Source organism: Rattus norvegicus, chromosome 1 (genome assembly GCF_036323735.1).
Source record: "Rattus norvegicus strain BN/NHsdMcwi chromosome 1, GRCr8, whole genome shotgun sequence".
In the NCBI taxonomy this organism is placed as follows: Eukaryota; Metazoa; Chordata; class Mammalia; order Rodentia; family Muridae; genus Rattus; species Rattus norvegicus.
Genome location: NC_086019.1, coordinates 221,042,324 through 221,330,681, shown reverse-complemented (window position 1 = coordinate 221,330,681; position 288,358 = coordinate 221,042,324). Strand labels below are relative to the sequence as shown.

Genomic DNA, 288,358 nt, shown 5'->3' with positions numbered 1-288,358 from the left:
ATGTGGCAGGAACAGATGGCCTGCATGTGTTATCTTCATCTCTATTGTCATTGAGGACATTTCTGTTGGGTGACTTGACAGTAGACACATCTTCGGGAGTCTCTCCTCTACAGCCATCTGGCACTGAGTTTTCAACTGCAGCCCCTGGGGTTTGAGGAGTGTCTCAACATGAAGGGAGTAATAAGTCTCTGGCCAGAATATATACAGAAATAATCTTGGGAAGGCTGCTGCCTTAATAGTCAACAATCATGAGATTAACCTGGGAGCTTGCTTTATGTTTGATAAGTAACATAGAAATCCAAAAGACTTAAATACCGTTGTACTCCTTGTACTTAGCAGTAAGGCTTGAATAAGTCGCAAATATATTTATTCTCAGTTTCAGTGTATAAAATGGGAAAAATATTATGAGCTAAATCAAAGAAGATGGCAGAATACATTCAAAAGTGATGTTCTAATTAGTAACAGCAATTACATAATAGAAGGACTGGTGGAGTAATTTTGAGTTGTGTTTGAGAGATCTATACTTTTTGCCATTTTTTATTGTATAATCTGTCAGCACAGTGTGGTAGAATCATTCAGGCACTTGTTTTGGCCTTTCCACAGTTTCAGAATTGATTGAATAAAGATAAATTCACAAGATCATGGCAATTTTCTTAGTAGCAGTTTGCCAACTCATCCTGAGTCTCTTGCTACCCGGCTGAAGCAAACACAGGTTGTTTACCTCCAATCGTTAACTACTACTAAAACACACAGATCATACATTCCATATGATACAGCAAACGCATAGGTTTCTGTGAATATATGTAGCTTATAGAATGGTACAAAGAAAAATGGAAATAGAAGCAATCAAGAAAGAACACATGGAAACAACCCTGGATATAGAAAACCAAAAGAAGAGACAAGGAGCTGTAGATACAAGCTTCACCAACAGAATACAAGAGATGGAAGAGAGAATCTCAGGAGCAGAAGATTCCATAGAAATCATTGACTCAACTGTCAAAGATAATGTAAAGCGGAAAAAGCTACTGGTCCAAAACATACAGGAAATCCAGGACTCAATGAGAAGATCAAACCTAAGGATAATAGGTATAGAAGAGAGTGAAGACTCCCAGCTCAAAGGACCAGTAAATATCTTCAACAAAATCATAGAAGAAAACTTCCCTAACCTAAAAAAAGAGATACCCATAGACATACAAGAAGCCTACAGAGCTCCAAATAGATTGGACCAGAAAAGAAACACCTCCCGTCACATAATTGTCAAAACACCAAACGCACAAAATAAAGAAAGAATATTAAAAGCAGTAAGGGAAAAAGGTCAAGTAACATATAAAGGCAGACCTATCAGAATCACACCAGACTTCTCGCCAGAAACTATGAAGGCCAGAAGATCCTGGACTGATGTCATACAGACCCTAAGAGAACACAAATGCCAGCCCAGGTTACTGTATCCAGCAAAACTCTCAATTAACATTGATGGAGAAACCAAGATATTTCATGACAAAACCAAATTTACACAATATCTTTCTACAAATCCAGCACTACAAAGGATAATAAATGGTAAAGCCCAACATAAGGAGGCAAGCTATACCCTAGAAGAAGCAAGAAACTAATCGTCTTGGCAACAAAACAAAGAGAATGAAAGCACACAAACATAACCTCACATCCAAATATGAATATAACGGGAAACAATAATCACTATTCCTTAATATCTCTCAATATCAATGGCCTCAACTCCCCAATAAAAAGACATAGATTAACAAACTGGATACGCAACGAGGACCCTGCATTCTGCTGCCTACAGGAAACACACCTCAAAGACAGACACTACCTCAGAGTGAAAGGCTGGAAAACAACTTTCCAAGCAAATGGTCAGAAGAAGCAAGCTGGAGTAGCCATTCTAATATCAAATAAAATCAATTTCCAACTAAAAGTCATCAAAAAAGATAAGGAAGGACACTTCATATTCATCAAAGGAAAAATCCACCAAGATGAACTCTCAATCCTAAATATCTATGCCCCAAATACAAGGGCACCTACATACGTAAAAGAAACCTTACTAAAGCTCAAAACACACATTGCACCTCACACAATAATAGTGGGAGATTTCAACACCCCACTCTCATCAATGGACAGATCATGGAAACAGAAATTAAACAGAGATGTAGACAGACTAAGAGAAGTCATGAGCCAAATGGACTTAACGGATATTTATAGAACATTCTATCCTAAAGCAAAAGGATATACCTTCTTCTCAGCTCCTCATGGTACTTTCTCCAAAATTGACCATATAATTGGTCAAAAAACGGGCCTCAACAGGTACAGAAAGATAGAAATAATCCCATGCGTGCTATCGGACCACCACGGCCTAAAACTGGTCTTCAATAACAATAAGGGAAGAATGCCCACATATACGTGGAAATTGAACAATGCTCTACTCAATGATAACCTGGTCAAGGAAGAAATAAAGAAAGAAATTAAAACCTTTTTAGAATATAATGAAAATGAAGGTACAACATACCCAAACTTATGGGACACAATGAAAGCTGTGCTAAGAGGAAAACTCATAGCGCTGAGTGCTTGCAGAAAGAAACAGGAAAGAGCATATGTCAGCAGCTTGACAGCACACCTAAAAGCTCTAGAACAAAAAGAAGCAAATACACCCAGGAGGAGTAGAAGGCAGGAAATAATCAAACTCAGAGCTGAAATCAACCAAGTAGAAACAAAAAGGACCATAGAAAGAATCAACAGAACCAAAAGTTGGTTTTTTGAGAAAATCAACAAGATAGATAAACCCTTAGCCAGACTAACGAGAGGACACAGAGAGTGAGTCCAAATTAACAAAATCAGAAATGAAAAGGGAGACATAACAACAGATTCAGAGGAAATTCAAAAAATCATCAGATCTTACTATAAAAACCTATATTCAACAAAACTTGAAAATCTTCAGGAAATGGACAATTTCCTAGACAGATACCAGGTATCGAAGTTAAATCAGGAACAGATAAACCAGTTAAACAACCCCATAACTCCTAAGGAAATAGAAGCAGTCATTAAAGGTCTCCCAACCAAAAAGAGCCCAGGTCCAAACGGGTTTAGTGCAGAATTCTATCAAACCTTCATAGAAGACCTCATACCAATATTATCCAAACTATTCCACAAAATTGAAACAGATGGAGCCCTACCGAATTCCTTCTACGAAGCCACAATTACTCTTATACCTAAACCACACAAAGACACAACAAAGAAAGAGAACTTCAGACTAATTTCCCTTATGAATATCGACGCAAAAATACTCAATAAAATTCTGGCAAACCGAATTCAAGAGCACATCAAAACAATCATCCACCATGATCAAGTAGGCTTCATCCCAGGCATGCAGGGATGGTTTAATATCCGGAAAACCATCAACGTGATCCATTATATAAACAAACTGAAAGAACAGAACCACATGATCATTTCATTAGATGCTGAGAAAGCATTTGACAAAATTCAACACCCCTTCATGATAAAAGTCCTGGAAAGAATAGGAATTCAAGGCCCATACCTAAACATAGTAAAAGCCATATACAGCAAACCAGTTGCTAACATTAAACTAAATGGAGAGAAACTTGAAGCAATCCCACTAAAATCAGGGACTAGACAAGGCTGCCCACTCTCTCCCTACTAGTTCTTGAAGTTCTAGCCAGAGCAATCAGACAACAAAAGGAGATCAAGGGGATACAGATCGGAAAAGAAGAGGTCAAAATATCACTATTTGCAGATGACATGATAGTATATTTAAGTGATCCCAAAAGTTCAACCAGAGAACTACTAAAGCTGATAAACAACTTCAGCAAAGTGGCTGGGTATAAAATTAACTCAAATAAATCAGTTGCCTTCCTCTATACAAAAGAGAAACAAGCCGAGAAAGAAATTAGGGAAACGACACCCTTCATAATAGACCCAAATAATATAAAGTACCTCGGTGTGACTTTAACCAAGCAAGTAAAAGATCTGTACAATAAGAACTTCAAGACACTGAGGAAAGAAATTGAAGAAGACCTCAGAAGATGGAAAGATCTCCCATGCTCATGGATTGGCAGGATTAATATAGTAAAAATGGCCATTTTACCAAAAGCAATCTACAGATTCAATGCAATCCCCATCAAAATACCAATCCAATTCTTCAAAGAGTTAGACAGAACAATTTGCAAATTCATCTGGAATAACAAAAAACCCAGGATAGCTAAAGCTATCCTCAACAATAAAAGGACTTCAGGGGGAATCACTAACCCTGAACTCAAGCAGTATTACAGAGCAATAGTGATAAAAACTGCATGGTATTGGTACAGAGACAGACAGATAGACCAATGGAATAGAATTGAAGACCCAGAAATGAACCCACACACCTATGGTCACTTGATTTTTGACAAAGGAGCCAAAACCATCCAATGGAAAAAAGATAGCATTTTCAGCAAATGGTGCTGGTTCAACTGGAGGGCAACATGTAGAAGAATGCAGATCGATCCATCCTTATCACCCTGTACAAAGCTTAAGTCCAATGGATCAAGGACCTCCACATCAAACCAGACACACTCAAACTAATAGAAGAAAAACTAGGGAAGCATCTGGAACACATGGGCACTGGAAAAAATTTCCTGAACAAAACACCAATGGCTTATGCTCTAAGATCAAGAATCGACAAATGGGATCTCATAAAACTGCAAAGCTTCTGTAAGGCAAAGGACACTGTGGTTAGGACAAAACGGCAACCAACAGATTGGGAAAAGATCTTTACCAATCCTACAACAGATAGAGGCCTTATATCCAAAATATACAAAGAACTCAAGAAGTTAGACCGCACGGAAACAAATAACCCTATTAAAAAATGGGGTTCAGAGCTAAACAAAGAATTCACAGCTGAGGAATGCCGAATGGCTGAGAAACACCTAAAGAAATGTTCAACATCTTTAGTCATAATGAAAATGCAAATCAAAACAACCCTGAGATTTCACCTCACACCAGTGAGAATGGCTAAGATCCAAAATTCAGGTGACAGCAGATGCTGGCGAGGATGTGGAGAAAGAGGAACACTCCTCCATTGTTGGTGGGATTGCAGACTGGTAAAACCATTCTGGAAATCAGTCTGGAGGTTCCTCAGAAAATTGGACATTGAACTGCCTGAGGATCCAGCTATACCTCTCTTGGGCATATACCCAAAAGATGCCTCAACATATAAAAGAGACACGTGCTCCACTATGTTCATTGCAGCCTTATTTATAATAGCCAGAAACTGGAAAGAACCCAGATGCCCTTCAACAGAGGAATGGATATAGAAAATGTGGTACATCTACACAATGGAATATTACTCAGCTATCAAAAACAACGACTTTATGAAATTCGTAGGCAAATGGTTGGAACTGGAAAATATCATCCTGAGTGAGCTAACCCAATCACAGAAAGACATACATGGTATGCACTCATTGATAAGTGGCTATTAGCCCAAATGCTTGAATTACCCTAGATCCCTAGAACAAACGAAACTCAAGACGGATGATCAAAATGTGAATGCTTCACTCCTTCTTTAAATGAGGAAAAAGAATACCCTTGGCAGGGAAGGGAGAGGCAAAGATTAAAACAGAGACTGAAGGAACACCCATTCAGAGCCTGCCCCACATGTGGCCCATACATATACAGCCACCCAATTAGACAAGATGGATGAAGCAAAGAAGTGCAGACCGACAGGAGCCGGATGTAGATCGCTCCTGAGAGACACAGCCAGAATACAGCAAATACAGAGGCGAATGCCAGCAGCAAACCACTGAACTGAGAATAGGTCCCCCGTTGAAGGAATCAGAGAAAGAACTGGAAGATCTTGAAGGGGCTCGAGACCCCAAAAGTACAACAATGTCAAGCAACCAGAGCTTCCAGGGACTAAGCCACTACCTAAAGACTATACATGGACTGACCCTGGACTCTGACCCCATAGGTAGCAATGAATATCCTAGTAAGAGCACCAGTGGAAGGGGAAGCCCTGGGTCCTGCTAAGACTGAACCCCCAGTGAACTAGTCTATGGGGGGAGGGCGGCAATGGGGGGGGGGGCTGGGAGGGGAACACCCATAAGGAAGGGGAGGGGGGAGTGGGATGTTTGCCCGGAAACCGGGAAAGGGAATAACACTTGAAATATATATAAGAAATACTCAAGTTAATAAAAAAAAAAAAAAAGAATGGTACAAAGAGTTAAGAGACCACAACAGAGTTCAAAGAGGCAGGAGCAGGACACTGCTCAGAAATATAAAGAATCTCTGTGAGAATAAATTAATAAACTCTGTTAGAGGCTTACTAGAGGTCTGAGGTTAGAGAGGAGCCTCAGGATGGAGTCCAGCTGAAGTGAGGTGAGGAACCATGGACACTGCAGAGGTGAAGGGCAGCACCAGGCCCAGACAGAAAAATGCACTGAAGAACGGACAGCAGGTCCAGATGGATTTATGGACGGACAGACAGATGGCTATTCGGTAGGTCCTATAAATGGCAGGAACTAAACTGAAGTCCCTGGAACAGTCCAGAGTCCTCTGTTTGTCCCAATACACATATGAGTTATCAGACAAATCAGAGGAACCATGGCCATCTCATGGCAAAGTGTCCAATTTATGGGGTCCAGGTTTTATCTCTTCAGTCTAATGTGTTAGATAAATTCTTGGGATTGGTTTTACTAACATGATTTTATCATGCTAGTATACTCATATGGTGCCCGTTTACTCTGAAAAATGTGTAGGGTGGTACCCTTTCAACATTTGGGAGTCAATTATTTGTTAGTCCAGGTTTCATGGGTGTTGCTGGATAAAAAATGTTTACATGCCCACCAAGGAGCAGAATAATTATATGCGTTTGCCTTCACAAAAACTGTTTGTGGAATAGTCTTACAGGGCAACTCACAGCCCGAAACCCATCTACACAATATGAAGTAGCTTTGAACAAGGCACAAACTAATCTCAACAGTTTACAGTTGTAACGTGTTTCTACCAAAGGTTTTAATTAATGCTTCCGTGGTGGTTTGACTAGGTTTGACTCCCATAGGCTCATGAGTTTGAATGCTTGGCCCATGGGGAGTAACACCATTAGGAGGTATGGCTTTGTTGGAGGAAGTGTGCCACTGTGTAGGTAGGCTTTGAGGTCTTATATGTATGTTCATGCTCCCCTGTTTGAAGTGTAGTCCCCTCCTACTGCCTGCGGATCAAGATGTAAAACTCCTCCAGCTCCATGTCTGCCTACAAGCTGCCATGCTTTCCTCTGTGATGATAACGGACCAAACCTCTCAACCTGTAAGCCAGCCCCAATTAAATGTTATCCTTTATAAGAGTTGCCTTGGTCATGGTGTCTCTTCACAGCAGTGGATACCCTAAGACATCTTCCTTAACACAAACAGTTAATTTTGATTGTCACCTTGAACCCCCCAGAACTGTGATCCAAAACTGATCCCTCCACTTTTAATTAATTTTCTCATGCATCACAGAAACACAGAATTAGCAGGCAAATATGTTCATCCTTCAGAAAGTACACATTAGATTCTTCCCATGTGTAACAAAAATCTAGTGTTGATTACTACAAATACTCCAAAAATCATGAAATGATTCCAGTACTAGCATTTCCATAGTACTAAAAAGAATTTTGTTATATTCCTGGAATAAAAAAAAAAAAACAACTCTATTCAAATTCTAATTTTCAGGCATATCATTTTATCTCAAGTTGCCTATTTTTTTTCCTAGGTTTGCCATTTCCCTTTTTTTTTTTAAAGATTTTACTTATTTTATGTATATGAGTACACTGTCATTGTCTTCAGATGTACCAGAAGAGGGCATCAGATTAGATCCCATTACAGATGGTTGTGAGCCACCATGTGGTTGCTGGGATTTGAACTCAGGACCTCTGGAAGAGCAGTCAGTGCTCTTAACCACTGAGCCATCTTTCCAGCCCTAGCCTTTTTCTTAATTGGTTTTAGTTTGGTTTCATAGACAGACATTCTGAAATTCATTATAACAATGTCAAACAAATGATATAGCATCCTCACTACTCAGAACCTTGCCAGCAACTTCCTGCTACCATCTACCCAGCAGCAGATAGCTGCTAAAGACCATTCAGAAGAAAGTAGCTAATCGTTGTTTGTTTGCTTGTTAACTGTTTAATTTGATGTTGTTTATTTGCTTGTTTAATTAATTGCCTTAGTGAGCCCTGCTTTGGATGCCACAGCTGACCATTCTCTTCCTATCAGGGTCCTATCAGGAGAACTTTTTTTCTGCTTCTCAGTTAATCCAATTACTTGTGTCACGATCGTCCCCCATTGCTGAATCTGCTCTCTGCCAGGCAGATGCAAGAACACTGGCAAGGAATGGTGTCCCACAGTTGTGTGAAATGAGGCGTTTCTATGGTCTTGTCGTAAGCTGGCTCTACTTCCTACTGATGAGCTGTCTATCTTGGTGCCCAATTCTTTTATTGTTTCTTTTACCTTTTAAATGTTCAATTGTCAAGAATTTAACAGCACTTTTATTGACTAAATGTAAGTAATTATTTAACACAACCCTACTATACAAAGAGATACCTGGAGCTTTCCAGATGTCCAGTCAGCCTAAAGTCTACTCTGCTCATTGCTTTGTCTTAGCTTGGTGTTCCATTAGTTTTCCATTGCTGTGACAAACTCCCTGAGAAACACCACAAAGGAGAAAATGTTCATCTGGGGCCACGATTTCAGAAGCTTTCACCCATGGCTGTTTGACCAAATTATTTGGGGTCCCAGAAAAGAGAGCATCACAATGGATGCCCGCAGGCTGCTCATGCATAGCATCCAGGAAGCTGAGGGAGTAGGAGTTGCTGGGGTCCAATTATGTTTTTCCAATGCACATTCACAATGGCCCACGACCTCAGTAGCCCACTTCCTTGAAGCCAACCTCACTTCATGCTTCTAGCACCTTCCAATAGTGCTGCCCTCTAGGAATGAAACCATCAACTGATGAACCTCTGAAGAGCAATGCAGATCTAAATCCGGTATTATAATAATGTAGTATTGCTTCATTGTGACACTGACAGACCAATGGCTCAAGCTCCTCATTCCAAGAAAATTAGGGTAGTTTTCCATTTTAGCATATGAACAATGAGGTTCGTGTGGCCTAAACTCTCACTCTTTAGAACAATGGCTTTCTTTGAGGTCATTTCCACATAACAGTCCTTTTATAGCTATGGGTTCTGTATTAAAGAATTCAGCTGGGGTTGGGGATTTGGCTCAGTGGTAGAGCGCTTGCCTAACAAGCGCAAGGCCCTGGGTTCGGTCCCCAACTCCGAAAAAAAAAAAAAAGGAAAGAGAAAAAAAGAATTCAGCTTGTTTAGTGATGATTTACAGTCACTGCACTCTTTGTAAGTACACCATTCCTTACCTATGTCCTTGCATCTGCCTGGCAGAGGACAGCTTCATCAATGGGGGAAGATCGTGACACAAGTGAATTGGATTCCTAATTCCCAGCATTCTATTTATATCCATTTTCTTACATCTGTTGGTAAGCTTAAAAATACTATATAAAATGTGAACACTCTGCTTTATGAATTAATTTGGCTCTTAACTAAGCAGTCATTTCAAAGAAAAAATATTTCTACTCAAAATATATTCTTGGTCAATTTATCTTACAGTAGAGTTAGGGCTCTTATTTTTTTTCTTTTATAAATCACACTGCAAATAGATTATAAAAATCACAATCCTTAGCCAGGCATGGTGGTGCATATCTTTAATCCTATTACTTTGGAGGCAGAAGCAGGCAGATCTCTATGAGTTCAAAACCAACCTGGTCTACATGGTGAATTCTGGGACAGCTACAGCTACACAGTAAGATCTTGTCTCAAATAAATAAATAAATAAATAAATAAATAAATAAATAAATAATCTTATAAAATAAATTTAAAACTAGATTTTAAAAATTCAGTTAAAGAGTTTTACTATATTTACCAAAAGAACTTGATGGAATCTCCCCAAATTCTACTGAAGGCTGCCCATGAGAACAACACAGAAAAGAAATTGCATCATCATCTATCCAAGAAAAAATCAAAAACAAAAACAAAAACAAAAAACCCAGCACACCAAACAGAAAGGCACTGGCTGGGGTCTGAGAAATAAAGTGTGGAACTTGTGAAGTTGTTCATCCATGAGATGAGTGGTAGATTATGCTGAAGAATGAGTGAGTTGTAGGGAGAGCAGAAAAAGTATAAGGGCCAAAGAAATGCTTTGAAATATAGCCAGCGTAGGCCCCTAAGATTTCAAACCAGAGGTTCTGGAGAGGTGACTGAGTGATTAAGATGGCTGCTCTTCCATGGGACCTGGTTTTGATTCCCAGCACTCACAAGGAGGTTTACAATGATCAGTAACTCCAGTTCCAGGGAATCTGATACCCTCTTCTGACCTCTATAGGCACCATGCCCTCATGAAATGCACAGCCACTCATCCAGGCAAAACATTCATATATGTAAAATAAGAATAATTTTTAAAATGAATTTGGGTTAGGGTGAGATGAAGGATAGTCATCTTAAATTGCAGAACTCTGAAAGAACCCAACTGGCCAAAATTTCTACAGAGAAGCAAAGATTTCCTACAGGAAACAGTGAGTGGTAAGAGACTTTTGTATTGAGACTCAGTATGTGATCTGACTTTTGATCTGTAGTCTTAGGAGACCCAAAGAGGACAGTGAGCTAATATCAGGAGAATCCATTATTGGCCTCTTTACTTTGAGGTCTGTCTCTTCTACTTGTCTGTGCTACCCCAGATGGCACATAACTGAAAAGGGCTGCAGAGAAGTTATTTTGTGTAGACAAAGGCTGTGGTTTGAATGCAATATGCCTGCCACAGACTCACATGTTGAATGTTTAGCTCTCACCTGATGGTACTATCCTGTACAGTTCTAAAAGTTTTGAGAGGTGGACCCAGTGGAGGAAGCAAGACAACGGTATGCTTTGGATGTTCTACCCAGTCCCTGGGTGCAACAAGGGTATGGATTGGTGTGGAGGGTGAATGAATGAAAAGCAGAGACAAAGGTAGCACGAGGTAACTAGTCTCTGTCATGTGTACTTGACAACATGTGTTTTAGTACAGATCAAATTCAAAGGAGGCAATGTCTGACACTAAAGACTTTGAAGTCATAAGCTTACACAAGTCTTTCACCCTGTCCTATATTTTGTCAGGATTCTGAAGAAACTACCAGAGACAACACTGTTATAACCTCTGTCTACTGTGATCTGGGGTCACGGGCAACCCACCAAGACCCACCCACCCCCACCCCGGCAGAGGAGCAGACAGTTACGTCAAAGTTCTAATTTTGTCCATTTTCCCTTATATAAAATGTTCCTGAAAAATAGACTGGCTATTTCATTTAATTGCTGGTTTGTATGTATGGATACATTTGTATGCTGTAAAAATGAATGATACAGTTTTGGGGTACAAAGGTAACTGAAGCCAAAGACAGCAATTACAGGAAGTCCTTAAGGGAAAAAAGTTAGATTACTAGTAACCCCACATCCTATGCTCTATATTAAATTTTCTTTTTAAAGCAAAGTTAACCCTGTGTTGAGCAAAGCTCTGTTCTATACATAGTGCAGAAAGGGTGTGTATTAAAGGAATGAATGAATAATTGGAAAGCCAAGGTAAAGTCAGCCAGAACTACGAAGCCACGTACATTGTGGAAATGTAGTCACAGATTCTCTGTTTCTTTTTATTAACAAAATGAAGCCTCCTAGAGGAGAAACATCATACAAATTGTATTGTTTAAAATTTTCTGTATTCATTATAAGGAGCTTAATTATGGTCATCATTTACCAAAAGAAAAAAATCAGAGTCTTGTCAGGGAATTCATAATAATGAATGTTTCTCATTAAAAATTAATGAACGAGTGCCTTATATTGAAGGAAGTATGAAATATCCTAATTTTCTTGTTTAAGAGAATTAATATTCATCCATATTAGATCCAAATTACCACAGTTTAGGTGGCTACTTAGTGCTACGGATTAGATTACAGATTTGTTTATTTCCATACAAGCCAACTATGTTTGTCAGCATGGCATGGCTAGATTGTATTGCGAGAAACAAATGTTGAGATCTCCAGGCCTTCTTTTGAGATGTAGGGGTCATCGTCAGAGCAGCTCTGCCCTCACCAGTGAGTCAGCAAGCGTCTTCTATCTTAAGCCTCTACCAGCTCAGCTCTGGGGATCACCAGGACACAAGAAGGCAAAAGACTGTGTGTTAGCTTTCAAAATTTTCAGCCTAAGTTGACACACACATATGTACTCATAACCCAGGGCCAGATGGTCTGACAAACATGGTGGATGTGGAGAAAACAGACGTGAACTCTATGACTAAGAAGTTGTCTATAACAGCAATACAATGATATTGGTAAAACACTTATTACATACCTATTGTTAGGTACTGCTAGGATAATCTACATAGTGTAGGGAGAGGGTGGAACCTTTCAAAATCCAGTTCAAATAATGCTATATCTTGAACTAATACAGAATTTTATTAATCCGTAAGTTAATAAATTAATTGCCATTGTATATATATGAGTATAAACAAACTATAAAAAAAATATATTCTGAGAGGGATTGAACGACCCCTAGAGACAAAAACATGTCTCTAGAGAATGGAGAGGTGTTCCATTATGCACAGGCAAGGTTCCTATCTTCAGCTAGATATATTATTCCACTAACATGTGAGGAAGGTTCTTTCTTGGTCAAACCAAAATGGGCGGAAGACTGTGACTTGAGATGAAAGACTTTCCCTTCTGGAACCCGGTCTGAAAATGCGCAAAATGCTTCACTTTCTTCTTCATCCCTAGGCTAACACAGTAATTAAATGAAGAGTTGAACTAATTAAATGTGTATTTAACAGCATTACCTGGCATTCATTGACTGAGCGCACTGTGGAGTAGTTAATCTATGTACTGACTATCTCTTATAGGAGGTGACCTCAAGAACATATAATTATAGCAGTAATTTATTTACCTGAAAATGACTGTGTTCACAGTTAGGTTGGTGGACAGCATAATGATTCAAATGGTCTCTGCATTGACTGTGAAGATTTAGACAGTGGATCTATTTACCTATATTTAGCCCTGCAATTGACAATTTCTCTCAGGAAAAACTGGAAGTTTCTTCAGGTTGATCCATATGGATGTGTCCTAATAATGGTGCAGATATTGGCCTGATTTCAATAGCGGGTAAAAGAAACCGACACAGAAGAACATGTGGTGAGTTAAAGAGTTCTCTATATATTTAATGTTTAACATAAAAATGCATTACTAACAGGTGCTTGAGGTTTTGTTGAACTGTTGATGAAATGTTACAGGGTTTAGATGCCAGAATTCATATTTTGCATATATCCTTCAATAATCCAATCTACTAATAAGATATACAATTGACCATCATGCTCTATGCCAGTGGTTTTCAAGCTTCCTGATGCTATGACCCTTTAATACAGTTCTTTGGGTTGTAATGAGCCCCATTCATAACATTATTTTGTTGCTACTTCATAATTGTAATTTTGCTACTGTTATGAATAATAATATAAATATTTGATACACATGCTATCTGATATGTGAACCCCAAAGAGGTCAAAACCCCCAGGTTGAAAACCACTGCTCTCCACTATAATGTGAGCCACTGTATCAATGCTTAAACAAAACTGAAACCTGATTGCCGTAATTTGACCAGATGTGGAAGAAAAAATTTTAGTAGAAGCATACAAGTGGCTCTGAATTTTTACCTTTGACACACCAAAGAACCATAAGTAATTCTGTATGACAAACACAAGAATTATTATTATTTCCATTTAAGCTCAGATGCTGCATAACATGACATCTTAGTCAACAACACCATGTATTTACATCAGTTCATACAACCTAATGGCATCATAGTCATCTTAGTTTGTGAAGTTCACATGATGATGAAACCATCAAAAGATGCGCTTTACAATTTGTATAGAACTTCAGTGATGCATAACTATATTTACAAGCTTTTTAAGAGATGGGAAGGCTGATGAATCCTATGTTGTTAACTACCAGTCAAGAAGCCCAAAACTCAGCCAGCAGAGGTCTCTGTTAGACTCTCTACAGTTCAGTATTCATGGCCTCTTTGGGGAGTTCTTGCTGGTTCACTGTAGCCTGAATACGAATGCATATTTCCTTCTAAAGTTTTTAAATATGCAAAAGGGAAACCTGGCACTAGTTGTTGTTAAGTTCTGGTTTGGAAGGCCACCTTCAGAACATAATTTTTGTTTAGATAACTCAGCAAGTTCCATGGCCCACATGGTCTACTGATGGAGAAATGTCCCTCCTTACTTATATAACCCTGCATAAAATACCAACAGGCAACTTTCCATCTCCAGAGGAACAAACTGGAGTGAACACTCACCTCCTTGTCATCTTAAAGAACAACTGCCTTGCTATGCAAGCTTTCACCAGCCCAAATTTACAACCTTGGGAATAAGGGAGAGCTTTATTTACTACTATTTGTTTACTTCTGGTATGCAATACATTCAAGTAAGTCATCAAAACTAAAAAAAATGCTGGAAGATGAAAACTGTCACCAGAGTAAGAAGGAGAGTTGTGAATGTGTCCTTCAAAGCAAAGCAAACTTGCATCGACTCATTTTTATTTGATGTATTCGCATGGCTTTGCCACCCACGGAGGCATTTTCTTCAGGTATATACCAGTAAGTCAGTGGGAAACTTTTATTCAAGGGTTGAAGAGCACAGATTCACTTCTAGTCTCAGAAACCACCATCCAAAGGTACATACAAAAGAAAATTGTTCCACATTCCAAGAGTTAAGAATTCAGGATTTATTACCACATCCATCATATTCTTTCATTCCATCATATTCTCTCACTTAACACGATGAATCCATCTCCCTACTTTCCAGAGACACGCATGTTTATGAGATAAAGTGGAAGATAATCATTTACCTATCAAGGCATATAAATTAACAGATCATTTGAAAATATTTCATCTATTTCTGAACCTTGAGAACAAAACAAAATTATATATGCATAATTTTTGAGTTCTGATTTTTTTTATCACTTCAGAGGGATCTAGGCCAAGTCTCTATCTTGTTCAGGTTTCATATCATTAGCCTATACAGATGATACTTCTCTTGTTGTGTTAGGTCTCTGACTCTGAAATAATAGGTACAAGTCTATGTAAATCAAAGCATGCCTTTCCCCCCTATCAATGATGTAAAATTTATTCAAAAGACAATGAAAATAATATCTAGCATTGAATCCATTTCAGAATAAAATTTCCCCCAATATCTAATAGGAGTATTACATAAACTGTCAAGAGTCCAATTGAAGCTACCCAGAGAGAAGCAACATTGTTCTGAAAGGCAAGTATCTAGGAAAGAGAAACTTTGGTAGAGATGTGGCTCCCAAGAGTCTGTTTTAGATCAGTAATTGCTCTGCTCAGTGAGGTGATCATGGAGATTCCATAGACTTCCTTGAAAGGGAAGGCTTGCTAAAAAAGTGGTGTTGAGCATTCTTATCCTACATTGTCATTTAATATCAATAACTTCATTGCTGTAACAATGTAGATATGCCATGTGTCAACTTACCTGGGCTCCTACTTGTCAAAGAATTATATTCATAGCTGCTTTCCCTGTTCTTTTCCTTGTTCCTGTTTTCATTATGTGATGAATAGTTAAAGATAAGGTTTATGTTTTTCATTACCTTTTCCCTCCCGATCCCCTGTCGAAGTCCAATTCCACTGCAGATGGTGTCTGTAAGAGATGAGCAAGTTAAGAAAATATGCTTCTTTCAGATGTCTTTAGATCTTGGATATTTGCCAAGTATGTTTCTATATTGTGGTCACTGAGCCTGAAACTGAGAAATCTTCAGAGAGCTTGTGAATCAGTCTTTTGGAAAAAAACAATCTAGGACATTTGTGAAATGTGTCTTTTCTGGCAAAGCAAGTATGAATATTTCTGCATTTGTGGCCATTGCCTATTTAAGAATGACGTGATCATGCCAAGCTTGGAAGTTGCGATGGTGAGGCAAAAGCTGTCAAGATATATATGATTTTCAAACACAGGGCATCTTGAAAGGTCTAGAAGGTCTGTGTATAATGCCATGCATGACATATCCAAACTGGAAGAAAAATCAAATGCAAGACACTATTAACACATCTTGGAACTGTAAGCTTATCTAGTAACAGTAGTAATACTGAAAGAGATATAATCTTTTCCACTTATTTTTATGGACGCCCCACACAATAGTATTATAAGCTTATTTTTAATGTATGACCATGTGTACCTATTTAAAACACCAGAAAAATATAGCAAAATTATCATAGTATTCATTTCTCTACAGAGTGAGATTTTATGTCATTGTTTTTCTTTTTTCTCTGATCTTTCAGAGACCCACATTTGCTCCATATTGAGACAAAACATTAAATCTAACAGGATCCATGTGTATACTATTATGCAGAATATTAACAGGTAAATTATGCCATAAACACATTTAGCTACTTAGAGTAGTGGCTGTACAGTTCATGCTTTGAATCTAAATAGCATATTTTAAAATTTTAGGGAGGAAAGAATACTGACAAGTACCAGATTCCACGTGCCTGTCTCCTGTGACATACTCTCTGTATAGTCATTTTCTCCATAGAAATACATCTTGGAAAAGGACAGGATGTGACAGTGTGATAGAGTAGCTTCTTGATCTTATTGTTGTTTATTTTTAGTCACTTACTTATTATTGGTTTTGGGGTTTTGGTTAGTTTTTCTTTAAATCACCCAGAGCTTTCTAAAACCACAATTAAACCTTCACTAAAATGTTTAACTGACGGGGTTGGGAATTTAGCTCAGTGGTAGAGGGCTTGTCTAGCAAGCCCAAGGCCCTGGGTTTGGTCCTCACCTCTGGAAAAAAAAAATGTTTAACTGACAAATTATATGGACTGTGTCAGAAGTCACCAGAAAGAGTGATGCATATGTGTGTGTACACACACACACACATACACACACACAGTATTATTAAATGTAAAAGTGACTTTAATTCATGAAGGACAAGAAACAAATGATTGATTAGATTTACAAAGAATACCAGAAAAGAATATATCAGTGCTATCTGTAGGACAGTTCTTAAGAACTATTAGGAAGATTATTGGTGTGATTTACAGCAATGGTTAGAACCAAGTTCCTCCACAGTAACATATATTGAATTAAGCAATCTAGTAGCTTTGGGTGGAGCTTGAGCATGAAATTGAATGTGTCCAGTGATTTTTATATGTTAAAGACCTCTTACAGAATGTTTTCTAGGACTGTTTCTATAGCCTTATAAAACTTATCAAATGTTTACCGTGTACATAGCAAGCTCCTGAGATAAAAGTCCAACACTGCCTGAGTAACAGTTGCTTCCCTTGTGAGGAAGGTCGCATGTTCCTATAAATGTTAACAACAGAACATAATTTTACTATTGTCATTCTTTGTGGGCTATTTCTATCACTTAAGTGCACAGTATGACCCACCCATGTTTGTGGAACATTTGAAAGTTGTTCAAGCAGTAAAGGTGTGTGACAATGGAAAGCAAACACTGTAGCCAGGGCCTGAGGGACTGGCTGGTCCTCAGCAGACTATGTTCTATGGGTTTATGTTCTACTAGTATGTATTCCTCTTGCTTTTACAAATGACTCATAGGCCATTGTACAGATTTTTTTTTCACTTTATGGGTGCTGGTACCAGAAGGAAAGTTCTTCGACCCTCCCCTGAATAATTGTTGTGTTGTAGAGGACACCGCCTGTACAGAAAGCCATGTCTGAATTATAAAACTGTCACAGAGCTCTGTGGTTGAAAAGACAGTGTCACCAGCTATTTCGGTACATTTTTAATAAAAAATTCTTCCACCTTGATCAATCCATGCTCTTCAATTTAGAGCTGAGATTAATTTTCCTAGATATACCGTGGTACAGTATTAACACTTGAAATCATCTTATAACCACTTGCTTTCGCACAGTGCACCACCTCGGAAGCTGCTTCTGTTGACCTTTAGATTAAAAATATGTTGGATTATCATGATTGACAGTTTTAAAATGACTCATTCTTGCCAAACACAGCATAACAACTTTTTAACATTCCCTCTTTCTTACAACTGCTTCCACTTTCATTATGCGAATACAGCTGTATTATATGCTGCCTCTCCTTGCCTAACATGCTTTCTTTATTCTTTCTTTCTTTTTTTTCCCCAGAGTTCAAGAAGATTTACATTTGGAGTTAAATGTTTCAGTGATTGCTCTGTTGAGTTCCATTATACCAGTATAGTTAATCAAAGCAAGCCTAGCCTTGCTACTATGATTCATTGCATGGTTTTGAACTTAATCGTTTACAGAAAATGAGTACACACATTAGCACCAGAGCTGGATTTCTTCAACGGCCTGAGTGACGTGGTACTGTAAAGACTTTGTCAACTGCTGCTTCCAGGAACCCCACCATTGCTCGCATTTGATCAAATATTGCATTGGTGAGCTTTTGAACACAGAGAGGCAAATAAGAAGCCCTAAGATGGGGCAGTACAGTGGAGGAAGCATTGACCACTTATTGCCATGCTAGGCTGATGGAGTCCTTTGATTTGTATAGAGTACTTTCTTCAGTGTGTGTGGTCTTCATACTCATAATTGACAAGAAACCTTTCTTCACTCTCATTTCTAATCCCATCGTAAACTATTGGCTGTTGGCATCTGGGTAGGCTTGGGTTCAGCAGTCCTCAGGTTTTACAACAGCCTGGGGGGAGGTTGGGAGCTGTTGTTTTTAAACTGAAGAAGCTAATTGTGTAAGGATTAACATATGGGAATCCTGCCTAGCAAGTCTTGTTCCTGAGCAGCCAACAATGATTCCTCTGCTAACTCAAGATTCCTGGGAAAGAGGTGGTGAAGGAGGAGAGAAAAGAAAAGAGAAAAAGCAGTGCTCACAGTTAGCTAGAACTGGAGCACACAGGAGCTCGTTCTGGGTTTCTGGAATGCAGCTGTTAGTGTTCAGGGCTCTTACCAGAGGGTTTTTAAAAATTCTATCATTTAAAGACCAGAACATATAAATTGTTTATTTACATTTCAAATGTTATTCCCTTTCTGGGTTTCCCATCCGTAAGCCCCCCTTACACATGTAAATTTTTAATGAAGAAAAATAATTTTTTTTCTTTTTCTGTTTTGTTTTGTTTTGTTTTGTTTTGTTCTTGAGACAGGGTTTCTTTGTATAGCCATGACTGCCCTGGAACTCACTATGTAGACCAGGCTGGTCTCAAACTCAGAGATCCATCTGCCTGCCTCTGCCTCCAGGGTGCTGGGATTAAAGGCCATCACAAGCAAGTTAAGTTATACTTTGTAAAAGGTACTGAGTACTCAAACTCAGCACGTTCTAATACTGTAATATCTGTGCTGTTGACGTGGCTGTAGCTTCATGGAATGTTACAGAATGGCCTGCTGTGTCACATACACCCACAACCAACTCTTAATGGCATTAACTAGTGTTTGGTTTGTGTGCCCGCTGTTGAATAAGCTACAACTTAGTACATCTAACTACAAACTTACCCAAGGAGTTAGTTATACACTTACCAAACTCACAAGTGTTGGAGTTGAGGTTTCAGTTGAGACAAATCTAACCCCAGGAATGTCCCGCTGTGTTGGAGGATGGTTTGTGATTTCCTTATCCCAGCTGCTCACTTCTACCCCATGGCCTCACCCCAGGATACATTGAAAAGTTCTTCCTGGGAGGATATTCTCATTAAAACATCCTGATAGGGGTTGGGGATTTAGCTCAGTGGTAGAGCCCTTGCCTAGCAAGGGCAAGGCCCTGGGTTCGGTCCCCAGCTCAAAAAAAAAAAAAAAAAAAAAAAAAAAGATCCCGATAACTACAATGTACAAATTGTCAAATTTCTCACTATTTTTCAAGTCCCCAGCTTTTGCTGACACTTTCCCCCCAATGCTCTTACTTCGTTTTCAAAACCTGTAACATGAAGGCTCTACAATCAGGACATGAAACAGCTGCAATTTCATACACATGCAAGATGCACCAGCCCAGGTGCCCAGTCACCAAGAGACGCAGAGCACTGGGTCCTGGACTCACTGTGCTATTTTTTTTCTTCGCCATGCAGATTGGCCTTCTGTGTCTGACAGCAATTTTTCAACCAAATACTGCTGTGGGATTCAAAGAATATGTGATTCAGTGGGAAATAGAAGCTACCAGCCTGATAAAATTGTACCTGGCCATTTCAGGTACCTAGACATTCTGTACGAGGATACTTAAACCTGAAGTGTAAAGTCACTAGGGGTATGTGTGCATGAGTGTGTGTCTGGGTGTGTGTCTGTGTGTATGTGTGTATCTGTGTGTGTGTGTCTGTGTGTCTTTGTCTGTGACTGTGTCTGTCTGTCTGTCTATCTGTATGACTAAGCATTCAACCAGTATTTGTGTCATATTCAAATATCATTTGAGGGGAAAATGAAAAGCACACACATGGTGGTGTCAATATATCTCGAATGTATTAGTTTATCCCCACACATCCCAAACTCTCATATGATAAGCCCAAAGCCTCACTTTCTGAAACATTTCAAACTTTTTGTTCACTATTGGTACCATCTGCACCAAGAAATTCCTTCAGCTTTACCCTGACTCTGGTGGTCATTGCTTTCTCACAAGTTTATCTGTCATGGTATAAAGATGGTTTCTCCAGAACCGTTAGTCACAGCAAATACTTTCCCTCTCTGTTCCTCCATCAACACTCCGGCCTGTTAGTCAGCTTCTGATGAAAAACCACCAGCGAGCTTCTCCTCATTCCTGCTTTCCAGACCCTGTGGTGTACTACAGATCCTGCAGTTAAATACAGAGCATACGCTTCCCAAGAAGCCTTGTTACATAAATGAAAACAAAACAAAACAAAACAAAAAAACCCACACACAGCAATCAAAACCAGCAAAGCTCTATGAGCAGGAATTTCTACACAAAGGTGATACCAAGAAAAGAACAATTCACTTAACTATAAAATGTCCCCGCCAGCGGGGACCCAGTTATTCAGGGTCCCGAAGGGGCGCTACCCTTGGGCCTAAATGGGGGGCGAGAGAAGAAGGAGACCAAGCAAGATTCTGTTGTCAAGGTCTCGTTTATTGGGATGAACGTTACAGCTTTTAAGGCTTTCAGGTAGGGGGAGTGACCTTTGTGAAATATGAAGGAGGGGGAGATGAGGGTATAGGCAGTGATAGCTGGAGGCAAAGAGGTCAGGCGATGAGGTCAGGTGGTGGAGACACCATGTGGAGACTGAGGAGATAACTGGTATCTGCTCGAGCTGAGACATCCCTTGAATGTTATCTTCCTGTGCCGTAAATTCATGGGAGAGGCTTTGTCCAACAATCTTAAGATTTATGGCAGTCATCTTAGGGGTGAGTCTCTGTGGCCAAACAGCCCAGAGTCACTTTGAACCATGCAGTCAAAAAGCGGCTAGGCCCAAATCCAATATGGCTCCGTGCAATAAAACCCCTCAAGGAACCAAAGACAACTGATTTCAAAATTTTGTTAATTATTAGATTCTCTTTTTAGCTTCTCTCCATAAAAATGCAGCACGGCGTTTATTTCCCCATTCACGTATGCCCTTTCAGAATCCAGATTAAAGTGTTGTGTATGTAGAGGGCGTGTGGAAACACTAACTCATCCACTGGCACTGAAAAGTTGTGCAACTCTACAAATTGAACCATTCAGCAACCGCTTCCACCAACAGGATTGCCCTGTTGACATGAAAATGCAAAGCTGGACCTCATAGGTTGGGCAGTCATAAACCTCACCTAATATTTTAACCCAATTTGTCAAGATTCTGGTTGAGTGAGGGAAAGCAAGGAACACCAAGGTTGAATACCTGAAGATCTGCCCTCCCCTCACTGTTTTACAAAAGAATATATATACACTTAACTTACCTTAGGTTGAACTGGAAAAGGAATTTTTTTCTTAAATGTTGATCATCTGCTATAAGCTTTTGGGAGTAAAGCAATAATAATAATGTGTTTTAGTGCTGTGGTTCGACTTAGTTGAATGAGCGGTTTCCATTTAGGCGTCTGCCTTCAGGCTGCAAACAAGTTTCATGACTTTGGCCAAGTCACTTTTATCCTTTTATAACTATGGACAAGTGGAAATAATAGTTTATGGAGGATTTTCCTACAGTTCCAGAAAGTGAGAATTCTTGCCTGACTTCTACGTGGGACTCAGAGGTGTCCAGGTCAGGAGGTCCTAGTGTATTCCTGGCATGTGGCAGCTGGGAAAAGAAGTTGAAGGGAGAGAAAGCTGCAGAGAGCTTCCTCAGCAATAGGCAGGATCCCGCCTCTTGCATCTCCAAAGCACTCGGTTTCACTGAACACAGATGAAGGGGAGGACTATATAGATTTATGTACTGATCTGCATGCTGGTGCTTCCAATGTGATTCATTATGTGCCATTTCCTCTACACTAATCCATCTGCTAAGGTTTCCTTCTGCTCTGCAGAAACTCGAAGCCGAAAGGCGGCTTTAACTGAGAGGAGAGGAACAGCTCGAGATGGTTAGCACCACCTGCACTAAGAAAGATTCAAGATGGTATTTGTCAAATATTGGAAGATGTGTGTCTGCTAGCTGAGGGATAACGGGATGTTTTCAGAGACTGTTTTAAAGTTCTACGGCCAAGAGAAAAAGCTGCATTTGCTTCTCATAACAGTGGTGATCGTTTCTCTCGTGAAATGTTTATCTACTGATGATCTCATATGGCTTCCTTTGGATTGTCGTCTTGTTTTATTTTCTCTCACCAGGAAAAGCAAACATCTTGGTTTCCATCTCTTTCTATTGTATGTGCTAAGTGTGTACCACATTGAAACAAAGGCTGTACAATTCCAAAGAGTTGGGTAAGTACAGACAACTAGGTGGGTCTTGCTGGGAATGCTGTGGTGTGGGCAGTTAGTCATGAATGCTTACTGATTCTGAAAGAGGTGGAAGAATAAAACAGATAAGGAAGAGCAGCAGGAGACATGGGGAGAGGAGAGAGAATACATTATACTCAAGGGTCCAACAGTGTAGGTGGATAAAGAAAGCATCACTCAAACCAACTTGCAGTGTGTCACAGTATATGTCATTCTGCTTCCACACAGTGACCCTAAATTCTATGTTGAAAGCAGTTGACCTTCAGCCACAAATAAGAAAACACTGCATTATACATATATGGGCATTTAATTTTTTATGTTTTGATTTATTACCCATACACATTAAAATATAACATCACAAAATTATATTTAGAGCTTGGCAAACATATTTTGTAACTTTTCTTTTTATTCTGAAAAAAAAGAACATTTTTGTCATTAGTGTAATACAAGTATGACTTAGAAAATAAAAACAATTGTATCTGTAATATAATCCATGACTATCATAAAAAAATGATGCAATGTGCTATCTGTGTTTTTCATTTGTGACAGAGTCTCCAGTCTGTCTACCTACATAGTGCTGGGATTACAAGCCTGTGCCACCATACTTAGCTTGCCTCTTGCCTGTTTTGTTCTTCTTGTTTTACAATGCATTTCTAAATAACTATAGTCGTTTACATATTATTCTAGTTTCATTTCTGTTGCTATGATAAAATACCCTGACAAAATGCAACTTGAGATGAAAAGGTTTATTTGTCTTACAGTCTGGAAAATGTTCCCTCTGGGCTTAGGTGTTTGAGTAGTTCATCCCCTCTTGGCGGTGCTGTTTGGGTAGTGTAGTGATTTGAATAAGAATGACCATCCTAGGCTAATATATTTGAATGTGTAGTCACCAGAGAGTGGCACTGTTTGAATAAAAGGAATAGGTAGAAGATATGCCCTTGTTAGAGTAGGTGTGGTCTTGTTGGAGGAAATGTGTCACTAGAGGTGGGCTTTGACATTTCAAAACTGGTGTGAAGTCCAAGTTCACTTCCTCTCCTGGTCTGCAGATCCAGTAGCCATGCTACCCACCATGATGATTATAGACTAAAAGTTCTTTTGACTATCATATATATTCAGATTTTAAACTAAGGTTATTTTCTACTGGTCACAAAGAAACTGAAGGTTACACCGGTTCTTTTTAAAATACCTAGATGGAAAAAGATACATGGTATATGCTGTAAATATTTACAGAATTGAGCAATGATAAAATGCATGAATCCATATACCGAAAATGTTTTTTTTCCCTAACCACCTATTTAGAGTCTTCTTTCCCCAATCATCCCTTACCACAGTGCCGACTACAGAGTATTTAGCCAACACTGAACGACCAGTGACCAAGGTATGCCACAGACTTTTCATATAGCTGATGGGACCTTGAGGTAGTTGTAGATGCTGATAGAAGGAATAGGAGGAGAGACCAGCCTTGAGAGCCAAGGCCCTTTGTTAGCTAGGTGACCTCTTAATCTTCTTTGAGCCTGAAAGTATAAACTAAACAAATGTCCTTTCATGGGTGCCTAGGAGCTCAAGTGGACAGAAAAGCACTTTGCAAAAGTCAGCACCACATGTAAGAAGGAAAGTCTAATTACTGTTGCTTTCCCCAATGTCACAGCAGGTAAGACAAAGGTAATGGCGGCCACAGGCATTCACTTTTCCTTGGGGATCAAGACTGGAGATAACACCAACGTTTTCTGAGGGACCAAGGTCTCCCTACTTGTTAGGTTTCCAGATTCTTTAGAAGTTGTTAGAAGCAACAAACCTCGAGTAACTTTCTTGTTGACAACTGGGATTATATGGCATCTCTTTTATCCTAGACGTTTTGGCACTACTGGTTTTTATTGGGTTTTAATCAACATGATTTTGGGAAAGGCTTTGAAGTTTAATTTAAAGGCACCATGAATAAAAGGTGAGTGGGGGAATAACAGCATTGTGGTAGGCCTAATAATAAGTAAATAACAAAGCAGTGGTAATTATATGTATTTACAGTAGACATGTAACTTTCATAAGACCTATATACAAAGGCCTTTGGAATTTCCAAATCTGTGAGTCCAGAAACAGGAGCATGGCATTTCTGCTGAAAGTCCCTGGCTCCTGGATATCAATGAGTTACCTATAAGCAGATATGCTTGCTGCTTCCCAAACTCCCAGTTATTATCTAAGAACCCATCATTTATGTTCCAGTTGTGCTGAGGTAGAACTCATACACAAAGCTGCACATATTTATTACATCCAACCTGAGAGGTTTAGACATGTTCATATGCCCATAATAGCAGTCATTATCATTACAGTCAAAGGGGAAAAAAGCCATGTCCTTCATTTCTAAAAGTCAGTTGTACCCATTTTTAAATAGCTCTTGGTAGTAACAACAATTATCGTAAGATTTACCTTCTACCACCTCATGTACCCAGGCAAGAAGCCCAATGAAGCAATAGGGATGCTAACTCGCCCATAAAACTTTCAACCCTAAACCTACCCTGTCTACAAGAAATGCAGGGGTGGGGGATTGAGCCAAGACTGGGGGGAACAGCCAACCAATTACCAGCCCAACTTGAGACCCTTCCCATGGGCAAGCACCAACCCCTGACACTGTTAATGATACTCTGTTATGCTTGCAGACAGGAATCCAGCATGATTGTTCGCTGAGAGACTCCAACCACCAGCTAACTCAGACAGATGCAGACACCCACAGCCAAACAGTAGATGGAGCTTCAAGACTCTTATGGAAGAATAGGAGGAAAGATTGCAGCCCCTAAGACACTAGGAACTCCACAGGAAGACCAATAGAATCAACTAACCTGGACCCTTGGGGTTCTCATGGACTGAATCACTAACCAAAGAACACACATGGGCTAGACCTAGGTATCCCCATACATATGTAACAGATGTACAGCTTGGTTTTCATGTGGGTCCTGAATAAATGGAGCAGGGGCTATCCCAAAAGCTGTTGCCTCTATGTGGGATACGTTCTTCTAGGTTGGCTACCTTTTCTGGCCTCAGTAGGAGAGGATGCACCTACCTTCACAGACTTGATGTGCCAGGGTGGGGGAATACCCAGGACATCCCTACTTGCTCAGAAGAGAAGGAGAGGTAAGATGAAAGGAAGGATTGTGTAAGGAGGGGGGGGGTGACTGGAAAAGAGGCAGTGATTGGGATGTAAAGTAAAAAAAGTCTTAAAAAGTAAATAATAATAAATACAAATGAATGAAAATTTACCCTCTGAACAAAATTTTAGGAACGCGTTACCATAGTACTAACTATATAGCAGTATGTAGTACAACAGACATCTAAAGCTTCTCATTAGATATACCAGCTGTATATCCATCAAGCCACTCCCCTTTCAACCTGCCCCATCCTACCCCCTGATGATTGCCAGTCTTCCCTGTTCCTTCCATCCATTGCTCTCCATTGTGCCAACCGTCTTCCCTCCTTTTCCCCTCATCCTTTCTTTCCTCCCCTTAAGCCTTGACTATGAGCATGTAAATATTTCCTATGTATTTTCTTGCATTCCTCACTCCCAGACTCTCAGTTGGCTTTAGAGGAAAGAGAATGTTTTACAAAAAATTAAAATGGATTTGTTTGTTTTGTTTGACTCATTACATGACAGCTAACTGCATGTTAGAAAACTAATGTTTTCTTCTCTGAAGAAAATCCAAAGGAGAGAGCACTCTCGGGCTTCTCCCAGCAGTCACTCAGCAGCATATAAAGACACCGCCACCTGGGCAGTGGAGGAAAATATTTCATTTAGTGTGCGAAAGCCATGAGTGTCTCTCAGCATCTGACAGTGTGCAGCGTCCCTGACACAAAGAATCATCTGACCTTAGATCTCAACAGGGCAGAGTATGGCAAAACCTAACTCAGGGAGAATTAGGATAACTCTAAACTCAGGAACAGCTGAAGTCTTAATTAAGCCAGTCTCTTGTCCTTTCTCATCACTTTTAGACTTCCCTGTCCTCAAACTCCATTCCCAGTTTTTGCACTATTTCACAGATTATGTTGAGCGGGGCAGGACCTGTCATCCATAAGGAAGACCTGCAGTCTAAGTATCTCCAGCTCAGAGAAGAGTGGCAGGAAACCCATGTGCTTATACTCCTGAAACCTTAGTGATTAAAAGTGGGGGAGAGAAAAAAACCACTCTTTTTAATCTCTTTCTTCCTCCTCTCCGTCCCCCCACCTTTCTTTTTCTCTCTGCCCCTCTCTCAGTTTATTTAAGCATCATTAGAAAAAGGGTGACTATTTCTCTGTCCCTACAAGCTGCAGGGTTATGTATAATAAAGATAACATGAGATAAGAATGCTTTGTGGCCAGCTGGCTTACTGACTACCTATGTATGTCCACTCCCACACCAACTCTGCAGTCGTCCAGTTGAAATAAATGGTCATAGCGATGAATACTGGAGGTAGGCCAGTTGGGAAAACTAATGTCCTGAGAGGCAGAAACTAGGAGGACAGGTTTATTTAAAAATGAAAGAATGCTTCCTGAATGGGAACAAAATATACTCATGGTTCCCATGTGGGATGAACCTGGTACATCTATTTCCAATTTGAAGGCAAGAGTAGACATGTGTATATATATATATAACAGAACCTACATTTCCTCCCATCAAATCATTTTTCTTATTCCCTTTGTCCATGTGGCCCAATTAGATACCTGACTATAGAGCTAGGGATGAATCAGAGGCCCCGCCCACTCCATCCTCAGCTCCTCTTGACCTCCACATGGCTCAACACAGAACACAAGCGAAAGGGCAGCTCAATAATGGGGTTCTCCCAGCATTCACTCTGAGGGAACAAGCTAGAAAGAGGCCGTTTTTATTCCCATTGACTTGAGGCTATGAGATAATTAGCCGAAGCTGACATGATACACGAAAGAGAAGCAAATATTCTGAGCGGCAGAGATAGCTTTGTGGTTAAAAGTACTTGCCATACAAGCAGGAGGACCTGAGTTTAGATCCCTACCACTTCCATCAAATCTGGGTGTGGCTACATGTACCTGCAACCCCCATACTGGGTTGGAAGTAGGGAGTAGGAACAGAGGCTCACTGGCCAATCAGCTAACCTAGCTGAAATGGTGAGCCCCAGGTTCAGTAGGAGATCCTGTCTCAAGGGAAAAGATGAAGTGTTATAAAGCAAGATACATGACGTCCACCTCTTCTCTCTGTACATGCTCACATGCATGTGCATACATACATACATACATACATACATACATACATACATACACACACAGTCAGCATTTACATCTCTGAACACTGAGATGTGTAAAGGACAAGCAGATACTAATGGAATTATTTGATCATGCCTAATTTTTAGATTTCTTAGTTACTTGGGCCAATAAATTTCATCATGGCCATGCTTTACATGAGAAAAGGCCCTAAGTAAACAACGACATCAACCCTGGACTTGTCACCTCAATCTAACCCTGAAGAAAATAATCTCTCCTAATCCTGGATACTTAATGCAGTCCTTTATTTTCTTCCTAAATTATACGCTTCTGGTCTCATTTGTTCTGCTTCTCTGTTTGCATTTGAAAGCATTTCCTGTTTGTCATAGATAAAATGTCATGGTGAAGTGATGCTACAAACGAGATTATAAGTGAACCATCATCGTGTAAAAACATGATTTCCATGCTTACCTGACCAAATCCTTGGAAAGGCTCACCCTAACTGAATCCAATTTCTAAGTAATGACTAAAAATAACAACAGAATTTTGTCAATAGATTCTACCTTTTGTTAGTACTTGGCTGATTTTCACATATAGCCGTAATACACTGCGTGTGGTTGTAGGCCTCCCATACATACCAAAATCCAAGGGTGCGCAAGTCCTTTTTATAAGATAGTACGCCTTTTCCATATAGCTTTGTGTATCTCCCCATGCTTTGGATTATCTCTGGATTACTCCTAGTACCAAATGAGATATTATGCCAGTCTAAAGAACAGTGATAAAGAAGAGCTTGTAATAGGCCATTACAGCACATTCTTGCCACTGTTGATCCAAGATTGGTTGACTCCAACAAAGTCAGGCCCTGCAGGTCCAGAGGGAAATAGTGCTATGACAATTGTCTTCTGGATTAGCTTATTTGAGCCTTCATCTATAATGTAGACTTCACTTTTCTATTTTACAGAGGAGAAACCTGAGACATAGCAGGGGTTACTCAGCAAGATACCATGGGTCATGAATCTAACAGGTAGCAGCAGTACAGAGAATCAGATGGGACTCCAGATTCTGTGACCTTCACAACCCTCTCTCGCTTCACAAGAACACCCAGGCAGAAGTAAGTCTCTGGGCAGCAAGTTTCCTTAACAGTCAAATAGTGAAAAATCAAGGCTAGGCACTATTACTCATCTTTCCAAGGACATCCATCCATAATGCAATCCCTTGATGGCATTGGCAGGGAATCATTTTAAGATTTAAAAGTTTGCAGATGAAAATATCCCAGAGTTGGTACCCACTAAAAGATGTGAGTGCAGTGACTCCAAACTCCCAGCCTGCTATCTCTAGGTCTGCTTTACCACTGCAAAGAGGAGAGGGAGTGAAGAGGGGTGATAGCAGTGATTATCGGGGTCCCTGCTATGTTCATTAAAATGGCCCTTCATGTCCATGTGCCTCAAACGATTTGCTTGTTAGATCCAAACCTTCCACGGTTACCGGGTGGGTGTGAATGTAAATGTTTTGCAAAGGGGTACATAACACGAAAATGCAACTAGCTGAGAGGCTGATTAAAAATTCTGAGTAATACAGAAGGTCATTCTCCTTTTCTTCCTCGTAGGACTGTGTGTTTGCACTTGGCAGGCATACACACTGTGGCCATTATCCCTGCTCTGGGGCAGCGACCAATGGGTTTGGTGTGACTAAGAAAGAAAGCGCTTAGAGCTGAGCTCTTGGTGGCCCGCTTAACCTTTTGGCTGAGTCCAGTTGCCCCGCTGACACCTAAATGGACTCAAGAGAAGCCAGAGAGCTTTGTGAATATGCAGGACTTTCCTTAGAGGGCCACAATAGGCCCCATGACTAAAAGAAAATTAGGTTCCTCAGCAGCAAACTGCCCTGTAAAGGCAGGAGGGGGCAGGATTCCAGAGGAGCGAAGGGGTGAGAAAGCAATACATTTCAAACTGCTCTTCCTAATTCTAACCCCAAAACTAGGGTCGTAAATGACAGCAGAGACTTTCAGATACGTCTTGCTTGCCTGGTAGTCATCTTCTAGCCCATAGCCTCTGTGTGTGTTTGTTTTTCTTTAACTGCCTTGGGATCTTTGGACCGTCTTGGGTATGCTGGGCCACTCTTGCATGTTTGTATGGCTCCAGCTTGTTGCAGTTGCTGACCTGACTGGATCATGCACTGCTTTGATCACTTAAAAATGAAAGCCGTTTTTATTGCAAATTGTACTGGAATGATTTCAAAACTAAACAAACCACAAGGGCTTGTTCTATTTATTCTTTATTACTCGCACATTTAAAGGAACACAAAGGCTCTCGTTCCCTCATGCCCTCAAAGACGAATGCTCAGGATATTCTTTTGAAATCACCCTCTCTTTTCACATGTGAGGCAAAACCCTGGCGAGAGTGCGCCCGAAAACGGTCAACAGGTTGGCATTCTCCATATATACAGGACATCTTGAATGACTTCACTATGTCCTTGCCTGGGTCTGGGTTACAAAGTTGGGAGAACCTGTCTAAAATCTAGCACTGTATGGTCATGTATCATTGGGCACAATAGATGAACTCTGATTTTTACTTACACGTAAAGTGGAGGTTAAAACCCTGTCTCTTTTAATGCAGGTTTTAAAAGAAAATAAGTAGATATGATTTGTATTTGTAGTGTTATTTTCAACTTACAAATGAGGAAACTGGACTGTAAGAAAATCAACTACTACTACTACAGCTACTCATAGATCGACACAGGTCAAGGTGCAAAGACCAGTCCTGCTTTGGTCTAATGGTCATTTTTTTCCTCTTCTCTTCATAGGAAAGAGTTAGAGAAAGGAGAATTTCATCACCTTGTGTCCCTAACACCCCCTAAAAAAGGATCAGCACAGAGTCCTCCTTATGAAAACATTTTAAAGTTGTCATTTTCTCTATCTCATTTTTTTTATTAAAATGTCCCCTAATTAACAGATACTATGAGGACAATGACTTGAGAGGCCAAGGCTTTAAAGGCACTATTTGCACAATGAGGTATCTGTGGCAAGAGTTGCTTCCTTTGGTCTTTTTGATCAAGAGTGGTGGTTGCCTTATCTCCTCCATGCTGTAGTCAATAGGTTATTAAAAGGCACCAAATACCCTAACAGCCTCCTACTGTTGATTTTCTGCCAGAATTTCCAAGTTAATGAGGAAGAGGGTCAAGGGGATTTATTCCTCTGCTTCAGGAAATCCACAAACAATATTAAAAGAGAAGTTGGTGGCAGATTAAGAAACTTTTAATAACCTTGTGCAAACCTTCCAGACACTCATTACTCAGTACAGGTGACTGAAATATGCAATCTCAAAATATGCTTTGGGAGTTCGTGGAGAGCCAGAGGCTGGGGGGCTGGGGGGAGTCAGGGTTGGGGGAAGGGGTAGACCAAGGAGGTCAGTGAGAGAGTCAGCTCCACTTTCAGAAAAATTACTTTTAATACTAAAATAATTACATAAGGAGGAATGGCAGAGACCTTGGAGGGCTTTGCACACATAGTGTCTTGAAAGCCACTAACCAGAGACCATTGGTGACTCATCTGATGCAAGTATGATTCTTCCCCACACCACCACCACCACCACCACCACCACCACCACCACCACCACCACCACCACCATCACCACCACCATCTCTCTCTGCCTCTCTGCTCGTCCCCCTTTTCTTCCCTTTATCGCTTCCTCTCTCTTTGTAAGGCACTATGTTTGCAGTATTTTCCTGATTTCTTAACCACTGATAGTCTGAAAGTTGAACATTTCAGGGCATTTCCTGCTTCCTTACTAAGCAGGTCTGTTTCACCCAATTTGCTATTTCTCAGCACCAATAATGAATTCACACACACACAGGGTTGGCAGTCCCACTCACCACCTAGCCTTAGCTCTTTCTGGGAGCTTATTCCATCCGCATAGTAGTTTAACACAGAAAGCATCAGGAATTGTAACCACTACCAGAGGGATGGCTCCGCAGTCCAGCAGGCAAGGGTCTGGGTTCAATCTTTATCAATATAAAAACGAGAAGGAGGGAAACCACAATTAACAGAACTAGGTAGTAATTTGAGACTCAAAACCTTAAGAGACTTACCCAAAGTCACTCTAGTATTGAGGTTTAGAATATCTTCACAAATCCAAGGCCTGCATCCGGGCATCAGTTTCTTCTTCATAAAAGCCATCTCTTTGTTATCACCTCTGCTCTTTTCTTTAAATTTTTTTTTGAAATGGACAAACATACTAATATTCGTGAATGATTCATAACATCAACATAACTAGAAGTTAAAAGAAGGCCATTCATTAGTTACCGTTCTCTCTGCTATGACAAATACTTGAGACATCACACTGAAATCCAGGGGCTCTGTCTCTGGTCACTTGGCCCCAGGTGCTTAGGAAATATATCATGGCAGCAGGAGCTTGTTGCAGAAGAGAAGTGTTTATGTCCAGCAGACAGAAACACAGAGAAGGGAGACAGAAAAGGACCAGGAACAAGACAGCCCAGTGACTGACTGTCAGTGCTCCCCTCCTGTTTTCAGATCCTCCCCAAATAGCACCACAAGCTTGGGGCCTAGATTTTGACTACCAATCTTTTCTGAGAGCATTTCACATTCAAATCATAACAACGAGTTATAGTGGCAGAAATCCCACAGTCAAGAACAAAGAGAGAATGTCAGGCATACATTGCACTCAAGATCACAGGGGCTATAATAGAGTGTCCTGTGGCAGACCAGAAGTATAAACTATTTCCTATAAAGGAGAAGAAGAGTAAATATTACAGACTTCGTGGCCCATTTGTTTTATTTCACATGCTCAACTCTGCAATTAGAAGCAGCCTTTAGCAATATGTAAATAAGTGAGCATGGCTGGCGTCCAATAAAACCTTATTTGTGAAAACGGGCATTTGAATTTCATATCATCTTCATGTTTATAAAACATTATTTTTCTTGGGGTCTTCGTTTTAATCATTTAAAGATGCTTTGAAGGACAGTTTTAAATTGCAGGGCATCCTCCAACAGATCCTATTTAGCCCACAAGACATAGTTCATAGATCTCTAATATAGAACAAAAGAAATGATAAAATGGCTGACTTGGGTAAATACTATTTGGTAGGAAATACCTTGTCACTAAACTTCATTATGAAGAAGATTACAAAACCATATTAGAGTCAGGAGGTGGTAATGCCCACCTTTCATTCCAGCACTCAGGAGGCAGAGACAAGTGGATATCTGTGAGTTCAAGTCCAGGCCGGTTTACAGAGTGAGTTCCAGGACAGCCAGGGATACACAGAGAAACCCTATCTGGGAAAAAAAACACACAAACACACACACACATGCATGTGTGCCAAAACAACATCATCAACAACAACAACAAAATGTATTAGTCTGGGGTGTTTTGAATCACAAAAACATCTCAATGCACTATAAAGACATTTACAATATGCTGAACAGGACACTTGAATGTAGAGACGGCAGGCTTCATTTAGAAATTTAAATGCCACTGGAGAGCCAAGTTCTATCAGTTGCCCTTCCACACTCAGCACAAGGACCTTCATATTTATGCATATCCTGAAGACTTTGGCTACAGGCCCAAGCACTGTATCACCTGAGCATTTTCACCTGGCAGACAGAGAAGATTAGTGTCTCTCTCTCTCTCTCTCTCTCTCTCTCTCTCTCTCTCTCTCTCTCTCTCTCTCTCTCTTTCTCTGTCTCTGCCATGTTAGTTTCTTTTGTCAGAAAGCAAATGCTTCCTCAGACACCCGACTTCAGATAACCCTTTTATTAAAGGGGGATGATGTGAGCACATTTTTGCATTGCAAAAAAATACAAAGTTATGTCTGGTTGACCCAAGCAGAACTGGGATTCCAGAAGCAAGATGGAAGTAATGGCTTTTGCCATAGTCACTGACAGGGTCTGCCTGTCTACACAGGGTCTACACTGACAGGAGCAGTGTGTTGTGGGAACTTGAGGCAGAGACCAACTGCAAGTAAGACGAAACTTTATGTTCTCATAAGTGTCTTTATGTTTTCACTTACCAACAATATGGGGTTGAGGGTTGGGGAGAATCAATGCTTCTATCTTGTACATTGACAAAAACAAAAACAAAACAACAACAAAAACAAAAATCCCCAGCAGGTTCCAGGTCTGTGTATTGCTGTCTTACTCATTACGGTGCCTATGCCTATCACATGTCTGTAGTTCTTGAGGTATTTAAGAAAATGAAGACTGACAGATAGTATTAAACAAGTCTTCCAGTTAGCAAACAAAGGAGAAGGAAAGACAACAAGAAGAGAAAAAACTGAAAGAAATAAGAACGGGGACAGCCCATGAACTGTATGACACAGGAAACCTTCAGCTTTACCTGGAAGGGAGGCCAAAGCTCTCCTGGGAACAATGTCTGTTCCACACCCAGACCGCTTGGTATTGTTGGATTCTCTGTAGAATAGAAAGATCGTGTGCAGTCTTTTGCGTCCTAGTAAGCTAACAACAACAAAATACCACTGTCTGATTATAAATGATGAGGGGGTGTCTGAAAACATTCAAAAGAAATGCCAGCAAAAAAAATTAGAAAAGATACTTATATTTGAGACACTCCATCAATCAGCAGTTTGGGGATCAGAAAATAACTCAATACAGCGGATGTCTTGCCTGAGGATGTGAACTTGATCTCTGGAAACCATACTAAAAGAAAATGCAGGCATAAAGTCATGTGTTTATAGTCCCAGCACTGGGGAAGCTAAGACAAGCAGATCCCCTGGGCTCCCTGGTCAGCTAGCCTAGCATACTTGGTGAATTCCACACCAGTAGAGATCTTGTCTCAAAATGAAACATAACACAAAAAACAAAGACAAATAAATAAATGAGAGAGAGAGAGAGAGAGAGAGAGAGAGAGAGAGAGAGAGAGAGGCAGATAGCACCTGAGAAATGACACTGGATGTCCTTCAACCTCCACAGGCATATTTGTGCACATGTACACAATTAAAAGCAGTAGTTCAAAGCTAGGTTTCCAACTACCAAAATTTAGAGGTTTCATTTTGGGTTCCCTCATTTTATAAGATATATGTGTGCGAGTGTATTACAGTCGTTTCTACCTAGTAAACCGTGGCCTTGAACTCTGCACTGGAGCCCACACCCGGTGAGTAAGATGAGGGAAGCTATGTCAGGAACAATAAAGACAGCAATGAATGTCTTTTGTGTCTAATTCTTGAGATCATGTATTATGAGTTCAATGTTGTCATCAAATAAAATATTTAACAGTTCCATTAATAATATGTTCATTATTTGTCAGGCTGCATGGTAAAGAGACAGAAAGAGAAGTAGCTCTTATACACGGCTATAATTACTATTAATCATGCAGGAAAGCACACATTTGATAACCCGTCTTTATTACTTTAATGCTTTTGGTAGCCATATCAATGCTTCCCTAATATCTTGATTGGTTTTCTATCTTTACTCAAATGGACTCAGGATCTACATGGATAGCACAGTTCATATGAGAATTGCAGACTCATTACAGACCAGTTTCTGAGGTCTTTCTCCTTCCCATGTTCCATTAGGTCAGAGAGGAATGAAGGAGTTTTCTCTAGAAAGCAGGTTCAATAGAATTGTACTAGCTGCCCGAGGAGATGTATTGAAAACACTTTGGCCTTGGATGTAAAGGGAGCTGGTGGTCCTCAGAAAGGGATACTTGATTTTCCTGAGCTCTGCAGAGCTTCAGCCTGTCCTAGTCCGTGTTCTACTGCTCCAAGGAGACACCACGACCACAGAAACACTTATGAAAGAAAGTGTTTAACTGTTGCTTGCTCACAGTATCATAGGTTTAGTCCATTAACACCATGATGGGGAGCATTGGAGGCAGAAAGGCAGACACCATACTGGAGTAGTAACTGAGAGCTATCTTTAGATCCACAATCAGAAGGAAAAGAAAGCCACTGGGCCTGTGTAATGGTTTGCATATACTTGGAGCACGGAGTAGCACTATTAGGAGGTGTGGCCTTGTTGGAGTAGGTGTGTCACTGTGGGCGTGGGCTTAAGACCCTCACCCTAACTGCCTGGAAGCCAGTCCCCCACTAGCAGCCTTCAGATGAAGATGTAGAACTCTCAGCTCTGCCTGTACCATGCCTGCATAGATGTTGACATGTTCCCACCTTGATGATAATGGACTGAACCTCTGAACCTGTAAGCCAGCTCCAATTAAATGTTAGCCTTTATAAAACTTGCCTTGGTCGTGGTGTCTGTTTACAGAAGTAAACAATAGCTAAGACAGCCTGGGCCTGGCTTGGGCTTTTGAAATCTTAAAGTCCACTCCCCAGCCCCCAGTGCCACTCCCTACTGACTAACATTCAAACATATGAACGTATAGGAGCCATTCTTATTCAAATCACCACAGTCCTTAGTGTCACAGCCAGTGAAGGACTTCAGATAGCAAGAAGGGCTTGGGATATCAGTTGTTCTTGACAACAAGACATTTTTTCAGTCTAGGTAGGTGAGAAAGAGAAAGAGAAAGAAACAGGCGATGCACTGAAATCAAATATGGACAGAGAACACAGACAGTGAAAAAGTGGAACTGGAGAAAGAAGCAAAGGACTGAATGGGGAACCATCGGAGCCGAAGGAACTCTTGTCAGTCAGTACATCTGGTATCCAGTGAACGCAATTCCCTGTGCCCAAGATGTCAATGAGAACAGAACTTAAACTATTCTTAAGGAAAAAATTACCCACACACATGCTCGGTTGTACAAAGACATCATCATTACACACACACACACAGAGAGAGAGAGAGAGAGAGAGAGAGAGAGAGAGAGAGAGAGAGAGAGAGAGAGACTTATCTTTTTACACTATTCGAGTTCCTTCAGCTTGGAACTTGAAACTTAAGAGTTTCATTCTTATCCAGAATCCCCATCATCCTAAAATACTAGCTATACAATTCCCAGTGGAAAATTTGGCAGCTTGTTGATCAGTATGCTGTGCAGGTCTACAGATGTTTTTTCCAGGGAATTGTTGCCAAGAGAGCAGAGTTAGCAGCAGGTTACAAATAGTGGCATAGGCATCTGTGACTAAGAGCTGGGGTGACCACAGTGGCACACAGCTTCTAGACAATGCTACTGCTGGTTGGGGGTATGAGAGTGATAACTCATTGGTGGAAACAGGAAGTGCAGACAATAATCAATGAGTCTAAACAGCAGACAATAAAGTCCCTGGGGGAATCTATTGGCAAGACTGCATGCAGGTTAAAGTCTTCCTCTAGGAATCAATCCTACCTGTTGTAGCAATTTACCTGAGGTCACCTTAAAGGCTACCTGCCTCTCCACCTTTTTTCTCTTTCTTGCACAAACTTGAAGGTTTTACCCCAGAATTCACTTTATATCTCATCGATTATATGTCAAGTGCTAGATCTGGCTGTTTCAGAGATGAATAGTACTTAACTCAAGGAGTTTACAGTTTAAAAATTAATGCAAAAGAGTAATAAATTAAAAAGAAAGCCACATCCTTGCTCAAATTAGTATTAAAGTGCTAATTGTTGTCACCATCAGAAGACATCATCTTAGGATGACCCAGCACCCAATCAGGCAGCTTGAAACCACTTGTAATGGCAGCTCCAAGGAATCCAATACCATCTTCTGGACTCTGAGGGAACCTGCTTTCATAATGTGCAAACCCACAGAGAGACACACATTTCTTTAACCTTTTTTGTTGTTGTTGTTGCCATAGGACTGACCTAGGCCCTTTGCACATATGTTAACAGTTGTGTATCTTAGTGTTCATATGGGACTCCTAACATCAGGAGCCATCTCTGATTTGACTCTGTTGCCTGCCTTTAGGATCCTTTTCCCCCTACGGGCTGCCTCTTCTAATGTCAGTGGAAGATGCTCCTAGTCCTACAGCAACTTGATATGCCAAGGCTAGTTGATATCCACGGGTGATCTGAAGAAAAAGAGAGGAGGAGGGGATACGGGGTTGAAGGAAGGACTAAGAAAAGAAGGGCAGGGGAGGTCAGGATGTAAAGTTAAAATAAATTTTTAACAAGACTTGAAACAAGACCCCCACCCCAAAAAAGTTGTCCTCTTTAGACAAATGGTCTACAAATGAATCCGTGTGATGAGGAAGATGTTGAGGAAGCCTATAATTGACTGTAGTCTAGCAACTTTAAGATGTGTCTCATGTCTTAAAGCATAGAAGATTGTGACCCTGATACTTCCAGGGATATATGTGGCAACATACATGGCAATGTCGGAAACACTTTTGTTTATACCAATTGAAAGCATGCACAGAGGAGATAGAAGCTGGAGTGGCACTTACTACCCTGTCTTGCACATATGGACCCAGTAACAAAGGACGTGGTCAGCTCAAACCCTGAGAACTTCTACACTATATTAACATCCCCACAAACAGGTTATCCCTCTCCTTGTTGCATGTAACATTGCTTTACTTCTCTTTCTTTTCACTGAGTACAATTGACACTAGTAATAAATGCCACGTTCATTGGGTGACTGGGTTTGGGATGTGACCCCAGCTCTGCTTCATGCTTTGGAGAGGAAGGCCCATGCCTTTCTTCCCACTGATCCACTCTTTCCACAACGGGGATGCATCCTCCTCTAGAGACATCCCAGGAGCTCACAGCGAAGGGCTGGGAAGAATTATCAAATAAAATTCAGATGTGTTACCAAATCTGTATGTCAGAAAATTGGTAAATACTTCTTAAGTATGCCATGTAAAATTTGAGACAATTAACATGTAGAGTTTGAATATAACCTAGGTTTGTTTTGTTTTTTTAATTAGGGAAGAGTGTTAAGACATGATTGCTTTACGTAGCCTTGGCTGTCCTGGAACTTGCTATACAGACCAGGGTGTCCTCAGCTCTCATAGCTCTGTTTGCCTTTACCTCCCAAAGTATATCCTGTGTGATAGTTGAAAAGTAGTTAAACCCAAAGCTATTCTAGAAACCAAAATTCAATTCATGGGGTAGCCTATATTTTTATCTGGAATTTTAAGAACCCAGTACATATTTGGCAGACAGCGTTCCATATCGCTTTGTGCTGTGCTGGGAAATTCGAAGCTCTGTCATTTCCAATGTGTGTTCCTAAGTCATGATTGTGAGATGAAGACTGATGATGAAGATGCTGAAGGGAAGAAATCATTGCCTCCAACACAACACACACACACACACACACACACACACACACACACACACACACTGACTTATCTCTTGTGTGAAAGCAGGCTGAAGAACAACAGGGCAGTCTCATGCACAGCCTCTGTTCCCAGAGATCCATACTTTTCTAATGGTTCCCTGCCTTCCTCGCAGTGGGCTTCATCCCCATACTCCAAGTGTTTGCTGGATATAGGCCCTCTTCTCCCCGTTCCATAAACAAACAAAGCAAAAGAAAAAGAAAAGTCCACTCTACCGTAAAGAGCTTGCTTGTGTAGAAGAGCTGGCAAGCTCTGTGCAGCTGCACGGAGGGCTGACATGTGTTCAGGTGAGAAGTAGATCAGCTCATTGTGAGGCTAACTGCTGGGAGACAGGGAGAATGGGTGCCTGATGGGAAAGGAACACCTTTGACCCAGAGCTCCTCCAAACTCACTCACTCTCTAAGTCCAGGGATGCTTGTGACATGTGCTCTTTGAAAACCAATTGGCAAAGCACTGGAGAAATTCCTGACCAACATCACTCTCTCAAATCAGTTTGTCTGCAGTCGCCACTGTTTTTACCACCTTTCTCGCAGTTTCGGGCACACAGACCTGCCCTCCCTGAGACTTCATCGGTATCCTACATCTTGGTGAATTTTTGTCTGTTCACGTTTTGTCCCTTAAACTGTAGGCATCTTGAGGTCAGAGATGATTTTGAAATCACACTCGTGGTCTCCAGTTTTTTTACATACATGACAACCTTAATATTTGTTTCTTGAGTGGGCCACTGCCTCCCGCTAAGTGTGGCAGTGTGGTGTCTGTGCGCAGGCGTGGAAGGGAGACATTCATTTTTATCATTAATGGTTGCAAAGATAATGTACGGCACAGATTATTTCATTTTGTTAAGCGGATTTGGTAAAGAGGGGAAATGAGTTTGTTTGGGAACCATAGGAAGCTTTTTAATATAATTGATGTGAAAGTCTTAAGATTTGGGATAAAAAATCCTGCCCCGGTCTGCTCAGAAAAGCCGAAAAGTCTGCAAACCTTGCCATTACTGAACCGCGCGGTGTAAAAAGGCTGTTAGGGAAGGCTAATGCCTATACAGCTGGTGTAATGAAGAAATGGAGGTTTAGGCACGGGAAGCCACAGCTCCAACAGAAGGAGCTGAAAAGATATAGATAAGATTAGTGACATATGTAAAGGCCCAGATACTGTGTGACAAAGCCTACCCAGCTGAATAGGCTGAAGCCAGAAGTAATAGGAAGGCCATGTTCTCCCTAATCCTCCAAGATAAGCTGTTCCATCCAGAATTATCAGCCAACAATCTTCAGGGTATCAGGCTGAAAATGAAGTTTCAGACTGCTTTGATTCCTCATCCATAAATGAGAAAGTGCCTGAAGGATCTTTATTTATTCTCGCTCCCGCCGAAACACTCTTCAAAAAGTGCCAATATACTAGCAACAGATGCAGAAAGCCTTCCTTCCTTTGATTGACAGAACATGATATAAAGCAACCCTCACTTGACATTTCAGTTTCATAAGGTTCCTAGCAGGGGCAGAGAGAAAAAAAAAATCCAGAAGAAAAAAAAAATCCACTAGAAAATAAAGAGGATTTATGCAAACTCATATGAATGTTTTCAGAATTAAATTTAACAGTTTTCTTTCTCTGTAGCCCCCTATCTGATATTTTGGGTTGCAGATAAAGAATTTCAGTAGAAATAATTTCAGCCACGTGCATATTAATGTGCGTGGCTTATTAAAACAAAGTATTTACATGTTAATGTTTGTTGATTACCAGGCACTTATGTTGCTTAGTTATGAATGATTGGGGTATTCACTCTGGGGAGGAGATGTTTAATTTGGTGTTGTGTGTGCTTTAATTTAGACTTCAAAATATGTAATTGAATGAGAAAATGTCATCCCCACTTTTGCATTTCAGTTTTGAAAGGTCATCCCATGGTTAGTTTGTACATTTTCAAATTCTTGTCACATTGCTCAAGAAGATATTAAAGTCAACTGCACCCCTCGACACATTTCTTGCAATTGACATATAAATGTTCTATGAAAATAAGAAGTGAGCTCCAGGCCTGCAGACATCTTAAGGAAAAGGGCTTGAAGAATCTTCCAGGTGAGCCCTCCAGAAAGGTACTAATTTTGTTTTGTTTTAATCAAAGTCAAGTCTTTATATTCAACCAAAGCTTTCTGATAGATTCTCTGTACTGAAGTAGTTAGCTCTGTGGAAACCCACCATCTTCTGGAACTCCTGGCAAACATCAAAGCTACTTTAGATCCTGGGTTTCACTGCCTGTCATTCAAAGAGCATTTCAGTTGGAAATCTTCGGATTGCAGAGAAAGCTTGAGGTGAGTAAGCACACAAGGAAGAATGAGGCCCACGTGACAAGGCTCAGCTGGGTGGCAGCCAGATGTTTCCGAAACCAACACTCTTATCTGTGTCTCTTCCTGCTTGTTCCCATTTCCAACGAACCAACTAGCAGGGAGTAAACAAGTGTTCCCAATAATTGTATTTGGGGTTTGTTGTGGTGGGCGGTAGAAGCATTCGGGTTGCTTAGAAATCTTAATTATTTTACAGAAAGAGGCAGAAACCTGACAGAAGCAAGCAGAGGGGTAATGGCGAGTCCTCCAGCTGAGCTCTCAGATGCCAGCAGGTTTGTCTCCTTGTCTCTTCTGATTGGGTAAGAAATGGCTGAAATGTTTTCAGACCTCTACCAACTAGCTAGGGCACTTTAGACTCCTTTATAATGCAGAACAAGCTTCACCTTGGGAGAGGAAACCCAGTCGGAAATTCCTACAGCAGGGAGTAGAGAAAGACCGGAAGGGATAAAGGGGAACATACAGACAGAAAGCTTCCCCATAAACTTGCAGGAACTCACTATAAAGACAGACTCGAAAGCCTACTCATTCAGCATTGACAGTGCACAATCCAACTGATGCTTGCCAAATAGATTAAGGGTAGGAGGGCATTGAGTAGAACTGGGTATTGGGTTATGTGACTACACCCTAGGAAAATTTAACTAAATTTTACACATTTGTTCATCTACAGGTCCTGACACAGGAATAAATTTGAAAACATATATAAAACTGGCCCCTGAAAAGCTCAAGGCTTGCCTGCCAGAAACATCCATGGGAGACATATTTGAATAACTGTAGTTCTCAATGCTTCAACCCCCTTCGATTTATATCTTTATTTATTCAGCAATTCAACAAATGCTGCCCTGGCACATAGTTTTCTCTCTTCATTCTGACACATCGGCTGTAAGTGGGGGTGTGTCTGTCTGCAGTATCTTCCACCACACTGGGCAAGGTGAACATGTCTTTTGGTGTTTCCAAAGCTTTGGGTCATAACCACGCCTTAAGAAGAAACACCCCAAGTCAGCAGGCAATATTGAAAATGTGCTTGCTATACAAGTTTCTGCTGAAAATTTGATAGTCCTCTTTTAAATCTCCTAACGAGACTGGAACTTTGTATGTTTTACCACATTGAATTCCCCAATAATCTCTAGGAGACACGGAATATAATAAGCCCTGGTTCACAGAGAAGGACTCAGAGCCTGGCTTAGCCAGGTACATTGTCCAAGACCAAGACCACACAGCTAATGAGTAGCTGAACTCAGTTCTGCATTCAACTTGACCTGACCTCAAGCCCAGCCTGTGGTCACTACTTTATATTATTTTATGACTCTTTTGATTTTACACCCTTAATTTATATTGTTATGTGCTTAAGTTCAGCTTGTGTTTTACTTGTGAGATCTCTGGATCTTCAAGTTTGAAGCAAATTTCTATGTATGGCATGTACACAGGATTGTCACAATATGACTGACTATATGACTGTATGATATCAGTGTGTGTGTGTGTGTGTGTGTGTGTGTGCGTGCGTGTGTGTATGTGTGTGTGTGCGCGCACGTGTGTAAAAGTCGTGCCATCATTCCAAAGTGTACTTTCCATGCATAAGAATACGTACTTTGCTAAAGGCAGCATGTCAGAATAGCAATTATAATTTCAGGATAAGCACAAATTAAGTCTACCACTTAAAATGCAAAAACTTCAAATATACAGACTAGCTTCCAAAAATGGCCATTTAACATGGAAGTGTTGAATAATTCATGCCGCACTGTATGGGCAAAGCTTGCGTGCAGCTGGCATTGGTACAAGTCACGTATAAGCTTACACTCCTGGTTGCTATTTATTGCCCAAATTTCTTACAAATGTATAATGTTGCTTATAGAGGAAGGAAACGGAAATGTGAATGAATCTGTCAAGACTCCCTGACTCTCTTACCAGGCCTTGTGTCAGCAGAATACAATATTTACAAATAAAGACTGTGACTTTTTTTTTTTATAAGGTAAATATAGGCATACACTCATTAACACGGGAGATGCATTCCCAGAAAAGGGAGTGCTAAATGGAAAAAAAAAAAAAAAAAAAAAAAACCCTGTTCATTGTGGCACAGCCCATATAAAGCTACGTCCCTGAGATGTTTGCTCAATCATTAACAGGGTCTAACAATCATCCCTGTTCAAGAACAGACACTCAATAAATACTTGAATGAATGGATTATCCATTGACTTCAGCTTCCCTGAAGTACCTGCATGCCTTAGGACATTATCTGTTCTGTGTAGCAGACACACCTTTGGAGCCTGCCCTCCAGCCCGCAGAAATGTCTATCTGATCTTTGCATTCTCCTTCTGCACAGTGGATCTTCCCCCAGGGTGCCTCAGATCACCCTCACAAGTTAAAATGACAACTGATAGGCTTCCGTCTCCGCGCCCCATCTCAGTCACGTTTCCTAACATGCCTTTTATCAGTTGGTAGGCATTAACCTTGATCCGGTGGACACAAAGGGGCAGCAGAACTAGAGGGTAAACAGAGGCAATGAACTGACAAACCCTTTCTTAGTTGAGGACAACTCAGAGTACTTTGACTATCAAAATAGTGAGCTTATTCCATTGTTCGGTAGTACCTTGAGCTTAAATGCAAAGATTTCAGTCAGTGGGGAGACTGCATTCCCATATTCTAGTTGAAAGTAAGAGATTTGTGTGACAGTTTTTTTTTTTTTAAATACAACACACTTATCAGAAAGTGTACAAATCTAAAGAATTTATTTCGCTGAATTTGGCAGAAGTGAGGAAATCACCACATAATGCAGATACAGATTATCAACAAGCCAGTGGTCTTATTCATAGCCTGCAGCCATTACTCACCCCTTGCTTATCTTACTAGCAATGGTTTATCCAGTAAAGCCTCTTAGTGCAATATAAACTCACCCAATGTCTTTCATCCAATCCTTTATCTATGTGATTCCTGCGGATGGTTACAGGTAGCTGTGACTCATTCCTGCTCCTTGCTGGGGTGTGACCCATTGCATCATTCCATTACATCTGTCTAGGATTGGGTGTGGTTGAAAGCAAGAGACTGAAGCAGAAGGATTGCTGAGAATTTGGAACCAACCAGTCTCACCTGATCAGAAAGCCCTGTCTCAAAACAAGCAGAATACAAACAAAACGAAACAAGAAAAACCATGGTGCCTGATGAACGATTCAGCCTTTAAAAGCATCTGTTCTTGCAAAGGACCCAGGTTCGATTCCCAGCATTCACATGGTAGCTCATAACCACCCACAACTCCAGTTCCAGGGGAACCTATACCTTCTTCAGACCACAAAGAACACCAGCCACACACGTAATACACAGTCATACAGGCAGACAGAACAATCATAAACATAAAATAAATAAATCTTTAAAAAGATTTTTTTAAAGCAAAATGAATAAATAATAGCCATCGTTTTGTTTTGTTTTGTTTTGTTTTGTTTTGTTTTTCTGACTTTGGGCTATTATAAATTACACTGTCTTCAATACTGTGGTACGTTCTTATAGTGTTGGTAGATAGCACTTATGTTGATAGATACCTAAGCAAAGAAAGGCATGTGGTGTGTGTGTGTTTGTGTGTGCACATGCTCATGTGTGTATGTGCATGCAGAAGGAGGGGACAAACTCAGGTGTCACTCCTCAGGCACTGTTGGTTATTTTAGGATGGGTGTTTATGACAGGGTCTCACGCGCTGCCTTGGCACTTGCTTAGCAGGCCAGGGTAGCTGGCCAGTAAGCCCTGAGTCCTAGAGATCCACCTGTTTCTGCTCTCTTCCTCCCTCTGCCTTCTGCTCCCTCCCACTCCCTCACCTCCCCATGCTGGAATTACAAGTGTGTACTATCCCACCTAACTTAAAAAAAAAAATCTTCTAGAAGTCAAATTTGTCCTCATACCTGCAGGCAAACTTTTCCTCCCATTCTGGAAAAACATATTTTTTAAATTTTTGGATGGTAACACTAAAGAATTTGCAAAAATGTATGAGAATTCCAGGTACTCTGACTCCATTGCTGAACCTTGCTGTGGTCTAGTAAGACTTTGTTCTCTTTGCTGTTTTGTTTGTTTTCCTGTGGTTCGGGTTTGTTTTAGTCATTCTATGGATGGACAGAGGCATGAGTGTGACTCTCTATTTCCCAAACACTTACTGTCACTTAACATATTCAAGGTAATTGAAGTCTGTTGCAGGATATTTGATCACACTGTGAACCCCAAGATCCTGTCATTTACTGGGGGAAAAACTGTTTCTAGTTGTAGGGTGGCTGACCCTCAGTGCATACCTTTAATCCCTCTGGCTGGAATAGAGACTTACCCTTAGTGTGCACCTTTAAACCCAAACAATGAGGGTAAAGTTAGTTTGTAGAAGGAAGCACCCATGTCTAAAAGAGATGTCTAATTGAGTGGCAGACAAAGTGATGAATCAGAGAAAGAGTTGACAGAATAGAATATGCTCAACTTATGAGAAGAGAGGGGGAGAGGAAAGCTATTTGAAGGGCAGTGCAAAGAGAGAAAGAGGCAGTTTTACTGGGACAGTTGTACAGACAGGTTGTGGAGAGAACACATTAGACACAGGTGAAGACAGAACGAGCCAGAGAATGAGAAGGAGCCAGAAGATTAGAACAGATTGGCAAAGTTAATATGAAGCCAGGCAGAGCGATTCAGGAGAAGCCAGATGGAATCAATTAGTGTGGAGAGAAGTTCTGAGCCACAACAGTTGAATCGACTAGTGGGTAAAAGTTCAGAAAGCACTAGAAAGGGTGAGGTTATTCAATAGCAAGTCTCAGAAGCTGAAAACATTCTAGGCCTAGATAAGATTGTTCAGAGGCTAGAAGCTTCCAGGACTAGGTCTAGGTTAGCAGATGGAGACAGAAAGCCTCCAGGATGGCAACTGCATCTGGGGAAGAAAAGATACTTTAATAGAAGTCATTTTCCTAAAAGGATGTCTTGAATTATTGGCCACTTTATCATTAACTATTCTTATTAAGATGGATATGCTTAATTTCTCTCTCTCTCTCTCTCTCTCTCTCTCTCTCTCTCTCTCTCTCTCACACACACACACACACACACACACACACACACACTTATATAACTCTATAAGTTCTTTGGTGGAGACATAGAACAAATAAGTGTTCTCACTAGGCCTTCCTACACCTGAATGGTCGTTTGAACTGCCAAGTTCTTAATTTTAATATGATTCAAGCTTGTCAGTTTTTCCTTTATGGCTAGTTGTCTCAGAATGCCATTTAAGAGAAGCTTCTAGCTGCCCAAGTGGAAAAGAATCTTTCTGTGACCTTCTAAGAGGCCATAAAGCTTTAATTTTTCAATCTTGTTCTATGATCTTTCCAGAACCTTTTTTTAAATCTTGTAGTAATTGCAGGATGTTTTTATGTTTAGAATTATAAATGAATCCAGCACCATTTTCAAAATGTACTCTGCTCTGTATTATAATAGAACTGCACATTTGCTGGAAATGGTTTTTTTTCTGAACTTAATATTTTTCTAATTATCTGTTTGTCCAATGTTCATGAATACAACCTTAATTAATACATTAATTTTTGTTGTTTTCTTTGTTTTGAGGCAGTGAGTGTTATAGGAAAGTCTTAAATACACGAGTTTTTCAAAGCTAAATAGTAACAAGTTTGCTTTACATTCTTTAAACCATAGCCCAAATACACAGTGATCCCCCTGTCTCAGCCTTCTGAGTTCTGAGGTGACAGATGTGAGACGCCAACCTGGAATAAATATACGTAGACCTCAAACAGTCTCTCCTGTTTTCAATGGTACCTGCTAGTCCTTTCTCTCTTCACCTCCAAATAAACTTAAGAGTCAGATTGCCAATTTCTACAAAATAAAATAAAATAAAATAAAATGTATCTTGGAGTTGGGTTGTGATATTACTGAATGCTGGAAAAGTTAGGATTTGTGTCATAATTATAATGGGTCTTCACATAGTTATGCCAACCCTTTTACTTGAACACTTTAAATTTTATGTTAGGAATTTTTCTTTTGCATTTTCTATGCAGATATCTTATACAATGTTTGCTGAATACAGTCACAAATACTTGATATGACAAAGGAGGACAAAGTCATCGGGTGTTTTGTATGTTTCAGAGATACAGACTATCAGACTGTACATGTTCACTTCTATCCCAATTTCAGAATCCCTAATTATAAAGAAATGTTGCTTGTGTAAAAATGTCAATACGTCTGTGGAAGCGATCCTATGACTTTTCTCCTTTACTCAGTCAATGAAGGGAATTCCATTGATTATGTTGTCGATTCTTTTTGTTTTGTTTTGTTTTTTGTTTTTTGTTTTTAATTAACTTGAGTATTTCTTATATACATTTCGAGTGTTATTCCCTTTCCCGGTTTCCGGGCAAACATCCCCCTCCCCCCTCCCCTTCTTTATGGGTGTTCCCCTCCCCATCCTCCCCCCCTTGCCGCCCTCCCCCCAACAGTCTAGTTCACTGGGGGTTCAGTCTTAGCAGGACCCAGGGCTTCCCCTTCCACTGGTGCTCTTACTAGGATATTCATTGCTACCTATGAGGTCAGAGTCCAGGGTCAGTCCATGTATAGTCTTTAGGTAGTGGCTTAGTCCCTGGAAGCTCTGGTTGCTTGGCATTGTTGTACATATGGGGTCTCGAGCCCCTTCAAGCTCTTCCAGTTCTTTCTCTGATTCCTTCAACGGGGGTCCTATTCTCTTTGCTTACTCGCTTGTATGTTTTGTTTTGTCTTTTGAGACAGGGTTTCTCCGTGTAGGCTGGCTGTTGTGGAACTCACTTAGTCCTGTGGAACTCACAGGCTGTCCTCCAAATCAGAGATCCATCTGTGTCTGCCTCCCAAGTGCTGGGATTAAAAGCATTCTCCACAAAGCTCTAGCAGGCTGTCTTGTCAATTGTTAAATCGATCTTCCATATCAGGAAAATTGGAACTAGCTTTCCCTTCCCTCCTCCAGATCCTCCTTTTCCTTCCTCCTCTTGTTTCTTTCTCTTTTTTTCCTCCCCCCCACCCAACACTAGGAATTTAATGCAGAGCTGCTCAAATGCCAGGTAAGTACTCTACCAAGCTACAGCTTCTATCCTAGTTTGATTGTTTTATTCCCTTTGAGACAAGATCTCACTGAATTGCATAGAATGGCCTTGAACTCACTAAAGTCGGCTTTTTTAATTTATGAGCCTCCTTGTCTCAGCCCCTCAGCCTCCCAAGTAGCCAGTCATTACAGGCCTATGTTATCAGGCCTGACTCTATTATACCTTTTACACATTCCAGCATTTAATGTGCAGATTCTGTTCGGAATTATTACCTCTATGTTAATAAGTTCTAAACATGGAAACCTGTACTAGTCAGCAAAACACAGAGCAGGGGCAAAGGTATGTAGGTCAGAATCATCATGGTGGCTGCTCCATGGTGCTGGCTACCCGCTGACTTCTGGAAAAGAAGGAGCCAGCCAAGATCCTGACCCTTCCGTACTTGTACACTGGGGCACTTAACCAGATTGTAATTCCATTCACGTTTGTTTATCTCAGAGCTTTTGTAATAAGTGTTGTTTGAGGATCAGTAGGGGTTCCTCATTTCAGAGGGGCTGTGAGGTCAAAACTATAATGCTAAGATAGCAACAAAAGATTATCTGGCCTCTTTTTCTCATTACTTCATGAGAGCATGAGAGAGAGTTCCAGGAACTACACATGAAGAAACAGTCGTTTATTGAATCTGACATAGAGACACTTGCAGATACTTAATAGTAACATTCTTTACACAGTTTTGATCTAAATCGTGTAGTCAGCTCCGAAAAAAAGAACCCCCCCCCAAAAAAAAATAAATAAATCATGTAGTCACAATAATAAAATGTACTTATCCACATTAACATGTAAGCATTTATTGATGCTTTTTATAACAATTTAATAAATAAATAATTTTCCATCATTGAGTCCTACAATGATAATTATCGACAGATAAAAGACTATAGGAACAAAAACTCGAGTTCTCAGAAAGACTTAGCAATATAAGTGGGTCCTGAGAACAAATGTTTGAGAACCATTGGTTTAGCTGACAGAGTTAAGGTCATGTGAGAAGAATATGTTATTGCATGAATCAAATATACAAGATAATTATTTACAAATTATCTTGCTTGGGGATCCTCTAACTTTGGGCAAAAATTGAAAGCACCTGCCTGGAAACTGACACATTCAGTCAAGCATTTCTAATGTTCCCACAGCTCCAGTGTTTAGCAGGTTGTGGAGAAAACACTCTGGATATTTGGATGAGCAGGGGCAAGATCCATGGTGAAATTCTCATCCAATTACCTGGTGCCCATAGACTCTGCCTAGGCATTTTCCATTTTAATTGGAAAAGTTTGCAGCTTCTTGCTTATAGCACAAGGGATAGGAAACCAGGCATGCTTATTGAAATAAAAATAGAAGCAACTCCTCAATTTTAACTTCTGCAATGTTTCCCTTGAAATGGTGCCTACAGGCCTCTCTACCCAATTACTCGGCACCAGGCCCATCTAGCCACTATCCACAGTGATCAAGCCTGAACCAGACTCCACAGAATATTCAATAACTCCATTCCTCAGCCTAAGGACCAGGGGTACAGGCTCTCCATCACATTTTCAAATAATTTGACCCCATTGACAATAAAGGTGATGATACTGCCAACCATAAATGGTCCATTATGGAGGAAAAATTTACTTAATATCCATGAAAAAAATCCAATAACACAATAAAACCTAACTCCATTCTTTTGTCATGCTGAAGAAAAGCTCCTTCAGTAAGATATATATATCAAAAACTAAATGAGCTCTTCTAGTTAGGTCAAGGTAACAACAAGATTCCCATTAAAATAAAAATTTTAAAAATATTTTAAATGGTTGGGGATTTAGCTCAGTGGTAGAGCGCTTGCCTAGCAAGCGCAAGGCCCTGGGTTCGGTCCCCAGCTCCGGAAAAAAAAAAAAAAAAGGAAAAAAAAGAAAAATATTTTAAATTGACAAAGTTTTACAAATGTTTTTCTAGCCCTAATGTACTATACCTCAGAAAATATTTGTGTTTTTACCATATTTTGTAGGCATGAATTATTATATTACTTTGATGATCTTTCTGTTTGAATTGAACCTTTTGCCAAGCTTGAATCCACCTTTCCTGGTAAGGATATGATAGTGCAGATTTAGACAAGATAATGTATATAAATTGCTTTGCTGTGTAACTTTATATACTAATATTATTAGTATAAGTTTTTACAAAAAGCATGAAACGGGAGCTGGAGAATCTCTGGGTGGCTCAGGAATTATGAGTACTTGCTGCTCCTGCAGAAAACCAGAGTTCTGTTCCTAGTACCCAAGCCAGGTCACTTAAAACCAACCATCTGTAACTCCAAGGGAATGAACACCCTCTTCTGTGCCTCTCTCTCTCTCTCTCTCTCTCTCTCTCTCTCTCTCTCTCTCTCTCACACACACACACACACACACACACACACACATATATATATACATATACATATATATATATAACATACAGATAGACAGACAAACAAAATAATACTCTTTTTTAAAAATAAAAAAACCTCTTCAATTAAAAAAAAATCCACTGTAAATATTCCTTCTCAGCCCTCCTTCATCCATCTGTAACAACTCCTTACTGAGTCTGAAGCCTTTTCTTTTTGACTAATGAATAAGACATTTCTAGATTGGCACTTAGAGTACACATGCCACAAGCAATCAGCCTGTAGCTTTCTTTGGTTAAAGTCCTTCAAGTGGTTCTTATTAATCCATTTGGGAAAGATTTCTACTAGAGAAGTTCCCTAACATACATTCCCTTACCTATGTGAATACTAAAACAACAGTTATTTATAGCTACTGTAATAGACCAATCTTTCCCCTTATATATTCTTGACATGAGTGTCTGTGATACAGTGATACACACTGCAGACCTAACTTTCCAGTTCAGATAGCCAGCAGCTTCTGGGGAGGGGGTGGGGGTTACAGAAATAAGGGAAAGAGGGAAGGCAGGCACTGGAGTAACAAACTCACTATGTTTTTACTTTTTGTTCTGGTGATGCAGAGAAGGTTCAACTGGGAAAATAATATTCAAAGAATGTAACAATGTCATTACTATATTACCTTCCAATGGGCTGTTAGTAACTAGAACAACATTGCGATGCTGTGTGATAAAAAGATAAAACATAAATTTGCATTTGTTAGCATAATTTTGTAAAATCTTTTATAAAATGACTACGTACTTGGAGATCTTTGGTCATATAGTGTTAATTTTCCTAAGCTTTTCGACTATGATTTAGAAATGTGGAAGTCTCTACATCAATGTGCTTACGTGTGTGTGTGCATGTGTGTCTTACCTAGGGGTTCCTATTGTTGTGAAGAGACTCTATGACCACAGAAACTCTTAAAAAAGGAAGAATTTAACTGAGGGCTGGCTTACAGGTCAGAGATTTGGTTCATTTACCATCAGTGAGAAGCCTGGTAGAGTGAAGGCAGACATGGTGCTGGAGAGGGGTTGAGAGTTCTACATCTGTGTCCTCAGTCAGCAAGAAGGAAGACTGAGCCACTGGGCCTAGGTTGAGCTTCTGAAACCTCAAAGCCCACCCTCAGTGATGGTGACACACTTTCCAACAAGGCCTAATAGTGCCACTCCCTATGAACCTATTGGGGCCATTTTCATTCAAGCTGCCATTATGTATATGTATGAGTGTATGTATACACAAATGTACATGTATATATAGTACATGTGTATGTATATATAGTATATGTACATGATGTTTATATATGATGCATATGTATATGTATTTGTAATATATGTATATGTTTATTATACAATGTATATGCATATGTGTGTGAATACACATGTGTATATGATGTATATACATATATAGGCATGTACATATATATAAACATACATATATAAGCCGGGCCTACTAGTTATTTATGCTCCCTCATGGAGGTGTAAGGAAGGTCAGAGATCCTTACCTGAGTATCTGTCTGCCCCTATCACCTGTTGTATGCAACTGTGTCTTAGATAGGAGAGGAAACTTCATCTAAGTCACAACAGGGAAGTTATGAGGAAGCCTGCATACTAGCTGAGCAAAACCTTTTATATTATATATACATATATACATGTATATATACATATGTGCACACATGCACATTTATACATCATATACCTATACACATATATCATATACACATCATATACATATACACAAGTGTACACATATACATGATTTATATATTTATATATGTACATATCATATGTATATATAAAAGTATACATATAAATATATGCTATATGTGTATATGGTATGTTCATGTATGCATATATTTATATGCATATATGTACATATATGTGATATATTTATACAAAATCTTTTTTCTTTTGAATCTTTTGAAACAGTATCAATATGTAATCTTGACTGGCCTGGCTAGTCTCAGACTTACAGAGATTAGTCTGCTTCTATCTCCAAGGGTTTGAATCAAAGGTGTCCATCATCACTCTTGGCTATGTTATATAATTCTAGATGTCTCAGTTCCCAACAATATTATTTAAAAATGACGGTATAGAAAGGTCAAGATGGAGAATACTTCTTACATATTGTGACATCATTAGCAAACACTTCCTTAGAGGCTCACACCTGGGAGGTAGGAGGAGGAAGAGAGGCAGGGAGAACTAAGTCATATAACTTAGGGACACAGGTGTCCTTGGGTGATATTTTCTATCCTTACATGCCTAGTGCTTTGAGAAAAAATAAAAAGCACTGTTCTGTGGAAAAGGGCTAGATAAGGGTGAAATTTCAAGGGGCATTTCTTTCTTCTCTGAAGTACCTTTGTTCCATAAAAGAAAGAACTAGACTGTTTGTAACAGCCTGGCATATTCCTGGGAAACAGTTGTGAGTTACTGTCCTCAGCCAAGAGCCAAGTCAGTCAGAGCCAAACAACTGACATCTTAAGAGTTCAGGGCAAAAGAATTGTCCCATCTGAGCTTATTGATTCTTCACGGAGGGGTAGAGAGGATCAGAGACCCTTACCTGAGTATCCGTCTACCCCTTACCACCTGTTGTATGCAACTGTGTCTTAGATAGGGAAGGGGAGCCTTATCTATGCCACAACAGGGAAGTTATGGGGAAGCCTTCATCCTTGCTGAGTAAGGGCGTTCCAAGTTTGGTCTGTTGGGAGTGGGGAGCATCCACACCACTATATGTAACCTCTCACCTAAAGAATTACAATAAGCTTATCTGTGTCTCAAAGTGAACTTGAGCAGAATTAGCCATTGGTCTGTCATTAGGACTTTAGTAGAAGAGACAGATATTAATTATAGGAATTTTAACAACAGAAACATGGCACACTATGATTCCACTGTCCACCTTCCATACTTTCCTACAACAGTGGAATCATAGTTCTGCTCCAGATAAATTCATCTGTCGATGAAACATGATAAACTTGATTATAAATTTATTAGGACATAGCTATGTGTATTTAAATTGTCCTTTGTAATGCTAACAGAATTTTATAAATGTAAACACAGGAGAGAGCTCTGTGGTGGGTTGAATATGTTTGTCTCAGGGAGTGACAGTAGTGTGGCCTAGTTGGTGAGTGTGTCACTGTAGAGGTGGACTCTGAGACCCTTCTCTTAGCTGCCTGGAAGCCATTTTCCTCCTGTTTGTCTTCAGAACAAGATGTAGAACTCTCAGCTCCTCCAGCACCACATGTTGCTGGACACTGCCACGCTTCCCACCATGATGATTATGAACTGAACCTCTGAACCTGTAAGCCAGTCCCAATTAAATGTTGCCTTGGTCATATGTCTCTTCTTAGCAGTGGAAAGCCTAACTGAGACAAGCCCTTATAACCATATTTATTTAACATAAACCAGGCAAAATATTTGAAGTCTTGTATTTAGTATTTGATACAGATAAACATTTTCCACTAGTATTTCAGGACTTTTCTGCATCCTATCCCTAGGATATGATGCTAGAACAATGCCAGCACACATAATAGCTGACCTTCCTCACTCTGTTTGAAGCTAAGGAAATTAATTGGCATATTCACTGGGCAGAAGTGGCTGATACAATTAGGCCTGAGGAAAGGGCTCATGAATTAAGAATATTGATTAGTTAGAGTATTGAAATAATAAATACGTTGAAAATAATTGAAAGTGGGCTTCTCACTGTTGCAGGCATTACACATATAGAAAGGGTAGAAGTTACCACTGGAGTTTCCGGTACTGCTGAACTGGAATGAGAAGTGTCAATGTTGAGTCATGATTTTTAAACAAACATGAAAAGAAATAAAACTGTAAGTGTGCCTGTAGATACCTGGGCTCACACAGATCTCCTCTACAAGGACAAAGATGGCCTCAATACAATAGCATAGAGATAGTTAAGAGATTTGTTTCTTGATTTCTAAATAAAAGAAGAGTCTGAGGAAGAAAGCAGCTGAATCCAGAATAAGTACACAGAAACGAGATGAGCTGGGAACAACTTAAGCCAGAAAGTAAGAAAGTATTTAAAGAGTTGTTAACAGAAGTCAAAAGAACGTAAAATTTATCGTGAAGACACTTTCATTGGCAAAATATGGGATAATTCAATCTTTGAAATATATAATAGTAGTAATTAATAATAATATTATTAATAATATACTTATTGTAACAATTATATTATATATAGTTACATTAATTAATAAATATACAATAATGTTAATAATATAAGTACTATTATATTATATGTTGTTTTCTTTTCTGTTGCAATGATAAAGCACCATGACCAGAGCAACTCATAGAAGGAAGGGTTTATTTGGGCTGTGGTTCCAGGAGGTGAGTACAGGACTTGGCAGAGCAACATGGCAGGAAGCAGTCAGCTTAACCAGAATGCCGAAGGTTCATATCTTGAGCCACAAGCAGGAAACAGAGGGAATGAACTGAGACTAGCACATAGTTTCGAAACCTCACAGCACATGCTTTTAATCCAAGTGCTCAGAAGGCAGAGGCAGGTGTATCTTTGTGAATTCAAGGTCAGCCTTGTCTACAAAGTAAGTTCTAAGACACAGGGCTGTTACACAGAGAAACCTTGTCTCGACACCCTCCTGCCCAACATAGCTGTAAATAATGTGACAGTGTAAAAACCTGGAAAATACCTTTCTAAACTAAAGGCTAAGATTTAAAATGCCTCTAACCTGAAGCATACTGACATCCCAAACTTCAAGAGAAAATACCTCTTTAGGAACACATAGTAATTCTATCATACTTTTGCCAAAATGCATAAGTATCAAGTAAAAAATTAGATTTAATCTAAATTTATAGATATTCTTCAAAATAGTTAACCTGTAATTTTCAAGAATATCGAAGTCATAAGGCCAAGAAAATACTCTGGAAATTTCCTTTTTGTGAAGAAGACTGAAGAACCATGATGGCTAAGCACAGCCCGTAGGCTTTTATAAGATCCTGAGATCTACGAAACCTTTTTATTGAGAAGTTGACAAAATTGAATGGGACTCAAATGTGTTAAATGGTAACACTTCCTGGCTTTAAAGGGTTATCTGGGATTGTGTAGGGGAATGACCTTGGACTTAGGAAATAGTAAGTATTTAGAGGTAATGAACTCAACTGTAGTTTCTTTAGCTTCAGAAAAATAGCAATATGTACACATCTGCCTATGTGCATATGAAGAACGATACAGCCACAAAGTTGTAAAATATGCTGTGGGCCTGGTACAGTGCTTGTCTGGCATAATAGAGACCCTATGTTGAATCCTCAACACTGTATATAAGTGGGCAAGGTGGTACACAACTATGATTTCAACACTTAGGATAGGGAGTCAGGAAGATCAGAAGTTCAATGTTATCCTCAGGTATATGGAAACCTGACATAGACCCAGTCATGCCACATACATATACACATTTGTGCCCTTGTGGCAGTGTTGAGAAGTAGGACCCCTAGGAGGTGATTCTGATCTTAAGAGGGTCAATGCCTTTCTCCCTGAGCTGGATTAGTGTTATTACTAGAGTAGGATGCCATAAAGCAAGGTGCCTCTCATGCCTGAGTCTTCCCTATATGCCTGCTTGTTCTTCTGGTTTTTTTCTGCCATTACGAAGTGGCATGTAGTCCTCATCAGCTATAGCCATGTGATATTGGACTTACCCTGTCTAGGTCCATAAATGTCTATGTTTTATAAATTACCTGAATCCAAATACTCTGTTATAGTAACAGAAAACAGATAAAGTCATATGTTATGCCAGAGGTCTGTGTATTCATTTTGTATGTTTTAAAATAAGTTTTTAAATTTAAAATCATTTTCACTCAAGAATAAGTGCAAAACCTCCATTTTCTCCAGTATCAAGTAAAAGAGCTAGAAAATATAGTTTTAAAAGGAAGAAACACACACAAGAAACAATGGCTCAGAGAGTTGACCAAAAAATAATTCAGGGTTATAGTAAAGTAAAACAAGATAAAAACACTGTCTATTTCATACTGCTTTATCTCCCAAGAGATGAATCTCAAAATTTGAGTTCCAAATTTATATGCACTTTTCTCTATTTCAGCGTATTGATTCGTAGTTCCTTGGAGAATTATTTTGGCAGATGTGTCCTTTTTCTAATATTTCTTAGTGAGGCCACCTTCCAAATGCTCTGCCTAAGGTTTTATAAATGTCCCCAGTGTGGCACATATATCTCCCCTGTGTGAGAAAATAGAGAGATTTTTAAATTTCTAGAAAATTCCTAGACAACGACGAGTATTAGTTTGAGATATTGTAGATGATTTTTTTCTCCCACTAGCATCTGGACTTAAATGAGGTAGAGAAGACAGGCATTGTTGGAAGTGGTTCTCAGGAAGCAGGAGATTTAACATGCAATCCCATCTTTCTTCATGGTCTTGTCTGTTTCTGTATATTATGCTTCATGGTTTAACTGTGAAACTATTTCTTAAACCTCTTATTAAGAAAGCAAATCTTGCAAGGCCCTGGGTTCGGTCCCCAGCTCCGAAAAAAAGAACCAAAAAAAAAAAAAAAAAAAGAAGCAAATCTTGGTCTTAAAATTTATCTAAGTTATGGATTACAATAAGCAGTTCTGTCATCTTCATATTAACGTTTAAGATTCTTCAAAATAATGTGTTTGAGGAATTTAGTTCCCCCTGAAATGAACTAAATACTGTGTGGGAAAGATGAAACAATTGAATCTGGGTAGAAACCTACACTGCAGAGAATGGGGTGAGGCGATGCAATAGCGGCTCGCAGCTTAGTTAGCCTTACGTAACTCTGTGGAGTAGGTACTATAATTATGTTTGTTTTATTAAGTGGGAGAACTTGGTTTCCAGCAAGAACAGTCACTTGTCAAAGGCCACAGAATAAATAAAAGGTGATCCGAGCTCCAAACCCAGGCCAAAATGTCCCTCGTACACCAACAGGGTTTGTGAAGTACCGGTGGATGTTGCAGGATTTCCTCAACTTTCACGCATCATTTAGCTCTCCCCATCTCTGTTCAAAGCGTGGAGGCTCTAGACGGCTTTGGTTTAAACCTAAAACCTTACAGTTACACATTTTCAGAGTCACAGGTCCTAGGCCCACAAGGGCACTTGAGTCAGCACTAGTGAAGAAGCTAATCTGTTTTTTAATAAGAATCGTTTGTTTTCTGCTGTTGCCTTTTTTTTTCTTTTTTTTTCTTTTTTTCCGGAGCTGGGGACTGAACCCAGGGCCTTGCGCTAGGCAAGCGCTCTACCACTGAGCTAAATCCCCAACCCCTCTGCTGTTGCCTTTTACCTCTACTTTAACTCTATACGTTTCTGCAATAAAAGGTGAGCCAGGAGAACCCGACCAGCGGTTATGTGCATTTTCCTGACCACACAGGCATTCGAACATTATAGGTCACACGGACAAGCTGCTGTTTCACCCTTCTCACAGGTTGGGAGAAGCCTGTTCAGGTATTTGAACAGGTCTAGTGCACCTACCATTACAGCACTCACTCACTCAGCAAACATTTGTGGAATGAGTTACTTGTGCCAAGTCCTCAGTAAATATACTGTAAACTGAGCAAAGACTTCCTACTCCAGAGTTACACTAGGAAACAATGAGAGTGGAATAGGACCTGGGGGTGGGGAAGGTCACATGTGAAGGTAGAAAGTAGCTACCGGAAGTAGAAAGGCACCACAGAGGGAGGAGGACAGGGAAAGGAACAACAGAAAGAACTGCTTGAAAATGCCAAAATGAAACCTACTTCTTGAAAGCTAACGAAAATTATTTTAAAAGTTTTTTTTTCTTCTGTTTTTAGCAATGATTTCCCCATTCTCATGGAGATCAGTGCAGGAGGGGCATGAGCTTAATAAATTACTTACTAATTTATTTCCCACAGAGAGAAGAGTGAAGGGTGTGATCAATGAAAGGCAAGGACTAAACAGCAGGCTGGAGTGTGAATCAGGGATAGATAGCTTCAAGGTGTTGTCATGGGAATCAGTCCAAACTCTTTCATCTAACCTGTTCCCAGGCTGCTTCCACATGCATTGCCAATAAGTCACCAGAAACTTGTGCAGAATGAAAATTTCAAGTGAAAATAATTTAACTGGAGTGACCTACATTATTAATTGAATCGCATAACCTTGCATTTGGTGGCACAATTGAGTGGTGAGTTAGAGAACTCAGAAGTTCTAAAGGAAGCAAAGTTATCTCCTGGATAGTGGAATTAAAGCCTAAGATTTTAGCGATTAAGCTCCAAATCATGGAGCCAATAAATGGCCTAAGGAGAACTGAAACAATTGTATCAAAAAACTATTTTGTAAATAAAATTTTATGACGACTAATTTTCTGTTTACTGTTTAGTTCTCATTCCTCCCTCCTATAGTGTTGCCAATTCCCCTCTCACCCTCTGCTCTCTCCCCTCTCCCCTTTCCCCTTCCCCCTTTTTCCTTCTTCCCTCTCTCCCTTTTCTCTGCACCTTGTTCCAGGCTATTCAGGTGTGTGTGTGGGGGGGGGGGGATGTGCTGTGTGTGCATTTCTTTTTGCAATTACGAAACTATGCATATTACATACTCTCTTTGAGACCGGAAAGTACCTGCAAACACTCCTCTGTACTTTTGCTTTTGCTCATCTGGTTGACTTTCAGGAGAAACTCCTTTCCTAAGAGAAACTCCTCCATTGCAGTCTTGCCATGAAGGATGCGATTTTCTCACTTTCTCGAGATGAGCCCTAGTCTTTTGGTTGGACTTTCATTCATTTTTAACACCAAAGCCTCCTATACACCTCTCCTTGCTCTCTTTCAAAATCATGGCCTCTGTTGTCACTAATTGTCATTGCATATAGATATAGATATAGATATAAATATAGATTAGATGTAGATATAGATTAGGTACAGATATAGATATTCCTAAACACAACCTGCTAATTCTGTATAATGTTGTGTGTGTCTTCCTGGTCTTTGTTTCTTTGTTTTGTTTTGTTTTTTTGACTGTGGATAATAAAATCTGACTTACAGACTCTTGTCTTAAAAGCCTGGAGTTAGTCATGTGCTGGCTCTGATTCAGCAGTCTATGGTGAGTCAGGAACTTGTGTCTGGATTTCTCTAGCCGCCATTGTTCAAAGTCTCTGAGCTTTCTGCCTGTCACTGCCTCTCAACTGTAAAAGACTACTACATTTTTAAGTACTCTGAGCCTCAGAAGGGGTATAGGGTGGGTGAAAAGATCCGTTTCTCCTACATCTCTGCATCATTATTCCAGAGGGAAAGCCAGTCCTTCTGTTATACCACATCACATGACAGATTCTAAACCAAGTAAAAAACAATCAGTCAGCCCCAGGGGCTTGTGGGCAACTCCCACCCTCCCAGGGATCATTGTCCCCTCCTTAAGCAAAACACTACTCCTTCAGGCAAGAAGAAATCCCAAGTAATTACTACATGGGCTTCAGCCACCAACTCCTAAAACTCCCAGGAGAATGAGTCCACTGTTAGCAGTTTGTGCACTATGGGGACTCAGAGTTGCACTAGCAGGGGTGTGTATATCTTCTTACAAGCCACAGCACGGTTTCATTAGTTAGTGTTTTGGCCAGCTTTCTACCATTTGTAACAAGCACATGGAGGAAAGTCATTCTGGCCACAGCTTCTGAGGTTCTGCTCTGTGCTGGGGGTGGGGTGGGGGTGGGAGCTGCTGCTTTGGGTCTGAGCTGAGGCCTGTTGCAATAAGGACTGCCATGGAGGCTCAAACTGCTCGCCCTGAGGCATCCTGGAAACAAAGTGCAGAAGAAGGACTGGGATCTCATGGATCTTCTAGAGCACTCAGATTTGGCCCAGGGACTAATCTGTGGCCTCACTTTGTAACGTTTCCATGGCCTCTTAATAGCATGTGGGTTGGGAACCACATGTGGGACGTTAGGGGATACTTACCCAAAGCATACCAATTATGTACTTTTGTTTTAATAAATACTTTTAAGGACATAAATATTAAAACATTAGAGAAAATTTTACATGAAATAAGAAAATGAAGAAATGAGGTGAGTAATATCTTAGATGTTAGATCACATCCACATGTGAGATGAAGCCAGGAAAGCCAGGCTTCCAAACCTGGTTATATTAAAGTTATTTCAAAATATAAGCCTCACAGCCTCACAAGCAGGTCATTTATTACAATTATCCCAAAGGATAACAGATATGATATGTATATAAAGTATATGTATATCTATTGTATATGTGTATATGTAAGTGGCTATGTGTATATGTATCTATATCTGTAAGGGATTGGAATTGAAGGAAACCTTCCTCGAGCAACTTCGCAATGTTAGTTATCTCCCTTCTTATTAATATTTACCAATTACAAAGAAGAAAAGAACAACCTCAGAGCAAAGACACCTAGTAGATATCACCTTAATCAAGGAGTCATGTTTAACCCACCCCCCACCCCAGCAATGAGGCAAATTGAAGTCATGTGCTGCTGGATAAACTGCAAAGAGAAGATTATCGTGCCAGACGTGAATAACCTGCGTCTAATCAAGCCTAAATGAGGGGCAGGCCACAAATTGCCTGCTCTCAGTCATCTTAAGTGTGAAGGTCATACAGGTTAGGAGGACAGGATTTGGCAGCAAACCTGAGCAGAGACTGAAATTTAATGGCTGCTGAATGCCTTGCCTGCCCTAAGAAAGAACAGTAACAAAATAACAATGTTTGACAGGGATTTGGGGATGATATGGGAAAGATGTACTGGTAATATTCATGTGTTTGTTTTGGTGTTTCATAGGAGGATGCCTTTTTAAAAGAAAATGCATACCAAAGTGTTGAGGTGATAGAACCCTATAGCCACAGCATACTTTCAAGTTAACTCAAGTGGGGAAATGTACTTTTCATTATTCTTGCAAATTTCCTCTGAGTCTGAGACCATTCCAAAACAAGCAAACCAAAACATACTCCATTACCATTCAATTGATAATCACCAATGAGAATCTCAGTAATGTCTGTGTAGTATTCTGCTGTGTAGTAATGTCTGTGTAGTAGTCTGCTCTGTAGTAATGTCTGTGTAGTATTCTGCTGTGTAGTAATGTCTGTGTAGTAGTCTGCTGTGTAGTAATGTCTGTGTAGTAGTCTGCTGTGTAGTAATGTCTGTGTAGTATTCTGCTCTGTAGTAATGTCTGTGTAGTATTCTTCTGTGTGGTGATGTCTGTGTAGTATTCTGCTGTGTGGTGATGTCTGTGTAGTATTCTGCTATGTAGTAATGTCTGTGTAGTATTCTGCTGTGTAGTAATGTCTGTGTAGTAGTCTGCTGTGTAGTATTCTGCTGTGTAGTAGGAAGTAGTTGTCTATCAGTGGCACTGGGTTGCCCTCAGTCTTGAGCTATTATAACCTGTGCCATAATGGTGATCTAGGACCTTGTGCTATTTCCTCGTACTGCTTTATATGGTAAATATTCAGACAGGACTCACTTTAGCTGGTTGTTAGTGAAACACTGCTATGATTTGAATGTATTCATTAAAGTTCATGTGTAAAATTGTGATTCTCAGTACAGCTGCTGGGAGGAATGCCTAATTTGAGATGTCTGGGTCACAGGACACTGTCCTCTGTGGGTAGTTGGTACCTTACTATGGGAGTGTAGTGGTGTGGGCCATGGCTTCCTTATAAAAGAACATGTTAGCCTCTCTTCATTTCTTTGTCCTACCAAGTTGTGGCCCTGTGATTTTGGACTTTTCAGTGTCCAGAATGGTCAATAATACATTTTTGTCAATTATAAGTTACTGGTCTCTATTATTCTATCATTGAAAATATTAAGAAAGAGATAATGTTCCGAGATAAATAGCACAGAATACAATAGGGCAAAATTCGCTAGGAGGATTTTTAGGTTGATGGATCTGGTTGAGCAATATCTTAGTTCATTGATTCATTGACTCTTCCTTGTTCAGTCCTCTATAGCAAACTTTTTAGTCTTGGAATATAGCTGAATGGAAATGAGGACATGACTAAGCTAAGGTATGGTTGGGGAGAAGAGTTTTATTGTAGATACGAAGGAAAGGGCAGCTGGAAGGATCTAGACTAAACTTGTATGAGAGGCAAGAGGGGGAGAGCAAGAGAGAAAAATGAGAGAGAGAGAGAGAGAGAGAGAGAGAGAGAGAGAGAGAGAGGAAGAAGAAGAGAAGGAAGAAGAGGAAGAGGAAGAGGAGGAGGAAAAGGAGGAACAGGAAGAGGAGGAGGAAAAGGAGGAAGAGGGAGAGGAGGAGGAGGAGGAGGAAGAGGAGGAACAGAGGAAGAGAAGAGCCTCTAACCAAGAACCAAGAAGAGCAAGCCAAAAGCCAAGAAAGCAAGTGGCCAAAATGGCTAATTTATATAGAAATCCGAAGGTGGAGGAAGAAACAGGAAGGCCATACACTGTGCTGGAGAGGTTTAGGTAGAAGACAGGGTTGGAAGTGCTGGGAAGAGCCATAGGTATTGAGTTAGACTTTCCTGGGTCTCTCTGAGGCCTAAAATAAGCGAAACCATTTCCTTACTGGGAAACAAAAGCTTAAGAAATCAAGCAGTATGGAAATGATTTACGTTTGCTGATATAAAGTATGTCTTAACACTAATAATTTTTAATGGAGGTTAAAAAAATATAAGAGTCTTTTAACTCCATTTACAATGTGGAAATGCTTGAAAAGTAGATAGCTGAGCAAACATGCAGTCTTTGTGTTGCTATTAACACTTACCTTGCTGGTGTGGTGGTCATTTCTAACCAGACTAGTTTATAGTATGCCACAGGGATTTCTGGATTCAAGCTTTGTCAGTCGGGTCTCATTCTTTTTTTTTAAATGTACTTGTTCAGGTTTCTTTTCCCCACATATCTTCCAAAAATAATTCAGGAGCAAAAACATTCATAAAAATATTTCAGACATAAGTGGAGGCCACTGAAGACACTCACTCCAGGAAATTGATACTTAGAGAGCTGACAAATTGCTCAAATGGCCTTTTATGGATATTGATACCAGCTGTGCAGAGGAAGCTCTCCACCAAGAATTTATCAAAAAAGAGCTACAAAATAAACAACCGCAAATCTCAGAGTATCTGTAGTCAGAGTAGTTAAGGAATAAATAATAACAAACAATTAAGGCACAATTATAAGGAAACAAAATCTCTTAAGGTTAGGAAAATAATTCTTCTAAATCAAGGGTTGCAGTCAGAGCTCTCAGCCAAATTTGCAAGCTGACTACAATCTTTACAGAGGGTCTGAGTCAGGACAGGATTGGGATAGTATGCCAGAATGCATTGATAGCTTTACATTTCAGCTGTGGTGACTTAGAGTGGAAGGCATGTCCCTGGCTGTGATTATTTTGATTCTTATCTGGGTAAAACACTTGACATAAGATTCCATCATAGAGGTAGGAGAGAGACCTCAACAGGCAGAATCACTGGTGTTGACACCTGGTGAGTTTGCAGCCCTTTGCCAGTTTTACATTAGGGATCCTGTTAGTTAACATCTTCATTAAAGACCCAGATGAGCTAGCATCTCACTGCATCCTGCGGAAGACTAGGAAAAAGCCCACAGCCCCCATTTTCTACCACGATTGTTTCTCACTCATGCTCCTTTTAGTTGGAACTCTGTTTCCCTCATGGTCAGCTGCAGGGTAACATCGACCAAGCTTGGTCTTGCTCACCAGTGGCATATGCCTGTGAGCCTGCAGACCTGTGTGTATTAGGAGTTGAGAAGAGGAAGTCATGTTGGAGGAGGAGTCAAGCAGGAAATGAGAGATGAGGCTAAGCCTGGGGGGGTCCTTCCAGGCCAGCTTGACAAGGATGCTATTCTAAAGACTTCAACTTAATCTTATCTATCTATCTATCTATCTATCTATCTATCTATCTATCTATCTATCTATCTCTATATGTCCATTCGTCTCTCGTTCTCTTTGGATTGAATCCAGTGCTTTGAATATTCTGGATAAACACTATATCACAGAGGTATACTCAAAACTGGACTAAATCTAAAAAGGCTAAAGAACGATTTAGTAGAAGAGAGACAGGGTCTGCGATTTATATTTAAGAAGATAATCTGCTGCAGTAAGGACCAATTAGACAGGGTAGCACAGCCACAAATCCAAATGGAGCCTGCCTGCCTAACCAAAAATGTCCAGTGAATTTTCTTCTCCTCTGTCTCTTTGGTGAACCTAGTAAGGGTGTTTTTTAAACAGGAATCCTGGAAACAGAGAAAGCATTAAGGAATGAGTGTCAAGGTCTCTGGGGTATGAATCTGGCTGTGACAGTCTGGCTTCTCCCCAGGGTTTTGTCTCTGCCCCTTTCCTTCTCTAATGGAGAAGTCAAAGGGTGATAGTAGTTTATTCCAATTTATCATATTGGAGCATGGAGAGATAATTGAAGACCCAAATGGAGAGGGATCGCACTGATAAAGGCAGTTACCACTTTCACACGTGGACTCTGCCACAGGCTTTCTAGTTTCTGTGTTCTTCAATTTTATCCTGCAGTTATCCACTGGGAGGCTTATTAAGCTATAGACTGGGTAACTCTAATTCTGCTAAGGGCCAGGAATGTGGCCAATAATTTGCATTTTTAACAAGATCCCTTGGGAGTCCGTGATGTTGATCCTTGGGACAGCTTTTGAAAAGCACTGCTCTAATTTATTCTACCTTACTTTTCCCAAAACCCTGGCAGGGTAGTATGACGGAAACCAAACCGCAAACTGTCTAACAATGAGAGAATTAAGCAAATGGTGCTCTTCCATATAGCAACTAGTAAGCCGGAAGCAGCCTAACTTCCACTTGCTATCTTGAGAAAAAGCCCGTGCTACCCCCACGGTTCCTTTTCTTCCACGGCTGAGACTTCATGGAGACAGTGGAGCTAAAGCGAGCCAGCTCTTTCCATCACTCAAACTGCCTGCAGCATCTAAGGGTGACGTGCACTTAATGGACCTCCCTGGCCTTCAGTGTTTCCTTTTCTCCAGTAACAAGGCCTTTTCATCATTTCAATGCCTTAAGCTGCAGTTTCTCATTCTAGCCCTGAAGGTTGTCCAGAAACTGCATGCGCATTTGCTCAATATTTCCTGTAACTTGGGTTTAGAGGGAAGGAAATACAGTGTGTGGAAGTGTGGGACCTGTGAACACCATCTGCCTTCAATGCCTTCTCCAGTGAATCCCAGCCTCCCGGACTTGCACTGTGTCCCAGACAGTACAGGCGAGTGCACAGGGAGTCAGCCCAGTGTTCTTGGGTCTTTCCAACACTTCATAAGTATTTCTGTAGGCTGAGGATGTCCTGCCCACCATGCTTTTCACTTTTGGCCATTTGAGTGTTGTCGCTCGGCTATTGTCCACTTTTAGATATACAGAGAGGGAGAGAATCCTCCTGAACTTTGGTTGTTGTTGGGTTTTTGTTGTTGTTGTTGTTGTTGTTGTTGTTTTAATTGACTGTAATTACACGTATCTGTTTTTACAATTCGATGTTTTGATATATCATCAATGTAGGAGATAGTTAAGGTCTAGACTTGCATGTGTAGCCTGTACATGGAATTCTCCCAAACACGTACAGGGGCAAACAGTCTAACCTCCAGGGAATACTGCTGAGCAGCTGGGAGCACAAGAGGGAATCAACACTGTTCTATGTCTGTCCTTTGCTACTTTTACAGTTTTTGCCACGTGCTCCTGTTACCCTCTCTTCACATTTAAGAAGACATATACTTAAAATATTTAAACACTTAGAAGTTCAAATTAATTCTGTTTTGGATCAAAATGCTAGAGATATCAGATATCTCAGAAAATCCCAAGTCTAAATTCTTGTATTTAAGACGGTATAACCGAACACTACTCAAAACCACAGGATAAAGTGTTATGGAGTCAGGTATGATGGTCCCAGCACTACAAGAGGCAGTAGACGCCAGCTAGTCTACAGAGTGAGTTCCAGGATAGCCAGGGTTACAACAGAAACTCCGCCTCAAAAACAAAACAAAGCAAAACAAAAACAAAAAAACAAACAAAGCAAAAAGTGTAAAAGGAGGAAAAAGAAAACCAAAGCATTGTATTAAATACAGAGTGAATGAGGTCTGGGTTCAAATCTAATGCTCTCAGCAGCGGTAACTTTGGGCTAAGAACTTTTTCTCACCCATCTTCCTCTTTCCTTATCACTAGGTATTGTCTACTGGGCAAGAGTTCTGGGTTCTGCTCTCCTGAGGATGAGCCCTGTAAGCATCACCTGTTGTCAATCAGGATCTTGGAGAAGTAAATCACTCTCTTCAATTTCAGGCTCCTCACTTGTTATGGTTATTTTACCTTTATGTCAGTATACCCAAAAAGCCATGGAATACTAAAAATGTACAAATCTAAGAATTACAATTGGAGTTACATCCTGATTTTAAAGATATTTCTTAAAAAAGTAAAAAACAGGTATCCTAAAGTCATTGTAATATAATGACATTTACCCAAGGGTTAAACACACACACACACACACACACACACACACACACACACAAAACACACACACAACAGAGAGAGAGAGAGACAGAGAGAGAGAGAGAGAGAGAGAAATAGAGAGAGAGACACAGAGAGAGGCAGAGAGAGAGAGAGAGGAAGCGGGTAGAGGTGGCAGGTCCAATGGTAACTGAGAAATAAGGAGACAACATTCAAAAGATCAGGCATGCAGCAAGACATTATGGATTGTTGGGAAGAAACTAATGGTATACATTGGAGAAATAAATATTTCAATCTTTACACAGTTTTGACTGTAGACGCATAAACAATTTGCACATGCCTGTAAGTAAATTAAAAACATAACACAATAGTATTGAGATTGCTTCTCCGGAAGGTTCCACTGGTGTCAAGAAGCATAAACAAGAACTGAAAGCTGTTCTATGCCATACAGTGACAGGGTAATAGGAAGTAGCAGATGTGCAGTTTTAAGTTGGGCATGTAACCAGACAGCACCAGGGACTTCACAGGTGGCTACAGGAAAGATTATCTTAAGCCAGAATCTTAGTGAAATCATAAGACATGACAAAATAAGAGGCTTGGAAAATAAGTCAACCTTCTCAGATACAAACTATAGGGAAACTGGGGACCTGTGTAGTTGCTTGTTGCCCCGATGAGAAAGAAAAACTAAGAAGTCATGTAGGAGAGTATTCAGAGTACCCGTGTAGCTTCCATGCCTGCCTGGTCAGCACCATGGACTGGAACAGAACCTAGAAAGACAGTCATTTACAGGAAGGAGACAGGCCACACCTTAGTGTCTCCAAGATGACAAGGGTCTAAGTAGACCTGTCCTTAATATTCTCGTGGAAGATGGGTTTGGGGAGTGGGGTGACAAAGAGGACATAAGCTATTACTTTCTTGAGGCATTGAAAGAAGAAATGACATCATTGTGTTAAGTATACATACGGTATGTGCTCAATAAATGTTTTTGTTAAAACATGTCTTTGTTGCACACAAAATGAAATTCAAATCTTTAGACTTTACAATTTAAGTAGCCCTCACAGTTAAATCTTGGGTCTTGGGGATCACAATCTTAATCTCTTAGCAATCATGTCACTCTATGCTTTTTTTTCACTCACTATGACTTTAAACTAAACCCTTTTAAAATAAACTTTATTATATATGTTTGTGCAAAACAATGTTTTTTGCACACAGGTGATGTGCAGCTTACAGATATTTTCATAATACTTACAACATAATGTTACACAAAAACATATTTTTTTTCTTCTTTTAAAGTGCAAAGCCTCGACAATTTCTTTGAGTTTTGTTCTGTCATTTGACTGCATTAGATCTCTGGTGTTCAATTTGCACTGAGTACATTATGGACTTCTCTAGGGAATGGAATTTTTAAAAGTAAATGTAAAATGCTTTGATAAATCAAAACATGTGAGTGAAATTCTTAAAAATGTCCCAGTCTGTTTTGAGACTTAAAATAAAGTGTGGTCTTTAACACAATAAAATCTATTAGCCTAACCATAGCAACAGAATTCTTTTTTTTTTTTTTGAGAAATAATGCATAAGGCATACTTTAAAAGGTTAGTTAGATAAACTACAAAGAAAGACTTACCATAAGCTAATTGTAAAGAAATAGAAAGCTGTTAAAATCTGTGCCGTTTGATTTAAGTTGGCAAAAATTGTAAATGTCCTTGAATCCATATGTAATTGCTATTTGACATCTGTCATATTGAAAAGCCAATCATCTAAATTTTATGGAATCTTCTTACATCAGTGTTACCTTGATAACAACAGTGACTTTAACTGAATGATTCATAGTGGTATTTCTCACTTGAATAGTGTTTCCCATATGTGGTGATTTGACTGAGAACAGCCCCATTAGGCTCATGTTTAAACACTTGGTCTCCAGCTAGTGGAACTGTTTTGGAAGGATTTGGAGGTGTGGTCTTGTTGGAAGAGATGTGTCACTGGGAATGGCCTTTATGGTTTCAAAAACCCACACCAGGCCCAGTCTCACTCTCTGCCTGTTGCCTGAAGATCAGGAGGTAGCTATCAGTAACATCTCCAGCACCATGCATGCCTACCTGCCCTCCACCACACTCCCTGCCATGATGATAATGGACTAAACCTCTGAAGCTGTAAGCAAACCCCCAATTAAATGTTTTCCTCTGTAAGCTGCCTTGGTCACAGTGTCTCTTCACACTATCAAAATCACTATCAAAATTGGCAGTGTGATAGTAACTGTGGGTTTCCTTCAAAATCCATGCTCTCTTCTTCCTATGCACACAAACTAGCGAAGTGCATACTTGTGTTCACATTCTGGGGAATTGATGGAAGAGTGGGCACTTTGGCTAATTAAATTTCTCATGTGTAGTGACAATTTTGCAATTTTGGTTTCTTTTAAAAAAACACAGAAATTTATATGAATATGTTTTCATTTTAATCTCAGGCAAGGGATATAGGGCTGCTTCAGACTGTCCACAGCAGCTACCTATGATTTGCTGTGTGTTCTAGCAGGGGCATGACTTTTCCCGCAGCAGATAGTTTCTAAGACTGTGTGGAATTGGGAAGTCTGAAGGCCTTTCAGAGGGTGTATAAATGCTAGAGCCCGGAGAGGCATGTTGGGCTATTGGTTGGTCGTTGGTTGTTGTTGGTCATGGCTGGTCACGGTTTGTTAAGTTGTCATGTACAAAGAAGAAACAACAACAAGAAAAAATTAAACATACTGGCAGGTGAAAATCAAACTTTTCCCAAGGAATTTGAGGGCCCTAATCGCCAGGAAGTAGTCTAAGGATAATGTTATCTTCTTTCTGACCCCTGATTTTATTCAGGAATCTTTTTTTCTTTTCCATCTTTTTTTTTCTTTCTTATCTTGTGTTAGTGGGTTGAAATGGTGGAGGGAAAAGGGGGTGGAGAAGGGTGATAGAAAGAGCAACTCACAAAATAGCCAAAGACAAGTTACACTCATGTGTATTTCTCCAAACTCTGACCCTTCCTACTGTCTCAAAGGATGATCCCCACCACCACCACCATATGCTCAGAGTTATTTTAAAAGCTATGTTTTGAACATACTAAAGCTTCATCAGCCAGAATTTCCCATGCAGAAGAACAGATACTCGCTGGCACTCCACAAAAGTAGTAGATAAACTCCACAGGTCCTTCATTTTACTGCACACTCTGTGAGCATAAACATTAAATGCCTTGATCCAAGACTAGCTCTCCAAGGACATTTGTATAGCAAACAACGCTGAAAGAGAAAGTCACCCTCAGAAGTAAAAGAGAAATTTGTTTATTCCCACTAAAATAAAGATAATGTTTTCTTTTGGAGCTAAGGGCAGATTTGGGTACCCTGTGTTCAAGGATTCTCATCTCCAATTCAAGCTCACTCCATGAACAGCCTTCGACAGGTATGTCATATCTAAAGGACTTGAGGGTCAACAAGATGTTGCTTGCTACAGAATGAGTGATACAGACATTATTCTCTCACATAAGAGTTTTGTGTCTTCTTTCAGCTTCCATGAGCCCGGAGTCAGTTAACCCATGAGCTCTTAGGTAAGAGAACATCTCCAACCTTCACAGTTCTTAGCATTGGCTCACTCTTTCACATCAGAAAAACAGCAAAGAATAGAATAAGGAGTCGTTGTATTCTGCTCATCTTTTATAAGTAGAACAGGGGTTGGGAATTTAGCTCAGTGGTAGAGCGCTTGCCTAGCAAGTGCAAGGCCCTGGGTTCGGTCCTCAGCTCCGGGGGATCGGGGGGGGAAGAAGCTTCTTATAAGTAGAACAGCAGTAGTTACACTGCAGATTTAAAGGACAAACAATAGTGTATTAAAGTACCAATGTCTGCCAAATAAAGAAGTGAAGAATTAAAGAATATGAGTCTCTTTAATCAGGTGATTAAAACTGAATACACCTGGCCCCTCCTAAAAATTTAAAGGGTTTTGCTATGGTTTGAACACTTGTTCCTCCCTCTGTTGCTGAAACTTAATTCATCCTCAATGCAATGGTGTGAAGACGTATGGATTTCAGGACTTCATCCTGAAAACTCAGTTCTCATAAATGGGAATAGTGACTTCAGACTTGAGCTGGTGAGGTCTGTTGTGCCTTTTATCCTTCACCCTTCTGCCAGGTCAGCAAAGTACAGTTTTGGGAGCAGAGACCCTCACAAATCATCAGCCCCAGGGGATGTCAAGACCCTGTTTCACAGAGTCCTCACCAAACACGGACTCTTCTGATGCCTTAACCTCGCATTCTTCAACTTATAGAACTTCAGGAAATATATTCCTACTGCTGATTAAACATCAAGTCCAAGGAATTACCCAGAATGGGACTAAGACAGATAGCCTATTTATAAGATGTTTGTGAAAATGATGTGCCAGGTTCAGGTATATTATAATACTGTTTTATAATCTCACTATGCCTCCCTAGAATCAAAATGCCTATGAATGTACTCATGGTTCTGAGAAACCCTGATGTCAACTATTCATATTCTTTCACCAGCAGGACTTTCTGAACCTTTTCAATGAAACCCAACAGACACTGACAGGCTGTGAAATAAGAACTGAGTACAGTTACAAAGGGGAAGAATGTTGGTCTGGGTGATATCTAAAATCCCTCTATGATTCAAAGGTCTGAAACGTGTAAGTTAACTTCATAAACAAATATGGCTAAACACAGGTCATCTGGTGATCTACATAAAATGTACATTCTTGTTCAGAAGATCTCCACAGGGCCTGGTATTCTGTATTTCTAATTCTCAGGCGACGTCAACTTCCTTCTCCACCAAACACTTTGAGTAGCAAGGATATTGACAGTGCAGGATCTTGAAAAATAATAGTTACACTCTTGAGCACAGTTTAAAACTATTTAACACGTTCCTAGACAAAGATACATTATTGCAAATACATTTTTGATGCTGTTTTGTTTTGAGGAGGTGGAGAGAGAGAGAGAGACAGGGTCTTACTTTGTAGCCCCAGACTGTTCTGGAACTCATTCGAATCCCAAGCTGGTTTCAAATGTACAATAATTTCCCACCTTTGCCTCCTGAGTGTTGCAGTTGCAGGCATGAGCCACCACACTTGGTTGTAAACGCATGTTAAGAATCATCTCTACCAGACAGCATAGGAGCGATTTCAGAATTTCTCAGTTACAGTTAATGAATTCGGAGGCATTTTGATTTAGTAGAAAGCTGCTTAGATTTAGTGTAGGACTCTGCACCCCCATGCAGTCCACTTCCCTGTGAGAGGAGCATGAAAGGCAACCAATCCAGACACTAATATGAGCTTGTGAGCAGACCCACCAGAGAGGGCTACGTACATAGTTCCTTATATACTCAGAGATAAATGTGACTAAAAACTGTTCTTGCCGGAAGAAAAAAAATTTTTTTTCTCTTGTTTTCTCCCAACTTAGGTTTGAACTCCCTTGGCCCTCGTTTCAAGAATTGTCTTTCCTGCTTTGCTCTAACTGTTCTGTGGCAGAATGTTTTCAGTGTGATAGAAGGCATATAAGATCATGTAGAAAGGTTACAAGGAGATGAGCTTTCCAGAAGAATAAAAAACTTACTATCGACGGAGTGACTTCCAACAATGAAAATGAAGGGGAGTCTGGCATGTGCTAATTAAGGAGTTTGAGATGTGTGAATTTGTTTCCAATTATGAGATCTGAGTCCAATAATGAATTCTTTGAACCTGTTTCCAGAGTAACATATTTGGTCCCAGAATAAAATTTCATACCAATCCTTAAACAAAAATAATTTGCAACCTTTATGACATATAGATGAAAGATGTCAAAGGTACCCTGCATGATCTTAATGGGGAAAATACCATATTTGAAATTATAAGCATCAAGGAAAATTCTCAACATAGCATGCGAAATAAAAAGGAAAGGAAATGTATCTTTCTATGATTTTAAAGGTGGTATTTAGCATGAGGGTCAGAAATTCAAGAGTGAATTTCCCTTTCAATTTCATTTGTGTTAATATTTCTTTTCCAGTAGTGGTAGAAACGTATTCATGCCTAACAGCATGGCGCTTGCAAATGTGCCTTCGGAAGTAGTATTGGTTTTGTCAGAACTTGGAACAGTGCCACATTTGTTTGATTAGAAGTTTTTGTTTCTTTAGTTTATTTAATGTAGTAGGATGGAAGAAAGTTCTGATTCGTCAGAACTTTGTCCTAATGCATAAGACTGAACTATACATCGGAAGTAGATAATAAGTAAAGTAAGAAGCACATGGCATGCCCAGAATGAACAGTTGAAAGTTTAATAGACTGTACAGACCGAGCAGGGCTTAGAGAAAACAGCAAGGGATGGTGCAGTTCCAAGGGAGAAGGGCCTGGACGTAAAAAGCTGTTGACAGAGGAGGTGCAAAAAAAATGGAGCATCCAGTGGCATCTGGCTTGGAATGGTCAGTGGGAAGAACTACTGAAGGGATAGATGTAGCTCATGAATAGAAGCTGGACAGGAAGACCCTAAGGAATTGGTACTCCAACTGCACATCTCTGCTAAACTCCAATTCTAGGTCCTAGCCTAAGCCCACATTACTTGGTGAAGATAACCTCCATGCCCAGAGAAGGTCTAGAGAGGGGTGGGATGAACAAGTAGAACACTTGTATAAGAAGCAGAGCGAGCTGTACAGCAGTGTAGGAAGCGAGCCGTGTATACAGGTACACAGGAGGCTCATGGCCAAGGACTTCAAGCTAATGAAAGTGAAGAGAAAAACAGCGTGTTGCATGTTTCATTTCTCCTTGTGTGTGAGATTAACCAGGCTGTGCTTGCTTGGCCAAAATAAAATGGTTTCAAGCAGCCTGCACTCACGTCTGCATTAAAAGCAAGGGCCAAGGATCTTAAAAATGAGAAGGCTCTTATCAGACTATGATTTAAAAACCTGTCCCAATCACATTTTCTTATGGCATATTTTACATGTATTATATGTATGATTAATCAATCATTCTTAGTCTCCATGGTAACTTCCTCCACACATAATTCTCTTTTGTGTGATGATGTTAATGATCATAACTGTCATATGTTAAATGTGTACTCTGTGTAGAAGTTCCTAAGATGCATGCACTATTATTTTCTCTATTTTAACATTACATGGATAAAAAGCTAAGGCGAAAGTAAGTCCATTAACTTCTCCAAATCATATTGCCAAAATTGATTGATGGTTTGGAGTGAGTCAATCTACAAAGATCAGAATTTTAAATACTTTATTGCCTTTCTCTCTGGAAATATATTTTATTTTAATATTGAGGAAGACAGTTGATAGCTTTCAAACTTTTTCTTGAAAGGTAATCAGTAAAATATAAAACTGTCAATGATGGAGGAAAAACAAGAGAAATGTCACTATAAGCAGGATGCACTGAGCTGAGATGCAAGACAAGGAAGATCCTAAACTGAGTCCAGTGAACTTTTAGTTCCTGCCACTCAGGAATGCTCTCTGTTCTGTGTCTTTTCATTTGAACTAGACATTTGTCCTTAGTGGTTATTGCAAACATGTAAAAGAGAGAAGCAAACATTTTATGTTAATGCCCATGTTCAAAGGTCTAACATACTATCATTGCCATAGGCCTTACACTCATTCTTTGCCAGCTTTGTTCAATAACATGCTTAGAAGTATGATGGAATTGTATAACGTGAATACAGCCATTGTATCAGTCTGTATGTCCTGACTGCTACTCTAATGTGTTAAGGTAGCTTTTATAAAACATGGTTAACCAAAAACAATTTTTACCCCCAATAGGTTTTTCTCCCCAACAACAAGATGTGTCTCTATCTCTGACTTACTGGTTTATTTTTCTACTTATGTGATAATTCGAATAATCTGTAAAAGTAGGACATTTCATGATTAAATGAATCATTTAATGAATGATTCATTAAAGCTTGGACACAAAAAGGTTGGTGATGAAATTGAAATACGTATGCAAATGACGCATTGAGGTTAACACTTAAAACTCAATTAACCACCGAATCCATCAGCATGAAGATGAGGAAGTTGTTATAAACTTCCTAAAACACAGGATGCTTCACAGTTTGAGCATCGAGCAGAAGAGATGAGCAACAATCTCCTGGCTCGTGGTTCATCCGACTTGTCTGGTGGCAGTATGGCAGTCTCCATGGGGATAGATGAGTGAGCTGTAGCCTGATGAGGCCAATCTTATTATGGCCCTCATCTTAGCTACATTCCAGAAAAGACTTCATTCGCTCCAAATGTCAGCTTTTGAACTACTGTAGTGGTCACTGTCATATTTGTCTCTGTGACATCTCTGTCTTTCCACCTCTCAGATTTTCATATTTTCAATTTCCTTTGTGGAGTTATTTTTATCCCAATCTCAGATCAAGTTGTTTGAGATGGTTCATGTGATCAATGCTTATCGTACTGAAGCACTGAGATTCCTTAGTCATGTTGACTGTTCACAGATAGGTAGATGACGTAGACCATCTCTTTGTGTGCATTGATTGATCTGTAAACCGGCATAAATCCAGACGAATCTAATCACAGTGTTGATTATAAGTATTGAGTACGTTTAAACTTTTAAGAATATTTTGTTCCTAACATGACTGGCAATAACTATGATATAATCAATCTTATAACTAAAAGCAATTCACCCAGAGTTTAAGAATGATATCCATGGATATAATGGACATAAAGCAGAGACTCTTGGTCAAACCTTCCCTGAAGATAGAAGCAATAAATTTTTAAAGTGTTAGTCGTTTCCTTCTTCCATTTTGCTTAAATTAGTTTGAAGTAGTTTCATTTTTTTCCATTTGCAATAAGAAAGTTCTAGATAATACATTTCTTAACCCATCTAGTGTCACTGGCTCTAGAAAAATCTCTCTATTGATTTCCCTTTTGGTCTAGCACTGTTGTGTTAAAAAAAATTGGACAATAAATCTCTGGTGTTTAGTTTGAAGATCACAATCTGTTCTCTGCCTTAACTTGGCTGCATCCAACTTGTGCTGTGGCAGCATGAAGCCAGTTGAGAGAGAGGAGACAGAAGCTTTAGATGGGAAGTGGTCAAGATGTTGTGGTCTCCTTGGGGAAAAGGTAGATTTGGGGGCTAAGAATAGAATATTGCAGTCAGAACTCAGAAGTAAAATAAGTAGGAAATATTAGAGGCACAAAACAAATCTCTTAGAGGCATCCTTCTTGGAAATCATTGCAGCTCAAAGTAAGTTTCCTTCCGTCCTTTAACCCTTGAGTCGGATAAGTGGTACACAGAGAGCAAGGCATGTGACTAGGCCACCAGAGCTCATGTCTGAGAGCAACCAGGTTAAATCCTACCTGGTGAGGGAATGTAGGTCATGGCCAAAAGCACTAACGCTGTTGATATCTACTCATGAAAACAGATAGTCCTGGGCTGAACCCACAAGCCCTTCATTAGTTTCAATTGGAGGAGACAGAAAACAGGAAACAAGGTAGCAGTCAGCAGGTCCCACTCATCTTCCACTCCTGGTTAGGACTGGATGCTTTGGCCTAGAGACCAACTTAGACATGGCATTACGGCCACTACTAACTACCACTTGTATGATCTTAAGCAAATGCTTATGTTCTCTGTTCTTTTCATCCACAAATGATTTCTCTTCTTAAATTATAATTGTGAGGATTAATTGACAAATGAATGACCAGTGCTTGGCATAAAGCATTCAGTAAATGCTATTTCACCCTACCCTGAGTGCCTCCACTGTGACCAGCTGGATACACTTTTCTGGCATATTCACAGTGCCTTCAATGTCTATGTGGTCTTTTTTCTTCCTTTATGTTTTGCAACTGAAATGTTACCCATCCATTAACATTTAATTCAAAACTCCCCGTTTCGTGATGCCTTACTCCCAGCTGGATGCAATCTTTCCTTTGACTCTGGTTCTTTGTGTCAGACAGAAACTACATTCAGGGCAGTGCTTCTTAATCCTGGCTGCATATTAGAACCACTTGGAAATCTATTAAAAATATTGATGGCTGGGCCCCAATCCCAGAAATTCAGATTTAATTGGTCTGGGGTGAAGCTCAAGCACCAATATATTTATAAAGCTCCCCAGGTGATTCAACTGTGCAGCCAAGATTTAGAGTTACTGGTGGGTGAGTAAGTACATTCTTAAATAATGTTTATCAATGAATTCAAGCTTGGATATTAATGGCTTAAAGTTTTAATAGACTAATCTTTAGAATACTTGCATTTTTATTAAAATCAATGCAATGCTATGATCCAAGAATACAAAGGTAAATAAGATTTTTTAAAATGCCTAGCCTTAAGGAAGGAATCACAACTTAACTAGATGGATGCAGATAGAATTGTAAACATACGTGATATGGGTACCTCTAACATAACTTCCAAGGTAAATCAGAAGCATAAAAGGAAATTGGTGTGGCGGAAAAGACACGAAGGGAACTTCAAAATGTGGATGACATTGAGCTACTATTGAAGATGTTAAAGTGTTTCAGATCATATATCTTTCTGATAGAGTAAATAAGACCACAGTGAAAAGATGCTGGAAAAAAAACAAAAACAAAAAAAACCAGCAAGCTATTCCCCAAATCTCATTCGATGTATGTTTCCTGGGTTTGTCGGACTGGCTCCTCTGGACCAGCTCCTTGCTTGCATTGGAGAAGAGAGTAAGAATTGCCTTCTAAAACCAATGCATAGGAACAATGGGTGTGACAAAGTTTTTGAACTATTGTGAAAAGGACTAGATCGACCTGAGGTTTTATTTGCCCATTGTCTAGGTACTCTCCAGGTGTCAATTTTAGTGCCAATAGGCTTGCTTTGTCCATGAGGCTGTGGGTGATGTCAGTTCCTGGATTCGTGGATTTTCTTCACTGTCAGAAGCACTTTGAGTGGCCTTCATTAAACTGGATCAACTCCTAGGAGAGGAAAAAAAACCATAAAGATGAACTATGGGATTAGGTGTAAGATAGCTGATTAACCAACGTTAGGACAGATGCCCATCTCGGGATAATCACTATGGCCAGGGAAGTAGAGTCTACAGAAAGTTTTCTGATAGTAAGGTCTACGGTTAAAATAGGAACTTCTTAGAAGAGAGGCGTGTGCTGCTTATAAAACAAGAGCGTTGAGAAGATCTGAGCGATAAAGAGATCCTGCCATCTCTTGGCCACCACCTTTTCTCAAATACTCTTTCCTCTTATTTACATAATTTCCCAAGTGATTTTGTGCTTAACTGATTGCAAAAATGTTTGTAGTTCTCCACTTTGCCGACAGCCACAGTATTTACTGTTTGACTTTGTGGTAACTTCCATCAAGAGGGGAAGTGTAAGCTGGGCATAATTACATGTGCTTATAATATCAGTACTTAAGAAATTGAGGCAGAATGATTGTGAGCTCAAAGCCAGCTCCAGCCAAATATTGAAACACTCATCTCCAAAATCTAAAAAAGAAAATAGAGCTGGATCCTAATTTGGGCCTGTCACTGGACATTTTTCCCCTCTTCTCCATTCTCGTCCCTGCAGTTCTTTTAGACAGGGACAATTCTAGATTAGAGTTTTTGACTCTGGGATGGCAACCCCATCCCTCCAATTGATGACCTGACTTTCTACTGGAGGTAGACTCTGCAAGTTCCCTCTCTCCACTGTTGGGCACTTCATCTAAGGTTCCTCCTTCTGAGTCCTGAGAGTCTGTCACCTTCCAGGTCTCTGGTATATTCTAGAGCTAACCCATTGACTGGCCCAAATTGGGATCCAGATCAAGGGGAGGCTCCAAGGCCTGACACTATTACTGATACTATGGTATGCTTACAGACAAGAGTTAGCATGGTGGCCCTCCGAGGGGCTTAACAAGCAGTTGAAAGAGTCAGAGGCAGATACTTACATACAACCAATGGACAGAAGCTGGAGACCTTTGTGGTTGAATTAGGGAAAGTCTCGAAGACGCTGAAGAGGAGGTGACCCCAGAGGAGGACCAGCAGTTTCAACTAACCCTTACTCCTGAGATCTCTCACTGAACCACCAACCAGGCCACATACACTAGATGATATGAGGCCTCTGACATATATATGGCAGAGGACTCCTCATCTGGCATCAGTGAGAGAAGGCACACCTAACCCTTGAAAGACTTGAGGCCCCAGGGAGTGGGGAGGTCTGGTGGGGTGGGAGGGGGCATCTTTTTGGAGACCAGAGAGGAGAAATGGGATGAGGAACTGTTGGAGGAGGGGGATAAGAACTGGTCTGTAAAAAAAGATTAAAAAATAATAATGAAGGAGAGGGAGAAGGAGGAGGAGGAGGAGGAAGAAGAAGAGGAGGAGGAGGAGGAGGAGGAGTTGTTCCACCTAAAGAAAAAGAAAAAAAGAAAGCAGATTCTATTTTCTCACATCTGCTAAGGTCAGCAGAATAGGATACAAGGGATTAATTATAGAGTAAATCTGATTTCAAGAGGCCCTACGTGCTTTTCCTTCTTTCAAAGCCCTGCCACTAGCATCAGAACAAGCCCAAGCTGGTTTGTGGAGGAGGAAAGATAATGTAGGCAGAGCCAGATGGTTCTAGATGAGTCTATTCTAGACCAGTAAGCCACCAGCCAAACCACCAGTTGAGTCACAGACCTATGAGTAAGCTCAGCCAAGATCAGCCAAGCCTGGCCAAGATGAGAACTGCCCAACGAAGCCACAAACTCAGGAGCTAGAGAAAAAGATTGTTGTTTTAAGCTACTGGATCTTGTGGTTGCGTGTTAACAGAATTTTTGTGGAAATAGATAACCAATATAGCCACGGATTTACAAAACAGAATAATCCCACATTTAACCACAGATATAATTATTCTACCTCAATGCTACTAGTGTAATATCCAGAATCAGAGTGTGGTCTGATCCCATCCACAGCATGCAAATGTGATTCTTCTGTCACTTACAGTTAATGCTGGTAGAAAATTACTACAACCACAGTTGAGACTTCTCACTTAGAAATGGGGAAGAGACAAGGACCCAGGTTACTGATTCTTATTCCCAAATACTGTGTAATTTGGGATCTCTCTCTCTCTCTCTCACCTCTCTCTCTCTCTCCCTTTCCCTTTCTCCCTCCCTCCCTCCCTCTGTCCCCTCCAGTGTGTGTGTGTGTGTGTGTGTGTGTGTGTGTGTGTGTGTGTGTGGTATGTAGCCTTAGCAAGAAGATAATTCCATTCTCTCTCTCTCTCTCTCTTTCTCTCTCTTTCTCTCTCTCTCTCTCTCTCTCACACACACACACACACACACACACACACACACATACACACACACACACTATCCAGCTTGATGAGAATAATAAGATAAATGATGGCTTTAGTAGGTGTCATTGGCATCACAGCATTGAATCATTTCCCTGGCAATACATTGAGCTCTTTAATTGGCCAATCTGGAAACTCAGCTTTTGCCAGCTGGGCAATTTCCCTCCTCCATTTTCTTCAGCTGCAACAGGAATCTAGAGGAAAGTGACTTGGGGACTTTTCATAGCCCTCTAGCGAACTACAATTGACTCAGGAAAACTTAGAGGGCCCTGGATTTCCTTGGGGATTAAGCAATTCCTGGCTCCTGTATTTAGGTTTGGGATTTCTCTTGCAACATCACAATCAACTAGTCATCATTGCCAGAAATATAGTCCTGCTAAATATCACCCACACTCTTTTGCTCTTAACCTCTGTTTTCCTTAGGGTTTAGTTTAATAAATCAGATCTTTGCCTATGTTGTGTGGTTGCAAGGGCGGGTAATGGATAAAAACGAACTGTTCTCCTAACCCTAGCTAAGGATTGATGGAAGTAAGGCACATTAGATTTCTTAATTCTCCAGGGTTTTCCCTGGAATTCCATATCACATTGGACTGAGAAATAGTTTCTTGAAATTTGACAGGAATGGCAGATCTTCAGCAGTTTAGAACCACTGCTGACAGATGCAAATGGCTCTGTTTGACAGTGATATCTCTCCTCTGATGCTGGTGTGTTTTCCAAATGGGTGAAGTCCGCCGCTTCTTGTAGCATTGTACAGAATGTCCCAAGAGGAAGACCCAAAAGCCACTACTGCGACATTGTCCCACCACTTCCTTCAGAACTTTAGGTTGATGGATGAATTCCAAGATACCACAAGCAAGAGTTTAAGCAAATAGCACCTATCTGTGGAGCCGCTTTAGATTTGAACTCCAAGATTTGAAAGGCTGTTTTCCAGAAGCAGGGTGCTCTTTCTAGAACAAGCATAGTCTGGGTAAACACATCAAATTCCTGAGCACAGTTCCTTATGGAAGACTGTTCCAGAACTGGCTGTTGAGCTGCATCCGGCGTGGCACTGAGAGAAACCCAGGTCATGCCCAGGTAGTATGTAAGAGACACTCTCGATTAGTCAGTCCTATCTACTAAGGTCAAGGGGTAGCAGAGGAACACAATTTGGGTCATTTTTGATACTTTTGTTCAATATAAATTTAACTGAAAATCAAGCGTGTTATGTGGCTTTGTCTTTACAGAATGAGAATTTAAATGTTGATAAGCGTTTGAAATAAAATCTAGAAAGAGTCTAATGAAAAAGAATCGCCTTAACCTCCCAACAGAATACCATCACTTTTAAGAAAACGGATTCACTTGTATAGAAAATTCAATCCTGTTCAGAGTTTGTTTATATTCAAATATGCCATAACCATTCCCAGCTGAAACTGTCACATAGGCACACATATTTTTCTTTTTAAATAAAAATTCAGATAATAGTCATATTCCATAAAAGCAATCTTAATGTTTTGAGGCTCAGAATATGTACTCTGTCTGAATGTGTTTGATAAAGATCAGATACTCTTTAAAACTGTTAGAATCATGATAAAAGTTACATTTACTGTTTTGCACTTGAAAACTGTAGCTATCTATAGATGGGTATGTTATATTTAGCCCTGTGCACTTTTATGTTTTTGGTGACTTAGCGTTGACCTGTTCTTTCCAGAGTTTTCTAATCTCCTGTGCCAGTTGTCAGACCATATTTCAGCAAAGTGATGGTTCCATCACTCCATCCATAAAGAAGAGATGGTCCAGTAGAGGCTCTAATCCTTCCACTAACTCTCTGAAGTTGCCAGTGTGTGGGCATGTAAGAAAGCCTAACAGAATCAGATGATGGGGTCTTACATTGGCCTCAGCCTTAGTAAAGACTGTGATAGTGGCAAAGTCCAGTCCATGGGACAAAAGGCATAGCATGTGCTCAACAATAATTGCTGAAAAAACTGACCTTGTCCTCTTTACTTTAATTAGCCACTTGCTTATCCCATTGCTCCAGACAATGTGTCTGAGCTCAAGTCAGGAAGTGCTATGCTGGTTAAACCTGTTCTCCTTGATGAAGGAGGTAAATTCTTTCCTGGAAACCATCACCCAGAAACAGAAAGGAAGTTCTATTAATAAAGAAGAAATAGATAAATGAATATTGCCTCGACAGCTAATGATGTCTCCAACTAGGAAAAGTAATACCAATGAGGCAAGAACTCTGGTCTCCTGACAGACATCCTGGGAGTCTGGACTAAGGAAATGAATTCCTAATAAGCATGAGCCCTAATCCCAAGGGTCAAGGCCCTTTGCTTCAGCCCAAGAAGATATGTTCCTGCAGAGAATCACTTCAGCTTGAAAATCAGGCCCTATATTTATATATGAGTGTATAACCTCCCGAGGGAGAAGACATCTTCACTTCAAAGAAGCAGAATTACTGTAGTTCAGTAAGCCTTTCCAATCTGACAGGCCCCTTTTGAAGGCAAAGATGGTCCTAACTGTTCAGAATCAAAGTCATGTTCCCCCACATGTTCACAAAGAATCCTGTTCAAGCAGGATTCTTGCTGCTTCATCCCACCAACTGACTCCCAAGGGCCACCCAAGATCTGTATCTGACCTCTTCTTTCAGTGTGGGCTCTCCCCGAAGGCCTCACTAACCCAGCAATGACCCTTACTCCTCTAACCTTTCTCTGAGTCCACTTCCTCTGACCACAAGAACTAAACAGTTCCATGCTCTGCCCCACAAAGGCTCCAAACACTGGGCCTGAGGAGTAACTAATTGGTTTTTTACAAGCCTCAGATAATCCAGACATTTAAATATTGATGTTCACTTCTGGGTAGCTATAAACACAAAAGGAGGAAAGAGCATATGTAACCACTTCCTCTCATTCATCTCGCCATGATAATGGCCTTCAGTCAATAAGCCCAGCTTCATAAAGAGAGGAATCATTCAAATTCAAAGGGAAGATCCAATGTGCTCTGTCATCATGATACAATGGTCCATTCATTTGATGTCACTTGCTCTGCTCACCCAATGTACACAATGTATACTTAGTGTACACGCCGGGTTGGAAGTAGGATAACTGGAGGAATCCTGGTCCTGAGGTGAAGGAAAAAAACCAAGCAGATGTTGCATATCAAGGCTGGAAGGCCCTGGTGTCATCAGTGAGAAAGATACACACGGACTGTTAGGATGCCATGGGTAGACCACAGTGTTGACACACCCAAAAGAGGCGGCAGTTCCATTTCTATTTCTGTTCCAATCTGTTAATCCTCTGGTCATTCTCTGCTTTGGCATACTGATCTTAAACACACTTCTCTGGGTATCTCTGCCATCTGTTTATCTTTCTCTCGATTTACATGATTTCTTGGAAAGTTCCATCAAGAAGCAGACATTAATTTCTTGCAGTCCTGAAACTTGTATTGTCACCTGTATCTGGAAGTTGTGATTAAAGGTTTATAATCCACTGAAATACCTGCTTGCTTCTAAACTAGGACTAAGGAACAGCATTAAGGCCTCACAGAGCAATCTTTTTTTTTTTTTTTTTTATTAACTTGAGTGTTTCTTATTTACATTTCAAGTGTTATTCCCTTTCCCGGTTTCCGGGCAAACATCCCCCTAATCCCTCCCCCTCCCCTTCTTTATAGGTGTTCCCCTCCCCATCCTCCCCCCATTGCCGCCCTCCCCCCCAACAATCACGTTCACTGGGGGTTCAGTCTTAGCAGGACCCAGGGCTTCCCCTTCCACTGGTGCTCTTACTAGGATATTCATTGCTACCTATGAGGTCAGAGTCCAGGGTCAGTCCATGTATAGTCCTTAGGTAGTGGCTTAGTCCCTGGAAACTCCTCACAGAGCAATCTTAATAATACCATCCTTAGGTTCAATGAAAACACCATTAATGGCACAGTGACACTCACAGAATCACAATTTGTTGACTCATTCATAATTGAACGTTGATCTGCCTTACACCGACTTTCATGTTAATGGACACCTTATGTTATATTGATGTGGTTTTCCCTACTATCACTCTTCAGAGTCTTCCCTTCTTGAGGATGACGCGTTCATTACTCTGAGGCCAAGAGTCACATAGTCACTTATATTACCAACAGATCTTGATAGAAGCAGTTTCTCTCATTTTTCTATGAACTGATAAATACCTACCTAAGTAACAGAGATTAAAAAAAAAAAAAAAAAAAGGAACATCACTGGGAGACTTTTTCCTCTCTCCAGTTCACTGTGTTAACACTCAGCCTGCTTAGAGGAAGTGCTCAGCCTTAGATTTCTGCCTTTGTTCCCAATTACAGCTTACCGTTGCCTCTGGGTACAGTGGGAAGGCAGGGGCCTGTGGAGCTTTGTCCAACAGTGAAGAGAGAGTCCTCGGAGACACAGACTTTACTATGGATGCTTGTCCACTCTACTGCAGAATATCTCTGGGCTGGGGAATGAATGACCAAAGAAGAATAGTGTCCTCCCTTCTAGGAGTGTCTGCTGCAGAATGATCAGAAGGATGGTCAGTTGGCTGCTCTACTTTGATCATTGTTATCCATCCCTCTGATGGTCGAGTTCGGCAGTTGTCCTTGATTATACAGAGGACTCAGAATGGACTCTGGCCAGCCAGTTTTCAACTGCTGTTCTATCACAGTGACTGTCCTTCTAAAAGCAGCTTTTGGAAGTCTGAAATTTTTCACACATTTTGGGTTTTATTCAAGCAACAGAAAATGGACAGCAGTTTAGTAGGCATGAGAACTGTTCCACCCCCACCCTGAGTGTACATGTACGTTTATGATAACAAGAACCTCTCTGGTTGCCTATAAGAGCCCCATGTGGAAGTCTACTTAACACGCCTCACTGAATTAACGGCAGTACTAGTTAGTTATATCGGTGTTCTGTATTAGGACACTCTGACGCATCAGAGGCATGAGAAAGTATGCAAATGTGTACCTACGAAGTCAACAGAGTGACTCATGTACACAGAGAGTGCTGGCCTCAAATGGAAAGATGGTGGCCTGTCTATACCTGGCTTTCCTCCCCCTCCATCCCTACATCTGGTGATACAGGTTCTGTGACTAGTGGCACAAGAGGGATAGGCTATGGGCATTTTGGGTTATTATCTAGTACTCATCTAATTTCACTATCTAGCTTTTCTTCAGCATCTTGTTAACTGCACCCAACTTCCCATGGGATGGTTTTCCTAAGTGCTTCGTTTCAGAAGCCTGATTTCGAAGAATACCATAACTCATAACAAAGTCCCCCTTTGTACTTACAATTCAAATATTAGCTCTTTTAAAAACATATTTTATAATTATTGCTAGCACAATCCTTAATTTTTGAAATTTTGGATGACTAACAAAATGAGGAGGAATTCAGCTTAAAAAAAAAAAAACAAAAAAACAAACACCTATCAGAAGTGGGAAGATGGTTCAGGGCCAGAAGTGCTTGCTTCACAAACCTGATAGCATGAGCTCAATTTCTAGAACCTACACAAAAAGCTAAGTAAGGCAATGTGCACCATTACAACACAGGGAGGCAGAGGCAGGAGGACACCCGGAGCTGGTCAGTCAGCCAGCCTGCCCAAATGGGCAAGCTTCAGGATCAGTGAGAGACACAGCCCCAAAAAGCAATGTAATGAATAGGAAGGATACTTGGTGTTGACACATGGCCGCCTTATACACATGCACACACCTGCACAGGCATGCATCTTCAAACTTTCTGTTTCTCTCTCCCTCCCCCTCCCCCTTTTCTTCTCTTCCTCCTCACCTCCTCCTCCCCGTCCCCATCCCTGTCCTCCCCCGACCCCCACACACATACACTCTATAGGTCAAACAACGAAATAGAGTATATCAAGTTCTGCAAAAATTAAAGCAAACAAAGACCTGTGAGACCCTGTTTCAAGAGTAAAAGCTAGCAATGTGGTTGAGTAGTTGATCTCATGATGGTTACCGGGATAACCTATTGCTTTCAGATTAGATTAAAGGAACATTGTTTAGGAAGAGACTCATTCCTCGGTACTGTAATCCTGGCCAAGAACCCATGGCTAGGGCAGTCATAGGCCCCTAGGGAGAACCTACTATTATTATTTTTGCAAGTGGGCATAATATCAAACCATAGAGTGACTTTCTAAATACTTGCCTTATATGTATTGATTAGGGTAGCACTCAACCCTTATCAAAGAAGCTCTTTTCGTTGTTCAGCAGATGCAGGTAATACAACTGGTCTAAGGGTAAAAAATAAATGATTGTGGTGTGCTCAGCTTTAAATAGGACCTTTGTACCACAGTTTATCCCTAAGGCTCAGGGAACATCTCGGCAGAGAGGAAAGAAGAGAGATATACAACTATCTTAGATTGGGGTTGGGGAGGACTCCTGTGAAACTATGTCTTCTGGACATAATGTGACTGGTCCTCAGGAACTCTCAGCTATTTGTGGCTGCCTGCACAAGTCCTGTGCTAGATCAAGACAGTCTACATTTCTGCACGGCTCAGATGGGGTGAGGCCCCACATCCACCTGAAGAGCTACTGGCACTAGTTGGTTCTAAGGGAAGAGAGAGTCATTTTTCTCCAGGGGTGTGACCTACTTAGTTTGACCGAATTCTAGTGGGTGATTTGTATATACATGTGCATATGGGTGGCTCTATTAGACTCAATGGGCTATTTTCTAAAACAGCCTAGAGATAGAGTTCAGCTCAGTGCTAGACTGCTTGCTGTGTGTATGTGGAAGGAAGGGGTAAGGCTAAATCTCCCATATCACGGAGGCAGAAAATAACCAACTAAACGAACAAAAGAAGAAAAAAACACAAACTCTCCTGAGAATCCTGATTCAGTAAGAGGCTGAGCTTCTCTTTCCAGGAAGCAGCTACTTAAGTAGGAAGGGTGTCTGATAAGGCCCGACGTTAGTACAGGCCTCAGGGCACCGACAACAGAATCTAAACAGGACTCTTAAATTGGCTAGTCGATATATGATCACGGAAGATTTCAGAAGAGAACTGAATAGGATTGCCTAGATTTGTAAAGCGTAAAGTCTTTCAAGATGATGGCGAGTTTTCCCTTCACATTGTGAAGTCTCTTTGTCATATTTTCAGCTGCTTTGACCATGCAGCTCCCATGTAGAATAGAATGTTTGGAACTGGGTGTAGTGGTGCATCAACGTAGTATTCAAGCCTCCGTGGAAGCCGGAGGGTAGCAAGGTTATGGCCAGTTGGGCTACACAGCTAGACACTATCTGAAACAAAACTAAAATAAAGTGAAACGAATGAACAGAAAGGATATTCGGGAGGGCCAGGTACCTTTAATGATTCATTTTGAGATGTATTTACCTGTATCATATTGGGCGAAATTGTGTATGTGTGTGTATTGTGAGCGTTGCACTGACTCTCGTTAAGTCTGACTTCAGCTTCGAAGTTGTCCAGGATGGAGGTGAGCAAACCCCTAAAATTCACATCACAGACATTACTTTTGGATGTTGATAGTCAGCTAACACCACTATCATTCATCCGAACTGATAAAACTTTTGCAAACTGGTTAAGATTCTAAAATAATGAACGTTTTTAGTTAAATGATTGCCGTGTGTCTGGAAGAAGGGCCTTTCTTTTTTGGTCACTCTGAATGACTTCCTCTGGTTGCACAAGCAGTGTAGCTTTTCCTCTCCACTACCCCCCATTTGAAATAGGTCCTGCATTTCCAACCAGCAGGTTAATAGGACGCAAGGCACAAAAAGGGCCAGGGAATCTGTTGGTTACAGTTCACTTCCTGAGGCTGTGGCTCAGGCACTGCATGCTGAAGTCAGGGAAAAGGCAGCACCCAAACGTAATCCGAGGAAAATGCAAGCTGATGTAGCACAAAGACGCTTTGTTTAAGGGTGGCAGAGATTTCTAGCAACTATCTGGGGGAAAATATGCAGGATGGGAGGGAGTGTAATCAAATAACAAAACAAACCCAAACTAAAAGAGAATCTTCATAAACCAGCACAAGGACACTTTGTTTTGAAGTGCACACAATGAATTTTAAAGATCTTTGTTCAGAAGGAAATAAAGTATTATGAAGGGCTGACATGTTTGATGGAAGGACGGTTTCTAAAAACCACATTATCAATTACTTTTTTCCCCCCTATTTGGCTCCAGTCCAGTAATTTTTATTTGAACAAGCCACATGCTAGCCTGGTTTGGATTGCAGGAAGTGCCTGGTTGCTACTAAAGGGCACTGTTTTACCAATGCGCTTATCTCTGCTGTCCCCCCTCCCCTTGCTGATGGGACTCTGATATGAAAGACACAGCTTCAGTTGTTATAAACAGTCTAGGATTGTTTGCTAGACCCGCCTGTGTTTTGCTTGCAGCCTTCTGTGGTACAATCCAGAGGATACATCCAGCAGCGCTCCAGAAAACAAACCCTTGAATTCAGCTTGTGTTTGTCTTTAACTTGGGAATGAAGTTTTGACTCTGCTTTCTGCTTGTATCTCTCAAATCTGTGTTGGTTGGCGGAACCCCTGCAGACATTGTAGTCTTTTAAAAATTTCTAGATTACTCTCTCAAGTGAATCTTGCTGAGGGGGGGAGGGTAGAAGAGCAGTCACCCTAAAATGCCTTAAGATTCTTTTCAAACAATACAGCTCCCCTGTTCTAGCGTCAACTTTTTATCTTACCAAAGCATGTATATTAAAACGCTGTTTGCTGGTACAGTATAAGACATACAGCTAACTAAGTGATGTTTTTGAATATTAAGTATTTTTTCCCCCTCTTTGACTAAGGAATATTTGAGAATGATGTCCATGAAGTAACTGCTCCACACACTCAGGAGTATGCGTGTCGATATTATTTGATCACAGCTTTATGGAGGTACTGCATGCCAGAAACTTACATTTCTAAATTCCCGGGGGTGTCAGGGAAACCCTAAGCTTTGGGTGCTTACTCAGGTATGCACCCTCGTTCTGTCTGTATTTTAAACACTAATTTTAGTGATTATTCCTCTGCTGAGAATTAAAACTTAAGATGATGACTTAGAGAATGGCCCATTTGATTACTCATCAGTACACGAGAACAATTTGAGTGAATTAGAATTTACTCCCCTTTGTCGGAAGAAACGTAAATTTAGCAACCATTTGTTGATTTACTCTTCATAGGGCAACTCTAAAAGATCTCACAGCATGACTACACAAAGTGCATTGAAACTAGGTGTGGTGGTGTATGCCTGGGATCCTAAGACTTGGGAGAATCAGGCCAGAGGTTGATAAGTTCAAGGTCACCCAGAGCTACCTGGCAAGGTTTAGGGCAGCTTAGGATACCTAGCAAGACCCTGTCTCCAAAAGCAAAATAAAATGTATTAGTAATCACAACTTAATCCTTTAAGGCAAAATAAAACCAATAAATAAGTGTTTGTATAGTGTGTGTGTGTGTGTGTGTGTGTGTGTGTGTGTGCTTGTATATACAAGTATATGTAGTATTTGAGTGTTTGCACGAACATGTATGTATAGGATTTGGGTGTACATACTTCATACATATACAGGCCCGAGGTTGATGTTGAACTCCTTGTTTATCATTCTCCACCTTCTTTCCTGTGATAAGAATCTCTTACTGAAGCTAGAGACTGACTTTTGGCTAACTGTCCTATAAGCATTGGGATCCACCTGCCTCCAGCTACCCAGCACTGACATTATAGACACGTTTGCCACTTGAGGCCTCTTGATGTGGGCCCTCATGCTAGGCAGCAAGGGCATCAACCACTGAGCCATCGTCACCCAGCTTTTACAAATATCAAAATGATGTACGAAATCTGGTCATAATAGCATATCCCTTTAATCCCAGCACTCAAGAGTCAGAGACAGGGTGTACATAGTTTAAGACCAGTCAGGACTGCAGTATGAGACCCTATCTCAGAAACAAATATTGAATACATAGGTGTCTTATTTGTTTCTGGCAACAAAGAGAGTGGTTTGGAAACAACAAATAACCTTCTAGAAAATAGTCTTGGATTTGAATCTGACTCAGTGATTTGCTAGTTGAGTGAAGTTATGCAAATTAGAAAACCTGCCCCAGAGCCCGCAGGTTTACTTGTAAAGGCAAGTGAGGGAGAAATTAAGGTATCACATTCAGTTTTTTATTATTTTATTTTATTTCATTTTATTTTGTGTGCTAGAAATTGAACCAAGGGTCTCACATGCTGTACACAAACGTTCTGCCACTGAGCTGTATTCTTAGTTCTCTTTTAAATTTTTCTTTCTTTTTGAATTTCGAGGCAGATTCTCACCAAGTCGCCCAGGTTGGGTTTCAATCTACTGTAGCCCAGGTCAACCTTGACCTTTCAATTTCTCCTGAGTCATTCTCTCAGGTAGGTGAGATTATTGGTTGTCAAGTCCTTGACACACTCTCAGAGACTTGGTCATGACTGGGGTAGTAAGGGAATGAAGGAAGGACAAACAGATGGACCCACCTGCAGGAAGCTGGGGTCTGTTGGACTGGGCTTTCTGATGGAGAAACTGTGGGACACCAGAGCTTGGCCTGTTTATTATAGAGTTGAACTGGGAGGGGGTAGGGGAGGAAGTGTATGCTATTGAGTATAGCTGGCAAAGAGACAAGGTTATTACATACGGATAAATGATGAGGAAAGATTTGTGGTATACAGCTGGATCAAGCGGACAGGTTTAGCTAATGTATGTGTGTGCAGTTTCTGTTAGGGGAACAGTCTTCAGACTGTAAGAAAGTTATGGTAGACATTTCAGCACACACTATCAACATTTACACACGGACCAACAGAAGGCTTAGCCATAGACCTCGGAAGCACAAGGCAGGAAAGCAGCAAGGATGGGAGGCTTTGTCTTCAGCCATTGGTCTGAGGTTCAGGGATTCTTGACATGGCTATGTCCATAACAACAGCACACATTCACTCAGGACCTCTCTGGCTCAAGTCTTCCTCCGCTTCCTACGATTGGCCTGCACCACCGCCACCCCTCACCGAGTTCAATCACTGATTGCTTCACCAGTGCCTTGTAGTCTCAATAAATGTTAGGGATAACATACATGTTCTTTGTCGGGGATAACAGAACACTCTTCCAAAATCCTAAGAAACCAGCTCTTCCAACACTTTCTTTTTTTTTTTTAATTTATTTATTAACTTGAGTATTTCTTATATACATTTCGAGTGTTATTCCCTTTCCCGGTATCCGGGCAAACATCCCCCTCCTCCCTCCCCTTCCTTATGGGTGTTCCCCTCCCGACCCTCCCCCCATTGCCGCCCTCCCCCCACCAGTCTAGTTCACTGGGGGTTCAGTCTTAGCAGGACCCAGGGCTTCTCCTTCCACTGGTGCTCTTACTAAGATATTCATTGCTACCTATGAGGTCAGAGTCCAGGGTCAGTCGATGTATAGTCTTTAGGTAGTGGCTTAGTCCCTGGAAGCTCTGGTTGCTTAGCATTGTTGTACATATGGGGTCTCGAGCCCCTTCAAGATCTTCCAGTTCTTTCTCTGATTCCTTCAACGGGGGTCCTATTCTCAGTTCAGTGGTTTGCTGCTGGCATTCGCCTCTGTATTTGCTGTATTCTGGCTGTGTCTCTCAGGAGAGATCTACATCCGGCTCCTGTCGGTCTGCACTTCTTTGCTTCATCCATCTTGTCTAATTGGGTGGCTGTATATGTATGGGCCACATGTGGGGCAGGCTCTGAATGGGTGTTCCTTCAGTCTCTGTTTTAATCTTTGCCTCTCTCTTCCCTGCCAAGGGTATTCTTGTTCCCCTTTTAAAGAAGGAGTGAAGCATTCACATTTTGATCATCCGTCTTGAGTTTCATTTGTTCTAGGCATCTAGGGTAATTCAAGCATTTGGGCTAATAGCCACTTATCAATGAGTGCATACCATGTATGTCTTTCTGTGATTGGGTTAGCTCACTCAGGATGATATTTTCCAGTTCCAACCATTTGCCTACGAATTTCATAAACTCGTTGTTTTTGATAGCTGAGTAATATTCCATTGTGTAGATGTACCACATTTTCTGTATCCATTCCTCTGTTGAAGGGCATCTGGGTTCTTTCCAGCTTCTGGCTATTATAAATAAGGCTGCAATGAACATAGTGGAGCACGTGTCTTTTTTATATGTTGGGGCATCTTTTGGGTATATGCCCAAGAGAGGTAGAGCTGGATCCTCAGGCAGTTCAATGTCCAATTTTCTGAGGAACCTCCAGACTGATTTCCAGAATGGTTTTACCAGTCTGCAATCCCACCAACAATGGAGGAGTGTTCCTCTTTCTCCACATCCTTGCCAGCATCTGTTGTCCCCTGAGTTTTTGATCATAGCCGTTCTCACTGGTGTGAGGTGAAATCTCAGGGTTGTTTTGATTTGCATTTCCCTTATGACTAAAGATGTTGAACATTTCTTTAGGTGTTTCTCAGCCATTTGGCATTGCTCAGCTGTGAATTCTTTGTTTAGCTCTGAACCCCATTTTTTAATAGGGTTATTTGTTTCCCTGCGGTCTAACTTCTTGAGTTCTTTGTATATTTTGGATATAAGGCCTCTATCTGTTGTAGGATTGGTAAAGATCTTTTCCCAATCTGTTGGTTGCCGTTTTGTCCTAACCACAGTGTCCTTTGCCTTACAGAAGCTTTGCAGTTTTATGAGATCCCATTTGTCGATTCTTGATCTTAGAGCGTAAGCCATTGGTGTTTTGTTTAGGAAATTTTTTTCCAGTGCCCATGTGTTCCAGATGCTTCCCTAGTTTTTCTTCTATTAGTTTGAGTGTGTCTGGTTTGATGTGGAGGTCCTTGATCCACTTGGACTTAAGCTTTGTACAGGGTGATAAGCATGGATCGATCTGCATTCTTCTACATGTTGACCTCCAGTTGAACCAGCACCATTTGCTTAAAATGCTATCTTTTTTCCATTTGATGGTTTCGGCTCCTTTGTCAAAAATCAAGTGACCATAGGTGTGTGGGTTCATTTCTGGGTCTTCAATTCTATTCCATTGGTCTATCTGTCTGTCTCTGTACCAATACCATGCAGTTTTTATCACTATTGCTCTGTAATACTGCTTGAGTTCAGGGATAGTGATTCCCCCTGAAGTCCTTTTATTGTTGAGGATAGCTTTAGCTATCCTGGGTTTTTTGTTATTCCAGATGAATTTGCAAATTGTTCTGTCTAACTCTTTGAAGAATCGGATTGGTATTTTGATGGGGATTGCATTGAATCTGTAGGTTGCTTTTGGTAAAATGGCCATTTTTACTATATTAATCCTGCCGATCCATGAGCATGGGAGATCTTTCCATCTTCTGAGGTCTTCTTCAATTTCTTTCCTCAGTGTCTTGAAGTTCTTATTGTACAGATCTTTTACTTGCTTGGTTAAAGTCACACCGAGGTACTTTATATTATTTGGGTCTATTATGAAGGGTGTCGTTTCCCTAATTTCTTTCTTGGCTTGTTTCTCTTTTGTATAGAGGAAGGCAACTGATTTATTTGAGTTAATTTTATACCCAGCCACTTTGCTGAAGTTGTCTATCAGCTTTACTAGTTCTCTGGTGGAACTTTTGGGATCACTTAAATATACTATCATATCATCTGCAAATAGTGATATTTTGACTTCTTCTTTTCCGATCTGTATCCCCTTGACCTCCTTTTGTTGTCTGATTGCTCTGGCTAGAACTTCAAGAACTATATTGAATAAGTAGGGAGAGAGTGGGCAGCCTTGTCTAGTCCCTGATTTTAGTGGGATTGCTTCAAGTTTCTCTCCATTTAGTTTAATGTTAGCAACTGGTTTGCTGTATATGGCTTTTACTATGTTCAGGTATGGGCCTTGAATTCCTATTCTTTCCAGGACTTTTATCATGAAGGGGTGTTGAATTTTGTCAAATGCTTTCTCAGCATCTAATGAAATGATCATGTGGTTTTGTTCTTTCAGTTTGTTTATATAATGGATCACGTTGATGGTTTTCCGTATATTAAACCATCCCTGCATGCCTGGGATGAAGCCTACTTGATCATGGTGGATGATTGTTTTGATGTGCTCTTGGATTCGGTTTGCCAGAATTTTGTTGAGTATTTTTGCGTCGATATTCATAAGGGAAATTGGTCTGAAGTTCTCTTTCTTTGTTGTGTCTTTGTGTGGTTTAGGTATAAGAGTAATTGTGGCTTCGTAGAAGGTATTCGGTAGTGCTCCATCTGTTTCAATTTTGTGGAATAGTTTGAATAATATTGGTATGAGGTCTTCTATGAAGGTTTGATAGAATTCTGCACTAAACCCGTTTGGACCTGGGCTCTTTTTGGTTGGGAGACCTTTAATGACTGCTTCTATTTCCTTAGGAGTTATGGGGTTGTTTAACTGGTTTATCTGTTCCTGATTTAACTTCGGTACCTGGTATCTGTCTAGGAAATTGTCCATTTCCTGAAGATTTTCAAGTTTTGTTGAATATAGGTTTTTATAGTAAGATCTGATGATTTTTTGAATTTCCTCTGAATCTGTTGTTATGTCTCCCTTTTCATTTCTGATTTTGTTAATTTGGACGCACTCTCTGTGTCCTCTCCTTAGTCTGGCTAAGGGTTTATCTATCTTGTTGATTTTCTCAAAGAACCAACTTTTGGTTCTGTTGATTCTTTCTATGGTCCTTTTTGTTTCTACTTGGTTGATTTCAGCTCTGAGTTTGATTATTTCCTGCCTTCTACTCCTCCTGGGTGTATTTGCTTCTTTTTGTTCTAGAGCTTTTAGGTGTGCTGTCAAGCTGCTGACATATGCTCTTTCCTGTTTCTTTCTGCAGACACTCAGCGCTATGAGTTTTCCTCTTAGCACAGCTTTCATTGTGTCCCATAAGTTTGGGTATGTTGTACCTTTATTTTCATTAAATTCTAAAAAGGTTTTAATTTCTTTCTTTATTTCTTCCTTGACCAGGTTATCATTGAGTAGAGCATTGTTCAATTTCCACGTATATGTGGGCATTCTTCCCTTATTGTTATTGAAGACCAGTTTTAGGCCGTGGTGGTCCGATAGCACGCATGGGATTATTTCTATCTTTCTGTACCTGTTGAGGCCCGTTTTTTGACCAATTATATGGTCAATTTTGGAGAAAGTACCATGAGAAGCTGAGAAGAAGGTATATCCTTTTGCTTTAGGATAGAATGTTCTATAAATATCCGTTAAGTCCATTTGGCTCATGACTTCTCTTAGTCTGTCTACATCTCTGTTTAATTTCTGTTTCCATGATCTGTCCATTGATGAGAGTGGGGTGTTGAAATCTCCCACTATTATTGTGTGAGGTGCAATGTGTGTTTTGAGCTTTAGTAAGGTTTCTTTTACATATGTAGGTGCCCTTGTATTTGGGGCATAGATATTTAGGATTGAGAGTTCATCTTGGTGGATTTTTCCTTTGATGAATATGAAGTGTCCTTCCTTATCTTTTTTGATGACGTTTAGTTTAAAATTGATTTTATTTGATATTAGAATGGCTACTCCAGCTTGCTTCTTCTGACCATTTGCTTGGAAAATTGTTTTCCAGCCTTTCACTCTGAGGTAATGTCTGTCTTTGTCTCTGAGGTGTGTTTCCTGTAGGCAGCAGAATGCAGGGTCCTCGTTGCGTATCCAGTTTGTTAATCTATGTCTTTTTATTGGGGAGTTGAGGCCATTGATGTTGAGAGATATTAAGGAATAGTGATTATTGCTTCCCGTTATATTCATATTTGGATGTGAGGTTATGTTTGTGTGCTTTCATTCTCTTTGTTTTGTTGCCAAGACGATTAGTTTCTTGCTTCTTCTAGGGTATAGCTTGCCTCCTTATGTTGGGCTTTACCATTTATTATCCTTTGTAGTGCTGGATTTGTAGAAAGATATTGTGTAAATTTGGTTTTGTCATGGAATATCTTGGTTTCTCCATCTATGTTAATTGAGAGTTTTGCAGGATACAGTAACCTGGGCTGGCATTTGTGTTCTCTTAGGGTCTGTATGACATTAGTCCAGGATCTTCTGGCCTTCATAGTTTCTGGCGAGAAGTCTGGTGTGATTCTGATAGGTCTGCCTTTATATGTTACTTGACCTTTTTCCCTTACTGCTTTTAATATTCTTTCTTTATTTTGTGCGTTTGGTGTTTTGACAATTATGTGACGGGAGGTGTTTCTTTTCTGGTCCAATCTATTTGGAGTTCTGTAGGCTTCTTGTATGCCTATGGGTATCTCTTTTTTTAGGTTAGGGAAGTTTTCTTCTATGATTTTGTTGAAGATATTTACTGGTCCTTTGAGCTGGGAGTCTTCACTCTCTTCTATACCTATTATCCTTAGGTTTGATCTTCTCATTGAGTCCTGGATTTCCTGTATGTTTTGGACCAGTAGCTTTTTCTGCTTTACATTATCTTTGACAGTTGAGTCAATGATTTCTATGGAATCTTCTGGTCCTGAGATTCTCTCTTCCATCTCTTGTATTCTGTTGGTGAATCTTGTATCTACAGCTCCTTGTCTCTTCTTTTGTTTTCTATATCCAGGGTTGTTTCCATGTGTTCTTTCTTGATTGCTCCTATTTCCATTTTTAATTCCTTCAACTGTTTGATTGTGTTTTCCTGGAATTCTTTCAGGGATTTTTGCGATTCCTCTCTGTAGGCTTCTACTTGTTCTCTAAGGGAGTTCTTCACGTCTTTCTTGAAGTCCTCCAGCATCATGATCAAATATGATTTTGAAACTAGATCTTGCTTTTCTGGTGTGTTTGGATATTCCATGTTTGTTTTGGTGGGAGAATTGGGCTCCGATGATGCCATGTAGTCTTGGTTTCTGTTCCTTGGGTTCCTGCACTTGCCTCTCGCCATCAGCTTATCTCTAGTGTTACTTTGTTCTGCTATTTCTGACAGTGGCTAGACTGTCCTATAAGCCTGTGTGTCAGGAGTGCTGTAGACCTGTTTTCCTCTCTTTCAGTCAGTTATGGGGACAGAGTGTTCTGCTTTCGGGCGTGTAGTTTTTCCTCTCTACAGGTCTTCAGCTGTTCCTGTGGGCCTGTGTCTTGAGTTCACCAGGCAGCTTTCTTGCAGCAGACAAGTTGGTCTTACCTGTGGTCCCGAGGCTCAAGTTTGCTCATGGGGTGCTGCCCACCGGCTCTCTGCAGCGGCAGCAACCAGGAAGACCTGTGCCACCCCTTCCGGGAGCTTCAGTGCACCAGGGTTCCAGATGGCCTTTGGTGTTTTCCTCTGGCGTCCGAGATGTGTGCACAGAGAGCAGTCTCTTCTGGTTTCCCAGGCTTGTCTGCCTCTCTGAAGGTTTAGCTCTCCCTCCCAAGGGATTTGGGTGCAGAGAACTGTTTATCCGGTCTGTTTCCTTCAGGTTCCGGTGGTGTCTCAGACAGGGGTCCTGCCGCTCCTGGGCCCTCCCCCACGGGAGCCCAGAGGCCTTATACAGTTTCCTCTTGGGCCAGGGATGTGGGCAGGGTTGGGCAGTGTTGGTGGTCTCTTCCGCTCTGCAGCCTCAGGAGTGCCCACCTGACCAGGCGGTGAGGCCTCTTTCCCAAGGGGTCTGGGAGCAGAGAGGTGCTGCGGGCCGGGATCCGCGGGCGTGGGACCTCCGGCAAACACAGGACGTGCCCGGTCCTAGATGAACTCTGCCTGTGTGTGTCCCGATCTCACCAGGCAGCTCTCTTGCAGCAGACAAGTTGGTCTTACCTGTGGTCCCGAGGCTCCAGTTTGCTCGCGGGGTGCTGCCCACGGGCTCTCTGTGGCGGCAGCAACCAGCCAATACTTTCTTTTTAATACTCAAAAGTCGAAGTAAAATTGCATGTCCTCTTTTTATTACGTTTTAAATTCCCACTGAATTGACTAGTTAATATCTCATTTGACAAACCTTCTTCCTTAAGTGATGACTTGAAATGATTTTGGCTTTAATAATTAGTAGACTTCTAGTTGTATGTGCAGTAGTTTTACAGATAATAATGTTTTAATTAGAGATACTTGACACGGTGTTTATAAATTTCCCGAGCATTGCATAAATAATTAGAAAATATATGTGAGTAACATACATCATTTGACAAAAAACTAGTTTTCTTAAACTCTCAACGTCAGTGTTAAATACAGTTGTTTATATCAAATTATTGTAAACATTCCAACCTCAAACCAATGAGAAATATAGTTAGCATTTGTTTTGTAATCACAGTAGTTAAGCTTAGTATGGGTCTCTGAATGTGACTATTTTTTACATTGTGATTCAATTACTTTGTGTTTTTGGGAAAAAAGTTGTTGGAGAACAGATAGATTGTTGTATAAAATAGTCTAGTGTTACAAAAAAAAAAGTCTCCAAATTGAACTTGTAGTAAATATCTGGCAATTCTTTTACCTTTCCACTGTCTTATTAAAGTATATTTATACATGACAATTGCCATCATAATAAATAATTTTCCAAATGATTAGTTGTATTCTAGAAATTTAAAGAACCTACGAGCCCCCGAGGAGTTAAAAGTAAACTGTTTCCTTTCTCGAAGCCCTAAGTACCAGCTTTCTTAAGCTCATGAAGGAAAAATTGTCTACATAACTTCACACCTACATAGTATTTAGGTCCTTCATGAACATCATTCTCGGAAATTGTATGATTATTTTCCTTTTCAAAGCCTAAATTCCTTCTTTACATTCCCACCAGTTAAATTATAAAAGGTGATTTGCTTTGAGTTTCAAATTGAGAATGGGACATGAGTGAGTTCTCTTCATCTCTTCTTTGTAGATGTTGCAAAAGTCAGATTCAGAAATCTATCCTCAGCTATAAAATACACTGCACAGGATCAACCTGTATCTGGATGCGTAAGCCAGTCCCACTGTCCTCGGATTTTGTCTCGTTTTTAGACATGCATATGAACCACATGGACCACTCTTTTCTGAGTTGTACTTACCATTTGGCAAGACAGTCACAACAACTGCCATTTTTTTCTACCTAACAGTTTTATAAGGGAACACTTCATAGAGCACAAGGCCATAAAACTATTGTACAGCATTAAAGGGCAGCTTCAGTAAACTGGAAAGATGTAAATTCTAAAAGCTCAATCTTTATTTCTAACTTGTTTGCTTACTACAGTTGTATAAGATTAAAGGGACTATTGGTTTTACAGACGCTCTGTCAGGCCATACGATGGGCACCTTAAGATTTGTCTAGCTCTTGGTGCTAGGTATATATTGATATATAATAACAAGTGATGACACTCTAAACACTTATGATCTATTCAATAACAACCTCTCTTTAAGACATTGTGTTTAAGAGATACCCATAATAGATGCTGGGAAATGACTTAACTGTTAGGATCACACAGGCTCATTGAGAGAACCCAAGTTCTGGTCCTAGCTCCAGTGCGGAGTGACTCATGTCTGCCTGAAACTCCAGTTCTAGAGAACGAGACTCCTTTCTCTGGCCTGTGTATATTCAAGTTACATACACATTCATATACATTTAGCTAAAAATAAAGCTTTAAAATACTAGGATAGGGCTGGAAAGGTGGATCAGCAGTAAAGAGCACTGGCTGTTCTTGCAGAGGACCAGGGTTCAATTCCTAACACCCACGTGGAGGCTCACAGGGTCTGTAACTGTGGTTCCAGGGGACTCAACACCCTCACACAGACGGACGTATGTGCAAACAGAAAACAGCAAAGTGGATCAAGCAGAAATAAATGATAAAACTAGGATAAAACCATTACAATTTTGTTCTATGTAGATGCAAACAGTGAAGGAGGAGGGCAGCTCTATGAGTGAGGATTTCCTAGGGTGTCAAAGCCTTTACTCAATGGAGTAGGGCAATGGGATGGATTCACGATTCGTACCCATTCATACAGGGATTGCTGTTAAAGGAAACCATGTGATTCATCAGAATTATCCCAAGCAGTATAATATTGAGAACAGCATTGAATTGAATGATAGCATTAGAAGTCCACATACTACTGGCGTTATGATGACAGACAGACCCTTACAGTTTGGGTTACTTTGTGAAGCAGTCGCTTTTCAACAACTTGTTTTAATCCCCCCACCTCCCACCCCCACCCCCACCCCCAACCCACATTCCAGCAGTTTATTCCTTGGGAAATTTAGGAAGATGGGCAGAAAACATAGTCACATTTAGCAAATGATCTTGACTAAAAGTCCTCTCCGAATTAAGAATCCCACTTGAAGATGATGTTCTTAGAACTGTCAAAGCCTGTATCTAGGTAGGAAAGGGTGTAGAAACCACACGGATGGATCTCCTTTCTGGAAAGACTCCATGCAGATGAGATCAGAAAGGTTTCAAGTTGAGCAGATTATAAGAGATGAAGAAATGGGCTACAGGTAGAGGCGAGGCTGTAAGGGACTTCCATTAATTACTTTCTTGACTAGAATGATGGGTTTAGCCGTTCTTTCCTACACCCATCCCATTCTCAAACTGCCAATTTCAGAAGGTAAATATGCAGTTTGGCTCCTGTAAAATCTACCCTGCAGGTTGCTGTGATAGTGAGAGTGGGGCGCCTGTGCGAAGGCTCCATGATCAGCTGCACAGGTGTGAACCCCGCTGTTTTCGGAAAGCCAAAGTACTGCTTCAGCACCCGTTCGTCTCCCTTGAATCTCACTTATCAAGCCTTCAGACACTTTAAGCAGGCAACAGAGAGGGGGTGGTGCTTCCTGTGGCTGTGGGAATACTCAGTTTCTGCTTTTGCCCCGAGGCACCAGCAACAGTCATTCCCGGATTCACCATTCATCCACATTCCAGCAATAAAACATATGTTTAAAAAGGCTTAAGCCAGGCAGGTGAGCTGAATGGTATTTAAATTGCCTACTTGAATTGACTATCCACTTGTGGAATCTGGGTTTATTCAAGGCCTGCTATAAGGAGGTAGAGGACGGGAGTTCTGATGTCCTTCTAAGTTGTGTGACCTTGGACAAGTAACTTGTTTGGGGTCTCAGTGGTTTAGCCTTTAAAGTAAAAATAGTGACACCCTGTTTGTGTATTGTCACTAGACAAAATAGAACAATTTATTCAAAGGAATCTAGGATTCCTTTTAGATTCAAGGAAAATGAGCTTTTCTCCAGAAAGAGATCATTTTGGATAGTGGATTTCTCATATTTGACTAGCGCGATTGGCATGAAGTTAATCTGCAATTCTCTGTAACTAACTGCCCAGGTCGGTGAGACTTCTAGGATCTCCTTCAGATTTCAGAACTATTGCTGACATAACATATGTCTATTGCTGCTAGTTTTAATCCCCACACACTGAGTCATTGGGTTCAAAGTATCCCAATAGTACCAACCTTTTTCAGCATAAGAAACGTTTCTTGAGCTGCACAGGAGCCTGGTTCACTAGTCCACTCCTTATTCAATGTAAAAACCTGATGCCCCTTCCTCATCACACAAACCTTGTTAGTACCTCTGCCCTTAGGAGGGAGAAGGGCCTTAGTTACCACCAGATGAGCGTGATCTTAAGAGGTTCAAATAATACACTTCAGTGAAGAACGAAGGGTGCTCTCTTCTCCCTGAAGTCTCCTTTGTCCCTATGTAAGCTTGTCCATTCCACTTCTAAACCATTCCCCTCCCAGTAAAACCGGCAACCAATGTCTACTTGCCTTGTATCCACCAAGTTCAGAAGGAGGTGGTAACCCAAAGACAGCTCTCGCATTGACACAAAGGCAACTACCAGGACAAAGTTCGACCTTCCCCAGAGTCTAGAAATCTGGCCCTCTCTGAGACACTGATGTGGTAAGTTGTTTCAAATCATAAGACTGCTGTGTTGTTATCTCCTTCTTACCGTACATGAAGGGGTGGCAAATCTATTGCTGATCTAGAAAATGGTCTCTATGACTCTTGCTGTCTCTGTTGTACATTCAGAGCAGACCTGGCATTTCTGCATTGCAGGCAGTCTCAACTCAAAACTAACATTTGCTTGCCAGTCATTAGTGAGCCAATGGCAGAGTCTCTGTTGAGTGTGTGTGTGTGTGTGTGTGTGTGTGTGTGTGTGTGTGTGAATTGTAGCACATGTTTCCGAAATCAACTGCCCACAAATAAAAACAATAGATCTATCCTTATTGATGTCGAATTAATCTTAAACTGCTCCACCTGCCCCATACTTGTCTTTTGTCATTTTTTTTTTTCTCTCATTTTCACCAAATTTTTCTGGAATTGAAGGTTTTACATTCACCTGATTCATTCCATGGTGAGTTTATTTAAATTCATTTATTTATTTAATTTATTTATTCACTTTATAGCCAGATCACAGGATCCAAGCCTCCGCTCCTCCCAGTCCCTCTATCACACCCCTCCTCCATTCCCTCACCCTATTTCCTCAGAGAAGAGGAACTCCCTCCCACACCCTATGGGTAACAACCCGACCTGGTATACCAAGTTGCAGCAGAATCAAGGACATCCTCTCCCGAGGACAGCAGAGAAGGTAGCTCAGCTATGGGAAAGAGATCCAAAGGAAGGCAACAGAGTTAGAGACAGTCCCTACTCCAATTGTTAGGGGACCCACTTGAAGAACAAGCTTCACATCTGCTATGTAACTGTAGGGGCCTAGGTCCAGCCCCTGTACAGTCTTTGGTTGGTAGTTCAGTCTCTGTGAGGTCCCCTGGTCCCAGGTTAATTTACTCTATAGGTCTTCCTTTGGGGTCTTTGATCCCTTCAGCTCCCTCGATCCTTCCCCCAACTCTTCCACAAGACTCCCTGAGTTCTATCTACTGTTCGATGTGGGTCTCGGCATCTGTTTCCATCAGCTGCAACTTGTTCTTGAGATTCAGGTATGTGCTTCCGACATCATTTCTTCTAAGAAGCCTTCCCATCTGATGCAGTCCCACCTCCGCAGAGGTTGGGATTCACTCCCACTTCATTTCTTCGCACTGCATTTGCCTACTCCTCCACATCATGCTCCAACAGAGAGATGCAAGATCCAACCGAGAAGACACTGCTTGTTGTTTACTGTCAGCCTGGGTCCATTCAGAAGAGAAACATACAGTAATCTGCACAAGTTAAGTTCAATATAGAAAAATTATCCAAGAAGGAAGCAGAGAAAAATGATTGGTAAAAGGTACAGAGCTCTACATCAGTTTCTCTCAACATTTTTTCTACTTGTTAATCCTTTTTGATAGAGAAATTTTGGGTAACCTTGGATCAAAAGGTCCATTAAGTAGAATACAAATTAAACATTTACTGATAATAAACCAAAAATAAATTTGTTGTGAAACAACTCATTGATGTACATATAATTTAATCATTAAAGATGAAAGGACATTTGCATACCAATGAGATGAAAGCCCTTATTTATTTTTACACAAAGAATTAGATCCTGGCTGAATATTTGATGCAGCTACAGGACACTTCAACATTTTTCAGAGTCGTCAGATATTATGATGATCACCATCAATTCAGAGAGCACCACTTTGCATAAACACATAAAATAAATGGCAGAAGTATGTTTAGGGCCACTTCGGAAATTGTTGGAGATTCTGTCCTAATCTCAAGCCAAAATTCACTGAATGATTTTTTTATGAAGCTCAAGTCAGCAATTCAAACAGCAATTTTAAAAATCAAACATTCTAACACAATCCTATCCAAAGACATACTAATTTGATACTTACATGCAGAAGAATAGTGGTAGGAAAATATTAAAAGTCTGTTTTCTATAATTAAATTATTTTTCCATAAGAGCGGAAAACTTTGTACATACACCAACACCCCTGACATTCATAACTTACATCAGTCTAGACTCGGAATACCAAGGTGCTCCCAGAAGCTTTCAGTGGCTCTGTGTAGCACGGTAGCATGCATTTGTATGTTAAGAATCAAGGCTACAATCCTGCAGTGCAACATTGGGACAGAAATTAGGCATTTGATTTTGAATTAGTTTTTAGTTATGTGTTCAGAAGTTTTTTTTTTTTTTTTACTGTAGTCTTTGTGTGTGTGTGTGTGAGAGAGAGAGAGAGAGAGAGAGAGAGAGAGAAAGAGGGAGGGAGAGAGAGAGGGAGAGGGAGAGAGAGGGAAGAGGGAGAGAGGGAGAAGGAGAGGGAGAGAGATAGGGAGAGGGAGAGGGAGAGGGAGACAGACTCATAGGGCCCTAGTGCAAAATAGGAATAAAGAGAAATATCTGCCTCTAGTACTGAGATAGAGCACCCCTACCCTCCTACCCTCACCAAAAAGAAGTTGCTCCTGCAAGACCCTGGACGTCTAAGAGCTTAGAACCCAACCTTGGAGGAAAGCTGTTGTAACCGGTAGAGGGACAGGTGATTCCAGCTGGAAACCTGCTTTCTGGAATTTGCCAGAAGTCCGCACAACAGAATCTGCTGAAAATGCATCTTTTGCAGTATCAGGAGAAACGGTTGAGGGAGAACACTTGCTCCAAAGCCACCTAACCATGGATTGAAGGGAGCTGCTGGCTGCCGCCTCCTCCTGCTCCTTGTCCTTTGGGGAATGACCCTGTGCACACACTGGACTAGGAGGCAAACTTCTTTGTCTTGGAATCTTTCCAGGGCTCTCTATTGATGAACCCTTTCTCTCAGCTGGAAAATATTTAAAGGGCCCAGATTCAGTTTTCCTGAGCAGACAAGGAAAAAGTTAGGACGAGGGTTAATAAATCAGTCAGAGCCATGTCTGCTGGCAAATTCTCTTATATTGGCACTTACTATGTGCTCAGTTGGAAAGTGGTTTTAAAAAATGGTTTATAACCTCTAACCTTAGTAAAAGGTATGCTTGGGATGGCGTCTGACACTTTTGAGATGGAACCAGGCTAGGCCTGGCTTTTGTAAACCATTGGTGCCACCAAAGCCACCTCATACAAAAACTCTGGAGTCACCCACTCTGTGGGGGGAATGGAATAAGCCGCTAACCCATTTCCCAGATTGGGTCAACAGTTTGTGAGAAGCCTGAGAAGCAAGGGTAGGACAGAGAGGGACAAAATCAACATTCAGCGTGCCGGGGCAGGGCTGAGGGATGTGTTGGCCCATTTGACATCTCTTAGGTCCATGTTACAAATGATGTAGATCTGTCACAAGGCTAAAATGTGACACACACACACAGGCTGCAGTTTAAAAGTGTACTTAAAAAATGAGAAACACCCTGTCTTCTCCAGCCACTTTCTCTTGATAGAAAACTGGTAAGAGAGGTTAAGAGGAAAGGTCTCTCCTATAAGCTGATATTTCCGACCAGCAAAGTTTCTTTCCACTCCCACCCTTTCAATAGCCCTTCAGGCTCTAGCATTAAACTTCTTGTTTCCTGTCCCAGGAAATGACTGCATGGAATTTCAGTAAGTTGGATCCTAATGACCCAGACACTTTCTATACTGAGAACACAAAGCTTGGATTTGCCAAGGCTATCAGCAAGCATTTACTGAGCACCAGCTACATGCCAGGCACCATCCAGGGCATTGGAGCCCAGCCCTGACTAAACCAAGTCCCAGTTCTCATGGAACTTACTACCGTTTGGACTGAAATAGAGAAAGAACATGGAATTTCCCACAGAGACACTGTGGTAATAATCCACTAGAAAGTTCCAGGGAAAGCAAATAAGCAACCTCAGAAAGACAGTGGCTGTTCCTGTTCTGAGACTCAATGTCCTAGTGCAGACATGGTTATCACTCAAGCCTTCTGAGAACGATTCAGAACACTGCTGTACAATGGCTATCTGTGAGCTTCAGGAAATAACATAGGGCCAGCAAGATAGCTCAACAGGTATATGTACTTGTCACTTGATCTCCCGGGTTTGTGAACACACACACACACACACACACACACACACACACACACTCACTCACCCACTCCCAACACTAAATGTTAAAAAATTTTCAAAATTTAGAAGGTTTTTTAAACAGGCCAAGATAAAGACATTTTGCTTAACTGATATATTTTTTAAAAATGCAGTCCAAATATGCAATCATTTTGAGCTTAAAAAAAAAAACCTCCCCTCATGTGTTCAAAATCCTTTTTATATGAATCCCCTTTATTCTGGATTGGCTACATTTTAATAATTGGGTATGGGTCAGAAGCAAGTCCTCCATCCTCTTATTTTGGAAATGAAAATTATTTACAGAACGAAAGCATTGTATGAGTCTCAGGTCTGGATTTTTGATAAGACTACTGCATTCTTTCTTTGCCCTGGTGTCCTCAGTGGGCAGTATTAGTTGAGGTCCACAGGATGCCTTGAATTGGGCCGAGGAAAGCGCTATCATTAGGAAAAACGGGTTTCCCACTTTTGTTGAACCAACAGCACCGAATTCGAGTTAGAGTGGGACTCAAATGAAAATACTGCCGTGGGCTGCCTCTCCCGGGTTCTGACCTTCTTCCCTAGGCCATCACAGGCTCAAGGCCCTACTGTCCACACACGGACCCTCTTTCAACCTGAGTGTAACTTGACTGGTGCCTCTGAAGAAAGGGAATGTTAGAGTCTGCGGGCCCGGAGGCCCTAGGACCGGCACAGCGCACGCCTCCCGGCTGCGGCTCTAAACCCGGCCGACCGCGTCCGCGCTCACGCGGAAAATTATGCCGGTTCCAGCAGCGCGTAAAATGGATGTGAACCGCACGGAGTGGGATCAGCGCGATCCTCCCTCTCTTGTCTCAACAGGGGTTTCGGCGCGTTGCACAAGGCCGAGCTTGTCTCTTTACGGAGACATCGGGCCCTAATTAGTGCGCACCCCGGCGCGGCGCCTAGCCCGGGCTCCGCGGCGAGCGGGAGACGAGCCTCGGAGGGCGTCTTCGGACCGGCCTGCAGGCTCACGGCCGCCGCCATCGCCGCCGAAACCTGCTTCTAAAGATGCAGCCAGGGCAGCAGCGACAGCAGCCGCCGCTGCTCGCCACCCCACGTTACTTTGATTGACAGCTGAACAAATGTTTCCGCGGTTCGAACGCTCGCGCTAGGGAACAGCGGCCAGGGCGAGGCTCCGCCCTGGGCGGGCCGCTGCGCCCCGCCCCCGCCAGCACCAATTCTTTGCACTTATTGGTCGGAGCTCCTCGTCACGCCCTGTCCCCACGTGGGTCTAGCCTGTCAGGCCCCGCCCTCCTGGCTTGCCATTTGTCAGCGGTGAAATGATGGGCAGTAACACAGAACGGCGATTAATGTTCAGCCATCTCCGATTGGTTGATGCGGTGCCCTCGCGCCGCGGGAGGGTGGGGCTCCTGGAGAGCGCCGCGGAGAGCGCGCGGGGCTAGCCGGAGACTGTAGTCAATCTGGAGGCATCCTTGGCCACGGTGGCCACGCGAGGACTACATCTCCCGGGATGCTTCTTGGGCCCTCCGCGGATGGTCGTGAATATGTATCAGAATGTTAATGATTAGCTGCTGCTAAATTTGGTCAAAGAAGTCACCTACACAGAGCGCGTTGTTAGAGCCGTTCCGAGCGGGCGTTCGGCTGTTGGCTGCCTTCTTCCCCCTCTTACACACTCGTGTATTATTTTGAGGTGGTGTTCGCAGAGTTTGAAAGAGAATTTTAAAAAGCCGCAAGCGTTTCGCTCTTTTATTTTTATAATCCCCTTCAATTTGGGGCTAAAAAAACAGGAAGGAAGAAAAGGAAATGAAATGTGGTAAAAGAAGCTAAAAGGTGCCTTTTAAAAGATCGTTGCTGTGAAGTGAAAAATCTCCAGAGAACCCCCAAGCGCCGCGAGACCTCTTCCGAACCAAAGGAGTTTGAGCTAGCTCTCAGGGAAGAAGCGACCATTCATTCCGAGGAATAGCAGCCAATTAAAAGACAAATAAAAAAAGTTTGGAGTGGGGCGCAAGCAGGCGGGCGGCGCTCGGCGGGCGCGGGGCTCGGCGGGCGCAGGACGGACGGTGCCCGCCGCCCTCAGTGACGCCCGCGGGGAATGCGGAGCCGGCCGCCCGCGCTCAGCCGCCGCGCCTGCCTGCCGCCCGCGTCACGCGAGACCCGCAGGCCCGGGACGCCGCCGCGGGGCCCTCGAAGCGGATGAGCCGCGCGCCTCTGCCTGGCGCAGCCAACTAAAGCGGCGTGGATGATTCGCGACCTGAGCAAGATGTACCCGCAGACGCGCCACCCGGTGAGTGGCGCCGCGCCCGCACCCCTGTCCGCGGCCGGCCGCTCCGAGAGTGCGGGAGGCGACCGACTTGTAGCCATTTTCTTATTGTTGTCTCTGAAGCCCCGGGAAGCCGCGCGCCGCCGCTCTCCGCCCGCGCGGCTCTCCCGAGGGGGGCGAGCCGGGCGACGCGAGTCTGCGAGGTGGAGGGCGCCGGCGGCCACAGGCCGGACTAGCTCGGCTAGCTGACGGCCGCTCGACGCCATGGCGCGGCTGCCCCCGACGGGCCACTTTCGATTCCGGGTAGAGAGGGATGGGAGAGCCGGGCCGGGGGTTCGGGGGTTGTGCGGGGGGGGGTGTGCGGGGGCCAGGCTGAGAAGCTGAGCTGAGAGAGGCCGCCCGGAGGGTGCCGGATCCCAACCGGCGAGCGAGAGGCGGGAGCGGCGCGACGACCCCCCACCCCACGCCGCGGGCAGTCCACCCCCCACCTGCGATGTGGGCTAATTAAATATTTTATTGTTGTTCTTTAGGCACCGCATCAGCCTGCTCAACCCTTCAAATTTACAATTTCAGAATCCTGTGATCGGATTAAGGAAGAGTTTCAGTTTTTACAGGCTCAATACCACAGGTAACGATATTGACTTTAGCTGATCCTTCTGTTTGCTTAGCTCTTGTCTTACCCCCCTCCAACACTACTCCCCCTCCTTTGCCTCCCCCCCCCCACCAAGGTATTACCATTTCCCCCCACTGTGGGCAGAAAAGGCAAGTCAGGGCCTCTTTTTCCTTTAGGCAGGTGTAAAGAAATTAAGCATTTCTTCTCCTGTAAACAGAAAAGGGAACCAGAACAATCGAAACTGAGGAGACTTGGAAAACGCTGAGGCCAAACTTTCGATATTGATTTATTGGGTTAGGAGAATGGAAGGTTGGGAAGATTCTGGGGCCCTTTGACTTCTTGGTTCTTTATTACTCAGGGCTTGATTTCTTCCTTCTGCCATTCCGTGGCATAATTTGAGAGCCAGGGGAAGTAAGCAGTGAGCCATTTCATTACTTTTATTAAAAAACAAAACCAAAAACCAAAACCAAAACAAAAAACTCCAATGCTTTCATCTTCGAGGTTCTTCCGACTTGGAGTGCTTTTGAAACGTGTTTGTTTCACTGGGTCCTTAATGATGCAGAATTCTTAATGCATAAATGCAAGAGCCCAAACAAGCTGCTGGACCAGATCACCACCTCCCCACCCCCACATGGTATTCAATTTGTCTGTATTTTTTTTTTTTTTTTGAGGGAAAAAAATGTTAGTCCTAAGACTGTTGATTCTGATCTTCATTAATCTCATAGATTATTAAAGGTAAACCTTCCCTGTAGCATTTTCATAGACCTAAGTTTGCTTATTATATATATATATGTATATATATATAATTATTATCGACATTTATTTCCTTGTTCTAGTAAGTGAATTTAGTGAAGAATATTCAATTCTGGGTGAAGTCGCAGAATTCAATTGGCTAGAGGGACTATTTCTTTAAAACATAAACCCCTCTTTCTCAACCCCCACAGTTTAACCTTATCAAAGAGGCAAGCCCAAGCTGGTTCTTGTCACTCATTTCTCTCTCCTCCCTTTCAATAGTAAAGTGCTGTTTAATATCATTGATTTGACAGTAAGAGGTGATGATTTACAGGAAGGGATGTGGATTTGGAGTTGAAGGATAGAAGTTAAGTTCTACACTGTACTTAGTCGGTTTTGTGTCTTGACTAGTCTGAAGCTGGAATGTGAGAAGCTGGCCAGTGAGAAGACAGAGATGCAGCGGCATTATGTCATGGTAAGAGGACTGTGTCACAGAATCAAAGTGCTCATTAGCTGGGGAGACCGAAAGCAAGAATAAGCTTTAAACCGCTGCAGGCTGCAGGCTCCATCACAGTGGCCCTGCTAGTGTTGTTGGGGTTGTGGGTCTGTGTCCATTAGCAACCTGTAATTCTAGGTGGTTATAACTTGGCCTTCGCAACCAGCTTTGATTTAAATTTTCAAAAAGTTCAGTTGCATGGGGTATAATTTTCCGAGCTTTGTTTTTACAGATTTAAAAAAAAAATGGAAAAAAGAACTCATTTATTTTTTGTTTAGTCACAAGCAAAATGTTTTTGTTAGTGGTTTTCTTTGTTGTTTTATTGCTTTTGCTCCAATTGTAACCAGACATTTTTTCTTTATACTCTTAAAATGACATGCATTTTATGCCTTTTAATTAATGATTTGGCTAGAAATGACACCAGACCCCTTTTCAAGAATTTTCCTACTCATCATGCTAATCTGGTTATATTTTTGTGTGTATGCTTTCAATTTCTATAGTGTTATTTTGGTTCTTAGAGTGTTGATTTGAGCTGCCAGATTTTCTGTACTGTAGTTATACGCCCATTCGGACAAATCAAATCTATGTTTACAGAAGTATAATGAAGCATTTTTATGATTCAGAAGTATATATGGTGTTGAAAGAACTTGCAGGGTGATGCACTAATTAATTTTCTATCCAGTTCTTCTGCTTTGCATGTATGAATTGTACACTAAAAACAGGAAACTGAACTCTCAGGTAACATCACCTTTTCTAGCAGTTCTTTCAAAACCTCAGCACTTGTGCGAGATATCTCTGCCGTGCTTAGGAGTTAAGGGTCACATGGAACCAAATTTTCATCACTTTTTCAACTCATTTGCTTATGATGCAGAAAGACAGTTGTACAAATTAAGAATGCTGAATTTTAATATTTTTATTAGTTTTGTGTGTTTTCCTCTTGGGTGTGTGTCTTAGCATGGCTTCTAGTTTTTTAAAGATAGTAATTTGATATTTTTTTACTTTATTGACCCGGGATATTTTGGTTAAGGTAAGGTCTTTGTGTTAGTTGCTTTGTTTTCGGTGTATTTGGGCAATTTGAATATACTGGAGAGATGATTTGAAGGGTACAGGTTTAATTGCTTTTCCTTCTTTGACAGTATTATGAAATGTCCTATGGGTTGAACATAGAAATGCACAAGCAGGTAAGTTATTTCTCTATAATCATTTTAAGTGACGGTCATACCCATGTGCTTTGAAAAGAAAATTGTGTATTTTGTGATTTTTCTCTTGTACATTTGAGATGTCTACCTATATCTTAAAACTTGCGTATGAGTCAAAGAGCAAGTCTTTTGCATGTGGTTCCCCCTGCTCCATATTATCTTACCTTTTAATAATTTTAGATTATTAAATCAGAATGCGTATTAAACTTTCCTGCACTTTCAAAAACAGCATGCAAATTTTAAAATGTGTATTTTCTTTTTTGCAAAGAGTTCCCTTATGTATTTCAGGCTCAAAATTCTCTTATGAAAGAACTTTCCTTGGAAAGTATTAATGAATAAAATTGTAAATTGTGTGGAACCTTCATTGCTTCCCTGTGACAGAATAGAGGAGTGAGCTGGGAGGATCAGATGAAATCTGCAGAGCTGTAAAAGAAATTGATGTAAAATCCGTGCACTAGTCCCAGGCCCACGTAGTAGATCCTACCAGGAACTCGGGCTTCGACTCCCAAAATTTGTGCAGAGTAAATGAACCTGATAGGAGGATGTGATTAATGTTAAGTCCTAGGTCTTGCAACCTAGCAATTAGTTTGGGGTTGGGGGAAAGGCATTTGTATAGGTATACATGACCACTGCAGCCCACTCCAGCTGCTACAGGGGATGGGTTTGTTTTGATTTTTGTTTGTTTGGCCACAGACCAAAAGGAATGATTTGGTTTAAGTTCCCTAAATGAAAAAACTAGTTCTGTGTGTGTGTGTGTGTGTGTGTGTGTGTGTGTGTGTGTGTGTGTGTGTGTGTCTGTCTGTCTGTCTGTCTGTCTGTGTGTGTGTATGTAAAATGCTATTTAGCAATGGTAATTTCTCCAGGAAGCTGAAGTCATCTCCTATGAAGGACTTTGAGTCTCATCAACCATTTTTGAGTAGATAACATGTCTTATTTGCCTGCTGAGGCGATGGACAATTTTCTGTTTTTCATGCCTTATTTATTTGTGGTCAGGATGATATATGTACCTTCTAAGAATAAAAAGTATGAGATGACCATGTCATTGTTTCAACTTAGTTATTCGCTACATGGTCAGAATGCATCCTCATTAGTAGTTCAAAAAGACATCTCTTAAACAATTAAAGCAGATAGTATTTGAAAAAATTAAGTTGGGAAGAATTATAACAGTATTTACGTTGATGACTTTTGTTGATGTTCTGTTTTGGTTCTATTTGGTTGTGCTAATGTTAGCATATTATATGTGGTATATGCTAATACATAGATGTCTGAGTTTGGCACATATTTACATTTTTTCTTTAGTATTTTTGCCTTTCTGTTTAGGTTAGTAATTCCCATACTACTTAAGCAAAATGTGTCCAGCTTATGAATGGATCCCTTTAGCTCTACCTGACAGGGATACCATTACCTGATTACAGCCTGTATCTTGTACATACTTTTTGTTTGTTCGTTCTTATGTACTGTCCTAGTTTCTCTTAAAGAATGGACACGATGAATGCCCTTCATTTCCCCCTTCATATACTTTCCTCCCCTGACCACTTAGTTTCACTTAGTCTCTGGCTTTGCTTGGCCCATCTGCACCTGGAAGTGTCATCTGTCTTTATGTATTCATTTTGGTGTTGGGGTAGATGTAAGATCCTTTAATTTTACACATTTTATACAACTATGAATTTTGTCATCTTGTCCAGCTGTCCTCAAATACCATCCACTTAAAATTGAGAAGAGTACACTTTGCCCCCCCACCCCTTGCTTTTGAATTCAATCATATCAAGAATCCTGAGGGCAGTTTATCACATTATGAAATACAGACAGCACTGCAAACCACCTACTTATTATATTTTCTTTCTCCCCCCGCCTTAAGCTCAGAGGCAGATCTGTCTTTATTTGCTTTCCTAGGCAGACAGCCTTACTTTCTCTTAGCCTCTCTTCCAGATGCACTAGCTGGATACCCTTGTAATGGAAAGGGGCAGTAATGCAAGGAAGTTGCCCTGAGGCATAATTGGGCCTATTTCTCAAGATCGGTTTAGGCTTATTCACTTATTAGATTTGTGTCTCAAAGGGTTCAAGAGTAGGAGTCCCAGGAGCCCTGAGAAGTACTCTAGTAATTGGTGGCCCCGATATTTGAAACCTTTGTGTATTTTTATTTTTATTTTTATTTTTATTTTATTGTTGTTAATATTCCTGTGTTCCTATTCTTGGCTGCAGCCAGTCACACAAAAGTATTTTTAGAGGGATTTTTCACTGGGACAGAAAATGAAGGTTTTGAAGGAGCCATGACTCCGTGACTTAGTAAATGGATAAATGGATGCTAGTATGCAAGCAGTGGTAAACAGGGACAGTCCCCTGTCTCCGTCCTCCCCCTCCCCTTAGGTGATGCTCATCAGCAGGCGCCCTCGGTTGATTCTGATAGAGAACCATAAAATGAAACCTATGGGGAATTTGTCATTCCGAAATGAAAGCTAATGTAATTAGTACCAATTAAAGTACATTTAGTAAATTGGATTTAATCTTAATTAAGCCTGCGTAATGTTGCCAATTTTTAACAATTATGTTTGAGAACATAATTAATTTAAATTTTGGTAACTGAGTAAATAGCATTAGTCTGGTAAAACTAGTGGATTTTTTTAAAAAGGGGAACTCAGTGACATGGAATTGGAACATAAAATATGAATGCAATTTTTAGTAATCTTTAGTAGGATTGATAGACTTGGACAGATGAAGCTGGGGAAAAAACATCTGAAGTTCAAGTGGAATGTTGTAGGCCACAGTGGGAATTAGTACTTTTCCATTGTCTTTGGTTTTAGTGTGAATATGGGAATGATAATTAGGACCTGGTTAGAAATGGCCTGGAATTTATTGTGATATCTTCAAAGTAGAGTTTTTAAAAATGAAAGAGCATTGATTCCTTGAGGATTTCTCTGTCTACAGGGTTTTGCTTTTGCTTAGATGGACAGTTGGTCCAGGGTTCTTTACTTTCTTCTGATCCTTTATATAGTGTGGGTTTGGTTGGGCCAGCGACCCTAGGCAGATGGGGTGCTGTGTGCAGTTGATACCAGAGCTAGATGGTGCTTGTCAAATCCTTTGCCTGCAACTTTGTAATGGAAGAATTCCTCTCTAATGGAGTCAGACTCTGGCTGTTGCCACTCTGAAGTGTGGATATTGGACGTAGATTAGGTGCCATTGATGTGAGCATTCAACCTGTGAAATGAAATAGGTAAATATGCTATGAAGTGAAAAGGGGGATGAGAGTTACTCGCAATTTCCTCATTGTGTGTTTTATAATCAGAAGATATCTTCTAAAATTTACTTTCTTAGTACATGCATTTTAAAAACCATTAGAAATCCTTTGGAATTTGTGACACTTAAAGTGTGCAACTTGCACAATTATATGAAAATAGGTGTTTGTCTTATGTGCATATTCTTGTGTGTAAGTTTTTTGCTATTAAGCAACAAAAATTTGATTTCATCCTAAGCCATGCAAATTTCATTACAAGACGTGGGCCACAACCATTTGAGTGCTGCTAAAATATTAATTGAACAGAAATGAAAGGCTTTGCCAACTGATAGGATATCATAATCATAGCCTCTTTGGTCAATGGTAAATGATGATAAATGACATTAGGAACCTTTTAGCAAACTGTAATAACTACAAGGGGGGAAGCAGTATGGATTTGCATTATATCTGATACCCTCTAGTACCAAGTGGATTGCCAATACTGCTTGTTTAGCATTTTCTAAGGGCAATAGGATATTGATTTCTGACTTACAAGGAACAGCTCTATTTTCACCATTGAAAAGTATTGCAGGTTGTTAAGAAGAAATTGACTTGAAGAGGCCGACTGCTGCCCATCATGGAGCAAATAAAGCAAAACTGCCGAAGCATGGTGGAGCAGCGAGACGGGCCCTCAGCAATTTGTTGCTATTAATTTACCATGCTCGACAGCAAATCAATCGGCATCTACTTCATCTGCTGGAGAAAATGCTGTCCAGGGCAGATAAAAGGCTCGGCATGGTACAGAGAATAGACTGGCTTGGCCAAAAGGAGGCTGCAGTTAATGTGTAAATAAGTGAAATCAAGGCCACTGTTGCAGAGCAAGCAGTTGTTAATTAGGTTGGTGCTTTTTAGTGAACTATTTTAGAAAGCAGCCTAGGGTTTGGAGAATAAGGAGGGATTTAGTGAGGTTGAAGTAATATATGACAGTCGGCTTGACATTCCAGCCTTCAGTGCACTTGATTCTAGGATGTAGTCAGTTTATTGGGGACAGTGCTTGCAGTGGAAGTCAAATTATGTAAAGTTCTGTGTAGAGCAGATATCTCTTAAGATAATACACATGGGGGTTATTACTGATATCTTACAGATCTTATGTTGTATATGTTTGAGGACAGCCTGGTCTACAAAGTGAGTTCCAGAACAGCCAGGGCTACATAGAGAAACCTTGTCTCAACAAAACAAAACAAAACACAAAACAAAACAACCCCTAGAATGTCTGAACAAAGGCGGACTACTGGCTACTGGGCTGTGAAGTTTTAAAGAGATACACAAGTAAAATTCTGATGCTTGAACATACACCCCAGGAGGAGGAAAGAAAATAAAGGGAACTCTTGATTGTTCTTACCTTATTTTTGTTCTTCATTGAGGTTTGGAGCTTGAAGCAGCATTTTATTATTTAAGATTACTGATAATCTGATTAATATTAATGAAATAGAGGGTTTTTTTTTTACCTCTTTGATTTGGATATTTTAGAGTAGGGGGCAACTTTACTCCTAAATCTAAATGGGTATAAATTTTAGTCAAGATTATTTTCCCCCCACAAACTGCCAGAGGATCTAACATTGTGGCAGTTAATATCAGGTGGCAGTTTCTTGGGCAAGACCCACTGAGCTCTTTATGTTCTGCAAGAGGACCCAGAAGGTGAAATTTAACCCTCCAGGGTGTATATATGTGTTAAGGGGACTACTTTCTGAATTCTTTGTGTTATTCTTTCTTGTGTAAGATTTTTTAGTTTGAGGTACATAGGAGAATATCTATAGAATTGTTTTCACCTTCAGTAGTGATTGTTGAGTGGAATTAAGAGTTTCCTTCTAATAGAATGAACATTTATTATATATCTGGCATGTACTTACCACAGATCTGGGCATGCTGCCAAAAATCTTTAATTCTTATAAAGATCCCAAGAAAAGGATTATGTCCAATCAAAGGATGATTAAGCAGGGTCAGATCTGTTCATGGTGGTATAGTAATAGGTGGTAGGTTGGAGTGGATTGCCTAGGACGCTGCCCTGTTAGGAAATAGATTGGCCATAAATTAGAGATTCGGGCCCTAGCTCATTGCTGGAATGGAGAAACCCTTGGCTACTAGAATAAACTTTGATTTCTGCCCATGAGTCCCTGAACTTTGGAATTCCACTCAGAACCCCTTGAAGAGTCTCTGTTGCCGCTTAGAGTCCAAGGCTGGAACCATTCAGGTTGGTCTCTCTATCCAGGCTGCCTCAGTGGGTGGGAGGTCCTGAGTGGCTTTCCCTGGTCTCCCACTTGTCAGCAAGCAAAGCTACTTACTTGCTGCTGCTTGTAAGGAAATTTTGTCTTCTCTCCAGGCTGCCTGTTTGTTTATTTACGAAGGGTTCTTCTGTTTAATTTATCTTTTCCTGTGGCTTCTTAGACCTTCCTAAGACTAGGGGGCTGTTTGTTAATCATCACCTCAGGGTTTCTGAAGGGGGAAGCTGGGAGGGGAAAATGTGATGTTTTGTGGCCTCTTTGTAGTTCAGAAAGAGGTTCTTAGATGCAGGAAATCACACAGCTCAAACTTTTAAATAAAGGCAGATGGTTTGCTTTTCCTGCTGAGCATTTCTTTGTAGCATTCAAAGGCTATATTTCCTACTCACCGCTCCACAGTCTCTGCTTCCTATTGTTTATTTTACTTATCACTTTGATTGACAAATTTGTATTTAGGCAGTGTAGCTCTGAGCTGTGTTGGACTAATGAGCTAGACAAGAATGAACTGCATCTAAGATTCTCTTTCTCAGTGAAGGTTCACAGCTACATTTCTCTTTTAATTTTACTTTTTCCTTTGCCCTACACAATAGTTAAATGGAGTTGGTAATTATATGTTAAACATGTAGAAGTTCTTTGTATTTGCTTTTAATGGGAAACTTTTATTACATTTCGTATTTGATAGCCTGGGTTGTGACTTTGGATTAATAATGGTTTAGCTAGTTAGAGAGGGAAAAGGAGATGCGATTTCTAAAAGTTACTGTCCTTTGTCATTTTTCATACCTTCTTTTTGGTCCCCCCCCACCCCCCCAGGAGCTGGGGACCGAACCCAGGGCCTTGCGATTCCTAGGCAAGTGCTCTACCACTGAGCTAAATCCCCAGCCCCCCATACCTTCTTTTAAACCATTTTACAGGCAGGCACACAGCTCTTTGTCAGTTTGAGGTCAGTCTATTTTACATAGTGAATTCTAGGCCAGACCAGGCCACTTAGTGGGACACTGTCTTAAAAATAAATAAGTAAATAAATAAATAAATAAAAATTTAGAAGGGGGGCTGGAGAGATAGTAGAATAGTTAAGAGTGCATTCTGCTCTTGCAGAGGACTGGAATTCTGTGCCTAGCACCCATATCAAGAAGCTCATAATTACCTGTAACTCCAGCTTCAGGGGATCTGACCCTCATCTTCTGACTTCTGGTTATCGGCAGTTATATGCATCCATGTGCACACACATGCACATACAATTGAAAATTTAAAAAAAAATAGAAAAAAAGGAACTACGTATCATTCTGGTAGTAGAGACATGCTAGGTTATCAGTTTTGCAAACATGGCTGATGGAAAGAAGTGTGAGGCAGTACATTTAAGCATGGATACTGATTTACATGGATGAGAGTCTGTAAGGCTTAGGACTTCTTAAAAGTCAGTACACTGAAGACAGTTTATGAAATTGTTAGACTAAGGGCGAAGGCCTTAGAAGTCTTAGCCAAAGTGAAAGATAGAGCTGTTTTGACTTTGCCTTAGTAACAGCTGTCAGTGGGAGTTGCTTTCTGCCTGTGAAGAGGGATTTAGCTGGCCTTCACCACCACAAATCTATATATCCTCTCTATTTTCATTGGAATTGGCCCATAACATTGATGCCAGGCTTTTGCTATTTCTATATCACACAGTCAAGACTTACCTTCAGAGCTGTAGTGTGTAACCTGCATTCCATCTAGGGGGATAGACAGGCAAAGTATAGGTTTTCTTAGCTGGTTTGTCAAAGCAGAGCGGTAAAACTCCAGGATACCCTTTAGGCACTCTGCCCTTTGGGAGATGAGTTGTCTTGTTATCTTTTAGGGATTTTTCTTTGTTCATTAATACATGTTGATTTGTGGTGTGTAGGGGCTTCTGCATCTTAGAACAAAGGCATAACTTCTCTCCACGCTCCATTGGCTGGCTGCAGGGCATTCAGAAGTCTGCAGGGCCCTCCCTCTTAACTACAGCCACCTAGGCAATTGAGAGGTTGGGAGGCAGACTGGCAGTGATTCATTGCCACATTGCTGCTAGTTTCTTTTTAGACAAGATCTTACTGTGTAGCTTTGACCAGACTTGAATTCTTAATCCCCCTGTCTTAGGCTTCTGAATATTGGGATTACAGGTGTGAGCGTGCACAGCTGATTTTATTCTTATTTTTCAACTCTATGTTCTGCTCTGAAGATTTGTAGGGTTTTTTGGTTGTAGATCTTTAAAAGGCCTGGAAATACAACTGGAAAGAATAGTGAGTGCAGTTGGAAATTTAAAACACTAGTACCTTTCTTTGCACAGAGCTTAAGGCATTTTGCATGTTCACCTCAGTGATCTTGATGTTCTTGTAAAGCAGGTAGCAAGTTCGGATCTGTTGGTTTATTTAAGTAGCTTCTGTCAGTAATGTGCCCTACAGTTTGCCAAGCAGTGTCATTCCTCTGGCCTCCTTTAACAGATGACACTAAAGCTTAAGGGCTTAAGAGACTAGCCTGGTGTGACAGTCAGAAAGGATCAGCACATGGGTGGGGATACCAGAGTTCACAAGGGTCAGTGCATAGGCCTGAGGTCACACAGGAAGTCAGTGGTTGGAGGGGAAATAGTTTCTTAACTTCCCTTCTGGAGTTCTCACTATTGACTTGACCATTTTAAAATAACATATGTGCTTTTTTCTGTCATTTTCTTGGCTTTCTGCTGTAGGAGAAGTAAAGTACCATAGGCGGCAGCCCAGGAGTGAGAGATCTGATCTGTGTGCTTGTGATGAAGTTCAACTGTTCCCCCTTCCCTCCACCCTTCAGTGTCAGTGCCCTGCCCAGAAGAGGCAGACATCAGCAAATTGAAATCTAAAGCTAAGATCCACTTTTAGCGAAGTGTTTAACCAAACTGGCTGCTCCCTCATACCTGAACCATGTCACACAGCAGGCTATTAGAGACACACACTTGTTTATTGCCCATTTCCCCTTCCCAGCCACCATGTAAGCTCCACTTTTAGAAGTGCTTTCTGCAGCACATGAGAGTGTGCTGCTGCCATGGGATAGTTGGCAGGAGAGAGAACACTTGTGTTCAGGTAGTAGTTAAGTCTCTGTGATTGGTATTTTTTTAAGGAAATATTTGGATAGCAGGATAGACAAACAATACTGAACCTTCAAGTCTTGCATTTCTTACTAGTGAAGTTTGTAGGAAAATGACGTGTGGAAAGAGGAAGTGAAAACAGCTGAACATGGGGTTCAGGAAGAAGAGCAGTTAAACTAGAACCTAAGTATTTTAGTGGGATCAGCCCTTTATATTATAGTTGAAAACTGGAATCATTTCTAACTGAATTTAGAATTCATGTTGAACACTTTTTACTAGTCAGTATATATTTGAATTGTTCCACCATTAGTAACTGTGTACATGTGGCTTGAATGTATGTGGGCAGATACTGATCTTGACTGTGGTGTGTTTACCTCACTTTCTCTTGTCTTCTTAGACGGGGTTGGGGAACTTTTGAGATAGAGTGTAAGTAGTGAGATGAAATAATGTTAAAAGATATTCTAGTGGTAAGCGAGTTTCTACAGATTATCATGGAAGTAGCCTTCTTTTCCCAGTAACCTTATGAAATACTTTCAGCTAACTTTTCAGCCTGTGACAAGGCAAGATATAGAAAATTTAAAGAACTGCAGTAGGATCTCCAGCTGTTTTGTTTTGGTTCTGGGGATATAACAGACTGTGCACCTTGGAGGCTAGTACTCTGCTTCTAAAATATACTCAGCCCAGAAAGTTTCTTGTAAATCATTCTCTTAGTTTTTGAAATTTATAATTGCCTGTTAGCCCAAGAACTATGTATTTGTTTATAACTTCAAGATGCTTTTTCCATCTCTCAGTAATGTCAGAATCATCCCTATCCTGTTGATGAGCAAACTAAAACACAGATGAAGTTCCACAGTTAATTCATAGATGGTTTGGAGTGGTCTCTTAGGACCCATGTTTAGGTTAAAGTTTTGTTCATGCAGAATTAGTTCAAGCAGGTATTATTGTCAAATATGTAGTTTAAAATGCACAAGAGCTGATTTAATGTTGCCAGCATTTGTATTTTTCCTTTGGCATATACTGCTTGAATTTCAAAATTGTATACTTACAATGTGATTTGTAATAATTTCTTCCTAGGATGAGTGCAAAGGAGCCTACAGGAGTTTGTTAACTGTTGTGTAAGGAGCTCCAGGGATTACTTCCTGAAGTATGTAGATGCTGGTCTTCAGCTGAGGTTTATCTCAGGACACTTGGGGGAAGGATGTGGTTGACAGTGACCTTGACAGCTCAACTCCTCTGGAGCTCTCGTGCTGTGTGCCACCAGGAGTCTTTACTTAGGGACAGTTTAGACTATTGAACTTGGTTAAGAATGAGCTTGTGATTAAACAAATGACAGTGATGAATAAAATAATAGAGAAATATTTAATCTTGGCTTTTATGATCCAAACACTTAGCATGTATCAACTTCTTTCACGAACAGTATAAAGTCACTACTATGTTTTGTTTGTTTCTGAGCTCCTAGGAAAAACTTACCTTTATGATGAGGCCTCTGATAGGCGGTCATAGGTTGGAATACATTATCCTAATTCTTTCACATGTCTCTGAGTGGTTTTTCAAATGTAGGGTTAGATGTAGGGATCTAGAAGTTAAGAATACTTGCTTACCTAATGTTCACGGTTGGGCTTGTTTTTACCAGCACAAACAAAAGTGAACGGTAGAATTAGTTGATTATTTTCTATCACTAATTTTTTAAGTTTTAAAAACTTTTATGTGTGTAAGTATTTTGCCTGTTTGTGTGCACCATGTGCATGTAGTGCTCACAGAGGTGACCTGGGTGTCGGATCCCTTATGTGGGTGCTAGGAATTGAATTTGGGTTCTCTGGAAGAGCAGCCAGTACTCTTAATTACTGAGCACATTTCTCCAGCTCCTTTTAATATTCTATTGTATGACACCAGTTCTGAAAGTTAAGGTTTAAGATAGTGTTATACAAAAGGAAATACATTTGTCTTGTTTTTGTTTGCTTGTGCTTTTGTAGAAACTGAACAATGTTAGGATATTGTAGACTGCTCTAATAATCACTTGTTGCCAGTGATTCATGATCTATAATCATCTTGTATAGTATGGACTATTTTGTTTAGCTTTGTTGCATGTCCTTTTTATGTCAAGAGTTGACTGTGATAGCTAGAGAGAGACTTTTGATTCACATCATTGATCATAAATCCAGGTTGACTGAGTACCTCGTGGTTGTCATGGTGCAGGAGTTGATTTTGATGTCTCAACTTAATTCCCCCATTTTTAAGGAATATAAGGGATGTGCAGCTGATAAATTGAAGGATTAATGTTCAGGTCTAGGAAATCTGGCTTTAGAGCTCATATATACATGTATATGTATATATGTATATATTTGTGTGTGTGTATGTGTGTGTGTTTTAGAGATTTATTTATTATATATAAGTACACTGTAGCTGTCTTCAGACATACCAGAAGAGGGAATCGGATTCCATTAGAGATGGTTGTGAGCCACCATGTAGTTGGTGGGATTTGAACTCAGGACCTGTAGAAGAGCAGTCAGTACTCTTAACCATTGAGCCATCTCTGTAGCCCAAGTTTTTATATTTTAAATGTGCATGGTATACTGCTGTCATGCTCTGTATACAACTAGCTTGAATATTATAAGTGATAAAGAATCTGATCAGGATTTTTAAAAAATTTTTTGTCAACAAGTGAGCTAAATTAGTGACTTTACCTATATCACACTTTTTGACATTTTTTTCTTTTAATGGATATTTCTTTTTATTGCATTTAAAATGTTATTCCCTTTCCTGCTTATCCCCTCCAGAAACCTACTATCTGCCCCTGCTTCTAGATGGGTGTTCTCTCACCCACCTACCCACCTACTCCCTCCCACCTCTCTACCCTGACATTGACACTGGGGCATCAAGCCTTCATAGGACACAGGACCTCTCCTCCCATTGATGCTCAACAAGGCCATCCTCTGCTACATATGCGGCTGGAGCCATAGGTCCATCCCTGTGTACTCTTTGGTTGGTGGTTTAGTCCCTGAGAGCTCTGGGAGGTCTGGTTGGTTGATATTTTGTTATAATTATGGGGTTGCAAGCCCCTTCAGTTCCTTCAACCCCTAAACCTTCCATTGGAGACCCTGTTCTCAGTTCAGTTGTTGGCTGTGAGCATCCGCACATTTTTTTTTTAATAGCTTTTTGTTTGCCTGATGATTACAGGTTTTGGCTATTCTTATTCATTTGCAATTGTGATTTCTAACCACATGAGAATGTCTAGACAACAGCAGAGCTTTTGAATCTCTACCTGGAGTGGGGATGGGATGGGGGTTCTTTAACACTTAAATGTTAAATTGTATGGTCTCACTCCCAGGGAGAGAAAACTGGGACTCAAACAAAAGTTAGTTCAGTAGCTTCAGAGCAGGCGTCTCAAACCAGCACCACTCGCCTGGACGTACTTGGTGGTACCTGCTGATACTTTATGTTGCAGCGGCTTCTAGTGGGTGGAGCTGGATATTGTTGAGCATCTTGCAGTGCACATGACAATGCTACAACAAAGAGTATCCATCCTAAAATTTCATTTTTGTCAGGGTTAAGAAACAGCTCTGGAGAGTAAAGTATTGTGAATTCTGTTGCATTTTAATGCTTGGGCACATTATGACTTCTTTGAGTAAAGAGATAAGCCAAGAGTCAGCCTTGAATGACTACTGAAGAGTCCTTCAAACTCTTCTTGTCTTGAGTCCTTTCTCTTCCCTTTCCAATGGTGGTAAACAAGAATGGAGTTAATGGGAGTTTATAAGGTTCTGAATGGAGACATTATATTACACGATCAGTTTGTAATCATTGTTTTCCTAAAGAAAGGAAGGTAATAAAATATTTTCAAGGGTGGAGACCTTTTAGTTTTCAGCTTCTTGTTGGATTCTTGATTTCTACCAAAACCAACCAGATAGTTGTTATGTTGTTATTACGAAAGATGGAATATTTTTTTCATTGTCAATACTGGATGGGCCTTTAGAAGGCACTGGAATCATCATTACCCATTGCTACATAAGTTCTCAGAAGGATTAATTTTCAGTCGTCCTAGCAATCCTGGGCCACCATCTGGGTAGTACCAAGATAAATATTGTCGATTGGACCAATTGAGACTTCAGTAGACCCTTTTGCCTGATTCGCTCTAGTAGAGGGATCAGGATATATCTTGCTGCAAAGTAGCTCTTCTGTTCATTCACTTGGGTTCTGTTTAGGGAAAAGTTTTATTGTCCAGCCCTGATGAAATAAAATCAAATCCTGAGTTTTCTAAGTAGCTAAAGTCTAAAACATAATGAGTGTTAACTTGACACAAAATAGAGTTATCTGCAAGGAGGGAGCCTCAATTGAAAAAATGTTTCCTTAAGATCTAGCTGTAGGTAATTTCTCTTGTCGAGATTGGTGGGGGAAGGCCTGGCTCGTTGTGGATGGTTCCATTCTTGGGTTGGTGGTCCTGCTTTCTATAAGAAAGTAGGCTGGGCAAGCCTTGGTGAGCAAGCCTGTAAGCAACTTCCACAGCCACTGCATTAGCTCCAGCTTCCAGGTTTTTGCCCTCACTGCTTTGATGATGAACTGCTCTATAGAACTGTGAGTGAAATAACTTTCCTCTCCAAGTTGCTTTTGGCCATAGTGTTGCAGCACAGCGGTATTAACTGTAACCAAGATACATAATCAGTGAGCTTGAGAAACTTTTGTTTGTTTCTGTGTTACTCTGGCTGTCCTGGAACTCAGAGATCCGCCTGCTTCTGCCTCCAGAAAAGATGTATACCAGCAAGCTCCTGAGTTTTGTTTGCTTTTTTTTTCCCCTGTATTATGCTGTGAATATGGGAGACTTTAAAGTTTGGGTTGGGTGGACATGTTTAGAGTGTAGCTTTTAAAACATGTCTACCTTGGTTAACCTAAAAAATAATAAAAAAAAATTAATGACCAGTAAAAAGTAGCAAATTCATAGCTACTCTATTGTTTCAACTTTTGTTTTGGAGGCAGGTGATTATTTAAGGGTTTTTGATAGAGAAACTGGTCTAAAACTCCAAAATACTGTAAATAAAAATGCCTCTTCTAGGTATAGAGTATAGAGCCAAATGCTGTAGCTCTAATAGCAATGGTAGATTTGTACAGAGCTGGGTTGGACATAGTTCCAAGTGTTTGATACAGCTGGTCTGTGAAGGTTCTGTTTCACCCAGATAAAAGTGGAATGGGTAGAATTCTTTATACTTTAAGTAAGAGCTTGAAGGTGGTTTTATTTCAGTTTAGGATGTGATTTGGTAAGATAAATCACATCCCTGCCTTCAAATTACACTTCTAAGCCCCTGCATTCTTTGGTATTTGACATTCCATGTTTTTGCTGTTTTCTTTTTGTTTATTTGAAGTTTACTATTACTTAACATGTGACTGTGCACATCCTTCTGTATACTTCAAACCATCTCTCGATTGCTTAAAATACGTAATACAATGCAAGGGCCGTTTAAGTGGTTGCTATATTATATTTAGGAAGTACTCTGACACCATCATTGTATTTTATGAATTGACATAGTTAGCTTCTTACATCCAAGTATCTAGGATTAAATTTGTAAAAGTTAAAATTGTAGCTTGAAAGCCTAGCTTTGTGGGGTTACATTATTCCTTTGTTGGAAGGGTTATTAGATAAGAAGTTATTATGGTTCTGAGCATATCAAAACTGCGATGGCTTTTATATTGTTATGGAACAACAGTTACTTAATCTCATTACATCATAGGTGCTGCTTGAGACCTATGGAATTAGGAGAGGCAGGAGGTTTGCCTCCTCAGAAAATACCACCATTTCCTTCGAATCAGTGTAAACTGTACAGCGGAGACACTGTTGTGATAAAAAATGGAGAGTAGACCATCTTTCTGACTCTTGGGACTATTAAAGGTACTGTTACAGAAGGAGATAGATGAAGTTTAAGGAGAGAAGCCACTTAGGGAGAACAGAATGGGGAGGATTCTACGCGGAGTCACAGAATCAAGAATGTTTTGTGCATGTTCACACTGTGGTTACCATTTCCAGTCTTGTTTAGTAGTAAGGCCTCACATGCTAGATAGAGTGCTTGGACAATTGAAAGAAACATAAAGAGAAAGTCAATAAAAACCCAGGACCACATCTGTTTTGTTGATATGCTCTTCTCTGGGTCCAAGACCAAATATATCAGTCAATGTTGATTAAAGCCATGAGACAGCACTGAGGAGGTCGAGTCTGAATTAGAGGAGCAGTAGGAACAGCAGTGAGACTAGAAGGGAGGGAACCATGTGCTATAGTAGTAGTCCATTGGGTCAGGGTTACGGTAGGTAGTGCTTTGCAGAGGGCCCAAAACACTACGGGGTGAGAGAAGTGTGGGACATTAGCAGAGAGACATTGGATGGGGAAAAACTGGTGTCAGGTGTATTGCAAAATGAGTGCCTCAGGAGGAAGGTAAGAGGGAGGCAGGAAGAGAAGGAGGAAAAGGAGTTTGTTTTTTCATTTCTCCTGGTGCTGAATCTATGCTCTTGTCAAGACAGATTCCACTGTCAGTGCCTGTATTCTGTACCCAGATCACAAGAGAGTTAGCCAGGCAATCCTTGTGGGCAGTGGTTTGGGCAGCATTTCCTTTTAAGGAAAGCATTTGACTGTTGGGTGACTATAAGTTTTTGTGAATCATTTTGTGTGATTGTTGCCACAATTATTATATTGATAGGAATTTAAGTAATTTCAGTTTTAACTCTTCTCTCTTTGGAGATATTCTGAATATTAATATAGGTTCAAAATCCTCTAAATAATTTATCAGCCATTGAAATATTTCAGTTATTATTGTCTTTCTTAAAATTCTGATATCCTTGAATAATGTTCCTGAATAAGTGATTCCTTTCTTGTGTTGTGAAGTTTAGTAACATGAAACTGAGTTAAATTTGCTTGAAGAACTATGTTTCAAAAGAAATAATTACTTTTTTTCATTATGTTCTTGATGAGCTAAACACAAATTATAATAGATACTTTAGTAAACATAAATTATCTGTGTTTGTTTAACCCCTTTCCTCAATATGGGGCATGTGTTACAGTACCCTTTTAGAAATTTCTTAAGCTTCTGTAGTTGAGTGGGAATAGTAGTGATAGTTGAGTACACATGAAATTAGGAAGCCCATAGAGAACATTTGGTAACCAACATACTGCTTGGTGGCATGGTGTGAAGCCACAGATCTAGTCTAGAGAGGGACAGGGTGTGGTTTTACTGCTCTGTCATGCAGTCTGTTGTAACCGTCAGAAATATACGTTGCTTTATGGGTGCAAGATGTTCTCTTCATGTGAGCACAGCTTCTCCATTGCCTATCATGCCCTCGTATATCTACTGTTAATTAGGACCATTTGAATGGTCACAACAAGGTCAAGGGTGGTGGTAAAAATGTTTACTTGTGTGTTCTGCTTATGGCTTTTATGCTTCTGGATGCTTTCTCCAAACACAGTAATGCCCTATTTGTTTTCAGTCAGTTAGGTTGAGCTCTTTAAAGATAGGGCTTAGATGCTTTGTTTTGGTTATCGAAATTAATGTTAAAGGAAATTAAATATTAACAGAATTTCAGCAAGCTAAAGAAGTTACTATGGTCAGTCTAAGGCTGAAGACAGGGATTGCTGTCTTCCTCTCTTCACTGATTGGTGAGGCTATCTATGTTCTTCAGTGAATTCACCAGTCAGATTCCAATGTGAATACTCAAAATAAGTAGTGTATTTTTATTTCATTTTAAAGTATCAAAAAAGTATATGATAAGGTAATTTGCTAAAAATTATTTGAGAAGACTTGTCTGTACTGATTATGCACAGATATCCTTATCTTTTCACTGTTCTCTAAACAATGAAGTATAATTGCTACTCATAAAGCACTTACATTGCATTAGGGATTTAAAATAATCTGGAGATGAGTTAGAGTATATAGGAGGCTGTGTATAGCTTAGAGGTATATAAGGGACTTAAATATATGTGGTTATTGGTACCCTAGAAGTCCTGGAGACGTTCACTGTGGACAGATACCCTAGAGGTTCTAGAACTTTCTTTTCACAACTTGGTACTCAGTGTCCAGCCTAGTAATTAGCTGGTAGACTGTTAAATTGTTACAGAGGAGATGGTGGTTTTTCATTTTTCCTCTTTGCTTTCTTCACTGAGATACCCTACTCTAACCTATGACTTTCAAATACTTTTTTCATTGTGATATATTTTCTAGATAGACCTCTAAATTCTTAGCATCATTTTAGAGTAAGTAATCAAAAAAATCATTTTTGGAGAATTTATTAAATATTTGTTAAAGCAAAAATTATCACTTTAGAAGTATATTTTATTGTGGAAGTTCAAACATATTTAAGCTAATATACAATAATTCTAATATCAATCTCATTAGCTATGCTAATCTTAAATTTCATTTTATTTTCAACATATAGAATTCAGTAAGAAAATACTATTTATAGTTTGTGGTTAAGCCCCAGACTAGTGGGAAAATCTAGGAAGACCTCTGAATGACTATAGGGCAGTGGGTCTCAACCTGTGGGCTGCATATCAGCTATATTATGATTCAGAACATTAGCAAAATTACAGTTATGAAGTAGCAATGGAATAATTTTATGGTTGGGGTCACACAACATGAGTAGCTGTATTAAAGGGTTGCAGCCTTAGGAAGGTTCACCACTCTCGGCCTTTACTCCCATAGTTCCCTATGGCCATTTAGCTCCTCTAAGCTAGAAAAGAAGGTAAGAAATGTTTCATTTCTTGGAGCTATGTTGGAGAAGCTTGCTGCCTTGGAGAAACATCAGCTAACAGTTGGGGGTTTAGGACTACTGTTATTGTGGAGTAGAGTCACCCATGGTCTCTGCACTGGGGCAGCTCTCTGAACATTCGATAAAATTGGGGAGTGAGATAAGGATCTTGTACTTGAATGTAAGTCAACTTGCAGCTTCTTTTGTGGACCAGTATCATTATCTTTAAACCAGAAAACAAGAGAAATCCATCTACCTGAACTAAACAGTAGTTGATTTACATCCTGGCCAAAAGCACTTTGTTGTGATAATCTGGGGGTGGACAACTTTTTAGAATTTGTAGTTAATCAAAAAAATTGATCAGACTTATCTATAAGACTTATCTATATGAGTGTAGACTGAATTGAAGTTCATAGAATAAAGTGTGCTTTTTAAAAATTTGTCATGTTGAATACTTACAAAAGCAAGTTAAGTTAAAGGTTTGATCACATTCTAGGTGGCATGGATATGCATTGCATGGCCAAGACATTTGACATACTCACAAGTTGGCAGGTTTGGGGGGCGGGGCATTGCAGGTTGTCCTTCTGTGAATGTAAAGCTGTTTAAATTCTTCTGAGTCCTGGTAAGTTCTTCTTTTAGAGGGTTCTTCTTTCCTCTACTTTTTACCATCAACTCAATGAAAAGAATATTTCTATATAAATCTCATATAAATTTTATTCTGTAGTTTTAAATTTTAGGACCATGTCATCATCAAAGAAGCTTTAAAATCAATTCCAATGGTCTCTCCTGCACCTGGAAGCTGCTGCTTCTCCTTACTACTACGATAAGTTATATTGCACCCAGGGCAAGTATCTGTTTACTGAGAAAACAGAGGAGAGATCCTTTGTCAGTAGCAGAATGTAAAGACCAAGAATGTCTTTTCTGGGTCTTAGTGCACTAAAGTAGAGAGACAACAGATTTTCTGGGGTTGGTCTGTGACCTCACTCCTAGTCAGTTGAGGAAGCACTGTCTGTCCTTTGTTACTGTACCAGTAAGTCTGAGGTCTCCTGCTTTAGATCTTTTTTAGTCTCCTCTTGAGCCCTACAGTCCTTCCCCTGTGTTCTGTGTAAATTAGCAAGGGATACTTTGTTAATTGAGAGATAGAGCTCTGAGCCTCAATCAATACCTAACAATACAGCCACTCATTTTGTTGTACTATCTAATCTCAGTTTTGTTCTAAAGCAACTATTTATCTTAAAGGATTTTATTCATACACCAGCCCACATAAGTCCCTCTGCCATTCATATCTGGGATAGCATTCTCATTCAAGGTTGTAGAAATGGAGTTTGGAATCACTTGGGTGGTTGCTTAGCTATGGCTCAACTAGATGACTAATTAGAAATCACCTGCAGATCTGGGAATTCATAGCTGAAGATGGATATCTAGTGTTTTCAGAATGTTTATAGTCACCTGAAGCCGAATTGTTCCTATACCTTCCTGTAATTGTTCTCCAAACAAACCCTGACACAAACCTTTGATTTGCCTACCTTGATGTGTATTTGTACATCCAGACTTTTCTATTTTATAGACACCTTCTGCTGTCTAAATCCAGTCCAGCCACACGTGGTTCTTTCCATGCAATGTGTCTTCTTGGCTTATGGTCACTCTAGCTACTATAACTGTCCATTAGACTTTGTGCTAGAGACTCTTGGCTTCTTGACTGACTTTTTGCTGGTAACCTTTGCTGTCTCTGTATTTCTGTTACTGGGTCATGTTTAGGGGCAGTGAAAATCTGCCAACATCCTCAGTGTGGTCTGTTCTTTCCTGGGTGCTTTGTCTCATTTACTGTTCAGTAGATGAGCCTTCCCTCTTTTTTGTTGTCTTTCTCTTTTGAGTGTCTCATAGGTAGTTAAACCCAGCTTGTTTTCAAATGTTATGTTTTCCCAAAAGCTTGCTTGAGGTTCAGAGGGCCTGTGAAAGGAACCTGTCTACCCAGTTTCTCCAGGCAGGACATTCTCAGGGGAAGACAGGAACTCTGTGCTTCTTACTCATTAGCCACACCATTTATCCAGGGCACAGGTTTTCTAGAATCTGTCCCCCTGCTATTTCTGCTTGCTTTCTTTCTCTCTTGCTGTCTTTCTGATTATGATGATTTCTTAACACTTTACTGTAATTATCTTAAAATAGGGACAAGAGTAAAACTCTTAAATTATTCTAAGTGTTAAGTAGTAACATACTTTACACAAACAGGCTGCCCTTGATCGTTAGGATCGTTGGTGTGGCCTGATGAAGCACTCCTTGCTACCATATTTAGAATCACTCACTGGGAGTAAGGTAGTGTCTAAGTGGTCTCACCTGATGGGAGCAGTCTTGTCCACTAGGTTCTCTGAACCACTTCTCCAGCCACATCTCCTGCCATTGCTTTTCCTGTGTTGTACATGTCCGGGCTGGTGTGGTAGGCTCCCCTTTAGATCAGTGTTTTCTTGCCCTTCCCTTCTATCTTCATCTTTGAGGCTCACTTTATTCTGGTTCCTTAGAATAATATTCTTGCCTTAACCATTGAGAAATACTATCCCTCTCATTTACTATATTATGGGCTTTGTAAATCCCATCTGTTCTTCCATTCTTTTAGATGTGACATGGAACCTAGCATAGTAATAGAATATTAAAGATTGAGGTCTTTATATATATATATATATATATATATATATATATATATATATAAATAAAATTTTATTTTCCCCCACTGTCCCTGACCCTTTTCCCCAGAGTGGAGGATTGAGCTATAGGCTCTGCCTATGATAGGCAAGAGAGCTTAAATGAACTATATAACCCAAGCTATATTTTACCTTATATCCTGGAATAGTGTGTCATTACATTGTCCAGGCTGGCCTTGAACTCACTCTGTTGCTTAGACAGGCTTTGAACTTGTGATGCTCCTTCTTCTTCAGCCTCATTAGATTACAGGCCTGTGCCATGAGCCCAGCATTTGTGTTTATTTCTATTTGATATTATTATTTGCTACACCATAAATACCTCAGTAGACCAGACCATTCTGCATTCACTATACTGTGTGTCATAACTGCTAGCTCAGGAGATAGCCAGAATTTGAAATTATATTGTTGCATTTCCTAAATTAGAGAGTGCTTTGAGAATTCATTCTGTTCTTACGCTAAAATTACCTTTCGATTTCCATCTTTCCTCTTGTAGTATGTTTTGTGCTTGTAATCTCTTCTTTCCACAGCCATTCAAATGTAATCAGTGGCAAGAAGAGAGTTAGATCCCTAAAGACATTGAGATATCTTAACGTGCTTGTAATTTGTCATCACTTTCCTAGAAATTGTCCTTAGTAGATCCTTGCTACCTACCTAACAGAGTTCAAGCTCTGGATATGGCATTGAAGCTCTGTCAAAGGACGGCTTCTGTATGTCTTCCCACTGCCTTTTACTGCATGTATCCTGTATTCTAGCATGATTAGTTTTTGTCCTGCCTGTACATTAGACTTACACAAGGAACACTGAGACCTGGTTCCTACTCAGTTAATATATCTGGGGTAAGGTCTGGTTTATGAAACCACTGACCAACTGTTTATGAGGATATTGTCTTTTAGGGTTTCATATTCAAGGAAGTTTCAGTAGTATTGTAGTTTGTGTACTCCATTCCAAAGATATTAAACCAATACTATTAAGTGAAAGGCTCTGAGATGTCTCATAGAGAAGCCTTTGTTGAGACAGAGTAAGGCCAGAGAACATTTTGCATATATACTTATTAATGACTTCTGCAAGGTGCGATACCAAACCTGCTTTGGGAGATGATATTTTCAGCCACTATTTTGTCCTTTTCTGACTAGCCTATCCAAATCAGACTCATCCTTACTCTAGGATTCTATCTAAATTATCTTCTTTGTAAGTACATTTTTAATACTTGAAATTCCCTTTTGTATGTCTACAAACTTTGCTTTGTCATTTTACCCCTGTGCGTTGAACTTCAGGCCAGCAGGGATTTTCTTGTTTTCTTCACTCTCTTCAGCACTTAAGAGTCCTGACAATAGTAAGTAGAACGCTAATCAATATTTGGAGAATGAATATCCAGGTAGTCATTTATTCATGATTTAGATCTTTACTAAGGCGCATTTATTTAAGTATCTAAGTTGTATGCATGATGCAGTTTAAAAGTAACTTGAAGTATAGTCAGCTTCTGTGTCCATGGGTCCATTTATGTAGCCAACTGTAGATTCAGTGGATTCGGGGAAAATGTGCCCCATTGAACACATGTTTGTTCGTCTTATTTCCTAAACAATAAAGTGTATTAAAGGTATTTATGTTGCATCTACATTCTGTTTGGTGTTCTAGCACCTAGAGATGACTTAAAAACAGACAGGTGGTGATATATGAGTTCTTTTCAAATCTCTTGCCATTTTATGAATACTAAGTATCTTCAGGTATGATACTTGGAGATCTCAGCACAAATCTCTCATGGACACTGAGGGAGATGACTGCATTCTTAAAGTAACAGGTTATAGAAACACAAATAGATAACAGTAGTTTTCTTTACCTTTACTTTCTCAATTCCCTTGCAGAGTATTAAAAGGAAACAAACAAGCCACCAAAAAACCAAGAGTAGCTAGATGTCAGACTACAGGCAACATTTTGTGGGTTTTATGGTTATTGGGGCAAGTTGGATCTTAGTTGGTTGAATTGGACTTTCTTTTGCTGCTTAATTTTTGGGCAAGTCTGTTCTAGATGGCTTCCCTCAAGGAAAAAGGGATTGATACCTCAGCATGAGCTGCTGAAAGAAGCTTGGATGAGGAGTCAGTGAGTGATGGCTCCCTTTATGTGGAATATACCACTCCAGCAAGAAGCAAACATTAGGCAAGATACTTGTTTTCTCTTGGCAAAATTTTGAAATTATTAAAATATTGAATAAGAGTGTATTCAAACAAGCTTGTCAAGTAGATTGAGGAGTTTGTTTGGGTACCAGAAAGTAGAATTCCAAGTTTGTTTTCCTGATTCCCAGGACTGTTGGAACAAGGAACACCTAATCAGTTCTTGGCCTTCTTAACAAGGCCCCTGTTCTCTGGAGGTATTGTTACTGCAGCTATGTCCATGACTCCACGGACCTCACTTTCAAGGTGTATTTTGAACAGGGTTTTGATAGGTACAAGGTGGGTGTGAATATACTGTAGTGTGTGTGGTACCCATGACACACTGCACGTTGAATTTTTAGTAATGGTTCTTTTACTTCCTATGAGCCCTGTGATTCTGCAGCATGACTAAGGCCTTTCTAAGGTCTGTTCTAACCAAACTGATTTATTCCAGGTACTATTCCAGAATATATTTTGAACTCTCCATACAAAGTGCTTTCCTAGTGTAGCACTCTAGCATGTGCGGAATGCCAAAGTCTCAGATGATCAGTAATCTGTTGTTAGTAATATTAGAAGAAGATTAAGCTGCATTTGCATTCTGTTTCTAAATAATCTTTTAAATTACATATCCTGCCAAGAATTCACAATGGAAACTTTAATCATTGACTCACCAGACAGGAGTTGTCCAGAATGAATTTGTATTTTTTTCTTGTTGTCCAGTTAGAAGATAATATGTCACTTTTTGAATGACATGGCTTCTTAAATGTCAGAAAAGATAGGTGCTAGGAAGCCAAACAAACCAGTTTTGAATGTGAGTAGTTCTTCAAGATGGATAGTCATTTTTGTTTGTTACATTGATGTAGTATAGCCCTTCCATGACAATTTTTGCCTGCTTACAAAAAAAAAAAAGTTAGGAAATTCCAATCACTTGGTCTGGATTTGTAGTTACAAAATTACATATTAAGTGCCTTTCTGTACTTCAAGCACATGGAATGGCCTTTCTGACTACATGGCTGCCGTCATCAGGATTATGTGCTTTAAAATTTGGTATTCTAGGGTAGGGTGGTATCCAAGAGGGGCTTTCTTTTCTCTGAGAAGAACGGGAGGAGGTAGTGGGGGTTGGAAAAATTTGAGAGGGTGGGACTGGTAGGAGATGGGAGGGCCTATGATTGAGTTGTAAAGTGACTAAATAAATTAATGAAAAAAAAATCCTAAAAATAATTTGCTGTTCTGCTTGAGGTCTGTGTGTTCTGTGGACCAGCAGGGTCTCAGCATCGTCTTGGAGTTCGTTTAGAGTATACCTTTTTCAGCCCCAATTCCATCTGCTTTATACCGAGATCCCCAGACAGTTGGTAAGCAGATTAGGACACAAGGCTGGAATGGGTCAGTGAGTATGAGAAGAAGGATTCTGCTGTGAAATCATTGGCGTAAGGGTATTTTATGGACTGAGGTGAGAAATGAATCCTGGGACCCTGGTGAAGGTGGTTTTAGGTAGCAGGATCAGCAAGAACAGACTTAAGGAAGAGTCTCTGTTGTCTCTGTTCTTTTAGTACCTTCTGTACCAGTTGGCCAGGGCTGTGACTCATCTGCCCAGGCTAACTCAGCACTGTAGCTCTAGGTCAGAAACAAATCACAGCTTTGATTTTGGTCACGTTGGGTGTTCACCATGAGAAAACATTCAAAGGACTGAAAGGATGTTTTGGCAGTGATGCCTTTAAATAGTTGAGATTTCAACTGTATTCAACAGTAACTAGAGGGATGAGGAAGGCATTAGAAAAGGCTGTGCTAGTGCTGGAAAGAAGAGAGGAAAGTAAATGCTCAGGAATATAGCCACAGAGGGAGATCTATTGAAAAGAATGATGCTGGCAAGAAGAAAACAGATAAGGAAGTGCTGACCTAGCAAAGCATTGCCCAAACTTTTACATTGAAACATGATTTCATCTGCAAATGTCTTGGGCTGCAAGTTCATAGTTGCCTTAGGACATGTGTGGCTAGTGGCCTGTGGCCTCCAGGTTTGACATACCTGGATGTGACAAAAAAGAAATGACCAAATCATCTGGCATGGCTTTCTTTGAGAGATGATGTGTTGCTTTGATGGGCTTACAGTATAGGCATCATTAATGAGATCTTGGGAAGGACCACAAGTTGGTTTTATTTTATTTATTCCTGCATCCAAAATTTTTCACTTGTTATTTCTCACATCATTTTGGTCATATCAGTCCTGTTGGAGAAAACTGAGGTAAATTATTCCATTTGTTGTCACAAGGAATATTCGTCTGTGTCTAGGTATGAAAATGTAATTGTAAATTAGCATTCAAAGGCCCCAGTATATTTATGGAAGGAAAGAAACAAAGTAGCTGACAGAACTCGCTGTGACCCTGAGAGAAGAAGTGTTAAGAGCAGTTCAGAGCTTGCTGAGCACAGCCAGTCAGGTTCTTGACCAACTCCACCCTATTCTAGAAGCTCAGGTTAAGTCAGCAGAGTAGGAAATTTTCCTTACTTTCTTCTGCTGATGGCTGACTTTTCTTTCTCACTCTTCTTTCTGTATTTCCTGCCCTTCCTCTTTGAGCTGCTGAGCATAACTGATAACATTAGTTACATTTTTTTTTTCAGACTTGAGAACTGCAGTGATTTGACCTTGTATGAGTGAGTGAATGTCAGGCACATGGATCATTAATCCATGTATAATAGAGCATTCTCTGGATCCCTCTTAAAGCTAGAATAGTATTAAATATAATATCAAAAGTCAACTAGGTGACTACCTAAGGTTTTCTTTAAAGAAATACTGTTAGAATGTGTAGAGGTAAGTGGGAGGAGCACAGTTTAATCGTGGTAGAGAGTTTTCATAAGACCCATAGGCATAGACTGAAATAGCTTTCTGATTGTAGGGACTCTGTGCCTCCCTGAGGACATTGTCCTGCATATTGCTGTGTGAGCACCACCAGTAGTACCATGTATCTTGTTAGGGCAAATAAATGAGATACCTGAAAGTATTCAGTTAACTGAGTTGTGCGATGGCACTTGATAGCACACTTTATCGTGCATTAAAATGGCATACAAGTGAGTTCAAACATGAGTTAGGATAACACTGCTGTACTGTCATACCATCAGAGAGACTTTGTTTAGTTTAAGTCATTGAGGAATGTGTGGAGAAGTAAAAAAAAAATTGTGTGATATTGTTTAATATAAAATACATTGAATATCAACAGACAGTTCCTCTTGCTGAAGGAAGTAGAATGGACAGCATTTAAAAATAGTCTTTACTCAGCCTGTTCTACATAGTGAGTTCCAGGACAGCCAGAGCTAAGTAGAGAGATCCTCTCCCAGAAAACTAAAATAAATAAATATTCATTTAAAAAAAACTTTATTACTTTGCAAAAAGTCTTTTCTATAATATAAGGTAGTTAATAAATTTTTCAACTTGTCTTGTGTCTGAGTTGAAATGATTGATTTGAGATTTTCCCATTTTCTTACCTTTCATTATTGACTGGTGAAACCTCTGTTCCGTTCTTTATCTCTTCTCTAGAGTTAGTATGATTCAGAATCAGGTACATAGTCAAGGATTTTCATAAAATGGCTTGTTTTTGTTACCTTTTTCTAAGATATTTTGCCAAAACCAAATCACTTTTTTTTTAAGAGTAGGAATGATTGCCATAGTTACTGAATCTTTTTGTTTCTTGTTTGTTTTTTGGAAATATGATACAAAGGTTGAAATTAAAAAATAATATAGTGAACTGAGGGTAGGAAAATATGTTCAACACTTGTATTAAAAATTTGAAGGAAATTTTTATGTGGGGCAGCTGATATATATATGCACATATGTGTGCATGTGCCAATGTACAGAAGATGGTGTCTGATCTCTTTAGACAGGAAGTAACAGGTCTTTGTCACCTACCAGATATGGGTGATGGGAATGAAACTCTGGTTCCCTGTAAGAGCAGCAAGCAGGCCTAAGGGCTGAACCATTGCCTCGGTCCAATAAACTACTTTTCTTAAATGTCTATCTTTATGACTAGAAAAGATGTAGTAAAAGTGTCAAATGTTAATGTATTTGTCAGAGTATGAGGTTTTTTGTTTTTTTTTGTTTTGTCATTTTTGGACATGAACAATTGTCCTTTTATTAGGACTATTAATACTGATTTGGGGTATCGTGGGTGTTAAAGGCAGTAGTTTAGCAGTGCCCATAAAGCATCAAAGGCAATAATGACACCACGTAATTCCAACAACGAACAGTCTTTCAGCATCTTCGCCTGTTTCAATAGGCTATCTGTGAATGCATTGCTTAGGGATGCGTGACCCACATCACCTATAAATTTGATTGGAAGCCAAAGAACTGGCGTAGGCTGATGGATAGCAGATTAGAGTCCTGATTAACCATGTGATTCGAAGACTGGAAATATATTGTCTAAGCCAGATTCATCAGATGCAATCAGAATTTCAAGTGGTCAGATGCAATTCAAATGTGTATTGTGGCTTTTCCTCCTCGGTTGTCTTTTTCCTTCTTTCCCCAAAGCTGAAAAATACTTCTTTGATGAATCTGCTTCTTACCCTAAAGCTGTCTGTCTGTTATTCATCAGAAAGCAGGTCGCAGTTCAGTGAGCAGAAGAAAAGATTTTAATAGAAGCTGTGCCAAGGGCTGTAATGCATCATTTTAGGGCCCTAATTACATTACAATGACAAATATCAATGGTGACAACAGCAATAACCTACATCCTTTAATGGCTGTGCTAGAAAAGGAGTTTGGGCCCCACGCCATTAGATTAGACTCAGTTTCAAAACATAGGCCATTAGAAGTGTGTGTCCACAGTATTACTGGTTGATCGCTGAAGCCCAGTGGAAAGGCCTGAAAATAAATGATGCCTCCCCAAAGCTTGGTCCTGTGGGACAAAAGAGGTGAAATTAGATGACCATGGAAGCAGCAGTGTTTCCGAGGCAACTTTAGCTTTCAAAGTGAGGAATGGCCTGCTTAATTGTATGAAATCACACAGACATACCCCACCCCCTTGCTGCCAATTAGCCTGTCCAAGAAAATCTATTGGCATGACAGCATAAAGAAATTAAGAAGTCTTTTAAACAAAAGGAGACCTTTAAAGAAAAAGTTTGAAGATTTTAACTCTTTTTGTTTCTGTTGGTATGTAGGTTAATTTTTTTACATAATTTTGCATTATATTGTGTACATAATTTTTTTATACTAAGACTTGTTCTTTTTATTTTGGTGGGTTTTGTTTGGTTTTGGTTTTGCCTTCAGTAGGTGCTCAGACTTTAAATAGCTTATTAAAGCACCAAATACCTCTTATTTTTTTATTTTACCAGATGACTGAGTTTCCTTAGTAGTTTTTACTGCCTACATTCTGTAGGCAAATTAAAGAACTCCGTTTTCCTACATGCCCACATATTTTTTTTCAACCCTCCTAGCAAGGGACTATTTTATTTATGTAAACAACATAATGAGGAAAATATGCTTGGCAGATGGTTCTAAGTACAAGAATCATCAGTTTGGTCTGCCCCAAAGTCTCATTATCTTTTATTTCTATCCCCACCTCTCATACAAAAAGCCTAACCACCAAATGCCTTTGAGACACTGAGCATTCAGCCTCCTGAATTCTATTCTGCTTTCTTAACTTACCTGAGAATTTAACTCTATCACCACTGTGGAATGTTCATCCAGGTGGAGAGGGGCTTGGCGGTTCCCATTGCAGCCTTTCATGGTGGTTTAAACATTCTTAAAGGATAGCTAAATGATCCATGGGGCCAGGGCAGTAAATTAAATCAGGTCAACACAGGGGGAGTCTCAGTCACTGCTGCTTACTGGTACTGGGCTTTGTCTGTCTCCTTAGGAGAGCTGACTGGAATGGAAAGCCTACACTGGGAACTTCACAGTAAATTGTGTGTGTGTGTGTGTGTGTGTGTGTGTGTGTGTGTGTGTGTGTGTGTGTGTTTGCTGATGAAGTTTTTAAGGTGCTGGCATTTAAGAAATTGCATAGCCACAGAGTTAAAAGGGCTGCCACTTAAAGAAGGAAGCCTAGGTTGCACAAGCACTGTTGCTCTTGTATAATGACTTAGCAAGAAAAAGAGCATTTGTGTGCTTTCATAAAATGAACTGATTCTGGGTGAAATTTATTTTAAGAGTGTCTCAGGAATAGTAATTGCGTTGAATTTTCAGTCTTTTAAAATTTCTTAACCTCCCCTTTTCACCAAGGGGAAATAAAATATGAACAGTCATTAATTATTAAATGTGAACAATTTTGTATTTATGTATGTACCTATGTTAAAAACTATGTCTATCACAAGATGTATAACATGCTATCGGAAGATGCATGTTACGGTGAACATCAGAAAGCTCTGATTAAAGAAAACATGTAACAGCACATTTTTCCTTTATTGTTTTAAAAACCTTCAGTTCTGAGGTAGGAGAGATGTGTGCATTTTTGATCCCTGTATTTCCAAAAAAGTTAAAGAATAATTTCTATTGTCTACCTTTCCTTAAAAACCTTTCCAGATCTCTAGATTGCTCTCTGCTGAATGTGGACCCTAGCATGCTCTGACCTCCACACTGAAAAACCTTGGCTGACAGATTTAGAAACCTTTACTGCTTGAAAATATCCTAGTACTCAGTAGTTAATAATTACGTCAGCTTGGTTTCACGAGATTGGAGCTAGTGTAAAAACCCACTGTAGTGTTTACAAGCAAAGGTTGCCAAGTACAGCTGCACATGCCTTAGAGTCAAGCATTCTAAAGGATGACACATTCAGGTGGTTATGTTCAAGGCTTGCTTGAACTTAAGAGAGGATAAGGGAGTGAGATATTTATACACAACAATCATTTGGTTATGGAAACAGTTGGAATACGTAGAGAATAAAAATGTGTGTTATCCCATTAAATAAAGACTTGGAATTTTATGAAAACATTAGATTGGGCAAGGGTCCCTCCTGCTGAAGGCTTTTGAAAACAGGTTTCTAGTCATGGAGATTAAATTCATTTTTTATTACTCTGGTGCTTGAAGATTAAATTTTAAGATGAATGCTGTTTAATAAATCCTGCTGTTAATGTGACTCTGTTGTCACTGCTTCCCTTAATGGGCTTGCTGAGAAGGTAGTTTTCCTCTTCTTTAGTCGCTGCCAGCCAGAGTACAAAGTGCCTTTTAATATCATCCGGTTAATATTTTTGGAATCTATAACCACCTGACTATTTTCTTATATTGTGTTTCTCTCTTTTCTGCAGGCAGAGATTGTTAAACGACTAAATGCTATCTGTGCACAGGTCATTCCTTTCCTGTCCCAAGAGGTAAGATTGTTGATCTGATAGCTAGGAGTTGTTGCCATTTTATTGATTTTGCAGACAAGGGATTGTAGATCTGACCCTGGCCTTGTCATTTTCTTGATGTTCATATTTTACATTTCTTTCTTTTTTTTTAACTTACAAAGAATATTTATTACAAAATAAAATCACACCTGCAGATCCTGGAAGATACATATTTTGCCAGACCCAACACTCAGTTCCCCCCCTTTTTTTTAAAAATTATTTTACATTTCTAAAATACAATGTTCTCATTTCAACTTCTGTACCTTATTAATGTTTACTGCAATGTAATTTAAATGTGTTTACTAATGGAATATTTTGCATTAAGTAAAATTTAATTATAAACTAGTTTACTGTCATTTTCAAACTAGTGTTGCTCAGCGTTATGCCTGGTTATTATAATGCTGTTTAATCATGGTGGTTGTAAAATTACCAGCAAGACAAGAGCTTGATTTGTGTATCTGTCACTGAGCATTGAGACTCAGCAAAAGATATATCTAGAAAGCCTTGCTTCACCTAGTGGATAAACAAATGGAATGTTTTGGTTGCTGCTTTGAAAAAGTTATTTTTCTTTACCTGATTAATTATGTTGACTGGATTTAGAAAAGACAACCAAGGTAAATCCAGTACTCGTGTCTGTGTCACTTTCGGCTTTGCTGATAGGGGCCTTGTTATGTGGACAGTGGCTGGCATGTGGCTCCCTAGTCTTGTTTCGTTCATTACTAGGAAAAGTACATACTGTGACAAATTCATGCAGGTTAGAAGGGAGGTCTGTCTTGTTAGTGCTTGTCGGTTTCCTTTGTCCCCCTCTCCTTTTACTTTGCTTGATTTGGGTAGGGGGAATACTATTGAGAATCCCGGAAAAGAATGCTTTTGCTGTTAGATTATTGAATCTTTTATTTTCTCTGATTCCTTTATCAGCTGTAAGAAGGAGGAACTATTTCTGATAATTTGTGTCAACAATACTTGGTTCTTTGGTTTTAGGCAGAGAAGGAACCTTCCTCCCATTCTTTTTAGTTACTATGTTTTGTCACGGCTTTTTAGAACAGCTGTTCACACACTTGTTTAACAATGGCATGAGGCTGAGTTAGTCACAAACCAGTATTCTGAATTAGTACATGCATTACCAACATGTGGGTTTCTGTCTGACTTACATTGTCCAAACCGAGTTTTAGATTTGAGTAACTATTATCTTGAAAAAGGAGACACTCTTATTCACAAACTTTGCTATTTTCTATTTCACATACTGGGTTTTTCTCCCCTTTTAGTTGGGACCACTGAACCTCATTATCCTCATTTATCTAACACTAAGTAGTGTTTGCCTGTTACTGGATTAGGTGTGTTTTGACTAAGAGTATCAAAGGGGCATATTTGCATTTCTCTCTTTCCTTCTTTCTTCCTTGTTTTATGATATATTTATCTTTATTAATATCTGTGTGTGCCTCCATATATGTATGTGTGCTATGTATGTGCCTGGTCCCCACAGAAGCCAGAAGAAGGCAGTAGATCGCTACTACTGGAGTTACAGATGGTTATAAGCCAATTAATGAGTGCTGGAAAACAGGACCTAGTTCCTCTACCCCTGAAGCAAGTATTTGTAACATCCAGCCCTCTCTTTAGGTGGTATTTTCATTTCTTTCTGTTGGCCTCACGTAGACTAGTGAGTGATTATTACTTGAAGTTCTACTTGTGGAGATAGTGAGAGGAATACATGACTCAAAGCTGTAAGCAGACTGGAATGTGATACCAAAAGGTAGCAGAAAAAAAGCTACAATTATCACAAGGGGTGCTGTTAGTCATTGGGCTCAGCAGATGCAATTACTATGACAGGTTTGTCTCCATAGTATTTCCATAGAGTCTGTGGATTATGGTCAGAAATGGAAGGTGGTCTTGAGGGTACTGATAAGTTGTTTTCCCACATGACTCATATTGTTTGTGTGAGTAGGGCCAGTAGGAACAGAATGTGGAATGGTAGCAGGTCGAAAAGCAGGACTGGACTGGAATTAATTGGTTGAGGATGTTGTGCCCTGTAAAAGAAAGCCATGGGGAAGATAATAGCAACCCCTTTTCTTGTGCTCTGGGCTAGGAGTGTAAACATCATCCTTTAAACATTTAACTGTTTGCTTTCCTAAGGCTTTGACAAGTTCTTCATTTTGGTCTTTAGTATACATAATGAGCCTACATCACAGTTTCCTAAATCCTAATTCTGTGTATATCTTTTATTCTTTCTAATTTTCTGAGATGGAGTATATCTCTTAAAGTTTAAGCTATAAATACATGTATTCTTCTTGTTTAGCATTGCATTTATGTTTGAGGCTGAACACACTCTACCTTGTCTCTTTGGGATATTCTGTTAAGTAGATACCTCCCTTTTCCCCTTAGGCCAGATGGACCTTAATCTGGAGGGTGGGGAAGAGGCAGGTTATTAGAGAAAGAAGGATTCTATTTCCTGTTCTTTCAGAAGCAGGAAAATTACTCTTGAATGGAGAAGGGCATCACTTAGTGCCAGGACCGAAGGCTCTTAATCTGATCTTTTAGCACCAGCTCTCTGTGAGACAGTCGCTGCCAGGAAGGCAGCTGTGGCATTAGCATTTATTTTTAAATATTTTTGTTTAAAAATTAAATGATTCTATTTGGAGAGGGGGGAGGGAGTGAGAATGAATGTGTGTAAGAGCTCTTTGGATACTAGAAGACAAACTGGAGGACAGTAGTTGGAGGTGTTTTGAGCATCTGAAAGTAGATTCTGGACATATTCTGGACATTTACATATGTCTAGATTTTCTGCCTTTAATTTAGTTTTATGTGTTGATTGGTTTTGTTTGTGTATAGTTTATTACTTTTTCCCAAACTTACAAAAAATGTAGCAGTGAATTGTAATATTAAATAAATTTGGTTGGTTTTATCTATAAAATATCTCTTTAAAAGTCAAGTTGTAGCTCAAATATAGTTAAGGTTCATCAATAGTTTTAAAATTACAGAAAAAACAATTTTCTAATGAATTTCACTCTAACATTAAAAACTCGAGCCAACGCACACAGCTACAACTAAAGTCCTAGGCATTAGACAAAGATAGTGCCATCTCTTCCTGGTAAAGTAAATAGTAAAGTAACTGTTACTTAGATTTTAGGGTTTCACAGGATTCCTAGTACTACAATTTAGAAACCATGAGACCTCATCTGTCTGAACCTTTTCTTCCTCCCATTTTTGGCTGTTACTTACCAGTATTCCACTCATTTTTGTCCTCATAAGATGTAGTTCTGGTAATACCTTGATCTCTCTCATGTTATAACTCATATTCAGGCAGCGAATTCCAAGGTACTGCCTTCAAGCTGGCAATCCATAAAGAAGAAACAGTAGTGGCTAGCTTTTGGACCTGAATTAAATCCTGGCTTCCCAGCTACAAATCCCCTGGCTTTGTCTAACACAACCCAAGCTGTGTGACTGTTAGCAAGTACTTTGACTCTTTTAGCCTCAGTTTTCTCATCTGTGGAATGAGGCGACTCTGTACCCTGGTAGTTAGTACACTTTTCATGTGTGCCAGCATAGTGGCTCTGGCTACAATGGTGTCAGCAGACAGGGCTGTAAGTTCTTTTGGAGGAAGACCTGGAACTGCGTCTAAATCTTTTTGAATCATTGCGTTTTGGAAGCATGTGAATTGGTTATCTGTCTTTCTAATGTCCTTCCTATAAGTTAAAACTAAGTCCAAAGAATCGGAGCTAACTGGATGTCTGGTTATTTTTCTTGAGCAATTTCAGGATCGTACCTATAGATCTTTTGTGCTTCTAGGTCCTCAGTCACATTGAATGATGCCAGTAGCTGCTGTCTTAGTATGTGTTGTCCTACCCCAACCCCACCTCCCTTTCCAGCAGGTTGCGTCTTTTAAGGCCACTCTGATGTGAATTGAAATCTAGCTGATACTGTTGCATCTTAGAAGTAGAGGCAACATTTCTGCTAATGTGGAATCAAAGCTCTTCATTGATGTGTGTTGGGAACATTATCTCTGTAAGCCTCAGTGTACCTGTCGTGGGGAGACCAACTCTGCCTTAAAATGTGTATTGTATGTATGGAAATAGCATCTGTTATAGTAAGTACCCAGTTCCTCCTCTCCTAGTGTACTTGCAGGGAAATGGAATCTGAGTCCTAAGGCATTTGGCAAGGAAGAAAAACCTGGGAAGAGTTAAAGGTAAGGTGCTGCAGTGCTCTAGGCCTTACCAGTAGGCAGGCAGTTCTGTAAACACTAGCTTTTCAGAAGGAAAGAAGTATTTATTTATATCATTATTTTGACTTAGTAAATTTAAAGTATTAAATTGAGTACCTAATTGTGGAACCAATTTGGAGAACGGATGTGGTTTTGGTCCTTTTTATTTTCCTATAAGGGTTATTTTGAGTCAATCAGCATATACTTGATGGTAATAAATCAAGTGTTCTAAGACCTTTGAGAATTTCAGACTCCTAATAGGCTGTAGGTTTATAATATTGTAGTTGAAGTTCTTTCCTCAGTGAACAGTTGTATTTTTCTGAGACTTGCATCGACAACAAGGAACAGAAGTCACCATAAGAGGCAGATTATGTAAAAAGTGGCAATGTGATAAGAACCTGAGCTCATCCCGACCCAGGACCAGAATTTGGCTCGGCAGTTTTTATATTCTTTGTGGTATTGAGCAGAATCCCTGGGTTTGTAAGGCTGCAGTTCCCAGGTTTCTGTGCTAAGCTCCAGGATTGCCTGCATAATAGGGCTTATTAGTAACAGTTGGTGATAATGTAAAAGACCTAGGTGGATATTTGGCCATTTCAACGGTGCAACTTACCTAGCTGATTTATTCATTAAAAAAAGATTATTCTTCTCAGGTAATAGTCATTCTGTAAGAGAATCCTGGCAACTTCAGGATGCTATAAATTTTGGTCTACATGTTCATTATCTCATTTTTCCTTTAAAAGGCAGAATGTGGAAGATGCTCATTTTTACTGCCATCTGTGCAGTGTCCTAGACCTAGTTACTGTCCCCATGTAGATGTAAGGAGACTTTGTAGTGTAGTCTTCCATAGTCACCTAAAACGTATAGTAAGGTAAAAAGAGAGGAACATATGGATAGCTTTTAGATGACAGTGCTATGCATAAGATGAAAATAATGACTGTTTTTGCTATTACGTGGTATTATTGCTATTATGTGGTATGTTTTTACATAATAAATATGACCATATACTTAGCAAAACCCACTTTGATAAGCTAATATATAAAATAATGTATAGTTTTTGCTATAAAAATTATATAATCCCAATAGTTCGAACCTTGCTGGACTATAGCTCATCAAGTAGTTTATGCTTGATATATTCACACAATATAGAAAGGAATGGAGTACGTAGGAACAGATATGGACCATGTAGACTATCTGAACAGCTTGTAGTCTGTTTATTTATGCCTGTTAAACATTTAAAATTGAAGATTCTTAAACATACTTCTCCAGTTAAAGACCAGACTATGACAAATTATAGTGGGGCTGCTGTATTTTGTAGCAAGTTTGTAGGACGGAAAATGATTTCCTCCCTCAAATTAGGAAAGAATTATACTGTAGGTCACTGATTTTAAGATGCTTTTTTTTTTTTTGAAAATCTGCTTAAGCTGGGTGTGGAGTACCACACCTTTAATCTCAGCACTCAGGAGGCAGAGGCAGGTGGATGGATCTTTTGAGTTTGAGGCTAGCCTGGTCTATAGAGTGAGTACCAGAACAGCCAGGGCTACACAGAGAAACCTCGTCTTGAAAAAACAAAATCAGTTAATTAATCTGCTTAAATTTATTGTTTTACAGAATTAAGTTGATCTGTTTTAATGACTTGTATTGAAAACCATTTTTAATATAATTGTTTTATTCTTTGGGAGTTTTGATCATACTCTTACATACCATCTTCCTAATTAATGCCTCCCAGATCCACTCTCACTTCCCTAATCCCCAACTTCATATCTTTTCTTATTTAATAATGAAATCCACTTTGTAGTGCTCAAATTTTTCTTTAGAGCGGGCTATCCAGTGAAGTATGGTTGAATTAGTAGGGGCCAAACCCTTAAAGAAAGCTACTCTGTCTATAGCTACTCAGCTAGGGGCAGGGACTCACTGTCTCCTTCCACTTCTGTACTAGATTGCTGATTCAGCTGCTGCGAGTTCATGAGTGCCTGGCCCTGTCATGTCCAGAAGACATGGTTTGCTCGAGCTCTTGCTGACTTCTCATAAATTTCCTGCTGCTCTGTCTCGATAGTACTGAACCTCTCGAGTGGTTGTGATGTAGATGTCCCATCAGTGTCTGAGTACTCACCGACCCATTCTTTGCACTTTTGCAAACCATTTCTAGGCCACAGCCTAAAAAAATCCTGGAGAGAGAAAGCAGACAGTGGTTCCTTATGAGCAGTGGCTGCTGAAATCCCATTTTTTAAACTCATGGTCCTTGTTTTAAATCTTGCCATTAATAACAGCTTGTTTGTAGTCATTCAGTGCCAAGGAGAATGGATATTTGGTTCCTTCCTCCTTTTCAGATTCCACAACTAGGTATTTTGTTTGTAAGTTATTTAAACAGGCAGAGCTCTTTGGGAGCAGGTAGAGGCGTCATGTAGGCTGGACCTCACATTGATATGAAATTACTTGTAGGCTGGGCTCACAAAGAAGCAGAGCAGTTTTTTCTGTGCATCTGTTATTTTGAATAAATACTGGTTTAATTAAATAATTAATTGGTTTTTTCTTTACAACATTTAATAGAAATGTTCTAATCATTAGACTTTTTAAACCATAAAAGCTGAATTATGAGTGAAAAATTCTAGTCCTTTATTCCATCTAACACTGACTTAGGAGAAAGGTAAGTTTATCTTTTAATGATTTCTGGTACAAATTAGTTACAGCTTAGAGCTCTCCTTTGCCCATTTCCCTGTTAGGTTTTCTAACCATTTGTATCATGTTGCAAAATTTATTTCATTGTTTGTTTCCTCAGAATTCTGAAGATTGATTTGGACTTTCTGCATGCATTTATAAGAAGTAGACAGTAGGAGTTAGATTGCTCAGTGGTTAGGATACCGAGTTCAATTCCTAGCACCCACGTGGTGACTCAAAACCATTTATAATGTGACCTGATGCCCTCTTCTGACATGCAAGTGTACATGCAGATAGAGCACTCATATTTAAAAATAAATAAATCTTTTTAAAAGCTAGATAATAATACACAGTTACATAATAGTGGTCATATGAATTTGATGGAATTGTAATTCCAAATGATACATACATTTTTGTCTCAGATAGGTCTACATTTGTTCCTTCTACCATGATGTGAAAACAACCTTTCAGGTCATGTGATTAAGGAGTATTGTCCACCACATTTATTTTAGCATGTGGGTACTGCATTTCTCTGAATCATATTTTGCATCTATTTGTGAAATGCAAGTTGAAAAGTGTGATCAGTCACTTTCTTACTATGTCTTAGGGAGGAAAGGAACAAAATACAGTGGTTACATGCACTGCTAGCAGTGTTATCGGTCTGTAATGACTCCACCTTAACTCCTCATGTTGCTTGTTAATGTTTTTAAGAAGTCAATGGCTTGTGGTGGTAGCATGGTTTAATGCAGGTGAGCTTGGCTGAAATCACCAGAGAACCTCTGGCAGGCAGGCAAACAGAGATGCTTGTACAACTGTCCTAGGAGAACAGAGTTTCAGCAGCCTGTATCACAAAGGTCTGCTCCACAGTTGGAGTCATTTTGTCAGTTTTGGAAATGGGTTCCAGTGGATTCTATGCAGAGGATGCCCTGGGGTGCGTAATATATGTGCATTGGCGTTTCTAAAGAAGATTTGGTCCCAGTTTGTGAATTTTACATTTAGGTGTTTGCAGGATAAACATCATATAAAATATTTTTCCCCTCAAAACCCTGAGCTATCAGAAAACATAATGCTCCCCTGTGCTCTTTTAGTTGACTAATTATCTTGCTTCACCTGACCATGTGTTTTAATCACAATTGAGTGGCATAATGGTAGCATTATGATCTGTTTGACCTCAGGAAATAAAAGATGACTCTCAGGAGGTAATTTTCTTTTTCTCCTGCAGGTTTAATTAAATGTGGGCTTCCCTCCAAAGGCAGCATTGACAGCCTTGTATGCCTGTTTCCAAAATTAATATATGTTTGAAAAAACCTACCATCTTTGAGGGAAGATAAACTTCAAAGTATTTTGAGTATAAGCAGAGTTGCATTGTTTAACACAGAGGTAGCAATGTTAATTTAAATTATAATTAAGGCTTAAAATTAAGAACTACTTTCTCAGTTACATTAGACACATTCCAAGTACTTAGTGCTTATTCATCTGTGGTTGGTGGCTGAGATATTATTAGTACAAATGGAACAGTGTGAATATTGTAGAAGGTTCTGTTGGACAGCAGTGAACCATAGAGCTTGGGTATACAAATAAAATGAATTCTTGTCCTTCTGTGAGGAAGAGAGGAGGCAAGGCAAAAGGATGAGTAGGGAAAGATTTGAGCAACTTTTCCAAAGTGTTCCTAAGAGCTTATTTTTAATGCTGTTTTTACTTTTTAATTGTTTTACAAAGTAACAGTTTTCTTTATGCTATTTTCATACATATTCAGTTGTGGTTGAACTCCTCCCCTCTCTCATTTCCTCTTTTCTTGATCTTTCTGACCCCATTCCTCCTTAAAGCCTTCCATTCCTAGTACTTTCCCTTCCAATTTCCTATCACCTGTGCTGTTACCCACCCTACTCTATTCATTAAAGCCCCACCTCCCTCTAATGGGACCCCTTTTTGTTTCTTGGTCTCTACACACACTTCACATAAGTACACTATATAAAACTAAGAGACTGGTATCTGCATATGAGAGGAAAAAATGAGATGTTTTTCTGAACCTGGGTTTTCTCAATATTTTCTAGGTCTATCCATGTTCTTATAAATTCATTTTGTAACATTTGAATAAAATTCCACTATTTATTTAGTGCAGTTTCATTATTATCTATGGACAGCTAGTCTGACGGTATTGTAACTAGCAGCAGTCACCATTTATGTGATGGCATCTCTGGCATAAAATAGAGTCGTGTGTGTGTGTGTGTGTGTGTGTGTGTGTGTGTGTGTGTGTGTGTGTGTGTGTTGGCAGTAGTTGCAGTTCTCATTGTTGAGAAGCCTCACACTGGTTTCCTTAGTGACTGAGAATTTACTCTTTCACTAACAGAGATGGAGACTCTTTTGCCACATCCTTGCCAGAATTGTTGTCATTTTTTTTCTCTTTATGATAGCCACTTTGCCAGAGTGAAATGAAGCCTCAAAGTAATTTTAATTTGCATTTCTTTGATGGCTAAGGATGTTGAACACTGAAAAGTATTGGCAATTTGTATTTCTTCTTTTGAGAACTCTGTTTACATCTGTAGTCTTTGATCCTGTTTCAAGCCAAAATTGTTTGGTAAGTTGTGTATATCTGTTCATCATCTGAACTGTGGCTTTGAGAAGTTCTTCATTTTACCAAATGTTGGTGTTATTTATGTTTTATACTGATTTTTTGTGAAACAGTTTTGGAACACTATTTAGGACAGGCAGATTTCGGAGGTACACTTATATTTAAATTGCACATGTACCTGTAGACCTAGTACGAAATCTTAGGTAGATAAAGTAGGGTTTCAGTGAGACAAAGTGTGGAGTGGTGCTTTCACTTGAACTTGATCTGGTCAGTTGCACATGAGTTTTGTGTTCTATCCACATTGTGTATGACCTGAAGAATGAACAACTTTAGAGCCATTGAATGACCTAAGAATGTGTAACCTGAAAGGGAAGTAAGTTGAAGACCTACTATACTACTTTCAGATGCAAATTCAGAGAAAACGTTGGGGCCAGTGGGAAGCTTTGGGAAAGTAGATTTTAAAGTACAGTATTAGGACTCATTATCTTCCAGTAGAAAAAGCTTGTTAGTAAGGCATCATGAGTTCTTTTCAGAAAATGACAACTGGCTAGAATGCTACAGAGGGGAGTAAAGTATTGGATATACTAATGGTTTTTAATCTGTGGATGGTACTGCAGTTCTCCCATACCAACCCAGACAGCATTTGGTTTTCAGTTCAGTGCTTCATAAAGCCTAGTGTCTTGGTCTCAGAATCTCTAAAGGTTCATTTTAGGTCCAAACTATGATAAATGGGTGGCGTTTATCTACACATGACTAATGCTTCCTATTAGGAAGAGCGTTTGGTTTAAGTTCTGACTTGAATATCTTTCACCTGGTGTATTGCATGGCTCTCTAGCTGCCCTCACTTTGTTCGCTCCCCTCCCCGTCTTCAGTAAGGTCCATCTTACTAAACTCCAGAACTGATAGAATTCAGTGGCTTAAAAACTTTAATAATGTCTCACTTCTACTAGGATAAAATTACAGCTGTTTGTGTTGTTGTGCAAAGCCCTACACTGATGGGCATATTCCATTCTTTCATATTTTTCTCCAAATATGTGTGTATTTAGAAAATACCTCTGTCATACTCCTATATCTCCATGCATCTGCCTTTGTTTGTTGTAATTGCCTCTTCCACTTTAAAGAGATTTGCCTGCCCTAAAGGCCCTATACATCTTACTCTGCCTACTCTGAGTTCCTCAACCAACTCTCCCCCAGTCACTCACAAGCTTTAGACTTCACAGACCTTTGTCAAGTTTCTTGTTTTGCCTGTTTCTCTTTCTTTTTCTTTTTTCTTTTTGTCCCCCTCATTCTTCATCCAAAGAAGCCCTTCTAGTCTCAGCTGTCAGGTCAGCTTCCTTAGGGACTCATCCTCGAGTACTTAGATTAGATTAAGATATTTCCTTGATAAATGATTGTATAACATCCTCTAATTTTCTCTGGGAAATTATTCCCCAGTAGTAATTATATAGAGCCTTTTGAGTATTAGCTCTCCATCTTTCTCTTTAAAAGTTAGATGTATCTATTTTTCCATCTCTGAGAGTTTTGCCTCTGTGTGTGTGTGTGTGTGTGTGTGTGTGTGTGTGTGTGTGTGTGTTGTTCATGCATTGCCATGGAGGTCAGAAAGAAAAGGATGTTAGATCCACTGGAACTGATGTTAGAGATGCTTGGAGCTACCATGTAGATGCTGAGAATCAGTCCAGCTCCTTGGCAGGAGCAAAAAGGGCTCTTAACTGCTGAACTTGTCTTTCAGCCCCTCCATGTAGATTTTAAACTGAGATCAGGATGTCTGTTCTGTTGACATAATCTTAACCTTGGTGCCTGCTGCATTTTAGGAACTTTACACATATTTGGATGGATGGATGAAAAACAAAGGCTTTTCTGATTCCCTCCTAAACCTCTTTTGATATTTTATTTCTTACAGTTCCTCGTACTCTGTGGGCTGTATGTGACTATGAAATGGGAACAGGAAGTCTTTCTTTTGTATCTCTATAGCTAGGAATGGTGTTCGTCATAAGAATCCTAATTATCGGGGTTGGGGATTTAGCCCAGTGGTAGAGCGCTTGCCTAGCAACTGCAAAGCCCTGGGTTCGGTCCCCAGCTCCGAAAAAAAGAAAAAAAGAAAAAAAAAAGAATCCTAATTATCTTTGCATTTCTGCCAGTATTTTTTCTACCAATATGTGCAGTAATTCTTTTTTTAAGTTGTAACATTTTTTGTTATTACTTTTTTTATTAATGCCACATCTCTTGTCTGCCTCAAAATAATGATATGATAGACATTGGCCTCATTATCCTTTCTGAAAACTATCCTTTCTGAAAAACCTACTAACTAGTTCATAAAGGTCTGTTTATCAGTAAGTTGTATTGGACCTACACAGGCTTATATTCCCTCAATTTCATGGAAGAAACATCCAATGCTTTCTTAACTTAATATTAAAAATAATTTTATAACAATGAAAATAATAGAAAAGTAATTTAGTGTACAGATTTTTGTCCTCTCCAGCAACACTTACATTCTTTAAATCACAGTATCCTTATGTATACCATGGTTTTCAGTAACTGCAGTCATAAAATTATTTCTACTATACAGTTTGTCTTTAAATTTTAAAGTGTGTGAGCTTCAATGTTTTAAGGATTAAATAGACATATTTTGTTTCCCTTAATTCCCAGTCATCTATTTTGCTCGTTAATATTTCTTCAGTGACATTTTGTTTGGTAGTGCTGCTGAAACATAGAAAGGACTGTTTCCTTCTGCTGACTGGCTGCGGCTGGAGTGGCTGTGTCACCACTTGAGGTGTGGTATCAGAAAGGATAAACCGGAAGTGGTGCTAGAATAAAATGAGAGTGGAGCATGAAGAGATGATGGGCAGAGTGGGAAAGCCATCAGCATTCTAAGAAAGTGTGAAACACTTTATGAATTTTCTGAGCCTGGGAGCTTGTTTGCTAGAATCTGAGAATAAAAAAAAAACAAAACACATATATACTTGTTGGGCCCGCTTTGGGGTATAGTGTGGGCTACTGCTTCAAGAGTTACCTTTCCCCATTTGTGATCTTTTTGCCTGTCTTCCTACATGAGTTTTAATGTTCATAGTACCTGGTGGATGTGTCCAGGCTGTGTGGTGATGTGGAATGAGTAATGGTAGAGTGTTACTGGTGCTTTCGGGAGCTAGCAGGAGAGGTGGCGGTGTTCGTCTTAGGAAGCTTATATTATAAAGGTGCTTGAACAGTGAATGTTTCATGAACTGTGAACAGAAATAGGGAAGTTGAATTCCAATCTTCAAGTAAAGTCCAGAAACTTTATTAGCCATTGCTTTCAAAGCAGACAAGCTGAGTCATGACTTCCATTTGTATGTCAGCTTCCTAACAAGTTACTGTCATATCTGATGGCAGATCAGTAAGTTGAGTTTTCTCAAAAATGCACTTGATTTTAATGCCATAGAGCCTTGCTACCTGAGGATCTTTACCTGTCTTAACAGTTGGGATCCAACTTATTAAGCAATAGTTGCACGGTCCTGGTGCTAGAAAGACTTATGTAGATGTTCAATATCTCTGTCTCAGGTAATTGATGTTTGAATATTTAATTATTAAATAAAGGAGTTATTTCCGTAAATAGAGATGGCAATGGTAGGAGCTTCACACACAATGGTAAGTGAATGGATGCATGAGTAGAGCGAATGCTATGCATTGTGGATGAGTGTAGATGTTATCTTCTGTTTGACTTTCTTGAAAATTTTAAGCAGCCATAGTTGAATGTTGCAGGTAATAGGTGGAAAGTTTGTAACTCTTTCTGCACACAATCATGCATGGAGTGAGCTAAAGAGAAAACTCAGTGGTCAAGGGTGGTTCCCATGAGCACTCAGGAGAAAGCTTCACGGCTGTCTGTAACTCCAGTACCTGCAAGGGATTCAGTATTGCTGTTCTCCCAGAGCATACACCCACAGGCAGACAGACACACATACATGTATACACACACATTTCAAGAATGAGTGGAGTATTAAATTTCAGAGTCAACTTTGCAAGTGCTGCTGCTTTTTACTACATGAAAACTGTAAGTTTAAAATGGGCTTTGAGCTTGAAACATAGTACATGCTCAGTAAACATGGCATGTGGTCAGGCTCCTTAAAAGATAAGATAAAGTTATTACTGGCCATTTCATTGACTTGTAATCTCTCTTCTAGGTTTGTGTGTTTGTGTCTACATACTTGTTTGTGCGTGCATGTGTATATGTGTTCGTGAAAGTCGGAGGTTGAGGTCTGGTGTCCTTTATTCCCTCTTCACCTCATTTTTTGAGATAGTCTCTCACTGAACCCAGAACTTGACAGTTGGTCATACTGGCCAGTGAGGAAACTTCAGAGATCCTTTCTCTGTCTCGCTAGTGCTGTCTCAGCTGGCCAGCATGTGATCGGAGAACACAGTGAGATCCTCTAACTCTTTTTCGACAAGCATCTTACTAGTATCCTGAGCTATCTCACTATCCATGTGAAGATTTTTATTTCAGAAAGAGAGAAATAAATTATCTCATTTTAGTAAATATGCAAAAGTAAGTACACAGCTATTTATAAAGACCAAGCTTACTTCTTAGGCCATGGTTTAAAACTGAAACACCTACAACTAAAAACAATTCACAAGTATATCATTTAATGGTTAGTTTCTAGTGAAAACTCAAAAGGCATTAATCTGTTATTTAACATTTTTGTACTAAGCAAAGAATGAAAACATCATAATATGTAACTAATTTAAGGCAGTTTATTTTCCCACAGAACCTCTCTCTCATGCCAATATTCAGGTCAGAAGTAGAAGTAAGTGATAGTATCATTTATGTTTGAGAGTTTTGAAGTGGAAGCTTGACAGTAAGGGAAAACTCCCATGTTTGATGGGCGAGATCCCTGTATGTTGTAAGCAGTTTTATAGTTGAACCGTATATTTACTTAAAATCAGTGAAGAGTACATGCTAAACTTTTACCAGAAATCAACTAACACATGCCTCCTCAAACCACGCAGAGAAATGCCTATAACATGGCTCTTTGTCCTTTACTCGCTAGAGCTACTTGAAAGGTTTCTTCAAAGACCAAATGTGAGTTCGTAGATACCAGATACTTCATGTGGGTTTAGTTGGGGGTGATGTTTACACTGAGTGTCTTATATAACCATTTGTATATATCTAGAGTTGTAAATGTTCCATGTAAATACTTTTATGTTAGTTTTTTTCTTTTTACCACTATTACAAAACTTATTAATGTCAGTTATTGCTTATTCTCTTTGGAAATGAATCAAGGGTAGAAAGATTTTTCTAGTAGTAAAAACTCTAGTGTTTCTAAAAAGAATAATTTAAAATTTTAGGTTTTAGTTTTTCTATTGTATTTTTAAAATGTACATGAGGCACTTTAATTTCATTTGCATATATGTTTAAGCACGCAACCCTTCATGACATAAATATAAACATAGACTTTTACACTTCCAGGAGAGATAGAACATGGAATTAGAAATAACCTTTTGGTGTTCATGCTAATATAAACCTGGAGAAGAATTTAAAACGTAGTACTTGTAGGGAATACTTAAAGAATCTTTTCCCTCTGTAGGTGGCATAGAGAGAGGGGAGTAGCACTGAGGTGGGATGAGCTGAGCTTTGTCTTCAGTACTCGTGGATGTTTAGATGTTTAGTAACTCCGTTAGAGAGCTCTCTTGGCCTGAGAGTGGAGTCTGTAAAGACAGTGCAGATGTAGAAGGCATCTTCCAGGAGCACAGGGATGATGTGTACATTTGATAACTTGTTATTCCTAATGACCCTGGGCACCTCTGGTAGTCATCTACCACCTGGGGGTTTTATTTGGAAATCTAGAGGCCCCCAAATGCTATTTTGCATGTAAAGGACATGTTAGAGGACATATTAGGAAAAGTTGTTCTAAGAAGAAAACAAATAATTGTATTCTGTTTCTGATCTTCATTTATAGCACCAGCAACAAGTGGTGCAGGCTGTGGAACGGGCCAAGCAGGTGACCATGGCAGAACTGAACGCCATCATTGGGGTACGTGGCCTTTCCATTTTAGCTCTGATCTTAGTGTGTGTCCTTAGCTTTCTTGCTTTTCTCTTTTTAAATTTTGTTCCCACAAAGGGGCAAAAAGTAGTAGATGACCACAGTGATTTAAGCTCTTTTCCTTCAGTCTCCGGAGGCATTTGTTAGCTTCTCAGAAGCTTTGGACCACAGTTTACTAGTTAAGTTGGCTCCTGAAAACTCCCCTGAGGAGACTGGATAGCTCTCTCATGTTTCTTTACTGTGCCATCAGTTTGTGTTGCTCAACTAGACAGGAAAAGAAAAAAAAGATACAGTTTGCTCTGATGTTACAAATGACCTGATTTCTTTATCTTTCTTTCCACAAATGATTTAGATTGCCTTAATACCACTTATAGAAAAATACACAGTTTTGTATCTCCTCTCCTCTCCACTCCTTTGTGAGGAGTGGTTCTAACAGGCTATTCCCATTTGTAGGAGAAATAGTAGATGAACTTTACAAAGAAAGAAAGAAAGAAAGAAAGAAAGAAAGAAAGAAAGAAAGAAAGAAAGAAAGAAAGAAAGAAGGAAAGAAGGAAGGAAGGAAGGAAGGAAGGAAGGAAGGAAGGAAGGAAGGAAGGAAGAAAGGAAATCCGTGGCCCAGTTGGAAAACCCTAGCTGGCAGTAGTGACAGTGATCTTTCTAGAACCTGCTGGATCCACAGGTTTAGGCATTCACTCCAGCTTCACATGTAATAGCTAATAAACTTAGAAACAATAACAAAGGGGAGAACTCTTGTTTGTGAACAATTCAGTACTAACTGAAGAGTTTGTGTAGAAGTGCAAGTCACACATTGGCACATTCTAAAGAGGATTCCATTTCCTTCTTCCTGCTCCCTCACAAACGCTTTTTGTTGTGTATAAATTATACACAAAAGACTTTTCTCTTTTTTTCCTCAGTGTATCAAACACACTTTGAAATGCTAATTATTCCATTTTCTTTCATTAAAATTCAAATTGCTGAGTGAAGATACAAATAAGGGTCGCTTGATAATCAATCTGAAGTGAAGATGCTGCTTCAATTATGCCACTGTCCTTTAACAAGGAGATCAGAACTCAAGGATCACTGCACTGGTGTGGTAGCAGTACTCTTGATTGTAGCTTGTTACTTAATGGGCTATTTGAAGGTCTGTTTTCTGTCTCTCTGACCACTAGGAAGAAAAAATGCTGGTAAATTAGCAGGCACCGTAAATGGAAAAGAGGTAGAAAAGTGCCCCTTAGAAAGGAAAGGCTAAATCACAAGGGCCTGTGGACTCAGGAACCTTTGTCACACATTTTTATGCTAGGTAGGGAGAAGAGGGCAGTGGAAAGAGAGCGTTTTATGACTTGTACTTCTTTCATAAAACTCTAGAAAATAGCAGTATATATATTTTTTAATTAAGAGAGTTCAGTTTTATGTTAGTTTGAGTGTATTTAGTGATTCTGCTTGCATGAAATAATTCTTTGCATGTGAATGTGTGGTCATGCCAGAATGTATATGTGTGGTTTTGTTTTTTATATCATCTCTTACATGTCAAACATGATAGAACCTACCTGCAGTTGTTACTCTCTGCAGAATAATGTGTACAGTGACACTGTACAGTGTGCTGCCTGGGAACATCGTAGGGTCATTTCATGAGTAGCTAAAAGACAGACAGGAGTTCCTACCTGCATCTTATTAGCACCTGTTTCTAGGAAAACAGCTCATTTTTGTTATTTATTTTTGCTTTTCTAGTTTCTGATGACCCAGTTGTATAATGGAAAAGTTAAGCTAAATCAGACCTATGTTTTAGATGTTGCTTAAAAATGAGGACAGACAGATGGAAATTAAATAAGCTTCCTTACCTTTATCATTTTACATATATTTTTAAGGCTGCTTTATGCTTCTTTATTTTGACTGGGACAATGCATTGCTCTTAGAGAAACCATGAGTAAGTTGTAGCTGTTACTAATAGACTTATTTTCTATATGTAGATTTAATTATTATAATAAAGCCAATTTAATTTTATAATCTAAAAGCTTACTTGAAACTAATTCAGTAGAGCTACATGCTATCAAAGCAGCATGTATTGGTGTTGATGGAAGTTTTTTTTTTTTTTTTTTTAACTTTTAAACTATTCGTATTTGGACAAATAATTGAGTTAAAAATCACATAATTTGACTATTCTGAAAAAACAGATCTTAGGAAATGAATGGAGCCATTCTGGGCAACCAGAGACTGAGAAGAATGCAACCTGGTTACAAACTCATGATGAATTCTGCTGCTGACATCCTCTTCCTCCTCCCCCTCTTCTTCTTCCTCATCCTCAGCAGGTGATAGTTTTCTATAAGTAGGTTTTAGAGAGTTTATGTAGGATTTTGGAATTTAAATCCACCCATGTTTTCAGTCTGCTTGGTACTAATAAGAAGCAGCATTAACAGTTTAAAACCATTCATTGATTTGTGTTGGGTGGTGGGATACTTGTGCCGTGTTCACTGTAGAGGCTAGAAGGCAGCTTATGGGAGTCAGTCTCTCCTTCTAATCTAGAGATTAATTTTGAAGTTTTAGTAACAAAAGCCTTTATTGGCTGAGCTGTCTCATCCTTCCAGGAAATGGTAGTGCTTTGATTTGTTACCAAAATGATGACAAGTCAGGTTTAGAGTTTTGTACTTAGATGTTAGAATGGAATTGGCAGTGAATTTCTGTACAGAAGAAATGACATCATTTCATCTAGGAGACACAAGACCCATGTACGCCACTGTAGACCTTCATTTATTTATCCATCCATATGCACCTGCTTTATATGTATGCACACCATTCAGACAGGAGGGAATGTTCCCAGATTTAATGAAATCTGATGAAGCACCTTTTAACTCTGCAATATTATTCTACCTTCATTGGTAAATGAGCCAAACCGGTGATCCATGCAGTTTAAATGCAGAATGCTGAAGTGAGCCTGAAACCTGGAGAGGTGACTGTTCTCCTGACAATAAGCTAGTTGTGTTTAATGGAATGAAACACAGTTATAATGATTTCTTTCACAGGTCATGTTCAGTTTAAAAGTGTTGATAGATTGAAATAAGTTAAATATTTTATCTTTTAGTTATAAGAAAGAAAACCAGAAAATTTCCTTTTTTGTTTTGTTTATACTTACTGTCTTGTATTTTGGTTTCATGTTCCTTTTAAGCTTTCCTTGAGCTACCCCAAATGGGCTGGGGGGAATGTTATATATGTAGTTTGGTCCTGTCATGTGTCCTACTAGCCACTGTGTTTTTAAATTAGAATCTCTGTGAGATTGCACTGTTGGAACAACACACAAATTGCAGTTTTAAATCAGTAATATGATCTAATTAGAAATGATGTTTTCATTTCCTGTATTATTAAATTGAGTCATCTGACTATCTTAAAATGCTTTTTAAATCCATTATACTATATAATCAGTGCATGCTGTGTGAATATGGTTATGCTTAATAAAGGAGGCTAACGTAGAGTCATAAGAATTCCAACAAATTTCTATTAAGAAAAAAATTTCTTAATGTGAACATTAGGAAAAAAAGAAATTTGGCTTACGAAAGTAGAAAATGTATTTAAAAAATTCCTCATCCTCATTTCTGTGCTAACTTTTTAAGGGGAAAATGATATAAATGTAAGCATTAAAACACCCCATCCCAATAACCTTTATGAACAGGTATGCCATGGTGTTGCGGGAAAATGCAGTTTAGCACTAGAAACGCTGAACCTCAATTTTTAGCAGTGACATTTTAATGATAGGAAGTCTGCAAAATTATTTGCCATCAATTGTGAAGGCAATAACAAGCCTTGGTGGTTTTTCACACTTTCTGTGTTAAGTGCTTTCAGAATGACAGCGTAAACTGTGTTAGAGAACTCCAAGGAAGGAAAACTGATTAAAATGTTCATGCTTGAATGGTGCTGATGGAATAGTTCATTTGGACTTTCTCTACCTCCTGCAGCTCAAGCTGAAATATTAAAATTCAGTGGATTTAAATCTCTCTCCTCTCAGCTCAGGAAAAAAACATTACATTTTAATAGGTTTTAAACCCATAATTCATTGGTTTGGAGCAGCACTATTAAATCTATTTAAATATTACTTGTATTACTAAAGAAATGATTTAAATGCCTTTGCCTTTTACTATCCTGTGTGTTTGAATTATTTTTTTAAAGAGGCAATATTTACTGTTTCCATTTTCTGTCTTAACACTTTGTTGTCCTTGTTGTATGATTGACCCTTACTGAGGTATAAATTGTGTGTGCTTATTTCTCTGCTGACCCTCATAGTGTGTGCGTGTGTAGGTGTTTTTGTGTATGTGTCCATGAATATTCATTTGTTTGTTTCAGATTGACATTCTAGGGCACAGTCCCATATAACAATTTAGAAAATATGTCCCTTCTTTGCCATTATAAATTTCAAAATTAGCATTTTATATTTCAAATGCATGGGGTGAAACATTGTGATAATTTCTCATAGGTCTTTTCAAGTAATAAGTCTTTAGATAAAAACCTTATGGCATAGATGTATAGGGTATGTGAAATAAAAGTCTGGCTCAGCATTAAGAGCAGTAACCATTGCGAGGATTAGAGTTTGACTTCTTAGCATCATCCATGTCAGACAGCCAACACCCACTTACTGCCACAGTTCAGGGTGGTCTCATGTCTCTGGCCTTGAAGGGCACCACACTCACACTACCCCCCACATATACATAGTCAAAAATTAAAATAAGTCATAAAAACAAGTGTGTGGGTTATGCTATAGGCATAGTGCTATTGTGCACTGTGTAAAGTTTACCCTTGTGTTATTCAAATGCTGGTTTCTCTCCCCCATTATCTCCTTTCAATCATTGTAACGCTTATGTTAAAAATCTCCCTGTCTCAAGTTTATATAAACAGTGTTAATCCATTTTTTTCTTTGCCTTGTCAATAAAAGCTGGAAAAGACAATAATTAGGCAATAAAAAGAATAGGGAGGGTCTTCAACCAGCCAGGGAAGGAGAGGGAGGGAGGGAGAGAGGGAGGATTCACCTTGAGAAAGGGGTGTGTAGAGACATCATTCAAGAACTCACTTGAACATACATGGTATGCACTCATTGATAAGTGGCTATTAGCCCAAATGCTTGAATTACCCTAGATGCCTAGAACAAATGAAACTCAAGACGGATGATCAAAATGTGAATGCTTCACTCCTTCTCTAAAAGGGGAATAAGAATACCCTTGGCAGGGAAGAGAGAGGCAAAGATTAAAACAGACACAGAAGGAACACCCATTCAGAGCCTGCCCCACATGTGGCCCATACATATACAGCCACCCAATTAGACAAGATGGATGAAGCAAAGAAGTGCAGGCCGACAGGAGCCGGATGTAGATCGCTCCTGAGAGACACAGCCAGAATACAGCAAATACAGAGGCGAATGCCAGCAGCAAACCACTGAACTGAGAATAGGACCCCCGTTGAAGGAATCAGAGAAAGAACTGGAAGAGCTTGAAGGGGCTCGAGACTCCATATGTACAACAATGCCAAGCAACCAGAGCTTCCATGGACTAAGCCACTACCTAAAGACTATACATGGACTGACCCTGGACTCTGACCTCATAGGTAGCAATGAATATCCTAGTAAGAGCACCAGTGGAAGGGGAAGCCCTGGGTCCTGCTAAGACTGAACCCCCAGTGAACTAGACTGTTGGGGGGAGGGCGGCAATGGGGGGAGGGTTGGGAGGGGAACACCCATAAGGAAGGGGAGGTGGGAGGGGGATGTTTGCCCGGATACCGGGAAAGGGAATAACACTCGAAATGTATATAAGAAATACTCAAGTTAATAATAAAAAAAAAAAAAAAAAAAAAAAAGAACTCACTTGAAGCTTAGAGCCAGACCAATATAAAAATTCAACTATCTAGGCGATTTTGGCTGAGGGGTAGCCATATTATATTAGAAGGTTAGAATAGAGTTATAATGCCTAGTTATTGTGCTTTTATTTATTTATTTTTTCAAAGTTATTGTGCTTTTAAATTGTAAATAAATCTTAATCTTTCTGTGTTGTTATTGAGGAACTAGCTAAGATAAAGAAAAAGTTGTCTTATTAATTTACTGCATACATTTATAATATTGTTACAGTATTTTTTCCTTTTGTAAGAGTTGTATAATGTATATACTGGTGAATACATAACCTCTAGTAAGATAAACGCTGAAGTAAAATGAAAAGCCAAAACATAGTAAATATCCAAGAACATTTCTTTTATTTATATTCAATAACAAGCCATCAAAAGTCTTGATTTGTTTTGCTGTCCTCCTATATTGAGCATGGCTATCATCCCACACTACACTACTCAAGTTATCTTTCCTGGGCTCTTCTTATTTCATTAACATATCTCTCTATATGTTGTTGCTAAAACATGTCCCAAAATTTGAGGGTGCCATATTGGGAGAGCTGCTTTCCTTTGGTCCGTTGTAAAAATTGATCCTTCAAAGAATCCCAGGAGGATGCCACTGAGTTTCCCACCATAGCCATTAAGAATACCTCCCTCTTTTCCCAATCCCCTTTCCTTCAACACCAACACCATTGTTTAAAGAGTTCATCAACTATGTGATAGAATGTGTGTCAACCTCAGGATTTAGCTTCATAGGTCTCAGTTTTGTGAATGAGCTTTATCATGTAGGGAGATTATTGAGTTCCATATAAGAACTGTGGCTTTTCTCTAAGGTCAGGCCTGTGTGTAAACAGTCTTTAACCACACTTTACAACTTAAGCTACTTGGAAAATATTAGCAAATGTGTGGCCAGTCATTTTGTTTTTCTCTTGTCTTTACTATTGTTACTTTGTTATTGCATATGATATGAAACTTTAAGTGAGCTATAAAGTAGATATGTGTTTTCTCAGAGATTGCTGTTTCAACTTGGTTATTGTCTTCACTGAATAGTGTACCTGGAGCTTAAAGGCTTTGGAGACCAAGACTCCTTAAGCTATATTTTCAACCCCTTTCACTGAAGGCATTTTTTTTTGCAGTTCCGGATATAGATACACAAAGCATTTGCTAATAATAAATCATAAAGAAAGTCATCATAAATGAGTTCTTTGGTGTGTGTATGTATATCTATGTATATAGTTTTATGAATAGAAAGAAGAAAGCAAATTTATATATCAATGAGGTACATACGCTTATTTTTACATAAAGATTAGTGGCTGTGTATTTGATTATATAAGATGTAGGGCAGTTCAGAGTTTTCAGAGTTAGTCAATATTCTGATTTTATAATACTCAGTGCTTGCATCCCCACTCCACATAATTAGAACAAAATGATCAACACAGGAAGACTTTCAGAAACTATTGAAGTCTGTCCTAATTCCCAGTCTGCAACTCAAACAGCCAACGCGAAAATCAGATATTCTAACATAATACAATTCAGAAATATTTGTGATGAAGAATAATAGGAAAATATTCAAAATATTTTTCTGTAATTAGACCATTGTTTATAAGAGCAGAAAATTTTGTTATGTCTAGTAAAATACTGCAATTTGTAGCATACAGCAATCTTAATTATGAGCTGAAGTGTTTTAGGTGGTCTTTACTGGTGTTGTATGTGACTTGATGTGTTTAAAAGCATGGGTGCAGTGCAATTCCATGCCACAACACAGGAGAGCACTACCAGAAACACCGCAGGTCCATCATGCATTTTAGTCCTGTGGCTGTTTGCTTGCTTGCTTGTTTGTTTGTTTGTTTGTTTGTTTTCACCCACAGTTTAAGAAGCTCGATTGTGGGTTATGCTGGGAAAGGCACTGTGTGGCTGTCCTGGGCCTGGTGCACTTACAGAGCTCTGCTTATGTGAGCTGTGATGATGCTTACAACTGAAGCAATTTTGCATCAAGTATTTCAAGTAGTTTATGTTGGTTCTCTGCTTCCTTTCCCCCTTGGGAAAAGGAGCTGCTGCATTATCGAGTGATGTAGTCATAATTCAATCTTGTGCTGTAGTTGACTGAGACTCTTAAGAGGCTCTGATCTCTCTTCTCTTGTAACAAAGAATCTCATATATTTAAATAATTTTCAGCTCAATTTTTCACTTAAGAGCTCACAAACTTTCTATGTTAGGGGTATGATTTCTGATTTGTTGCTTGTGGTGTGTATTCACTTAATTTTTATTAGAAAGTGTCTCATTTAGAAGGCCAGTCAGTTTATCTCTTCTCCAAACTGTTGGTAACCTGAAATATATATGTTTTCTGTTTAAGAAGGGACTTTCCTTCTTTCTTTCCCTCCCTCCTTCCCTCCCTTCCTTCTTTCTACCACTAACTGCATATGCATAGCTCACTTTGAAATAAGCACAGTGTCACCAGAGTTGCAGAAATTGTCTAGGGTCGGGTACCCGATGAAGATTAAGGCCAAGTGGTGCCTGGGATTCCACTGGGAGAAAGGCCACTAGATTTGCTAGTCTGAGCTTGACAACTTGTGTATAGACTGGGTTCACTATTACACAGAGAAAGCAGGCTTGCTCAATTTAGCTTGTAAGATATATTTTGTGTGTGTGTGTGTGTGTGTGTGTGTGTGTGTGTGTGTGTATTTTGGCCCTCCACTTTCTCTGATGACTTCTTTTCGTGGTACTTCTCCATGCAGCATCACCAACTGCCATTCAGAAGTCTTATTGCTTATGGGCTCAGCAATAAGCTTATGGCTTTTGTATCCCTCAAAAAGTTGAGAGGGCAGAGCAAACATGGGCTCTAACACCTGAAACAAGTGTTACTGATTGTGCATGATTCTTAGGACTTTGGGAAAATTTTAAGGACTTTTAATCTGAACACTCAGAATTCCTAAGAAACCAATTTAAATTTCTTCTACCCAAAAATTCATTTGTGTCATCAGTGCTATCTTAAAGATCTTGTGGAAAGAGTAGAACTCTTCTGTGAGTACCGAGAGTAAGTTGGTTGCCACATATCTCTGTTTGTCAATTCCGCTCTGGTTCTAGTGCTATCACAGTACAGTATCTTGTTCAGTATTTTCATTTGAGGTGAATCCTCAGATTACATCTATCTTATTTGGGATTTGGGAGTTTAAGTTTTCTGGTTTTACATTTTACTGTACAAATCTCCTGTAACAAATCTTAACATTTTTTTCACCACCATTGTCCAGCCCTAATTTCTCTCTTTAAAGATAAGTATTTTTTTAATTTTTTAGGCTTATTTATTTTATTTTATGTATGTAAACATTTTGTCTCCATGAGTCTTTTGCACCATGTCTATGCCTGGTGCCCTCTGAGGTTAGAAGAGAGCATCAGATTTCCTTGAGTTTGGAAGGCTCTTAAAACAAGACAAAAATGAGGCTGTAAACGTTAATGAGAATTAAAAATACTCATGTGTTCTTTTTATGTTTGTAGATAAAGTTTTTGGATACCTGGAATTAAGAATTCAAAAATACATGTTCATTATTGATATTTAGTGTTCTTTTAAGATTCAGCGCGGGTGTATGAATTTTGACAGCTGTAGAGCTGCTACCTAGGCAGGGAGCAGGCTCTCCCCTACTTTCACTCCCCTTCTTTATTTTTGTAGACAAGTTTCTTTTCCTCTTGTATCCTCTTTGGAATAATAGTTACTTTTTCTCAAGTGAGCTTGTTGGATTATGTATGTAAGTGGTCTTGTTATTATATGGCCTTTTAAATGCCTCTTCCTGGAACAGAAGACCTTGGAGAGTAGGCCACATACTTGCCTTTGTCCATAGCAAGGGTCCCATGTACTGCTGAGTGATTCTCCATTGGGAGTGTAGTCCAATTTACCTATTCAGTCAGTTTTTAGAGGACAAAGGAATTGTCTTCAATTTTGAGTGATTGAGAATAGTACTATAAGAAATAGTCACAGCCACAATTTTGAAAATAGATGTCTCATTTCTTCTGTGTGATTACTTAAAAGTGGAAGTGCTGGGTAAGTGATATGCTGAGTGTGTTTCAATTTGTAAGTGCTGCACTGTTTTCCACAGTGACCCTGCTGTCCTGCAGTCTTACTGATAGGTCTAGAGAGCCTTTGTTCTTTATTCTCACCAACACTTGGGGATCACAGCTTTTTTAGTTGGTGGTACTCACAGTGCATTTCTGTTCTGTTTTTTCATAAATGTTAATTATTGTCTTAGTTTTCATTGCTGCAAGAGACACCATGACCAAGGCAACTCTATAAAGGACAACATTTAATTATGGCTGGCTTACAGGTTCAGGGTTTAGCTAGGTCCATTATCATCAAGGCAGTAGCATGGCAGCACCCAGGCAGACTTGGGGTTGGAGGAGCTGAGAGTTCTACATCTTGAGCCAAAGACAGACAGGAGAAGTCTGACTTGCAGGCAGCTGGGGCCAAGGTCTCAAAGCCCACCCCAACAGTTAAACACTTCTTCCAGCAAGGCCACAGCTCCCAATAGTGCCACTCTATAAGAGGCTAATATATTCAAACCACCACAGCGATGTCTTTTTATGTAGGTTGCTATCTCTCTGTTATCGTCAAAAAACGTCTAATGAAATCTTTTCCTTTTTCCTCTAGTCATTTATAAGTTTTGGTTGTCATTTAGTATCATAGATATTAAATATTTTATGTTTTTGTCACATATATTCACTGAGGATACACTTTTGTTTTTTGAGACAAGACAAGGTATTACTAAGTAGGCCAGACTAACCTCAAACATGAATTATCCTGCCTCAGCTTTCTGAGTCCTGAAGTAACTGTCATGCGCTGCTATGTTTAAGAGCATACTTTATTATTTTTTTAAACATTGAGATAATTTCAGTTTGATAATTGTTTTTTATTCTTGTGTGGTTTTACTTTATTCTTGTCTCTAAGTAATACTTAACTCATGACAAATAGTTTTTCCTATTTTTCTTTGAGAAGCTTTAAGTTTAGATTCATGATCCCATTTATTCTTATTATGGCGGTGGGTTTTATTTTGTTTGCTGAATATACAGACCTTTTGTTAAAAGTGGTATCTAATGTAATTCCTGTCTTTACTGCCCCAGTCCTTTATAGCTGGTTCCTTAATAGGACGGAATTTGGGGGTTTTGATTTGTTGGGTTTTGTTGTTGTTGTTTATTTTAATTTTCAGGCCAAGGCTTCAGTGATCTCTGTCTAAAACATAATCAGATCTCATTGTTTCTTTGTTTAAATTTTTCTGGCATTGACTGGGTTGCTTAGGAAAATTTCTAAGCAAAATCTGAATCTCTCACAGGGCCTACAGATTTTACCTCCCCCTCCCCCCTCCCCATTAACAGTTGTGAAGCGGCTCCCAGCATGTTCCTGGGAGGGGTGTGTAGCAGGTCTTCTGTCCTTCACAGTGCCCTTTTCATGTCGTAATGATGCCTTCTTAGTGCTTTTCTTCAGATGTTCCTTCAGATGGCCTCCCCTCAGGAAAGGCCTTCTTGGCTGGCAGCCCTTTTTACGGGTGTGCCATCCCCTTTAGTCTCTGTTCCATTATTTTCTTCATTGCACTTAGTATTGATTTGTGTGTCACTTTCTTGTCTTGTTCACTGTCTAGCCTCTGTGCCAAAGCGTTTGGGTAACTCATTTTCTCAATAAATGTTTATAAAACAAATATTAAGCACTATTTTTAAAAAAGTAATATGGCTTAAACTATTTAATAAATATATAGATGTTCTGGATTTTGAACTGTTATTTGACTTTTCTTTTTCTCTACAGCATTGAGCCAAGGTAGAGAGGAAATGTAGACTAGTAGAGAATATACAAACCCCAGTGTCGGATCTTAGTAATGTCATTTAAGTTTTCTATAAAATTCAAGGCAGGAGTTGATAGCTACTAATTTGTCTAATTTAACCTTATAATTCTACTTTAATGGTTATAGAATTTATATTTTAAAATTTAGAGTCCTTTTTACTTTAGTTATTTCTCTAGATTTATTAGATTTCTAGGCTTTACCTCAAATTTATTAGATGCTTGGTTTTTTTTTTTGTTTCAAACACTGTTAATAAGCATTTACATGTGTTTTGTTTAATTTTTACATTAACTCTATGTTTGAAATAGTCCCAACTTTATAATAATGAAACACAGCTTAGACTCGAAGTAACTTCTGTAAGGGGTTACACAAGGGGGAAGGGGCAGACATGTGTTCTTTGCTACTGTTCATCAGAGTGCTGTCATCCTTCATTTGTTCTCTTGACTGTCCTCCCTTTTACAGTAGGCATATTGTCCTTAGCTTCACATACATTATCAGATTGCTCAGGACTCTGTGTTGGGAGGGAAGTGGGATGAATGTGACTGATATATACATACTAATTAGTTAGCATGAATTATCTGATTTATGTCACTTTTATAGATTGGTTGCATTATCTTGATCCATACCATACTTCTTCATGTCTGCTGATGTTACTCTTACATGTAAGAATGAAAAGTTGTATTATATATAAATACCACTACTAAGAAGATAAAGGTTTCTTGTCTTTAGATACAAAGGGTCTCATAATGCAAATGATGCTTGAATTTGTGCTGAAAAGACTATGTAACGAAAATAACAACAAAACAAATGCAAAATAGTAAAACATTATAGGATATATGTACACAGAGTGTTTATGTCTCTGGAAGTTTAAGGGGCATTCTTGGTATGATCTTTTTGTGAACTGGGTAAAGATTGTCTTAGTATTATTCAAATGCTGATTTCTGTGCCTCAGAAAGTTGAGTGCTGATCCCACTTTTGTATTGTTATTCATGTAGCTGCATCATAAACTCTCCTCCCAACAGTTTCTGGTTGGTTTAATAAAGCTCTGACTATCCAAGAGCTGATGCAGGAGAGGAAAGGCAGGACTTCTAGGGAGAGATGAAACTCTGGGAAAGAGTCCGAGAGGAGGGATTTGCCTGTCAGAGAGACTTGCCAGTCAGCCAGAGTGTGGGAACAGAAGAGGTAACAAGCCACAAGCAGGGACAGACAGAGATAGATGAGTGGCTTTACTTAGGTGAGTTGGCTGAGGGTCAGCTAGGCCAAAGCTAAGTAATAAAAGGTCTATGTGTTCTTATTTGGGTGCTGACTGGCCAAGAAAATGACATTATAGGGCATTGCAGAGTTCATTCAAAGTTTGCTAATCGTGAGTTTACAGTGAAGGCTTTGCAAGTATTATCTAGGGTGTTAGAGACAAGGCTTAGTAAGGGCTGGTGGTTGTTAGCTAATTGTAAGCAATGGCCGAGGAAGCCGGTGATTGAGGGAGGAGAACTAGTTAAGGCCAGTCAGTGAGAAAGAGTGTTAGAACTCACTGGAATTGCCTTACGGTTGAATAGTTCTTTCCTTGAAATTATGCCATTGTTTCATTGTAAGCTTTGTTCCTCTTTTGTGGTTTCATTTTCTTTTCTCGTGTTCATATGTTGCGTATGAGCAAATACTTTGTGAGATAAGAGTAATACAGAAACTTAAAAAGTGTTGTTGACCTAATAGGAGTAAGTGCTACCACCCCATCCTCTTAAGAAAAACGCAAGATGGATCACTCTTGGAACCTTTTAAAGGTTTGTTAAGTTTCTTACTTTATTTTGTTAGTGGAGCCATAAAATAGGAGAGGTAATCTCTGCCCAGATTTGTCCTCTGAGCAGCAAGGCAGTGCCACTTAGATGCCAAAGCAAAGGGATCTTCTTCCTCTTCCTCTTCCTCTTCCTCTTCCTCTTCCTCTTCCTCTTCCTCCTCTTCCTCCTCCTCTTCCTCCTCTTCCTCCTCTTCCTTTTCCTCCCCCTCTTCCTCCTCCTCTTCTTCCTCCCCGTCGTCGTCGTCCTCCTCCTCCTCCTCCTCCTCCTCCTCTTCCTCCTCCTCCTCCTCCTCTTCTTCTTCTTCTCTTCTTGATATTATTATTGTTGCTATTATTATTACTTTCCCTGGTGTGTTTCTGAATTAACTCAAAGCAATTGGTAGATTTCATACCTAGGAGAAGACACCATTGAGGGTAAACAAAGCAAACACCCTTTAGTCTACATTGCTTGTTACTTGGATTGAAAATTGAGAAGTTGTTTTTGGGTTTTTAACAGCTTGCTAGAATGATCAAGAGTAAAGACAGTTGTGGTTTTCCTTTATAGATGGGTTTCACCTTCTACAATGAAGGCCAAAATTCTAGATGCCTTGTCCTCCTTACAGATGAGTGGGCACATGACCTATTCAAGTTATTAAGATAGAAAGAAGTATGTTTTCTTTAACAAAAGATGTTTTCTCTCCTTTGGAGAAAATGTCTTGCTGCCCTTTTGTTATATGAGAAATAAAAAGTTACTTAGACCACTTTTATTGGGTATTCTATAACTTGGGAAGTTTTAATACCATGTATACAGACATTTGTCTATATATACAGTGGGAATAGCCTGCATATGTAGATACTGGTGATCACTTCAGTGAATACTTGGCTATTACCAACAAAGCAGCAGTACTGAGAGATACAGACTGCAGACTGAAACTAAAAGACATCTTGATGTTTTCATGTAAAAATTCCTATACGTGTTGAAAATATACTGCATACACATACAATATTAGTGTTTACTTTGGCTGGTAGAATTATTCTTGAGTTTAAATCTTTTTATTCTTTATTGTTATATTTCTAATTGCAAAGCCAGATAAAATTCTATTCCTTTTCTCTTCTTCTCTGTATAATTGGTTAGATCTGCCTGATTATGTGAGGTCCAGTTTTACAAGGTATCCTGTGTTCCCTAAGTTATGCTTAAAATCCAGCTCACATAACCATTGTCTTCATAAAAAGGTCTCAGTTCCTCACTTTCATGGTTCACTACTGCCACAGCCCTCATCCCAACACCACTCCTTCTTTCTAGCTGTTTTCATGCTGTTCATTCTTGTTGCTTTCAGTGTAGTCTCTGCATAGTATTCTCTTCTTCAAATAATTAAATACCTTCTTGTTTTATCCTAAAATAGCCCTTTTAGGCTACTTTTTAAAAGGTTTCTTTTTCAGCCAAAATTCTGGTTTTTTTAAACAGGTATCAGGATCACGAGCATCTGTTGGTTATATGTTACAAACTCCTGTTCCCCGTTTCTAGCTTTTCTTCTCATTTTCTGTAAGGTGACAATAATAATAAGTACTATGACTCCCTTTTGTCATACTTGTAGCGTCTTGTGGCCTATTTAAGAACTTCCATTCTAAGATTTAAAGTACTCAGATGTACTGTAGAGATGGGCCAATGGTTAGGAGGACTTGTTGCTCTGTTAGAGGACCTAAATTTGGTTCTCAGTGCCTGCATCATGGCTCACAAGTTTCTGTAATTCTAGTCCAGGGGATCCTTTATCCTCTTTGGGTCTCTATCTACTCATGGTATATGTATATGCATGCAGCCAACACACACCAAATAAAAATAAATCTTTAAAGTACTCAGACATAGATAAACTTTTATATCAAAAGTATAAGCAGGTAAGAGAACTTACTAGATGCCAATAGCTTGTTAGGGGTAGCAGATTGTTCTTAGGGAAAACATGGATATTGGATTCTTATATCTTATCTGCAATAGTCAATTCTAGAGGAGAGAATCTTAAAATTTCAAAAAATTATATTTTGTTTAATTTCTTAACTGAGTCAACGAAAGCTCAAACTATGAGAAAATTGTTAATAGTTGTTTTTTACTCAGTTAAAACAAACAACTGTTTCTTCAAAGGACACCTTAGAATGAGATGACAAGTCAGCAAGCAGGAAAAGCATTCATAGCACATAACAGCAAATATGATCCTGATCATACTAGTTACAAAGCCCTTAGTAGCCAAGGATGGTAGCACATACCTTTAACCCTAACATTTGGGAGACAGAGGCAGGTTGATCTCTTGAGTCCAAGGCAGCCTGGTCTACATAGTGAGGTCTAGAAAATCCAGAGCAATACATATGTACCAGAGAGACCCGTATCTCAAAACAAACCAAAATCAAACAAAAGTAAAAGAACACCAGCATTAAAAGTGCTTACTCTTTCAGATATGAGTACTTTACAGTTTTGTTTTCTTTTTTATATGTATAAATATATGTAATATATGCACAACACAGAAAGGTGAAACAAATATAAACTGTCAAATTGTTGAAAAGCAACCTACCTAGAGATAGCATCTAGAGTTCCTTCTACCTCTCAAATTCTCAGATAAATTCAGGGAACATGAAATATTTAAGTTTTTTTTAAATGTTTAGCTACAGAAAGCTTTCTCATCATAGTCCTTATGTGATGACTTCAGTAACTAAAACGCAAAATAGAAAAGTCAGTTTCAGATGTTAGATTTTTCTTTTTTGAATACCTTCATTATTAATTTGCTTAGAATTAGATTCCCCAGTAAAGCCTAAAACAATTAGGGTACAAAAAAAAGTGCAGCACAGTTTCCAGAGGAAAGGTTAATAAAATCCCCCCAACCCCCTAAGTGTTTGGGGAAAGGACACAGGCACCATGTTGGGTCAGAATAGCAGGTCAAGGAGATTGGTGAGGAATATTAAAATTTCAAGCTGAAACAGAGAGACACTAAAAGGGAAGGTCTCCTGGCCACAGGTGGAATTAAGAAATCTCACAGAAATAAGCTGTTCCTTATACCCTAATGGTGACCCTCTTCCATTCTGATGTACACATAAGGATGTCCGACCGGAATGTCTTTACCGGACTGTCTTTACTACCGATAGCTAGAATGAAATGCTGTCCTAGAACCCCATTGTTCATTGTAGTAAGCTTTGGTGAACTACTTCATTGTAGTAAGTTTTGGAGAACCAAAAGAAGTCTTTCCTCCTTTTCAAGTATTAAACATCTCAAAAGTGAAATGTTCACCATTAATACTTAATATGTATCGTCAGTGGACAAAAGTGACTTCTGGTGTGTTGGAACAGTGCAGTTAACATACATATTCCTTTGGCCAATGTGAGAGCTTATCATCGTGTATTGTCTATAGAATGTCTTTTAGCATTTTCGTTACACTTTTTTGTTTGTTGTGTTTTTCTCCAATTCAGGGTTCATACATAACCACTGCTTTTTCCATCCCTCTATTCTTGTCTTTGAAATAGACCCCAAACCACTTTGCTGTATATTTTGTTTACATTTCAAAGATTCTAGACTTGTCTTGTGGAGTCTTCCATATTCCAGTTTTGTTTGTTTGTAATTTTTTCAAGGATTAAATCAGGTTAAAGTTTTTATTTTGTTTTTAAGTAGAAATACTACCAAAGTGATGTTATATATTTCTAAGTATCACATCATGGAGAAGTAATCTATGGAGTGATTCTTGACACTGAATGACCTGTTTAACAACTTTGTACCCCATAATTTTATTATGTGTTTTAAATTGATTCAGGATGAGAAAGTAATTTTCGTTTTAAGTTAATATTTCATGAAAAAGAACTTCCCTCCTGTGGTGGCCTTATCATAGCAATAGAAAATAATTGATACACCGTGTGTGTTGTGTGTGTGTGGGGGGGGAGATACCCTTTTTCAGGAACAATAACAGGTATAATATTCACAGCTATTTTGAGAGGTAGATGTTATGACTCTCCCACTTTTACATAAGAAACAAGCTTGGAAATATCAGGTGACTGTTTCTTGTTGTAATGCTTCTTGAATAACCTTTCTCAGACTCAGCCCGGTCTCATAATTAGGACATGGGTTAACAATGTAGTCTGTATTTAACAGTTTTTTTTTTTTTACCATTCACTTACATTACCTCTGTCCAGTTCATAGCTTGGTGCTTTCTTCCGGCTCCTTAAGTGTGTTTCAGTCTGCCTTTCCTTCCTGGTATAATTTCTTCTAGCTAGATCAGATCATTTCATCAGATCAGATCAGTTTGTGCTCTGAGTGGTTGGTAGGATGCCCATGTGCTTTGTAGCCATTGTCCTCTGAGTACACCCAGGAGCCTTTCTTTTGTGTCATTGACACAAAGTGTCTGTACTTCCACTTGTTTTCTCAGGTTGTGAGAATTAAACAAACAATAAACACTATGTTGTAATCCTTTATAGCTGTCTTTTAAGATGCTGTGAAGCAGTGTCCTCATTGCCAGTGAGTTGGTTGTTTTTCTGATACAATTTGTCTGGATAGGTTCCTTGCTCTCTAGCAAACCTCCCCCCACCCACCCTTTATTCTCTTTCCCTTGCTTTTGAAAAACCAAGATAAAAGGGAGCTAGGGGGTGGGACCAATATGTAGGCACTATATATTGTTGTTTCTAATGAAGATGCATGGTGTTTGAGAACTTTGCTGTTGAGAATTTAGTAGACACGAAGGGTGGAGTAATGGGCAAGGAAACCTTGCCTGGCTTACAGTTGGTGACGGGCAGAATGCCTGGACGGTGTGTAGGAGCTGTTCTACTTCTGTCAGCTTCTGCTTTTTTGTTTTTTGTTTTTTGTTTTGTTGTTTTGGTTTTTTTTTTTTGACTAGTCTGGTGCTGGTGATCAACTAGTTGGAAACCTTTGATTTAAGAAAAAATTCCTTTTTCCTAATAAACAACACATCAAAAGATATTTCTTGTAAAATTGATTTCCGCTCTCCTTTCCGAACTTCAGATTATAAGAAAATAATTGTTTGTTAAGGAATAGCCAGCAAAATGGCAATTAACAGAATTGATTGCACACAGCAAGGCTGAGTGCCACCTTGCTGCTAGGTATTTTCAGTCATAATTACTGGTTGTTTTTCAAAATGAAATTATCTGGATGGAGTATTTACTTGTTTAAAATTTGCTGTATTTTAATGTTTATTTTCTTGAATAGCCAGTTAGCAGAGAAACACATAATTTATTCTTTATTGTTGAGGCATTTATTCTTCTATATTCCACCCCCCCAATCTTTAATCATAATCTACCCACTTACCCCTTTTATCCCCCTCTGCTTCCCATTAAATCCCATCCCTAACTCTGGTTTGTCTTGTTTTTAGTATATTTTAGTGAAATAAGGCATACATATAAAGGTATGACCTAACAAAAAAAATTAGTGAAAAGAACTTTTCCAAGTGTTTTTTTTTTTTTTTGTCTCATGGTTTTTGTTATGGTGGAAAATACATTTATTGTTAAATTGGTTTTACAGTTTATGCTTTTTTCTGTGATTGTTTTTCCTTGATGTGGAGTTATTTCTTTTAAAGTTTACTATTATTATTACTATTATTAATTATTATTATTATTCAGCTTGATTTTTATTTTCCAGGGCAGTAATTTATCTTGAATTACTGTGTCCTCATTGTCCTTCCTTTAATCTTTGAAAGGAGAGGATAGAGTAGGAAACCTTTAATGCTTTGCAGTAAGCACAGGTAGGCAGAGGTGAAAGGGCTGTGGACTCATGGTTTGGCAAGACTGTCATGGGTGGCTGCAGAAAGCCTACTCCTTTCCCACACATTCTGCTTTGTTGAGAAGAAGCCATAATACAGATTCTTTTTAACATTTAACACTTGAATTTCATTTGATAATTAATCTGTTAAAAACTTTTTTTAAATGATGGAAAGTATTGGAGTTAAGTTGTTGGCTTAATGGGTGTTATTTAAAGAAGATGGTGTCTAATGCTGACTGTAATTCCAGGTCAGTTCTTAGGGTGAGAACTTAGAAACAAACTTAGAAAAATGGCCACTAAAAGTAGAAAGGAGCCTGTTATGTTGCCGTGAAAATATGTCGTTTTATATTTTGAAAACACTTAATGAAAGGTATTCCATTGTAGAGAATACCATGATGAATTTATTTTTATTGCTTAGACATTTTGTAGGGATGAGTGACTTGTGCCATGAGGCTATGGTAGCCCTTTTCCCTTTGTTTTGTTCTATAAACCTATTCAAGCCAGGGTCCATTTAACAGTAGAACTATAATCGATTGTTACTGTTCCTAAAATTTTTAAGGGCTTAAAAAAAAAAAGAAAAAAACAAGTGAAAAAGTAACACATTTTTAAATGTCTTCCATAGTCTGTCATGGTCTGATTCTGGACTGGAAAATGTACATTGGTGTGGGGTAAGCAGGTTCTGAGTATGACTGGCAGCTTGGTGACAATGATGTGCTGGTGTAAATTTTTCTAGTTGGGTAATTTTTGTAAAACATTATATATGATATAAATGTTAGTGGAAGCTAGGCAAAGAGTAGATGGGAATTCCGTGTATTCACTAGAAACAATAAAAGCTTTGAATATAGTCATATGACTATCTTGAGTTTATAGGTTTAAGGAGAGTTTGGTGGTAGTTCTCTTTAAGAAATTTGAAATTTATACTAAAAATTAAAAGTGTAACAATAAAAATAAGCCCATAATTTTTATGTGAAGAGGTACCAATCTCCTTTGTTTCATCATGATACTATGCATCTTCTTTATTTTAGATTGTAGTTGTTTAAATTGTCATAAATGAAAAATATAGAAGAGTCAGCTAGCTTTCTTCTGATTGTATTTTAATGTTGAACTTTGTGTCATTGGAAGAAAATAAAGCCCAAATTCATGTGCTTAAAGGATGGTGCTGACCTTAGTTGATAATTTATTTGATATATGCTAAGAATAAGAAATATCTAGTAATTTGAGATTTTTAAAAGAAATAGCTTTATACATCAACTTATAGCAAATGTTTTCTATCTAGCTATCCCTATACAAATCTCTTTATTTTCTTGAGTTATCAAGTGTTATTTATATGATTTGGCCTCAAGTGCCATCAGAATTCAGAGGCAGTGCTAGAGCATGTAAAATCAGTGATTGAGTGTAATCAGGGTAAGGCATTCCTTTCACAAGGTTGGAATAGAAGGATGAGGACAATTTAAACATACAGAGACAGATTTAGTGAGTACATGTGCATGTTGGTGATGACTAGTAATACTAATAAGATATGGAGGTTTGGAGCAGTAATTCAGTTGCCTAGTATTTCAGGCAAAGTTCCCTGGCTATTGTATAGTAGTGGAAAGTAAAACTGATAATAGCTTCATGGAAGATCTTGAGTGCTAAGAAATCTGAACTGTTTTTATTTGGGGAGTGGCTATTGTTTTGAAAACCATGGAATATTTTTCAGAGGTATTTTATTAGAGTAGTATCAAGGCCGGAAACCCCTTTTGGTTCTCTACTGTACTGGGGTGAGTCTTGTTCTTTGAAGGTACACATAAAAGAGGAAGGAGATATAAGGCCCCTGTGTGAATGAACTATTCTGAGGGAGAGTAAACCAAACGGGACCCCAGCTTACTGTGGTTCTCATGTACAGAAAGACATACTGGGCTGTATTTTCTGTCCTTGAAAATGTCCTGGTTGAATGGAAAAAATAAGGCAGTTAAAGCACTTTTTGGTTTTGTTTTTTAATCTTTACTATCTGCAGAGAGAATAACAATATATTGGAATCACTGAATGTATAATTTAGGATGATTCTTCAGCATAGTATCAGGCAGTGTGCAAATGTGTCTGAAGGTTTGATGTCATATAGAGACTCCTGCAGTCAAAGAAGAAATGCATTGGCAGGTGGTTGTAGTTCCTTGACAATTGAACTTAGAGTTAGAAGCGGCTGTAGGTCCAAACTATACACAGCAATATTAATGGAACTTGAAGGAAAACGAAAACTGGAACAATTTTGTCAATAAATTGAACTAGATTTTAAAGTACTTTTAATATGTATTTACTTAAAATTTCTGTATTCATTATGTATTTAATTTTCTACATATTTAGAAAATATAATTTTGCATGCATATTTTTGGTCACAATTAAATAGATTAAAGGATTGTAGAAATGATATGGACCACTCCAATGAGGAACCTTCTAATTTTTTTCTATATGCTTTCCTTCTTTCTATGCTTATATGATTTTTTTAATACTTTCCTTCCAGCCTCTCCCAGTTACCTTCCCCCAAGAACCTCTACTTTCAAGTTAATAGCCTATTATTATTGTGACATCTACATATATATGTATGTATCTGCACAGATATGTATGTGTTGTGTATGGGTGCACAATATCTATATCTATCTATAGAGAGATGTATATCAGCTAGATGCATTTATATGCATGTGCATATTTATATTATACATTTATACATTAAACATATATAATGTGCCTTATATATAATATATATGAGACATATACATATCTATCTCTGTATTGCCAAGTCCATTTTTGTTGTTTATGTGTATGTTTTTAAGGTTGACAACTCTATTGAGTAGCCAATAAGGGTTGCTGCTCCCAAGGTTCATGCCCCCAAGGAAGAGACATTTAATTTCTAAAACCGGCAGCTAGAAAAGGCTTTATGTGCATGGAGTGTGAGGTTAGGTTGATGGAGTGTCTGATCTGCTCCCCATTTTCCATTCCCTATATACTTGCTCTTGATGTTCAGTTTTACCTGCTGTGTGCTAAGTGTGTGAGCCAGAAGGTCGGCAGAGAGGAGGACTGGTTAGTGATATACTCTAGTCACATGCAGAAGGCACACGAGAGAAGGAGGACTGGTTAGTGATATACTCTAGTTACACACGGAAGGCACACGAGAGAAGGACTGGTTAGTGATATACTCTAGTCACACACGGAAGGCACACGAGAGAGGAGGACTGGTTAGTGATATACTCTAGTCACACACGGAAGGCACACGAGAGAGAAGGACTGGTTAGTGATATACTCTAGTCACATGCAGAAGGCACACGAGAGAGAAGGACTGGTTAGTGATATACTCTAGTCACACACGGAAGGCACACGAGAGAAGGACTGGTTAGTGATATACTCTAGTCACACACGGAAGGCACACGAGAGAGAAGGACTGGTTAGTGATATACTCTAGTCACACACGGAAGGCACACGAGAGAGAAGGACTGGTTAGTGATATACTCTAGTCACACACGGAAGGCACACGAGAGAGAAGGACTGGTTAGTGATATACTCTAGTCACACACGGAAGGCACACGAGAGAAGGACTGGTTAGTGATATACTCTAGTCACACACAGAAGGCACACGAGAGAGGAGGACTGGTTAGTAATATACTCTAGTCACACACGGAAGGCACACGAGAAAGGGGACTGGTTAGTGATATACTCTAGTCACACACGGAAGGCACACAGGAGAGCCAGAAGGTCGACAGAGAGAAGGACTGGTTAGTGATATACTCTAGTCACATGCGGAAGGCACACAGGACAGGAGGAAGCAAGGAATTGGAAGAGAATAAAATTCACCTTTTCTTTGAAATACTGGAAAAGCTATTTAAAGTTTCTATTTAGAGAATAATTTCATTTTTTGAGAACTAGTGATCTTGCTAAGAAAAAGTTAATAGTTCTTTGTCTATTATAAATTTAACATAAAACAGGTTTATTAAAAAGCAGTAATTAATATTTAGTGACTATAAATGCTAGTCTTAGATTTATCCAGCAATTGTTCTGATAGAATTTTGTTAGCAGGATTTGAGTTGAAGAGATTCCTGTTGAAGGGTGCATTTAACTCAACATCTTCCCTTGTCTTCTCTTGCCCATTCAGCAGTGGCAGCAAACCTACCCATAGTAGCTGCTGTAGTCAGGCTTGATTCAGTCTGTGCTAAGGTCAAGCACTCCCATTCCAGCCTCTTAAGGGCTTTCTCTGTGTGTTGCCAGTGTGCTGGTAAAAATGACTTTAAACTCTTGTCAGCGTAGTTACTGGTGCATGCATCACGGTCCCACTCAGATAAACCTGTCACAACACAAAGTCAGCTGCTAGAGAAGAGTACAAGGGCAGGCCTCTAGCTTTTCATTCGAGCATCACTAAACGTGCACAGAGTGCCCAATTATTTCAGCATTATTGAGCAAGCCTACAGGAGAACCCAAGCCTTGCTACATTGGATTTTCTTTAGTAATTTGCTCAAGTGCCGCTGAGGACACTTAAAGGGCTTAAAAAACTGTGGCTGCAACCAGCTTCCTTTTCTGGGTTGTTAATTCAGGTTTTCTCTTTCAAATTAACTCTCCCTGCATGCTGTGCAGTGGTTCTGAGACAACTGTTTAACACTAATTTTCTCGATTTTCAGCTTTTCTTGTTCAACATCACTGCTTTAACAGTTATTCACATATACATTTTGATTAGAAAAACATGATAGCTGGACCTTTGCCTTTTGTTCTAGAATAAAATACAGAGGCTTTGTTAAAGAACATTCAGCTTTTAAAAGGCATTTAAGGTTTACTGTTTTTAAAATCCAGGTTATTTACCTTCCATATTAAAACAACAGCAACAAAATCCCTAGATTTTAGAAGAAAAGTAACACAACAGTATACATCTCTTCTTCTTCCCCTTCCCTTCTCCCAACTTTGAAATGATTAAGGACGAGGGTACCTCTGTCTTGTGTACAAGACTGTTTTCATTATCTATTTATACCTACTGTTTTCCTTGCAGACTTTACAAGGGACAAATTCAATATCTGTGTCTAATTTTTCACAGCAGCAACAACTCCAAGCTCAGCATTTATCACATGGACATGGTCTGCCTGTGCCTCTGACACCACACCCTTCGGGGCTTCAGCCCCCAGCCATTCCACCCATCGGCAGCAGTGCAGGACTGCTGGCCCTCTCCAGTGCACTAGGAGGTCAGTCTCACCTCCCAATTAAGGATGAGAAAAAGCACCATGACAATGATCACCAAAGAGGTGAGTGAGCATTTGGGGATCAGTGTGGCATTATCGATCTTCTAGGGATAGATTCCAGATGCTGTCATTTTCTATACTCTCTGAATTTTATTTTGCCAGTGTCTAAATAAAATGATTCCCACCAAAATGCAGATTAATTATTAGAAGGAGTCATTTGCCACATGGGATTCTAGTGTTGCTTAAAAGGCCCTAAAGAGCTGCTTGCAGATTTTGCCACCCTATGCCCTCCACTTCTACCCTGACTCTTCTGGTGATAGAAGCCAGGGACCTTACACATTTTGTTAAGGATTCTACTGTGGACTACATATCCGTTTTTCAGATCGTTGGTTGCCTTTGATCCCTTGCTTCCAAAGTTTAAATCAGTAGTGAAGTCTTGTTTGAAATTGCGTGTAGCCTTAAAAGTCAGTTTTGATCAGATTGTTGGAGAGGAAAACTTAATTTAATAAAGACTTCTTTATATTTGACCAAGTCAGTTATTATTAGTAAATTAGAAGGCTCTATAGAGCATAGTAAGAATTCCAGTTGTCTTATTAATTGAGATGATTCAATTCAAACTAATTAAATCTGTTGTTCTAAATACTTCTTTAACTTATTGCTATTCAGAAACATGAGATTAACTGATTGCTTTTAATAATAACTACTGAGGAAGTTCACTGTGTTCTCATGATTGGTCTCCTTTCTCTTCTAAATGAAGATGATGGTACCAGAGGCTTTTTAATGTTCCTGTGTGTTTGTGCAGTGCGTGCTGATAATTTTTAATAGGTAACCACAAGAATGAAAAAGAAATTCTTCTACCATTCCTTTATGATAATTTATGCAGCACAAGGTTTGAAAGATATGGCTTGTAATAACAACATCTTATCTACTGCTCTTTCAGTATCATTACCAAAGTTTAGAGCATGGGCAAAATGTTCATATTATGTAGAGATAAATTTATCTCCTATGGTGCTAGGGATATTGTAATATTAGTTTTAGAGTTAATGCCATGGTACAGAGTTGACTCATGATTATAAAGTCATAAGTGGAAAAGTCAATAAGATATACATAAATGAGAATGACTAACTTTGGTTCATTTGAAATTGTGTCAAAGTTGGGCCAGTGCTTTGTGAATGTTGTTAGAATAATATTAATAATTAACTTTACAGTAAAGTTGACATCTGTTCAATTTATTATTTAGCAGGGTCAGGTTTGATAACTGATTTTATGTAAACTAACTAGCACTTTTCTTTTTTTTCTTGCCTCTCTGTCTGCTTGTCTTGTTGCTGTTCTGCCTACAGACAGAGACTCCATCAAGGTAGGACTCAAAAAAATTCAGACACAAGGCTAGTGTAAAGGGATTCTGAATAATGGGAATAAGTCTAAAAATGGATTCTTTGAGCTTTAGAGACCAGTATGGACGGCATTTACCAAATCGTGGCCAGCTTAGTCAAGTAGTCTTTGAACAGTGGTCATATTATTCTGAGGATCAATTTGTACAGCATGGCTGACTAATAAGTTGGATTGCTCATATTAGGCAAAAATTATAACTGCTTTAAGATACTGCAGTGAAGTAAATGTATTCATTTATAAGAAATATATACTTATCATACAACAATCAAAGCATTAAATATCTGTTTGGGCTGGATGTGTAGTGTAGGCTCAGGGTGAGAGCTTGTGCTTGGTATGTGTAAGGCCCTAGGTTCATGCTCAGCCTGAAGGGGAGGAGACAGAAACCTTCCTTAAGAATATTTCTTTTTCCCAGAGATGTTGCATTTTCTGTTTGTAATATTTGGGTTTGAAGTGTGGCAAGTAATTCTTTGAGATTTTAATCTGTTTCACCTTTTCAGTGTTTCATAGTATGCAAACAAATTACACAGGCTGTCTTGCAGGAAAAAAATAAACTATGAATGTGTTTCAATCACTTATGAGTCAGGTCAGGTTAAATATGCCATGTGCATGCATAATTGTGTAGTACATACCATTGTATTACCCATGAGAATTAACCTAGTTCTGGGTCACTAGCCCAAAGTGTGGATGCTGTTGTTTTAAGTTTTAAATAATTAAATGTTGTGGCTCATAGGTTAGTTTAGTGGCTCTCAACCTTTCTAGTGCTGCCAGCCTTTAATAACAGTTCCTCATGTTGTGGTGACCCCCAAACATAAAATTATTTTTTGCTGCTACTCCATAACGCTACTGTTATGAATCATAATATAACCATCTGTGGTTTTGGGTGGTCTTAGGGGATCCCTGTGAAGGGTTATTTGACTGCCAGGGATTGAGAGCCACTGGGTTATTTAGATCTTTTGCAGTTTTTTGTGAACTATATACAAAACTAAAGTTTTTTCACAGACACAGTTCTTTGCTTTGACTATGAATATCACTTTATTCTTTGACCTTTTGAAAATTAAAATTATTTTCATAGCCGTAAAATAACAGACATTCAATATTGAGTATATCCATTTTACCCTTCAAGAATGTTTGAATTCAAAAGGGAACTTGCAGTCCTAAACAACTGCCAACAATTAGAACTACACACATTAAATATTAATTATGTATTTGCAATTCTACATTTTGTTGTATACTATTCACATCAGTACCTACATTAAAAAATTTCTTAGAGTGTAATTACACGTCCTCCACATGTACACTAGAAGTAATAAGTAAATAAGGTAGTCAGGCCTGGCTGATAGGAACGCTAGGGAAGCCTGTCTGAGGTGTAATGTAAACACTCCCTGCTGGCTTATGGTGAACACATATCTTGAGGAAGGCTAGTGGACTAAACAGAAGACTCCTCTCCAGCCCCACTCACAGATGATTGTGAAAATATTTATACACCACTGTATACTTTATGCTATTTACAGTTCATATGACCCCACACAAGAAAGAGTAAGATATCTATTTTTAATCATCTATAATCAGAGTGAGCCTGGACATGTCAGAATAGCCAGAAGAAAGTACTAAGGAAATAAAGTTAATGTTTTGCTCTGATTTATTATGGATGACAGATACAAGTCCATGGTTGAAGTGTGCTGTGTGTGGTCTGGGATTATCCAGTAGGTTTTCAAGATGGAATAGTTGGCTCATTTTTCCTACATGTTTCTGTGATGCTCCTCATCACATGTGGCTGCTCAGTTCCATTGAGCATCCTTATCCCTTTTAAAGCAGTTCCTGGTTAAGAGGGCAGTTTATGGTTGTTGGCTGATGTGTGACTGGGGGTGGTTTGTAGCAACAGTTATTCAGTTGTCTGCTAGTTGGGCTAATATGAAATAATTCATACACAATAATTCTTCTTAACATTTAACAGGTAATGAATGTGACATAAATTTCCTTCTGGCTCTAAATTTTTCCCTTTCCTCTTCTAATCTGCAAACAGGCAGCTCTTGTACTCTAAATAATAAGTAATTTTTGGCCATCTGTCAAAAGGAAATTTCAATACAAATTTAAATTAATGGTGCCTGAAAATTTTATAGCTCCTCTAAAAGCCTGTAATGTGCAGAAAAATCGGAATCTGCTGGTAGTAATTAGTGTTGCATGTAATAAGGTTGTGGGCAGTGTTATACAGCTTCATTGTAACATTTGATATGGTAGCAAAGTTTTGATTTATACAAAGTTATGGGTGGGTTTAATTGTGAGAAACACTCTTAAAAAATGTTTTCTTGATGCTACCGATTATTAAACAGGGCAGATTTGAGAACAGGTTATAAAACAGACACTTAGGCTCACTGTAAAGATCCAAGTAATTAAGGTGTTTTTCCTTGAGAAACCAAGTAAAGCAGAGCAATCATTTACTGAATTGTTAGGCCTTTCCCTCCTTTTTCTTTCCCCTCTCTGAAGTTTCTGTCCCACTAAATCACATGCTGTTGGCTTTATTGATCTAGTCTTCTTCAGCTCCAGTAGCTGAGTTCATTCTAAAGCCTGTTATTTGCAGACTTCCATCTGAAGTTTTTTGACATTGATAGAGAATGTAAATACGGATCTAAAGGAGAAAGCACTGTAGGGAGTCCTAGAGTCAATTTACTTGGTGATGAGAAACTAAAACATTGTGTACAGTAGTAGTGTTGAAATAAGGGGCCATCACACCTGCCACCTTCCTTATTTGTCTTGGCTGTGTGCTGACTGTGACCAGTAGTAAGCCCAACATGTGAGGCTGGAAAATGGCAAGAAACCAGTTGCTTGAGGTATTTGTTCATTTGTTCAAATGCTCCAAGCCATTCAGGTCTTACATCACTCTCGAGTTTTCAACTGACTGAAATGGGGTTTATAACTTAGAACAGCCACCACCAAACTGCCTCAACTTCATGAAAACCTAAGGCTGAGAAATTACTCTCATTACTGTCTCTACATCCACTGTGGACATACTCGGGGCCTCAAAGGTAAGGTCAACTGAAACAAATTGGTGAACCCACCACTAGGGAATGTTGACCAACTCCATGATTTCTTCAAGAACATAGCGAACATATTTTTATTAAAATTCTTTTATTTGTAAGTATAGTCCTCTTGTGATTTCTCTTGAATATGGCACTTTTCTGTATCAGAACTGAAGCATTTGCCATTTTTTAATCTGTAAAATATAACAGAAGTACACATTTTTTCCTATAAGTGGTGAAGATTTTATTTTTGTGACTTTGTCAAAATATCTTGCCTAAAATACTTCATGCCTTCATAGAATATGGTCATTCTCGGTGAGTTGTACATCGTCCAATTATCTCTAACCTCCACATCCGTTTCACATGCCGAATGCAGTATTTGCTTGTATCTTACAAATTCTATCAATATTGAGCTTATATTTTACACTGTAATAAGTACAGATGTTGCACTTAATTTTAAAGATTTACATACTATTTTTCACACTAAAATGCTTTTGTGTGTGTGTATATATATTATGTTTTTATCCTATGAGAATTCTTTGGTTTTGCTTAAATGATTTTATGGTAATCTCTTCACGTTGTGTGTAAGGCAATGCCTGTTTATTCTGCTTCATCTGTGTGTTAGTTGCTTATTCTGCACAGATGACTACAACATCATATGTTTCTGTTTACTTTCTCAGTTAGTCAGTGTTGGCAGTAAAGGTTTATCACTGGAAAATTAGAAGAAGGGTTTTTATGTTCATACTGAAATGTATGGTTCAGGCCAGGAGAGTATTCTTGGCTCCTTAGCAGGGTGTTACAGGTGAGAGTGGCTTTTGAGCCTGAATTAGCAGGGTGATTACTTCTATATGCCACTTCACTTTGCACGTTAAGATTTAATGGCCAAAGTTCTGTTCCAGGATCTGTAGCCTGCATATGCTTCTAAGCACACCTATTTTTCCTGTCTCAAAGGACTGCCTGCTTAAAAGGCATGTGTTTTGAACATGTTTACCTCTCTGAAATGTCCTATGTGAGAGAAAGCACTGAAGAAGAACCTGAAGGAAGTGGCCAGGAAAGGGGTAGCTATATATGCCTTGGGCAGTTTTGTTCTTCATATCACTATATGGATATTAGGCTTTCTGGAAGGCATGGTAGGGCAGTTTGCATTACTGTAGATTTTAGAAAGACACATTGTTTTCTTTTCTTTTGTGTATGGTTTTTGCTTTGTTTTCCTCTCTTTGCTTTGGCTGTCCTAGAATTTGCTCTGTCAACCAGGTTGCCTCTGCCTCCCTAGTGCTGGGATTAAAGGCATGAACAATCACCGCCAGCTCTTTACACACACACACACACACACACACACACACACACACCGAGCTGGGGACTGAACCAATCACCGCCAGCTTTTTACACACACACACACACACACACACACACACACACACACACACACACACACACACACACCCCGAGCTGGGGACTGAACCCAGGGCCTTGCGCTTCCTAGGCAAGCACTCTACTACCACTGAGCTAAATCCCCAACCCCTTTGTTTTTCTTAAAGGCATAAAAGAATAGAAAGTGAAATTTGAAAGGGAGGAATAGAAGGCACTACTAAAATACTATAAAGAGTAACTAAAGAGCTAAAGAAGACTGACTGTGGTAGACATGCCATAAGACCTGTTCTCCTTCAGTAGACAGTAATCTGAAGGAAAGCTATCCAAACAGACAATACCATATGGTTGCCCTTAGCCACACCCACTCTGTCCCCAGTTAACTTCTTTGGTGTATTTGAAGACAGACACCTCCTTCTTGCACATTGAGTTCCTACTTGCAAAAGCAGGTGCCATGTTCACCCTATTGCATACCCTAGGAAAGAGTTAGTGTTGTGAAGGCCCTGCCCAAGGTCATATTGCCAGTGCCATCTCAAAGAAAAGCTCTTTGTGAATTAGTCTTATATTCTGTGTTAAAAATTAGAAACATACTAGAATGTACAGAGAAAGCCTGTCTACATAACCTCTATATAAAAACAGTAGGTTAGCCATGTTTCTATGAACTTTTCTTCTTTCACTGAAGTATCTCCAAGCAGATTGTAGATAACATGAATTTGGCTCTTGGTGAGAAGGTGCACATCCAAATAATAATGTTTTTAAAGTTTTGCTTTATTCTTACGTGTATTTATGTATTGAAGACTTGTAGGCCTGAAGAGGCATCAGATCATCTTGAGCGAGAGTTACATTTGGTTGTGAACCATCTGATAGGGCTGCAGGGAATAGAGCTCTCTGATCTGTGCTCTTAACTGAGCCCACTCCACTCCATTGGACATTTTTAATATAACCATACCGTCTTTCATTGCTTAAAAAATAATTAACAAATTTGTTTATTATTAGATATGCAATATTGTTCATCAATAAATAGAGTTCTATTTGTGTTTTTGTGACTGCACAATACATAGTCATTAATTGAACTTGTAAGTATTCACAAAATTCATTTTCTTGAAATAAGAATTTATTATTCTTTTTGTGATAACTCTTAAGCCTTTCTTCATCTAAAAGGATTTCCCTTCTAATTTTTTTCTAATGACACGGTATAATTTTTTTTATTGCTGATTTTCATGTGAATGTGTATGTGACTGAATTTATGTGTGTGTCCTACATTCGTACATCTGGTTCCCACAACAGCCAGAAGAAGGCATTAGGGTCCTCTGGAATTGGACCACATGTGATATAGGTGCTGGGAACTAAACTCAGACCCTCTGCAAGAGCAGTGATCTTAACAGTTGAGCTATCTCTCCATTCCCATAAGGATAGCCCAGGCTGGTCTTGAATTCATGATTGCCCCTGCTCTTCAACATGTTCTACCAGTGTTCACCACCACACCTAGCTACATTTATGTTGTATTTGCATGCACATATGTGTTCCATGACACCAGAGGTCAGTTTTCAGATGATTGTTTTTCTGTCCTACTATGTGGGTCCCAGGACTTGAACTCAGGAGGTCATTAAGCTTGGTGATAGGTAACTTTACCAGCTGATCAATTCTGCTGGACCTGGTTTACTTAAAATGCCCTTCTCAAACCAAACTTTGATTTTTTTCCCCCCTCTTCTCTCTCATTGCCTCACAGATTAGATTCTCTCAATACCTTAAATATTTAGTGGGAGAGAACTTTGTAGTATTATGGGGGAACAGATGTATTTAATGTGTTTTTTTTCTTTTATTGGTTATTTTTTTAGTTACATTTCAAATGTTATCCCCTTTCCCAGTTTCTCCTCGTTTCTCCTCCAGAAACCCGCTATCCCATCCCCTGTCCCCCTGCTTTTGTGGGGATGCTCCCCCCACACCCACTACCTCCCACCTTCCTGCCCTGACATTCCCCTCACTAGGGCATCAAGTCTTGAGAGGACCAAAAGCCTTTCCTCCCACTGATGCCCGACAAGACCATCCTCTGCTATATATGCAGCTGGTGCCATAGGTCCATCCCTGTATACTCTTGGGATGGTAATTTAGTCCCTGGGAGCTCCGGGGAGAGGGGGTCTGTTTGGTTGATATTGTAGTTTTTATGGGGTTGCAAACTTCTTAAGCTTCTTCAGCCCTTTAACTCCTCCCAGTTCTCAGTTCATTGGTTGATTGCGAGCATCCGCCTCTTATTTTTAAGGATCTGGCAGGGCCTCTCAGGAGACCACTATATCAGGCTCCTGTCAGCATGTACTTCATGGCATCCACAATATTGTTTGGGTTTGGTGGCTGTATATGGGATGGAACCCCATGTGTGGCAGTCTCTGGATGGCCTTTCCTTCAGTCTCTGCTCCATATTTTGTCTCCATATTTCTTCCTGTGAGTATTTTTGTTCCTCCTCCTAAGAAGGACTGAAGCATCCACAATTTTGGTGGTCCTTCTTGAGCTTCATGTGTCTGTGAATTGTATCTTGGGTATTCAAACTTTTGGGCTAATATCCATTTATCAGTGAGTACATACCATGTGTGCTATTTTGTGATTTGGTTACCTCACTCAGGATATTTTCTAATTCCATCATTTGCCTAAGAAATTAATGAAGTCATTTTTTTTAATGGCTGAGTAAATGTAAATGTCCTATATTTTCTGTAACCATTCCTCTTTTGAAGGACATCTGGGTTCTTTCCAGCTTCTGGCTATTATAAATAAGGTTTTTGTGAACATAGTGGAGCATGTGTTCTTGTTATATGTTGGAGCATCTTTTAGTATATGCCCAGGAGTGGTGTAGTTGGGTGCTTAGGTAGTACTATGTCCAATTTTCTGAGGAACCACCTGTCTGATTTCCAGAGTGGTTGTACCAGCTAATGTGTTCTTAAAATCCTATTAAAATAGAATACAGTAAACATATATTAAAATATAATTAAGTTAACCAATACTTCATTTGGAAAGTAGATTTATATTTCCAATATACAGTAGTCTATATATAAAGACCACAAATGGAACACGATTTATTTATTTATTTATTTATTTATTTATTTATTTATTTATTGAGTCAGAACAATAATTTATCAGGAATTATACCAGTGAATACTATATAAAGACATGTTTATATATTTGATTTTTATGCTTGCCAATAATAACATGCCAATCACAAAAATTATTCTGAAATTGTTACTTTTTTATGCAGACTAAGATGATGATAGATGTCCCCATCACTGATCTATTAACAAGTGATATACATATTGGTGTTTTAGAATGCTCAGTAGACATCTGTGTCTCTTCTTTGGAAAGATAAGAGTAGTAGACAAAACTACTGTGAATCCAAATGTAAAAACCGAGGACCAATTCAATCTGTAGGAGTCATTGGAACACTATTTATTGATGATCAGTATTGCATCTCCCCCACTGTTAGTGTATGTGCTGGCAAATCAAGTACAAATGTAAACTGATCTTACTTTTTGTAACATTCCTTTTTTGTTCATCCCTACATGTTCAGGGAAATAATACACTTTATTCATTGTGTCCTTCTCCAGTCATCAGTAAAAGGGTCTTCCTGTTATATTTAAAACCACAAGGAAGCACATGGAAACATCTAGAATGTAAACTAGTTTATAGGAAGCCAAAGCCAGGTTCTTGAATAGGTATCTCTCTGTTTAGTACCAGGTAACCTGTGTGTCAAGTCATTTAACCTCCCTCCATCTCAGATCTGTAACTAGGTATATTTGGAGTGTAATTGTTATGTTTTGTTCAGGTCCATTCTAGAAATGAATTTGTAAATGAAAATCTTATTAAAGTATAGGACATAAAGCACAATTGTTTTGAGCAGTGAAATTGACCATGTCATTAACCAAATGTGCACATTGGTAATTGTAATTCTTTTGGGGGTGGGTTGCTATAAGGGTTGGTTAATGTAGTGCCTTCAGTTTTCTAAAATTAAATAGTAACTTGAAATGTTTTAGCATTATTGTTTTCTAATTCTTGTAAAGGCATGTTTTTACTATAAATTTTATTGTTAACAGTTGCCTTATCAAAGACCCATCAGGAACTTTTGTTCTGTTGGTTTATGATGCACTAATTTGTGCAATATTAATTGATCCCTGCCTCCAGGCATGTAAGCTGTGTGAAATGTAACAGGTGCCCTAATTCCAGAAAATGTGTTGTAATTGTTTGTTTGTGGAACAGATGAATGAATGTCTGTAGGGCACAGCTGGTCCTCAGGTGGTGAGCATGAGTGGATTAATGATGTGACGGGGGAGTCATGCTTGTTTTGCTGCACTTGCCTCCACCGATTGCTGAAGCAGAACAAATATTAATTAACAGGGTAGGCTGATTGTCAGATCTGCCTTCCCTAGCTGATTTTGCAAAGGTAGTTTAATTCTTTGCCTCCTTAGACCAACAGTTACTAGACATTTTCATCTTGATGCTTATTATCTCTAATTTTCTTAATTAGAATGCATTTTTGTCTTGAAAAATGTTATATAATCAATTTATATTTAACATTTAAAAATATTTCAGGGGAGCCTAAGATTGAAGTGTTAATGCTTGGCGCTTGAATTTTAAAGCATTTGTTTCTCAAACTTTGCATAATTTTTTCAGAAGAATATTTCCCAAGTATTATTTGCTACTTTTTCTGTATTAAAAATATTCATCTATTTTGGGGTGGAGGAAACACAAAAATTACCTAGAAGGACACTTAGTGTTTATCTCTCTCTTTGGAGCTTCTGTAATAATCACCACTTTTCATCCTTTGTATTTTGGTCGGTGGTGTGGTGTGAAATAATTCAGATAGCTTCCGGCTTAGACAGCCCTCTGCATATGGGGACACCAGTAACAAGGATCATAGGCACTGTATCTTTGGGCATTTCTGTCATACCTAACCTTTCCCATGCAATCGTCTGTGACAAAGCAGAAGAGAATTAGTAGACTCAGTAATAAGTGATAGGAAGTTTACTGAGGGCTAAGTAGTACTTCTCAACAAGTTTTTGGTTTATATAAGCTTGCTGCTGTCATAGAAATACAATCATTTTAGGATTGATACTGCTTAGTCAGATAATGCAAGTCTAACTAAGCATTACAAGCACTTAATATTCCAAATGCTGTGGACCTTTCATTACATTGATTTAAATTTGCTAGGCAGTTCATTCATCAGAATTAACACGTGTTTCCTATTTCCGAATTTGAGAAGATATAGTACCAGAAATCCATTTAAGTCACTCTCTTGTGTTTCTGACTTTAGCAGTGTCTGTTTGATGTTATTTTTCATTGGTGGTCAGTACCACTCTGAGGTTGGTGAGACAGAGCAGCCTGTCCCTCTTCTTTCCACACACTGTTTAATATTCCATCCCCTGTGCACCCACCAAAGCTTCTGTGTTCCTTACCTCACTCCTTACTGAACTACAGGCAGTGAGATGGACATAAAAATCCTTAAGTGTTCTTGTAAGTGAGATTTCAGAATGTGGATAGGGTAAGTGTGAAGAACCCTTTCACACGGAAGTGGGCTCATTATATAACTGCATCACATCCTGAAGAATTCTTCATTTTTTTTTTCTTTAATTTGGTACTTTTTTTGAGCTCCTGATGGACCAGACTTGAGGGGGAAAAGAGCCGTTGAGGGCAGAGTAAACAAGCTTTGGATGTCACCCTTAGAAAGTGCCTCTGGCGGTCTAATAACACCACTTTGTATTTAGGCCTCCTCAGGGTAATCTTAATTATTCTTGAAATTTGTGAAAATTCTGTTTAGCTTTTTAAAAAACTTCTGTTGTCTTGAGTGACATTTGCCCCTTTGAAAAACAAAATAAAATTGGAAATGCTAATGTTTTGAGCCAGCTAAGGAAAAAAATAAAAATGTCACCATGGTAACAAAGCTGCTTTCTAGATGGTTTCCTAAGATATGCCTGAACGAGAGGCAGATGTCTGATTTGAGAATCTTGCCTCCTTCAATGTAAACAAATAACTTCTGGGCAGGTGTTGGAAATAATATGGAAATCCTATTAAGGGGCCCTGGGTTCCTGTCAGTCAGGAAGCCTGTGCCACAAAAGGGCTGGTTGTCACATAAAGGAGCAGAGTAAATTCTCATTAGGCTTGAGCTTTTCCCAGGAAATGATTGTCTCCTTGTGTTTTTTCTCCTGTGAATCTGAATGTAAGCTGTTGCTTCTATTGATCTATTCACTGGCTTTATTTTTTTTCCTCTTCATTAGAGATCTTCCCTGTCCCTGCCAGCCCATATTCTCCCCTTCACCTACTACTTCCCTCTAGATTAACACTTGATCTGTTCTACTGCCCTGGGAGTTGTGACATTTGTGATTTTAACCTCCCAGCCTGGGGTTGGGGGTGAGGTTGGGGGTGGGGGGTGGCGGGGGATCCTGAAAGAGGAAGTGCAGCTTTCTTCCTAGGCCTGCTTTACAAAGAGCCAGGCTAATTGGATGGACTCAGTGCTCAAGTCTGCTTGGAACCAGCACTGTGAGCACCAGCTGCAAACAGAAAGACTGACCTTATATATATGTACTTGAAGTTATATTTTTATGAATTAAGCAATATTTGAATTATGAAGCTCCACTGTCCAGTATTATAGCCACATGAAGCTTTTTTTTAAAAACTTAGTTAAAATAAGAATATAAAACCCAAGTTTGTAGTTGCACTAGTCACATTTGAAGTGCCCAGTGACTGTAACAGGGGAGACACAGAGTACACATCATTGCAGGAAGCTCCCTTAATGACACTGAAGAGATGGGTTTGATTAGGCTTACTGGTCCTGTTATTCCATCTGGCTGAAGCAGATTGCTGATATTTAAAGGCATGGTCTCCCTGGATGTATAGACAGTAAGGACCATGATGGGCCTGGTAATGGAGACCCGACTCTTGTCTGAGGAGACGTAGGAGGTTCACCCCATTGAAGGCCAGTCTGAATAACTTAGAGAGACTGTCTCAAGATAGAAAGTAAAAGCTGTGCTGTGCTGGGCTGGGCTGGAGCTATGTGATAGAGAATACTTGCCTGGCAGGCTTGAGGGCTTAGGGGACAGAACTGAGGGAGAAAGAGAGAGGGAGGAAGCCAGGCAGGAAGGTAGGCAAAAGGCAGCCCAGAGTATGGACAAGGGCTATATGTGTATTGGCTTTGGTGGTCAGTGCTGGTGTGGTGGGCTGCACTAATATGGTGATCTCGAAACTGGTATAGTATTTTACTTATTTACGTTTTCGGCCATGAGATTGGATGGTCAGTTTAAAGGCATTCTTCCTGAAATCGAGCTGTAGCAGATGTACTTTCATGGTTCAAGATAGAAATCTATGGCATGGAGGGTGGATAGTGCCGGAGGTTATAGGGAGGGGTGCTCTTTATAATACTTATAAGGTTGACCATGGATAAACACACAACAAGGCTTCAGAGAAGTCACACTATTATTATGCAGCATTTCTTGGACTATAGTCCCTGAGATGCACTTCATAAAGCCAATAAAGCTCACACTGGTGGTCTCCTGTTGCCCTAGCAACGGACCATGGGGCACAGTGTATGTGAAATGCATGAACATCTGCGAATTAATCTTTCTTGGTTTGTTCTTTTCTTGGCACTGATTGGGCCACTTGGGCTTGGGCCTGTGACACTGAGTGTGCAGGGTAATCTGGAGCTGTCCCTAGGGCCTTGCCCTGAGTGGGTGGTGGAATGAAGAGTGAGGGAGATTTATCCAGGTAGTGCATGCAGGAGTAGAGGGATTTAGCCTGACAGCACTCTCAGTGGGATATTATTAGCTTACTTCCTGGTGGCATGTGGAGTTGAATAATTTTTTTGCTAGTAAATCTGGACATCAATGAGTTTATTGGGCAGCCCTGAAAAAAATAATCTACAGAGAAAATTAAAATAATCACTTGTGTTTATACTAGTTATGGTGACTTGAAAGCTCTGAAATAACCTTATCCTTGGCTTAGCCTTTGCCCCAGTATTGGACTATTAGTGGTCTAAATCAGCTTTCTCAATTGGATGGTTAGGCTGGGATTTATTTTAATAATAAAATTTGGTACCCAGTGTGGCCTTATTTTCAAGAATTTCAAAATAGGCTAGTGACATTTTTGCCCACTGGAGGACAAATTATAAGCAAGATTAGGTTTTCCACCAACCATCAGGATCGACTGCTTCAGTCTCTTTTTTACACACTGCTCCCACCTTGCTGACACTGGTCTGCCCCTCAGACCCCTCTTCCTGTTCTTCCCAACTGCTCACATGTAAATTGTTCTGCACCCAGGTCACTGTCAGTTCCTTTCACTCTTCCTTGTTTGCCACCTCTGCCTCTTTCCTTCTCCACAGCCTTTCCTATGGCTCTCTTTCTGGGGAGAAATAAGAGAATGCTGTGTCAGGAAATACTACCATGATGGAGGTAGGCTTTCTTTTTTCCTTTTCTTTTCTTTTCTTTTTTTTTTTTTTTTTTTGAGAGTAAAACCTTTAGTAAATACATGAAGACAAGAATGTTCAAAGTCCATTTGACTTGTTTAGCATTGTTGAAGAATATTTGAGAGAGAATTACTTAATTCTTTCCGTTCAAATATCTTGTATTAAAAGATGCTTAAGTGAGATAAGGTCTTTATTTTGCTTAGACAACTGATCAAAAGTTGCTTTAACAGTTCCTGACCTTTGAAACCTGTTGATATTAAGAGTTAAACTTGACTTTCTTTCTTTCTTTCTTACTTTATTTATTTATTTATTTATTGTTTGCCATCTAGCAAACAAGACTGTACTGTTTTTATTGGCTTTTTTTTTTTTTTACTTAGTAAAGATTAGAGATACTCTTTCCATAAATCAACTTTTTATAGAATCAGCAAAACAAGAGGAATGTGGAGACTTAAAGGAATTATTATTGTTTGGTTTGCCAGTGTTTGATCATTGTCACTTTCAGGTGATTGCTTAAGTTTGGGTTTGGGGAGTAACCATTGTAGCTTCCTTACTTATCTGCCTGTAGTTCAGATGACCTCTTCTTTCTCTCTAAAGTGAGCAACTTTAGTTATTGACTTGAAACCAGCCTGAAAAGTAGAACAATTACAGGAACCACAAGATACCATTAGAAGGAAGTAGAAATCTTAAATGTGGCTTTTGTGTCCTAGACTACTGTTTAGGCATAATTCTTTATGCCAAAACCTCTATAGATTTGTAGTACCTTGTGGTAAGTAGGAAAACCCCAGAATGAAATGGACTTGGCGCCTGTCAGTGAGTCAGCAAGCTCTCAGTTTAGTGACAGTGATGGCAGGCAATACATTTGAATCTCTACTGCTTTCTTCACTTCAGTTTGACAGAGTACTTTAAAAGTATAATTTAGTGCTCTGTAGGTTTAAGAACTAGAAAAAAAGAATACCACTGTAGAAATTTGGTTAACATTTAGATATTTTACCTCTTTTGTTAGTGTTAGCTTGACAAACAGCCTTATTTCTTAATCATTGATTGATTGGTTGCTTGGTTGATTGATTGATTGACATTCTGGACACTGAATATAGGTCCATGCGTGTGTTAGGCAAGTGCTCTACCACCAAGCTTTAAACAGTCTCGTATAGCACTGGGTAAACTGTTTTGTGGAAGAGTTCAGTGTTTTAAGATGGGTTTCTGAAAACTTATATCAGCAATGCTGAGTCTGCCCTTAACTTTTGTCAGTCAGGGTAAAATATCAATAGAAATCTTAATGCCACATGTGTAAGCATTTTAAAATTATGTATCTCATTATCAACTAACTATACCTTTTTTTAGGATATACTTTACTGGAACCTGTTGGACTCTCTTATATTTTCTTAGAGAAACCTGAGTTCCTCGCAGTATTTTTATACCCTAAATACTGCTGTAAAGGCTAGGTGCTCTCAAACCAGCAATTTGGGAGGCCTCAAGAAGGGGACTGCATAAATCCTGGAAATGATACCCAGACTTGTAGTTTTGGAGGGCATAATCTTTGTGTACAAAGGCTGTGGGGGATGCTGTCTTCGTGGTAGCAGGAAGTGCTCAGTTGGCAGAGGGCCCTACCTCAAGTCAGGAGCCTTTTTGCCAGGTTCTTTGGTTTCTATTATATTTCACAAATCATACCCTTCAGGAAGAAAAAGGGAGCTTTTGCATCTTGAAATACTGTTTTATTGAATAAACATCATTTTTATGAAAACTAGGCCAGAGAATTCTAAGATACCTTCAGGAAACAGTACTTTTAAACTACACTTATAGCTTGTTAACAGAATCTAACTATGATTAAAAACATACTCTTTTCAAACCCCAAATTCATGCTGTATCCAGAAGTGCTTGCACAGAGGAGGCAGTTGAATGGAGCTCTCTGGGACTCCGCAGTAACAAACACACCATCACACAGCACACCCTCCACACCCACCACCACCACCACCACCACCCCATCCTACCCCATCCTACCCAACACACGACACCTGCTTCTAGACAGTGGTGAGAATGCCATGCAAAGGTTAGACCTAAAAGGATTAGCCATGAAGCCTTGGGCTTCTTAGAAGAGAGACTATCACTCAGAACTAGCTGGGGTCATGATTTCTGGTTTCCTCTGTCTTTCTTCCTTTATGCTCTGCTTTGGTTGGCTAGTTAGAAGTGCCACAGGAATATTTGAAGATCCTTGTTTAGTAGTTTATGTGGGAAGTTGTTGAATTATTCACATAGCAAATGATTAGACAAGGACTTGTCCATCTGACTGAATTATGCTACATGTTTGCTGAAGCAGCTAAGAAGGTGAACAGTGTTTCTTCCTCCATAGGGTATACAGTGGTGGTATTGACCCATCTAGTTATTGGGTTTCAGCCTTTTGTTGACATTGTTGTAAATGAAAGCAGCTCCTGCCCTCTCTGAGCAGCTGGGCTGGATAATTGTGAAGGATTCCTGCTTGTTGCTGTTACCCTGGTGTTTGCAGTGGGTTGTTTGCTTTGACTTTTGTTGAACTGTTGACAAAAGCATTAGATACAAATGGGAACAAATAAAGTGGTGAGATGCCAGGAGGGCTTGGCGGGAGCTGTAGGTTTTATCCTGACTTAAAGGAGGATGCTGGAACCTAACTGGGAAACCTTGTGTGTGTGTGTGTGTGTGTGTGTGTGTGTGTGTGTGTGTGTGTGTGTGTATTATATAAATATATACTATATTTATATATAATGCGTTTTAGAGAACAAACTGGAAAATGATTTGAAAGATCATAGAACCAAGAAGGCCACCAGTGCTATAGCGCTAAAACAATGCTATATCACCTTCCTGTCAGGTGCTGCTGACCAGTAACCATGCAAAGGAAATAGTTTCTGGACTCCTCTTGAACAATAGGCATATCATTACTTTTTTTATTTTAATAGCAAAGGTTCTTTGGATTGGGGGATGACAGACATGATGTCATGATGGGGGAATTAGGAAGAACCATATATGCTAAAATAGTATAGCCAGGAAAATGGAAGTCATTTGCTGAAACACTTTTAATTTGGTTGAAACAAAATACTCTTTTGTATATTCAAATGTGGAGTAGCTCAGCTGTTAAAAAGTCAGAAAATTAATGGTATTTTTAGTGAAATAGCAAAAGCATGTCAACAACATAGCTGCAGATGATAATGTTGGCATTTTATTCATGAGGAATTATCAATGCACGTTACAGGACAGCATGTGTGACTGACTGAAAATGATTGAGTGTTGGAGAAGACACCATCCTTCTGCTCTAAGATTTCACTTTGAATAAATCTTCTCCAGCTTCTTTGTATATGTGTTTTCCCTATCATAATCCAGTACGTAGTCCTTTTGGCTCTGAGTATTTGTTTGCTCACAAGCCAATGAGTTTGCTTTCAGGGCACAGATTGTCAGTGGAGGTGAATCATCCTTAGAGAAAGGAACCCTGCTCACAAATTCTTGTCAGAAATTTTGTGAATGTAGTCTAAAAGCATTGGTCTGCAAAACAAACCACAGTGTAGTGAATGGAAACTGTACAGATCTTTTTCTTATTTAGAATAACTAGTGAGGCCAGAAAAATGTTTATGAAACATTAGCACACCTAAATGGAAACTGTATTGAGGGAATTAAAATACCTCCTGGAGAGTACACTTTGATGATGTAATGCTTGTCAAATTGACTAAATTATATTTTAGTGAAAAAAAGTTAAGCCCTAACTTGGATATTTATGTTTCGGTCCAGGGTGCTCTAGTCCTAGCAAGAGGGTGTTTTGTTGATACTGTTATTCTCCGTTCTAGAGCAAGGGGGAAACTGAGACTCTCTACCCTGTTCTCCTTTCCACCCTCAGATACTGCATTTTACTCCCTACCAGTATAAAAGGATTGTATCTTTTTGTCTTCTTTTTGTAATGAGGTTTTGGCTAACTTACTTCATGGATCAAATCTTTAGTCAAGAAAGTATGAGTATTGACTGACTGGGCATATCAAGGTGGACCTTGCAGCTCTGCACTTTATCCAGTCCTGGAGATCAGTAGTCAGCTGAAGGTTGGAGACTTGATTGTAAATATTGGTGAACATTATGTGCCAGTTTACTAGAAAGTGGTATAAAATGTAGCTCACAGGCTTCTGGTTCTCAGGTGATGTTTCGTCTTCCAGTAATGAGAAGCAAAAGGATCCTGGAGTTCTATATATTGAGTAGGAATACTGTCTCTGAGATTAAGGAATTATCATTTCTTCCAAGTTTAGTATTCAAGGGGGAAAAAAGAAAAAGAAAATTTGAAGGAAAAATACCAAGATGAGTTTTATCATCCTTAACAAGCTTTTAAAAAAAATAAGAGTAGGAGGATACGAAACATCACATGCTTGCCTCAGCCAGATTCCAAAATTATGAGAGACCTTAGGCAAAACACAATAAAAGACACACAAGTGAAAGAATGAGTTCAAGGGAAATGTACTTAGGCCAAGACAAATAGATTGGGACACTGTGCCTAAGGCAGTGACTGGGACTGCAAGGGTAAGCATGTTTTCACAGAGACTCTACAGCCTTCTCTGTAGGCTTAGTCCTCCTCCTCCTCCTGCTGCTGCTTTTCCTGATACTCCTCCTCCTCCTTTCCCACTACTTAAGCAAGTATTCATACTTGCTTTGCTCTTAAAGCTAAAATAACATCCTTGTAAAGAGTGACTCAAGGAAACTCTTTACATACTGTTTGAACCTGGTTTCTGAAGGGTGGGCGGCTGGCTGACATGTTGGGGCCTGTCTACTTCTGTGAATGTGTCAAGGTGTAAACTCTATAGCCAGCCCTTGTGAGGAAGGCAGTGGAGGGATGCTTGCTGTAACAACCAAGAGGCAAAGTGTCTGCTCTTAGCACGTGCTTATTGTTACTCTTTAAAGATAAATCAGTATACCATACAAATAGTTAAAAAATAAATTGGTTTTCTTTATTCTTTGGAATATTTAAATTAGCTTGTGTTCCACAGGCAGACTGACAGCAGAAAGAAGCAAACTAGAAATGTGTGAGGCTGTGTGGGAAATTATTTTGGGATTAAATTTTGGTACAACAAATCTATGAAATGGATTTTCTAGGTGCTGATGGTATATAATTAAGTGTAGGTATCTGAGTGCTTATTTAATTCGTAAGAGAATTTTGTGTTTCAGAATCATTCAGCCTCTGGCAAGATCATGATTTTTATGTGTTTTAGAGCAAGATCACTTGCCACTCATAATACATGGAATCAGATATCAAACTGGGAGAACCTTGTAGTTTCTTGGCATTTTAAATCTTGGTTTAAAAGGTTTCTTCACCTTCTGTGCTAGCACTGTATGTGGCTTCAGCTAGGAAAGGCCAACAACTCCCTGTTCAAGAGATAAGTGAGTGGCTGAGGAGTATGGTTTACCTTGTGTTTTACAGAGTACCTCTTTTATTTTCATGTCAGATTATCTGTGAAATGGACTTGTCCCTCTAGTGCTGTAAAGCTTCACAGTGCCTCCTTCCTCTAATTGTGTGGGGAGGGAGCATACCCAGCAGAGCTTGTTGAGCAGAAGAGACTCTTGCCTCTTCTCATTATTTTACTACTCACACACCTAATCCCTGTCAACAAGGTTGGCTGTTTGGGGAAGGAACACACATCCCAGCACTATAATACTGATTGATTTGCAGCTCCTTTTCTTCAGGCTGAGTTAACATAGGAGTCTCCTGAGGCATTAAGAATCAGCTATGGTGTTATGCAGGGAAGGGGTCTTTTGTAGCATTTAGGGCATTTGGGGACAGCAGACTTTGATCCAACAGGGGAGACTAAAGGCTGTGCCCCATCCTAATCTGAATCCTGACTCCTTCTTTCACAGAATATTTTCCCAGGTAACCTCATAGCTTCACTTTTCTATTACAAGTCTATGTGAAAAAAGTAACATGTGAGTTTGGGAGGGGGAGTCTTGTGGGGTTTTGAGGGGTCAGCATGTGTTCCCTTTAGTTATCACTGTTGTGCTATGAAGCTATTATCCACAGCTACAGAACGAGAGAGAGCATTTGTCATATACGGGATAACCAAAATGTAAAATCATATTGATCAAACCAACAGGGGTATAGCTGATTCCATGTTTCTTAATAGAAGTGCCAGAGCTCTTGAAAATAGAATATTGGGTATAGGGAGGTACTTGCCTTTGGCAGATAGGAGAACTAAGACTGTAGGTTGATGTAACTGAATTTTCTAGTGTGGTCAAATTCTCAGAGGCTCCTGAATTGTGAGGCTTTTGTCTTTCCACATAAGCCAGGATTGTTCTAACAAAGATCTGTTTTCTAGAGAATTTCCTCATCCATAAGTGGAAAGCCCTTTTCATGGATAATCTGGGTAAGGATCAGAATCATCAGGTCATATTTGGGGCAGCCTCTTCTTACTAATCACTAGATTCTTGTTTTTTTGAAAATTAGATCCACCAAAACACCCAATAAAAGATCTTTGTGTTTTGTGCTTTCTACTACCTGGAATGCTAGTTTACACGCTTAGCTAAAATTCAGAATTTTATTAAAAGGGATTCATATTTCTACAGTCATCAAAGTAAGCACCCATTTTGTTTCTTTGAGATATGCTTTATGTTAAATCATACCTTGCTAGCTCAGGAAATACTTAGAGGACGGACTGGATTAAGTGGAAACCTTATATAACCTTACAGTTTGGCGGGAAATAAACCAAGGTGAGTAAGTGGGAGTAGGTAGAGTAGAGAAAGCATTCAGCCCAAGGATTCAGGTAAGAAATACTAGTGGAATGGCTCAGCAGAATGAGTCACCTGCCATCAAACTTGACAGCCTGAGTTCATTTACCAGGACCCATATGATGGAAGGAAAGAAGAGCAGTACATGCATGCACTCCCACAAACAAAATAAATAAGTAAGGTGATGAAAATATAGTATTTTTAAAAGCGTATTTCCAATCAATTTAGATAGACTTAGAACTTTGTAAGATGTGTGAAAGCATGCTTTAAATGTCAACAGCCAGTGAAAAGGGCACTGCTCATAGAAAACTTTGGCCTTCAAAAACCTGGAGGATATATCCCTAAAATAGGATAAATGCCAAAGAGAAGTGTCTAGTGTATTGATCCCATATGGAAAATTTTTAAATTTTAAAAAGCTCGTTTTGTTTGGCATTAAATCTAGAAATTAAATGTTTATTTTGGGAGACAGGCAAGTAAAATCTAATAACAAATACTATTTATCGTAAGTAATTTCTAGACCTCAACCCATTGTCCACTTAAAGCAATGTTGAACACAATCCTATTCCATTAGGCAGAATAGCATCAGTTAACATTTGAGATTCCTGTCATGAAGCACATATGGCAAGTGAGGAGAGTTGAAGTACAGTCTGTCATCATCATTTCTGCTCAGTTTAAACTTTCATCTCCATGAGCCATAACCTAGGCTGTGGAAGTTAAAGACACCAGGAGGCCCTGCCATTTAGAAAAGCACTTACTTACTATTATGTGAGCTGCTTCCATTTCATGTTTGTCACATCAACAAAAATTCAAGTTAAATAGATGCTGCTTTCATGTATTTTTGATTGTGTTCCTATAATGTATTCCTTCTATGTGACTGATCTTTAACACATCTTGTGGGTAATTCATAGTATAAGGACCTCTCAAACTGGTAAATGAAGACCATTTTTACTTACAGCATTTTAGAATGTCATCACACAGCCTTGTGTGTTTTCTGTTATATTTTTCATTCCAGCAGATGTATCTTTCTTTTGCAGCTTAGAGTCTGTTATCTGATTAATTAAAATTTATGCTAATGAAAAAAATCTTGACAGCATTTAACTTGTAGCTTTATCAATTTGTTGGAGGTTAAAAGCAATGTTTGTATAATAACAGAACTCCCTGATTTGGGTTTTATCGTTTGGTATCATTTTTATTTCATGAACAACTAAAGATGGTTGTTTTGATATTTAAGTATAGCCATTAGCTGAACTCACTGGTGATACTTTATAACCTGAGTATCAATACTTACTCATAATGCAAAAGTCTGTTCAACTTTTCCGCTCTTCCTTAAATGCTGAGCACATATCTATGCTGCCAGCATTTTTGCTCTTATTTTCTGCTCGCTAACTTATGGAGATTTAGGGCACAGATGAAGTAGCAACTACTTGTGATAAATACTGTTGCTAGTTTTTCTTTAGAGCCCTTCCTTTCTGTCCTTCTGGTACCTCCTTGTCTCTCCCAAAAAAAAAAAAAAAAATCTTAATACACATAGAATAGAACAAGAACAGATGGGATAGTTGAGTGGCAGACAAAGGGAAATGCTTGATCCAGCACTGTATCCGTTTATGGAGAATGCCTTCAGGAATGAAGCTAAAGGACGAGCTTCACTTCGTAAATACCAAATTGAGGCCTGTGGCTTGACAAACACTTTTGGGTGGTTTCTGCATCCATTCCCAACAAATTAAGACAGAAATTAAGGTTTATGCCAGACCTCATGCTACATGCCTGTAATCCTAGCTACTTGAAAGACTATAGAAAGAAAATTCCAAGTTCAAGCTCTACCTGGACTATGGAGTGAATTCAAGAACACCTGGGCAACTTAGCAAGGCCTTGTCTAAAAACAAAAGGAAAAATTGCTGGGGCAACAGCTCAGTAGTAGAATGCCTACCTTTCATATATGAGGTCCTCATTTTTCAAGTTAAGTCTTTTTCTTCTTTCTTTCTAATTTTACCTTATGTATGAATGTTTTACGGAGCACCACATATATGCCTGGTGCCCTTGGAGGCCAGAAGAGGGTATCAGAGCGTCTTAACTCTCTGCAGCTGTACTTACAGATGGTTTTCACCAGGTTTAGTTCCTGGGAACTGAACCTGCGTCCTCTGGAAGGGCAGCCAATGTTCTTAACCACTGAGCCATTTCTACAACCTCTTTAAAGTTGTGTGTGTGTGTGTGTGTGTGTGTGTGTGTGTGTGAGAGAGAGAGAGAGAGAGAGAGAGAGAGAGAGAGAGAGAGAGAGAGAGAGAGAGAGTTCTTGAAGCTAGACCGCCTTGGTTGAATGGAAATAGAGGGAATGCTATTTTATGTCTTTTTTTCTAACTTCTATATTTTATAGTCTGTTAATTCCCACTGATACTCATTTTAGATGCAGCTTTAATTAGTGGGATTCTTCACTATTTTAAGGTAAATGAATTACTTACTGCTTTTATTTTCAACGACTATAATCTGATAGAGTTTGCTTGTTATTTTTAATAAAACTTATTAGAGAAGCCAACCAGAAGTAGAATGGTAAGAGCACTAGACTGGGATGGAGAGTGTCTGCCATCACTGTTTCAGCCTGTGCATGTTTACAGTTCTCTGAGGAATCGGGCTTGTGAGCCTAGACTCTGGGCTGGATCACATGATGAAGCCTTTTGCACATTTGCTAGTTTAGTATTCAGTATTAAAAATTATCTTGTTGTTTATAAGCCTGTTGTCTCGGCTTAAGATAAATATTACTCTTATTCATGTGGCCGTTTGGAAGTAATGAGAGCTACTTCAGACATACAAACCCTACTTCAGTTACCTCCTGTGTTTACCTCCTCTTGCTTTCCTCTAAATTTATGTGAAAACAAGTTCTGTTCACAAATTAACCATGGCATAGTAGAAAATGTTAGACAGAGTAGAAAGTGGTTATACAAGGTCTTTTATAAGCTGGAAGTGAGGACTTAGCAAATTACTATACATCTTGTATTTCTGTTACTTTAATGATTTACGTATACTGCCTTGCAGAGTACCCAGCATCAGAGTCACTTCTCAGTAAGTAGCACTTTCTCTAGTTAGTACTCTGGCTAATGTGCTGAAAGCTAAAGTTCTTAGCATGAACCAGGTTATGACATCTTGATGATTTTCTATTCTTTTGTACATTCATCAATAGTAGAAAAACATTAATAGGGAGACTGTGGGTCCAGAGGCCTTGTGCTTTGTATTAGGCCCTCTTTCTGTAGTCTCCAATTTGGTCATTTTTATACCAGCAATTAATATAATTTTTTTCATTAAACTTTTTAGAAGGCATTTCTGTATTTTGATCTAATCAGAGGTAACTTTAATGGGTGTTTTTTTTTCTGAAAACAAACTTGAGACTGTACTATCTAATACTAACAAGAAGTGACATCATCATAGCTGTCCTTGAGAATTTTGTAGGTTTGCCCATCATTCTATCTATAGTATGCATGCCATCAAACCATGGATGCTATGCTTTGCTTGTGAATCAGAAATGGGCTGTCTAGGAGGTTAATCCATCACCAAACTCTTGATACCTCATCAGTGAGTGTTTTTGCTGTATTTTTTTCTCAAGTAGTAAATAATGTACTTATACACATATCCTTATCACAATAGATCAGGGAACTATCTATATTGTCTTTATACAGTCTTTCTGTTATGGAAAATATATTATAAAACGTAAGAAGCAAGGGCAAAAAGATGTATCTGGAGAAACATATAAAATTCTGATGGTGCTGCGGTCCACAGATGATGCTCTTTAATTTATATGTGTAAACCCTTTTGATATTTAGTGCCTTTGTATCCTGACTCTAACTTTATGATTAACCTGATGCATTAGAAATGTAAGAATTGCATTCTACAATCAAAATCCAAGAAATGCACGGGATGTCTTGTGCTTACCAGGAAAATTCCATTGCAGTCATAAGTAGACACAGCATCATTTTACCTCTTATTGGTTGCAGGGCCTTGGACAAGACCCACCTCCCATTTTAACCTAGTATTCAATACTGAACTAGTGGACTAAGCTTTGTATAACAGCTAAAGACTAAGATTTAACTACTATAGTGAAAGGAAGTCATCGTCAGTCAAGTCTCTGATCAGTGTACCGTTTTTATCATAGAGCAAATAGTCCTGCACCTTACAGTAGGGGTGAAAGTCCACTACTGCCCTTACCAGAATGATAGCACTCATGTAGGAGATATTTGGAAGATACTAGCCTTCCTTAGTTTTTATGTGTTCTCTTGAGAATTAGATATCTGGTTACTATATTAAAGTGACCATTGTAAGTGAATATTAACTTTTAACACAACATAGATGTTGGTATTTCTTTTACTTGGTAAAAAATTGAACCTGGCCTGAAAGAACTTAAAATACTAACTTTAAATTATAGATTGTTGGGGTTGGGGATTTAGCTCAGTGGTAGAGCGCTTGCCTAGCAAGCGCAAGGCCCTGGGTTCAGTCCCCAGCTCTGTAAAAAAAGGAAAAAAAAATATAGATTGTTAACACTAGACCCTGCTGTAATAAATGGATTATACTAGCCCCTCCCAAATCCCCGAGCATACTAGAATTTTTATAAAAAAGTACATGTGATCCTTAAGGCTTTGTTGGTTTGCATTCTCCAAGTCTAGCCGCAGGATTTGCTCATTTGTTGTCTTAAAGAAAACGCAAATCCTGTCCATTTCAGCTTTTCCCACCCCTGTATTGTGTGACAGTTGTCTTCTACAGTACTTACTTATTGCACTTATTAAATAGGGAGGATAAGGAGGAAAGTTCGGGCAGCTGCTCCAAACCATTTAGTCAGGAGTTTCCGGTCTAGAGTAAGTTAAGCCACAACAGTTGGTTGTCTGATAAATAAGGTTATTTAAGACCTTCCGCATGCATTTAAACCTTAGAGTATGTAGTATGTCAAGGTAGAGTTGGGTGACACCATATTTAGAACAGCCAGAATCTTACCTGTTGAGGTTCTGCTGAGTATGTCCTATGAACTAGATAGTGCTGGCAATTTGACAGAGCTATTATGGTGATTGAGTTCAGATTATTTAAAAATATAAAGTTCATGATACTCTTTCAGTTGTGTAAACAGGGAAGAAGCAAATGGTGACCTCAGACCAAATCTACTGCTACTGTTTTTTGTGTGGCCTGTAAAGAGAGAGTGGATTTATACTCTTAAAGCTTTTGTATAGGTACAGGATGGGAAATGCATTGAGTATGATACAGACTGCAAAGCCTTAAATGTAATATTGTCAGGTCTTTACAGAAAAAATGTCAGCTTGTGATGTAGATCACTGACTTATTTTCACCTATATTCCTCTGTCTTCCAGTCTAATTTTTTCTTTTTGCATGCTTGTTCTCTTTTTTCTTCAAGTCTTCAAGACTTTTCATTCTTAGAGGGCCTACTTTTTTCACAAAATAATAACTATATGATAATGTAATTTTATATAAAATGTGCTCAAAGGAAAATGTAAATGAAAATGAGATACATAATTAAGTTGAACCTAAACAGTTATTACTATCAAATATAGAGAGAACAATTTTTTAAAATTTATTTGATTTATATGTGTACACTGTCTCTGTCTTCAGACACACCAGAAGAGGGCATCAGATCCCATTACAGATGGTTGTGAGCCACCATGTGGTTGCTGGGAATTGAACTCAGGACCTCTGGAAGAGCAATCGGTGCTCTTAACCACTGAGCCGTCTCTCCAGCCCCATGATGGAGCTGTCATGATGTTTGACCCGCCAACTTCCAGCTTTCATTGTTCTGGTACCTTTACTTCCTGAGTTCATCTAATTTACAAAATTGTACATGTTTTGACTACCAAGAATTATTTTCAAAATACCAGGCACTTCATTACTCTTTAAAGAAATGTTATTTTTTACAAACCTAGATTATATAATCCTGGAATGCGACAAGCGTAATTCAGAAATCAGACAGGAAGGCAGTTTTTCTAAATTTTGTCAGTTATACCAGTATATAGCTTTATAAAAACTCTAGTGCTTTGTCCATGAATAGGTAAAACTATAGATAATCTGACTGACTTTGTCATTTTACTCTATTTTTTTGTTCAGGTATTAGTGAAAATCATTTGGGATCCAGAATATGAAACTCAGTGTTTTAAAACTCATTTCATCCCTAGTTAGCTTTTATCATCTTAATCAGCCACTTAATCTTACTAGTTTTACAGCTTAATCACTAATATAATAATACTAATATTCAAATAATTAAGTTTTGTGCAACAGGCTATGTATGGTGATAACATGGGGAAGGCATTGGGAAAACAGTAATAAGTTTATAATAGTTTTATCTTTTTGCCTGTTCCTAGTATCGATGCTTAACAAAGAGAAAGGGGGCATACAGTCTGGTAATGCATTCACCAAGTTAAATGGCTGTGTCAGTTTGAATTGTGTAGTTTCTTTCTAAAATTTAGTATTGGAAAATCTCAGCAATCTTCCAGTTAGCTGAGAGTGTGAGTGAGAGATTTTATCCAGGTTATGCTAAGCTACATTGACTTCGCTCGTGTAACTCTGTCTAGAATGTCTTCGTCTCAAATGATAATTGTCCCTGTGTATCTTTTTGTTACCCCCTTAGCAGCCAGCTAGCTAAGACTTATTCTTTTGTCAGTAGTCTAGAAGAAACTCGGTTAGCCTTAGGTTTGTTTTTGGATTACTGACCAAAACATGTGGTGTGGCAAGGCACTACCAGCTATGGACTCTAGGTAAATGTCACAAGTCTTGGATGCCAGGGCAGCCCATATCCCACAGTGATCCTGGAGGCAGGGGAGTATGTGCCTGAGTGGGAACCAGCTTGGAGTTCAGCGTTTGTGAGTCATGGTGCTCTTCTTTCTTTTTTTTTTCCGGAGCTGGGGACTGAACCCAGGGCCTTGTGCTTGCTAGGCAAGCGCTCTACCACTGAGTTAAATCCCCAACCCCCATGGTGCTCTTCTTTATGTCTGTGTGGATGCAGTGCTTCTGTCCTCCCATTCCCTGCCATTGTATTGGAACATTGGCAGTGCCAGCACTTGACTGCTTCACAGATGTAGCTTGAGCCCAACCATGCACCTCTCATGTTTGAGATAACACAAAGAATATTGTTTCCAAGACAACTTTGATGAAATGTCAGCTTTCTCTGGTTGTTAAAACTCAAACAAAACTTCAAAAAAGAAGCATTGTTACATTCATTCCTGCTGAGTAATTTGTATACCACAGTAGTTTGTTTGGAAACATGCCTGTTGTTCTTTAAAGTAAGCTTAATGCTAGATTAGAGAACAGGGTTTGTTCTTCCTGTTTATACAAGCTCATTTCTAAGGCATTTAAAATAAAGAGCTTGGGCCTGTATGGTATTTAAAAACCCTTCACATGATGTTTTTAAAACAGATCAATTTCAGCATTAAAATGTTAGGAATTCAGCCAAGGAACATTCAGCATGGATTGTATAGCTGTAATGATAATGTATTATAACTATCTTTTTTGAAAGTGATTGTAGCAGCACAGTTGAACCTGGTGAATTACATAATTTAAGAGTGTTTTCCAGAATACTGTGGGAGAGGGAATTTTAAGCCTTTCTTGAACCAAAGCAAATGAAAGATGGATTTTATTATGCAGTACTTAAATCATAAGAATAGTCATCACAGACTATCTAAAGATATAACTCATTTAAGTTGGAACAGAAGGTCATGTGTCTGAATGTCAGTTATCACACCTAACTGCTTGCCAGGACATCGGGATGTAAGGGAACATGATTTCTTAGCTACCTTATTTGAATTAAAAATGTTTTATTTGTTTACTACTTAAAAATTCGGTCAAATGAAAGATAATCTTATGATTGAAACAGTACTGAGTTCAGAAATTGACTACAATTAAGAACTTAAACACCAATCATACCATTTAGGTTTTTTTTTTTTTTTTTTTTTTAAGGAAAATGCTCATTTAGGCATTCTTCATATTCAACCTAACAGCTCATCTCTCAAGCTATTTATGTTTTGTTTGTTTGTTTGTTTAAATTGGTTAATTTTGTTGTGGTGGGTCTGTTACATCCTGTCTGCTGCTCTTTTCCTTCATCCAGGAATCAGGATATTTTGGATAGTTTCATCTCTAAGTTTTCAATATAAATTTTATTTCTTTGAAGAACTAATACAAGTTGAATTTTCTGTTTCCTCCAAAGCAGAAAGACATGCGGCAGGAATGAGAGGAAAGGCAGAACTTGTACATAAATCTTGACCTAAGCTCCACCATGATTCTGAAGCTGGTGCATGTGTGCAAAACAGTCTAGAAGTGGAAGTGCTAAGACATGTGACATAGGTCACTCTTAGGAGAGATACATATGTAAGTGAGAACATTTTTCAAGTTAAGTTCTTTGTTGTCAAGAACTTTGTTGCTTAAAGACTGATTACCAAAACTTGGAGCTTATTACATACATAATGTTGGCTCTTGTAATGGGTTAAATTACTTTCATCAAAAAGATGGCATACAATTCTGACTCCTGATCTCTGTGAATGTGACGTGGATGTAGGATCTTGCTGGTCACACTGAAGAGTGAGGCTTATCTGTCAGTTTTGTCTCATTAATGTAGCAATTGCTGTTGGTGCTAACTTACAGTAATAAACCACAAATGATACATGTTTAAAGCTTTTATAGTTGTCACTTTGTGCTGAGCTGGGTGCAGGCTCCATATGATTTGAGCATATGTATAAAAAGTGGTAAAAAGGTCAAGGAGTACCAGCCATTGTACAATTCACATTTCACTAGGGAGGTATGCACCATCCTGTGAGCAATTCTCCCTATAGCAGATCCCCTCAGTTTAGCTATTTGTAGACTATATTTTTCATTTCTTCTGAAGCACTTGGTTCCAACTGTAGGTGATGCAGTGAGCTTGCCTGTGGTCTTTGGGCATTCATCGACTGGGTTACTGTTGCCATGAAAAGTTGTCAATGCCTGTAGTACTTTTTGAGTAGAAGTTATCAGCCATTTATTTATAGTTATACATGAATTGGCTTATTTGAGGAATTTTGGGTTCCTTCTATATAAAAGGAGAAGGTTCACAGATGCTTTTCAAATTTTAATGAATGATAAATAACCAAACAGTTTGGTTACAGCACAGATGCTAATTTAGTCAATGATAGGGAACTGCTGAAAGTTTGTACCACCAACCCACTTCTTCCTCCTCCCTGCTTGCGTGTGCTAGGCAAATTACTACTTCTGAGCTATACTCCCTTGTGGGAGTGAGTGTGTGTGTGTGTGTGGAGGGGGTGTGTGCTCACACATACAATGTGATGGGGATGAGAGATCTTAATAAGTTCTTACACTGGCTTGCTGTCTTCCTGCTTCAGCTTCCCAAGTGACTGAAATACAGGCCCGGACCACACGCTCTGAAACTAGATGGTTTTTCTGGGCCCTCCCAGATAAAGAAGGGACCTACCTGTGCCATTCAGTGGAAAACATTGGAACTATAAGCTTTATTCCTGTTGAGAAGTCCTACCCAAGCTAAGCTGTCTTCATAGTCCAGTAGCTCCATCTCTTTATACTGCATATAAAAGGTCCAAAACTGCATTTAGAGCTTGAGAAAACCTCTTACTTGCAGTTCTTGTTTTATAACTCATCTGATTTCTTTTTTGTCTTCTTCTGGTGTTGATGCTTTGAGGCTGAAACTAAACACGCTATCTAAAGTAATACATAATTTAGATTCCGTCTTCCCATGTTTCCTTCTTATGGCTCTTTGCTTTGTATTTTTCATGTTCTTTTATCCCACAGCAGTAGTGACTTAAAGCCATCTACAAAACTATAGTAAGATGTCTCAGTCCTTTTGCTCAATGTGACATCTTGGGTATTAATTATACTACATTAAATGCTATACTTTGCTGCAGAACAATTGAACTGCTGTGTGGATAGTATCTTTGGGTTATTTTGAAAACATCCCTATTGTATAGTTTGAGTGTGTAAGCAGAAGTGGCCCTTTTAAGGTAATGCATTTTAAAGAATTAATTTTTTTTTATTACTGTTAGTGGACTGATGTCGACACTGAACATCAAGACTTTGATGTTTTATACGGCATTCTTCCCCACTAATTAACTTCATTAGTATAGCGGGGAAGAATACCATATAAAACATCAAAGACTTGATTTTAATAACAATTTTAAAGTCTTAACACTCTTCGATTGCCAAACACATTCCAATTAGCTGAAGGAAGGTCAAAGATTTTGTTTCCCCCTCTCTAGTCTTCAAAGCTTTACCAGATGATTTTCTGTTTGCACTTGGTACATGAGCCTAAAGGTTAATCTAGACAAGCTAAAGTGGCATGTGGAAGACAAAAAGACATCTTTCTACAAACTGAAATTGAGTCTCCTTGAGAGACCCACTTTCCACAAAAGACAGCCATGAATGCTTTTAGAAATGCTAATGGGAAATAAGTGTAGCTCATATAATAATGGGTTTTATTATTTTTCTCTTGCCATAAATATCCAAGGCTAGGGTTTGTTTGTTTGTTTGTTTGTTTAATTTTGAGACGGACTTTCTCTGTGTAGCCCTGACTGTCCTGGAACTCACTCTAGACTAAACTGGCTCAAATTCACAGAACTCTGCTTGCCTTTGCCTGCAGAGTGCTGGGATTAAAAGGCATAAAACAACTATGGTCCAGCAAGACTATGTATTAAGCAACCAAACAAACAAAACTGTTTCTTAAGCCTAACAGTTTTAGAGGCTGAGACATAATAATGGATTATATTTCTCTGTTCTCTGCTGTCACAAATACCTGAAGTTAGGTATTTTAAAAAGAAAGAGATTTATTTCATTGGTTCACAGTTTTAGAGGCTAACCTTAAGTGGAGTGGGTTTATTTGTCATCCTTTAGTGGGAGTTCATGACAGTGGCATGAACATACATGGGGTGAGGTGGAAAACTAGAGGGATTCAGGGGCTACACAAAGTGTAATAATCCCTTTTAAGAGCAGCCTTCTCGGGGCTGGGGATTTAGCTCAGCGGTAGAGTGCTTGCCTAGGAAGCGCAAGGCCCTGGGTTCGGTCCCCAGCTCCGAAAAAAAAGAACCAAAAAAAAAAAAAAAAAAAAAAAGAGCAGCCTTCTCTCTGCTGCCTATTTACTTTTGCACTAAGTCTGATCTCTTGATGGTCCTACAACCTTTCATCGTACTGGGGGCCAAAGAACAAGGATATAGTCAGCTCATCTCTGAATCACCATACTTCTGTTCTGCTAAGTCTCCAGTGTTGTTAAGTTAGAGCCACTTCATTTTTCTGTGTTGGCATGTATTTCAACATTTTAGCTAAGGAATCCTGTATTTACATGCATTGAATGTGAATGGGGGCTCAGAAAAATTGATTGTCAGAATTTTTAAATTAACAGTAGTTGAGCAACAAGAACTACCCCTTCTAGGTCATTCCAGTCCAGTATGTGTTTTTCTTTCTTTTTTTTCCTTCCCCTATAAGGATTTACAATAGCAATAATGTAATTCAGATAAGCAATTATTGTAATTGACCTTGATGATAAGTGTCCTTGGCTTTTATCACAGTTTGCTTAAAATCTGAGGATGGCCAATTATCTCATAATGCCCACTTCATTCAGATTATTGTTTTAATTATCACATTCAAAATATATCTCTTCGTTAGCATTGTCGAGTGACACAATGTAATAGGAACGTTCCATTCAGGCATTCAGAAATGGGCAAGAGTGCCTCACTTTATCTCAGGACAGGGTTGTGGTTGAAGCTCCCTCACAGCTCTGAACTATGACTTTGGAATTTGCAATTTCTTATCTGTTATTCATAATGGCAGGAGTGGCTGTAGGGTGAGAAAGTCTAGGAACTCCCTGAGCTAATTGTGTTCTTACAGAGGTCCCTAAGGTGATCTCATGCCAGTGTGTATGCAGTTCCAGTTGATTAGGCATTCTAATTGATAGCAATCAGCAGGGCTTGCCATTAGCTTACTCTGCCTTAGGTCAGAGGTGCTCAACTATAGAATCACCCCAGAGCTTTGTAAATATAATTGCTCTGGGATAGGGCCAGAGTGTCATCCCCACCACAACACACCCTCCCCTCCCTCTTTTCCTCCCTCCCTCTTTGTTCCCTCCTACTCTCTTCTCTTTACGGGCTGCAATGGCTGAGAGCCAGTAGAGAGACCTCAGATTGCGTATTCCTTACCAGCTTGTCTTACTTTCACCATGACCTGATCCTAAACAAAAGAAAACCTTTTGTCTTAACATTCTAGACCTCTAAAACTTGGCCCAGTTGCTTCATATGCCTAACAGAGCCTTAGTCCAGGATTTAGTACTCTATCCACCCAGCTTAGAGTGCCTGACCCATAGGAAATTTAAATTACACCTTTAGAAGCCTGAGAACACCGTTTTACTATGTTCTTATCATCATTTTCCTATTGACCAAAAAAAATACAGCCTTTTCTCAATGTTTTCAAGTTTTGCATGTATGTGTGCATGTCTGTTAGTGCACATGTGCACATGCAAGGTGAGTATTTATAGTTTAGCATCATACTTAGCATACATACTACTTTGTGAAAATTCATTCTGCTTGATTTTACCAGTGTGGTTGTAAGCCTTTGCGCTGAATTTTTTTCTTTCTTCTCTGATAATGCAAGGATGCTGTTTGTCACATGACTTATGGCTCTATAAGCTCTTTGAGGCTAGGAGTATTCTCATGAAGTACTTCAGACTCCTTCTCTATTTAAAATGCATGAAACTGGCATAACTGACCAACCTGTTCCCGGTTTTGTGTTCACATACATACTTCTCTAAAGGGAGTCATTTAGATCAACGCTGACATCCTTCTCTGATCCGTCTTCTCATCCTTCTTGTTCTGTGATCCAGCTGTAGTAGTTGCTGACCGCAAGCCTGCTTCAGCCACTAAAACCATCTTGCATGATATTCTGATTTTTGCTAACTTAACTTAACATGAATAAACTTGCATACAAAATTTATATTGTACATTTAAAATTGTTCTTATTTTTAATTGCAAAAGGTGTTTGTGAAGATATCAGTTCATAGTGCTTTCAAAATTCTTACTCTAGTTTAACTGAGGAGGCAGATGAAAATGATTGAGAATTTAAATCTTTTCCAAGATCTTAAACTCATTTTTAAGATCAGAGTGTCTTCACTGCCTATCATTGACATGTCGAATAAAACCCAGGCCTCACCACTCTTTTCCATACTGTCCTCTGATGCCCTCCCCACTCTTCCCTCCATGTGCTTCAGTTCCACCTTCTGATGTATCTCAGTGTGTAGCACAGAATGTTTGCACTTGTAATTTTAGTTTACTTTTTTGATAACTTAGGTTATATCTCCTAATTAAGAGCCTTTGCCTGTTCTTTTTCTTGTTGTATTGGGCCCAGCAGAATGCCTGCTCATTAGCAATCTATAGGCTTCACTAATTATAATTAGCAAGGTAGTGCAGCTTCCCTCTCACCTCCCATTGTACTTGATTTCTTGTTACAATTGTTCGTCAAGTTCTATGAAGCTGGATGTGCCAGGTGTAAGGCACATTCCTGTTACCTTGTTCTAGAGGCACAATTAACATGAGTTCTCCAGATGAGGAGAAGGGAGAACTGAAAGAAACACCAAGGGAAGTGTGCAACCATCCTTCAGATATTTTCATCTGGGGAAGAAAATAAGGGGTTCTTTTCCAGTTCTCTTTACCTTTTCATAGCAGGTCTCTTGGCTTCTAGCTGCCCAGTGTGAACTCTGGGCCCAGGCTTGTGGCCTGTGCCTTTCAGGACAAGTTCCAGAAGTAAGCAAAAGAGAAAGGACAGTATACCTGCCTCTTCATGTAGTTCTCTCAAGTAATGTCATTGGCTGCCTTAGTCCATGACATAAACTGGATAGTTTAAACAGTAGAACGCTATCTCCCACAGTTCAGGAGACTCAGAAGTCATGGTCAAGTTAACTCCTATTAAGAATCTGTAGGAAGGACCTTTCCTGAGTCATAAGCAGTACCTGGCTGTGCTTTTCATATAAGTGGGAAGAACAGACGCTTGCTTTAGCTGTCCTTCCATAAGATCTCTCATTCAACTCTTAAGGCCCTACTCTTGACTTAATTGCATTTTAGAGGGCCCACCTCCAGGTACAAACACATTAGGTTTTAGGTGTCAACATAGGAATTATATTGAAACATAGACATAAAGATTGTAACCTGCAGACTTTATAGGGAATTAACCCAATTTCTGGGGTTAAATATCTTTGAGTGATATTTTGATGTCAAAGATATCAGCTTGATCTGTATACAGGTGGCTTAGCTTCTCTCTTACTTGATGTGTCACTCTCTATGTGGTCTAAGTACCATTCTTACCTCTATCTCAGCTCTCTGATTTCCACTGCCTCTGCTTTTAATACCTTTTTAGTCTCATGCCTTTGTCACACTCACTTTCAAAATCACCACCTTTGAAAGCCTGCATTCTTTGGTGTGTAAGTACACAAACTTCTGCCCACCCCACTCCCTCGCACACACCAACTATTGAGATGACAGAGTGATTATATTGAATATCAACAATCCAAAAAGAATATGGTCAAACGGTATATTCCTGCCACACAGACATAATTTCTGGTCTAGATAATGAAGATCCCATGTGACCAAGAGCTTGGTCTGTGCTTGTTTGTGTATCAGCTGTAACTGAGGCCAGGAAAGGAGCACATGAGAGGCTGAGGTGGGATTCACTGTGGGTCCTGGCCTGCTCTCACAGGGCAAGAACCCTCAGAATATTGCTGAAATAGAAAAACTGAAAAACAGGCAAAGAAGAAACTTCTCGGCAGAGTTTGCCTCAGCCTCTAGAGCAGTGCTTTCCAACCTTCCTGATGCTTTGACTCTTCACTGCACAGTGCCTATGCTGTGGTGACAACCCGTCACAAAACTGTTTTTCTTGCTAATTCATAACTTATTTTGTTACTGTTATGAATCATAATGTAAAGATCAGTGTTTTTTTTTTTTTTGATGGTATTAGGCCACCCTGTAAAAAAAGGCCATTTGATTTCTGAAAAGGGTCATTCGAATCTCCAAAGGGGTTACAAACTACAGGTTGAGAACTGCTGCTCTAGAGGGAAAAGACTTAGGTGCTTACTCTAAGGAAGAAACTTTTGGATAAAATTAGGGAAGTAGACATGTTCATCTGTCTTATCTAAGTGCTAGGGACTTGAAGTGTTAATGGGTGTTTGTTTTGTGGCTTTGACGACTTTTGCATTTGTATTGACTAATTATGATAGCCACATATAGCCATACACATATTTTAAGCAACAGAAATATGGCCTGTCCAAAAAAAGGTAAACTATAAGTATAAACTGCAAACCAACCTTTGAAAGTTTAGTTCTAAAGAAGAGAGATTATAAAATATCTCAAAACATTTTATATTGCTTATATTTATATGGTATTTTTTTATGTCTGGGATTATGTATGTAATTGAAATTAATTTTATGGGTCTTTTACATTTATTACTATGACTACTAAAAGATAAAATACATATGTGGCTATATTATATTTATATTGACAAATTCTATTCTGAGAAACAACCCACTTTTTATTGAAAAATCTAATTAGCTGTATCATTGAAAACTAGCCATTTTGTCTCAACATGAAGACCAGAGTTCAGATTAGCAATTTTACCTACTAGGTAGGCAGCTGGTCTTTAAATTGGTCGATTGTTATTTCTTTCAGTGTTCCTGCAGAAATGCTGTCAAGATATTGTTTAGACATTTGCATGCACACCACAGAACATATATATGAAGTTCTTTGGAGTTAACAATCTTGGAAGAAAAATATGTTAGGCCTTCAAATAGGTTAAAATAGTTTACTGGAGAAATAGTAACATGGAAAGAGCAAGAAAAAGGTAAGGCCATCCAAAGCTTAGTGCTCAGTCTTTACCCTTCTTTAATTTTTTTTAAAGCAGCTGTTGGAATTATATTGATATTTAAAAGCGTGCACGCACACACACACACACACACACACACACACACACACACACACACCCTCTGCACAACTGCTTCCTCATGCAGTTCACAACTAGGTCCACATATAGAGTGACATCAAGTGAGAGAGAAGCTAAGTCACCTGTATACAGATCAAACCCATATCTTTAGCATCAAAGTATCATGTTCTTGCAGCTGTACTTGCAAGAACAAATAAATTATTTAATGAAATTTCTGGTGCAAAGCCAACAGCTTTATTCCAGAAAGAGGAAATAGCAGTCAAGAAACCTCAAGAGGACATTAAGATAATGTTCTAATTTAAAATCAATTGTATTGATACTTTATAAATTATTAGGCATTTTATCCTGACCAAAAATGCCAAGACCACAGAAACAAAGCACAAGAGACTGCATAGCAAAGCACTGTTTCTATTTCATGAAGGAAAAAAGTATATATCTCTTTTGTGTTAAATATTTTGACTTCTGATGGAAGGGCAAGCTGTGAAATTCATTTCCCTCTTTATTTCTTCACTTAGATTATATTCCATAAATTGTTGTTGGGTGAGCCCATCAGTGAGTGAAGACTATACAGTAGTTCCCACCACTGTCCTTGAGGACTGGCTTTTCATACAGGCTTATTACAACAGATGCTAAGTACCATGTTCACAGTATGAAGTCTTCAGTTCTTACAGAGACCTTAGAGTCATGCCTCTACCCAATTCCCATCCTCTGGAAAATGACATTTTAGTAGCTTGTCCCAGATAATAACAGAAGTGATACAGGCTGGTCTTGAACCCAAGTCTGTCTGACTTTATGTCCACACTGAAACTGATGGTTCTGACTCCAAATGCTCTCCCTGGCTTGGTGTTTTTTGACTATATGTACACTTTGTCTTGAGTCAAGTTTTTCTTACCAGAAGAGAGACAGACAGTAACAAATGGTTTTTAAGAGTATGTCCTCTTAAAATGTTACAAAGGAAATGTTACAAAGATGAAAGATTGTGATAACAATAGACTTTATTATGTGAAGATTGTATTAAAGAATTCTTTTTAACAAGGGCCGGTCCTTAGAAAGTTCAGTCATTTTTGAAGGTGAGTTTTGATTTATGTTAATTTGAAAAAGCAAATTCTGTGATATTGTCTGCAGAGTATGCTTTTTTATGGCATCCTTAATCAAGCAGGCCATTTAAATAAAAGTCTTGGTGTAATAAGCAGTAAGCCAACACCAGTTACTGATTCCGAGCTTTGCCACAGTCAACAAGAATATACTCTGATTTTAGTTAATTTACATAAATCTACATGTGATTTGAGTTGGCATGAAAGAGTTTTGTATTTTGACCATTTTTTTTATTTTTAAGGTGTTATGTTTTTCACGATTGACAATTATTTTCATTTGCAGTCTTAATGAGAATGTGAACATTTTGAGCAATAGTATTCAATAAAAATATTAATCAATGCTACTGCATATGGTTCCATGTTATTCTGGTGTGCATGAATTTATTGTGGCTGTCGTCGCCTTTGTTTCCAAGGCCTCTAGAAGCATTTGTAGAGTGTGCAGCGCTGCGTTGCTGAGATACAGTAAAGCCATGGCTTTTCTGAATTCAGCGACCGGAGGACATGGCCCAGAAGTTTAGAGAACTTACTGTTCTTACAAAGGACCTGGGAACAGTTCCCAGCACCCACCTGATGGCTTGTAGTCATCTACAACTCTAGTTCCAGGGTATTCATGACACCAGGTATATCTCAGTGTAATACATACCCTCAGGCAAAGCATTCATGTTTGTAAGTTAAAAACTAATCTTTTTGAAAGAAATTAAGTCAGCATTGTTTGCTTTTGGTGTAGGCCTCAGTCTTCAGTTTGAGAAAATGTTGATTCAGGACTTCCATTGTAGCATCAGTAAAGGACCTCTGCGTATCTTGGCCTTCCCTCTCTTTTTTCTCTTAAGATAAACTTACATGACCCATTCATACTAAGGTTTTAGAGTGTTGAAACTACACTGCAGTTAGAGTAACATGTAATTTATCATTTATATGATTATTGTTGAGAATAAAAGCCTAGAAAACACAGCAAACTCTAATTTTCATGGTGTCCTTTGGCTTTTCATTATCCCTGTTTACGTGTCAAGAAACTGAGTTGCTCTTTAATATCTAGTAGCTATGAAGGCAATACCAATAATGGCCAATGAGTTTTAGGAAGTTTTATCCACATTTGTTTGTTTGTTTGTTTGGGGTAGGAGGGGGTGCATACTTGCTACAGAGGACATCAGAGGACAACTTGAAGAAGTACTGTCTCATGTTCCATAATGTGGGTTCCAGGAATCAAAACACATGTTTTCAGGCTTAGTGGTAAGCACTTTTATCTGCTGACCTCTCTTGCCAAGGCACACTTTTAGTTCATTATCTTGGATGTGCTTTCAAACTTTAGCATATTCTTTCTGCTTGTAATCTGCAAGTGACAGGGGTATCTATCTGTAGTACCTTTGTGAATAGAAAGGAGAATTACTTTGGTAGACATTTAAAATCAAATTAGAAAATCCCATGTGAATATAGTATTTATAGTCCTTTCTCTGCAGTGTAGAATCAAAACTTTATTATAATTGTTGAGAGGTGTGTTTTGGTTCATTGAAACCCTATAATTATGGACCATTAAAATATCTATGTTGAAGGGAAGCACTACAGAAGTGCCTAGAATAAGTCCTCACAGGAACCTTCCTTTTCCTCATGTGTAGTAGATAGAATGGACTGACCCACACTGTGCAATGATGTCTCAGCAGTGTTACTGTAGTTGAGGAGCTAGGCTGTGTGCCTAAGACTATTTCTCAAGCTTTATATAAATTGTTTTTCTTCATCCTCAGAGAAGCCCAGAGTAGATGGAGATGGTATCTTGTAATCCCAAACTACAAAGAGACTGGGTGAGAGTTAACATCTTTCCTGGGGCTACAAGGCTGACTGTAGTCCTAAAGACTCCATACTGTCTGACTGACTCCAGAGAGATGCTCTTGCCTGCTATTACCGTATCCCTGTTATTAAAATTAGCTAATTATCTTAATATGGCTTTCTTTAGAAAGTACTTTATAGAATTCTTTCCCATACATGGCCATCTTTGATCTGGAGGAGGACAGGTGTGGGCCACCCACTTCAAGTTGCTGGAGATGCTACTTCTACAGTTGATTTGCCCACAGCCTCAGTAAAATCTAAGGTGGATTTCAGAATAAGGCCTGGGAGTTTTCCCTTTTTTAAAAATGCCTGGTTTATAATACTAGGCATATCTGAAATGCATTTGTACTGCCAGTGTAGTTGGGGTTTTCATATGAAACTTAAAAGTTTGTATTTTTCTGTTGGGTTCTTTTTATGCTGCCATTTCTCCCCACCCCCTTAAACATACCATTTTGTTTCTTTTCTTGGGAAAAGTGGATGTTTGTTTTGTTAAAATGGAAAGCTTTAAAAAATCATAACATCCAGAGTATCTTTGGCTTCTAAATTGATCACTGTAACGTATTTGCTTATGTATGATAAACTGTAATGAAAATATTTTTCTGAATAAGCCTAAATGTTTAGATATATACAGTGGCACATTTGAGTTCCAATAAGTGCCTTAGGTAGTAAACTATGAAAATAACCAACCTAACTAAACTTTTATAATAACCAAAGAGATATGAAAATAAACTTTTCCAGTGTCTTATTCATCATTTAAATCTTTCTCATGCTCAGGAAACCCACGTGCCCATCCAGTAGCAGAGTGCTGGACTTCTAAGCTTTGCAGTGAAGTTTAACTCTAGAGTTGTTATGTTACTTGGGTATCACTGATCACCTCAGTACTCATTGCACAGCTTAACCTTGAAATGCTGGTGATAAGCAACTATTAGCAAAATCAAATGTGTAACTCTGTTCTCCAATAAAATTTTGGCAGGGGCCTTGAGAGATGGATAGCTCAGTCCATCGAGTTCAGATTCCCCCGAACCCACATATTGGTAAAGGTGGTCATGGTAGCCCCTCTGTAATCCTAACACTCAGATGGAAGACAGCCTATTTGTAGAGGACGCTGCCTACATAGACAAACATAAATGACAGGCCCTGAATTCACCAAGAGAGCCTACCTTAATGAATAAACTGAAGACATCAAGGAGACAGCCAGCATCAACAGCACATGCCATGTGCCTATATACCTGTACCCACCCATGCAGGCTTATATACAAGTATACACACATACCACACACAAACACAAAAAGGAAGGAAGAGCTGTCCTTACAATGAGAGACAGCCTTAAGAGGAAAAAAAAAAAGCTATTTGATTTTACACATATGCCAGTAAATAAGTACTAAGACTGAACAGGCATTACCTTTTAGCATTAATATTTGAGGATATGTTCAAAATTATTTAGAAATTGCTTTTTCCTCTTTTGATAAAAGTGAAAATGACTGGAAGTAGAGTATCAGAAGAAACAGAGTTACATACACACACACACACACACACACACACACACACACACCCACCCCAACTTCTCCACCACAGACTTCATTGGAAGACACCACATTAGTCTGAAAACACATCTTGTTGTAAAGAAATAAGATGAAGAAAGCACGGAACTTCCTTTTACTCTCCAAGGCACCCCAGCCTGTTTTACTCAAATGATTTTCTGTGGGATTCATTCAGTGACCTTCTGCAATGTGTCTAATGTGGTTTTTGTTCTTTGAGAATTTTATGCAATATAGTTTGCTGAATATTAGAATAGGAACTAGTACATAGAGTTTACAGAGCATTCATCTGAACCCCAGCAGGGGTGCCTAGAGTAAGGGCGGGCTTAGGATGGGCAGCCTCTAACAGTGATCACCTCCTTACTCAGTGGTTCATATTACTCTCCCTCTAACTCACCCCCAAAAGCATCATTTAACGTTTAGCATGCCGTACATGATGACTCATGAGAAATAGAAGGATAGTTTCATTTCTCACATTTTCAACCATGGCTTTAAGCTCTCATACATGTGCTGACTTTCATGACAAAAAACCACCTTTATCAGGCTTCAAATCCTGTCACCAATATGGAGACACTTGAGATTAAGTGTGTGTTGAAAGAACAAACGTGAAGTCTGAGGCATGAGCCCTCTTCCTTTTTCTGGCCACAGTGAGTTTAAGGTTTCCAGAAACAAAATGAGTATGCTTATGAAGAATATGCAGAAATATAGTCAATGTTTGCAAGGGTTTTTTTTTTTTAACTTCTGAATATTCTGGACTGTTGATGTAGGCTGAATAAAATATTCTGTGAATAAGGTCATACAATCTGTATATCACATGGCCACCGTACTTGGTTGCTCAAATCGTTAATGGTTAGTTTTACTCTTATTTTAGTTTTTAATTGAAAAATTATTGATTATCCTTTATGTTTAACTGTATTCAGTTCCTCTGGAAAATTTCTCTGGGGAGTTTCAAATGTATACTCTCTGTCGACCAGTAAACTTTATGACACAAAATAAACACGAAAACCATCCTGTCTTTCCCTCTGCTTTCTATTGTATTCCCTCCGCTCCCCAACTCCCTGAAAGCCTTGAACAGCGTCTCATGCGTGTGTGCTTGCGACCTGCTCTGCCCTTTGGAGTTGTGCTCAGCCTGCTGCCCTTCCTTGTCTTTCTCTGCTTCTTTCCTTCTCTATCTGTGCTCTCCTTTCATCTCCTGTCTCTCCCGTCTCCTCTTAGCTTTCTAGGCATACACTACTGAAGAAAGAGATTTATCTAACTGCTCTGTTAACTGATGATCTTTTTCAGTCTTGGTTCTATTTTTAATTCCAGAGCTCTTCCGTATCCCCATCAGCTAGTTTCCGAGGTTCTGAGAAACACAGGAACTCTACAGACTATTCCTCAGAGAGCAAGAAGCAGAAAACAGAAGAGAAGGAAATTGCAGCTCGCTATGTAAGTTCATCCACCTTTTCTTTGGGCGAGGCTAGTTTGTCTTGTTCTTTTATCAATTGGTAATTTTAACCATTATCATACAATTTTAGAATACAGGATACCTGTTCTTTACAAGATTTTTTTAAAAGAATTACTGTATTTTTATTGGTGTATCAAGCTCTCCCCATCAATTATCTGTGTTTACGTGTGTGTGTACATGTGTATGCAAGACCCCAGTGCTTTCCTGTAGCAGGTTATCTAAGACTGCTACTAGGTAATTCTGTTAGGGTAGGTAGAACTTTATGTGATTAGCTAGAGATGTAGAAATAATGGAAAACCCAAGAAGTTTGGATGTACCTAGAGTATTGAGAAAAGGGAGAAAATTTTTGGAAGATGCATGTACAGATGTGTCCTGGGTGTGACTTGAATCTGGTTTTCCTCTGCTGTCTGAGCAGGTCAGAAGAGAAGGGAGAACATGCAGCATAGGAGGTGTGGAGGCAGGTGTTCGTTGTTCTGTTCCCTGCAGGACTGCAGGCTTCACAAGAAGCTCAAACTGGGTTTTTACTTTACAGCTTAACCACACAGTGACTTACTCAGATTTATTAAAAGCTGCCAGACCAAATCACACTCCACCATTGTAGGATGTGCATAGGTGGGCGTGAAGTTTGTGTTCTGTGTTCTAGAGTAGTAAGCAAGGCATTGTACTACAGTTTTCAAAATGGAGAATGGAATCATTACCTAGCTCTTAACATAAACATGAAAAATAAAGAGAAGAATACTTTGCATAAAGTGTTGGGTACTGTTTTCATCAAACATAAGGACCTCGTGTGGACACATAATGGAGCTGAAATTGATAGCACTTTCTTCCCTGGGGCTGGAAATGATGCCTCTCAATCCTCTCTGCAGGACAGTGATGGTGAGAAGAGTGATGACAACTTGGTAGTTGATGTGTCCAATGAGGTATGTTTGTGGCTAGCCCTCTGCAGCTATGACAAAGACAAGTGTCCAGAGTGCTTATGAGAAATTACTACCGACTTTATACATTGCTGGGCTTTCAAAAGTGCTGCTCCTTCCTTCCAGCGGACACTGTCCTTTCCCACCACTCATCCTACTGATTTTATTGATATTCCTTGCAGACTCAAGGAGTTTATGATTTTTGCTTTGTTCACCTCAATACCAGATGTTTCCTCTAGTAAATTCAGTTAATTCTTTAAGTTCATTAACTTTAATTCATTAAAGTTCAGTTTTGTACTTTTAAGCAAGTTACTAAGTGCTTTTAGTTAGAAGTGTCCCCAGTAAAGGACTTCTTCAGTGCTGTGAGTCAGTTACCAGTCTTTTACATGTTTGTCTTTGTAGGATCCATCTTCCCCTCGAGGAAGCCCAGCACATTCCCCAAGGGAGAATGGCCTGGACAAGACACGCCTCCTCAAGAAAGATGCTCCCATCAGCCCTGCTTCTGTTGCATCTTCCAGCAGTACTCCTTCCTCCAAATCCAAAGAGCTTAGCCTTGTAAGCTACTCCCTAACCACAATTACCACTTCCAAAATAGTTACTGGGTTTTGGGTTTTCATTTTTTTTTTTTTATTTCCCATTTATCTCTGGGGCTTAGATTTCTAGCTTAATTAGAAAAGATGTTTGGACCAGAAAGGTTTACTAACTTGATGGTATTTGCTTCTGAGTCTGTAAGCTTAAGGGAAAGATAAGTGGATGAAAATAAGAGGAAAATGTTATAGTGAAGTTGAAAAGTACACACTGGAGTTAGTGTGATGGTCTGATTGCCTGTGGTTTGTGGTGAATTCTCTTTGGAATTTAACTGTCATTTTATTAGTAGCTTCATTTGAATTGCCAAGCTAGACACAGCTGCAGTAGTCTCAGCCTCTGCCTAAGTACTCTCTCGCTAATATAGGCTGTTTTGACTCAACACAAATGCCAGACTGAACTTCCCAGCAGTCTGCATATCTTCCCACACTTCCTCCTGTACAGGGCTGTGGAGTTGATTGCATTTGTGTGTCGTAAATCCCCTTTTCTCCTCACCACCCATTTTCATTTTTTAAAAAGCCATATGTGTTTTTCAGTGACCTTTTGAATTCACAGCTGACGGATCAGGGGATTCTTCAGTTTGTGTGCAGATAAAGAATATATGTGTTTAGAATGGATGGAAGGCTAGATTGAGGTTTGGGTTCAACCTCTGTCCTTTCTTCTGGAACTCTGGTTGTCTTTTTATGGCCTCTCCTTTCTCCTCTGGGATCTATGGTATTCATGTGTGGGTTTTCTGAGAGCAGTGAGTCAGGTATGGAACTTCTTAGGATGTGAACAGTGTACTAGGGACCTGACTTAACCATGGCCCACTTTTGGGATGCATGTTTGAATTTCTTTGGCCTCCGATTGGGACCAGGTTCTTATAAATAACTTCTTGAGTTCAACTTCAGTTCAATTTTCCCTAAACTGTGTCTTCTTGGTTCTTTGCCAGCTACTTTTAACTGATATAAGACTGAGATATCTTATAACTGAGATATGAGAAGCTAAAGAAATTCTCCCATTTCTCTGTTTTGATTTGCTTGCTCTTTTAATATAAAAGTAACTCTTAAAATCATGTTCTCATGGCTGATATGTTCTATCTCTTGTTAGAATGAAAAGTCTACTACTCCTGTTTCAAAGTCCAATACCCCTACTCCACGGACTGATGCACCTACCCCTGGCAGTAACTCTACTCCCGGACTGAGGCCTGTACCTGGAAAGCCACCAGGTGTGGACCCCTTAGGTTAGTAAGGAAAAAATGGTGTATATTTATTTATACTTTTTAAAAATTTAAGTAATGCAATCTGTTAAAAGTAGTAATGACCAGCACTGACTATGTTGGAGAAGGTAAGTATTCCGAATCAAGCATGTGGCCCCATCCATGTCTAACAGGTTATTAAGTGTTCAAAAAAAATGGGATAAATGATTGAACCACCTCAAAGGCTTGAATGATTTTGAGAATAGTAAAATCAGTTCATTCGAACTATGGCTTGTATTGTTAACCAACTGAAGAAGGTGCAACTGCTATTTTCTGTGGTCTTGACTTTCTCTTCAGCATCCAGCCTGAGGACCCCAATGGCTGTACCTTGTCCATATCCAACCCCTTTTGGGATTGTGCCCCATGCTGGGATGAATGGAGAGCTGACCAGCCCTGGAGCCGCCTATGCTGGGCTTCACAACATCTCCCCACAGATGAGTGCAGCTGCGGCAGCGGCAGCGGCAGCGGCAGCCTATGGAAGATCACCTGTGGTGGGTTTACATGCTTCTGAGAATTAGAGTTTCAGAACACACAGCATTCTTTTTAATGTTGCCTATATATTTATAAAAGGTTGAGTGTTATAAAGATACATGTGATTATGTTTTGATCTATTTTCTTTGGGAGGATGAGAAAGTTTATGATTTCTTAAAATTTAGTGGTCATTTTGAAATTTGAAACTACCAAATTCGACCACATAAGAGAATAAACATAATAAAGCCTTTGTTTCTGTCATAAGTCTCAATAATCAATAGTACATTTTTGTATGTTCCAGTTCTGAATTAAGGATCACTAAATCCTGTCATTTTAAATCAATAGATACTGCTGAAATTTGAAATTGTATTTTCAAATTATCTGTGATCCTAAGCTTTAGGTACCATATTGTCCAAAGCATAACAAATAAATCTAACTATTTGTTGTTTTGCATGGGAATAATTTTAGGTGGGATTTGATCCACACCATCACATGCGTGTGCCAGCAATACCTCCAAACTTGACAGGCATTCCAGGAGGAAAACCGTGAGTACTTTTTTTCCCCACGTGGAAAGGTTTAATGAGAGAAGAGTGGAAAGGGGGTGGGGTACTTAAATGAGGCCAGACATGGGCACATGGCGGGGGGTGGGAGGGTGGGAGGAAGATGGGGAGAGAAGGGACAGGGACAGAGGGGAGAGAGCAGAGAAGCAAAGAACGTCCCTTTGGATTCATTGTCTACAAAGCTCTGGTACTTGCTTTCATTTTGGAATTGGGCCTTTGCTGAGTAGTGTCAAAATAGTTTTCATTTTCCCTTAGCAAAAGATAAGGCATAATAAGGTTTAGTTTTGTGTGTCCTGTTTAAAAAAAAAAAATCAAGCCTTCATATAAAATGTAAGTTGGGAAGGCAACTCAGGCAGTCAAGGCTTCTGTCTGTTGCTGATTTTAAGGCAGTTGTTCAGAAAGTGTGATGTTTATATGCAAACTTACATGATTAGAATTTGAACATGTAAAGAACAGACACGCTAAAACTTCAAAAAAATCAGGACAGTCTTCTGTTCCGTTCTATTTCTAGAAAAGGTAGTTTGCTCATTTGGCTTCTTTACTTGAGCTGAGCATTTGGAATGTCTGTTCACACTCCCCTGGAGTGATAACAGACCAAGTACAACACACCTCTTCCAGCCTCTTTGTATATTCTAATTTCATCACATCCTTTCCACAGTCTTAGTTTCGGTATACTTGTACTCTTCTGTTCTCACCGCCTAAACACAGTTCTAATTGGATTAGGAAATTGGAAAAGAAAACTTTTAGAGTAGTATTTCAATCTTGGAAGGAAGGACGGAAGGAAGGAAAGAAGGAAGGAAGGAAGGAAGGAAGGAAGGAAGGAAGGAAGGAAGGAAGGAAGGAAGGAACTTTTTTCCCCCTTAGAAAACATTCTTGCCTTGATATATGCGGGGGCGGGATGCGCATGCGGGGGCAGGATGCGCATGCGGGGGCAGGGGCGCATGCGCGGGCGTACACACACACACACACACACACACACACACACACACACACACAAAACCTTTGATTGGCATCTTTCCTTAAATTAAACATACCACACATAAGCTGCATCCCCAGTCTCCTGCACTATCCAGACTTCACTGAGTAGCCACAGAAGTATCCCTTTCCCAGAGGCTGCCCTGGCTGCTTGGCTGTTAGACATTTATTCACACTGATCCTCCTCTATCACTTTCTGTGACTCACTGTCTCACTTTACATATTCGTTAGATGCCCTTATAACAGAGCATTCTGCCCTGATAACTCTTGTCATTAAGTCACATCCCTTTTTGCCTCCCTCCCTGTTGTCATTTTCCTCTAATTTTTTTTGAGATAGAGTTTCACCGTGTACCCCAAGTGGTCTTGAAGTTGTTGATCGTCCCACCTCTGCCTCCTAAGAAAGAGACTGGTGTTGGAGAGGGGCACCATCATGCCCAGCTTTTGAAAGCTTACTTATAGCCATTGTCTGCCTCTTCTATTTGAATATGAGTCCTGTAAGAATAGAAGCAGAACATATCTTCCTTTTTTTTTTTTGGTATAATGTTCAGAAATAATGATTATAGTTGTGGGGTTGAAAAGTCTAGTTGGTATAAGATACCATATCTGATGCTGCCTCGCCCCCTTAAACAAAGGACATTTTGATCATAATCTTGCCCTCCCTCACTCTTCCTAGAACCTTCTTACCCACCCAACTTCATGGTCTTTCTCAACAAAGCAAACAAAAGAAAGCACACATATATACAAATGCATGTAGATTCCATATTACATTGGCCAAACTGCTTCTGAGCACAAAGCCCACCCTGCAGAAATGGCTGTTACACTTAGTACTGCTCCACTGACGATTTTTCCTCTTTTGTAAGTTGTTGTTTATAAATAGCATCTTACTTAGTTGTGGGCCTGTGCCCACTTCACCTTTTCCATGGTGGAATTTTATCTGGGTTGAACTTTGCAGGTCATATCCATCATAGTCACTGAGTTCATATGCTTATCAGCTTTATTGGGTCTCAAAGTGCTGCTCCCTTGGAATCATCCACTACCTCTGGCTCTTAGAATCTTCCTGCCTCTTGCACATAGATTTTGAGCCTTGAGGGAAGGGGTGTGATACAGACACCTGAGCACGCCAAAGTCTTTCACACTCTGCACATTGTTCAGCTGTGTGTCTCTATGTTAGTTACCACTTGGTACAAGACAGCATCTCTGATGAGGGCTGAGCAATGTACTGATCTGTGGGTATATAACAATATGTCCTTAGGAGACGTTTTACTGCTATGTTCATTTAGCAAAATAACTAGTAGGCTTCCCCTAAGACTCATGACCATTCTCATTTTAGATTTTTGGCCATGTCAACAATTTCAGGTCTGAGATCATTTTCTGGTGTGAACCTTAACTTTAATCAGACAGTAGTTGGTTACTCCCACCAGATTTGTGCCTCTGTCATATCAGTGGGTATATTTTTCAGGCAAGTTGCCATTCCAGTGCAAAGGGATTGTAGCTGGATGAGGTCTATGATTACTTTTCTCCTTCAGCGGCATGTACAGTGCCTTCCGGCATTATGAACAATAATCAATAGGAGGTGAAGCTTCTAGTTGCATAGCAGCTCAGTTTTTCCATATTTTTAAGGTTGTGATAACAAGTACTTCAGCAATAGGGTCTACCCATCAGGTTGTAGAAGCCTAGCGAATAGCATGGACAGTAACCTCTAATGTTGAGCAGGGGGCGGAGTTGACTATGGTACCTTTAGTCAAGAAGTTGCACACCCACTCTTGGTACTTCAGGTTTTGTTTGGAAGCATGTAATGTCTAGTTGCAACATTGTCTCCGCTATCGTATGGTTGACTCCATTTAAATTCCTTTTCTATATTTTATATATTTAGGAATCTTCTATATGGTATTTTTATATGGTGCACATAAAAAGACCTTCAAAGTTAATTATCCCTTCCAATATTCCCTTTTCTACTGTGCCCTCCCACCACCTTCCCCATTTAACCCTCCTAGTTTCCCCATTATTCCTTTCCCTTCTATTTCCCCTTCCTTGGAAGACCCTTAGTCACTTACTAGTTACCTAACTCTAGCTATTCTGAATAGAACACACATACACATTTAAAATGTTAACACTGATATTCATATATAAGAGAAAACCTGCAGTACTTGTATCTTTTGGTGTCTGAGTTACCTTACTCAGGATGATTGTTTCTAGTTCCATGTATTTACCTTCAATTTTCATAATATTTTTCAACAGCTGAGTAAATAGTCCGTTGTGTACCGTACCACATTTTGATTATCCATCATTCACTGATTGACACCTAGGGTGTTTCCATTTCCTGGTTGTTAGGAATAGAGCAGAAATGGACATGGATGAATAGTATCTCTGTAGTAAGATGTAGAGTCCCTTTGGTATAAGCCCAAAAGTGGTGGTATAGATCAGCTTTTTCAGGAACCTTCACAATAATTTCCAGTGGCTGAACCAGTTAGTACTCCCCACCAACTATGAATATTCATTAATAGAAGTAACTTCCAAAGCGGGGCAGTGGTGGCATCCATCTTTAATCCCAGCACTTAGGAGGCAGAGACTGGCAGATCTTTTAGTTCAAGGTCAACCTAGTCTACAGAGCTAGTTCTAGGATAGCTAGGACTACACAGAGAAACCCTGTCTCAAAAACAAAGAAGCAAACAAAGATGTAACTTTCAGTGCCTTAAATAATGCATAGTTCACAGTTGATGCTCACAATGCAAGTTTATTTATTGGAAGAGTAAATAGATGTAATACGCTAATGTCTTCTCTAGTTTCCTTTGCTTGTGAATTCAGTGTTACATAGGTACTTGCTTGTCACCTTAGTGTCTCCTTGTGCTCTTTTTCTCCCCATTTCACCTGCCCTTTAGTGGTAAGCATACCTGACTGACCTTGACTCTGTTTTTTGTTTTCTACCTGCTGAATAAAACTCAAGGTTCTTCCTTCTGTACCTAACTTTACTACAGACTACCCCAAATGTCCCAGTTGCATCAAACAGTGCTGGCTCCATAAGCCAAGTTGTTCAGTAAATATTTGGCTTATTAATAAGGGAAACAAGGCAAATTAGACTTTGAGTTCCTTGAGAGTTGAAGATATAAATATCAATTACCATAAAATTTTATGTACCTGTGTATGCTCTGCAAATAGTGATTGACTGACTAACAAGTTTTGTTGACCAAGAACCGTGAAGGTGAAAGATTAGTCTATTGCAGGCAGTGACTAAATAACAAGGTCATGGGATTAATCAAATAACAGCTCAAATGCCTCTGAGTTCCATATGAACTGAGAGGAGGTGGAAGGGCTCTTGTAGGGAAGAGGTACAGTCCTTTCTTCAGGCACTGTTGATGGGCACCAAGTAAGTAACCATTAGAGGTACTAGAGTGGATAAGTTGAGAGTTCTTGGTACAGATCAACCTTGAAGCCCCAGGAGTGTTTGGAATATTTAAACAAGCAGTGTCCCCCTTGGTCTAAGGGTCGTACCTGTTAGACCACTGTAGAATTACAGTCTGTTTGGCTCACCATATTTATGAGCCTTGTGCTTGATTTTCTTCCTTCACACTAAGCACCACAGGTTTCCACTACCACTGCAAATGGACAGCTGCCATGTTTTCCCCAGAAACCTGAACTCAAACTTAGCTTTTCTGGTAATAAATATACAAGAGGTTGTTGTTTTGTTTTTCCTAGTCATTCATTATAGTTGGGCTCTAGATGGTTACATTGTAGGTACTCAATGTATTGTATTGATGAAAATTTTACTAAAAACCCTGAAGAAAAATAAATCTTTTTTTTTTTTAACTATTTAAATTCTTCAAGTTCTTTAAAGCCCATTTAATGAAGCTTTGGGGGATTCTTTTTAAAAGAAACTGTCAGTAAGAATATATCATAGAGATGAGAAGCTTCAGGAAGTTAGCCCTGCACCACAGCAGGTTGTACAACGGGCCATCACAGAAGGACACCATGTTGTGTGAGAAGCTGTGCTAAGCCAGCCACTACTTCTGCATGTGGGGCTGGCCATGTGGGGCTGGCCGGTTTCATAGACGATGAGGTACCCTAGGTCTTGACAGTGTTTGTGTAGGCAAGGGGCAAGCATGGTATTCCATGGTTGTTCATGTTCTTCTAAAGCCTTCCTCTCTGTTGCCCAGCTAGAGCTCATTTGAGCCTCTGAAAAGTATGTCTTCAGATGAGTCTTGTGGAGCCAGCTGCCCTCATCCTAGATAATCATGAGGTAGGAGGATGGCAACTTCATGGCAGTCTGGGCAATTTAGAGGGAAAAGTAGAATGTAACACACAGTAGAGGGCTTACACTGCCTTGTATGAGTGAGGCCCAGGGTCCGATGCCTAACACTGCATACAAAGTATATCTTGGCCAGGGGTTGGACAACAGTGAATGATAGTGTTAAAACCTCACTGATAACTGAGCTTGTGCCAGGTATCCTAGGTGCCCTCAAAGAAACATCCTTGGAACTGGACTGGCATAAGGCATGACAACAGCTTGCTCAAGGGCACACCAGTCAGTATGGCACCAGGTCCTCAAGGCTGTACTGTGTAATATGTTTCTTCTTCTACTTGGCCTTCAGCTCACATCAGGCCCCTTTGGGCCACTCAGCAAACCATGTCCATAGTCCTTGTGTGCACCTTGGGAATACAACCCATGATAGACACACTGACAGCAAAAATTCCATTAATACTAAAGACCACAAACTGTGCCCTTGGGGAAGCACAGATGTAGCTGTGAGCATGAGTATGGTCTCCCTGGTTGTCAGGTATAGTTCGTCAGAACCAGCCAGAGTACCCACCCACCCACCCCTTCCCCATTCACCTCCTCCTATACCCAGGAGGCTGGCCCTGCTCTGCTTGACCCACCAAAGACACATGCCAGACCACCATCTTGATGAGGTAGAAGTGTGCCTTCTAGGCAGTATGTCTCTGTAATGGTGTAGGAGATATACCCATTGCTGTTGGTCACTGGAGTGTCTAGGTACAGGCATTCACTGGAGGGTGGCTGCATTATGATATGTATATCCATCTGAAACCCAGTTAGGGTGACTATGTCCCAGGGCCTGTGAGTGAACCAGCCTGTCATAGCCTGTGGGCTGTCCTCATTGGCAGCTGTCTCATTGATCTGGTGGTTAGCTGTCATGTTCTGGGGAAAGGGAGGGCAAGGTACATTCAAAGCAGGTTTTCCAAGGCTGATGACAGGCAAGCAGGCTCAGAGAAACAAAAGAAAGAACAGAGAGAACTTGGTTTGACAATTCTGGAACCTCCAGCCTCAGGAAGGTAAAATAGCCTTGGAAAGTTACATGCTGTCTGATGCTGGGACAGCCTCTGTCTGTCTGGGGCGCTGTGACCACTTTGAGTTAGGGTCACCTCAGCTTCTGAATCATTGTATACAGAAAGGAGGCACCAAGTCTTAACTTCCCATGGTCATGTCCTTGCTACCAAAATCACACAGACTCTTTGGCCAGAGAGGACATGAGGTGGGTACAGGACAAATGGACAGTAAGTAGCCAAGCAGACATCAGTCACCAGGAGATGTAGGATACACACACTCAGCACAGCCTGGGCTCTGCTGGGACCCATCCTACCAGGTGTGCACAGAAATAGGGATACTGGTCACCAGGATGCTGTCTGTGTCAGGGAGAGGGTTCAGGTCTACTCTCCAGCTCTGGATTGCTCTGCACTGACTTGACTGGAGGCAGAGAGAACAAGAGCAGACATTCAAGTGGGTCTTCTCTACATGTGCTGACACAAATTACACTGTTTGAGGACCAGGATATGACAAGATGCAAGGATACAGCAAGGAGATGGGCCATTCTGAGGGTGTTTCCTCCCATACTCCCAGACATCTCTGTGTAGCTGCCTACCACAATGGGCCCAGTCTACAATGTCCCAACTTGGAGAAGGCCTTTAACTCCTTCCTTGTTGAGTTGGAGCCCCCAGGCAGTAAGGAAGTAAGGAGTATGACCCTGATCGTTGCTGGGAACCCCTCAGGAGGCTCTGGCAGATAGAAGTCAGTCTTGCCACATTGGGATCAGAGGCTGTGGTTTAGCAGCTATCCCCAACTAGAAAAGTCAACTTTCCACCTTCCTGGGGAGCCTCACCCAGCAGTGTGGAGCACCCTTCCCCCAGTGAGAGGGTGTTCCCCCAGTGTTGGCGGGTGACAAGGTGTGAAAGTGCTGTTTCAGCATCAGTTCTAGGTGGGAGGCTGGAGGGTCTGCATAGTGGAAGAGGTTGTACACTTGCTGACATGCTGGCCACAGCTGGAAAACAGGGAGTGGAGGAGTGCAAAGAAAGAAGACTTTGGGCAGTAAGTGAGGGCTTGGGCCCCAGGCTGCCTTTGCCTTGAGTTTTTATCGATATGGGATATTGATAAAATCTGTGTGGATCATTACCCTTTATTAATAAATAGTTTGAGGGGTGAAAATGTATAATAGCAGGGTATTAGTTGTGCACACCTTTAAATCTCAGGATTTAGGAGGCAGAGGCAGATAAATCACTGAATTCACAAACAGCCAGGACATCCAGTGCTACACAGCAAAATCCAGTCTTGAAAAACCAAAAAGGAAGAAAAAAGTATAACAGTATCTGAGCTTAGACTAACCTTCCTTTCCTTTCTATAAGACCTAGTCTTTGTGACCCCTTGATTGCTACATCAGTTAGCCTTCTCGGCCATCCTCAGAGTGCCAGCTTTCTTTACAAGCCTGAACTAGAACCTGGCTTCCCTGCAGTCAACATTTCCTCTGCACACCCCTTTTTCCCCCGGAAAAGTGGACTACTCAAAACCTGCAGGCCACCACCAGTCCAATGGTGTTTCAAGTGCTTTCCTTTGCAGTTTCTTGATGAGTTAGATTTCTGGCTTCTGTGAAAACCATGCTTCTTTCAGACCTCTGCTACTTGAATCCACCCTATCTTCTACCTTGATGGTATTTCCCTTAAAGATCAGACACGAGACTTAGAGTGTGACTAGTGTCTACTCTAAGTGCAGCCCCTGGTGGTTTTTCTGTTTCCAGGATCATCTCTAGTGAAAATCTGCCTTGCTCAATTTCAGTCACTTACATTCAAAGCTCTCATCACCCCAGATGTTGTGTCCACAATCAAACGTCCTATCCAGTATAGTCTTAGCTGACTTTACAAGCCAGGTCCTGTGATTACAACTCCTGCTCCCAGCATTCCCACCAGTCCTCATAGTTCACGCTGTTGAGGTCACACATTGGTGTGTCTCCAAGTCCACTTTATTTGACTGAGAAAATACCATCTGTCTCTTCACTTCTCAGCCTCCCAACCTTCCCTCAACAGCTGTGGTATGCCCACAATGCTGGACTTACTTTTTGTAAGCTTAGACTTTTGCAGTAAGAAACTATAAACTATCAGTTCCAGTTACTTTTCTGTTGCTTTGATTAAACACTGAGACTAACAGTAACTTGTGGAAGAAGGGTTTATTTTGGCTTATGACTCTAAAGGGCTAAGAGTCTATCACAGTGGGGAAGCAGCAAGAGGCTGGTGTAGTGGCTGCAGCAGGTAACTAACAGCATAGTCTTCAAATGCATGTAAGAAGCAGAGAGAAAGCTGTAGTGGCTGGAGGAGTTTAATTTCGAAGCCCTTCATACTTCTTCCAGCAAGGATGCACTACCTAAAACTCCCTAAGTAGCACCACTGGCTGGCTGGATAACAAAAATAGTCAAGTACTTGACAACCTGGGGTGGTGTTTCTCATTCAAACCACCACACTATCTGATTCTATTTGATTCTGATCCTGTGCCTGAGTTAGTCCAAGCTCCTATTTTTCATACACCCACAAATGTGGTTTTTTTTTTTTTTTTTTTTTTTTTTGGTATGGTACATATTTCTCAAAAAGGGCTGTGGTTCAGTCCCTAAGAGCTACCAAGAAAATCTTAGCTCCTTCCCACTTGCTATTGGGATCTGTTTCCTCCTAAAGTTGATCTGCATCCCAGAAGCCTCACTATGTATGCCCTTGCTAATGTAAACAGTTGTCTATTAAAAGTAGAATCTTTAATGATGACTTCAGGTCCAATTTAATATTTTCACAACTATAGGTTTTTAAGGCTGTGAACTGGAAATGGAAGTGCTATATACAGTAAGGTGGGCCTTGGGCTGTCAGACAGGACAGGACACTTTTCAAGTCCCATTACTTTTATATCTTTTAGAATTTGTGATTTTTGAGTCTGATCAATGTTTTAAAACCATTTTCTTACATCTACCCTTTCAGTGTTGTTTACCACAGAATCTGAATTCTTCAGGGCTTTATAATTTTAGCTTACTGATCTCTATTAGTAACTCAATTTGATTGGACTGAATCCATCTATAGGTAAAATCTGTTACCTATAGGCCATGGAACTGCAGAAAATACAAAGCAATGAAGATTTAGGTGAAGAAAATAGGTCTCATATGCATGCATACATACATACATACATACATACATACATACAGCCATACATATGACATTAGCTATCCTACTTAGTTGTCTGGAAACTATAGACTCGTCCTTTCTTTTTGAGGTTAGAATAGAATTGCATTCAAAGAGGCTCGGTAACTACTGATGTCACATAGCTATTAAACAACCAATAGGTTAATAAACCTAGCACCATGTCTTGAAAGTTAATGTTACTGTGTTGTACCAGAGTATTTGATGTTTTTTACTTTTTGTTTGTTTGTTTATGCACATCTCAAGTGGCACTGAAAGGGTTTTCTCTGTCTTGTTATATTGGACAATTTAATATATTTTCAAGTAAGGTAGTTTAGTAGATAGAGTGTGTTTCTAGTATGCATGAAACCTGGGTTTGTTAATCATCACTGCTTAAACCAGACATGATAAGTAGAGTTAGGCAGGTCAGGTATCCGGGGCCACCCTCCACTATATAGTGAATTTGAGAACAGCCATGCACACATAAGACCCTGATCTAAAAGGAAACAAGCAAAAGCTAATGCTCTCTGTTGTTCTGCTATTTCTCCTTCTTCCTATACTCTAGAGCATACTCCTTTCACGTTAGTGCCGATGGTCAGATGCAGCCGGTCCCCTTTCCCCCTGATGCGCTCATTGGACCGGGAATCCCCCGACATGCCCGACAGATCAACACCCTTAACCATGGGGAAGTAGTGTGTGCAGTGACCATCAGCAACCCCACAAGACACGTGTACACAGGTGGCAAGGGCTGTGTAAAGGTCTGGGACATCAGCCATCCTGGCAACAAAAGCCCAGTCTCTCAGCTGGACTGTCTGGTAAGTGAGCAAGTGACAAAGACCCTGATTGTGAGAAAATCATAGCAGTGCTAAGGGAATAAGTGGGGTTTTTCTCTCAGAGTGATCAGTTCTTTATGTGTGTTATATCTACCTGTACAATCTGCATTCACCCTGTCACTTGGTTCAGAAATTATAAGAGTTCCATCCATTGTTTCTACACGCATACCTGAGAACTTTCTGAAGTCCAACTATTCATGTGGCTACCAAGCTCTTAACTGGTGTGTTACCATTTGTCTTTGGTCACACAGGAAATTGAAGCCTACTTTTCTTCCCTTATATCAGAAGCATCTTTTACTGCATCACTTAATCTAACTTAATTAAGTATACCTAAAATTTCCACAAACTCATGAACAGGGGAGACAGTTTCTTTTCCTGTCTTGCTATCTGTTGTTGGCACTTCATTGAACTCATAATGCCTGTTAGTCACACATAGCAAGGCTGGGCCGAAAGAGCTAACTGCCAAGTGACTAACTGATGTGGCTTTAATACCAATACCCTCTGTCCTCAGCACAGAGTATGCCAGGGCTTCAGAGTATGGAGAACTGCAGTGGTGTGTGCATAGACCATATGGATCTGCATGCTCAGATTACAGCCACAGTTGTGTAATTTGGTGGTGGGAGTGGAGCTAGATCTTTGCATTTGGGTGCTAATTAAGATTGAATATCTTGATACTAAATTTTGTAGATCAATTTTAAATATTTCCTTAATTTCATGTAATTTTGTAGCACTAATCTACTTTATCATTGTCATAAGTGTGCATGGCTCATTAAACCAGAAGGGAACACAGTACTTTATGGATTCTGCTTTCATGTCAGTGCTGTTCTCTTTTCCTCAGAGTAATTTCACAATGACTCTTGTCTCCATAGAACAGGGATAACTACATCCGCTCCTGCAGATTGCTCCCTGATGGCCGCACCTTAATTGTTGGAGGGGAAGCCAGTACACTGTCCATCTGGGACCTGGCAGCTCCAACCCCACGCATCAAGGCAGAGCTGACGTCCTCAGCCCCTGCCTGCTATGCTCTGGCCATCAGCCCCGACTCCAAGGTCTGCTTCTCATGCTGCAGTGATGGCAACATCGCAGTGTGGGATCTGCACAACCAGACTCTGGTGAGGTAGGTCAGCTGAATCTACTTTTGTGTTGAAAGAGAGAGCTAATTTACCACATGGTGCTCATGGCTCTGTGTGGATCTGCCTTAGTGTGTGTGTGTGTGTGGGGGGGGGGGGTTGTGGGTTTGTGGGTTTGTCTCTGACTGTCTGGGTAGAATGCAGCTACTTTCTAAAAAATGTTATGAACTAGATGCATTTTAGATATAATAACCAATTTTATATCTCGCTTCTGCACTATATCTTATTTCATTATACACACACACACACTATGAAGTGAAGGTCATTTTTACATAATGAATGTTGTCAGGAGCTCAGGGGCTCATTAGATGTCTGTAATTTGTTAACTCTGCCTGCTAACCCCCATCATCACCTCTACTCCCTGGTGAAAAGCCACAGTGTATGGTTACAGTTTAGGCGATGCATGGGTCACAACTACAGCAGTGGTTCTATGCCTCTTGCCAAGGGCCCAGTCCTGGTGGTTTGCTGCTTCTGTTCACATGGCCTAAACTTTCTGTTCTCATAGTGAAGGACAAGTGGACAGCAGGGTTATAGAAATAACAAACAGTATGATTTGGAAAAGGGTGTGAGAAGAGTGGGAACTTGAGCTGTGAGGCAGGGGGGTGTATGGGAAGAGAAGAGCCATTTGCACTCTTATTTTGAAGGGCTGCAATTCCAAAAGCAAAATATTTGTTCTTGTGGCTTTAGAGTAAACTTAAGATACTCAAGATCATTTTCAACTATGAAATGAGGACCCACTTTGAACTCTTTGCTTCATGTCTCATATACATTTTACCAGAAGTGTCCCTAGCAGTAGATCACACAGAGAGTGTATTTCCATTAGACGTTGCTTGTAACAGTGGCCTTTCCCCACTGCACAGCTGGTACTGATACGTGATATGCTTTGTTATTATTTTGAGTAATTAGCATAAACCAAATGAGAGCTGTAGATAACTCGTCACCGAAGTTGATCAGCAAAAAGTTTTTTTTTTTTTTTTTTTTATATTAACTTGAGTATTTCTTATATACATTTCAAGTGTTATTCCCTTTCCCGGTTTCCGGACAAACATCCCCCTCCTCCCTCCCCTTCCTTATGGGTGTTCCCCTCCCAACCCTCCCCCCATTGCCGCCCTCCCCCCATAGTCTAGTTCACTGGGGGTTCAGTCTTAGCAGGACCCAGGGCTTCCCCTTCCACTGGCAGCAAAAAGTTCTTAATTTAATTCAAATAATAATTTAACTTTTCAAGGGTTTCCCCTCCATTTTTCATTTTTCAGGCAATTCCAGGGGCACACAGATGGAGCCAGTTGTATTGACATTTCTAACGATGGCACCAAGCTCTGGACAGGTGGTTTGGACAACACTGTGAGGTCCTGGGACCTGCGTGAAGGGCGGCAACTGCAGCAACACGACTTCACCTCTCAGGTGTGCACTGTGTGGGTAATGTGACCTGCTGTAAAAAAAACATGCTGGACTTGAATGTGGGTCTCTTGGAGATCATCGCCTAGACTTGGTTCTTTCTGTAGTTTTTGAATTTTGTTGGTTTCCTCTATATCTAAGAGCAAACCTCCTGGTTAATAGGACCTTGTCCTCTTCAGTGACCATCATTTGTTTTAATTCCAGATCTTTTCTTTGGGCTATTGCCCAACTGGAGAGTGGCTTGCAGTGGGGATGGAGAATAGCAATGTGGAAGTGTTGCATGTCACCAAGCCAGACAAATACCAGTTGCATCTTCATGAGAGCTGTGTTCTGTCACTCAAGTTTGCCCACTGTGGTAAGCAAGCCCCCCATTCTAGTTTCTGTCATCTAGAATGATTGTTTGGTTCTTCTGTTGACTCATTCCAAACTGAGTCTTTTATTTTGTTAATGTGTCTCTCTTCACAACTATGTAATTTACTTAACCAAGCATGCTTTCCTAGCAAGCTTTGTAAATTCTTGGTTTTAATCCACTTTATTTCTTATCACAACAATCAATGACTCATGAAATCCAGAAGGTGGGTGGGCTTTACTTCTGAAGTGAAAAGATAGTCTTATTAGTTATCAGTGGAACGAATTAATTCAACACTCTATGAAGCAAATGACAAAGTAACACAGTACCCTCTTCCTGTAGGCAAATGGTTTGTAAGCACTGGAAAGGACAACCTTCTGAATGCTTGGAGGACACCTTATGGGGCCAGCATCTTCCAGGTAACGCTTTGCTTGCTGATGGTCAGCGGTGTGTCCTGCCTGCCGGCTTTAGCCGTGTCATTTCCGAGAATCCTATGAGTGGTGAACTTGTTTAAGTGCTTTGAAATTATGTTGGGGCACCTGACACCATTTCTGTCAGGCAGAGCAAGACCCTGCCTGAAGCAGGGAGGAGGATTAGTTGCCCAAGGGTCATTTGCTGAGATTTCTGATCTTACTGTCACAGCTGATCCTGAATTACCCATGACTCAATCCTCTTATATTTCAACTAGGGGTTTTAGGTCTTCTGTGGCATTTTTGTGTTTATGCTTACATTTTCTGTTTTAAATTTTGAGCATTTTGTGTAAATAACTTCATGAGTAGTATCAGTTCTTTTCTTTTCCAATTCTTTTATTCGCTTTCTTTTTATCAGTTCTTTTTCCCAAAAATTTGCTAGAAAAATCTAGTCAAACTGGATTAATTTTATAAACTTCTTAGTGGCACAATAGAATTTTGTATAGTTTTGGAAATTATCTGAAAAAAAACCACCAGATTTAGACATGACACAAACAGACATGCACACACAATCTCTCCAGTTCTTTTTTTAAAAACAGATTTGTGTGAATTTTAAAGTTGAGTTAATGACTTTTGATTTTAATTTGTAGTTAGAATGTTCTTATCTTTTGTTTCATGTTTCAGACTAATATAACAAACTGTCAGGACCCTTAACAAAATGACAAGTCATCATAGAGCCGATTAATTGTGTGGATCCAAAATAGACCACCATATAAGGTTTTTGGCATGTCAAAGTAGCTGATGTCATTGTCATGACACTTCTACCTCCCTTCTCCCCTTTCTTTCTTTATATAACCCAAGGTTTCCCTTTGTAGCTCTGGCTGGACTGGAACTCACAGAGATCTGCCTGCCACTGCCTCCAAGTGCTGGGATTAAGGGCATGCACCACCATGCCTGGCTGAAGCTTATATTTTAATACTGGGGATTTTGTAACCTTGTAGGTATATAAACTGAAAGAAAAAAAACCATGAGACTGGGTATTTTTTTATTAAATACAAGTATTGTATCTTAGGTATATGCTGGCATGGGTATTTTATTAACAGTTACAATAAAAAAGTTAGATATGCAGTGTATTAGGTACTCGTCTTACATTTATAGTTTCAGATGTTCCAAGTATTCTTCCGGTACTGGTTTAAACCTTGTGTGTGCAATCTTCCCTCATCCTTGTGTCACCCCATACCCCTCTTTAGTGGAATGTGTTTCTTTTTCCAAATATTGAACTCCTCTTACATGTATGTTTTATGCTAGTAGTGGAGGCTCTGTTTACTATTGTCTGCCACTGTTAGACCTGTGCTGTACTTGCAGCTCTGTGGCACCACAGAGATCCAGGCCACCTATCAGTGGCAGTTGAAGTCTTCTCATTTCTTGAATGTCCTACTCTACTTTCTAGAGAATAGAGGGGTTTTATTTATTTGTTTTGTTTTCCTTTTACTTTATTGTCTGTATGTCTCCAAGATGTTTCATACCTGGTACTCAAGGTACCCCTAGAACTGGCATTATAAATAGTCGTAAACTGCCATGTGGGATCTGGGGATTGAACCCATGTTCTCTAGAAGAGAATTCAGTACTCTTATCCAGTGAGCTCTTTCCAGCCCCAGGAGTAAAATGTAAAGAACAGGGTCTTGCCTCATTAGCAGGGTACTCTGACCATTAAGTTACTTTTCTCTTTGATGCCTTAGGACAAGAATCATTAGCCTATGCTAGGGATGATGTAGTACTGCCATGTCTAGGAATGTGGCACTGCCCTGTATCTGCATGGTCTCTTCTGGATGCTCTGTGGAGCACTTGGACTGTGTACCTGCTCTGCACCCAGCAGTCCTGCTTCTTACTTCCTGTATGTAACACTCTTGATATGCTTCTTCCCTAGTCCAAAGAATCCTCATCGGTGCTTAGCTGTGACATCTCTGTGGATGACAAGTACATTGTCACTGGCTCTGGGGACAAGAAAGCTACGGTTTATGAAGTTATTTATTAAGGACAAATCTTCGTGCAAACTGGACTCCTCCTCATAGCACTTTGCGCTGTTGTACTTTTCTGTTCACCCCTCTCCCATTCTAAAACCAAGGATTTCCAATACTCATTGCAGTTGTGGAGTTTAATCCCCTTCCATAGCCCCACGTCCTCCTTGCTATTGAATTGTGAATACTCATTAAGAACCTGTGATACCAAATCTTCAGCTATTGACTTGGAAGAACATGGAATACCTAACAGTGAATGGAATCTTTAATTATGTATTATATCTGTAATATATTTATTTTGTTTAAAGAAGGCTTTCTAACAATGACTGACTAAATAAAGCTGTCCGCTCCTGCATTGATAATGAAGGTGCATTGTATTTGATGCTCCACCCTCCCTTTTGGTAAGGGAGGGGAAAGGAAGGTTTAAAATAACTGATTTAAATGTCACTAAATGTAGACTATTGACTGTATAGAGATGTGAAATGTATAATTACACATGGAAGCAATATGTTGCTGTGTTGTTATGAGGTTGTTTTGTTTTGTTTTCTACTTATATTAAAAACATTTGGAAATTTGGCTGTTTGAACAAGTAGAATATAACAGGCCAAGTACTATTCCTTTGAGTCTATTTGGGCAACTTTAACCAATATGTCTATAACTTTAGATTACATTCAACAAAAATAATTGATGTTTTTCTTTTTTACTTGTTGACAAGTATCTTTGTAATATGTTTTTAATTCCTTTTTTATTGTATTATAGACAGATTAAAAAAAATTGGGCCTCAAAGAGAGAACTTAATTTCTTCTAATATTTTTGCCAAATTTACTGGCAGAGGGAGCTGTGTGTCTCTGGGCAGTTGTGATGCTGTGAGACATGGCAGGCTGTTTTGTGGCATGCTCTGTAGGAGCTGCAGGTACAGGAGCACTGCTTGCCTACCGCTGTGCAAAGCAAGTCTTTCACACACACATACACAAAGGCCAGCAGAGGAGGGTTTGCAGAGCCCATCCTCTGAAAGTCACAAAGAAGAGACTCTCCTGGGATGATGACTTGCTTTATTTACCTCTGGTTCTTTCCATGTCTTAGTTGGATGTCCCTGAAATGGACACAGGCTGTGCCATTGTGCCAGAAACATTGTGTTATCTTTTATGTTGTTGTTGTTGCTGTTAAACTATAACATGTGACTCCTTTTTTATTATTATTTTTTTGTTTGAATGCTTTAAAAAGATCTTTTAAGTCTGTGGATCTGCTGATGTACAGTGCCTTTGCTGCTATGGATCAAAATCAAGAACTGTGTAGATAAACTTTATTGTATAAGTAGAAAAATCACTTAATTTCATACTAGAATTGGGTGGATGCTGCAAGTTGAAATGGACTGTCATTGACGTTCTTTGTGTGGTAGCAAAAAAAAATGGTGTCTTAAGTGCTTAGTGTTTGATGTCATTAACAGTTTCATAAAACTCTACAGTGTAGAAAGATTTTGATACTAAACTGTGCATTGTACATAGTTCTAACGCATTGTATTGGCCACCAGTACTTCTATGATGGTAGATTGTTTGTGCATTCAGACTTTTAAGCATTAAACATAAATAACTTCTAGAATGTTTATTTATTTTCTAATTATTTTTACTAATTTCTTTGTCTATGCCATTCTCTATATTAAAATCATTAGTTATATTCGTCAGATTTTTAAGTACTATGGGCTTTGAATTGTTACTTTTTTTTTTCTTTTTGAGATAACCCAGTAAGCATGATCAAAGTTATAGAAGGCAAGTAGTTGATGTTTCCTGAGCCCCTCATTTTGTTGAAAGTCTTCCATCTAGAAGCTGTTGAAAACTCAAATTTGAACCATTTAGATGTATACTGTCATTCTGGAGCCCTAGCCACCTACAGCTATTTAAACTTAACTTTTGGAAGTAATTAATATCAGAAGTCTTTGCCAGTAACACGGACTAAATTTCAAGTGCTCCATAGCCCCACAGGAGCTAACAGCTATTGTACTGGACCTCACAGGTTTCTGTAATGTTTCTCACTGTCGTGAATGCTCTCGAGCTGACACAGCATTCAGAATTTGGCAGATTGGACCATTGCCAAGTGTTGGGGTTTGGCCTTTCCAAGACTCACAAGTTTCTGGAAGCATCTTGTGCTAGTGTTTTTCGTTTTTTTGTTTTGTTTTGTTTTGTTTTTGTTTGTTTGTTTGTTTTTGTTTTGTTTTTGTTTTAAAAAGACTCAGGCAAGGAAGAACTTAAAGGAATCCCAATTTGTGGGACAGGATTTGGGAACCTGCAGTGATACCTGCACCAAGGTAATCTGCAGTGATCAGCCACAGGAGACCCAGTACTAAGTGAGTGGATTTCAGCGCTGTTCACCCATGTAGACCAAAGCAGCAAGTCCAGTGAGATGCCATAAGCTGGCTGCATTGCAGGATGCTATGCAAATCCATTGAAGCTGCTGAGAACTAAGATATTTCTTAGATAATAAGTGGCCATCCACAGAGGACAACGCTAGGCGGGGTGATGCTGTTTTTGTTGGGTGAGGAAGGAAGGAAGAATGACGGATATATAGAGGGCCTCGAGCTTCTCTTCTATTACTCATTAGTAATACTAACGAGTTATTTACTCGTTGGTATGGTTCAGACAACGTAGAAAGTCAGAAGGAAAAACAAGTCTGCACATGAGAAAACAACGTCCAAGTCTGGTGGGGTTAGCCAGAAAGGCACAGAGAACTGGCTTTACAAGCAGACTGTGGCAATTAATATCTCTAAATAATGTTGAGAGCTTATCCCTTCCCCAGTATGGGGCTTATAGGAGCATGCTTATCTCGGTGACAAAGTATCTGGTGGAATCAGTTTAAGGGAGTAGGGTTCTTTTTGGGGGGTGGGGGGAAGTCGCTTGTTCAGTTGCTGTTTTCACTGTTGCAGAGATGTCTCAGCCCAGCAAAAAAGGCATGGTGACAGAGACTTAATCACATGGGGCTGACTGGGAAGCACAGGGACGTTATAGCCTCCAAGACCCTTCCCTAGTGCCTTCTAGCAACTTCTTACTGCTAGGGCTCCTAAAAGCTCCACTGCCTCCCCTAAATACTACTACCAGCTGGGGAGTCAGCCCTAAAAGCTAGAGACTGGGTGACAGTCCAGAGGAAATCCACTGCCAAATTGGGAATAGAGCGCATAAATTGGAGGCCTGTCCTAATGTGCACAGAAGTTAGGCCACAATTGTTGAACTATAAAGGTAATTTTAAGGGGCAGAGATTATGGCTTTGTGGCATGGCGAATGCTAATGACCTGGTATCACTGAAAAGAAGGAAAATGAGAGGTGATTACTGAGACTCAGTTGTTGCTTTTACCATAAATTCTGCTGTGTGTGTGGTGCTTGCGGAGTCTGAAGAACAATGATGATGCATCTCCCCAAAGCAAGGGAAAATTTAGTGAAAATGGGAGGACAGAGTAGTGTGCTAGCTGTAGAAACAGTAAATAGAAGAGTCAGGTCAAAGGAGCCATGGGACCTTCCTAACACTCGGGGGGATCCGGCACAAAGTGACAGACCTCAAGATTTCAAAGCTGCATACCTCACTTTGGGTTGATACTTGGCCAAATGGGTTGATACTTGGCCAAACGGTTTCTTGGGGCGATATACCTGGGATGTCATATGTGCCTGTCACACTTAGAAGTGCTGGGAATGAAACTCCACCTTCAAATTCCGTCACACAATCACAAAATTCCTGACAACCAAGAACAAAGGATGGCATTCCGGACAGAGGTGGTGCCCAGGCCAACCAACCTGAGAAGCAATCTGAACATCAGCCAGGAGGATTGGTTACTTTTTGGGTGCCTTGGTGGACCTTCCTGCCCTGGTGCTGTACTGAAAACTGACTAGGGTATTTGTTGATTGATTTCTGGCAGTAGTAAGAAAATTAGTCCTGAGATTCATTGTCCATCCTTGAATGAGCAATTACAAAAATCAGTGCAAAAAAAAGGTGTTAATTCAGCTACATTCCAGAGGAGTTTCAGTGGTGACCTGGGTTCTGCCGTGTCTCAGGTTCTTCTGGGGGAGGAGGCGGGGGAGGGGGGCGATTTGCCATAGAACAGTGCCAACAGCTATCTGTTCTTCCAAGCTAATTACATTTATTCATTTTGGGGTGCTAACATAAATTGGCAGTGGAAATGACTTTTTTCAATAGCCTGAATACAGCACAGAGGGTCTTATGAGAGTGTTCAAACAGTTCTGAACTCTTCCCTGTTAAGCTGCAATGTCTGTTTCCTTTTGACTGCGTGTTTGACAATAGGAGTAATGTGGGTGATAGAATCTTGTACATCTCAGGACTTTACAGGACAGCAGGGCTTGCCTTTCTAAGCTACAGAATTCTCAGCTGTCGTAGTTGCCTGCAGACAATTCCCACAGGACTGACCTTAGTCTAGAGTACTGTAGAGCACAGGGGCCCTGTTTGATTTCACAGTAGGCCCAGCAAGGAGAGAGGAAATGGTGTAGTTCTGTTTACATAGAAAGGAAAGGACTAGAAGGGAAACACTATTTACCAAAACTCTAGTGTGAGTTTGGAGACTAATCAAAACCTGATCAAAACCACAGTTTTCCTGGTTTGCAGTTGAGTCCAGAATCACCCTGTGTACAGCAGAACTGGAGCAGGAATGGGAAGAGGCGTCAGTTCCACTCCCCTCCTATTTGCGCATTGCTCTGTGTCACCCAAGTCATACAACTTGAAAACTCCTTTGATCAATCACAGATGTTTTTATAGTTCCTGTGCTGTGACCCCAACGCAGGTTAAATGTTCTGGTATCTCTTAGGAAACTCTTGGCCACAGTTGAGCTAGGATTGATTATTTTTCCTCCTGGGAGGCCTTGAGGTTCTAGAAGGACTACTCATTAGGAACCCATCATGAGAGACTTGTGATGCACGGACTTGCCTCATCATAGGCTACTAGAACATGGACCAGAAGAGATGCCCTCAGGAAGCAAGGAACAGAGAGATGCCAAAGCTAGTGTCCTGCAACCCTAGATTTGTCCCAGAGGTTATAACTTCCCATAACTTGAAGGACTGAAAATACTTCAATTCCAGTAGAGTTTAACTTAATAAGGAGAAGCCAGGTACAGCAGCTGTGACTGAAGTGCAGCCCCCTCCCCAAAAGCAAAGCTTTGGAGATGCATTGAAATCAGCTGTTCAAGCTTATGGTTAAATATCAATCACATGTTAGTAGCTTTCATGCTTCTTCTAAGCAGTCATGTTAATGAAATCTGATTTCCATTTTTATGGCTTGGTCAGGAAAATTAGTTATGGTTTCCTTAGTGGTAGTCAATCCCTCTCCATGACAATTTTTGGCACCATGGTTTGTGAGAACAAGAACATTCCTGAGTACAGGAAGTTTGAGGTACTTGCTGGACCTTGGTTGTAAGCAATCTCTATTGTAAGCAATGCCCTTTGATGCCGTGTGCATAGTTCCACCGTGAGTGTTAGTGGGGGCTTGGGTGGTCAGCAGTGAACGGATTTTGCTGCAGCCCCCAGAGGGTGTGCGCCATGTCAGATCACCTTTTCTTTACCGTGGAGTGGGAGGAGTCTGACGTGGTCTGAGCTCAGCAGACACTGGTTTTTGTGCAACCTCAGCTTTAAGTGGGAGCTATTAACCCCACTCCACCTGGCTTCTTGGGACTCTGTACCATTTCCATCTCACAACATGTTGTGGTTTGGGGTTCTACACCCAGAATCTTCAAAAACACGAGGACCGAAGGGTCTTGTTACTTGTGCTTTATTACATCCTATTACATGTATGAAGCTCAGAAGTTCCTGACCTGAGCACGTACTGCCTAGGAAAATGAGATGAGGCATATGGGTTGCTTCAGCTTCTGGAGGGTTCTTTAATGTTTTGAAGTCTTGTTTTAGATGGGAGTGGTTTGTTGTACCTTTCACCTCAGGCAGCTACGCCTTTGCCAGGAGTGAAATGCTCTCCGACATTAAAATTTCCATAAAATTGCCATTTGCTTCCTGAAGAACCAAAGTGTGACCTTTGACAAAACAAAAACAAAAACAAAACAACAAAAAAACCTGAACTGAATTGTCCCCTGCCTTTAATTCCCTTTAAAAGACATTAGAAGTGTCCCCTTGGCAGAAAACCAAAGAAACAGCTATCAGATTTTGTGCGGTGCGTCTGTAATGTTATTCTTTTCAGTACTAGTGATAAGCACTGAGCTGCCACGATGCCCATCAACTGAGGATGTTTTACTCCCCTCGTTCCTGTCTCTGTTCCAATCCTGTGAGGTGAAGGAATAGGGTCTCAAACAGCTTTTAAATCATTAGGCCCACAAGGATTTAAGGGCATAGAATGCTTTAGATCTTTTAAGAGATGATCCAGACATGATGGCACACACCTGTAATCAGCACTTAGAGGTTGAAGTGGGAAGCTCAGGAGTCCAATCCCATATCAACTAACATGAGCTTCGAGACCAGGCTGGGCTACATGAGAAACCCTGCCTCAAACAAAGCCAAACCAGGAAGACAGACAGGATGTAGCATCTTAGGTTGCCTACCAGCCAGTATAGCATTCTATAGGCAAGCACAGGACTGTCCTGGACAGGACACCCAACTGTGTCTACAAAATGGGGTGTGCACTGACTAGAAACCTACAGCTCCAGAACTGGTCACCTTTGTCCCCAACCGTGAAAAACTTCCAGTGACCCTTCAATATTTAATTTGGAGTTGAAGAGAAGGGATTTTAGACTATTTTGCTAAGGAGGTACCAGATGTACTGAGGTTAAGTGCCATGATCAAGAGGAATTAATAGAAGCTTGCCTGGAAAAGAACTATAGCCTTTCTGCTTTAGTCTATGTGCCTCAGTGACCAATAGGGCTGCTAGAATATTTCTTTTAAATGAAGTCTGGGTTTTACCACAGACACTGTCTTCACTCTGAAAGGTTTGATGGCCTGTAACTAAAGCCAAAATACATGACTAAGCCTATATATAGGCAGGTACTATTGTTAAAAGTCATATACTTTCATATTGATGAAGACATTTAAACATACATGGCATCAAAAGTTTCTTTCAAATTTTCTGGTAGAAAAATGTGTATTTTGTTTTGTTTGGTTTGGTTTTGTTTTGTTTTTTCTCATCCAAATTTCAAAATGTGGTAGATTTTCTTTTAAAAGTTTATATTAGTCTTGATAAATAGTGTGTTTTCTTCTGTTCTGGTTTGTTGTTGTTTTGGTTGGTTTTGGTTTCTGTTTTGGGGATGCTTTTGCACTTTGTAACATGTCCAATACTCTTATTTGAGAAATGGGTCACCCTGGAACTTTTGATGACTTTTTTGGGCTTTGATTCATGAGCTCATAGAAGGGCCACCATGACAGTTAACACACAGAATTGTTTGAGTCACATTAGAATGTTTCTGAGATAACAGAGGTCCTATGCTCAAAGAGTTGGTGGGCTTCAAGGCAAAGGACATGGTTATTTGCAGACCTGAAAGCCACTATTCTGGTTGCCCAGGGGTGTTTTTACCTGTGGTTCAAATTTATGCTCCCTTAGAGCTTAGCATCCCACACTTGTGTTAAATAAAGCCAGCTCATTTTCTTTGCCACTAAAAAAGAAACTCTTCAGCAATGCAGAGATAACTTTGTGGTTTTAGTTAACATGTCATCCCAGAACTGAACCAACTCAATTCCTATCCGAATTGTTTTCCTGTGAGGACAGCAAGGCTAGTACAAGATGTAGGCTGTTTAGATAAATGCAGAATTGGCTCCCAAGAGGAGAATTAGGCATCATCTTTTAGGTTTATCACACACCTAAACTCCTGTTCCTCAGTGGCTCCTGTAAAATGTTTTCTGAAATAAATTCTGCCAAATCTAGGGAGGTGTCATATCCAGAACTGAATGCTGGCCCGTGGCTAGTCTTACTTTCCCTTTGGCGATAACCATATGCCAATGACTGAAATGTCAGCCAGTAGTAAATGTTCCCTTTTCCCCTGATTTAGCTATTCCTCTCCAGCTGTTAGATAAGACAGCATCTTCAGCAGATATTTGTTCTAGTAACTATTTGACTCCTGTGAATAAAAGTTGCAGTGTTTTTCTGGTCTCCATCTGCACCCAGAGCTACGCCTGTCCCACAGACCTCCGGACTGAAAAACCTGCCCAAAGAGAGCTGGTCTCCTAGAAGTGCTCTCACTCCTAAGGCCACAGGTGAAACCCTACTTTCGATCCACTAACTGTCAAAAGAGGGACCTTCCAGGAGTTCACACAGCACAGGAACTGCCGAGCAACCTGGGACAGGATCCTTCCAGTCTCCATGTGCGCCCACAGCTAAGGCTGTCCCACAGCCCTCCAGATCCAAAGCCTGGTAGAGAGAGCTAGTTTTCCAGGAGTGCTCTCATTCCTAAGATCACAGGCTTACAGACCCACAAGAGGGACACGCTCCGGTCAGAGACAGCATGACCAACTAATATCAGAGATAACCAGATGACAAGAGGCAAGCCCAAGAACCTAAGCAACAGAAACCAAGACTACATGGCATCATTGGAACCCAGTTCTTCCATCACAGCAAGTACTGGATATCCCAACACACCAGAAAAGCAAGATTTGGATTTAAAATAACATCTTATGATGACAATAGAGGACTTTACGAAGGACATAAATAACTCCCTTAAAGAAATACAAGACAACACAGGTAAGCAAGTAGAAACCCTTAAAGAGGAAACACAAAAATCCCTTAAAGAGGTATAGAAAAATACAACTAAATAAGGAAGGAATTGAGAAAAACCATTCAGGATCTAAAAATGGAAATAGAAACAATAAAGAAATCACAAAGGGAGACAACCCTGGAGATAGAAAACTTAGGAAAGAGATCAGGAGTCAAACACAAGCCTTACCAACAGAATACAAGAGATAGAAGAGAGAATCTGAGGGGCAGAAGATACCATAGAAATCATTGATATAACAATCAAAGAAAATGCAAGTCACAAAAAGCTCTTAATCCAAAACATCTAGGAAATCCAAGATACAATGAGAAGATCAAACCTAAGGATAATAGGTAAAGAGCAAAGATTCCCAACTTAAACGGCCAGTAAATATCTTCAACAAAATCATAGAAGAAAACTTCCCTAACCTAAAGAAAGGGATGCCTATGAACATGCAAGAAGCCTATAGAACTCGAAATAGATTAGACAAGAAAAGAAATTCCTCCTGTTAATGAAAACACCAAATGCACAAAGCAAAGAAAGAATATTAAAAGCAGTAAGAGGAAACAAGTAACATATAAAGGCAGAGCTATCAGAATTACACCAGACTTCTCAACAGAGACTATGAAAGCTAAAAGATCCTGGATAGATGTCATACAGACCCTAAGAGAACACAAAAGCTAGCCCAGGTTACTATATCCAGGAAAACTCTCAATTAACATAGATGGAGAAACCAAGATATTCTATGACAAAATCAAATTTACACAATATCTTTCTACAAATCCACCCTACAAAGGATAATAAATGGAAAACTCCGACACAAGAAGGGAAATTACACCCTAGAAAAAGCAAGAAATTAACCTTTTTTCAATAAACCCAAAAGAAGAAAGCCACACAAACATTTAACAACAAAAGAAAAAAAAATAAGAAACAACAATCACTATTTTTTTTTAATATTTCCTAATATCAATGGACTCAATTCCCTGACAAAAAGACATAGACTGGATACATAAATAGGATCCAGCATTTTGCTGCATACAGGAAACACATCTCAGTGACAAAGACAGACACTACCTCAGAGTAAAAGGCTGGGGAAAATGTTTCCAAGCAAATGGTCCTAAGAAACAAACTATAGAGTAGTCATTCTAAAATCAAATAAAATTGACTTGCAACCAAAAGTTATCAAAAAATAAAAAGGACTCTTCATATTCATCAAAGAAAAAAAATCTACCAAGAAGAACTGTCAATTCTGAACATCTATGCTCCAAATTAAAGGGCACTCACATTCATAAAAAAAAATTTTTTTAATAAAACTCAAAAGCATACATTGCAACCATACACAATAATAGTGGAGGCTTAAACACCTCACTCTCATCAATGGACAGATCATGGAAATAAAATTAAACAGAGACACAGTGAAACATGTTAGGAACCAAATGAATTTAGCATATCTACAGAGCATTTGATCCTAAAACAAAAGAATATACCCTTTTCTCAGCACCTCATAGTACCTTCTCCAAAACTGACCAATATAACCAGTCACAAAACATGCCTCAAAGGACACAAGAAGATTAAAATAATCCCATGCATCCTATCAGATATCCATGGCCTAAGGCTGGTTTTAATAACAATGACAACAAAAGCAAACAGACAAACAAACATGGAAGCTGAACAATGCTCTAATCAATGATAACTTGGTCAAGGAAGGAAGAAAGAAAGAATGAAATTAAAGACTTTTTAGAATTTAATAAAAATGAAGGAACAACATACACAAATTTATGGGATATAATGAAAGGGATGCTAAGAGGAAAAACTCATAGCTCCGAGTGCCTCCAAAAAGAAACTGGAGAGAGCATATACTAACAACTGGACAGTGCACCTGAAAGCTCTAGAACAAAAAGAAGCAAATACATCCAAGAGGAGTAGACAGCAGAAAATAATCAAACTCAAGACTGAAATCAACCAAGTAGAAACAAAAAGAATTATACAAAGAATCAATGAAGCCAGGAGCTGCTTCTTTGAGAAAATCAACAAAATAAATAAACCCTTAGCCAAACTAACCAGAGGGCATAGAGACAGTATCCAAATTAACAAAATCAGAAATGAAAAGGGAGACATAACAACAGAAACTAAGGAAATTTAAAAAAATCATCAGATCCTACTACACTCAACAAAATTATACTCAACCAAACTGGAAAATCTGGAGGAAATGGACCATTTTCTAGATAGAACCATGTAAAAAACTTAATCAGGATCAGATAAACCATCTAAACAGTCCAATAATCCCTAAAGAAATATAAGTAGTCACTAAAAGTCCAACCAAAAAGAAAGCCCAAGACTAGCTGGGTTTAGTGCAGAATTCTATCAGACCTTCAAAGCAGAACTAATACCAATACTCTTTACACTATTCCACAAAATAGAAGGAACACTACCCAATTCGTTTTTTAAAGTCACAATTACACTTATACCTAAGCAACACAAAGACAGAGAAAGAGAACTTCAGACCAATTTCCCTCATGAATACCAATGCAAAAATGCTCAATAAAATTCTTGCAAACAGAATCCAAGAATACATCAAAAGATCATTCACCATGATCACCCAGGGATGCAGGGATAGTTCAATATCCATCAACATAATCCACTATATAAACTCAAAGAAAAATACCACATGATCATCTAATTAGATGCTGAGAAAGCATTTGAGAAAATTCAACGCCTCTTCATGATAAAAGTCGTGGAAAGATCAGGAATTCAAGGCCCATACCTAAACATAGTAAAAGCAACATATGACAAACCAGTAGCTAACATTAAACTAAATGGAGAGAAACTTGAAGCAATCCCACTAAAACCAGGGACTAGACAAGGGAGGAAATACAGGGACAAAGAGTGGAGCAGGGACTGATGGAAAGGTTATTCAGAGAGTGCCCCACCCGGGGATCCATCCCATATGCAGCCATCAAACCCAGACATGATTGCTGATGCCAAGGAGTGCTTGCTGACAGGAGCCTGATATGGATGTCTCCTGAGAGGCTCTGCCAGAGTCCTCCTGATACAGATGAGGATGCTTGCAGCTAACCATCAGACTGAGCATTGGGACCCCAAAGAACAACAATATCAACCAACAAGATCCCCCTGAGCTCTGGAGGACCACCAATCAAAGAGTACATATGGAGGGACCCATGACTCCAGCTGCATATGTAGCAGAGGAAGGCATGGTCTGGCATCAATAGGAGGAGAAGCCCTGGTCCTGTGAAGGCTTGTTTCCCCAGTGTATGGGAAAATCAGGGTGTTGAGTGGGAGTGGGAGCATCTTCATAGAATAGGTGGAGGTGAAGGGGTATGGGAGAAGGGGGAAGGGGATAATATTTGAAATGTAAATACATAAAATATCCAATTTTTAAAAAAGGTGGTGTGTAAAGTATGGTAGTGACACAGGTTGACAACTATGACAATTTTTTTTAAGTTTAAAAAGAAAGTTTGATTTTCAATCTAACTTTTAAAGAAATATCATGTCATGTCTTCATATCTAATCAAATGCACAGAATTGTTAATGGGTGCAGTCACCAATCCTGTGCTACACGCTTTGTGGACTCTCCCTGTAGAATGGTGAACTAAAAATCTTTATTAAGTTGCTTTTGGTCATGGTATTTTATCACAACAACAGAAAAAAGTTAACAAAAAGAGAAGTTGCTGCCAAGGCAAGTGGAATTATTCAGGGACAGCACAGCTGGAGAGGAAAAGCCAACTTCTGGATGAGCATTGTCATTTTGGTGGGTTTGTTTGGTTTGTTTTCGAGAAATATGCAAGAGTTTGGAACTTGGGGCTGGAAAAACCATTCATTGAATACTGTGAGCAGTGCTTAACCAGTTTTTCTGATTGGAGCATAGTTTAAAATAGTGCTAAATGTGATGTGGACAGTGGACATCTCACTGCATAGAAACTGAGAGAATATTGCTGTCTTAAAGTGGAAGTGACGTAATGAAATTGTTTAGCTTCCAGGAAACTCAGGCCTCATCAATATCTTGCTCCAATAGTACCAGCAATCAGTAACCTAGTTGTTTTTGGCTTTCCATCAAATCGTTAAACCAGTAATGGCTTTCAGGTTTGCTTGTCAAGTTTTAGTCATGCTTACTCTTGACTTTCTCCTTAACGGTCATATAACTTTAACTTCTTGGGAGTCTCCTGGTTGTATCACTCACAAAGGATGCTACACACTGCACTCATAACGGAGAAAAGGAAGGGCCAAGAAAGTTGAACTTCTAGAAAGAAGAAAGAATTGTCCAAAGAAAAGATCTAAGACCAGACAGCAAGCTTGCTTGCCCTGAGTTTTCCCTCTGAGACAAAGGAATCCGCTCAATGGCGGCTGCATCACTTTTCCTCAAAAGGGTAGGAAAAGAGATGAAATCTAGGGATTTTCAATGGTTAAAAAAAAAGCTTTAAAATGTCGATTTTGTGCTGATTAAATTACTTAATGATATTTAAGAATTAGTGAATATTAAAGCTTTTGAATTCCCTGAATGGAATGTTAGTACATATTAAAAGTCAGGAATAGATATGATTATTAATTCAACCTCTAATTTGTTCTTGTAAAGGGCATAGCAACCAAGAAAATAACAAAATTATGTGAATCATTTGCAATATGCAATAAAAGATGTTAAAATATTTTATATGTAAATAGATTTTCAAAACAATAGGAAAAATGCACCAAAGGAGAACTGAGAAAGGTTTCAAGGGGAAGCAAAATGAGAATTCTTTCACACACAATTTCAAGAAACCAGGGAAAAATGTTTTCACTGTTAAAAGGAATGAGTATTAGACATTTTCAGGACTATAGATGAGAGTTAAAATGGGTAAAACTTTGCAAAACTTTTTGGAAGGTGTTCCAGTCTCACGAATCTCCATGAACTTTGATGGAACAATATGTTTTTTCTTTGTCTTGATGTGTTTGAGGGTATGGTCAAAGGTGGGCTTTTGTTTGCTAGCTTGCTTGCTTGGTTTAGTTTGTCTGCTTTTTTGAAACAGTCTTATTTGAGAAGGTTTATGCAGTCCTAGTTGGCTTACAACTCATAGAGTTCCTCCTACCTCTTTCCCTGGAAGCTAGAATCAAAGGTGTGTGACCCCATACCTGCCAAGCCAAAGATTTTTAGAAAAAAAAATTTTTTTTTGTTTAAAAAACTGGAACCTAGCTCTAAATAATAACAGTTAAGAGCCTGGGGTTGTAGAGTTTGGAGAACTAAGCTAAAAGAGTACAAGTTGTTGTCTGGAACAATTGAAATAGAGGCTTGAATACTACTAATCTCATCCCATTTTTTTCTGTCTCCTGCTTTCTTGGAACTCTGCTCATCCTCATGGTGGGAAATATTACTTTAGTGAACAGTATCAGCAAAAGAGAAGTTACTCGCAACTTCTCTCAGTTCTAACTCAGAAACAACTCCATACAAAAGACAGTGGAGGTGGAAGGTTGGATGCGAGGGCTACTATTCAGGTTGCATGTACTCTCCAGAAAGCTCCTTCATCAAATGCCTAACCCTGATTCCTATGTGAATGACATTTGGAGAACCAGGCTTCTTGCCGTTAGCCTTAAATTTCATCTATTCGGAAGAACAGAAGCCAGAAGATCCAGTCACAAGTTCAGGACCTACCTGGACTGGAGTGTGAGTGAACACTTTAGTGGAATCCTGTCTAAAAATAAAAAGTGACAAGAGGTGGGTGGTGCATCTCAGTTGCAGAACACCTAGCATGTGTGGAACCTTAGGAGCTCCCTCAGGAGCGATAATATCCATCCCCAGGAGCAATAGTAAGCAAATGCATACTATAAAGAGCTCTGAGAGTGGGGCCTTTGAAAAGTACTTGGGACAAGCTGAAATCATAAGGGTGTGATCCCTATGATGGCCTCGGTGGCTTTATAATAGGACAAGAGATTTGAGTTAGCAGCTGGCTTCGTCTTGCCGTGTGATGCCCTCCCCCATGTTATGCTACAGAAGAAGCCCTTACCTGCTACTGTTCAAATGCTAGCATTGTGCTTGTAGATTCCCCAGCCCTAGACCCACAAGATAAGTAAACTTGGACTCTGTATAAATTGCTTGACCTCAGATATTTTGTTGTGGCAAGATAAAATGGGCTACGGCAGCACTGATGTAAGTACGCTGTGATGGCGCTGCTCCAGTCTCGGCTCAGGTGCCCACTTCAGAGGAACTGAGAGGAGCCTGTGTGGTGACAAAAAACGAGGGTGTCACTCGGACAAGCTGGAAGAGTAGGCTGTAGCAAAACACTTGATTCCCTTCCCCCAACCTGATTAGCCAGTTGCTAAATGAAACTCGTGTCTAAAATGTGTAAATAATAAGCATGGGATAGACCACAGTTAGGCAGGGGTGACTGAATGTACTAAGAAAAGGTCTTGGCAGACATGTCACTGAAGCTGTGATCAGGAGCTTTCCTGGGTACACTCACCTGCATGAGAATAGAGGGCAGGGGCTATTATTTTTCACCTTTCTGCAATATGGCTGACACTGGGGCAGGTGCCTGTTAGTATATAGCTACCAAAACAAACACACATTCTGGTGGTGTTGTGTGTGCATGCATGTTCTTTCTGATTTCAACTCTAAGATTTAGGAGAACCGGTGTATCTACTGGGGAAACCTAATAAAGGCTAAGCCAACATCTCACAGCAAAGAATCATACTGATGAATACTACCAGAGCACGTTGTCAAGCCCTGCCTACAAAACACAGGGTCCTTTGTGTCACTGAGCCTTTCTTTAAAGTTTCAGTCCAAGATGTCTTAAGGGTTTGTGTGGCCTGCCTTTGACTTAACCAGCATTTCATAGGACGTTCCTCTTGCATTTATAAAGCTTGAACTTGTATAGCTTCTTTCTAATCCGACATAAATGGTATGCCACTGTATTTGCATATGTATGAAACCACTCAAAATAATCTGTAACTAAATCTACGGCAGACAATGTGGAGCCTTTACCTAATGTAGTTTCAGCTCCCTGGGGAGTTGACTCTTCAGAAAGGAGGGACATGTTTCTCCTCCAATGCTGGGTCTCTGCTCTGCCATTCATTATAGAGTAGTGACAGTGTTCTCAGCCACTACTTCCCTTTTCTTTGCTTTAATGAGCATGTAGTATGTGCTAGGACTCTGTTTGATGCCAATAGGCTTCTAAGAGGCCTAAGGAACTACTCATTCCCATCGGAAGGCTAAACTAAGTCTCCTCCTCCCCAGGGCCTACCTGTCAAGTCAGCGCAGACACATGTGAACTGTGCCTTTTTGAAATCTATCTCCTCAGAGTTCATCTGCTCTGAAGTCACCCGCTGATGAGCACTGCATTGAAGAGAGAATCAAGAGCTTTGTAAAATTCAAGCTCAGTGATATCTACTCCATCCCTCTGATCTAGCGGGCCTGTCACTCTGTTTTAAAAGGAAATTAGATGTTCTGACAAGACTGTTCTTCACAAAGCAGCGTTGATTATTACCTGGTATTCTGTGATCCTATGGCTGTTTGCAAATTGATTTTTTTTCCGATGATTTGTTCTAGTATTTTCCAGGTATGAAAACAGACTGACTGCCCTGTGATTTTCAGGACAGTCCCTTTTCTCAGCCTTTTCAAATAGAGATCGCTCTACTTTTTAACCAGTTTTTAGTATACCCACTGTTCCCGGCCCAATCTCTTAAATTGCCGTGAAAGACATTGTTAACCTTGCTTTGAAGTTACCTAGGGACAAACACCAAAAGGAAACAATGGTTGAAATTTTCCAGTTCATTTAAGAAAAGGAAAACGTGATAACAGAAACCATGATTTATGATGTCTTTCAGGCCTGCAGAATCCCAAGAGCAGCAGCCCAGCCTGTCACTCACAGGCTGAAGGGCGGGCCTTAAACAATGTCTACAGTGTGTATGGGAACCATTCCACATAGCAGAACTTAACCTATAAAAATAGCAACACAGTTAGATGTTTAAGGATATCTATTGAACCATTTCTGACCTTTGGTAAGCTTGCTTTGTCTGAGATCTGTTTTCACAGATAGTAGGACAAAATACAGGTCTGAGATGTAAAGAGACACCTCTGGATGAGAATAATTGAAGGCAAGTGTTAACCCATTTCCTCTCCCATTATTCAAGCACAATGGTGAATTGGGCACAGTGTTAATTAATTAATATGAAAATAACGTCAGCAAACAGCTTACACATTCATTCTGTGTAATACAGGGAAAGATCCAAGCAAGAGAGGTTGCACTTAACATACTGAGTGAAAGCCAGTGGTCAGCCGTGAGCCACACCCCGCCCCCTTTCCAAGAGCTCCAGATAGAAAGATCAGACTGGACTCCTTTCGTTCGCTTCTTTCCTGGCACCGTTGTGGGTTCCTTCATACTCTTAGCTTCGGAGTCTAAAAGGAATAGTTCAGTCAAGAGAGCTTTGCAGCTCCCAGGCAGACAGAACCATTTCTGAATTGCAGAAGCACTTAATTCTTTCTCACTTTAGGTGTGAAAGCCACTTGGGCGACAGCCCAGGCAGGGTATTGCAGACTAGGAGTGAAAAAAACTCTTGGCCTCTGAAAAGAAACAGTAGGGGGGAAAATATTCGGTTACCATTTACAAAGAGACCAAGGGGGAAAAAACTGCATTTAGAAAAACTTGCTCTGGCAACCGTCTTAAGACTCTCAAATTTGGAAGTTAAACATGGGGAAATGTTCTAAACGGATTGCAGCCTATTTGTCTATCACTCTCTTTCTGAAGTGGCAATCTGGGTGACTGGAAAGTACGAACACATCTCTATTCTGGTACAGCTTGCGGAGAGCTGCAAGTTACAGAACCGAGTGGGTCTGTTGGGCGGCTGCTTATAAATAGAAGGAACTTGGTTCATGCCATCGAGGGGGAGCATCTGTTTGATTGTTTTGCATGTGTGTGAGGGCAGCTAGTGTGTATTTGATGGGACAGCATGGCTGCTATGAGCCAGCAAGTAGTGATAGAACGAAGAGAGGGCCCACTGACTAGGGATGCTCCAGTGATCTCCCTAGAGGAGTTAGGATGTTTCCAGAGGCAGAAATCCTCATGGCTTCCTCATGCAAGTGTCTCCAAATTCTGTTAGGGAAGAGAAGGGAACTTTTAGATACCACACTACCCTAGAGTTGTCTGTAGCTATCTTGCAGAAGTGGTAGTCATTTTACAAGACTACAGGCTGGTAGAAAGTTTGAGAGGATTGTATTATAGGTATAAAATATAAGGGTATGATCATATTTAAGTGGGAAAATAACCTTAGAGAAGAGAAAATAATACAGTCATTATGGAAAACAGCACATGGGTTCTTCCCAATATGAGAAGTAGAAGGGCTTCATGACCAGGTCATCCCACTACTGTGTTTATACCCAGAGGAAATGAAATATGTGCCAATATTTGTACTATTCACAATGGTCATGATCATCGTGACCTAAGGGAATTGAGCTAAGCATCCATCAGTGGATGACTAGATAAAGAAAATGTGATTAAATGCACAACAGAAAACCAGTTAACCCTAAAAAGACAAGAAGTTTCTGTCATTTGTGACAGAATGGATAAACCAAGCATGAGGTGTGACCTGAGTCAGTCATGGTGGAAAACTTGGGAGATGGAGACAGGAAAGTCACTTGTTCAAGACCAGCCTGAACTACATTTCAAATTTGAGGCCAGCCCAGGCTACATAAGACAGTGATTTTGTTTTTTGTTGTCTTGTCTTTTGTTTTGTTGTTGTTTGTTTGTTCTCAATAAATAATCTGATGTGGGTAAAATCTAAGTTAACAAAGAAGAGAGAGTAGTTCAAGGCAGACACTTCAACACAATAACTATAGTTAATACTGATATGCTGTTAAAAACAATAAAGGTACGAGAGCAGCTTTTGGGTGTTTTGAGTCCAAAACCCAACAACCTATGAAGTGATAATTACACTATGAGTTTAGTTTAGCCATTCTACAGTGCACACTTGCATCAAAACATGCTGTCCATCATCAATTACTATTTTTATTTATAAATTAAAATAATTTTTAAAGAGTTAGAAGACAGCTCCAATGAGTTTAACTCCTAAAACCAACATTAAAAAGACTGGTTATGGGAATAGGCAGTGTCATCCCAACAATGAGGAATAGACAAGCAGATTCCTGGATCTTCATGACTAGTCAGCCTGACTGATCAGTGAGTTCTAGACCAAGGAGGATTGCTGTTTTTTAAGAAAGGTGGGTGGCATCCGTGGAACAGCAAATAAAGTTGTCCTCTGGCTTCCACAAATTCACATATATGTGCTCACACACCCTCACATATGCACCTGTGCACACGTGTGCACACACGAACCAAAATAATAACATTTTTTAAGAATAAAATGAAGTCATGTGGTAATGGTGCACACCTTTAATCCCAGCATTCAGGAGACAGAGGTAGATGGGTTCAGGGTCAGCCTGGTTTACAGAGAAACTCCCTGGCCAGCCAAAGCATCTACAACCTTTCACTGGATTTCTAGAGTGCCACTGCTGCTAAACACAGCGTACCTCCCTTGGCTCATTAGGTCCACTCTACGATCTTCACTAAGTGATGGAGTCACTGAACTACATGGATCTCTGAACATGCCCTTATCACGAAGCCACATTTGACTTTGTGTGGTTGGTGTTAGCAGGGAAAACCAAGGGTTAGGAGAGCAAAGAGATTAGTGCAGATCTCTTTGTGTTGGATTTGGCCCTGGCTTCACTGCTCAGGGTGATGGCTTTACTTTCACCTCCTAGAGAAAAGGTGCACTTTGAGTTGGACCTGGGCCCTTGGAGGTCGAGAGCATCAGCTGTTCCTCTAGCTCTGCAAGGAATATGAATAAGCAAAAGAGTTTTATAAAAACAAAACAAAAAGCAATAAGGTTTTTGAACTAATAATTCAAAGAAGGGGCCTTTAGTCCATTTGATGATGTCTGTATATGTTAGAAATATCTTTGTTCTCTTTGTGTTGGAAACCATGGATAGAGAAGGTGAGCCAACAGAATTTTTTTTTTCAGAGAGAGAGAATTTATTTATTTTTAATTAAAACAATAAATTTCAGCTCGAGCTGGTAGCATACACCTGTAATCCATGCAGTGAGGAGCTAAAAAGAAGCACTGGGTTCAAACCCAGCCTGAGTACATAAGGAGACCTTACCTCCAAATAAAAAAATAAACCTTTGCATTTTATTTATTTTTCCAACATAAAAAGTCTTTGTTATACCCGATGGAGACAGCAGACAGCTAATGTTTGCTTTTAATGACCTATTTGCCCTCCTCCTGTGCAAATGATCAACTATAAATGTGATGTTTGCTGTCTCACGATCCTATACCAACATTGCCTACCTCATTAGTGGAGAGGTTATAGGGATATAAGAACAGAAGGGACTAGAAAGAAGAAAATGACCTGATTTGCTGCAGAACAAACAAGCAGGACAAGCCAAAGAGAACCTGTGTGTGTGTGTGTGTGTGTGTGTGTGTGTGTGTGTGTCTGTGTGTGTGTATCTGTGTGTGTCTGTGTGTGTGTGTGTGCTTGTTACTCTATGTATATACATACACATGAGGATGTCTTATATATATATTCAGTATTATGAAGATTATTTGCACGCAGATCAACTATCATTTTTCATGATAGCTGAAGTGCTTAGAGCTCTTCAGGCAGATTGTTCGTATCAGAAGTCAGAAGTTTTAATCTTTTGGCATGTGGAAAGTAGTTTCAGTTGTTTCTCCTCTACCCAAACTCCTTCTTTCTCTTCATTTTCCCTCCTTCTTCTCCATACTAAGCCACGATTAGGTGATGCTGGATTTTCTAGTCTCATACCTTAGGGAGCCCTACTTATCACAGAGACCAAGGGGGGCTGACTGAAGAACCAGTAACCTTAAGCCACAACCCAAATAATTAACATTGTGCTGACTTCTGAGAACTACTTTCCAATCCCCACCTTTACTTACAAGTTTTGAAGACTTAGGAACTGCACTCAGGCTACCGCATCAGAGACGTACCCACTGTGGAGTGTGTGAAGATTTGAAAGGCAGAGGTGCTTAGGTCAGAGGAAACATAGGTAGATTCACTTGTCAAATTGTTTTGCCCCCAGAGCAAGGATGCAAAAGTGTCTTGTGAAATCCACTATTGTTCCAAGTGCTAAGCCACCGCTTTCTTATTTATGTTTGTTGGTGCATAGGCATTTACAAGTCACCTACAATTTGGAACACAACTGCAAGGAATCTGCAGAACATTGTCCATTATTGAATAATCTAAATTCTCCTAAGTTGTAGCTGTATATCTATGTGAGAAGCTGTAGCTTTCAGTACACAGCTCTAGATGTTCTTTATGATACGGTGAAAGTATCTTTTTCTATATTCATATAGAGATGAAAAGAGTGTGTAATTTTACCAGTGGTAAAATTGTCTACTATGCATGACCCCAAAACAATATTTGAACATGGTACATAAGATAATTTTGTGGATGGGTTTAGTTTGGTATTGTATCAAGCAGAATACAGTCTCTCAAAATAAAAAAGAAATATTAAAAATAAAAATAAATCAAAAACTCAACAACAATGATATTTGAAGAAAAATGCCTATTTTGGCATTGCCATCAATTGAATGTAAGATATGCAAAAGTGTTGATTATAACATAATTGGTGTTGCTGAAACAAAGGCAAGAAAACTAAATTTTTTATGGGCTGTATTTGTGAATTAATAGCAATTATTTTATAGCTATCAAGCATCAGTGGGCCATCAAGGAGACAGGCAGACATGTGTAATATAATTAAGGAGAGTCGTTTGGAGAGGTAGCTGGTCTCAGTCATGCAAAACTATAGGATTAAGTGCAGATTTTATTCCATCATCCTGAAAGCAAATATTTGTGTGGGGAAGGAAATAGAAAGTTTGTTACTTATGGCTTCTTAGCTCATTTTTATCTGTAGCCATTTATGCCAGCGTGGGCATACATTTTTACTTCTCCGCACTTTTCCCTTTACAACCTGCTTCCTTCACTTCCCTTCTCGCTCTGTGATACTTGGTTGTTTCTCTCATTTTCCCTTTCTTTCCTATTTGTCCTTATGTCAAGCGTCTAAGAGTATACTGTTTCTTTACTTTTAAACATTAAACCAAATGCATCTCATTGCCTTCATCTCTCTCTCTCTCTTGAAGAGCAAGAGACTTTACTCCTTGTCATGGTGAGAATAGAATCCTTTTCTTTTCTTTTTTTTCTGGGGTCACATAAGAATCAGTAATTTTAAACTGAAATCAGGAGCTGGCCCTCTTACCTACAGGCATTAGACTGAGTGTTGAATCCCCATATTTCAAGCTTCTAGGATAAGAACTCCTGTGACTTGTAAGGCTGCTGTTGGGAGCTTGTCAAGAGTCCAGACTCACCCAGATCTGGCATACATATCATCCTGCCACCTTCCAGGCTGGTTGCAACAATCTGGCTACACCCAACCCCTAACCCAGTGTTCTTACCCTTCCTAGGGTTGTGACCCTTTAATAGGGTTTCTCATGTTGTGGTGACCCCCAACCACGAAATGATTTTCATTGCTACTTCATAACTGTAATTTTGCTACTGTGACGAATAGTAATTTAAGTTTCTGACATTCAGGATGTCTGATATGTGACTCTGTGGAAAGATTGGTCTGTCTCCAAAGGAGTCTGGATCCACCAGTTGAGACTGGTGCCTTTTCCAATCTAAGGACAAAGTCTCTGCTTCTTAGAGTTTCCTTCTGTGTCTCCTCCCTCTTCATCCATGGGGAGATTCCCTCAGGAATCCTGTGCTTTTGCAAAAACATAACTCTTAGGCCAATCCTCCTGTGAGGAAGCTTGGGTTGTTATGGGTCACAAACTTCTCCAGAGCAGAGAACAAAACCAAAATATTTGAGTATCTGCTGGAAAGAGGTGAAACAACAATACAAGAAGAATTAAAAGAAAAAAGATACTTAAAAACATTATGGGACACAGTAGGATTTGTATATACAGAGAAACATCTGCTTAATTTTTGAGGCTGAAGTGGTTTGGGAGCTAAGAAACAAGTTCAGCTAGTTCTGAGCAATTTTAAATGTGAAAGGAAACTCCAGGTTTGATTTCATTTGGCTCACAAGGAAGGAGTTGGAAATGGCAACTCAGGTCATTACCGGCCAAAAAGGAAGCCACCAAATTCACCTGCTGCAAGTCCTGAGGTAAATCTGAGGGAAATTACATTCGAGTCTAACTCGGGCATCTACCCACCTTCCACATCGGCCACCACCCCAAACGAGTAGAGACCAGTTCTAATGTGGTTGAGGAGATCTTTCCTTCAGATATTGTTCAACAGAAATTTATTAATAGTCTTCTAATTGCTGAGCAATAGGCTTTGGTACACATAAAATAGACAGTGTTGTCTAGCAGAGCTTATAAATCAATATAGGAGATACTCGATGACTAAGAACACACATTATTATAAATTAAGGATTTGTGCTCAAGAGCACAAGTAGAGGAAACATCAGAAACTTGAAGAATTGAAAAGTATTGAATTAAAAAAAAAACCTGAAGAGATTGGTAAGTTTTTTTTTTACCTTCTTTATAGAAGACTCAGAAGAACTTAAATATAGGTAAAGTTTAAATTTGCTGTATGAAAACACGTTTGTTTCATTAATTCTAGGGAGCTGAAGAAGTATCAAAGCTGAGCTGGGACTGACAGTACTAAAGAGGCTTCAAGCTGGAACAGAATGGAATAGATACCTTGAGTGTCCATACGGTAACTTTCCTAGATTACAAGTAAATATACTTTCTACTCAGTAGAGAGAGAGAGAGAGAGAGAGAGAGAGAGAGAGAGAGAGGATACAGTAACATAGGTGTATGTCAAAAACATACCTAGTAAAAGAAGCTTCTACAGAAGGCCAAATATTGTCTGCTTCCATTTTCTTAAAATTCTAGACTAAGCTAAACTAATCTATCAGGGATAACCAGAGCAATGATAGTCTGGGGAGAGCTGGGAACAAAGAGAAAATATTCATTATCTTGACCAAGATTTGGCTTGGAGAGGCCAAATCTCTGCCAGAGGTTCTCTGCCAGCACCCATCCAGTGGTTACTTAGTATACGTGAATTTTATTGTATGTGCATTTTACCCCTTAGTAAACAAAGAAGAAGGGAGAGGGAGGGAAAAGGAAGAGGCAAGAAAGGAAAGACAAAAAAAGAAAAAGGGAGGGGATAAGAGAGAGAAGGGGGGAGGAGAGAGACACAGAGAGAAGGGGCAGAGACAGAGACAGAGACAGAGAATACTAAATATTGAACTTTGTTTATTACACACTCTTGATGGAGTTTTGAGGGTTAAGATATATATGTCCACACGTTTGAAATTCATGAAAAACACTAGAAAGACAAACGAGCTCAGTGTTAACTCTTGTTTAGATCTCAGTGGTATGGGTATGTGGAGTCAGTTTATGGCTTTGGATTTAACAATGTTTTGACGTTTTCCTTAATTAAATATTAAGCAAAAATTATTTCCTATTTATTGACGATCTTCTATCATTTACTGACCAGTGTCTATGTATTTTAGGTATATTATTTATAATCTGGATGATAACAATTTATAATAAATTATTTTTCTCTCCTTAATTAGGGATTTGCTCAAACAGTTTTACCAAGCCTCAGTGTTAGGTCTGTGTATTTTCAGGCTATCCCTGTGTTAACTTGTGAACATTTCATTTGTCTTTTGAGCACTCGAAATATGGCTAATATGACTGAAGAACTGAGTTTATAATTTTATTTATTTATTTATTACTCATTTATTTGTTATTTTGAGACAGAGATTCTTTATGTAGAAACTCCCTGTGTAGACTAGGCTGGTTTTGAACTCAGGTCTCCCTGCCTCTGCCTCCAGAGTGCTGGGATTAAAGGCGTGTGCTACCAGGCCTGGGTATAATTTAATTTAAATTTTAACTGAAAACCTGATACTCAGCTCACTTCGTGGGGAACTCCAGGGGTGTACTGAAAAATATGTGTGTGTGTGTGTGTGTGTGTGTGTGTGTGTGTGTATTTGTAAGTAAATCTATCTTCCATAATTTGAGAATAAATATTTCTGTTGAAAACAGCATCTGCACTGTGCTCAACTGTAAGTGTTAAACAAACACATTTGGAATACAGTAAAGAACAGTAAAGTGTATTGATAAATTTTATATTAATAAAATGATTAAGATTTTGGATATTTTGGGCTAAAATTTCAAATATCAAAAGGTTTTTATTGGGGCTGGAGAGATGGCCTAGTGATTAAGAGCACTTGCTGTTCTTGCAGAAGACCAGTATTTAGTTCTCAACACCCACATCTGGTGACTCACTTCCCTCTTCTGGCATGTACTAGGAAACACACACACACACACACACACACACACACACACACACACACACACTTTTAAAAATTAGGTTTACTCCTCTCCACTTTTAAGATATTTTAACATCGTCTATACACATTTTATTTCTGTTGTACAGAGTCAGTCAGTACCCTTCCCAGGGTCCTTGGAGTGAATGTGAGCATGGGTGTAGGGTGGAAGGGCAGTGTACTGAGTCACTGGCAAACCTCTCAACACTCACTACATACCAGGAACTACTTTTGTGACTCAGCACTTATTAATTTATGTAATCCTTACCACAACCCTATACATGGGTACTATTATTGTCTCACGTTACACAGGACGATCTGAGACAGAGGCCCATGAACAAATATTTAGGAGCAGCGATGTCGAAGTAGAGGAATTTCTGCCAGTGTATAGTCTTGAATTTTAAACTTAGTCTTCTTGGAGCTGTCTGTAAACCGCTTCATTCAGAGCATCAGTTTCAAGCATTGTGCTTGAGAATGTGCTGAGTACCCTGGCCCAGGTTTCCTGTACAGCGGCACAGTCAGCTGCATCCCTTCCGAGAACGTCAATGTTTTACTAAACAATGCAGATGCAACTAGATAACTCACCAAGAAGGGTATAGTTGTGGTACAGCAAAGGGCTTGTTAAAGGAGCTGCTCATGGAAGCTCGTCCATTTTATTCAGAAGAGTGGGAACACCTGCTCCAAAAGTCTACTCCTCCCAGCAGACAGGCACAGAGCAATTGTCTGTATAGTAGAGATTAGAAAGGCTGGAGGCCCCCAGGAGTTGCTTCCTTGCTCTTTCCAGAAAGCCACAGTAGGAAGAAGGAAGGTGACCAATGCACAGAGACTACAAATATCCTGCGAGAGAGCTCCATTTGTTTTGAGGATGGCTTGTATTCAGAAACGGCAACAGAGAAATGCAAGTTAGCCTCTTGGATGGGAAGGCAACACTGCCCACTGCACCAGTGACCAAAGCTTTCTCCTTTTATGAGAACATGTTAAAGCTGTGGTCAGAACTCGCTCTTGCTAGTTAGTCAGAATCCACATCTGTTCCAGAAAATGCTGCCTGCACTCGTTGTAAGCCTCCACATATTCTGTGTGGCAAATACTGGCAGATCCTTTAGTGGACAGGCAACTCTTTAAAGCCTGGCTTAATTATAAGGCTAGAAGGTGGACAAGCCCACACAGCCAATCCATCAAGGACAACAAACATTACTTCTGCACTTTCCTGAAAGCCAGAGCTGTCAATTAGAGATAGCTATAGGTGTTATTCTCTAGGATCACAAAAGAGAAGTATCCAGTTTAGTTAATTATCATTGCCAGGTGGTGGGGAGTGATTTGAGCTTTGTTGAGTACAGACTTGTGTTCCTCATAGCACAGTCTGGACCAGCAGCAGCAGCACAATCTGAATCTTTGACAGGCAAATTCTCATCTAGACTCGTATCCACTGCCTCATGCACAACAGCCAAACTGGATCACCAGCCTGGCGCCCATCGGTGGAAAACCTGATAAACCAGGAGCATACGTACAGCGCAATGGTGTTCAGCCTTAAAAACAAGAGAATCTTTTTCATCTTTTGGGACAACTTGGATGAAGCTAGATGACACAAGCCAGGCACAGACAGATGGGTATCTTGCGAGTCTCTGTGGAACCTAAACAGGCTGATTAGGAGTGGGAGAGGGCAGAATGCAGTCAGCAGAGTTCAGGGAGGCACAAGGGCTGTGTTCACGAAGTTCAGCAGATGCACATCTCAGGTCAAGCCCTACCGTGTAGCCAGCTCACCAGAGTTTAGAAAATTGTGAATATTCCAAAAGCGCTAATAGGAGATTTTAAATGGTGTCAACCAGAAATCAGTAAGAGGATCTATTAGTTCCTTTGTTTTTATCATTTCACAGTATATATGAACAAAAATTGTGCCCCATAAATATATACAATTTTGTCAATTAAAAACAAAAATGCTTGCATTTTAACAAGAACACAGGGCTTCTGCTTTCTAGACTGTAGAGACATAGAATGCGATACCCTTTCTTTTTCTCCTTCTCACTTTTACAATCTTTTCTCCGTTGCAACCTTCTGTAAAGCTTCTGGTTCCTCCACAAGGCAAATCCAGTGATTTGCTTGCTTTCTGGTCTGTTGTAGCTGAGTCCAATTTCTGCAAGTCTGAAACAAGTCTTCTGAACTCAGTAACCTTTCTTATCAGAGGCTGATAAGTGTCGTCCCCACACCCAGTCCACAGACCTCCTTTGAGAAGCCCTGACCTCGACGGTACCTCTCCAGTGCCCTGGACTTCTGACCCACAATGCCTGAGCTCCAGGCAGCTTCACTCAAGGCAGTGTCAACCGGAAGTCACATCTGCATCCTGATTGGTCAGAAAGTTACTGCACACATAGTACACTGCCCCCTTCAGCTGAACCTCATCAAGCAAGGTGTTAATCTGTATAGTTCATTTTCTTTTTTCTTTCAAGATAGTGAATTCCAGCGATTTACTTGCCACATATTCTGGCATAGTTCCCGCTAGCGTGTTGATATGGATTTTAAACCAAGTTTGTTCTCACATCTCCCGAGTTTATAATCTGGGTTTATAATTTTCTGCTAAAAGGTTAGGTTGCCGACTTTGACTGGACACAGCACATTTGGAGTCCATCAAATTTTAATTTATGAATAAACACAAGGAGACTGTCTCTCTCTCTCCTGGACATAAATTGTGGAGTTGTTTTTGTCACAGGAGACAGAAATGTTGTAAAACTTTTGCTTTAATCTCTTCCCCGTTTGGCTGTCCTTGTTCCAGAGTCGGGTCTTTTAAAATCTTGTTAAATACATTACAGCTTGTTACAGCCTCTGTTTATATTAGGGACTCACTAAGAGGAGGTGTCAATGATGTAAACATTACATGAAAGTAAGGGTTACAGAGATGAGAACAGGGCTTAATGGAGCAGCTTCGCTAGTGGGAAGGGCTCTGACACTGACCAGAGCTGGTCTCACAGGGAGCGGCTCCCTTGCCACGGGGCCTTTTAGCAACCTTTAAAAACTATCTACGCTTGTTTACACAAAAGTGTTTCAAGCGCTCTTCTGCTATAAATTGTGTATGGCTCAGCCTGTGCATTAGGACTCATACTAAATGTCTTTATCTGGAAAGATAAAAGAAATATTTACGATTCCTCGGAAATGTATTTGCTTTTCCCATGGCTTTGGCTAATACTGTGACCAACTAAAAGGAGCCGCTTAAGAACTGCTGTTTATCTAACAAACAGTAGCCTAAGGCCTCTGATGTCTTCTAAGGCTAAAGTCTAACGAATAATTAGGGCTTTCCTACTGCCCCCGCCACACACACACTTTTTTTTTTTTAAGATAGATATATACCTATTCTCTAAGAAGAGAATTTGCTTGGTTCTTAAGGGATGATAAATTGTTTTTCTAGGATGGTTTGTTGAATTCATATATGATTAAAGTATGCCTTAAAGGAAATTCAAAGTAAAAACATGATGTAATCCCACCAGATTTGAGTGTCTAAATTCCAAGAGCATCAAGAATCTCTTCATTAATGTAATTTCTAATATCAAAATGCTCACAAGAAACTCCAAATGACTGTTGTGTGATATTTGGTTCATATAATGTAGAGATAATATAGGAGTTGATCCTACTCCTGCTTTTCTAGAGGTCCTGTGTTTGGGACCCAGTATCCATGTTTGGCAGTGCAATTGCCTGTAACTCCAGTTTAACAGCAATCTAATACCCTCTTCTGGACTCTCTAGTCACCTGCACATACATTGAGTATATGTATAGCATGCACAAATGCAGATACACATATACACATAATTAAAAAAAGGTTAAGAAAGTGTGTTCCAGAAAACTACATATGAGAAATTTTCACTTGAATGATTTTAAATAATTAAAATAATGAGCTAAACCAAGAAAGATATGGCCATATGATAAGATGATTAAATAATATGAAGAGACTATTATTGTTAACTCAAAATGAGAGAGTGGTTACATTTGGGGGAAGAGAGCAGCAAAGATGGAGAACCACACAGTGGAGTTGAAGAAACCATGTCCATTTGTTAACAATGATTTAATTATTGTTTTGAATTATATATTTGTGTGTGTCTGTGAATGCTTTGGTAAGTACCCACAGAGGATAGAGATATAACATGCCTTGAGCATTAAGTTATAGGTGTTTGTGACATGCCTGATGTGGATGCTGGGAGTCAAACTCTGATTCTCTGCAAGAGCAGTATGCACTTTTAACCACTGTGCTGGCTAAGTTTATGTCAACTTAACACAGGCTTCAATCATCTGAGGGGAAAGAATTCCAATTGAGAAAGTACCTACATATGGTTGGGCTCTAGGTAAGCCTGTAGAACATTTTCTTAGTGATTTATCAGAGAGGGCACAGCCCATTGTGGGTCAGGTAGATGGTTCTAGGCTCTTTAAGAAAGCAGGGTGAGCAAGCCAAGGGGAGCAAGCCAGTAAGCAGCACTCCTCTATGGCTTCTGCATCTGCTTGTGCCTCCAGGCTGTGCCCTGTTTGAGTTTCTGTGTGGAAGTGTAAATCAAATAAACCCTTTCCTCCCCAAGTTGCTTTGGTAATGGTAGTTCATCAGCGTAATAGTTACCTAAAATAAGACAATCATTGAGCCATCCTCCTATCCTGCCTCTCCCCTTTGAATCAGCCTTTTACTATATCACCTTGATTGACCTGGAACTTGCTATGTAGTCAGACTGACCCAAACTCTATTTTCTAAATGTTGGGTTTAAAAACATACGCCATCGTGTCAGCTCTGTGCAAATTTCTGAAATCCTGTGACTATATGGACATTGTTTAAAAATGCAGAATTAAGGTCCTCTACTTCTGCGGGATCCTGGCGGGTGGTGGTGACAGAGTGGGTCCCAGGACTAGTGGTGAGCGCACGCAACCAGACCTCTAACTGCTCTTGTGGCAGCCTGCATGCCAGCATCCTGGAACCTGGAGCCATCAATTTACACTGAAGCCCAAGTCTCCTAGAGTCCAGCTTATCTAGAGTGCAGATGCATTTTGAGGCTAGTGTCTCAGTGACCATCAAAGAACTGCTGGGATTGTCTTGGTGAACTTGTGGCTAGCCCAATGTTCCATTCCTTGGTCACCATTGAAGATCAGTGTACAGAAGAGACAAGATGTGGTCTAACAGATCATATGATGAAGGTCCTCAGAATGCTTCCAGTGGTGAGCCTGGCTTGAGGAAAACAAGAGATGATCTTTCTGCAAGCCGACAGCATGCGTGCAGGGATAAGAAAGATGACCATAGAAGAGAATGTTCCTCCTCTTCCCATTATCCAAAACAACAGTCTCCCCATAAAGGGGCTTCTTGTTTTTCCAGAAAATCAGGTGTAGATCGAAAGACCTCCCCACACAGCAGATCTAGATCCAGTGGAAGACGCTCTACAAAACAAAGCAAACTGCAGTCTTCCCATGGTTCAGAGCTTAGGAAGTCCAAGCATGCTCATTCCTCCTACAAATGGTGCAGTGAAGAAAAGCCAGAAGGAGGTAAAAAGAGGCCTGGCCAGTCTTTGAAAACATCAAGAGACACATACCCAAAAAGTTCTTCAGCAGTTCTTTCATTGGAAATTTTAAACAAACTCAGAAGGTTTGGTGAAAAGGGACTTCCTAAAGCTGCAGGCAAGCAAGCTGTCAAAAAGCCAGAGATAGCAGAGGAAAGTGACTTACCTCAAATTTCTGAGTTTGAAGTTATGGAGCAAACACAAAAACCCGAGTCAAACAAAACAGATCACACAGAGTTTATTGATGACCAAGTAACCAATCGCCGTAAAGCAATAGTGTCAAAAACCAAGGAAATTGAACAAACCTACTACCAAGACTGTGAGACCTTCAGAATGGTGGTGAAAATGCTAGTTGAAAAAGACCCTTTGTTAGAAAGGTCCATTCAGTTTGCACTTAGGCAGAATTTACATGAAATAAGTGAACGCTGTGTGAAAGAGCTCAGGCAGTTCATTGCAGAGGATGACGCTGCTGCTTCCTAAGAACTGGTGCTCTAGCAGAAAGTATTTCTTGATTGTCATTCCAGAATTGTACAACTACCTCATATACGGAATTTTCGTGATGAAATAAATACTATCAAGCATCTGAAATGGTGAGCTTAAAAGAATCTTCAGAAATGTTTCTACCTATGGAAACTTGTGGTTCATACACTCACCAGTGCCCAGTTTGTGGCTTAGCCTGCTGAGGAGGCTTAATTACTTATGTTCTGTAGCCTTCCAAGTAGACAGAATCTATAGCCCAAGTGTACTTTATGGTTAGAGATTGACCTTCATAGTAGATGGTAGCATGTAAAAATGTTAGGATTTGAGTTGTGATTTTTATTGACTTCTTAGGCTTTGTTGTTCGCATTAAAATATCCTACACTAAAGTATGTTTTCTTAATAAACTAGTACTTTGGTACCTTAAGAGAATAAAACATGGGAATGGCTGAAAAAATGCAGAAATGAGTTATATAACACGCAAACATGAAGTTCTTTATAACATAATGCCAATACATAGAAAAAGACAGTGGCTTCGGAAGCATTCAAAAGGAACCAGTATCTATTTGGCTGTAGTAGGTTATTCTTCAAATTCTCAGTAGCTTTGTGAAGGAATCAAAATTTATTTTTCTCTCATGCTACTTGTTTTTGAGTACTGTGGCCACTCTAGGACCTGGGCAGGCAGAGATGCCAGAGAAAAGTGCTGCTGTGACTCTTGCTGTACTTCTAGATCATCACAGGGGTAAGTTGGGGGAAAAGGGAAGCATGATGAGTCAGCCAGGTTGAGAAATGCTGAGGTTATTACTGTGTGCTTTATTTAGTGGTCCAGAAGAGCCCAGGCTTTTTGCTGTCACAGCTCTGATTTTGTAAAATAAAATTAAAATCCTGCGTTGAAAGGTTTTTTTTTCTTGATGGTCTTGGGAAGGAATCCCTCCTGGAGGTAGAATGCTCTTATTTCAAAGAAAAGCTAATACACACCAACTAAACTCTTCTAATCAGGGTAAGTGTTCTTGGACTCTCTCTGTTATCTGTGGTGAGGAAAGGCTCACCACTCCCCTTCCCAGAACTGATGAAAGGCATGTCACGGTGGTGTAAGAGGTGGCCTGGTAAACATAGCAGCAGTAGTCCAACATAGCAACTAGACGCTACGGTTCCCGGCCAAGAGTTCCCCATTCCTCTGTGGGTATCAGATGGAGCAGACCGTTTATCTTCAGAGGTGCACCTGTACCCATGTAGTAAAATGGGTGGGAAAATGTACATCAGCATTGTGAACTGGGGGTAGGGGGAGTCTAGTTCTTCCATCTCTGGTCCCTTTTTTTACTTTTGTTCGGGACACAATGAAGAACTATATCTTCTGTATCCCTTTTCCTTCAGGTTAAGGCTGTGTGCTCTAGACAACGGGACAGAGTAGGCATACTGTAATATCCATATTCCTCATAAAGTGACAATGTGGAGCAACTACCCTGAGAAAACACCATATGCTAGGAGTCTGAGTATCTAATGACTACATTAAAGGTTGGCTGCCGAAATCCAGTGGATGAAGGTACAGGCAGGAAATAAGCTTGGATTTTTGTGGAGCTTCAATGATCCAGAAGTTGTTAATTTTATCAGCTAGTGTTAGGTAACCATAAGTCATGCGAAGAATCGCAGCCCTTCAAAGCTACAGCTGGCAAGGTCCTCTGCTGTGCTGAATTTAGATAGTTCTTTGGGACAAGTCTTTCTGGTGCATAAGAATGTCTTGTCATCTTTTCTAGAAAGCCTTAAAGTGGGTTAGGCAAGCCAGACTTCACCCACATGGTGAGGGATCATCCAGATTTGGTATTATAATTTGAAAACACGTACATGCCTCATTGATTTTAAAAATTTCATCTCATGTAAGAATTTTCTGGTAGTCTGTAATTTTGAAAATTGGCTTACCTTTGCAAATGATATACTAAGAGCTGAGTATTTTTAGCAGAAAGTGTGATATGACTTCAGAGTTGGTGTACTAATTCTGTAAATGTCTGTCCAGACTCCTTTTTTTTCTTTTTTCCTTTTTCTTTTCTTCCTTTCTTCCTTTCTTCCTTTCTTCCTTCCTTCCTTCCTTCCTTCCTTCCTTCCTTCCTTCCTTCCTTTCTTTCTTTCTTCTTTTCTTTGTTTCTTTCTTTCTTTTTTTTTGCTTCAGGGTAAATTAGAAATGATACTCATAAGCCAAAAGGATCTAGATATAACTTTATGTGCGGGAAAGTGAGAGATGCATGCAGAAAGGAAAAAGAACTAGAGTCCCAAGTAGTCAGATAAAAATGGCTTCCAATTGTCCCCCCCTTTTTTGTTGGATATTTTATGTATTTACATTTCAAATGTTATCCTCTTTCCCTGTTTGGTTTCTACTCTAGAATCCCCTTCCCTCTGCTTCTATGAGGGTGCTCCCCCTCCCACCTACCAACTCCCACCTCACCACCCTTGAATCCCCTACACTAGGGAATAGAGCCTTCATAGGACCAAGATCCTCTCCTATTGATGCCAGACAATGCCATCCTCTGCTACATATTTGGCTGGAGCCATGGGTCCCTCCATGTGTGTTCTTTGCTTGGTAGTTTAGTCTGGTTGGTTGATTTTGTTGTTCTTCCTATGGGGTTGCAAACCCCTTCAGCTCCTTGAGTCCTTTCTCTAGCTCCTCCATTGAGATCCCCATCCTCAGTCCAATGGTTGGCTGTGAGCATCTGCCTCTGTATTTGTCAGGCTCTGGCAAAGCCTCTCAGGAGACAGTTAAAATAAGCTCCTGCCAGCAAACACTTATTGGCATCCCCAATAGTGACTGGGTTTGGTGTCTGTATATGGGATGAATCCCTGGGTGAGGGAGTCTTTGGATGACCTTTCCTCCAGTCTCTGCTCCACACTTTGTCTGTGTATTTCCTTTAGACAGGAGTCATTCTGGGTTAAAAATTTGGAGATGAGTAGGTGGTCCCATTCCCCAAATAGGGTCCTTGCCTAACTTCCAGATATGGTCTCTACAGGTTCTCTCTCCCCTTTGTTGGTCATTTCAGCTAATCTCACCATCATGCCTTTTGTACAGAGGTGTGTGACAATGGGGGATGGAGAACTGGGGGTAGCCACCAGCAAGTCCCAGATGCCAGGAAAGCAAGAGTTTCCCAGGACCCAATTGTTATATATGCACATCTTACATTAAAGAAGGGGAGTTAATACATGCCAAGGAGCTAGGAAGGTGCCCATGAGAGAGGGGAGAGGAGACATTAAGGGCATTGGGGATATGAGTGATAGAAGACATGCAATGTAAAAATGAAAGGGTGAATAAGGGGCTGGGTGGGTTTAGATGGCCATGGAAGGGGGGAATTGAGGGAGAGCAGGGGTAAATGGAGGATCAAGAAAACCCAAGCACATATGAAAATGTCATAAGGAAACCTCCTGCTTCTATGCATGTCAAAGTTGTACAAAAATTGTGGAAAGTTAGAAGTGGGATAGATCTTCATGTTAGTGCTTCGTGTGTTTAAAATGGCTTTCTAGTCTAATATAAAAAGCATATTTAATACATATGTGTGAAGGTGTTTAAGAAGTCATTGCATGTCCAAGAACTTCCACTGTGAATAGCAACAGAACTACCCCACTGAAAGAGACTTGATTAGTTATTGAGGGTGGGTAGGTTCATGGTCCCAGACAGTGGGAAGGCAGAAAGCAGCAGAGCAGTAACAAAGTTTTACTGACACTGTCAGGAAGTTGGACATGTCTCTGTCGCTCATATTTCTTTGCCTGGAAGTTCTCACTGAAACAGAGACTGGAAACGTGAAGTTTCAAACTTTTTACACTTGATCTTAGCCAAAAGGCCGAGAAGCGATAGTTTCAAACTTTTTAAGTGAACTGGATACTGGTGACACAGGCCTTTAATCTCAGCCCTTGAGACAGAGGCAGGGGGATCTTGGAGTTAGAGGCCAGCATAATCAACAGAGTCTTCCAGCACAGCCAGGGCTACACAAAGAAACCCTGACTCGAATAAACAAAAACAAACAAACAAACAAAATATTTCAAGTGGCTTCTATTAATTGGATGAAGAGGAGCAAATATAATAATTTGATGTCCCGTCCACAAGCATTCTTCTGAAAGCTAGCTTAAGTAGGGAAATGGTTGCTATTATCCATCTGGAACCATATGCTGGCACTGGGATAATGGTAACCCTGTCCCAGTGATGGACGAGAGACAGTCTCTAAGAATCTCAGGTCCTCCCCCAAACTGGAAGCTACGGGCAGTCTTTAATTGCCTCTGTGATTTTGGAGTTTCGTTATCTACACTAACTCACATTCTAAGCAACACAGTGGGCGTGGCGTGCTTGCGAGTCTGTGTGGTTGTATATGATCTGGGAACATGTAGCTGTTTTGCTCATGCTCAGTATTATGTTATTACTCGCTGGGGAACAGCTAGCCTTTCTGTCGCCTTACTCAGCAGCTACACAGACCGGCAGGAAACTAGTCTTCTCTCCACCCAACTGTGACTTCATTCTATTAGCCTGAAATTTAAATGCGGAGTGAGTTAATATAGCAAACTGTACCCCAGTGGCCTCCAATTCGTTCTCTTTTCACTTAGAGGGTCAGGCCCCATATACTCATGTCTCACACTAGCAGTACAAATTGTACAAGACTCTAAAGATATCAAGCCAATCAGACATAATAAGACAATAAAGGGCAGTCTTTCCTCATCCTAGGAAACCTCGGTGTGTGAAAATACAGATACATTTAGAACGAGCATGCTTCTGTAAAAGTATGGTCCCTTTTCAGAATCATTTGGTTTATGCCTAATGATTTGCTGAAATTCATTTCTTAAATGGTGCCATTTCCTTACACATTGATAGCACTATGTCCAAATTCTTTTACTTCAAATTTTCACAAAATCCATTTGTTACATAAAGTGAGATATGTGGGCTCAAGTGTCTCCTGGGTCCAAATGAAATAGATGGAATTTTACAGTGTAACTGTGTTGACATGAATAGTTAGGATAAGGGCTGGGGGATACAGCTTGGTGGCAGGGGGACTTGCCTTACAGGCATATAGCCCAGAGTTCAAATCCCCAGCATCACAAAAGAAAAAGCAAAACAAGCAAAAGGAGATAATCAATATGAATATCCTGAGAAAATAACAGAAATGTTTTCTAAGGCAAAAGTAAAGGGAATGGAGTGGCTTTCCAGTTCACACAAGGTCACACCATCTGTATTTCTTCCTTATCACATGTTAGCTTAGTTCACATAGATCCTTTTCCTCCTATTCCAGAGTCCATGTCTTGTGTACTTTACAGCTTTATGTCTTGTGTATTTTTAACGTCATTATAAAAAGTCTTAACTCTAGGCAATTTGGCTTCTTACAGAATTTCTGTGACGCTGCAGAAGGTTGGAACTAAGTAATTATGAGCCCTTAAGGCCAGGCCTCCAGTTGCTGAAGATGGTCAGATATCCAGTAAATACCTTTAACATCTCACGACATGGAGGGTAGATGAAGAGGCTCTAGTGGGAGACCAGGCTTGGACTACATTTACATCCTGAGTCCTTAGGAGGTGCATTGTCATGAAAAGCTGGAGAGCTAGCTTCCTGTGTTAGAAGGCAGCATCTTCCTTTTTTCATGTATCTATGGAGAAATCCACTTTCACAATCTGTATCATGGCCTCATGCTGCTTCCTGGAGCTGCACGGGAGGAGAAGTCCTGGTAAATGAGTGACTCCACACCAGGTTGGAAAACCAAAGCTGGAGATGTTCTCAGTACCATCGCCAGAATGTCATGTCCTAGTTCAGGCTCTTGAGATCTCCACTCCCAGGAAAAATGGGGATGACAAACCTTTTGCCTGGACTCTAAGATGAATCTATGAGGAAAAAAAATCAATCTGACAAATGGCATCACTGATACAGATGTTGCCACAAACACCTTTTATATCCACAGGGTGCAGGATGCTCTGTTCCCAAGGTTCCTCGTGCACTGTGTTCTCATCTGTCAGTTTACTTTGTGACCAGATCAGGGAGCTTGAACCTACCTACAGCTTCTTGGGTCTGTCCAAGTATCCTGTGGTGTGATAGCTTCAGGAGTTTCACTTGCTTTTCTTTTGGGGCAGCCAGTGTTGCTTCTACTTGGGAGAAAAACAGCCCTTTTTGTTCATTCTCGAAACCTTAGCTCACTAACTTTCTTCCAGTCACTGTGATGCTGGTCCTGTCCCACCTCTATCTTCACATTGGACAAAGTGTATGTGTACGCAGACAGACAGACAGACAGACAGACAGACAGACAGACAGACAGACAGACAGACACACACACACACACACACACACAGAGTGAGAGAGAAAGGAGAGTGACAGATCTGCTCCAAAAATGACCAGTAGAGCCTCACCTAAGTGTTTGAGTGACAGATCTCCCTGCAGGTGAGCCCTGGTGACTACTTTTTGTTCTGTCTCCCCCATCCACATTTGACCATAGATTCCAGTGGAGGTAGGATGGAGGGAGTGTGATATACTGGAAAGCAAGAACCTATTACCTACAACATGTGAGTGAGACTGTGACTGCTTTGAGTTTTAACTACATTGAGTCTTTGTGAAGGAAACACTCTATCAGTTGAGTCAGCAAGAGCCAACAGAAGCCATGAGACTTCAAACCATATGTGTTTATAAGGATGGACAAGTGTTCTGTATGTCAGAGTTGCTTGAGAAAACAGAAAGGGAGGCCAACATAAAAACCTAGCTCTTGTGCTTTAAACACCAGGAAAGCCTTAACTGAAATTAGTGTACAGTACAGGTCTGGCAAGGTTGTTCCCTTCTCCTCCCTTGCCACACAATCCTCTACAGGGTCTGATAGTTGTGTTTGCACCTGTAGATCTTCACAGACGTTCCTAGGAAATCAAGGAAGAGGAGGCAAAACAGAGTATTCACATGTAGTAAGAGTGCAGTTGGATTTTCCTTCCTGAAGCTTATTGACTTGTGAGGAGTTCATTCCCCAAAGCAGACAGGGTAATGCTACATTGCTCTCCCACATGCTCTGATCCAGGGTGAAGTGACCGACCTAAGGTTGGGAAGTGGCTGGAGGTGAAGTGTCTAAATTTCCAACAGCTGCTGGTATCTTACTGTCTGCCTGCCTATAGGGAGGAAAGTGGCCTGGTCAGCCATGGAAAGAATTCCTGATGTGTGTGGTCATTTGAAAAGCCACAAAACTATGCTGTGGTTAAGGTTTCAAGGGCTTGGGAGGGTTGGGCTTGGATGGAGGAAGGCTGAGGCTTTTACCAACCAAGGATTCTTTCTTTAGAACAGTTTTCCCAAACAGCATGCTTTGGATCGAGTCCAGGACCTGGGTTGCCACTGAGAGATGGATGGCTGGCCTTTCATACACTGGTCCTGCACTGACTCAGTGCTCACTGTGCACGAAATGGTGCTTTGAAGCATTCAAAACCCAGTGCACTCATTTCTCACCGCACCTCCCTAAGGCAACCGTTGTTTATCCCCACTACTCAAAGGAAGAAACTGAGGCAGAGGGAGGCAGTTTTCTTTATAACCTTCCATCACTAGTACTTGCTTCAGTTTTGCAGCTGTTGACTAGAAAATAGCAATTTCTGCAGATCTTTGCTAAATGATCTAGCTAGAGCCAGTTGTTCACTAAGCAATTAGCATGTTTATTTTGATAGACTATTGGTGAGTACCACAGGGAGCCCTACCTATATTTGACCATTGCACGCCATGCAGCCCATAGCCTGGGTGGTACTTACACAGAGCACACCTCGGTAGCCAGGTCTTGCTTCTTTTTAAAGCAGGAACATCAACATGCACTTTTCTAAAGGATTTTTTAAAGGGGTCCCAGCAGTGTATTCGGTGTGAATACATTTGTGCAGCAAACCCCGCGTTTTATTTTGTCCACTGGGATGATTACCTTAAAAATAAATAAAACGATTTCTAAATGCAATTAAATGCCCAATTGCCCCGTTGGCCATCATTAATAATCTTTGAAGGATAGGAGTAGCTTTTATGATGCGTTTTAGATCCCTTTGAACCCAGAAGAATCTGCTTCAAATTGAACTGGCAGTATGCAGGGTAGGATGCCTGGAGCTGGAAGCTACAAGAGACATGATGTAATTACCAAAGCATGTCAGATTCTGTATTGTGATGATAAACTAGACGTCAGATGCCAATAGATAGCTTAAAAACTGGAGCAAAGGGAGTTGGTGAGGATCTGGAGGAAAGATAAAATTGAGTGAGGCAAGTGGTTCAAAATTCAGCCTGTTAATTCCAACCATCGACACTCTGCTTTTGTCCTGTTTGTTTTAGTAATAACCAGCATAGGCAAGGGTTACAGGGGAACTATGCTGGACCGTGCCGAACTCTTATAAACCAAGGAAATGGTCATTTAGGACAACTGGAAAAGGCAGGTGGGAAACGAAGAGGGAGTCTTCCCCCGTCCTGTTTTTAGCCTGTCATCCTTGACATCCTTGACAACACATTGCATTTTCAATTTCATCCTGGTACCTTTGGCCTCTTGAGATGGTTAGTTTCATGAAGATGGAAATGTTAGTAGTTATTCTTAGGCAGCCCAACCAGGGGTTGTGGTCCAACTCCCCCCTCTCCTCACTTCTTCGGTTCCTTTATCCACCCCCAGTATGCGTTTCTGAGGCCTCTGGGTTCATGAGGCTTCCAAGCATCCTGCTTGCATCTTCCATGTCAGCTACCTTTAATCTTTTTTCTCTTTGTGCTTCTTGTATTAGAGCACACACCAAAGTATCTTGTAGTTACCTTTATTATTTCTGCTCATGTCTTACCTTGGCCAAAAGCTCCCTGAGGGCAGAATCCATGTTTTGTTCATCATCACTGCCTCCGTATCACCTGGCACAGTGCCCTGTACAAAGTGGATGCTTAATAACTTCTTGTTGAATTGAAGTAGCTTAAAAATCTCCCGTCATCCAGGTTGAACTGGGAACTTGAAATGTTTTTGCAAGAGAGCAGATCGTGTAGTGGATTAAGAGAGCTCTTCCAGGGAGGGTGAGTATACATAACAAGCCACTTTACTTTGTTCCTTCCTTGAGCAATTGATCTTTGTAGAGTCAATTTCTCATTGCCCCCCCCAACCCCCATCCCCACCCCATAATCCCTCTCGAATTTCCCGAGATGACGGAGCTGCCCTCTTTTTCTCCCAGTCTCCCTGCTTTACATTAGCATAGCTTGGTTTGTGAGGGACAAAAGGCTCCAATAGTGCTTTTAAGCTGTAGCCTCTCTCCTCTTGTGAGGTTTCCTCTGGAATGCAGTACTGACCTCCTCTCTCCACAGGGCAAAATGTCACCGGTGGTGTGCCAGGAAAAGATGGGGTAATATAAACAATGGAAATTCCTTTAATGTCCTCAGGGTGTGGCTTAGTCTTAGCATCCCCAAAGCAAAACTCTCATTGACTCTTTTAAAGTTGACAATTAAAATGACTTTTGTACATCTAAGAGTAGGGTCTAATGGCAAATGAGCAGAGAGAACCTTCTTTCCTGCCCAAATGTTCTCTTGGGACATCTGGTTTGGGACCTAGGGAATGTGCCATATCTGTAACTTCCGCCATATAAAGTATTCAGCACCCTTATCCATAGCTCTTGATGTTATTTTCCATCGCCTCTACTTACTCAGATGAGCTTGGCTTTTTACCACACTAGAACATTCTTGTGGCAAGTCTTACAATATATAAATGGAGATACAATGTACTGACCTCAGGAAGGGTTTCTTCTCCACTTCTGAAGACTAGGGGAGGCTCAGAGCCGCACAACACCACTCATTCATGTGGGTGACGTCAGTGGATACCAGTGTTCATTGGTTCTTCCAGTCCACTTAGATTTCAAGTGTTCTCTAAATCACCTTGTTCTAGGGCAGGTTGCCCAACCCTTCCCACCTCCGTTTTGATAGGAAAAAAGAGGCAAACAGCAAGCAGCCAAGGTTATTAAGACACAGTATGTCTTTTTGAGAACTGCTAGAGAACATTCCAACAGATGTTGCTAGTGTTTATCCCATTGTGTCAAATTGTCTACAGTGGGAAGAGGAAGTTGGAAGGGGGTCTGTGAAGAGGATAGGAAAGATCCTTGGCTACTCCAGCACAACTGTTTGCTTCTCCAGTTGAGTTTTGCTCAGTGTTTGTAAGCCCTTGTTTGATGGTGTTACCTTTGTTTGTTCTCCAAGTCAGGTTATCCGGTCTTTTCTGTTGGGTGTTCTGCTATCTGTCTGCTGCTTCCATTTCTGCTGGTTACCCTTCCTTCTTTTGCTTTTGCTTGCTTTAAGCTTAGTAAGTCCACTCATTCGAAATGGAAAGCATGGCTGTCATCGATCATCCTTCAGCCCTTCTAAAGCAAAGCATTCAGTGCCAACAGCATCTCCAGTAACAACAGACAAACCTGGCAACTTCTCCCCACTTCTCTGATCTTCCATATTTGTTCTGTGTCTGAAAGGCTTAAGATTCCTGGAACCATACTTTGGAGCTCTTTCCTCTAGGTACCAAACATGAAGGCGAAGGCACTCATCTTCGTATGCTGCGTCAGTTCTCTGCACCCAGTGGAAGCTGAGACTGAAGTAATTCACTTCTCACATGCTTCGGTGAGCAAATCTGATTAGACAGTTATGCACCTTTAATCTATCCCTTCTCAGAAATATTAAACATGCTACTGGGGCTGACATCTCCAGAAACCAGAGAATAAATCTGACCTTCATTAGGAGCCCTAAAAAATGCTAATATGTCTACATAATTCTTGGAGTCAGCGATGTGAAGGGCAACAGACATGTTGCAAGGGTTTTTTGGCTTTCTGTATTAAGAGGAAAAATATACAGCAAAAACATTCTCCACTCCATGTATTTCAATATGCAGGATGAGGTAGGAAGGGACAATACATTTTAATAAACATTTAGAGGCATGTCTAGGATTCTTTCTGCAGTTAGCACACCTCTATGTTCTATATTGACATATTTCCCCTAGAAGGCTGTACTGACTACCTTTCAAGAGGGAAATGCATCTCACAAGCAACCATGGATTCAATGGGATATAAGAAATTATGTCTATTTCTCATGTCTCAAGGGTCAGTGAGATCTTGGTGGGGCCATTTGCATGAATGAAGATAATATAGGTTTAAACTGATATAGATGTACCTGGTGTGGCTCTCTGGTTCTGTTTCCTGTTTTGTCCAATCTGGGAGAGGCGCAACAGTGGACAGAAATATGCTAGGACCCCTAGGGTCTAGCCTTGCAATGGAGAACACCACATTTCCATCTGGGGACCTCGTGTTTTTATTTACTAAAATTTACATTTTTATGCTTTATTTTAATGACTATATGGCTGATCCCAAAGGGAGAGGGCAGCTTTGTTCACCCTGGGAGGCCGTGCAAGTTACACAAGAAAGATTTAGGAATAGAGCAAGTAGAACAATCTAGCCCATGGTGAATTTTTTTCCCTGAGAATCACCACATCTGCATGTGCTCTGTTCTTGGATTTCTTGCAGTGATCATGGATTTTACTTTGAGAAACAAAACATTGCCTGTGTAATATATTTTGGAGGAAAGTTAATGGTTACATTTCCTTATTCAAGTGACCTCTGTTCTCACAATAGTCTTATAATGCTTTTGAAGATTTCTGCTTTACAGACATGATACATTTCTTCATCTTTTGGTCCTTCATGGTTCCAAGGAGTTAAAAACTAGATATGTCATCTCTAAAACCATTAAGGTATAGTATAAAGGCGATGAGGCAGAAGGGATGGAGTCTGGAAGGGAAGAGACTAGAAGCAAGAAGTACAGAGCCAAACAGTCAGATGGGAGTGGAAGATTGGGAAGGAAAGACACAGGAAGAGCAGAAAGGAGGCAAGCAGGAGGCAGCTCCAGTCGTGGTTCTCAGATTGTGCAATCAGTGTTGATGCTCTTAATTCTGGGAATCCTGGGAGAACAAGAGATACTCCTCATGCAAACCAGTTTCCGAGGTGGTGAACTGATCTTAGCTGGTTCCTTTAGAAGTTTATTCATATGCTGCAGGGACACACAACTTCCTCCACTAAAAGGAAGAATGGTCCGAAGATTTTAAGTGAAAATTAGTTGTACATAATTATTAAAAAATTTCTGTCCATTATATTTTAATTTCTGATTAAGATGTCTAGTCGTTGGAGATAAAGATCGCAAACAATGTATTTGACTCACATTTCTGAGTTAAACATCTCTCCAAATACTCTAGGATGTTCCAGAAAGGTATTTCAGAATATTCTGAAATGTTCAGAATTCCAAGCATACTTTTGTTAAGTGCAGCACCTCACTTTTTAGTGATATCTGAGTGTTTGTTTCAAGGAAATAGTGAGATATGAAAGAAGGAAGCTATTCTGCTTTGACTGCTGCTGCAGTAACAAATACTCACTAGCTTGAGGGAGACTTGTTAAGTTTCTCTGAAAAAAAAATCGTGATGGGGGGGGGTGATGTTTTCTTGACGAGTGTTTTTAAGACTATCCACGTGTAAATATCCAAGCAAGCTTCCAAGGATACCTTGTTTCTTAAGGATGTTGTAGGAGGCAGTGTGTTCTGTTTGCTCAGTGTTCCTTGCAGCAGTGTTTTCTCTTTAGATGTTTTTCCTGCTTAGAATTAAAATTCCACTCAATGTGTGTTTTAAAACTTTACTTTGTTCCTCAAAATGTGCATTTAATAATTATATTTTGAACAGTTTAGATTTATGACACTAAAGGTTTAAAGTCAGTAGAGTATCAAATCTGGCACATTGATAGAGCAGAGGAAATATTTAATATGAGGTACTAAATTTTTTTTACAAGTTTTACTTATAAAGAATAATTATCTACATATTAAATATCTATAGATCTACATATTTAGAAAACATTTAGGAACTATATATTGAAAATAGTGCCTTTTGTTTTCACAGCTTAGCCTGGGTTGACTCATAGAAGTACTGCTGTTTGGTACACGATGACCAGGTTTCTAGATCCCCCCACGTTAGTGCTGGGCAAATAATGACTCAGCCAGTGTCATCCTGCTGGCAATTTCAGAACCAGATTAGGAACCCAAAGTTCAGGTGTCCAAACTAGGCCTTTTTCAGTGTAATGTTATGATTGTCAAGACAGAAATGACTGTCTAGGGCCAGGCTTGAGCATGTGAAGACGTACGAGACACCTTGATTTCAAGAGTGAATTAGCTTCATTTGGAAGACTACAATGCACGAAACCTTTGCAGTGCAATTTGGTAAGACAACTGCAAGAGCTGCACAGTGCTACACTACCTTGGACTATTTTCTGTTTCTGTAACATTATTTTTGGCTTATCTTTCTGGAAGCCCGCGTACGTTATGCCAATATCTACGCAGTTTTTGGTTTGGAGCTGTGTGCTGCTTTAACGCAGGGCAGAAAGTAGAAGACAAGCGAGCACATGCCAATGAAACAAAAAGGGCCAGCTTCGGACAACCGAGAGGCATTGATCCACATATGAAGGCAGATCCCCTGTGACATCAAATGCCTCCCAGAGTCTCCATCATCTCTCCACACAATTACATTGGCAGCAAAGCTCAACAGGATGCTTCGGAGGGACAAACCGTGTTTAATCAGAACTGGCTCTAGGGGAGCAATGGCTGCTTCTGTTAAGAGCAGGAACAGGAGAAGTTAGGCCTTCTGTGTTTAGAAGAAGAATCTTGGGTCCATGGCAATATTTTCTTCCACTATCTGTGTATGTGGAAAAGGAAGGCTTTTTTTTTCTTCCTGTAGTTAGAAGAGGACTCACATTGAGGACATTAAATAAAGAAACCAGCTGAGCAGGAAACTGGTGATTGGAAAATTTGGGGTCATAAGGCATCAGGGGTACGACTGTAGCAAAAGATTGCTATAGACTTTAGACTCTACTTGGAGCTTCAGAAAGCCCTGTGGCAGACAGTAGTTCCCAGAGAAGACTATAGCCATGGTTTTCATCTCCTAGCTTTTCCAAAGCTGAGTGCAATTCTCTCTTCGCAGAGAGATGGCCTTAGGACTGCTTGCACAAAGAGAGCGTTCGGAAGAGATGCTGTGTGACTTTCAAGGAGGCATGCGGGGTGAAGCAGCATCCACCCTGTTATTTGAACAAACTTGTCTTACTTAGGTGCTTTCAATAGAAAAGACTTAGATGTTATCAAGGATGAGCCAAGCAGTCTGTGATTCCCCTTCCTTTCATTCTATTTTACTTTTACTTATGTTATTATTCGAGCCGAATCATTGAATGAATTTCTTTATACGAAGGAAAAGAATGAAGGCTTAGTTTAAAAATGAATGTATTTGCTTATTAAGAGGAAAACAGAAAGAGTGTAAGGAAGGGTAATGGTGGCCCCTGCTCCCAAACTGTCTATAGTTTGTTGCTCCAGAGTCTCTCATTTTTTGAGGGCTTTCTCTGTCTCATTCAATTCTACTTAGTCTTACTGGTAACTTTTTTTTTTTTTTTGTTCTACCCTCCCCTCGATTATGTTTTTTTTTTTTTTTTTTTTTTTTTTTGTGGTGACTTCCAAGGTCCCATTTCTTTTTTTCCTTTTTCTCCCTATATTTTCTGTTTTTTCTCCCTCCTCCCTCTC

At 39.8% G+C, this 288,358-nt stretch overlaps 2 protein-coding genes across 11 annotated transcripts; both read left to right on the top strand.

Moving 5' to 3' along the window:
- The first annotated feature begins 107,855 nt into the window (after positions 1–107,855).
- On the top strand, positions 107,856–244,432 carry Tle4 (TLE family member 4, transcriptional corepressor). 10 transcript variants are annotated; one of them, NM_001414041.1, is made up of 20 exons: positions 107,856–108,536; positions 109,043–109,140; positions 110,269–110,332; positions 111,490–111,534; positions 140,889–140,951; positions 156,319–156,393; positions 180,624–180,825; positions 182,103–182,119; positions 223,388–223,507; positions 224,393–224,446; positions 224,843–224,995; positions 226,115–226,247; positions 226,560–226,753; positions 227,202–227,278; positions 237,264–237,513; positions 238,401–238,648; positions 239,915–240,062; positions 240,261–240,411; positions 240,748–240,824; positions 242,743–244,429. In NM_001414041.1, exons 1-20 carry the CDS (start codon positions 108,492–108,494, stop codon positions 242,848–242,850), a joined length of 2,322 nt encoding a protein of 773 aa, NP_001400970.1. In that variant the 5' UTR covers positions 107,856–108,491; the 3' UTR covers positions 242,851–244,429. The 10 variants fall into 10 exon arrangements, 9 of the variants coding, with proteins under 9 accessions (NP_001400970.1, NP_062014.2, XP_006231190.1 ...); XM_006231128.5 differs by having other exon boundaries at positions 108,397–108,536; positions 180,621–180,825; positions 242,743–244,432; XM_039101907.2 differs by lacking the exon at positions 107,856–108,536 and adding an exon at positions 108,623–108,815 and having other exon boundaries at positions 180,621–180,825; positions 242,743–244,432.
- A 27,431-nt stretch (positions 244,433–271,863) lies between these two features.
- Positions 271,864–274,143, top strand: Pphln1-ps1 (periphilin 1, pseudogene 1). The gene has a single exon (XM_063281025.1). It carries the CDS (start codon positions 272,968–272,970, stop codon positions 273,829–273,831), a length of 864 nt encoding a protein of 287 aa, XP_063137095.1. The 5' UTR covers positions 271,864–272,967; the 3' UTR covers positions 273,832–274,143.
- The last annotated feature ends 14,215 nt before the right edge of the window (positions 274,144–288,358 follow it).

What these genes read in the sequence shown, in the direction of transcription:
- Pphln1-ps1 (XM_063281025.1), top strand. Translation starts at nt 272,968, where the DNA reads ATGTGGTCTAACAGATCATATGATGAAGGTCCTCAGAATGCTTCCAGT.
- Tle4 (XM_006231128.5), top strand. Translation starts at nt 108,492, where the DNA reads ATGATTCGCGACCTGAGCAAGATGTACCCGCAGACGCGCCACCCG. An exon ending in TTACAGGCTCAATACCACAG is followed by an intron (nt 109,141 to 110,268) that starts GTAACGATATTG and finishes TGTCTTGACTAG; the next exon opens with TCTGAAGCTGGAATGTGAGA. An exon ending in GGCATTCCAGGAGGAAAACC is followed by an intron (nt 227,279 to 237,263) that starts GTGAGTACTTTT and finishes CCTATACTCTAG; the next exon opens with AGCATACTCCTTTCACGTTA.